The 227,667-nt window shown below is 30.8% G+C and overlaps 14 protein-coding genes and 1 long non-coding RNA gene across 24 annotated transcripts; 7 read left to right on the top strand and 8 right to left on the bottom strand.

Annotated features, from left to right (window-relative positions):
• Positions 1-5,797: 5,797 nt before the first annotated feature.
• LOC124530080 (major royal jelly protein 1-like) lies at positions 5,798-19,792 on the top strand. 2 transcript variants are annotated; one of them, XM_047104075.1, is made up of 7 exons: positions 5,798-5,950; positions 14,915-15,163; positions 15,818-15,987; positions 17,272-17,436; positions 18,144-18,315; positions 18,795-18,976; positions 19,250-19,792. In XM_047104075.1, exons 2-7 carry the CDS (start codon positions 14,947-14,949, stop codon positions 19,682-19,684), a joined length of 1,341 nt encoding a protein of 446 aa, XP_046960031.1. In that variant the 5' UTR covers positions 5,798-5,950; positions 14,915-14,946; the 3' UTR covers positions 19,685-19,792. The 2 variants fall into 2 exon arrangements, with proteins under 2 accessions (XP_046960031.1, XP_046960030.1); XM_047104074.1 differs by lacking the exon at positions 5,798-5,950 and adding an exon at positions 13,267-13,438.
• A 152-nt stretch (positions 19,793-19,944) lies between these two features.
• Positions 19,945-20,792, bottom strand: LOC124530083 (ATP synthase subunit O, mitochondrial-like). The gene is made up of 3 exons (XM_047104078.1): positions 20,656-20,792; positions 20,391-20,582; positions 19,945-20,285 (listed from the first exon to the last, which is right to left on the bottom strand). Exons 1-3 carry the CDS (start codon positions 20,723-20,725, stop codon positions 19,945-19,947), a joined length of 603 nt encoding a protein of 200 aa, XP_046960034.1. The 5' UTR covers positions 20,726-20,792.
• Positions 20,793-21,050: 258 nt separating this feature from the next.
• LOC124530082 lies at positions 21,051-30,249 on the bottom strand. The gene is made up of 6 exons (XM_047104077.1): positions 29,898-30,249; positions 29,365-29,514; positions 24,485-24,637; positions 22,275-22,568; positions 21,305-21,474; positions 21,051-21,210 (listed from the first exon to the last, which is right to left on the bottom strand). The coding sequence occupies exons 1-6, from the start codon at positions 30,145-30,147 to the stop codon at positions 21,064-21,066; spliced, it is 1,164 nt and encodes a 387-aa protein (XP_046960033.1). The 5' UTR covers positions 30,148-30,249; the 3' UTR covers positions 21,051-21,063.
• Positions 30,250-40,599: 10,350 nt separating this feature from the next.
• LOC124529816 lies at positions 40,600-47,840 on the top strand. The gene is made up of 6 exons (XM_047103732.1): positions 40,600-40,798; positions 42,018-42,199; positions 42,554-43,488; positions 45,581-45,735; positions 45,892-46,070; positions 46,895-47,840. Exons 1-6 carry the CDS (start codon positions 40,647-40,649, stop codon positions 47,785-47,787), a joined length of 2,496 nt encoding a protein of 831 aa, XP_046959688.1. The 5' UTR covers positions 40,600-40,646; the 3' UTR covers positions 47,788-47,840.
• Positions 47,834-51,320, bottom strand: LOC124530079. The gene is made up of 5 exons (XM_047104073.1): positions 51,064-51,320; positions 50,416-50,562; positions 49,375-49,571; positions 48,896-49,054; positions 47,834-48,823 (listed from the first exon to the last, which is right to left on the bottom strand). The coding sequence occupies exons 1-5, from the start codon at positions 51,187-51,189 to the stop codon at positions 47,896-47,898; spliced, it is 1,557 nt and encodes a 518-aa protein (XP_046960029.1). The 5' UTR covers positions 51,190-51,320; the 3' UTR covers positions 47,834-47,895.
• Positions 51,321-52,157: 837 nt separating this feature from the next.
• LOC124529941 lies at positions 52,158-69,448 on the top strand. The gene is made up of 5 exons (XM_047103892.1): positions 52,158-52,433; positions 64,668-64,941; positions 65,693-65,769; positions 67,424-67,583; positions 68,763-69,448. Exons 2-5 carry the CDS (start codon positions 64,755-64,757, stop codon positions 68,861-68,863), a joined length of 525 nt encoding a protein of 174 aa, XP_046959848.1. The 5' UTR covers positions 52,158-52,433; positions 64,668-64,754; the 3' UTR covers positions 68,864-69,448.
• A 4,487-nt stretch (positions 69,449-73,935) lies between these two features.
• LOC124529703 (casein kinase I) lies at positions 73,936-95,046 on the bottom strand. 5 transcript variants are annotated; one of them, XM_047103578.1, is made up of 9 exons: positions 94,965-95,046; positions 94,646-94,822; positions 94,016-94,126; positions 93,461-93,653; positions 92,578-92,720; positions 91,253-91,455; positions 89,786-89,945; positions 88,597-88,674; positions 80,724-84,102 (listed from the first exon to the last, which is right to left on the bottom strand). In XM_047103578.1, exons 2-9 carry the CDS (start codon positions 94,734-94,736, stop codon positions 84,002-84,004), a joined length of 1,080 nt encoding a protein of 359 aa, XP_046959534.1. In that variant the 5' UTR covers positions 94,737-94,822; positions 94,965-95,046; the 3' UTR covers positions 80,724-84,001. The 5 variants fall into 5 exon arrangements, with proteins under 5 accessions (XP_046959537.1, XP_046959535.1, XP_046959534.1 ...); XM_047103579.1 differs by lacking the exon at positions 80,724-84,102 and adding an exon at positions 73,996-74,048 and having other exon boundaries at positions 94,646-95,007; XM_047103577.1 differs by having other exon boundaries at positions 94,646-95,007.
• Positions 76,559-78,590, top strand: LOC124529704 (D-erythrulose reductase-like). Its single transcript, XM_047103582.1, has 5 exons — positions 76,559-76,893; positions 77,044-77,296; positions 77,458-77,572; positions 77,899-78,101; positions 78,245-78,590. The coding sequence occupies exons 1-5, from the start codon at positions 76,842-76,844 to the stop codon at positions 78,354-78,356; spliced, it is 735 nt and encodes a 244-aa protein (XP_046959538.1). The 5' UTR covers positions 76,559-76,841; the 3' UTR covers positions 78,357-78,590.
• On the top strand, positions 79,201-80,741 carry LOC124529706 (L-xylulose reductase-like). Its single transcript, XM_047103583.1, has 5 exons — positions 79,201-79,411; positions 79,613-79,865; positions 79,942-80,056; positions 80,312-80,514; positions 80,596-80,741. Exons 1-5 carry the CDS (start codon positions 79,360-79,362, stop codon positions 80,705-80,707), a joined length of 735 nt encoding a protein of 244 aa, XP_046959539.1. The 5' UTR covers positions 79,201-79,359; the 3' UTR covers positions 80,708-80,741.
• Positions 95,047-97,358: 2,312 nt separating the features above from the next.
• Positions 97,359-112,036, bottom strand: LOC124529827 (protein dimmed-like). 2 transcript variants are annotated; one of them, XM_047103747.1, is made up of 5 exons: positions 111,677-112,036; positions 100,907-101,056; positions 99,371-99,594; positions 99,115-99,254; positions 97,359-98,819 (listed from the first exon to the last, which is right to left on the bottom strand). In XM_047103747.1, the coding sequence occupies exons 2-5, from the start codon at positions 101,046-101,048 to the stop codon at positions 98,693-98,695; spliced, it is 633 nt and encodes a 210-aa protein (XP_046959703.1). In that variant the 5' UTR covers positions 101,049-101,056; positions 111,677-112,036; the 3' UTR covers positions 97,359-98,692. The 2 variants fall into 2 exon arrangements, with proteins under 2 accessions (XP_046959703.1, XP_046959704.1); XM_047103748.1 differs by lacking the exon at positions 111,677-112,036 and adding an exon at positions 108,205-108,353.
• Positions 112,037-115,774: 3,738 nt separating this feature from the next.
• On the bottom strand, positions 115,775-116,993 carry LOC124529916. Its single transcript, XR_006966444.1, has 2 exons — positions 116,329-116,993; positions 115,775-115,976 (listed from the first exon to the last, which is right to left on the bottom strand). It is a non-coding gene; the product is annotated as an uncharacterized LOC124529916 (long non-coding RNA).
• A 7,549-nt stretch (positions 116,994-124,542) lies between these two features.
• LOC124529627 (nudix hydrolase 8-like) lies at positions 124,543-126,980 on the bottom strand. 4 transcript variants are annotated; one of them, XM_047103442.1, is made up of 6 exons: positions 126,752-126,976; positions 126,346-126,503; positions 126,113-126,261; positions 125,593-125,684; positions 125,308-125,518; positions 124,543-124,976 (listed from the first exon to the last, which is right to left on the bottom strand). In XM_047103442.1, exons 2-6 carry the CDS (start codon positions 126,387-126,389, stop codon positions 124,597-124,599), a joined length of 876 nt encoding a protein of 291 aa, XP_046959398.1. In that variant the 5' UTR covers positions 126,390-126,503; positions 126,752-126,976; the 3' UTR covers positions 124,543-124,596. The 4 variants fall into 4 exon arrangements, with proteins under 4 accessions (XP_046959398.1, XP_046959399.1, XP_046959396.1 ...); XM_047103443.1 differs by lacking the exon at positions 126,752-126,976 and adding an exon at positions 126,640-126,657; XM_047103440.1 differs by lacking the exon at positions 126,346-126,503 and having other exon boundaries at positions 126,752-126,980.
• Positions 126,981-127,595: 615 nt separating this feature from the next.
• On the top strand, positions 127,596-130,340 carry LOC124529626 (Golgi to ER traffic protein 4 homolog). Its single transcript, XM_047103439.1, has 4 exons — positions 127,596-127,870; positions 127,955-128,237; positions 129,332-129,642; positions 129,732-130,340. Exons 1-4 carry the CDS (start codon positions 127,758-127,760, stop codon positions 129,979-129,981), a joined length of 957 nt encoding a protein of 318 aa, XP_046959395.1. The 5' UTR covers positions 127,596-127,757; the 3' UTR covers positions 129,982-130,340.
• Positions 130,341-130,929: 589 nt separating this feature from the next.
• LOC124529629 (nudix hydrolase 8-like) lies at positions 130,930-132,864 on the bottom strand. The gene is made up of 5 exons (XM_047103444.1): positions 132,736-132,864; positions 132,393-132,517; positions 132,214-132,305; positions 131,834-132,044; positions 130,930-131,600 (listed from the first exon to the last, which is right to left on the bottom strand). The coding sequence occupies exons 2-5, from the start codon at positions 132,496-132,498 to the stop codon at positions 131,221-131,223; spliced, it is 789 nt and encodes a 262-aa protein (XP_046959400.1). The 5' UTR covers positions 132,499-132,517; positions 132,736-132,864; the 3' UTR covers positions 130,930-131,220.
• Positions 132,865-159,683: 26,819 nt separating this feature from the next.
• LOC124530100 lies at positions 159,684-198,361 on the top strand. The gene is made up of 5 exons (XM_047104100.1): positions 159,684-160,002; positions 181,257-181,399; positions 192,479-192,581; positions 194,719-194,834; positions 195,273-198,361. The coding sequence occupies exons 2-5, from the start codon at positions 181,345-181,347 to the stop codon at positions 195,392-195,394; spliced, it is 396 nt and encodes a 131-aa protein (XP_046960056.1). The 5' UTR covers positions 159,684-160,002; positions 181,257-181,344; the 3' UTR covers positions 195,395-198,361.
• Positions 198,362-227,667: the final 29,306 nt, after the last annotated feature.

The following is a 227,667-nucleotide window of genomic DNA, read 5'->3' on the forward strand; positions in this document are numbered from 1 at the left end:
TCCTTTATCCTGTACCTAACATTTTCAGTTTATGGTGGTTGAATCATTTAGCCTGTTTCTAATAAAAGTGATTCGAGGTCATTTTGTATCAAGCGACCTTTATTTCTAGTAAAAATAAAATAAAAAAAGACTAAGTTGCGCAGATTTCTTAAAGGAAAAAAAAAGGCCAAACAATAAAACATTTTAAATTAATTTTTTTTTTTGTTTTTTTTTTTTATCTCAAAAATGAAAGTTTTAAATTATGCTGTAAAATTTATCAAAATATTGTTAATTATTATATAGTTAAATTTAATTAAGATTCGGTATGATTACCTATCGAATATCGAATTTAATGAAAAGCGGTACCTAGGTACACACTTAATACAATAACCGATGGGAAATCAGTTAGAAATGTAGAGTTTATCGCGAGGAACCGCCAAGAAAAAATAGTTATTCTATTCCACTATTGGAATTACAATGTTTTGGAAACTAACAATTAGTAAATCCACCCTTTTTATCACAAATCATTACTATAAATTTTTATTAAGTAGTTCTTAATACAAAATATAATTATATTGTTTCTTGTCACTGTTTCATTAAAATATTATACAAATAATATAAAAATGTAAATTCAGTTTCTTGCCGGTTCTTTTTACAATAATATTCTTTTTCAATCACGTATTTAATTCATCTAGTAGAATTACGATTTTATAGCTATTATCCAATATTACAGGTTGGCGAACTGGCAAATGAATGCACTGTATGAATTTAACCATTCCTTACAACGGCAATGCGCTTCAGCGCTAAGATGTGCTCATTCAACTATTCAATATATTTTATTATCCAGACGAATCCCCATTGCGCGTGTATTTTGTATAACATAGCTCAAATCTATAAATTTATTGTATTTATTTTAGATATGTATCTGTGTTTCACCTGTCCTGCTTATCACGATTGCTATAAATATACACAAAGCAACCCCCTTTACTAAGTGTAAGAAGAATGTATTGATTTTCATTTTAAAATCTGTGAAAAAGTACCTTACGTTCTATTCCATGGCTTGACATCTATGCATTTCCTTTAAATCAATTCCCACAAATAATTGAAGGACAATCATCCAAACAATTATAGTAATTTGATGATTATAATTACTCAGACATGCGACACGCATCCAATGGGAGCAATATCTTCATTATGTATACAGCTTAAATTGATTTGCCTTATTGGTCTAGTGTCTTGATTTAACTCAGCAGATCCTGAGTTACTGGGTTCAACCATCTGCGTTGGATCCATAAAAAGTTCTTAGCTTTTTCGGATTAAAAGTAGCAGCCCTCTAGGTCTGGAATTTGGTCGCGTGTGCATTCCTACGATGCACCGGAACTCTTTTTGATATTTGTTTGTCTTGTTGGTTTCACATCGATATGTGATTTGCTTTATTTCTTGTACAATATACCACTATAACATACTATAACAATTATGATCTGCGCCGTAATGGACCAGAACGACATTACAAAAATATTTACGTATATTTTTTTCATTGCTATGAAATATAATTACATCATTTTAAATTGAACAAACATTGTATACTCGTACTTTACCTACTTTTTACGAATGAATGTAAATTTTTCGGGATATCATAATATTTACTCAATCTTGTTATTCAATTGTTTGTAAAAATGATGATTATTACCTACAATAATTAACTCGTAAAAACGCTAAGAGTTAGAACAATTAATAATAGATTAACTGTCAATTTTAGTTTTGTTTTTATCGTCCATTGTTATTCTATGAACTTGGTCGAACTCGCGATATCAAAAAAAATTTAATACATAAAAAATTACGTCATAATTCTTTAAAAGTATTAAATTTCTTATAACAAATTATAATTTCTGTTGTTTTACTTTTAATTTTAAAATAAAAACAATCCTCCTCGCCCCGGAATCACCGGTTTTCCACTAGGCCATCGAAGCAATCAAACACATGTATTTATTTATACATGTAGGTACGCTTACAATTACTTAAATCCAATATTAATTACCCAATGGATTCGAAAAATAATAAAAATGAGATAGTCGATGGTGATCATCTTACAAATTATCATTAAATTACAATATTACAATTCTTCATAGTGATACTTAGATAATCATTAACCGGATAAAATTGAGAAGAGAATTAAGTTGTTACATTCTGGTTGTTACACTACACATTCTCAGATTGAAAATGTATTTCTGTTTAGGCTGATCATAATTTTTTAATAGTGTTGCTATGGCTTACTTAAATAATTCTTAAAATTAACTTTTAATATAACTTACACTACAATACTACAAATAGCTATTTAATTGTCTATACTAACAATCTTTTAAGTTGAACTGTACCTTAACTGCCTTGTGTGAGTTAAAAGTAGTAAGACAACTTATTTAGTTCTGCATTTTTAGACTTAAACAAATATATTCTTAACGATTCTCTTGCTCAACCAGTTTTAAAACAAGAATTTTGAACAAGAATGAAGTTCTTCGTTTCATGATGAGCCAAAGCATTTGTTGGTTACTGTCGTAAAGATGAACACGGTATAGTGTCACGTTTTTTACATAAATGCTGTTTTCGTAACCACACACATTTAGTTCAAATACTTTATTACATTTTCTCTTTAACGGTGCTATCCGGCTATTGTCAATTGTTATTGTTTATTGGAAAAAAATGTGAACAGTGAGTTGTTTCGGGTTCATCGAAGAACTAGTACCTATATTCGGTTTATGTTTGTATAAAAATTAAAATTAAAATAGTGAAGTGAAAAACTTGGTTGCAATTGTTTGTGTTTTAAAATCGAAACCCAAATCTGTTTAAATTGTACCACAAAATATTTTAAAACATAAATCGTTAACGTTATGCGTAACCTTTTTTATATATACATACATTCGTAATCATTTGTGATAAAAATGCTTCGTTTACATACGTTTATTATAAAAGTATTACTTCTAAGGATATTAAGTAATTACCTATAAATCATAAATCATTACTTTGAAATACACATAACCAAACTTGATTTTATTGGATTTCTTTTAAATGTGACACACACTGTCTGTGACCGTTGTAACCTACTCATATAGTGTGACATTTACATACTCAGAAGTTAATCATAAAAATAAGACTTATAAGTATTAATACATAAATGGCACTGATATATTTAATGCTCATCGAGTAAGCACTTAAGTCAAAGTAGGCATTTAATAAAAAAAATGGTGATTTGACATATCCTAAACTCTTTGCCAGTTGAGCTTAAAGTATTCTTATTTTTTTACTTAACAATAAGTAATAAATTGCTATTTGTTATTTCAAATCTTATATGTACATAGTATATCTGTACATAGTATTAAATTTATAAAAAAATGTTCAAATAGTAATATGTATAAATAAGTAAAATATCATCAAATAAATAATAATCATGTCAGAAAAATTCCGTAAACAACTGCAGCGGACACGACTTTGCTTTTAACGCTGACTTAATTATAAGAAAAATAATTAACACGTAATAAATGACAAAAAAATTAACAAGTAAATGATTTACTAATTACATACTCGTTTATTAGGAAAAAGTCTTTCGAAATTTTAAAGAAATCATTAATTTCGAATTAAACCTAGTAAACGAAATGTTACCTTCCATTAACAATTATTATCGTAATTATTATTCAAATTATGTTAGTTATAATAATATAACTAAAAATAATATATTACTAAATTTATATTTATAATAATACAGTTTATCAAATATTTATATGAAAGTGAGGGCACTATATGTGGATGATTTTTCACTAATTAATCGGAATATTACCTGATTTTACTTTTGTTGTACTGCGTTTCTATAGCTAATATACTTTGTATAATTAGCCAGAATAGTAAAGTAACGATTCGCTAATATCCTCTTAAGGATAAGTTCTGTAGCGTATTCCACCACACTACTGCAGATTTCGAGTGCGGGGATACACATGTTGCAGAATTTTATCCCATGCATGCACATGCTTTTTCCTTAGGATGTTTTATGAACTGCCAATCTACATATGATTTATAATACTAATTATTTATACTGAGTCGTGCTCGTCCGCATTTTACCCTGTAATATTCGGTTGAAAACCACGTAATCAAACCTCCAGACTGCCTGTGATACTGAATGCAGTGAAATAGTCTAATTATTTCTACTACTTGTGTAACTTTTTTTTGTAGATCTTTAGGAAGACTTATATTAGTGTACGATATATCACCATGACACGTATTTCCAAGATTTATATATTAGTTTTACCCTTAGCAAATATCGTATACGTGAGTGATACGAGTATGTTGGTACGTCTTGTGCGTATAACAAGTTCAATGTTAATACCAACGTCATAATAAAACTAATTTTTATTACTTTTGCATTGAGAATAACTCTTTAATATACCATACATGTATAAATAAACAAATAATTACGACAAAATGTTATGTATAAAACATTGTTTAATGATTAGGCCTTGTCGTCCTTGCAACTGGAAAAAAAAAACAAATATATTTTAAGATTAAAACAAACTAAAACTGCTTAAACTATTAAAACTAAAATCGGTTGATAACTCAAATACTTACTATGAAATTTTTTAAAGTCATCGAAAAATATATGGGTGTATGGTGGCTTTACCGAAGTTTACGATTTAAACTTTGTAAAGATAGCAATATACTTTAAAATAGTAAATATCGACTTGGGAAGACACTTGGACCGTTTTCGAGTAGGTACTTAATCAGTGAAACCAACAAAAATACACATATAATTCTTGATTAATTTAAATAAAAATTGATTTTATTTCTATTAATCAAAAATAACAGTAATGGAAATAGACACTAACATTATCAGTAGCATTTCCCACAATTTAAAAATAAATATTTATGTAAGTTTCACCATTTGTACTCATATTATAAAAAAATAAGTAAGTTATTATATGGAACTATTCAGTGACATTGTTTGTTTTTGTTGATTTTTTTTCAAACAACCTTCTCTTGTAAAAGTAGAAGAAGTAATTAAAAACATTACTTTTTTTAACTAATTCACTTTTATCGATTTCCTTGTTACACAAATAAATCGATATATTTAGGTCGTCCAATCAATTTGGAGAAACGTTTTTTGAGTAAAACCTCATTTAATCATTAAAAAAACATTGTCTATTATGTTGTTTAAAAATTTAATTTTGACAGTCTAAGATTGATATACGTTACAGAAAATTTTCGAACGAATAAAATTGGTTTCCAATTTTAAATCGTGAAAATTTGACTCTTTTTCGGTCTACACATATTTATCTAACTATATATAATTTTTTGAATGTGTAGATCTTTTGTAATTAATTTAATTCTTAAAAGGCTTTTTTCGTGTTGGATCGGGTGGATATCGATGTGCTCAGAAAGATAAAAAAACATATTTTTTAACCCAGAATAAGTCGGGATGTTCAGCTAGTTATGAATAGATAAGATACAATGTATTTTATTACCAGCGATGATACTTTAGAACTTATTAATAAATACTCGTTTGTCCATAAATGGCCATCAATAAATGATAAACTATAATTAATAATGTGAAATTATTAAATTGATTTCAATACTCAAATTTAAATACAAAGATGTATTTGATTATAGTAAATAAATATAAATTATTTTTGAAATGACATCAAATTAGATTGAAATTACAATTGTAGGCCTTCTTAGAAGAGTTTTTATAAGGTTGAGCTTTATCTCTTAATCATAATTAATAATTATAAATGGCATTGCGATATTTCTAATGTTCGTATATATATCGGATGATGATTAAAAATACAATTATTTAGACAAGTTTCCTAACAGTTGGCATTCGTTCCTCGTCAGAGACGCTCGCATATATAAAACGCTAATAGGAACATAGTTTTAGTGTTTTTTCAACTTTATTACCGACAACAGGAAGTCACATCTTTGTAATAACGAGGTATGTTAGTTGTCTTAAATTGTTAAAATATGCATTTCAAAATTAAACTTTATATATAGAAATAATTTAATTAATATTGTTGTGTTTATTTATACTTAACGCTGCTTGTTATCATTATTTTGTACTTTATTATATACATAGTGTTACGGTTATATTTTTAAATTTCTTTTTTTTATTAATCATTTCATCTTATAAAGAATTTTTTTACGATAAAAGCTATCAATGGTTAATAAAATTTGAATTTTTTTTTTATATTAAAAAAAATCTTTATTACCATAAAATTAACATTTACATTAATAGAAGAGGTCATAAATCCGTATTAGGACCTCTTTTACTATTTTAAATTAAATACTAAATTTCGTTTTAAAAGGTCAAAATACTTTATTATTTATAACCGGTTCATATTGTATTTGAAATATTTTAATATTAAAACACAGTCGTTTTAGAAAATTTGAGGATATAATGGATGATTTTTTGAAGACATTCATTATGTTCAATCAACCAAAAAAAAAATCGCTTAACACACGTGAGCTAAAGGTACTGAATTCCGATTAATAATTAATATATATATTAGCAACCCATCTACTGGGCTACTTCCCAATGGGATTGCCACCTACTTAACTCTCGGGACTCACTCAAATATGCACAAACAATTTCAACGAGTCCAATAATTTAGCAATTCAGTAACATCTACGCCAAATTTATATATAGATTTAGCCAACGAATTTGTTAACAATCTTGTTACAAGTTGGGACAATAAAGTTTTCGGGGTAATTTTTTTTCTTTTCATTCAATATTTTGATTTGTTCATACAGGTATTGAGACGTTACTTGGAATTACAAAAGATTACTTGTGCTAGTTGTCAGGTTAAACATTTTCCGCTTGACATACTTTTTCAATTTATGAACATGTGAATCGCTGTACAACATTAGGCATATACGATTGAATTATTAAATATCTGTTTATTGATATTAACAAGGTCAAAGAGCATCTGAGTCATCTGATATTACCGGGGGATTTTTAAGAGATCGTAATAAGAAGAGGCTTCGCCGGAATCGCAATCCCGAATCAAAGCCGAAATGAAAAAAACATTTCAATAGAGGCTTTCAGAGTTTTATTTCGATATATATTTTCAGTACCTAACCGAAGTTTATGGAACTTAGCTTATTAAGTATGACATCAATTTCGGTAATTTAAGCTATAATTGATTTAAAAATATATGTATAAATTAATTACTGTTCATATGGCAATAACTAGTAAAAAGGCCAGTGTCACTTTTAACGAATTACATGGTAAAACCTTTTTTTAAATAAAATATTTTTCTTATTATTATTTATAATTATTAGGAGCCAAATTGATTAAATACCGATTTTTACATAACTTGGAATGTCCTCTTGATATCTTCCCGCGTATAATTGTTAAACTAGTACTAGACACTTACAAGTTTAAATGTGTTACCCATTAGCCATTTTACTGCAAAACTGTACAGTTACTATTAAATTACATAAAATGAAAATGATCAAATTGCAACTTTGGAAACATAGGACCCATCGGTATCTTACGTGCGAGTATATCAGTTAAAACGCTGCCAATTATAAGTCCTTAGACATTTTGGAAATATTTTTCAAATGAGTTTACGTTACGTTACGTTTACGGTTCTTTAATATCTACCTGTTAGGTTTTTTAATACAAATTAACTTCTTGGCATTAATAAGTGTACAACTCTTTTTCTAATAAGCTTATTCGTTAAATCAGGAATATATGAAGTAATCACTTCTTTTATTTATATGTCGTTTCATGCACGAATCTTAATATATCTGTATTAGTTTGTTACCTATGACATGAGTTTTAATGTTTGCGTAAATATAACATATTAAAATTCTACAATAAAATTCGACACATAACGAGTTTCACGCATCATCTGTCGCAAAGAGTAATGTACGCGTATATCCGCTTCACGTAGCCACGTGTTACTGGGTTTTGGGCAAATAAATACTTCAGAGCGATCTGGACTTCCCGTCAAAGGGGGGCGTTATCCTATTGAAATAATTAGCACTAAAGTGTTGACATCAAGGTTGATTCATATCTTTGAAGAGAAAAGCCTATGAAATTTACGAATCATACAGTTTAGCACGAAGAAAATAAACATTAAGCATCAATATGTCATGTACTTGATCTACTTTCCATTAAGTACACGGTTTTTATTTTAGTTATTTTATTAATAGCATCTTTACTAAGATAGTAAATGCAAAAGTCGATTTGTTTATATTTTTTGTTATGCTTTCACGTCTTAACTACTAAATCATTATGAAATTATCGATCCAATGTGTATGATAAATTTCTATTGGCTGTCAAAGTTTAACAAATTATTATTAAAAACCTAAAATAAAATATAAAACTATTAACGTCGATATAATCTTTATTAACTATAATCAATAATCAAGTAAAATTGACCATTTAGGACTAGTAGTGAACGTAAAATCAATAGATTGTGTGAAATTAATAATGATTTAATACACTAATTACCCCTCACGTTCCCAAGATACCTAATACGCATATATTTATAAAGATTTTATGTTTGCAACTAGAATATAATTTTTAATTTAATTATGTTTAAATGCGAATTTAATTAAACTTACCACAATATAATTAAAACAAAAACAAAAACAATACCTTGTTTACAACTATTATGATTCAATAAAAAATGACGTTATACACAATTCATAACTATTCAGATTAATATATTGTAATATTACGTAACAATTTACTTAACTGACTCGTTTTATATCACAGACAATACTGTTTTTTTTAGCATGAATGAATTGAGCAAAAAACCATCGCGATCTCGCAAGCAATTGTTGACATAACTTTTTGCGTTTATAGATCAAAAATATGTCAAATGATAGTTTGGATAGTTCATTCCTAAACAATAGTGACTTAAAATGTCCAAGAGAGACAAATCACATTCCATTTTGATGTTTTCTGAAAATTAATTTAATTGACATTAATTGTAAGTCAATTTTGAAATTTAATAGATGAAGTATGGTAGCCTAGGACTCTATCTACATGCGTCATATTATATTTTATTATATTTACAATGCAGTATTTCTGATAACAATTATAAGAAGGAAGTGGATATGATAAAAAAAAAAACATAATTAAAAGCGGGTTGGAAGTGGTCATAATAAGCAATTGTACTCATTTTTTAATCCTTTTTATTTTGCAAATTATTTTTGATCTTAGTAGATATATGTAATATTTTAGATTATAGGTGTCTTATATATTTTTTGTTTGTTTACGAGGTATAGTAATCTCTAATAATTGTGACATAAAGGAATTCTACCGGTTGTTGATGTCTTACCCATTCAAGGTATACAAAAGACCTTGTGTGTCGCGACATCCAATGGTTCGTCTTCCAACAACTACAAAAATCAATATCGCTTGACCGTGCTCAGATTATTAACTTATGGAATGCTTGTTATATTTTGGGTAATGAATCGTTTTAATAAAAATTCATTAATAAATGTTGAAAGCATGATACGAGAATAACGTTTTTAATTATAGAGAAGTTGACAGCTTACGTCAAAGCGTCAATTAATTAAACATTTAGCTTTATTTGGTCATATATTAAAAATATAAATCAATTGAGTTTTTGTGGCATAATTGATTCTGCTCTCAGCCTTACACTGACCCTGTAAATAATTTGAGTAATCTCATGAAAATATTTTATGTCGTTTTATAATTATGACATATGTATGGGTACGCATGAGAATTCCAGCAACAATTACATTGCAATTGTTGTTTATGTATGGATTTACAACATTTTAAATTTATAAAATACATTGAATTAAAAATACTGCCAATTAAGGTTACTACATACTTCATTAAAAATGTATCGTTTAAATAAATGTTTATTTAAATCGGATTAAGGAATCTTGGCTGCATAAGTCTGCTGTTAAAACCCAGGTCGGATGAGACAAGCCGTGTTTGTATTAACGTGTTCAGCATTATAATGCAACGGACATATTGGAAATTTCAATGAAGATAAAGTGAAATCTATTTAACTAAAATATTATTACTGAAATTTACTTACATATTAAAACTTACGAAAAAACCACAATTTATACTTACGTATACACAACTCAATTAAATTCTATCTAATTAAAAACTTTATTTGAATATTTTAAGGTTAACATTATAATCCTTCTTCTGTGTACTAGAATGATATGTCTTACGAAAATACATGAAAATAGTCATTATTAATATTATTATCATAATACTCGTAAATTTGTAAACTGTTCATACTTTTCAACTGGGGATTTTATCAGTACCAGATTTTGTAAAAAATATTTATTGTAAAAGTATATTTCAAGAAAATTATGTTGATTTCAAAATATTATATGTAATGGGAAGCGGTAGAATTTGACCTGTCTAAACATTTTTATCGTGTACCTCTTATTCGTTTCGTTGTAAATATAAGCAGGGTTATTCCTAAAAAATTTAGAAAAATTTCGTTGAAACTCTTGTCAAAATTGCTTCAGTCATTGCGGAGATTATCCAGAACATACAGATTTATAGACAAACAGTCAAAAAGTAAAAAATCAGAGCAAATAAAAAATTATTACATTTATTATTTTGATGTTACAAACGGACACTTTAATTTTATTTATATGTATGGATGTACGGTTACTAGTTCTAATATTCTTTCCATCTTATCACAAGGAATAGATCTTTTGTCATCTTATTGATATGTTTCTAATATTAATGAATGACCTTCTAACAATCATGCCCATTAAACAATTGATCTACGAAATACTATATAGCTATGTTCTCTTGATGAAGACGCACTCGTTATAATTCAGCGTAATAATATCCTATTTTTATTACGATACAAAATCGAAAAATTCGTTGTTCATTCATGAGAATGGTAATTTAAAACATGTAAACAAAGATTGATTTAAATTATTTATAATGTTAAATTTTTGTTCTAGACTTGGCATTCGTAAAATACAAACAAATATTTCACGAATGCCAATTTGTAAAACTCTAAAGATTGCTTAAGATCGTATGAATACTATTTATATTTAAAGATTAGATTCTTAGGGTATTCTATAAGATATATTACGGGTTTAACCTGTTATTATCATAATACTCGTTAATTTGTAAACTGTTCATACTTGGGGTTGTTAGTCTTTTTCTTTCAAAATATATATTTATAACTATACATATATATACATTCCTCTAGCTGGTGGTCGTATTCGTCTTCGTCGTCTTTAATATATATTTAATATCTATAACAAAATACAAACTCGATATTATTAACGATAAAACATTTGGATTTTATTAAAATCAAATAATAATAAAAACTATAAATACCTTATTCGACCACATCCGCATATATAATTGTTAATTAATATCCCACTTGACCGTCTAAAAAGCAATATTAACAATGAGCGTTAATATTATACTATAAATTTAATTTTTTTTAATCTGTCCGTTTGAGATTTAACCCTTCAAAGTCCACAGTAAAATATTATATAAGTGCTATTTTTATTTAATCATATTTCGTATTTACTTGATTAAAATTATAATATTATATTAAAGATCTTTTGTTTCGATCTCAGTCACGTATTTTATTACGACAATCAGATTGTTATGACCACTTGTTGTTACATTATTATCCACGTTAAATTATTCACTCATAATTTTAAATATATTTATTTTAATATTCAAATTTCAAAAATATGTGTAACTTTTAAGTAGTATATATGAAGAAAGATAAGCTATTTATAGTTCCTTTATTAATAATGTAACCGGAGTACCAGCAATATATTTATAATAGTAAACATAAAATTCACGATCGCTGTGATCGTACGCAGGTGGTCAGGCAGTTAATAATACACGCGAGTCAAGTTCAATGTCACGATGAGTCGTTTTGTGGTCACAGTCCATGCCACTGAACACCAACTCCATCCGATTGCTCAGTACTTAATAGAAATATTATTGAAATGCAATCGAAGTAACAATAATAATAACAATTCCATCTTCAGTCACGATACCCCATTTATGTGATTATGATCTGTTTTCTTCCTTTTGTTTCACAAGAACAATTATCTTCTACTTTGACAAACATTTTCCTCGTGTTCCGACCTATATTACAACGTACGATCGTTGAAACTTTTCAGTCTGTCTTTTACATGTTACAGATAGTAACAGCGATCAGTAATTTACATACAAGCGATAGTATTTATCAGGAACAAAGTGCATTCGAGGACTATCAAAAAAATAATTGGGTATACTTGGTTAATACGCATATTTAAATATCGAATAAAAATGGCAAAAGAAGTACTTACATGTAAATAAAATACCAAAACATTTTGTTGCAGATAATGTAAATTTTGTTGATTACTTACTTTAGTTTTTCTTTTTTTTTTAAATTTATATTTATTTATTTTGTATGATTGATATAAACATGTGTGTATCTTGTACGAGTGTTTTCCCGACCTCAAAGTTTATCAAAGAGTAATGTTCTATTAAGATACAATAATGAATATTATTATGTATTAATATTAAATTAATGTATATGAATATTACGATATATCGCAGGTTTGTTGTTTTGTGGAATAAAAAGACTCCGTGACTCCGTAGCTTTTTATGTTGAAGATACTTTTGATAAATTGCATGAAACAAGTTTTGGTTGATTTTATCTATTTGTTTTATTCATGGTATTTCATTTTTTTATAGAAACAACAAACTAAGACCAAATAAAGTGTTTAAAATAAAGAACGCTATAAATTTTTGCATAATAAATTATTGAAATAGAAGTTACGGTTACCAAATCTCTCTGCTAGGTCCAATACCGGCGCTTAGTTTTATTCTAAATTCGGACTTACCTACACGTTTCTCTTAAATTGTTTTTATTCTTTTACATTTAACCGTGAAAAGCGTCGATCAATCTTTTCTGTATTACTGTGTCACATTATAGGAGTTATTAAATACAACTTGCAAATTATACGTTTACGAAGTAAATATAGTCTCAGGCGTGCATATTAATATAATAATTATATAGTGCTTATGGTTCGGTATATTATGTATAAATAACGGTGAAAAACGTTTTTCTGTAAACAGTTCTGTGAGAAATACTAACAATGATTTCATTTAGTGACTAATTTTAAGTTCAATGAACTTAGCAAAGTTCCTTTATAATATGTATCGTGGTCGGTAATTAATAAACGATATACCACATATGTAGTTAAATCCAAATTAAATCTTAACAACTGTTCGCGAATAATAAAATAATGTGTATATTTTCTTATATTAGAAGTTTCAATATAAAAAATAGTGATAAAAACAACACGTGGTAAATTAAATATATAAAATAATGAAGATACAAGTGTTATTAAAATAGTAGATGTAATTTGAATTTGTGAATCAAGATGACTACATCACGTCAAGAATGGGTATGCAGATCGCTTCTTAATCAATATGGTAAATCTATTTCAGATATGTAATTTATTTATATGTAAATTGAAAAAAAGACAAATTAATTAATATTTGAATTGAATGCGAATGTTTAAACAGATGATTTATAATATCTTGTAGTTATTTGTACAAATTGAATCAATGTACATAAAGATACAATTATTTTTTTTCAAATATTGGATTTTTTTGATATAATGTATATGTATGTATGTAGGTATATTTATTCAGCTTATCCTCGGATAACAATCTGCTATTGGTTTTGAAAAAATTGTGTATTAGTTAATATTATTATTATACTCCTACTATTAGTATAGGTACTCCTTGCGCAATGATCAAGGAAACAGTATGTATGTATGTAAACTAATACTAATGTACATTTGACTCTTGAAGTCTAGAAAAAGGGATTTATGCAGTTTCGTCTAGGTCACTCAATCACCATCACCATTGATAATTACAGTAAATGGTAGGTGGTAGCCGAGATGGCCACATACATCATAACTTATGATTGCGGTTTTAAAACCAGGCAATCAAAAAGGAATGAAAACATCGTGAGGAAACTAACCTAATGTATACATGTTGTAGGATACAGAAGGCTCAAGGGTCATAAAATCTTAAAAATATGGTTATTGGCGATAATACGATGTAAATAGTTTTTTAGTATAAGTTCAAACAACTCGTAGTGCCCGTAGCTATGAGCGAACGTGACTGGTATTTTTATACCTTGCCTTCTCAAATTATTTTTAAATGAAATAATCACAACACTCTGAAACAAATGAAATACATTTTTATTAAGTTTCTAAACACATTGTTCTTTTATTATAAGCTGAATAAATATGCGTTTGTTGTTTATTTAAAATAAATCATGTATTGAAATGTTAATTGTTAAAATGGATAGATATAAAAGGCTTCATAAAAGAAAATAATCATCTGTTTCAACAGCTTTTGTTTTATCAAATTAATAAATGGTGAAAATATATCTTTTTCCTAATTGAACGTTGTTTTTCATTGTAAATTTATGAACAGGAAATCTATATACATATGTACATTATTATAAGTTATTATACAATGTTCATATATGCAAAAATAATTGCGTTCTTCAAATATAGGTTATAATATATTTAGGTATTTCAATAGAAAACATTTCCTGATAAGAATTATAGTACTCATTTTATATGTAGAAATGAATGTAGGTTATTTTCTAATTATTATATGTATGTATAATAATTTATATATATTTGTTTTATTGTTACACACGCCGTCACTGCTCAACAATGTACCTATTTATTTATGAAGAAAGTTCTTATGCTACCCACATTGTTATATTTTGCCACTCAATTGTAAAGCAGCGGCTCGTCATTTATACAATTTGTATATTGCCAGTTGTATGTTTTTAAATACATATAGGTACACGTACAAGATAAAGTCCTCGGGGTTTTGCTAGAGTAATATAAAATGTATGTATCTTCTTGTCTTTTGTTTCAGATCCATATATTTTGGACATTTACAAGTCCGAAATGGGATACGGGATAGACAGGTTTTTTTTATTATCATACTGTCTGGCTTGTTGCTGGTCCGGGTTGGGAGCCAAGAGTAATCTCAGGATCGTCAAACAATGGTCGGAGATGAAGTTTGCATTTCCCAGCGAGGAGGCTCGACAGGCCGCATTGGCAAATCGCTACTATGTACCTGGAAACTCTGTTCCTATTGACGTCGATGTTCATCATAGAAAAGGTTATTATTTTCATACAAACTTTAATTTATTAACCGATTTCAATAAGGAGGTTATACATTTTTTTTATTATAGAATGGTATATATGTCACAAGTTACGTAGAAAATGAAAATTGTTTCGAGTTTTTGGAATTGACTCCACTTAATGAGCATACTTAAATGAATTTCAAAGAATGTGTGTTGTGTGTCTTTCGTGTATCATAAATTGGCATGGAAGAAGTCAGAGATAGACTTGCATATTTTATAGCTTACTTTTTTCTTATAAGTATTGTATGCATTAAATAAAATACTGAATTAGCGCTGAAAAAAAATTAAATGGTCTATTTTATGAGGATTACCTTATTCGAATAATTTTACTTAATGTGTAGTTAAATGTTCGGTTTCCATAGGTAGTACAGACGATCAACGGTTGTGTTTTTACAGCAACCATTGTGTTTGCAAAGTATTTACTATATATTTGCTCTTGTAATGGTCATCATTATATGACTAAATAAGTAATGACGTAGATCTTTTCGATATAATTTGAATGAATTGTCTGCACTTTGATCCTATGTCATATATTGTGAAGTTTTCAATCTTATTTATCATTATAAATTCTTAATTTCTATCCAAACAAAAGTAAATTGCTAAACGATGACGTTTTCTTCTCATTCAAGGACCGGCCAAGTCACGGATATTTGTGACGCTACCGAGGTTCGATGAAGGTCGCCCGGTGACGCTGGGGACTGTTGATGAGGAGGGACTGGTCAGCGGCTACCCAGACTATTCTTGGCACGATAACCAAGGAAACAACTGCGATGGAATAACGTCCGTGTTCAGAGTTGCTGTGAGTTTAACCGTCCATTATATTTGCGCTTTTTTCATTGAGGATAGAAGCTAATAAACCAGTTGTTACAACAGAACTGTTAAGACTATTGTTTTTATAATCATGACGTCATTATTATATTGCAGTCATTTGCACAACTCGACCTTTTCTATAGTTTTAATACATTTCCTGTCGTAATACATATTAAGAGTTTATTTTGTATCATCCGGTGTGCTTCATTCTACCTAGGTACTATCGTCATACTCCGTTGATGATGTTCTACTAACGATATCATTACGATACGAATACCGCAAATTGTCTATAGAATCATTTTAATGGTAAACTAACTGTTTATGACTGATAACAAAATCATTAGAATTTGAGGAGTTAATTTGTATTGAATATTTCATATCATATTATGACAGTGCAAATGGTACGCCCCAAACTGCAAATAAATGTGCGTTTACACGCGACATTACAAAACGAATGTCTTCTCCCTAACGACCATGCTGTGAATGTTATTATTGAGTGATTTTAGCTAGAGTCTCCATACAATGTACTCAAGACGCACAGACATATTTTTATGATCTGCAAATATCTATTTCCTCAATAGTCTCATTGTACTCTTATTCTGAGAAGACTAGAAAGAGATATACTAATATAAGCAATAGCCCGACTATTAGAACATTACCATATTATATAAATAAATAAATAAATACATATTGGACAACATCACTTACAATACTCTGATCCCAATGTAAGGAGCTAAAGCACTTGTGTTATTGAAAATCAGAAGTAACGGCAGTACCATAAACACCCAGACTCAAGACAACATAGAAAACGAATGCACTTTATCTACATCGACTCGGCCAGGAATCGAACTTGGGAGTAAACCTCAGAGAGGCATTACCAAGAAAACCGGTGTACATACTACTCGACCGCGGAGGTCGTCGATATTTATTACATTTACATGTATACTATTAATTGTATAGTCATACAAACGATGATTTGTCACGAGGACATTGAACTTACCTTAACATTTTTGTATGAATGCCTCAAATGTTTTAGATGAAACAAAAACTTGCGTCATGTTTACTTTACCCACATTAAGACATCACTGACAACTATGTTTTCTAAGAAATCTAAATATGGAAATTATTTTGAGTCATTATATTTTACTCGTGTAAATTTAATTAAATAGGACATATTATCCGTGTCCCGTCGTTGTGTCCATTTTACAAAAATGTATTTAATTTGTAAAAGTATTAAAAAAAGTACCTAAATAGATCTATACCTTAATTACAGATTGACAAATGCAATCGTCTATGGGTGATGGATACGGGAAAAATTGGAGAAAAAGCTGTTTGTTCGCCACAACTACTAGCCTTCGATCTGAACACAGACCAGTTAATTTACAGACATAGACCAGACCCTTCGAGCTACATCGCAACGTCCTTATTCATCACTCCAGTACGTATTATTGAACTGTCTTAGAAAGATGGATGATTAAAAAAAAATTACTCAATAGATTTATTCGCCGAACAATTTATAATATTACTGTAATTAAACATAACAAATAGACAATAATAGACCAATTAATTGTGAGACATAAAGCTAAAAGAAAATAGATTACTTTTTCTAATTATATTATTAATAGATTAAGGAAAATTTTATCTCCAGCTCATTTATGTCATAATGTACATTTATGTTTTGTTTTGTATCATTGGATAGGTCTTGACCTGAATTAGTTACTTTTCAAGGTTTCACATGGATGTCAGCGATAGTTATTTACTGTCATTAACAAACAACAACAACAGCCTGTAAATTCCCACTGCTGGGCTAAAGGGCTCCTCTCCCTTAGAGGAGAAGGTTTGGAACATATTCCACCACGCTGTTCCAATGCGGGTTGGTGGAATACACATGTGGCAGAATTTTCATGAAATTTGTCACATGCAGGTTTCCTCACGATGTTTACCTTCACCGCCGAGTACGAGATGAATTATAAAGACAAATTAAGTACATGAATCAGCGGTGCTTGCCTGGGTTTGAACCCGCAACCATCGAACCCGTAAACAAATGAATTGATAATTAAAATAACTCAAAAGTACATAAGAATATCATGGCAGTTTCAGGAATTCCTTTATATTTCTGTATAATAAGTATCTGTCATCGGACAGGTTGTGGACGTTCGAGGCAATGGTCCCAATGACTGTTCAGACACCTACGTGTACGTGGCTGACGTGTCTGGTTTTGGATTGTTAGTGGTCGATGTTCTCAACGACCGCTCCTGGAGAGTCACCCATCGATTAATGTACCCTTACCCTTCACATGGAACTTTTACTATTGATGGTAAATATATTTATATTTAAAAAATATTAAATTATCAGCGGCAATGCATGTACCTAATTCAAATAATTTATTATCGTATATTAGTAATATAACATCGCCCTTCTACTGTAATAAGAGAAATTACTAAGCATCTTTACTCTATAAATCATAATCTTTGCTATATGATAATCTTTGCTCACAGAATATACTTTATTAAATATTAGGTTGGAGGGAAAGTGCTGTCGTATTTTAAATAAGCAGGTAATTATTTTTGTAAATGAAAATAAAAAATATGGCTGGTGAGTCATTAGGATTTTTAAGTGAAAGATGGCAACAAGTTGTAACAAATAACAGGGCATATATAATTAATTAATATTAAATACATATTTTTATAAATGAATCCAAATAGTTTCTTGAAAATACAACAGAAGTTTCCCTACAACCTATTATCTACAAGTAAATTATAGAGGTATTAATTGATGTTTGTTTATTTTCTAAAGGAGAGAGTTTCGACCTTATGGATGGAATATTTGGTTTGGCACTGTCTCCATACAAGCCGGGTCTAGACCGTTACCTGTATTTCCATGCACTGGCTTCCACCTCTGAGAACGTAGTACGCACTAGTGTACTCAGAAACGACTCCTATATTTCAGACTCTAACGCGAATCCCTATTCCATAAACGTAAGTATATTTATTAAATTATTCATCTTATTAACAATAAAGTATTTTATAACAATATATTTGAATTTAGTTCTGTATATTTTTATTGAAAATTTATTGACTCTGGCAAATAAACCCCTTGTTGGTAAAGCTGTCACCATAATCCCTAGATATTTGTGTTGTATGAAATATTAACATTACCTACATGCCACCAACCTGAAATATATTTGTCATTTGAAAATAAAAGTGTATTAAATTCCACCTAAAATAATTACTGAAATATGGACATTTCAGGTATTTCCCGAAGAGCGTCCAAACCAATCAGCAGCAGAAGCTATGGACAGCAACGGCATTTTATACTTTGGTCTTATGGAACCTCCCGGTGTTTGGTGCTGGAATTCAGGAACAGAATTCTCTACAAATAACTTCCACCAAATTGCAATCAATCAGGAAACTTTGCAGTTTTCTAGTGGACTTAAAATTGTCAAAAATCTTAAAGGCGAAGAAGAACTATGGTTATTAACATCGAGTTTCCAAAGAGTGATGACAGGATCTCTTAGTTCAGACAGAATCAATTTTAGAATACATGCTGAAAAGATTCCACTGTTGTTAGAAAACTCAGCTTGCAGATCACCTACAAAAGGCGATTATATCGGTAAACATGCCGATCGCATATCGCCTCAAATCAAAAAATATAAGTACAAATATGGTGCTGTATCGTTCCTATAAACATCATAAAATGCCAGATTAATTATATTTATTTATGTGGTATAACTCCATACATAATTGCCATTAATTGTTTGTTGTAATTATAAGGACATAAATTATTTCAATGTATTGATGAATTTTTATTTATAGTGCATAAGTTAGATCGTCAATGTTATAACAGTACATACTACTTCATAAGCATTTGAGATTGATACAGACAATGATAACGAAACATTTGCAACCAAAGACAAGATTAACTAAATTATAATGATAGCAAATCATTAAACTGATTGCTTTATAATATCGGTATACATTTGCATCTTCCTAGCAATACTCAAATCAATGTGTTTATCTTCAACTCCAACAATTACGCCTCCCATAATTTCTGGATCCACCTTTTCCGTTAGTTGAATATTTTTTCCTTTTACAAATTTTTTTAGAGCATCAATTAGCGCTTTGCGTGAACTTTCATCAAGAGGCTTAGCAGTAATTACTTCACATAAAGCCTCGTTTCTATGAGCAACCATAACTGCTAAGAACATTCTGATCATACGTCTCAATGCTTTTAATCGACCGTTTTCAGCAATAACGACCAAGAAATTCACAGCTGCGGAGGGCATTCCTGTAGATGTTTGTTGTATATTAATTATAGTATAACATAATTTATATGTATTCATAATAAATATTACTTCCTGATACATAAATAATCATAAGTACTTATAGTAACCTGTTGTTTCTCCCACTCCTTTCAGCAATTTTGCTTTTTCTGTAGCTGAAATCATACTTGTTTCAAGGAATTCGATTACTTTAGGTTTAACCAGTTCTTTTTGTAAGCTACGAATATGTTTTTCTACTTCATCAATTTGTTTCAATTTGATCGCAGCGCTGTAAAGCGCAGATACATACCGGCCTTCTATACCTTCACGAAAACATAATAATTTGTTACGCCGTTAAGAGATAACAAAAATAAAAGTAATACTATTTCTACCTACCAAAAACTGGTATAGGCGTCTTTGTGGACTTTGCTTGTGAACACATAGACCTAATTGCGATCTTCAACATTATTTTGACAAATACCTTTTTAATGGTTTTATTCTACCTACTTACTATACGTGTATATATTTTTGACAATTACAAATTTCAAACAAGATGTGTGAAATTTGGCTTTAATTAAAATTTGATAAATGTCATTTAAATGTAAAAAGGAAACCATTTAATGGATCATAAAAAAAGGTTGAATTATTATTGAAACTAAATATTCTTAGACTTATAATTGATTACACTTACAATTGAATTTGTAACTTTATATTGAATGCAAAAAAAAATTTAATTGGAATATTTTGGCAATAAAATTAATTTGAATTTTATACTATTTATTAAGGACTAAATTCACAAAAAAGTTAAACAAGAACTTCATACTGAAATGCTTGATCAGTTTCCAACAGTGCTCTCACATACATTACGAGTGAGCCCAAAGCCATTGCTGACGTTAAGGAGTTGCAAGAACCTCCTTCGGATGACGCAGCTTTCTTAACGCGATACTCTTCCTGTGAACATAATTAAACATAAATAAATAATGCTGTTCATACTTATTAAAATAAAGTTTATGCTCTACTGAAAAAATATGTATTGACTACAAACCTCTCTATCTTTTGGTGGCGGTGATGAAACAGGTCCTACAAAACCGGTGAGTTTTAAAAACGGTTGTCTGTCATCTGCGTAACATCCCTTAGGTTCTTGCCATGATATAACTTTATTCATCCATCTTGGCTTTATAAATTCCCCGTAGCCTTGTGATGCACATAGTAAAACTGAAAATATATCAATTTTTTTTATAGAGATAAAAATATTTATTTGTCTATTTAAAGTTATAACTGTGAAAGAACAAGATAAACTTTAATGATAATTCATTTATAAATTACATAATTATGTATTGAGATTTAACTTTTAGAATAAACATTTTGGAAGGAAAATTGTCTTTCCGCATACTTCGCAGTAAAATTCTGCAATACTTATCATCCACTTATTTGGTGTTTGAAGGAACGCGTAAGAAAGCGTAGATGGGCTTTGTACGGTAGGCTTAAGAGAGCTGACTTGATACAGGTGGCGATTATTTAATACTATTATTATATTTATTTAATTAATTATGATGAAATAAAAATTATTTATTAAACACTAATTGTAGTTTTTTGAAATGGCGGTAAGTATATAGACATTATTATATGATTGCTCATATTATTCTTTAAAAAAAAAACAACTGTTCAAACATCAAGTTATATTATATAGTCCACAGATTTAGATTAGGTTAAATACCACAGTCGTCCTATTAAGCGTGGCCGAAGTTTGTGCTATGCACAAATTTGACGCGCAACTACTTTAGTTTGTGTTTGTGCTGTGCTACTAAGGTAGTAAATCGAGGCAATGAAGGTATTACCTACCATTGGTAAGTAATTTTGTTGTTCTAATAGCTTCTAAGAATCATAAAATGATTTTATGATTTTCATGTTCAGTATGGTTTTGTGACGTCATGTTAGTAATAAAATGACATGCGCTGTATTCATTTAATCTAATGAACATGCGGTATCTAGATAAATCTTTGATAAAATCTTACTTTGTTGCATAAACAATGTTCTCGTGCCAGGCGGGTGATCCCAAGCCTCCAAAGACTTCGTCTCTTTATAAACTTGAATACATAACTTATAAATTAATGCTGACAGATCAACACCTTCCATGCAATCAAATATACGAGACAAAATCATTGCACGAACTCGGCTGGTCTGTTGAAAAGCTAGGCCGGAACCCTGCATCACTTGTGTTTGACATTCCGGGGACAGCTCACAGGTCCCATCAGCTTGAGTCGTTTGGGTTTCCATTGCAGATATCAGCAGTTGCATCATACATGCATCTGAAATAAGAAAATAAAAGTTCATTGAAATATTATTAGAATTTTAGTATGTGAAAGGGGTTTATGCTATACCCTAGTGGCGCCAACCCATTACATATTATATTCTACCACCAACCACAATTGTATTTATATGTTTCGGTTTGATGAGTGTGCTATCCAGTGTAGACGCATAGGGGAGGTAACTTAAATTCCTAGGTTGCCGCTGCAATGGCAATATAAGAAATTGTTAATATTTATTTTCTGTCCGATTGCTCGAAATAAATAAAGAATGGAAAATACATGTCACAGCTAAAAGTTGATGTTTGTTTAGATCTGTGTCAAGGTGCTTTCACCTTTTTTTATAAAGCAAACTTTGTACAACGCCACATTGTGGTTTATTGTTGAACTAGAAAACGGCCTTCAGATATCGAACCGTGTCAAGCTTACAATGGAAACATCGAATACCTAATTTTGACATTTCTTAATAGTAACAACAATAGCAGTTATAATAACGATTTGATCCGTTAATAAAAATACAATATTTACTAATAAAATTACGTTGTTCTTATTATTGGCAGCATCACATAATTGGAAGTTATTGCTATTATTTTAAATGAACTTTATCAGCAAACAAAAGGATAAATTATTTGGTCTTCTGGATTCTAAATAATATAATGGAGTTATGACAGAGAATGTTTAATTTCGTAAAGTTAGTGAGCGTTTGCTTCACATAACTTAGTACATCTTAATTAATTTAATTGGCTCTACATATTTTCAGTTGTGTAAATTAACAATTACAAGATTAATACACATGTGTAAATAGTTTAAAAAATAATGATACCGTAAAACTTCAGTAAGTTGAACTTCTGGGAAGTCCCGATAAAAACTATATACTGAACTTAGAAACTTTCTGTAGGTAAAATATTAGCAGTTTTATTTTTATTTTAAGTAACTTATTTTGAATTCCAATTTAGAGTTATGAATTCCACTTGTATAAATAACTACTAAGAAATAAATGCTTAAAGCTGATGCCCTTTATTTCTGATTTTAAGATCTTTATTTTTCCTCGAACTTTATAATGTGTTCAATCTCCTGATTGATTGACTCGCTGTCAGTTTACAGTATAAAAAATACATTAAAATTTTACTTTTTTAAACGAATTGTAATTATTGCGTTATTTCTTTCATAAATTCCTTACGGAGCTAAACTTTAATGAGTATAATTATTTGCCTGAAATATGTAACAAAATCTTGAAAATCCAGTCGAATATTTATTAAAATGACTTTGTAATAATAATTTTAGCAAATGACAACGACAACGACAACGGACGTGCAAATAGCCCCCCTGATGGCAGGTGGTCACCACCGCCCATAGAAACTGACACTTTGTGAAATATATATACATATAGATCACAACTAGATCTAGCATCAATTAAGAAAATTCTTAAAACCGATAACATTCGAATCAAGCACGCTATCTCAAATGATCAATATTTATTTCTTATGTGAATATGATCTTTACACAAACGATAAGAACGAACGATGAAATAACTATACATGACCTATGACATTCGTCAATTTGACGGATTTCTCGGGTTATACTAAGAATCTATAGCAACGAATAACGTCGAATGGCGCGATGTGAGCTCGAGCTTGGTTGTTTGTATAAATCGGCAGAAATCGGTTTTATTGAATGCTACATCTAAGTTGTGTCGTGGCTAATTTTACACTGGCTTACACTTCAAACCAGAACACAACAACTAACTACTACTTTTTTCTGTTTGCTGCTAGAATATCTCATGAGTAGTACCTAGTGAGATAGGCTTGCATAAAGCCCTTCCACCAAGTGATATCTTCCCATCATATATATATTAGATAATTATAAATTATCAGTATCTATCTATATCATACAGTGTGGTGATTCTATTAGTATCTTACCTGCTGCTTTTCTGCTAGGCATTTTCGTTTTAGCTTCTTGAACATATTGTTCAAAATTAAAACGAAACGGTTTCTGAGTTCCCATCGTGCCGATCGTGATTGGCTCCAAGAGCGACGAAAATACGTCGATATTTTCAAAAATAGCTTTAGCAACTGAAAAAGAAATATATTTAAATATATATATATATTATTTTTCATTAAAAGGAAATGACTTGAATAACTCTATTTATGAAATATGTTGTGTATGTATAAAAGACTAAGTGTATAGGCGGCGGGAAGACTTTGTTATATTCTATGAAAACAACGTGTATATTCTATTATAAAACTTACTGTTTCTATTCTCTTAGCTCGATTATAAAAATTTAAATTATTTTTTAAGATATACATGTGATAGTTTTAAGTACTGTGTTTAAGTTATACCATATTTATCTATTTTATCGTCAAGTTCAAAAAGATTCAACGGTTCGACTATTTATTGATTCAGATAGAGCAACCGAAATCCGAATCGACAAGAACATTATTCAAATTAGTTACTAAAACAGTATGTCATAAATGTAAGCAATATTTTTTATTATTATGATCAGTTATGGATTTTATTGTTATTTGATAAAAATCTAATAAAAAAAATTAAAACTTTCTAATGAAAACATATATTATTGCAATAGTTTTCACCGCTTTCAAGTGAAATCATTCTGTACGCGCACGTAAAACAATAGCAACGAAACACACATAAGCAGAATTTTGGCTTATGTTTTTTGTTGTGACTTAAATATAAATTATTGCACAGATTTAGCACAGAAAATAAATTTGTAGGTACAAATAAAAAACAAATAAAGATATAATTATATTATTATATTCTATAAGTTAAATCAGTGGTTAAGTTAAATGTCTTCAATTGTTTTCTACTTAAAAGTGCTTACAGGCAAATCTATTTGCATCTTATAGTATTAAAATTACATTATTTTATTTAAAACATACGTAATTAAACTATTGCAAAATGAGGCATATTCAATCGATTCGTAAAAATTCAACTAAAAAACTTGTCAGCATGGTGATTTATGTGAAAGTTTTACCGCAAGTATCGAACGTAATAAGAGAGAAACTGTAACAAAAAAAAAAAACACTTATGTTTTTATGTTTAGTACGTCGTTGCGGATATTGGAGTCAATAATTATTGCTTATTACCTTTAATAATCGGAAACATGCTATAAACATATAATCAAGCGGTTTACTTTTAAATTATATTCGATTCAATCGATTATATCGAGTCCTCTATTCTGATTATATTAACATCAGTAACTTACGTCACTGGTTACTAGAAATTCTTCCGGCAAGCATTGTATTGTTACAATGCTAGTGTTGTGTTCGACTTGGTTCGAACTTAAATCGATGCTAAGCGCGATAATAACGAACGAACTGGTTTCAAATTCTCTTTGTTCCCACGGTAACAGCGTAATAGAAATTTTAATATATGAGCAGAGTTAGTTTTACTTCCAAGTATAAGGGAATAGGTATTTAGTTCCTTGTTAGTATAGTCATATCAACACCAAGACACGGCTTGAAGTGAACTACTGCTTAATCTTTCTTTTTTATTACACTAAAACGTAGTTAATTACATTTCTCTAAATTCACTCTTCATATTAGGTACTTTGTAAGTAAACAGACTTCAATCAGAATCTTTACATTATTTAACGCTCAGTGTTTTTTTTAAATTATAGGTCTTACATAATCGAAATTAAAAAAGCAACTTTGCCTTATATAGAATTTCAAAAAAGAATGAATGAACATTGCAAAAAGACTGTAATATGAATGACAACGATAAAATTTATACTATGAGAGCTTCCATCTCACTGCGCAGGGATTTTTACTAACCTCCTAACGACTCAATAACTATACGAAATTAAAAAAAAAGTCTGTGTTCTTCACGATGTATCTTACACTATTATTTATACCTTCCCCGTCTTAAAGCAATGGTAAGTTTATTTTGCCTTTGGGTTTGGACAAAAACATACAATGCTATTGACGCGGAAGTCGTCATTTGAATTTTTCTCCAAGTTCGTAAATAGACATAACCTTCACGCGAACAATAGATTGGATTCCAGCTTTAGCAACTAATACGAACTCTTAAATGTGAAAGTGCATTTGTGTGCACCGTATCACATCACGACAGCTGCTGACCATAATACACGAATTTGACATTTCAAACACGTAGAAGGCCACGGATTTATCTAAAGATCTAACCCAGCACGAAAGCGTATATTGATAATAAACAGAAGAAAACCGTTAAATTTCTATCTCCTTAAATATAAAACAGCGTTTCCTCACAAGATTCCATCTATAACAGACCAGACAGGAAGACAACTGGACCAGTGCGTGAGTCGCATGTGATTGCGAAAGCCTGCCGAATAAATGTAGACTTCGCATTTCATGTCTTACCAACTTAAATGTTATTTACGTAACGTCGATTAAAGGATATAGTAAAGAAGCGAGTCACGTTTAGAAAACAAACCTAACGAGTAACATAATTAATCAATCGATTTTTATTTTGTTCTGTTTTAATGAGCCGAGAGCAGTCCCGAGTAATTTACACTGTTACATTACTCCACTAACACTTGATCAAAAAATTAAACATATTTACATTGTAATAAGTATTACATTACATAGAAACATTTTATTTGTAAACAACATATCATTAGTGCCATTTTTCGTATCAAATTTCGTGAAAATATTAATTTTAGTAAAACGTTTACTTAAATTGATTTTATATCATTTATTATATATAAATGTACTTGGGCTATAAATACATTTAAACTATGTAAAAAGGTTTTAATCAGTTAACATTGTTATATTACCAAATACAAAAATAGTTTTTTTAGAATAAAATAATTTATTATGTAATTCTTTAACCCTATTTATATTAATTAAATCTATCTGAGTATAGGCTTCCTTAACGTTGAATTATGTAAAGAGAAAGCTGACAAACATTTATGCCTATGATTAATGATTATGTCTTTATAGAATACACTAGAAGTATAGTTGCTTGAAATAACTTAATAGAAGAGGCATGATACTTATACATTCTTTGTTTTGTCATCAAAGTTAAACAACTCACTTGGTTTGTATGTTGCAAATATACTTGAAAATTTTGTAGAATTTATTTTTTTTACTTTAATTTTTTTATTTAGACGTTTTAAGTAACCGTTCCAATTAAAAAACTACGTACCGGAGAACAATAAAATTCTAATTGACTCTTATCAATTTAGGTCACTTGGTTTCTATTAAAAAAATCATATCTAAATAATAAATCAAATCTACTTGATGATTTACAAACATTCTTAAAATCTTAATAAAACTCTACTGAAGATGAGTTTCATTATGACTTACGTAAATATAACCGGAATGAATAGTTTAATCATTAGGTCTTAAGACTTTTCTCTTTTGAGTTAGTTGGTTATTAGATTACAAGTGAAGTAGTTTCATTTCATTATGGTAATAATCATCAAGAATTTGTATTCAGATATATTTTGAAAGGCATATATAATTTGTTAAATTAAGTCTTATTGCAGAGGCTTCGATCATGTACACGACATATATTGTGTTGCAATGTGAATAATAGATCTTCTAGTCTCTTAAACGACATGCGTCTAGCTTTTGAAAGTCTCATGGAAACAAGACATTGAATATAGCAGATTATAAATGGTTCTAATTATGGAACAGATGTAACTATTGTCAAGTCCGTGTATATGATGTAATACCGGTAAATAGAGACATAAATAAATACCGCAACCAATTAATCCGTTAGGCTTCGACTGACGTTTTTCTTAAACTCAAAAAATAACCGGAACAGTCGCGCCACTCTTACGATAAAGATTTTCTTTTCGTTAGTGTACTCTAACTTGAATGGTCTGGTTACGATATAATAATATTGTATCGTTAAACATTACATATATTTTTTATTAAAAGTGAAAAAAATAAAATAAAAATAATTAAGGTTTTATGAATCAAAACAACATATTTTTTTAATTTAATTATTAACGAGTAATTTAATAAAAATATATTAAATCAATTTGTCCATTTTAAAAGCCGCACTCAATGTTCATTAAATTAATCCTAATGAGTGTCAAAGTAATTAAATCAAATTATAAACATTACATCCCAGAGATATAAGTGATTAATAATTAGTTATGTCAATTTAAAATGTCAATTGGGTGGAGTATCGTAAAATTACTCTCTCTTATCGAGAGCATTTAATTTTGTAAACAACTTATTATTTTCAATATAATTTATTTAATTTAAATGTCAATGAGTTATTTTACTGTTACTTAATACAAAAAAAAAATAAACAGCTATTTTTAATTATTTAATTTAATTAAATACAATATGGTAATGACGATGTCTTCTGTCACTTATTTGTATCAAACGTTAATGTAAAATTCATAAGCTATGAGGCATAGCTTTAATAGTCATTAAAGCACGATTATTATCTATTAACTGACTGAATGGGGACTCATTAAAAACTATACCGAGAAGCGTATCTGTGAACGTCTTCGAGTGACTATGTAAACGTCTCATAAATAATTAAACATAATATAACAGCAACCGAACTTAAAATCATATGTTATATAAGTTAAGACTATATAAAGTAACGCATGGAAAGCACGCTCTATACCAGCTTTAGCGATTCTGAGAAAGAAACTCAGCTTTATTCTAAACACATCGTTCTCGTTTCGTTTCATAATACATACTCAGAACCAGCGCTAATCGAGTAATATAATAATGATACGGTCACGATATTACGTTCGTAAGGCAAATGTAGAGCGGTATGATGGCTATTCTAAAGGTTATCTAGATACTCAAGCACGAAATATACGAGTACGTACCATATTCATAGTCTTTGCTGCGATATACTAATGTTGCGAAATCAGTACTGTTCCAAATGCGATCCATTCTCCTCGAGATATTCTGCAAATTTTCTTTTAACTTCGCCGGTACCGATTTGTCGAGCTCATTTATGGTATACTCGAGTTGACCTACAAAGTATTGTTTATTCTATTAAAAACTAAGACTTAAAAATTTACGAACTACATTTCGTAATTAAGAAGTGCACTTAAAAACTTGCGAAATTATAATTACAAGAGGGAATCTGCATCTCTTCAATCTTCACCTTCATCGAATTGACACGTTCGAAATATAATTTTTATTTTCTGAATAAATATATAAATAAAAGTTTGTACTTCGTCAATTAAAGCGGTCAAAGTCGCGACAGTGTTTGCATGATACATATAAAGCCTTTTGAAAACACACGAGCTTCATCTTTTAAATATACATATTTTACAATCTTACAATTTAGTAATTTACTTTATGTTTTTTTTTATATTATAATTTTAAAAACCTGATTAAAATTTATTCATACCTCTTGCCATTCTGAGCGCAATATACCATTCCGGATCCTTTGACATTTTTGTTTCATAATATTCCAGCAATTTGTCTAACGTTATTGATATTCTATACACTTTAGGGACATTATAAATAAAGTCTTGAGTATCGAAATACGGATAAATTGCAAAAATCGAACCAAACAAAGTCAACAAGACAACACACCTTCCGTACATTTTGTGGATTGAGTTGGTGGTGCTTGGGTTACAATAATCGCTGTAAAACATTTTCAGGCTACATGTTAGCAATTGATTGGTAGTTCGGCCTATAAACTTTCCATCGTACACGCAGCACAATTAGGCGAATCTGAAGTAAAAAAACGAGAAAGTGGCTCGTATAAAGTCGTTACGTATTCGCGGGTCATTGTAAGTTATAAATATTTTTTGTTACGATTCATATGTCGTATCAAAAACTTTAAAAATATGGGATATGTTACAATGATTATTCATAGATAAAAAAATTCACATATTTCTTTATTTTCATATAAATTGAAGTATATTATTTTATAAATGTCGGTTAATATGTCATCAAAATCTATTATTTCGTAAGAATTATGAACGTAATATAACTACTGTATATAAGAGTATATTAAACTAAACGTGCTGAAATTTTAACCGCAAGAATTTGTACATAAACTCTATATCTTTATGTAATAATTTCAAATAGGTAAATATTATACGCAAAATTATTTCTCATTATACGTGACTAATTTTAAATAGATTTTATGGTATAAGTAAACAAACATACCTAAGGCAATTTAATAACTATATTTTATGATAATATTTCAATAAAACTACTAAACAAATTTGAGTACAGGTGCAAATGTCAAGTATTTATATAAAAAGAAATGTAATTCCCTTTTTTTCGAAGAAAGGGTCACTTTCATTTTTCGAAGAGACATCAAAACAATATGATTTACGAGAAATTAGGAGCTAAAAACTTAACAAAGTGCATATAACCTATGCTAGACAACGCAGCATGTTTCGAAGATGACTTTAGTATACAACGTATTTATAAAACAGCGGTGCAACAGTCATAAATCTAAACTATTGTCATGACAAGGCTGATTTTCGTCTTCTTGTATGTTTTATGTAACACCAGAGTACTGTATATTCCTTTGACAATTGTCAATATTTTAATGCAGACCTATAAGCTAGCCACTACACAACTAGACCAACAAGATATATATTTAGTTAAATATATTTTAATCATCGTTAAATGTACGTTAGTCAAGTTGTACATTAACTTGTTACGTTAATGATTCATAATTAACTCACTGTTACCAAAACATTTATCTCAATGCTTAAAATAATATTGTAATAATATATTCTACGTTTTCTAAGATATTTTGTAACAAGTTACATTTGGATATCTATTTTTAGACGAACATTCACTCGTATTTTAACACTGATTATAATTTTTTGCACAACAGTTTTCAAACAACAATTTTATGCGAGTTCTTGTTTTCTGATAAAATGTTCAACCAATTATTTATTAATTTCTCTAAAAAAATAATCATTTACATATAATTAGATAATCGAGGGTTTTTTATAGTATTATTAATAAATAGAAGTCAAATAATGAGTACTAAAAAACATCTGAAAACCTACAAATTATAAATAGTTTGTTCTAGACTCTAGCGTAAATAACTAAAGTTACAAAATCATATTTAATTGTTCTGTTGGACGAAATCTCATATAAAACGAATGAATATGCTTTTACCAGTATAATTACCAGTTAATATTGAGAAATAAAATGTCTTAATATTAAAAACACATTGCATGTTTTAAAGTATGCATAATTATAAGTAATATACAAACTACTTACTATTTTAATATATGAAAAATTGTGAGAACAAACATTATCAAAGTTACCTACCTGAACTTAATCCAGCGTGTCAAAAACACATACTTCTATGATGATGTCAATGACTGTTAATTATACTATAATTACATTTATTTATGAGTACAACAGTACTCGCAAATGATAATCTATATCGATGTTTGTAATATCAAAATAACCGCTTTTTAACCAACTTCAAAAAGGAGGAGGTTATCAATTCGTTTGTATTTTTTTTACCAAATGTTTACTAAATTTATACCAAAATAACATATTTTTATATTTTTAAAAATTTTAGTTGTCTGTCTGTGTGTTCCGGCTAATCTCTGGAACGGCTGAACCGGCTTTGAAGGGACTTTCACTGACAGAAAGCTGATGTAATAAGGAGTAATTTATACTACAATAATTACTTTTTCTTAAATTCAAACTCGCACGAAACGGGCACATGAAGTTATTGTTAAAATCTGTTGTACTATTATTATAATATGGTTTGCTAATACTTGCCGGATTTGCTGAATGGTTTCAATAAAAACAACTATCTATTCTATTCCAATGCGATCTAAGATACCATCTTTGTAATTCTTGTATTAGCACTGAGTCACTGTTCATAGTACGTGGATACATTATTTTATGTTCAAAAATCTTAGATAGCTTGCTTGAAATTTAATTTATAGTGTTAGGAACATATTAGGAAATTTATTTTTTCTTAGTTGAGTTGAAACTATTCCACCGAATTTCTTTTATTTAAAAATAATCGCAAGCCAAAATTTATAAAAACAAATGAAGTTGCATCGTATACCTGACAGTTAAAAAATTTAATTAAATAAACTAACCTTAATAATATATATTTAAAGCTCCTTCACGTGAATGAATTTGACATTTTACATATTTTTAAAAAGTGTCAACCACCTTAAGGTAGTTGACACTTTTTCGAAACAAATTCGAATAAATGTAAACAACTATATATGGTTTAAGAACTCAATTGATAAAGAGTTGCATTCTTTTTTGACTCAGGAAAAAGTAAATATTTCCTCTGATATTTATGATATCCATATACAATTATATATTATCTTATCTATAAATGACAGATATTTATAGAAAAAAGATATTTTTATATTTCGAAATAGAAGAGTTTTGTTACATAAGTTGAGCTTTGTTTTGACATAAACTTTTTATAAATATGAATTGTATTTTTAAGCTTAAAATTAAAAAGTGATTCGTAAAATCAAATATTAGTAATTTTCTCACAAGCTGCCAATTATTGTTTGAATGTGAGTCTGCGACCCAAGAAAAACATCCCATATTTTGCATACGCAAAGCTTACGAGAAAGAATGGCTTATATAGGTCAAGGTGCAAATGATTACAAGATACCAGATTAACTTTCAATGTCGAATAATGTCGCTCATAAAAGTAATGCATAATTTTATCATAAAATATAAAAAAGGGAAAAATGGCCCTGGCTACATCACATACATACAACTATCTACGTAAACTTGATAAACTGGTTCGGAATAATTGACAAGAACAACAAAAAATGTAAATATTCATTTTACTTTCTTTCTGCCTGAATTATCTTAATATATGTAATTTTTATGTACGTTTGTTTCATTGTTCCTCCTCCTAAAGAGTTAAAGGATTTTTTAGTAATTAAACTTCTTATTTCACCCTTATCAGCATCGAGACAGCAGCTAGTAAAATATATTACTGCATTGTATGTGCATTATATTATACATATGGGTTTTATCAAACTATTTGGTTATCAACTTTCACTATTTTTATTGCTTAACAATATGATACGACATCTAATCTATCTATCTATCTATATAATCTATCTAATACAGCTTCCAGAATAACAGTTTACCATTTCTAAAGATATGAAATGTAAACTTTTCGTATCTTTTTCTTTTTTTAAACTAGTGTTTGTTTCACTGATACAATGGTTACTGGTCCTTAAGTGTTATTTATTATATTTATATTATATAATTTTCTTAATAATAAATGCACCCGTGCGAAGCCGGATCGGGTCGCTAGTTATTTAAAAAGAGAGAGATATTTTTGTAAATATTTTGAAGACCTGCAAATCTCTGATGCAAAGATATTTTTGGTATTTCTTATTGTTATGCAATATTAACCGGAACGATATTTTTATTTTGAGTATGTTGACATAACAATCCATATGTTAATAATCCTACAACGTATTTACAAACAAAAACAACTGCTTTTGTGTGATCCGAAACATAAAACTCTCTTTATATATGATAATTATAATGGAATTGTATCTTAATACTTCTTAAGAGAAGTAACTACATTTTAAGGATGAACTCCAGCAGTATACATTAATTGTCCAAATGAGGCGAATCGATGAAAAATTCTAAATAATAATAAATAAATTTGTAAAAATAGTAAAGAAATATATTTCTTTAGAATAGTTCAAAACAGAACACAAAAAGCTAAGTATTGTTCTGTTATAGAATACCCAATGAAGTGCATTCACTGTTCACTTTGATTTTCCAAAGCTGAAACCTTTGTGTATATAAAAATACTCAATACTCAAAATTTAATAAATTGTAAACATTTATTTTATTAATAATTTTAATATTTAATCTCATCAAAGATACGTATATCGATTTACGCGACATGTCTTAACATGCCGAGATAACCCAGTGATTAGAAAATATGAATCTTAAGCAAAACATTTCGGATTCAAACCCAGTACCCTAATTTATGTTTCTGTTTTGTCAACATATATTGTTGGCATGAGTTGGCACCTACCTTCTGTCACAGACCTTCCCCCAAAAAGGAGAAAGGAGCAATGAGACATATATAATATAAGTATTTTTTTCAGTATATTATTTTAATCTTTTTTATTATATAAATATTTCAAAAAATTTTTTATATATAATAAAAAAATAAAAATGTATTGTAATGTTTTTATTGATGTTTTATATATTCATTTGCAATAGTATAATTTTTCTAAAAATATCAAATGAAAAAACGTATTATTTGCATAGATTCACTATGGACTTTTTTTATTATAAATATTTATATGAATTCACTCAAACTATTTTACAACACATATTTTAAAACTTCAATGTTGCAATACGATACGTGTGTATTTAAATATATATACTTATGTTACCAGTAATAAGCAATTAATATAAATTAAAGGCAGAGAGATCCGTCGTTTATGAAAGGGCGACCACCAGTACGGTAACAGACTGAGATTAGACCCAGAGTTGCACTCACGTTCACACGGACGATGCAACATAGCACTCTATTTTAAATAAAACTATCTTATACTGTATGATAAAAATAAGTGAATTGTCAGATTAATGGCAGTGTTAAAAAAATATACAAGTAAAAATGGCTGTGTCGCATCAGTGGTTTGTTCAATGGGCCTCGCCTTCAGTGGTCTTTGAAGGTATTACTAACGATTTTAAAAATGTGAATCCAAGTTGGAACAATTACAAGAATAACTTTGTAAATCCATTCGAGCTATCGTCTTCAAGAACCGTTGGAGGTTATTATATATCGCCTACCCGTGCGTCTAAATATGGAAAAAGTAATTATTTGGATTTTGATAAAAGACAGACTACCGGTGAGTTCGCAATATATTTATATTTATTTGTTTTTTTGGTTGCTTTCGGTGATATTTATACGAATAGTGTTGTTAAGTAATACAGTTGTATTATTAAAGTTAAATTTTTAATCTCTAAATTCAAATTTAACGTAATTTTTTAAATATGCATTTGTAACGGTAGCTTAAGTATCTGTTTAAATGATTGGTTTTATTTATAAAAATCTCGATGTAGAAAAATAATATAAATTTATGGAATTTAAAGTTTAATAAATTATAATTTCACTTATAAACAGTTTATTTTATTTTTATTTATTTAAAAAGTTAGGCCATCAATTTCTCACTACACTAAGCACTTAAAAGTAACAATAAACTAAAATAAACAACATATGTATCATGGCTGCTTTGTAAATGAATTCAGGCACATTAAATAAAATAATCTGCTTAACAATTCTAAGTAATATCATCTAAGAACGGCACGTCTGTTGGCAAATTATAATACACAAAAAAACTCATATCGTGATCACTTAATATAATAGTTCGATTTTATGTCGCGTAAAGGTGAGGGTATACTGTACATTTTATGGGTACTTTAGGCATAAAAAATCTAAGTGCCTTTTATAGAACACAACTAGGAAATTATATAAAATATATAAAAGCAAAAAGTAATAAAAACATGTAAAATAAGTAATAAATATAAATAAATAAATAATAATAAATATATATTATTAATTTTATTTTATTTATGTTATCTAATAAAAATGTATCTAGTTAATTTAAATATAACAAATTTCCACTTTAATCACATTTAAATTATAAAAGTATTTATTTAAAGTCTTTCCTTAACTATGCTTTAATGGATTTTATCAATAATCTCTCGTTTTCACTCAAGTGAAGTGAAGCGTTTTTGAAAGTTGCCAGTTGTACCGTTCATTACTTAAATTTAATGAAGATGAAGCCTAAAATATTAATTAAGGAATAATATGCTGTATACGTACCCTACTAAGTACGCAAACGGTGTAAAGTTTCACGGTCGATTTCGATGGTAGACGAATTTTATTTTTACTAGGCATAATATCAGATATTACATGCATTGAGGTTTAATCTCATTCATCTAAACACATTAAATGTTCTCATAATAACACTGTATTATTTTCGTGGACTAGCAAGCTGATAAAAAATACATTTGTTATTTTTTAAACGATATGGTCTGTTTGTAGATCTGTGCAAATTGGCATACAATGACTAAAACGTAGTGACGAAATTATCGTTCATGTTCATGGCCCATACAGCAGAGTGAGCCGTTTGGTGCAACGAGCAATGGTGAAAGTTAAGGCTATTAAAACTATCGTTTTGCCACACACGGAAATATCGACCGACTACGGTAAAATAACAAACTTACGAGTACTTGGTTGTGTTCCTAAGACGCTTCCAAGAAAAATGAACTCATACAGATAAATGAAATATGTTTTTATATTTAATAACTGCTTTTTTGAGTTATAATTATTGTTTATTATTATTTTTCTTTATTAAATACTTAAATGCTCTAGCGTAGTTAAGATCTATGTAGGTATTAAATAATACCATAATCTATACCAATATTTTTATAATTATAAGTTCGAAAGTAACTCTCTGTGTCTGTCTGTTCACGACTAAACCACAAAACCAAATTCATGAAATGTAGACCAGTACAAACACGTGAAGCCGCGGGCGACGTTTGCTTTTTTATTGTGACAGCTAGTTAACATAACTGTTGTAACATTAACTTTGAGTCAAAAATAGACTGATATGCTGATACAGGACACTATTCTCTCACTCACTTGTGCATTCTAATTAATGCTTAATTTTATTCTGAGTGTTTTTCGAAGACGACCATTGTCATCTGATTCACAAGGAAAACTAGCCAATAGTACGAAATATTATAGTGCACAATTTTTGTGCTCGTGTGCACAAGTGCACTTTCTTTTTCCTCACTATTATAATCCTTTTATCGATTGACATTTCCAATTGTAAAATTATAGCCTGCTATTATTTCGGATGTCAATTTTCTTGACGGAAAAACTTAATTTATTTTAACTTGTGCCACAAAGCCTATCGACAGTTTTACTACTATTGTATTCAAACTAATACTACAGCAAAATCGTAGTAACTTTGTATAGTACCTACAATTTTGTATTGTATTTACTATTCAAAATTTACTCATTAAATATTAGTTCATTAAACTTATGCAATAGTCTCTAGAGCGTAAACTCTTTGGTTTATATTCTTTATGAGGATACCACACTCTCGCAAAACAAGAAATAAAAATACTTTTAAAAATAATAATTTAGTAGTGGCTTACAGTGTATATCTTTTTCTTGTCTTTCCACTTTTATTTACTTTGTGATTAGTTATGGGACTATTTTGTATAATTACCATACCGCTGAGAACTTCGATATAACTTATGTAAATCAAATTATAAGTATGTTTATAATTTGTTGACTATATACACTCTTAAAAATAAATAATCTCTCTAACTAATATTTATATAGGACTTGTCATATTAGTAATTTTTTTTAATAATAATAATAAATATTGGACAACATCACATACATTACTCTAATCCCAATGTAAGTAGCTAAAGCACTTGTGTTATGGAAAATCAGAAGTAACGAAGGTGCCACAAACACCCAGACCCAAGACGACATAGAAAATTAAAAAATTTTAATATAATTGTTTTGTGGTATTATCAAAACACAGCACAATAAGACTAGAAACAACTCTTTTAGCAGTCTCTACCAACTCGCTTATGACTTTTAATAATATTCATTTTTAATTATATTTATATACATATTTGTCTATTGTTGTCCATTTTAACTGTCTATTTGGCTTTTTATTTTACTATGGTAACAAAGATTGTTTTCGTGGAATTGCTTAAATCTGTACCTTAGTTTTTTTTATCTCTTCGAGAGTGTACGCCTCAAATACCGTTGATGACAGGGATTTCGTCTCGCAACATGAACCTTGATTGAGAAAAGTGTATCGCTTTGATCGACAAAAACTGTATTATTTAGTACAATTATTTATTTTTGACATTATGATTTATAGTGCGTACTAAATAATAACAAATCTTACGCTACTATAAAAAGATAAGATTTGTTTCTTTTGTCCGGTTTCACATTAAAAATACTGTTCCGTATAGTACAACTTCTAACTTGACGGCGAAGTAAATACAACCGGTTTCCTCTTTATGGAAACTCTTTTTGTTTGACCGTTTTCATGTATTTTTTTTTAAATTGTATTTTGTTTTTTTTTTAACGGAAGTGTCTAATTATTAGATAGGTTTCATTGTTTTTGCAGCTTTCACTTAATGCAATAAAAGTGTATGTGAAACTCACAAGATTGAAATAAAAGTGCGCGCTTATATGTACCATACATGTAATTTAATGTATGATAACTATTATTTCGAATAGACAGCAGCGCTGTACATTGCGTTGTGTATCTGCTATGAATTACTCTAAGTCTGATTGTTGTTTATTAACGAAATCAGACGCGATGTAATTTTCGTATTTTATACATTTTTTTCTTAAATTTGTAGCAGCTAATAATTATAGCCAATGAACATTAATGGGATACTCATTGCAATATATATAAAATGTAAAATATATGTAATACATAATGACGTATCTTGCCTATTCTACAACAAACAACAACAGGGTGACAATTTCAGAGAGCTGGGCTGAGGCCTCATCTTCCTTTGAAGAGGAGGTTCGGAACATATTCTACCAAGTTGTTCAAATGCGGGTTGGTGGAATATAGATGTGGTAGATTTTCTATGAAATTAGACACATGCAGGTTACCTCACGATGTTTCCCTTCGTCGACGAACACGAGATGAATTATAAACACAAATTAAGCAGATGCATATTCAGTGGTGCTTGTCTGGTTTTGAACTGGCAACGCTTCATAGCGTGAGATCTTTTCGTCGCTGTAGCATGCGTAAGTGATCCCGTGGCGTCTGCCGAAAAACGGAGAGGATACCGCTGGTTTTTTAGTGGGTAAACCCGGTGTGCTTGGGCGCTCTCGGCGACCAGGGCTCCGGGGAGTACCACCACCCCCCCCCCCTCACTTTTCATCACGTGGGGAAGCGTTTTTCCAGCGAGAAAAAAAAGGATTTGAAGCGGCATTCATCGGTCAAGATGCACGCGTTCTAACCGCCTGGCCATCTCGGCTCAAAGTCTTGCCTATTAATAATAATAACATTTATGAATAATGTATGTTGTGACGAATACAACTAAACAAAGATAAAATAGTTAATTTCAGCTGTTGAATATGATATGAGATAAATGTAAATTGTTATACTTTAACTGACTAAGCAGAGGAGTTAATAAATTTATTTCGTACAATTTAGCACGTCAAACATTGGTGACTAATTGTTTATTTATAACAGTAAATTTCAGAAACTAGCTTACCTGGTGTAATGGGTACCTTATAAAACATGCTAATCACAAATAAAAGCCAAGGCGATAAAATAGTAACCAATATTTACTACCCCTGCTCTCAAGTAAATTGAAGTAAAAATGTTAGTCCTACTAAGAATGTTCACTGTGGAAAAAAATACATTTATACGAGATTAATTGTGAAAAAAACCGAATACGAAACTTTAATACGGAACACTCGTTCTTATTATGAAAATAATTCTTGAACAATCGGCATACGGAATCATTTATTATGGTATAATCTTACAAAATTTGTAAACGTTCTCATTTTTTATTATTGATTTCCTTCAAATGTTTCATCTTAAATATTCTCGTTTAAAATTCCGCTTCACATTATCATAATTGAACGTACAAAAAGTGCTACCTTTGCGCGTGGAACACTGATTTAAAAAAAGTGCAATTGTTACTTTCGTGACATTAAAACAATTACTTTTTTTATATTTATAATTCTTTTCGTGAACTTCTAAAGTATGATAGCATTTGATAAAATTTTATGCGTCTTATATTACTGCTTGTGTTAAAATTTACCTATTCAATTTATTTTTAGCACAAAAAAATATTCTTATTTCCTTGTTAAAATGGTCAACGGTAAGACAGCGGTCAGGAACCATAATACATTCAGTCGTAAACTTATTTTACTAGTAGTCGATTCACTGTTGTGCCAGTTAACATTTTTTATATTAAACACAAATTTTACATGTCATGGAAGCAAATCTTATTTTAAACATATTTAATTTTTCCCAAAAATGTAAGTTTAATAAACAATGTTTTGGCAGTTTCGTAAATACCTAATAATTTTTGTCTCTTTCCAGATAGAACGCGTTTAGCTGGTATGGCGTTATGGCTTACGATGTTGGGAGTAACGCGGTCCCAGTCTGTGCCATCAGATACTGAAACTCCACCCTTTAGCACTCTGTACAAATGGAAACAGCTCGACTTTGAGTTCCCTTCAGATAACCACCGACGCTACGCTATTGCTAATGGGTAAATATTATGTTGAAATAATCTTTTAGCATCAAGTTATATAACAAGTGTATAATATGAACTGATAACTACTACATATTAGCACATAAGTTCAAAAACAAGTACAGTGATGTGGAAATTAAAAATAACTCAACACAATACAAAGTTTAACTAATACTTATACTAATAAATTAAATATATATTATTGTCATTTACTTATAATCTTATATTATACGAGTATACTCAAGTGGGCCTTCGTGGTCGAGTAGTGTGTACACCGGTTTTCATGGGTAAGCGGTTCGATTCCCGACCGAGATTATATATTATTGGGTCTGGCTGTTTGTGGTACCGTCGTTATTTCTGATTTTCCATAACACAAGTGTTATAGCTACTTACATTGGGATCAGAGTAATGTATGTGATGTTGTCTAATTGAAACTAAAATCCCTTTGAGACTTAAATACTAATATTAAAATAATTTCATAAAATTTTGTTTTAATTTTGCTTAATGTACAAATAATGATTTTAAAAATTATATTTAGTTGCACAATTTAACTATGTCTTTTTGTGTTTTTACAAAAGATGTTACAATAGGCTATTTGACTGGTTTTTAAAATCCATTTTATATTATTTAGTAGAGGTTAAGGAACCCAGTAAAAGTTGATTTTTTTATTTCTAGTACATATTTGCCGAAAAATATCATATTAAAAATTCCATATTTAAATAACGCGCGAATACGCTACTTGGATAATATGGCGCTGCAATGGGGTCGGTGACGTCACTTCGCTGTATTTTAATCTGTGGTACATATAGTAGAAAAGCAAGGTTTACAAAAATGTGACTTCATCATAAGCCCAGCCAATCAGGAGCGTTTTGTGTCACGTGACAAACGTTTGACAAAATGCATTTTTATTTATTGATTTTTGAATAAATTAAGTATTATTTTTAAATTTCGTTCGTAAATAACCATTTTTAAAGTCATAATGTACACGGATTACAATAATTCACAATTTATTTTTCGCATTGTCAAATAGCCTATTGCAATTTCATTTGAATCCATAACGCGTCCGTATCATTTAGTGCGTATTTTATCATACAAATATATTAGCCCAAAAAAAGTCATTTTACAATAAATTCCTATTCCATGAGCAGCCCTGAAAAAGTCAGAAAAATCAAACATTTCAATTATATTTTAAGATCTAGCAATTTACTAGGCGGTTAATAATTTCATTTGCTTTTAGCGACTACATTCCAGAAAACATTCTACCCCTAGGATTGGAGGTGTGGGGTTCCCGTGTTTGGGTGACAATGCCAAGTTGGCGACGCGGAGTTCCAGCCACATTAGCAACCGTTCCTCGCTCTGGTGGAGTGACGTCACCACGTCTCAAGCCTTACCCTGATTGGAGCTTCCATAGAGCGTTCAGTAAGTATTAATTTTATTAAGTAAAATGAATTTTGCACGTTTTATTTATTATTAATAATCTAAACTAATATTATAAATGTGAAAGTAACTATGCCTGTCTGTCGCTCTTTTACCACCAAACCAGTGGTTCAGTGCTTTAGTGAAATTTGGTATGAAGCAAACTTGAACTCCAAAAAAGGGCATAGGCTACTTTTTTGCCCAGCATATGACCAATCCTTAAAACGAGAGCGAAGCCATGGGCAACAATTAGTGATGTATATAGTGCTTTAAACAGTTTCTTTTAAAATACGAATCAACGTAAAAGCTGACAAAATTTAAACAGAAATAATACCAGCAATGTCTTTTTTTTTTCAGATAAAAGCAGTGGCTGTTCCGGTTTAACATCAGTTTTTCGAATGAATATTGACCATTGCGGTCGACTGTGGGTGCTCGATTCAGGACAAATAGATACTCAAGATAACCCAAAACAAATATGTCCACCAAGCATAATAGTATTCGATTTAAAAACTGATTTGCCTATTGCCAGATATATTATTCCAAAGGAGTACGTTCTTCAAGATTCACTATTTTCCAACATTATTTTGGATACAAGAAGGAAAGACTGTTCTGATCTTCACGCTTACATAGCAGATACGTGGCGATTTGGACTGCTGGTATTTCGCGAAAGCGATAAAAGTTTCTGGAGATTTTCACATCATCTATTTTTCCCTGATCCCTTAGCATCAAATTATACTCTACACGGCTTAAACTTTCAATGGACCGATGGAATCTTTGGACTTGCGCTCTCTCCTGTCGACCAATCTGAAGAGAGGACATTATATTTTCACGCCATGTCAAGTTACAGAGAATTTTTAGTTAAAACGTCAGTACTTCGTGATTCATCGCGTGTTAACGACAGCTCCACTGAATTTTCTATAATTGGAGAAAGTAGAGGATTGTTTGGCCAATCATCTGCATCGGCGATTGATAAACAAGGAGTAATGTTTTATGGCCTGGTGACAAGGGACACTATTGCTTGTTGGGATACGGCGAAATCGTATTCAAAACCGAATCTTGGTGTGGTAGCAATGAATAAGGAGACACTAGTTTTTCCTAACGACATAAGAATTGATCAGGAAGAGCGTCAGAGTGTTTGGGTGATAACTAATCGACTACCAATGTTTCAAGCAAGTGGTTTAGATGCTAATGATTATAATTACCGTATTATGTATGCTGATACAAAAGAAGCTGTGCGGGGAACTGTTTGTAATCCCGTTTTTCAACCTCACAACAAATGGTATAAATACGTATAAAAACAATAATTATATTCTTTTTTGTACGAAAATTAAGACCAACAATATTATTTTTTTATGAAACTAGTCCTACTCTATTCATTATTAGAATCAGTATAAGAAAACCATATTCAGTGTAAGTAAAATATAAATATGGGTATAGCAACTAAATGTGTTTTATTAACTTTCCAAAATTAAAAATATGAGTACTGACATAATATATGTAAAGTTCTACAAATTAAAACCTTTAGGAGGATTCTGAATAATTGAAAATTAGCCTGATATCAAAAAATAGCAATTAAGCACACATCGAATTGCTAAAATATAAATGTAGGCGTCACTGATGTCTACGAATTTTGGTGTAGTACGTAGTTTTGTGTAGTGGTAGTACTTGGCTTAAGCTGAAATGGCCTATTAGTTAAAACGCGTGAGTTTAAACTCAGTTAAGTACCACCAAACTTTCATTTGGTTATATTTGCAAGGAAAACATAGCAAGGAAACGGCCATCTATAATATAAAAATTATGCCATATGTGTAGCTATCAAAGCGAATTGAAGAAATAGCTCATTACCTTTCTCCTCAAAAAGAGAACCTGTACAATAATTAAAATAATAAAGTTGAGTATTTTAATATAATTTTAATTTTATAATTAAACCATAAAATATAATTATTTTATGGTTTAATCCTCGACGAATATCTTATTGTCTATTATATATGTTAATATTTTACTTCAATGATCACGTGACGTTTTAAATACAAATTATATTTATTATATGTAATAAATAAATTATTTTAATTATACTTTTAATACAAAAACAATTAATAATAACGAAAATTGCGCAGCATTGTTTTAAATAAAAATAAAAAAGAAGATGAATTAAATAATGAACCACATTGCTTTTTATTTTATTGAATGCTTATTGAAGTTTAGATTTAAATTCAAATACTCTGACACATAAATAAATTACCTATGACCTGTAAAACTGAATAATGTATTACTTTTTATGATTGTATACAAAATTCTTCAGTCGTGGGTACAATGAACTCCTAAAGAGATGGAATAATTTTATTGTTTTGAGTGTGTTGATTGTTTCTGTCCATGGGTAGTTTCAACATGATCAGTTAGGGCAAGTAAATCTGCCATCGAGTACCTGATGTCTATTATTAACAAAAAAGAAAGACAAATCTTATTTCACAAGACTGCAATTGGGTCGGGAAGATAGTATATATAACAGATCGGTAAATAATATATAGTTAGACATATTACCCGTAAAAAAATTGCGATACAAAAATGTAAATTTATATAAAACCGTTGTCCATTACTTAGTTCGAATATAATATTTAGAACGTAAATGAGAATAAATACATTATTATATTATAAACTTATTGAAATAAACATGCTATGGCCTTAATGATAATTATTTGGTTGAATTTGTATCCCCACATATTTTACAAGCAAAAACCGAGGATAAACTCGTTTGCGTATTGCTCTACATACATCCTTACATAACTATCAAGGCGTTTACGTTTCGATCGAGCCTCACAACATTTATTTGTACACAGCAGGAAAGACGTGATTTGGATAGGCGAAATATAAAAGAATTAGTGGTGCTCGAAAGAAGGTAAGAGAATATATATATTATTAAAGGAATTTCTAGTTACGTACAGTGCAAGTGATAAAACCCTTATTCAGTCATATTTATTAGGAATATTTATTTCACCTAAAACAATCTTGGTTTATATTTTAAAGTGACTGATAAATTAACGCCTACGTTTAATAATTTGAATGGACAAGGCCTACGGACTTTCAATACAACTAAGAATGCATTCCAAAGTATTTTAATAAATCAACATGTAGACTTAAAGAGTTCATAAAAATATAATATCCATGATAATTTACTATTATTCCGACGCTTATTAAAATCTAATATACAATTTTTTTCAAACTGTAGAACTTCAAACAGTATCGAAGTACTGAAGAAGTAATAAACTAAAAAATTAACGAACCATGAAATAATAAGATAGCTCTTAATTATATATTTCATCAATTTGCTAATCAGAATAATAATTTCTAAATCCCACCTAAATATTTAATACGCTTTTTTTTCAGATGAGACTCAAGGAAGCATTTTTATTTGTGGTTCTAGCAATATGTGGTACAAGTTCTTACGCACAAAAAAAGTCTATCGGTACCCTGTATCGCTGGAAGCAAATTGACTTTGATTTTCCAACTCCTCAACATCGTCAACTGGCCATTCAGAATGGGTAATAAAAAGTAACTTATTTTCTACAACTCATTTACATAACATTATATAACATGTGATATCGATATCAAGCATTAATTACACTATACAATGTATATACATATTTACAGTGGTACCAACATATATAATATTAACTTGAATAAAATTTTGATTTCAGTCAATTCAATCAGATTAATGTTATACCCCTGGGTGTGGAAAGATGGAAACATCGTGTATTTGTAAGTACACCGAGATGGAAGAAAGGTGTTCCAGCAACGCTGTCCGCTTTGCCTGTTGCAGGCCAGGAAGAATCTCCATTACTCCAACCGTTCCCAAGTTGGGACTGGCACACTGCAGGTACAGTAATACTACACACACATATATAAAAACACACACAAGTTCAGTATGTTAATTTAGCAATGTTTAGAAATGCCACACTTTATGTTACGTAAATATTTTCGAATGGACAACGTTTTTGACTATGTTAAATCCATACTAATATTATAAATGCGAAAGTAGCTCTGTCTGTATGTCTGTCTCGCTTTCACGTTAATGCTACTGGACCGATTTAAATGAAATTTGGTACATAAGTACTCTTAGAGCCTGAGAAAGGCATTTTTTTTTTTGAGAGACAAAGAGGTAAGACCTTTTACTATACCAATCATCAACGTAATATTTTAAATAAATTTGTAAATATATTCATATTCTATGCGAACAAAGCCACGGGTAACAGGTAGTAATTATATACATTAACCAATATAATATTAGTATAAGTTACATATGCATAATTTATAAACTAGTATAAATATTTTAATATGATCAGTAACCTCGGTTATTTAATAAAAAGGTGTTAAGTAACCACTTAAGAAATATTTAAACTATTCGCTCATTACGGTCGACTAACCTGAAGCATGTGTGGCCTGTAATAAGAATATACTTTAATAATTTACAATTCATTAGTTTAAAAACATGTTTATATTAAGAAATTGATTATTTAAATATTGAGTTATGAAATGTTCAATACTGATACTGTAATAAGCAGCTGTATTAACTCTTACACCTACTTTTAAGGATTTTGCAATAATTTGGTATATACTTAAAGAGATTTATATTTTACATTCATTATAAATACAAAAAAATCACTTACTTTTGTTTAAAGTACTGTTTTTGTATTGTTATAGGTAACTGCACGGGATTCACATCAATTTTCAGAATGAGCATTGACCACTGCGGAGTGATGTGGGCTCTTGACTCCGGTCAAGTCGAGGCCTTCGAAACACCGAGGCAACTATGTCCACCAACGCTATTCGCTATAAGCCTAGAAACAGATACTGTTCTCGGCCGTTTTCCTATTCCGAGCGAATATGTTTTACAAAATTCACTCATTACAAACATTGTCGTCGACTCCAGAGACGCCCAGTGTAGAGACTTGCATGTTTATATTGCCGATGCATGGCGATTTGGACTAATCGTCTTCAGAGATGCTGATTCGTCATTTTGGAGGTTTAACCATTATACTTTTTACCCAGAGCCTTTGCTTTCAAATTACACGCTCCATGGATTAAATTATCAATGGTCAGACGGTTTATTTGGTATGTCCTTGGGACAATACCATCGTGGTGATCGTCCTCTTTACTATCACTCCATGTCTAGTTCACTAGAATTTTCAGTTAAAACATCAGTAATACGAGATCCTACACGAGTTAACGATGCTGTAGATGAATTTAAACTACTTGGCGAGAGTCGTGGTATGCGGGGACAGGTTTCCGCCGCAGCCGTAGACCGCAACGGAGTCATGTTCTTTAACCTTATTTCACTTGACAGTATCGGGTGTTGGGACACACGAAAAGAATACAAAATCAAAAATTTAGATATCGTAGCACAAAATAATGAGACGATTGTGTTTCCTAATGATTTACGAATTGACCATGAAGTCCCGCAAGTTGTTTGGATAATAACGAACAGGTTACCGATGTATCAATTTAATTTAATAAATCCAAATGAGTATAATTATAGAATTATGTACCTGGATCCAAAAACCGCTGTAGAAAATACGGTGTGTCAACCGTTTTAATATATTTCTACCCACCTTTTATAAATATTGTAAATAAAAAGTTCAATATGCAACCATGTTTTATTTCAAAATTTCTTTCCTTTTTTATCAATGTTTGATTTACACAAATTATTCCTTAGCATCTGAATCTTCTTTTTTATGGGTTTTAGATTTTATAGAAGATTTATTATAAGTGTTACTTTTATGATTATTGTTACTGATGTCAGTTGAAGAATTATTTTCGATAATTTCATCGTCAGACACTTCATTAAGTGCTATTCGAACCTTCATTCTATTAATCACACTTTCGAAACTCTCTGTTGAGTCCATTTTTAATTTAGTTGTTTCCGGTTCGGGATCATCAATATTTTCTATGTGTTTCTCATCCTTATCGAAATATTCTAAAATTTCTTCGTGTGAATGTATTAGAGAGTTACTATCATTTTCTGGAATTGTTTTCTCGTATTCTTGATTAAAGCTCACCGCATCCAATGAAATTTCCTTTGTTGATTCGACACATTGTGAACTCTGGCTATTAATATTATCATTTTGCGCGATATTATTTTGAGGTCTATTTTCTGGTGAATTTAAGGACCCAAATAAATCTGAGGGTCTTTTCATAAATATTTGCGGATAGTCTCGCAGGTAAGATGCTACTCTGCCTTTGTTACTTCCCACAAGAGGCGACGTATCTGAATCTTCAGTGGAAATAGCGGGACACTCAATACGCTGCGGCATAAATGCTTGAGAATTTGAAAAAAGCTTAACAGGATCACCATTATCTTTTTTCTTAAAAACACCTATTCGTAGTAACATTAATACAAATTGTTCTAGAATGCGATCAGTATCACGTGGTACAACTACTTCACTGCCAAACCAGTCCTCGTATGTGCCTATATCAGATATTGTTCTGTTAGAAATAACGGACAAGGGGCACGGCCTATCTGTACCAACAGATTGAATGTCTTCATTGCTTGATGTGCTTTGAAATGATTCACTCATTTTTACTATTGATTGGGTTATTACTCTGTCAATCGACGGGGCTCGTTCTCCATAGCTGTAGATAAATGTGTTGATTAAAAAAAATCGAAACAGGTTTCTTTATCGTCAAAAAAAATAAATCACTAACAAGCTGGCAATAAGTCTTTTTCGCAATTGATCTTCACCTTGTAATGATTTGGTTCGACGTCGACGTACAGCCAGTTCTAATCCGTAATCGTAATCTTTAGTGGGCAATACTGCAGGAAATGTTTTAAACGCCGATGTCATTTTTAAATAATGATAGTAACTGAAATTAAAACATACAATGGGACCATAAATTATTTCTGATCACGAAATACTTGTTATTGAATATGAATTATTATGTTAATACATATATCAATTATGGAACTCATATCAATATGAAAAATTTATGCGGTCTTTATTCACTAATACTTTTTTTAATATGAATTATATCTTACAATTGGAGATTTTTTTTTAACTAACTACCTAATAAATGTTGGTTCAAAGTTGCATTAAAATTATTTATTATATAAAATAACTTATTGTTATAATTGCAGTATGTCACGTATTTTATCTAACGGAAGGTTCTAAAATCAAATTACTTACCTAAATATGAGCATCCACATATAAAACGCTGGCATTATAGAGACAAGTTTGCCGATTAGGAATTTTATACAAGGTGGTCTCGCCGGTCCCAGGAGAACACATGTTCCAAGGCCTAAAGCCAAGCTTGTCAGTTCGCAAAGAAAATTTCTTATTGCTGCGAGCAAAAGCCAAGGCAGCACCAGAGTTGGCCGTTCCTCCTGTAGCAATATAATTGCAAATATTGTGACGATATTATGTTCACAAACTATATTTTAGGACGCTACAAAATATTAATGTATAATAAATATAAAGAGTAATCGCTAATTTTTGGATGTGTTACTAGGCCGAGAGTAAATACCAAAACCACGACATCTATCCCAAAAAATATTCACCACTTAAATTCCAGATGATCTTAAACTATTGTTTCCATAGCCATCCACACATATTTGTAGTTCAGGTACTTCTAAACGGATGGACCAATTTCGATTTTTTTTTGTGTATTTTGCGTGTTGTATGAGTGAGTGAATCGTTTAGATAGGACTTCAGCAATTAGGAAATAATAATATTGTTTCACCCGAATATCAGGACAAACTACTTTATGAAAAAGATGAGATCATTCTATAAAATATTTACATCTTATATTAAAAACTCTACAAACGCCTTAAAATAAAAAGGTTATAAAAATATTTATAGATATGTGTGTTTAACACGAAAAATATTATTACGTTTTGTAAATGTATTGGCGCAGAGCCACTGACTAATTCATTGGAATGCGATCATAATAAATCGATTGGTGCTTCATCCATAGCAAATATGGCCCTTTTAATGAATTGATCATAAACAGAACCAGAGAAATATTTAGGATAAATATCAATCATCCATCAGTCAAATAACTAAGGTTAAATTAGTTATTGTTTTGATAACATAATATATATATTGAAATATTTTATACAGAAAAAAATAATCTCTCGTTTTCAGTCAGGAGTCGGATGAGACACTGGAAATGATTTACTTAACGATAAATATATGTATGGAAATCCAATTTCAATTGATTTTTCTTACCAAAAATACTGGATATAGGAGAACAATGTACGAGGCCAGATAGACATATACCGTGAAACACTGAACAAGCATCACACCACATATTGTCGTCCTTAGAACGCGTTGCACGTGTAGTGATAGCTCTTCAGGCATTTTCATGTGCCATACCTAGAGTATAATTAATTATTACGGTTTTTTTTTAATTTTACTATGTAAATTGTAATTATTTCAAGATACAAAGATTATAGCAAAGAAATTATTTTTGATGCATTAAAAAATAACAATTTATACACACAATTTTTTTTATAAATGCATTTCTTATGTCAACGACAAAAATTGAGTATTAAGAGGGAAGTAAATTCAAAAGCGACATACACTATTTAAAAAAAATCAACTGCTTTCATACTTTTCTTAATTTATAGAGAAACGTGTAAAGCGTCCAAAGATTCTAACAAGAATTGAAAATAAACATTTTACATGTAGGAAGTGCAGTTTTCGCTTCATAAAGGGCAAAGCATAAACACGTGTCTGTCCAACAGCGAAATTAAATTTCCACGGGATTTTCAACCTTACCTTTATACCATTAAAGATTAGTTTGAAGAATAGTAAGTGTATTCATTAACAAACAGCATCTATCAGCGGTTCAAAGTTTTACAATAGTTTGGGCACCTGTTTAAGATTAGCGTTCACTTTGAACAGAGTTGCGTCGAAAATTGTTCGCAAAATGCCAAGAACTGTCCACAGGCATACTTCCGACTGAAGGCTCATTCCAATATAAGTGAGTATATTTATCATTGTTTCAATTTGTATTATTCTATTTTATATACTACTATTTTATAAACATTTTATTTTATTTCATCTTCGTTTACTTTATTTATTTAATTTTGAATTTTTATTCCCGATTTGAGATCGCCATTGTCACTCAATTGACATAATATATCCATATACATTTTATATTCTATGGTTCTTAATATTAAATAATAAATGATTTGATTTATGGTTACATTTTATTATTTTATAAAACATATAAAAATAGTATTCCGTATTTTTATTTATATAATTACAAAAAAAATAATAATACGTATAACATATATTATTAAATATATATCTTTAAATCATTTTCTTTATCATAAAAAACCGAATCGAATGCGTTCTTTGCCGGTGTTTAGTAAAAGATAACCTTTATTCCTAACCGGTGATACTTTTAACTAATTTATTCAAAAAAATACAAAATAGCTTGGAACGATGACATGAAACAAAGTTAAATTAAATTATTAGTTTATAATAAGAATATTTAATGTTTGCTTTTATTGCTAGACTAGCAAATATGCCATGTGTTGGTAAGTGGTCGCTATTGCCCATAGAAATTGGTAGAGTAAGCATTTATAACCATTCTTTACTTCACCAATGCACTCCCATACATAAAACATATATCTTGCCCCTGTAGTTCACGGGCTCACTCACATGAAGACACCAATACTACGTATTATTACAGTAACTACTTCTACTTTACGGCAGAATATATTACGAATAATTCGCAGTACCTACCCGACGAGTTATCACAAACCCCTACCGCCCAGTAAATTTTAAATATATATTGATAAAATTCAGTATAGTCCAATCAAACTATAAGTTCCTGTATACCTGTACACAAACGTACAATCGTTCCGCAGACGTTATTCTAACGTCAAACATTGTCAAAAAATATATTTGTTATCAATTAATGTAACTGATTTACATTGCTTTAATGAAAAGTCGCATTTTGTTATCCGTATACCGTTCTATCAACTATTTACTAACCACATAAAGCTGCGGCGGTACAGTCGTCATCATCATGCGTCAGTACCGCGTTTAACTCGTCAGTCGCTTACGGTCAGATGATCTCCGGCTTGCGAGACTGCCGCGCGCTTTCGTTCCCGACTTCCCGACATTCGTGATTTTAATCCAGTGCCTTATTGACGTTTTACATAAAAGGAAAACATTTTTGTGATTCTTAATTGAAATAGTGTTATGTGCAACGTTTTGGTTTAGAAGCTGAGGTAAATATTAATATGCGATCTTAATCACAATATCACGGGAGCATTAATTGTTACGCCGATTAAGAAAATGTGTCCGCTAAGTAGACCTTGATTTTGTTTTAGAATACGTAATGTGGGTTACGTCCTTACCTTGAGACTTGTGAGTCGTGAGTTATTTCGGTTTTCTGTAAATACGCAGCGTTGATAACTTTTATCGTTTTGGAAACATTTTTGTTGCGAATAAAATGTTTATATAGCTTAACATTACTTTTGATAGTGTGTTGCTTTATCTTCGGAAATAGAAACAAACGTTATTTATTGATGTTAAACAAACGTAAACACAGATCTAAACAACCTTACTTTTCTTTCATTGGCTAAAAAAATATTAGTAGTTATTACATTCGAGGGAATTTTGTTTATTACTAATATATGTCATTTATTATATGTACTTATACTTGTTTTCGAGATAATAGAAATATTTTAATGTTTAATGATCAAACTGTTTCTCTAAATATAAACGACGTCATCTGATCTTATGAAATAAGAATTGTATTATTTTATATTCAGAGTTCTCGACAATGAAGCATATATCTAAATATAAATGTAACGTCAACCTTCATTTAAGCATAATAATTGTAATAAATTGCATTGATATACTGTATATTTTATTTTACGTAAATATGTCGCATTTGAGAGTAACAAAGTACCGTTCGCAAAATATTACTTACATTTGCAGACGCATAAAAATTCAGCAACGATCCACAGTAATAGATTTCTAGTAGAGTCGAAAAAATACATTCCAAAAGAAAAATATTAACTTAGAATAATTCATTACTCAAAATTACTCAAATTAACTCTAGTTATAGTACATACATCAACTGGTGTCTTACGATTTTACCATAATACTTTTTGGTCTGTGTAGATGGAATAGAAAAAAACTAAATTGACGTATGCGAAACTAATCGATCCAATAGAAACTTCTTGTAGAACAACAATAGGTAATAATAAAAATAACTATTTGTCCATCCATATGCAATGAAAAAGTACTAAGACTATGATCTTTTATCGAACGGTTATTAAGATGATACGGATGCGTGTCCAACATCCGTGCAATATGTCGAAAATATTTGGTTGTGGGCCGTGGTAGCATCGATGTGGGAGATCGACTGCCCACGCTTAACCGTAAACTGTTAACAAATTACTTACAAGCTACGTATATCAAGTTAAATTATCAATTCGATACTTACCTTATTATCGAATACAAATAAACCGTATATGTCTAATGGAGTACCTCAATACAATACAACTCCTACTACTTGCTACTCGACTATACGAATATAAAAACTTTTAAATTAAACCTCTTTGAATGAGATTAGAGCAAAATTTCAAGGTCACGTTTTCTGTCGTGTATAGAGTTCAACGAACTTTACATTTTTCTTTATATATGAATAAAACTTCTCTTTGCTTTAGCTTAAAAGAATTACCTTACATTATAAACCACTAGACACATATCCACATGCCGACATACGTTTTACGTAGGTTACATTACTGAAACCGCAAAGTTGCTCTATTTTGTGCAATCGTGTCGAGGGTTGGCTTACAACGGTATTATATGCACTTTGGATTCCTCTTAGATACGTGAGAACACGTCTTCCCATGTCTCCTTAAACGGTGTGTCCAGATAAGGCTGTGCAAACATCAGTAACACCTGACTGTTTATCCACGATTTCCCAAGCTTTCTAATTCTCTACCTTTGTAAGCCTATCACGACGCCTTTTGTGTGAAGTAGTTACTTATACACCCTCATAGGTTGTTACTTATCGAAAATCACATTCAAAGAATATTTTCAAACATATTATTATTATTTATCAATTAAATTAGACGTGCTACGTTTTTTAAATTTTCCTTAACTAAAAAATTAAAAATATCGGCACATGTACGAAACGAATATATCTGTATGTGTTAAGTACCATAATCATATGTATAGTCGTCTATTTATAAATAATTATGATATGCTATTGTTGTATTTTAACTCTGGAATGTAAACGGTAACAATTTAAACCAGATACACAGTTCCTCCTATATCAGATACTCCTTTTATCGCAGTTCGTTTCCTAATTGGCGTATTCGTTAGATGAATTAGAGTATCTCAGAAACGAATGAAAGACTCATTGTAGCGATAAGAGAAAAACTATGAAAGTTCTAATTAGCGGTCATTAACCTATCAATAATATCTGTTAATTTTTTTTTAGTATTGAGAAGCAATGATGAAAGAATTTTTATGGGTGCTAATGATTCTAGATTTAATTTTAACGAAAATAAATCAAAGTTATTTGATTACTTTTAATTAAATAATCTTGTTTTAACAGCGCAAAAACTTATGTTAAACACGTATCGGATTTTTTGCCTACAATTCAGAGGTCTTTATACTGAATCGAGAAAATCACAAAGCAACGTAATACAAGTTACAACTAAAAGTTTTTACCAAACCCTAAATATAAAATAAAGTATCAAACTTAAAAACACGAATACATGTTAAATAATAGAATATTTAATTTTATTATTATTATTATTTGTTTTTTATATCTATGTTTAAATAAAATGAACTGTCATTTTTCCTATCAATATTATAACTTCCTTTCCTATACACAAAGGAATTATAAGAAATATTAATCACTCTATGAGGAATGAAATAATACTATAAGTAGGTAATTTAATCATGGTTGTTAAAAAACATATAATTTGCTTTTAATTTTAGTTTATATGTTTAAATCATGAACCGGGTTCGTTGTGCCCTTCAGATTCATTTCGAGTTACTTTAAATTTTCTTCATATTATGACTCAGTTCTTCTGCATATTGGATTACACATCATAACAATATTACTGTTCGGGATGATGTCACTTTACATTACTTAATAGTTCTGCTAAAGTTGCAATAAATGGTTAATCAATACGTTTTTAATAATAATACAAAAGATATTACAAAATGACACAAATATATATGACAGCTTAGTGACATATTTATATAACAGTACCATTTAAAAATATATTGATGTTTTGAAACTTACTGTAGTAGATTTTTTAAAACATACAAGAATTCTCAAGTAAAATAACGTACTATTAAAAAGTTAATTTCGTTGCATTGTTAGGTAGAAACGAAACGGGAAAAGTCTACTAGCACAATTGAAAAATTGATATTAATCGAAAGAGACCTCCTCAATTAATGGCGATTATGACTACCGGTCAGAAAGAGGGCTTTAGGCGTAATCGAACGTAACTAGTCGTCGACCTTGTTCTCTGCTCAATGTTAAGTCTCCGAGGTCCACGACCATACATGGTTTTTGCGAACATAAATAAGACATAACGTAACACGAAACGCAGAACGTTCAATGTCATCACGTTATCTGTGTAAAGGTGACGTGTCAGGAAGCGTGTTCACCAAACGAAATGTAATGATTTATCAATTAAAAATTTATGAGATTTTTTTTTTATTTTTCATTCAATAACAAAATTTTGTACAAGAGAAAGTATAAATAAATTTGTTTAATATTTAATACATTTGCTGGTAATTAAAATTGGCGTTTTAAGTATAAAGGTTCAATTACTGAGCGAACGCCTATCTACTTGAAACTAATGTCAAGACTCTACTCCAAAACGTGTAATGTGGCAAATATTTTTTTCAAACCACGATTTTTTCATCGTCATCTTTTCCCGCTTTTTAGTACGCGACGAAAAATTAACAGAAATAAAATAATTATAGTGTGAAATAATATGACATCACTTAAATAAAATAAACCAAATGCCAAACTATAGGGTGATAATATAAAAAAATCTCTGCCATTTTTCTGAATTTTATGCAAATAATTTACCAATGCAATGAATTTAGAGAACGCAATGTTTACATTGCACATAATAGTCGAGATATTAATGAATGAATGTCACGCCTTTGGCGTTACACACACGAACACACGAGCATTTGGCCGAGCAGAACGATGACGTCACTCGCGGTTGCGCCGCCGGCCTTCTCGCGGTTGTATCACTAAAATAAAATAACCGACATGCGATGACGGCAGCTTATGTCACTTTTACTGGGAACTTATGCAGGGCCATTTTATTTATGATATAACTGGTTTTATCCCTGTGTCAGCATTGAAAATTCAATAAAAAATACAATCATTCAGACTTTAGAAAGACATACCTACAAAGAGACTTCAAACTTTAATATTTTTATTATAAAAGCAGTACCTTGAAAATTATTTCTTAGCTTAACCATTCAGTATCATTTATCATTAACCATTCATATTAAAAAGGTAACAAAATTATACATATAAAATTGTTTGGTATTTTGTTCATTGATTGTTTTAAAAATAAAGCGTACTTAAATACTCGTAAAAAAATGATACTTTTGTTTAAATACAAACGCGGATCTACACTCTACTTAATACATACTACATATATTTCACACACTATTACATTATTTGTAGAGAAACTGTAAATAACGAAACAAGGTCAATGCTAATGAATAATGTTTACTTCTCTTCACGTAACCTTTGCTAACAATTATTATTATGTACAACAGCAAAATGACGTAATTGAAAACGCTTTTTTTCATCTGTTAGGCAAGTATCTCTTGTATCTATTATGTAAATGAAAATTAAAAATTATATTTTATTCAAATACAAGCAATTTTCTGGTCGAAAATTGCTCTTGCATCAAAACTCGTTTTCATGAGATACGTCAAAACAATAAAATTAATATCGATAGATGTCCTTCCTAAAAGTCAACAAGTAACGACATAGTCTACGCTTTTATATTATCTGTAGTGTTGCTATAATAAAAATCTTAGTTATTAATATTTTTCTAAGACTATTTTTGGTCCGCACTTTCACTTGCGTTTTTGGACTATAAATGTGTGATTCATATACGTGACAAGTATATTAATAGCTTGCAGTTTGCCAGATTGATTAAAGCTAAGGCTAAAGGTTGAAATTAGTTGAAATTAGTTGAAGTTAAGTGTAGTCTATTATAAACTTTCTCAATAAATATTTTAAATTCTGTGTCTAAAATTACACCATTGATTTTGATGCAGTTTTTTTTCAATAGATAGATTGATTCAAGAATAATGTGTATATGTATAATACATATACAATATAGTAGAAAACACTGATCGTTTTAAAGGTTTTAGAAGTTATTTCGTAAATAAAAAAAAATCTTGCGCTTACATTGCGATCGCCGGCCGAACCCTACAAGATAGATCAAAATAATGTATACCTTAAAAAGTCCGCGATGGTATATGTCTATCTCTCAGGAATTTGTTTTGGGCTAAACCAACCATATTTATTCTTTATTTTTACAAGAAATTATGGCTTACTTTCGAAAGGATTCTAATTTCTAAGCAATACAGAATTAATACTTTTAATTTTATTAAAATTAATTTAATTATAAGTACCTTATTGTACATTTAATATAAATCAATATGACACTTACAACATGTAATTTAAATGAATATATTCAGAGATAATTACCTACTTAAATTGCAGAGACACAGCAGTTTGTATTGTGTAATGTCAAACAAGCTGTAAAGGTTGTAATACATTCTGTAGTATATTTAGTACCAGCATTGCACTCGTGCAAAGTCGGGGCGGGTCGCTAGTTTATAATAATAGATTGTTCTTAGTTACGGCCAGACAAGAAGAATTTGTATACACATGGGATACTAAAAATCTTTATTTTTCTTTCCCGTTTTGGGAAAGGAAAATAAAGATTTTTAGTATCGTATCGTATTCGTAATAGTGAATGTTTAACAAATATTTGTTTATAGGCATACTCTTTCGTATACATGTTAATACGAGTAGGGCTCACCGTTGAAGTCTTGATATTGTGGATCAATTTCTGACACTTAAACCACATACAAAGTTTATTCTTATGAGTTACTTGATACTTGTGAGACACGTACAATTAAAGCATGCGATTACGGGATTGAATCTCTGGGAACAGCCACTTAAGATCGTAATAAACGTCTTAAGTGTGATTAAACTGGGTTACATAGTTTTGAATTTAAACTAATATCTATATACAAAACAAATATAATCTATGTAGTATAATTGGGATTATAATTGCATTTTTTTTATACGTAAAGTAAAGTAAAGTAACAGCCTGTAAATTTCCCACTGCTGAGATAAGGCCTCCTCTTCCATTAAGGAGAGGGTTTGGAACGTATTCCACCACGCTGTTCCAATGCGGGTTGGTGGAACACACATGTGGCAGAATTTCGATGAAATTAGACACATGCAGGTTTCCTCACGATGTTTTCCTTCACCGCCGAGCACGAGATGAATTATAAACACAATTAAGCATATATATATAGTGGTGCTTGTCTGGGTTTGAACCCGCAATCATCGGTTAAGATGCACGTGTTCTAACCACTGGGCCATCTCATTGGCCATTTTGACACGTAATACATACATAATAATTATTGATTAAAATAAGGCGACATAACATATCCAATGTTCGAATCGTAAATCGTAATCGTATCGTATACTATTGAATAGGTACGATTTGCTTTATTTAATAAGATTTGATTTTATATAAATAGTACATTTATCATTGGTTTTGAAGATTTTTTTCGTGAAAAAGTCAGCCTTGAAATGACAACAAACTTCTATTAGTCATTATCACAATGGAAAATAGCGATTAATGAACTCGGAAATCAAAAGCTTGAAAGTAAACTTTTTATTCTACATTGATAATGGCAATGGCACGAACACACTCTGACCTTCATCAGTGAGCCAAGAATCGGCGATCGTACTCGAGTTTATTCTGCCAAGATCGCTAAAGTTTTTGTTTTGTTGCTCTGTATAAATGTATCTCATTGTAAATGAATAACATATAAACCAAAAACTTGTTGTATAACATATTTTGAATCGATTTCTAATGTATACATTTGCGTCATAATCAGATGGTAATAACATTAGCATACCTGCCCACAATATTTACTATATAATTTATTATTTATCGACATAGACATAAAAATACCAAAAATTAAGAAATTCCAAAGGTTCTAAAAGTTAATTTATAAATTTGCTTAATATCTCTCCATCTCCGGGCTATGTAATTAGGATAAGGTAATTTCTAAGTGACAAATACTATAAGTTATCACTCTAAATTTTTTAAAATTATTGCTTGTTTTATGTTTTCGCTACATATACTATGGAGTATACCATTGGGCTTAGCAAAAGAATTATTCAAAAAAATAATAATATACTAGAATTACTCAATCATTTAAAAATTCAGTGTCTTCGAAAATACGTGTTATGTATTAAGAACAAGTTTATTAGAAAGTTTGACAAGCGTTTATATAAAAGTTGACATTGTAGAATTTAATTTTCCATTTATTTGCGCAAACGCTGATAACGTTTAAGCTGTGATCGGAATACAAATGTCGCTTATTTCTTTAAATATTTTAAATAAATATATTCGTATATATTTATATAATATAAACATATTGTTCTTCTGGTTGATTTTCGGCCACGTTTTCCAAAATCTAACACTAGATAGACAAGTGTATTAAGAGCAAAACAAACGACTTTACTTGCTTCGCTTGATACGGGTAAGTTACAGCTAACTTCTTAAACTTACGTTACAAATGAAAATTCCTTATAATAGTAATCCCTTATAACCCTATATATTATAGGACTCTCGAATCCCGGGGTTCGAGTATGGATCACGTGTACATATATAATAAGGCAGTTTCTTCTTTCTGATACAGTTAAATATTGTTACGACAGCTGAAATTTCGAGATACAGATCCTGAAACTTGACTTGGTGGAGTTTGTATGTAGTTTGATGAAGATTATAATTTCTGTTTTTGGTATTATTAGACTCTACACTGAATAAATTTGGTTGTAATGTAAGTATTAGGTGGTAGACAAAATAGGTTGTTTCAAAATCAACAGTTTTTAATTGCTTATGTTTTGAATAAAACAAGTAGAAAAGTTAAACACAAAACTATGAATATCAAACATTCAAATTATATATATAGATATTGTTTATGTATTACAATGTCAAACCATTTCTATCAATTTAAAGGCTAGTTTATCTCTCGTTAGTTAATAAACAGATTATATACTATGTAGCTACCATATGCGTTCATCGCCACGATTGGCGGAATGATTATGTTTTCGTTGCTGATATTGCATTGGACATTGCTATTTCTAAACTAGTAACGTGAGTTAAATGATATCTGAATAACTAGAGATGTCTTAACGTTTTTCCAAATAAAACCCAATATATATTTTGTTGTTCTGTAATAACGAATTAACTCTTAAATTAAAATGTATATAATATAAATTCTTATAGCATTAAAAGTAACATGCACGTATTCAATCCACCTTATGTAGATGGAGGAAATAATAATAAAATGTTTATGGTGCGTCAACTACAGTTGCATTAATTGGAGTATATAAGAAGCGTAGCAATAACACAGGGACTATTATGGTCATCAAGTGTTGCGCAATAATCCGACAAACAAAGGCTGAATGTATGTTGTATATACGTTATACATACCACGCCCGAAATGGAGCCACGCGCTGATTTATTAGCAGAGCGTTAACATACTTTATGGTTTGAACTGCCTACAGATTTGTTTACAAAATCTGCTTGTATATTTTCATGCTCCGCGTTGACATGTGATCCAGTTTATCTAAATTTTAATACAGTTCGAAACGAATAAGTTAAACAGTTTTAGACTCTGAAGAATCATTACAATATCTATCCAAAACTTTATGATACTCGCATAATCAACTTGTTACAACTAAACTATTTATTTATATAAAAAAAACTGGATTGTTAATTACCTACTTAAAAAAAATTTGGAATTCCTCTATAAATTGCCGCTATGCTACAAATGAGATAAATTAAAATATGCATAGTAATTTAAATGACTTTATTCCTATGTCATTTCTTATAAACATAATTATAATTTTCGTTCAATGGTCCGTATCGAGTTCTTTGTTATTGCGAAATGTATTCCAGACATCCAAAATTAGTTAATGGCTTGTAAAAGGTTAGGCGTGGCGTAAAGCAATACACTGTATATTATATCTGTTAGTGGTTGATATTTACTGTAACATTAAGGCTAGGCTATCTGCAATCTAGGCCAGGCCAGGTCAATGTCAGGAAAGGCGAGGGTTATCGTGCCACTTGGGACGCCCCCATTGGAAAATCAGATATCCTTCCTGTTGCAAAAATCGTTTTATAACAACAACATTTACAAGACTGATATTTATGCATATATTGTTTTCGTATTTATAATAACGATGAATATAATAACTTAATAAAGTTGAGTACGATAAATATAATCGTACAATTTATGAAACCTACAGATCGGACGCACGGAAAGATTATTACCAATACGGTAGGTATTACAAACATTAAGATTTTAATAGGAATTAACATCTTGCGACAATATTCCTTTACCGCCATCAAATTTTTCAACTGTATTTAATAAAGTATCCAAAAATTACAAATCGTTACAAGACAAAATTAATACATATTTATGTTTTCAAATATAAAATTAGTAGTTTTGTAATGTAATCTCAATAAATTATTGATTTAACATTTGAAAATAAAAAACAGTTCTTTTCAAATACGTACATTATGTACAGCATTTTATACAAATAAACGGTGAATAGACGATTATGACATTCAAAAGAAAAGATCAAGATGTTTTATTTTTAGTAAAGTTATTTTAAACGAACACGGCACATAGTAAACTTTATGTATTAATATATTTATTCGAATATTATTATCTATATTAACGATAAAATGATACAATGCAAAACTTATTATTTTAGTAATTCGGATTAAAACAATAACTGAACAAATTGTAAAAAAAATATTACATTACATATAACATAGAATATAAAGCGATATTCTTATAATATGAAAACAATTACTTCGATATGAAAAAGAATAATAAATTGTTCCTATCTTGAATCACAGGAAACAGAAAATTTCGCAATAGTCATCTCAAATAATGCTATTCGTTCCAGAATTAGATGCACACACCATTCGATTATAGAGTTCATTTTTGTTACAACAATATTATACGCTCTCGTTGCCCGACCTCTATTCAATACGGGTGCAGTGTATCGAAGCTATTAATAATGTTTATATTTCAATAACTAAAATTAAACAACGGATTTGATAATTATGCATAACCTATATAGAGGTGTATTATTGTGGATATGAAATCGTTCTTTTAATTCAATTATATCATAAAGCAATTGAGTCGAGATGGCCCAGTGGTTAGAACGCGTGCATCTTAACCGATGATTGCGGGTTCAAACCCAGGCAAGCACCGCTGATTCATGTGCTTAATTTGTCTTTATAATTCATCTCGTGCTTAGCGGTGAAGGAAAACATCGTGAGGAAACCTGCATGTGACAAATTTCATAGAAATTCTGCCACATGTGTATTCCACCAACCGGCATTGGAACAGCGTGGTGGAATATGTTCCAAACCTTCTCCTCAAAGGGAGAGGAGGCCTTTAACCCAGCAGTGGGAATTTACAGGCTGTTGTTGTTGTTGTTGTATAAAGCAATTAATTAATTGGTACTTATAAGTTAAAACATCGAGTTGGTCGTATACAATTTTATCTTTGCCAAATTTAATTTAGGTTAACGATAGATCGCGATATTTAAATCTAAAAATAAAACTTAAAATAAATTACACGGAAGTTAATATATAAAACTATCTACATAAACACCGTGGAAAGTTTAAGATATATTCTCGTTTTAGCAAATTTAATATGTCAACACGTTCATAGGGAGTCGTTGACAGTAGACTTTTTTTAAAAAAACTTTCCACGTGTATACTTTGTCGCGCGCCACCTCTAATGAGACGCGTGTGTTATTCAAAATAGATAGTAACTTAGAAGCAGCTAAATATATAGAAAACACTATCCACTCATCGCGGCTTTAGACTAAGAGTTTACATAAAACATTTATATTAAAGGACTAAACAGTGAAGGACTATTTTTTTTCTTTCAAGATCCTTCTTTCGCTTATAGAATAGATCATCAAATAGCACTAATAGTTTAGAGACATAGATAGCAAACATACAGACTCTACAACTAAGGTAACGAATACAGGACCTAATTTTACTGTAATACACAAACAATACATTATAAACAATGTACAAACGTACTCGTATACGCATGCAACAAAATACATATTTATTTTTTAATTAGTATCTAAGGAGGCAACATATTCAAAATCTGTTTAATAATGTTGCTGGCAGTTAATGGTATAAATCATTAACTTGGTAACAAAAGTGAAATTTTAACACAAATATAATATGTAAATATATTTAAAATAAAATAATATATGAACAAAGAATTGACATATATCTATGGGGTCCATTGGTAACAAGATTTCTCTAAATATGTAAATTGTATTGAAATGTTATGTAATTGTAGTTCGGCTCTCGACTTTTGAGTTCTGATTTTGCAACTGATTTTATCCGTCTGACGGAAGTCAAAGACTAAAATCAGTTGCAATATCCAGACTAGCGGCACCATTCGTCATATACTTTATTTGTATATACCTATAATTATGTATGTAAATTAAATAAAAAAATCATCTCGTGCGCAGCCGTGAAGTATTCAGGAAGTATTGTAAAGATATTTGCATTAACATTCTATTTGTATGAGAGGACGTGATATATTACAGCATAAAATTGTCATCTATACTCCGTTTGTTCCTCTATATGTCTCTTTGTTAGTTCATCACGAGAAATCATAATGAAATTTGACATGGTGGTTGTCAATGATGACGAGAACGAAGGTTTTTTTATTTATTTAGTAGGTAGACAGATTATAATATTAGATCACCTGATGAGGAATATGCTTATCAACTATAGACGTAGGTATTGGTACATATAACCAATGCACTACAACTTTCGGAACTATGACTTTATATCCTTTGTGCCTGAAGTTAAACTGGCTCCCTTACTTTCAAATTGTATTGCTTTTAGTCGGTAAGATTTTGAAGCCCATCATAGTTGTACGTACTACCTACCCGGGTGGGTTAACAATTCCACCAAATAAAAAGGGCCTATGGTAGAGTAAATTAGGCATGAAAAATACTGAAAAAAAAAACTTTTTATATCACTTTCAGATACTTAATTCATAAAACAAGACACTTTGTTCTGGCTTTTCATATTTATCTTAAAATATACTGTTCTCTATTCCAGAAACCATGAAACGGTGAAGCACTTTCACGAAGCCGATGAAATACTGTCAGCTATTTTAAAGTATTGTAATCGAAAACAAAAATCAAAATGAAAAGATTACAGAAGTGCTGTTGTTGTGCCTCGACGCGGACCGGGACGATTTTGACCGGCGTATTAGGAATTATCCTCTCCATCGCTACGATCATCACCGTGTGGGTTGCGAACAAGCACAATGTCTCCTACAGGACATTCATCTTCGCGGAAGAATTTGATAAAAAGTTGTCAGATATGGATAGTAAGTATATAAAAATATTCAGTTTATTCTACAAACATCCTAATCTCAGCAAGCATTCTAATTTTGAAATATAATACTTTTGGAACGAGCCCAGAATTTTCTGATCAATTAAAAGATGAAATTTGCCCATAAATATACATATATAGGAACATTTAATGCTTTTTACTTGTTTAATAAGAAGCTGCAAGTAATTCACTATCGAATAAACCACATCTCAAAATCTTAAGTACAAAATAATGAATAAAAAATTAAATATATTGAATTATTTCATGTATGACTATTGTACGTAGAACATATTACACGAGCAATTGAACGAGTGTGGGCGCAAAATACAGATGTCTTATTATGGTCCGATGGAACTGCATCCAAATTCGTCCGAAACAGATTATCTTGATCATCATCTTCAACATTATCATAAATCCATACGTATATATAGATTAGGCTGTGTAGGCCTTCGCTAAACGGTCCTAGAAGGACCAAAAATTAGACTTAAAATTCATAATTATTTACTTTATTAAAGTCAAAACATTTGTCTTAATTGAATAGGATTCATATCTTTGTGAGGTAGTAATAAAACATCGTAATCATAAATAAAATTGCGTTGCCCTACAAAAAAATATATACTAAGAACCATTAAAGGACTTTGAAATGATTAATGCGGTCCTGACACTGAATAATATATAAATATTTTTTTCTTTATGTTAATAATGTACTATAGATTAAATAATTTTATTTTCATTTTTCTTTTCAGTTCCCAGGATAATATTAACTATCAACTTGTGTTTCACAATTTTAATATGCTCACTACTCATCGTGGCAGTTTTAAAGGTACAATAATCTTATATATTTTTTCTAAAAATTTTAAACCTTAGGCGTAGGGACAACTTGAGCTATTCTTATTAAGAGTTTGCACAATGCACATCCCTGCTTGATCCACATATTTCAATAATTTAATGTAAGTTTTTGTTTCAATGCTTATCAGACGTCATTTACGGTAAGAATCTTTCAAATGATTATTCTTAAAAACATACAATTGTTTCTCTACATAATTTCCTTTTGTTAATTAATTGTAAGCAGGTAATGTCGATACTACTATACTTGTCATGTTGTATTATCCAGTATTTGGGAGTACATTTAATACGTACCTACTTCTGTCTATGTATAATATGCATCGTGTAAGAAGAAACTCGAGACTCACCTCTGAACACGAGAGTCAAATGTCAATATATGATATACGACATTGAATACAATAATTACTTATACTTAAAATGTATAATAGGTTGGGGAAAAAGTTTCTTCGTATTTTATATGAAAATTCAAACAGTTTTTTTTTTTTATAGTTTATTTAATTTAATTTTTATTGAGTGGCTAAAGATGTGTGAGGTCTAGCGTTGTCATGGTGAAAAACCACACCCCTTCTGTTGATCAATTCTGGCCGCTTTCTCTCAATTTCTTGCTTCAATCTCATCAATTGTTCGCAATACAGTTCTGAATCGATAGTCCTGCCGGGCGGTAACAGCTCATAATGAATGATGCCCTTCCAATCCCACCATACAAACAGCATTACCTTGTTGCGAGTTAATCCGGGTTTTGCCACAGTCTGTGAAGCTTGACCGGCCTTTGACCACGATCTTTTTCGCACGTTCTTGTCGTATGTGATCCACTTTTCATCACCAGTTATCAGCTTCTTCAAAAATGGTTCGGTTTCATTACGTCGTAATAAAGAATCACAAATGAGTACACGGTTCATTAGGTTTCTTTCAGTGAGTTCATGAGGCACCCATATATCGAGCTTTTTTGTGTACCCAGCTTTATTCAAATGAGTCAAAACCGTTTTGTGGTCAATTGCCAGTTCTTCAGCTACATCGTAACTACTAATATGCCGATCTTGCTCCACTTTTTCAAAAATGGCATCAATTTTGTCCGTAACAGGGCGACCAGAGCGAGATGCATCTTTGATATCAAAATTTCCGGCTCGAAAACTTAGCTTAAACCAAACTTGCGCTATTCTCACAGATACTGCATTAGGTCCATAAACATCACAAATTTTTTTCGCGGCTTGAGTTGCATTTTTACCTTTTTTATAGTAAAATTTTAAAATGTATCGAATTTCTTCTTTAGATTCACTCATTTTAACAACAACAAAAACAAATGAAAATCACACAAATTCCTAATTTGAATTTGGATGTGCCTTCTTTAAAATTGAAACTTTTTAATGATACCAAAACCAGCCAGATACAAATGGTATAGCCAAAGAGATTTTATTACAAGTTCATACATACTATATGCGAAAAGACTTTTTCCCCAACCTAATATATTAAACGCGTATTAAATTGGCGTATCACAGTAATTCGATTGTCAACATTTCACGAGTGAAATACGAGGTGATTTCTTACAGAATATTACTGCTACACTTATTTGTGATTATGAAAAAAATTAACGATCATACAATATAAAAATATGATTTAATTCAAATTTTCAGAGACGCTCGTGGTTGATGCTGCCGTGGGTGGTGCTTGGAATCGTGCTGGCGATTGGATTACTCATAAGCGTCCTCCATACCTCAATCACCTACTACCTCGATGAACAGGACCACGTCATTTTAGCCACTTGCATCCTAATTGGCGGACTGATATATTTGGGTAAGCTTTTAATTATTTATGTACATAATAATTAAGATAGGACAAAAAAATCATATTTATTTTAAATATTTATAAAACAATTATATAAATCATAGATATTATATTTGTCTATAGCTTCTATAGCACTCATATAATTAAGATCTATTGTTCTGTCTTTTATCAATCATTCAAACTTCTGCATCTCATATTCTTGAGGTCAGCGTATTGTGTTATAAAACTGAATAAATAAGATTATGTAAACTTTTATGGATGACATAAATAACGCGTCTGTAAAACTTTTTCATTTGTCTATACAGTAGCGGGATACCACCCGCCACTGTAAAAACAGTTGACGCGTTGAATAATCGATACTATTCTATATGTTATTAAATTTTTTTTACATTCTTCACCAAAAGTTAAAAGGGTCTTCCCTATTCTTGAGCTCAAGCAATATATATTAATATTCTTTATAAGTAGGTACCTACTCTTTTTTAAATTTGTACATAGTTCAAGAAAATTGACCTAATTGGTGTCATTCTATGGGTTTTTATTTCTTAGAAGACTAAATGCTTAAGAACTTTTATTGATATATAAATGTAAATAGGTAGGACCATTTAAATTTATTTCGTTTATACAGCACACAAAAACTAGTCAAACCGCTAAGCTAAGCCGATATCCGAAAATACCTACAAGGAAATACACTCAGAACTAAATTAATGGAGCGTGGGCTTGAAAGATAATAGGCATAAAATTAGATTTTGTTCATCTCATTATGGTCATATAACGACTACGTCTTTTAATTGCCAATCAGTTAATGAAGAGCGTGATCTATATTAATAAAGTTCTTTGTAGTAAATTAAAGTAAAGTAACAGCCTGTACATTTCCCACTGCTGAGATAATGCCTCCTTTTCCATTAAGGAGAGGGTTTGGAATATTCCATCCCGCTGTTCCAATGCGGGTTGGTGGAATGCACATGTGGCAGAATTTCGATAAAATTAGACACATGCAGGTTTCCTCGCGATGTTTTTCTTCACCGCCGAGCACGAGATGAATTATAAACACAAATTAAGCACATATATATATAGTGGTGCTTGCTTGGGTTTGAACCCGCAATCATCGATTAAGGTGCAAGCGTTCTAACCACTGGGCCATCTCAGCTCTAAGTTCATTGTAATAATAAATAAATTATGATTTTTCAGCCATATACCTCTATCTATGGGCAGTTGTATTCAGCCACTACCTAGATGTTCGCGACGAAGAGGAACGGGGTCGGTACCGAAAAGCTCCCTACAAACGATAAACAACCACTGAAACAAATAATAAATTATAAACTGTTATAAGTGCCTTTATATGTCGTCAGTGATATTCATCAACACGATTTCACATGAAAAAAATAATGTAATGTTAATTTTAAATTAACAAAATTGTTTAAAAATATATACATTCAATGTTTGTAAGGAGTATTTTGCATATAAATCGACGACGATATTACAATATGTAGTACATTAATTGCTTTGTAATAAAAAGTAAGAAAGGCTTTATGTAGTAAAAATTAAGAAACTGAATATTATATTAATATTAATCGATTGTGTGAAGTACAAAAATATATAAATAATGTCAACGAATGTTAACTTTGATAAATTATTTTTAGAGAGTAATTCTTGTAATTTCAAAGCCTGAACCTTATTTTTATTTACTTTGTATGACACAAAATACATTTTATATACAGCTATTCAAATATATCTATAATTTACAATTGTAATTAATTATATATTATAAAAATATCTAAAATAAGAGATAAAAAACTGACTAAGTAATTACTTCACTATAATATTTATAAACAATAGATATGTTTATTTTTGTAATATTAGTTTAAGTTACCATGTTTTGTAAGTTATTAAATATTTAACTTATTTTATTAAAATCAAATAATGTATTTTTTTTAATTAAACGTGTTTTACGTACCTATCTTGTTGATATTTATTTAAAACCGATTTTCAACCTGTCCATGTAAACCTTACCATCAATTCCGGGCAGACAAAAACAACTCTTATATTATTATAATTCGTTAATGCTGTATAATTTTTTGCATGAAAAGTTCGGGAGATAATAACTCTGTGCATATGATTACACTGGTTAACAAAATTTAAACTTCTTCATGCCACACGAAGTTTTTTATATTTTCTTAATAGTAAAAGGTGTTGTAAATAAAAATCAACAAATATTTTTTTTTTATCACCCATTAATTTTATTTATTTAGCTATAGTTGATTATAAGGAAAAAAAAGAAAGTTCTCGAAAATAAAAAGAAAAATATGAATGAAACAAAAGTTAATACGATTTTCTGGCATATTTGGCTTCCGGTTGGTCTCTTTTAATTGTCCAGCAATAGTCAGCCAACATCCTTGGACTCCATTTACCTTGATAACGCTTTTCCATGGCCGAAATGTCCTGATGGAACCTTTCCCCGTGCTCATCACTTACAGCCCCTAAATTCTCAGGGAAAAAATCCAAATGTGAATCTAGAAAATGAATTTTAAGTGACATATTACAATTTAAAGCTTTGTATGCCAATATGAGCTCGTCAATTAACTCTTTGTAGTTTTCAGTTTTATGATTCCCCAAAAAATTTGCAACTACGTTCTTGAAGCATTGCCATGCCGATTTTTCCAAAACGTTCAATTTTTCTTCGAATCTCTGGTCTTTTATTAATTCCCTGATTTGAGGTCCTACAAAAATGCCCTCTTTGATATTAGCATCACTTATTTTGGGGAATTTATCTTTTAAATACAAAAAACCATATCCATTGCGATCCATCGCCTTTACAAAATTTTTCATAAGACCTAATTTGATATGGAGCGGCGGAAGAAAAACATCAGACGGCTTGACAAGTGGTAAATGCTTCACATTTTTCTGTCCAGGAACTAAAGATTCACGCATAGGCCATACTTTTTTTTGTAGTGATTTTGTCTGTCCCTGCTGTCCCATTCGCACAAAAAACAACAAAATTTAGTATAACCCAACTGTAGTCCAAGTAGTAGGGCAATGACTTTTAAATCGCCGCAGATTTTAAAATTATATTTATTATATTGGATTTTTTCAAGTACTAGTTTCATGATCTCATAAGTTTCTTTCATATTAGTACCGTGTGCTAAAGGAACAGAAGGAAATACATTACCGTTATGGAGTAAAACTGCTTTTAGACTTGTTTTGGATGAGTCGATAAACAAACGCCACTGGGAGGAATCAAATTGAATTTCCAAAACCTCCATAACGGAATTTATATCATTACAAAACACCAAGTCCCCATCTTGAGAAAAAAAGACTTTTAAACTGTACATCACGATTTCGAAAATGGCATATTTTAGTTTCACTATGTAACAAGTTCCATCCTTTTAAACGAGATCCTAACAGTTCTGCCGGTTTTTTTGACAAATTCAAATCGCGTACTAGGTCATTTAGGTCTCCTTGAGTTAATAAATGAGGCTTATCTTGAACTTGTTCAAAGTCTGAATCAGTATCATCATCGACAACAACATTAAATTGGCTTGAAGTGGAGGGTTGTGGATCATCGATATTGAACGATGTAGATGATACTGGTATTGGCAAATTGACGTCATGTGGGATAGGTCTTATTGCTGAAGGTAAATTCGGGTATTGAACTGTGTGTTTTGCTTTCGGGTTTATACCTTTGATTTTAGTAACACAGAAATAGCAATCCGACACATCATCTCTAGGCTCAGTCCATATCATAGGAATAGCAAACGGCATATGACGTAATCCTTTCTTCCAATCTAATAAATTTTTTACACATGTTATGCAACAAATATGTGGTGCCCAAGGTTTATCTTGATGAGCAACCGAAAAGGAAAAATACTCGTGATAACACTGCAATATTAGCTCTGTAAAATTTCGCCTTTGTTGTTTGATGGTCAATTCACCACAAACATAACAAAAAGAGTTAGGATTGTTAATACACTTTCTAGACATATTCGCACAAGCACAGTATTTGACTAGAACAACGCAATTTAAATTAATAAAGAAAATGAATGGAATTATCACTGTTTTCTTACGAACGTTCACATGCATTTATCGCTGTAAAGCCAATAATGAACTTGACTTATCACAAGAACACTGAGGGTGATTGAAATAAAATAAGTGCACTTTCGTAATGAGGGTAGGTAGTTAAAATAGGATTACCTACAAGAGTTCGTGTGGCATGACCACTGTTGATCAGTGTTATCATTGAAATACTTCAACAAATCCCTGTGGGCTATATAGCATGCAAATAATTAATTATGTTGCGTGAATGAAAATTGAAATTACCGCAATAACTTTTTATTTTTTTTTATTTTAATAAACACTATCTGACAACCAACAGTAGATACAATACCACATCCAAAATAAAAAATAAATTAAATTTCAAAATTATCTAGGCAATAGTTCTACTATTGTATGTATTAAAAAACATAAATTAAACATAAGAATTATTAGAAATATTAGAAAATTAAACAAAAGAATAATTAAAAATAAGAAGTATAAAACATTTTGTTATTTATTATATATTAACTAATAATTAATAAAACCAATAAGATAAACCATAAAATAAAAACTGAGCACAATGTTTTTGTTTTTATTTTTTGACATTAATCTTAAACAAATTGAAGATATAAACTGGATAAAGAGTCAATAAATATGGTAACATAAATAAATTAAGTTTTACTTAAACCCAAATAATATTATCAGAAACTATCTTAACATTAACAGAAAAAAAAATCATGAAATAAATAAATTATAAAAAAATTTCACATATATATTCTAAGATATCGAAGATTGGTCGGAGTCATTTAAAATTTTTTTTTTTTATTTTAGTATTATATTTAAAATGACGTGACGACAAAACATTTTTTTTTATTTCAACTTTATGACGAAGCCGTGCTTAATTAATTAATAAATTTGGTCTACCTTTAATTTTGTTTGTGTTTTTTTGACAATACCTTAAGACAAAATTGTTTTTTTTTTATTTCAAATGTTTTAATTATTAATCATGTCTTCCTCAACTATATATAAAAACAATTAATTACAACAAATGAGGGATCGTTCTACTTTATTACAGCAACCTTCATAAGATGCAAATTCCATTCGAAGGAAAAAGAGTAGGTACACGTTGCCGATGCTGGACAAGGTTAAATTTTATTGTCAAACAACGAATTACTATTAAATATTTCCTGACTCTTATAAAAAAAATATGATTGAAAAGAATCGAACATTAAAAAATCACATAGGTACATGATTACATCCAGACATACAGAGGCTGCATGCATATATTTATGAAATTTTCTTTTATATATTCGATCAAATTTTTAGTTTGAATTACTACAAAATATACAATAAATATTTTCAGATAAACCTAAAGTGTACTCGCTTAGTCAAATCAATCTATGTTTAAAATAATTATAGTTGCTGGTAAAACTCCTAATTAAGTTACTACTTAATTAGGAGTTTTACCAGCAGTAGTGGGTAATGATAATAGAATCAAATGACCTAATTATCTTAAGAGCATTTTCTTGTTTATTTTTATTGTTTTATAGCAATAGGCCGCCACATAACAACTTATGGGGTGTTAAGGCCAATCAATTGATACTGTGGAAAATATTGGTGACTAGTAAAAAACCTAAGGAAATAATCGGTAATCTAGAAAACTCTGACTTATTAATTAACAATGCTGGTTTGACAATTCTCGTGCCGTTTTTCGAATGTTCACCAGATGTCTTTGACATGTATTTCCTTGAATTCATTAATCAAATTGGGTAGTCATTAAAATTATCTAAATGCCATTATATAAGTATGTCATGCACATATGTACATATAATATTTTATTACTATTAATTATAAATATTTATGCCACATGACTCTTTACTTTTTCCATCTGTTTATTATTTGCAGACCCTTAGGTTTTCTAGCAATAGCCGTTTATCTTTATGCTAAAATACATTATACAGATCTTGATTTTTACGCTCTTTCACATTTACGTTAAATCTGTCATTAAAAACAGTCAGGTTCTGGGTTTAGGGTAAGATGATCCGGATCATCATGCCTCAAGCCCAGTTTTTGATGAAGGAAGGCGTATAGACCATTACAGTAATTTCTATGATCAAGCTCTTTAAATAAAGAAAAAAAAGGAATAGTCAGATTGTTGTTAAGAACCTTACACAGTGGAGCGAAATCAGCATTAGATGCAGTTACTCGTGCAGTGTTCCACACGGAATAAGAGTGCTGAACCCAAAAGTTATTCTGACATTAATTTCATTCATTCATTCAGAAAACACAATAATGTCAAGAAAACGGCTTGGTATGACGACAAAAATAAATCGATATTTATTTATACTGAAATATTAAACAATTGAAATAACATCTTACCACTTAATTTTTTCTCAATTTGCTAGGTTCAGAGAAGTGACGAAACTAGCAGACGTAGTTCAGTACCTGTTAAACGATAAAGCAAGTATGATTAGTGGTGTTGAATTGCCCGACGATGGAGGATTCTTAGTGACATAATTATATAAAAAAAGTTACAATTTTTAAAATTCCGCTTTTATTTAAAAACAAATTCTTTTTTTAAGATTAATAATAAACTAGTTCAGTCGTTGTCGTATAAAAATATTAATGTAATATAATTTTAAATATTAAATTAGCATTTCCTTATGACATATGAGTTATTATTGTATATTTAACAATTTAAATACAGCTAGCAAATAAGACTAGCTTAATTTGCAATATTTAACAGAAGACATGCTCTATTGGGCATATCACGTGGAATAATAGTATATCGTTCGAGTTCCATGACAATAAAATTAATGGGTGAATATTTATTTTTTTAAATAACTAGTACATAGTACAATATATAGCATGAGTGTATCATCCATCAGCCAGACCATAACAGGTTAGTTCCACTAGATCCTCATGTGCCTTTTTTTTCAAATTATTTGAACTAATTTTTCATTTATGCTAAAGCTTAGGTAATTATAATTAGTAGATACTTTTTTTATATTATCAGAAATTCGATTCTTTGACATTTGACATGTCATAGAGCAAACAAATATTACGATATGATTTATGTTTCACGTCACTGATAGCCCGTTAACAATGAAATAGTTATAAATGTTCAGACAAAAATTACGTTTTTTTGTAAGCTCAAATCCTTAAAGGTTTTTAAGATAACATAGGATAGCTTTATACGCATTTAATTAAAGATTTTTAAGCATTAGAGTTTCATTGAGTTCTTTCTTAAAATACATGAGTATATAATGGTTTATAATTAATTTTGTGCAAAACAAAAGCTATGTATAATTAAGCTTTGAAAAATAATGATTAATTCATAAAAAAGCCTTATTGCTTGGTTTACACAGTCGCTTTTATTTGTGCTGACAAATTATTTCGTCAGTCACGTGACATGGAGAAAATACAATTAATATTGAACGGAGCGGTCGAGATAACAGTTTCGCTCAATATATTTACAGAAAACCAGGGTTGTCAATGCCTATTCACCTAATTCCCCAAAATTCTAAGCGAAATTCCCCAAATTCGGGGGAAAAAATGACCCAATTCCCCACAAGTTCCCCCACACAGAAATAAAGAAAAAAATCATGTTATCTTATGCCTTTTTTGGGTTCAGTCATTAAGGAAACTATCACGTCTATGTGCAGTCCTTCACTATACACAAACTAAGGGTGTCAAACTAAGCCTATATTGAAAAAGTATTTGCTAACATGCTAATAATTATCGACTACAATTTAGTAATAAACAACGGCTAAAGAATCTATTCCCATCGTTTTGGTATAATATAAATATATAAGAAAATTCCCCTCGCTTTCCCTTTTGCATTGTGACAATCCCCACACCTGCGATTCCCTGCAATTTGGGAAATTCCCCACACCTTGGCAACGCTACATAAAACATTCTAAAACTGATTAAACATAAACATTTAGGCAAGAAAACAATATGTGATAAGAAACTTTCGTCTAAGGTACATTTATAATAATACATGCATGCCCAAGGTGTACAGGGCATCAAATCAAATATCGAAATGAGTACTATGTCGACTGATTACTTTTGCTTTTTTACTTTTGCAGAAATTGTGACATCCCTTCAAACTATTGGTAGTAGCTAATGCTAACAAGCACAAGCTGGTTTCAAATGATACCCAGATACACACGGTTAATAATTCTCTTGTTGAGAAATATATACGCTTTTAAAATAGAATTCCAGAATACCTTCAAAATAATTTTTCTTCTTCATCATCATCATCAATTCAAATATAAAGTTCCATTTAAAATTATAAGACGTATAAAAGTAAGGACTCTTTATGCACATATCCCTAGGTTTATTTCTTTACGAAGCAATGGTAATCTTTTTTATCGACAGTCAACAAGCATGAGTAATGCTGCTTTACCTACCTACTGAGAAAAGGTTTTTGACTTTAAATAACTAGAGTGCTTTATTTAATATCCTCTATAATTTAATTAATTTTTTAATTACATACTGTTACCTGACAGTGGAAAATATTAATAAAACACATAAAAAAAGATTTTCTAATATTTCGAATGATTTTGCTAGTACATTTAAACATTTTTTCGAAAATATCATAAACTTACTGTACTGTACTTCATTGGAATAAGTTATTTATTTTAATTAACGAAGCCTAATTTTATAATAAAGAACTATTTAAGTGTGATATGATTGATCGTTCATTTTTTGCATATTAACGATGAGTATCTTAGGTTTTTATAAGTAAAACAAAACTAAAAAATATTAAATATTTTTTTCAATATGAAATATTAATCACGAATAACACATTTCTGTTGGTGTCTTTTAAAATATACAAAAACGGATCTACCTACTTTTCATACTATGGATTGGTAAAAACTATCAACTTTTTAAATTATATGTAATATATGACAAAATTCGAGTTGGTAACACTGACTCTTTGACTAGCGCAAGAGATTAGGGAGCAAAGACCCGAGTGTCGACTGTCGGTATACCGCATATTCGTTTCACTTTCAAAGTGTCAAAAGTGTGAAGATTATAATCTGTTTTTAATATATTGCGCCTTAAAAGATTCTATATTTATATAAAAAAATCTGTCCTCTTAATATTTTAAACGTGCAATATCACGTCACATAATGTGGAGTTGAGTTGAGCTCAGTAGTGGTTTAAGTTGGATACATGTATTGATCGAAGATCTTGTAAGAATATTTCTAAATCTAATTAATTATAAAGATGGAAATCTCATTTAAAGGAAAACGTATACTTGTCACCGGTGCCGGTCAAGGTTAGTAAATTTCATATAAATTCGTTTAAAACAATATTTGTAAAATAATATTTATCTTTCAAATATTATTTAAAAATAGTATTAAAAATCAAATACTAAATAAATGCATTAGATAAAACTTTCGTTACAATTGTTACTTCTCACTTTAAGGTATAGGCAGAGGTATTGCTGTCGAATTGTGGAGAGCTGGAGCCAACATAGTTGCCTTATCCAGAACAAGAAGTCACTTAGAAAGCTTACAAAGTGAATATCCATCTATAGACATTGTGGATGTAGACATTGCTGATTGGGATAAAACCAGAGAAGTGATTGAGTCATTAGGACATTTTGATGCATTAGTGAACAATGCTGCTGTTGCCGTTTGTGAACCTTTCTTAACCTGTTCTCCTGCTGACTTTAATAAGTATGTTTTATGCAAAGTCACCCAATTATATTTTCTTATCTGTGAACTTAAACACCTAAACTTACATAACTTATAAAGTAATTAAGTGGAATCAGTAATTATAGTAAAAATAATCTAAAGTAAAACAACATAAATAAGTTATACTTTTCTTTTAATTTCAGGACATTTGATGTCAATGTAAAGGCTGTGTTAAATGTAAGCCAAGTTATTGCTAGAAAGATGGTGGAAAATAAGATTGCTGGGACTATAGTAAACATATCTTCGCAGGCCTCAAAGGTATAATAAATGTTATCAGAGAGCTTACTGCTATCTACATATTTTTTACATTCATATTGCATGTACACCTAGGATTACATATGTTTAGATAAAATCATATTGATATATCTCAATATTGATAAGCATTAATGTAACACTCCAGTTTTTGTATTATCATTACTTATAAAGAAAGTATTTCAGTTATAATTTGACTTAATCAAGCCCAATATTAATTTTTCGGTCTTAATTAATTTTGTCAAACTTATAAATATATGAATACATTATATATATACCAATACAATTTATATGCATGTACTAATGACTAATATATTTATTAACTTTTCTAGGCTGCTTTAAAAGACCATGCCATTTATAGTGCTTCAAAAGCTGCCTTAGATGCCCTTACTCGAGCAATGGCCTTAGAATTGGGTCCTTATGGAATTAGAGTTAATTCTGTTAATCCAACTGTGATTATGACTGCCATGGCCAAAGTGGGTTGGTCTGACCCAGTAAAGAGTTCCGAAATGCTGGCAAAAATACCACTTGGAAGGTAAAACATATATCAATTAGTAGCTCTCTCAAATGACTTAAGTATTTATAATATATGTATATTTACATAATATATATAAATTAATTTGTTCTATCTCTGACATTAGTAGCTATTGTAAAATGATATTTTAATAATCATTTCAGATTTGGAGAAGTATCTGAAGTGGTGAATGCAGTTGTTTTTCTGCTAAGTGAAAAGTCAAGCATGATAAATGGTGTAGAATTGCCTATTGACGGTGGCTTTCTTGCAACATAATTTTTAGTACCTAAGAACCAAAGATATGGGACTCGAAATGTTCCTTTAACATTTTTTATTCATTATTTTTTTCTTGTATATTCATGTGAGATCTGTTAATTACCTTTTATTGTTAATAGTTACATAAGTACCAAAGAGAGTAATATTGGTCTTGAATTTTTCATGTAAAAAAAAATACATTCAAGGAATATTCAATAACATGCATTTATTGCCATTAATACTTAGTGCCTTTAACTAACAATTTTTGTATGCAATGTTTTTCAAGATACTTGATGTTATAATTTAAAAAAACTTTCATTTAATATATAAAATAAATAATTACAATGTCATAATTATTATAAATACTGCAATAAAAAGGGGTAGGTGCACGCTCCCAATTAAAGAAAAAGCTGCAATATAATCAGAGAATTAGAAAAAAACTGTGATGGGTGTGACCTAGAATCTACAGAGCTATAATAATATTGAAGCTTTAGTAGCTCCGATTTGTTTGATCCTTCAATGTAATATAATCTAGAAAATTAAAGGACATAATTTTTGTGTATTTATTTTAAAAACTTTTGGGTATATTTTAATATTTTTTTAATGATAACATTAAAATAAAAAGCCATGATATGTTAAAATATTTTGTTTAAAAAAAATACAATTTGTTTACAAAGGTATTGTTTTATTTTTGATTCAAATATATTAAAGACTAAACAATAAAGCAATGTATCTATAGTTACATTTTGAAGTATTATTTTTGACACAAGTAGGTACATATGTTCATTTATAATTCCTGGAACCATTGATAATACGTTACATACGTCGTCAGCGAGCGTCTTGTTTTGAATAATAATGACGCACAGGACAATGTTATTAAATTATTATGCCGTCGCTTATCGGGCGGTCTTAACGTTTATATACGTTTGAGGTCAGTGATTACAGATAAGTATATTTAACCGAAACAAAGATAAAAGAAATAGGTACGAGCAGTTGACATTATTTCGTAAGAAAAGTTTTAAAGATGAACAAATATTTTGAAGGAAAAAGAATATTAGTTACTGGAGGATGTCAAGGTAAGATTTACAATAATACCTTACTGTTTATCATCATATTGTGTATATAACTTACAATTTTCAATCTACTGATTACTTATTTCTTTACGCTCATATTAAAAAATAAATGCTTTTTGCACAAACCTGTATATAGTTGCATATATGTACATCAATGAAATGACTACCATCATATTCATCGACTTTTATCTAATCATTAAACAGGAATCGGAAAAGGAACAGTTTTAGAGTTATGGCGATTGGGTGCCAAAGTTGTCGCGTTGTCGCATCAGGCAGATAATTTACAATCAATGAAAAACGAATACCCTTCCATTGAAATAGCGTGCGTTGACCTCCGAGACTGGGACAAAACACGACAAATGGTAGATTCTCTTGGCATTTTCCACGGCTTGGTTAACTGTGCAGGTTTTATACACAATGAACCGTTCTTGGAATGCACCCCAAATGCTTTTGATGAGTAAGTAAATATGTTTTATATAGTATTTTATACATATGAAACATCAAGGAATATAATTAAATTGTCTTAATTCCAGAACTATGTCTGTTAATGCCAAAGCTATTCTTAACGTCAGCCAAATTGTAGCAAAAAAGATGATAGAAAATGGTATAAAGGGGTCTATTGTTAATATATCATCTCAAACATCAAAAGTAAGAAACATTTGTGTAATTGAATCTTATAAACAATAACATAGCATTATTATCCTTTATATACCGAAGTCGATCATATTCAATCACCGTGATATTTGTTCGTTAATAATATAATCGCAGTTATAATAATTTAAAATTATTTTGTATATAATTCAACAAATTAACCCGTAACTAAATATGAAGCATGCTCTTAAAACTGAATATGTTTATGCGGTATATATTTTTAATAATAAATAATGTTACAATAATCAACAGGCAGCAATAAAAGATCACTTGGCTTATTCAGCGTCTAAGGGTGCCTTAGATTCAATGACACAAGTTATGGCTTTAGAGCTAGGTTCACACGGCATAAGGGTTAATGCAATTAACCCCACGGTAATCCTGACGGAACTGGGCAGACGGGCATGGGCGGATCCGCAAAAAGCCCAAGCTATGCTTACAAAAATACCTTTGGGAAGGTGAGACAAATATTTACAAAAATTATAATTTATTTACATATCACCATATACTTAACATTGATATGCCTACGATGTTCACAGATTTGGTGAAGTACATGAAGCGGTGAACGCAATCGTGTTTCTTCTCAGCGATAAAGCTAGTATGATCACTGGCGTTCAACTGCCTGTGGATGGAGGTTTTCTTGCAACATAATAGTTTAATAAATAAATACAATTTCAAATGTTTATTTTATTCAGTTTATTGTGCCAAAGGAATCAATACATACTGGACGTAGAAAACAATGCAAGCATAATAAATTTATGTAATAAAAGCATATTAATATGCTAAGCTACATGGGCCAGCATATACAGATTGCGTAAAGAAACACGACCACATAACGTAAATCAAACATCATTGAGATACAAGATCTATTACATTTCACATATTAGTATAATATATTCAAAATGGAGGGAACACTTCCCCTTACCCTTAAATTTAGAATTTATTAAATCCATTAAAAGCTTTCATTGTCTAATTCTCTTATCCTACGTCTACTGATTCGTTCCCTCCTTTTGCAATAGTCTCCAGATCACTGATGTCTAAGACCATCTGAGGAGTTAATCAGTATAAAGCTGTACACGACGCTCAGCTACGGAAACAACGGGAGCAATTAAGGTATTACAGAACGGTTACGTAATTATATTAATATAATATTTATTTATCTAGAATATTGTAAAAAACATTGTACCTGACTTAACTAAGTACCTTACTACTTAGACATCAGTGTTACAATAATTATATACAAAAATTAAGTCGATAAGAGTCTTTTGTCTATCCGAGCGGGCACTCAGTGACAGTCATGACGTCGTCGCGTCGGGAACCGTTCGCCGCGGTGCACTGTACCGCACCTCGCACGCACCGACACGCACCGACACGCACCGACACGCACTCACTCGCGCCGCGCGGCGCCCGACTAACTCAAGAGACTTCACCGCCCACGAGTCCTTGCCGTCGGCACAAATATCAATTCCCCCGATGGGATGTTTAATCTTAACCTGTCTAAATAAACGTGTCTATAAGTATTAGTAAACAATATCATTAAAATATATTTGGGTATTAATAACATCCTAACTTTCCATTATTATTATTAAACAGCGCTCACTCTTAAATATGCCAACACTGCGATTGGCGCCCGGCTGGATGGATACAAACAAAAAATGGTTTCTATTAATTAATTTGAATTAAATTCGAACGCAAGTTAGGAAACTCGGAATATAAAAAAATGCTAAAAATACTGATGACTAAACTTACAATTACCAAAGTTAGAAGTGGCTGACATATTCCGTAGCGTCGACAGTAGGCGATATAGCTCGCTAGAATATGATTCACAACACAATTAATCTTTCGATGTGCTATTTCAAACAAATTACTAAATATGCGAACTTTATTAAACAACTAAAACCTTATGGAATATCTTATAAACAGGACGTATTATCCTGCTCCGTTAATCCAATCATTTAACAAAATACTAATTTTAATATTATATTTACATAAAATTGAACCTAATTCTCAGTCATATTAGAGATGGATGATTTAAAATCTAATGATTCTTTGCACACATCCAGTCTGAGAAGCTGTCGACTTATATTATTACACAATTATATTGCCACAGATTATAAAAGAGTAAAGGCAATTAGTAGTGTGTTTGGAATAAGTTAAAAGTCATAAGATCACAATTTGGGATTAATCCAGTACAACTTTTTCTTAATAAAAATGAAAATTATATTTTCTTTACATTTCTCGCTTTATAATACAAAAACCTAAGCTATATATTATATCGTCATGAAATTAACTAAATAGATTAAGCAAAGATTTTGTAAATCATCAATATACAAACACCGTCTTTTGAACTTATACAACAATGCCGAATATATAAATTATTATTATTATTTTAATTTTAAATGATCCTGACAATAATACCGTATATAATTTATCTAACCATTTATTTGCTATGTACATACATGTTATAAATGATTAAATTTTAGTAATACAATAAATAACAGTCAGAAATTATAAAAATATGACATACTTTGTCACTCGGTATAAGTGTAATTGATCAAACATTTTAATTTCCAATGATGCATTTGGTTTGTATAGAACAGTTGAAGTAAAATAAAGTATTGTAGCAAAAGTAATTTTACGGTTTATTCTTATTACAAATTGTAATGAAACATTGTACTTAAAATCAAAAGATAGGATAAACCTTTAGATCCACCTCGGACAAAATATTATGATATGGTGTTGGGATTACCGACGCATGTATGGAGGGTGAATATCTTACAAACAACTACAAATCTAATGATAACCACTTTGTCATAATAATAATAATTGTCGACAAATGCAACGTAATCATTAACTGAAATGTCATCAACGCATTTGTCATACATTTTGGTTGGCTTGTAATTGTATTTGTCTGATAATCTGCCCTTAATATTATGCATGCAGCTTAAGAAATAAGTTACATAGGTGAAAGATTTTGGTAATTCACATGAGATCAAAGTTATTTAGTTAAGATGTAGAGGTTTGCGTTAGGAATGTGTTCCTGTTTAAGCTAGAATACAGCCAATCAAAGAGTACTAAACAACATTGTCTTCCACAAAATAAAAGCAAACTCCATTATGAATATAAAAGAAAATGACTATTTTTCCAAAAACTTACCTAATTTAAACCTATGGCAGTGGCTGGACGTGTCAAATGATTTACATGCTTTTCAAGTTAACATAAATTTAGACAATTCGAGAACTATATTAGTATTCGTCAATAAGAAAATGGAAGACAAGATTTAAAGAAAATTAACCATATTGCACATCAACTCCCATCTCAAAACAGAAGATAACTAAGGAGTAGCAATTTTAAATCGTACAACCGATTGATTACAAAGAGAATGATTTTAGTAATTAAAATGTATCGTTGCAATATCATACAGCACTTCTTGAATTGGCTTTAAGAACAATCATAGGTTATCGGATGCAAAGTAACGGATAAGACCACTTTGAGAGTCAAGATGTTCTCATTAAATGCTTTCGTCGGTAGTCACATGTCACGCGACGCGTCCGAACTGCTCTCTCGAGCTACACTTTGCGTACACCAGTCGAATCGACGACAAACACGCTGCTCCCGTTCATATATTTCAAGTTCCTTACATCTAAATATAACTGAGCATAAAGTACAATAGACGTACGGATAGGCCTAACAGCTAGCTACGCTTAAACGAGTCACATCGGAACGAGACGTCGCGGAAACGGGTCCGGCCAGTCGATTCGTCCGAGAATAATTTACAATATATGAACGTTAACATGAATGCGTACAAAATTTATCCTTAGTTTAACACTGAACATGCATTCGGGGACTCGATCGCTTCAATTCCTGTGAGAGCGGCGTCTGCGCCGCGGCCTGGGCGCGCCGTCGCGAGAGGCGAGGATGGCGAGTCCGCGGCGAGCGGCGTGCTCACCGCCGCTCCGACACCGCCGCCACCGCCGCGCCCGCGCCCGCCGCGCCCGCCGCGCCCGCGCCCGCGCCCGCCGCGCCCGCCGCGCCCGCCGCCGGCGCTGCGGACCCACCTCCGTTACTCAGCGCCACCACACACTCACACGAGCATATCAATAATCGATTACAATTGAACGACACACATATGTAGACTTTCAAAAATCGACTACATTTAAACGAATATGTGGACACTCTTTTATTTCCTTGAGGCAGTGTATCGCAATTACGTCTAACGGACGAGCAATTTCACGGTCTATGAAGGGGGGAACGGTGTGGTGATCAAAATATATCAAAGAACTAGATACGATATAAAATTCGATGGATTTACTCATGGAAAAAGTTATTTGAAAATATAAATTTATACAAATCGATTTTCGAGTGCTTATTCCAATTATCCCTTCTCCAATTCAGTCATCCTTAAGCTTGTTTCTCGAAACTGCTTATACTTGTATATTAATAACTACTATAGTCAAACCAAATGTTATGAAGCATCATAAAGCTATTTTATTTATTCCGTATATTGAGTTTTAAGAATTTTTTTATAAAAAAAAAAGATTTTACATGTAACACACAGTATCCGTAAATATTAGGGGCGTATAATTTAACAAATTGAAATTTGCCGTAAACACTTTTAGTCCAACATTTCTCACAGTTAAGTCTCATGAAAATGACCATTAATGCGTGAAAAGGTCTTCCAAAGATCTTGAGTGTTGTTAGTTTAACTTATTTTTTTTTAAAAAAAGGATTCTTTACCTAATATTATAGTCTTAGAGTCTGTCCTACGAATAAAAGTCTTTATTTTTATAATCGCGATTATAATGTTTTATATTTTAAAACTTTTCAAGGATTAATCGAACCCGACATGTACGACATGTGATCCAAAAGTAATGATAATAATATTCAACATTTTTATTACATTATACCTAGTTCTTGTGTATGTTGTACGAACCGTTTTAGAGTTTTAATTATCAGATATAAGCGTACAAGTTATATAGCTATGATGACTCGACCTGCAGTATGCGGCAAATCACGCGACTGACACTAATTTTCGAAAACAATGCCGCATCCATTGAAAATTTCCAAACTTTGCGCACACAGTGCTAGTACCAAAAATATTTTACGAAATACGAATGTAGCAAACTTTGTAACTATATTGCATAGGATAGCAACAAGCATATGCTAAGTTTACATTTAATTTTCCACAAACATCTGAACGTGCCTTCAACACGTTGTAGTTAGAAGGCACTGCCTGGATGTGGTAATGTACGTTATTAAAATATATTTATTTTGTAATTTCATTCATACTGATCGTATTGCCCACTTGCATATGGAATTCTTATACACTGAAACTCAAATGATTTGAGGGTAAAAAGTCGAGAGTACCGTGTACCATTTGAAGGAATCCCTTTTCCCTTTTAAACTAAACCTAGCAACCGTAGATTGATTTCCTCAAGGGCTTCCTTCAAACTATTAACTTGTTTGGTAGTGAGGCGCTGTCTAGTGGCGTTTTTCTGGTATTCTAACCTTATAGCTCCCAACTTTTATCAACCCCATTAAATATCTGTTGGTATCTCAATGGTTAGATAACATTACATCTGCGACTCAACTGTTATTATACACGATACTGGTCTTCTGTGGGTATTTTGCATAGTGCGTATAATTTAATTACTCAAGAAACACTGGAAGACTATGTATCCACCATGATCAGTCTTGACTGGTCATATTCGAAGGAATATTAATTCATTTTTTTTAATAGTAAATTCGTTTTTATTATTTTTGTGATGAATATATTATTTTCATTTCTTTTGGATCAAGCGTCGTTTATATAAAATGGATAATCTTTAACACGCGCTACAGACATTAATCATCCTAAGCGCGTTTTTGTTAATTATTGTTTTAAATTCAAACTTATGTGTATGAATGAAGGCAATATTATGTTTATATTTGAATAGTGAATAGATCTATATTTATTATATCGTATTGTATTTGTAATCGTTTTGTTTATAATTCAGGTAGACGAGCGCGTATACAATATGTGATCTGTTTGATAGGCAAGATGTTAACAAAATATTACAGAAGCGATCGATTTTCTTGCTGAAATAATTGGATGACAACTAAATTTATGTACGTATTTACTACTTTTTTATAATCGATTGCATATGTCGGGATTATCTAAAGAAATAATTTTCCATAAACTAAACAATGGAAATATTTTTTGTAAAAAATTAGAACTCACAACCCACTAAAAACTGTACCATTTAAAAAAAATATCGTTTAGAAATTTAAAGTTTATCCTTGTAAAAAATATTCGTTCGTTAAGTCCGTAAGTATGTATATTTTATTTTGGCGATCTTTTCACTTTCTTTTTTTTTTTTATTGTTTGCGAGAAATTATTGTCTATTATAGCAGACACAACGCGACACGAATGGAGCTCATTCTACTATAAGGATTCGTATTATTTCTTGATGAATTCCATCGATTATCGATTTTAGAACATTATATTAATATCAAATCAATTCAAGAACTTATGAATTAACTTGAATGGACTTAGTTCATTGCAATCAATAAATGTATAAATCATTTGTTTATTTATGTTTACTAAGATAAGATTTAATATAACATATATAAGGAGATAAGAATTATTACGATTTAATATACATACAAATTTAAAGGTATTCAAAAGAGCCACTTAACCGCCGCGTGAAAACGATAATATATTTTATAAAATTATATGAACTGATTATATACAATATACATATTATTCATCAATTATAAAACATATGTAATGTTAATAATTAATTAGAATTTAAAACCGCTATTTAAGGCTGCAATAAAAATCTGTACATTAAATCATAATAAGCCAGAAGAGTGCATGTTGGTTTCGCTAGCAAAGGGTTCCGTACCCTTATTTATAAAAAAGACAAATAACACCGTTGTTGTCTGGGAGCCCAATTAAATACATAGTCTGTCTTTTAGTATTTGTTTTTAAAGCGGCAACAGGAATATAGTTTAAAAAAATCGTAAACATTTCAAGTGTCTAATCATGGTTCCGGATCTACAGCATGGAAACAAACGGATAGACGGAAGGACAGCGTAAAGTTATAGGGTCCCGTTTAACCCTTAAGATTCGAAACCCCAATAGTAAATAACTTTAAAAGTCTTAGAAGTTCAAGTACACGGGTAAAGTTAAGTTTTTAACCAATTAATATTGATAGCTAAGCAAATAGTATACAATTCCTATTGGACTCAAGTGTTTCCGACCATACTATGCCAATAAATCTCACCGCACGCGTATTATTACAATAATTATTTCCAGCATTTATTAAATTATCAAGTATAATATTATTTATAAAACTAGTCTTAATTTATTGGTTGGTTTAATGTTAGCATGTTATTAGAATAATTTGACCTACATGTGGCGTTCATTTTATTTACGTATGAATGGTTACTGTATTTATTTATCTATATATAAAAAGTATAAGATTTGCTTTCGCGAGATTAGGAAATCGTACTTTTCTTGTATTTGAATTATTTTGGCGCGTTCTGCAAGTACTCATAATCTACCAAATAATCATAATAAAATAAATACATATCAAAAATTATAACAGGCAGTAATAACCGTACTACATTATATAGTTTATATCCTTCTTTTAACTATACGCCCTATGTTTATTTATTATCATGAAAAATCCATATCGATGGAATCCCACTCATTTAAAGACTGATATTTTCTGAATCAGAATATTAATGGTAATATTTCGCATTATTGTAAATTTTCGAAAAATAAAATTATTAGGTCTGCGCACGTCACAGACGTATTGTATATTTACAGCCCCCAGCGCTGATATTATTTCGGTTTACGTATCAATTATATACTAAAACAATTCATACAAATCTATGACAGGCAACATAGAGGGGGTTCCGTAATACAAATTACACAGAACAGTAACATTTGTATGGTGGCTGCATTTTGATTAAATTAACAATGACGGTATACTCGTCACCCGTCTTTTAAACAAACACATTTGTCCTAATAATGTCGATTAAGATTTGATCCAATTCTTGAATTATTGAAATATTTATAACGTCAAAATTCAAATTTCGAAGAAAGATTTTTTTTTTTTAATCACCTAAGAAACCTCAATTCATAATGTTGTCTTAAATTTTCGCGATTATTACACATTTAAATAAAACTAATTATAACGGATTTGAATCGCGACATTCTTCAAATAGACAAATGTCATCTTAGTCTACCCGTGACCACGAACACTGTAAAGTTTTCGAAACGTCGGGATGTTTAAAAAAGAAAAATTAATATACGCGATTCAAATCCGTTATAATTAGTTTTCTTTAAACCTCAATTCGTCATTGAAACCCTATTAAACAACACCTGGAGACTGTAAAAAATACAATTAACCTACATTTAACGGATACACATGAATATTCTAAAAAGTATAAAGGCGTGACTACACGGGCGGACATTACGAATTTGACTACGGAACCCATCGGACTAAACTAATAAATAACGTTCTGCATCGAATGTGCAGGATACATACTGCTCACTGGTTCCTGTTTTTGATCCTGACGTCTTGTCTGATTGCGGTCGATTGGATGTACATATACACGCGGGAGTCCTGTAAAATTTAATTACAAATAGAAAACAAAAAAATTGCAACGTGCTCCGTATCAATTGTCACAAAATCTAAACTATTAGGACATTCTCGATATTGAAAATAAACACTTTATGGTTCCGTAGTCAAATTAGGACTTTTCGTAAATTCGTATACCTACAGTCACACCCTCATAATTTCTAAAGTATATCAGTCTGCACGAAATTAAGGAAAACATTTCAAATGGAGATGACGTGTAAATGTTTAAAACATAAATTTATATAAAGCTAATGTCAAATTATACGCCAATAAACTCGAGACTTCCTATGCAAGTTTTCTTAGGTTTAGAGATTATACAGTCTTTTTAGCATACATATTTTTTTGTAAGTATTAACAAGTAATTTAGTTGTATTTTTATTTGATTTTAAGGATTTTTTTTATATTTTTAAATAATTTATTAAACATCGGCTAGTGTTTTTTTGATAGGCTTTGATTTTGAAAGCCTCTTTTGGTATAGTAAATATTACTATAGCACAGGTTATATGAGATTACTCGGTCAAACCAAATCCACAACTTCAAACAACTAGCATATGTTAACCATTATTTTATTTATTTATTGACACTCAAATGTTTATTACATATCATTTAATCGACTATCATAACAGTGCCATATATACAACCTGTATGATAACACGCATATATCAGTCACCATATCAATTGATTCGTTTTGTGTAATTTGTATGATCGAACTCTATAACTACATAAATTGACCCAAAACTGCCTGTTTTACTGATTAAAAGACTAATTTGCCCATTAACACGCACAGCTATTCAAAACGCAAGAAATATTTGTACACTAGTTAGCCACAGATAAAAAATTTAGTCGTTTACTTGAATCCATTTAAAAAAAAAAAATTAAAATACTTCTGTATTTACAAGTGATGTGTATTAGGAAACATTTTTCGATGATTCGATCAGTACTATCAGACAATGTTTCAAAGTAAAGGTTTAAATAATTTGTAGAATATAAGTCAAGCAGTACCGTTGTCGCCCCTAGTTTCGTCACTCGATGTTGAAGCGTCAACACAGCCGTATGCGATATCCAGTAGCGTGATGAAATATCAAAGGCTACGTACCAAACTTGAGCATGTTCCAGTCGTAAACGAAATCGTATGTGAATCTCTGTCGGTGGAAAAGTGCGCGGAACAGTTGTCGCAGGTGGCCGTAGTCGGGTCGCTCCTCGAAGCGAAGTCGCCGGCAGTACTTCAGGTACAGCTGGAACTCGGTCGGGTGGTTCTAGAAAACGAAATGTAATTATGCACACGAGGTCGACATATCAACAACAACAAACAACAACAACAGCCTGTAAATTCCCACTGCTGGGCTAGACCCAGAGTCGGATTTAAAGGTCCCGGGCCACAAAGCAGTGGGGACCCTAGACAAACAGAAACGTGAACAACCTAATAATTATATTATCATGAATTAATTACTTTTTCATTTCAATCAGTAAGCTATGATTTATTTACTTGTATTGTTAACTTTTAAAATATTAAATAATAACATTATTATAATTTGACTATATCTCGGTATTTGTTAAGTTGCTGAAAAATGTGGCCCCCACTAATGTGTGCCCCAGGGCAGTTGCCCCGGTTGCCCTCTAAATACGGCCCTGGCTAGGCCTCCTCTCCCTTTGAGGAGAAGGTTTGGAACATATTCTACCACGCTGTTCCAATGCGGGTTGGTGGAATACACATGTGGAAGAATTTCTATGAAATCCGACACATGCAGGTTTCCTCACGATGTTTTCATTCACCGCTGAGCATGAGATGAATTGCAAACACAAATTAAGCACACGAATCAGCAGTGCTTGCCTGGGTTTGAACCCGCAATCATCGGTTAAGATGCACGCGTTCTAGCCACTGGGCCATCTCGACATATCACATTAGCCGTTATAATCAGTTTAATGGTGGATTATATTTAATCACTAGATATTCTTAATCTTGTTTCAAATGCTTTGATGGTTTAGTAATCAGCTTAAATGGTGGTCCTGGGTTCAATTCCGGGATCACGCAAGTTAGAGAGTTTTTACATTGGCCGGTCAGATTCTGTAAGCTGACTGTGTTTACACTCTCGCGCTTCGAAAAGCAAGTAATACCCGTTAGGGGCCTGAATTCCCTTCGATGAAAATAAAGTATGACAAGGCATTTGCGCACAATTGCCTAGTGTCCCTTGAGAAGAGCCACCATTTCGCCCTGGAGGACATTAATATTAAGCTTTAAATGTATGAAGATAATTTTTCGATAATTACAGCCAAATTTAATAACAATTTTGATAAAGTGCTATAAAAAAGCAAATTTTACCTATAGCCATATTATGTAACATTATTTATTACTATAAGTAAATGATAAATGTATTATTTATTAAAAAATCCATATATAAAGCAAATATATTTCACAACACTACTGTATGTAATCCATTGGATGATATAAGCAGCTGTGTTATTGTTTCACCAAGTGCAAGATTAATTCTTAAAGCTAAACAAGCATTTGGGAACTAAGTCACATATGATCCATCTTCCACAGTAAACGTTGTACAGAACTTACTTTGCATAATTCGTCAAATGGTGTCGATAATTTCTTCTCCGATATCCTTTCGTACTTCTGGCGTTTGGTTGCCGCTTTAAGACCCTGCCAGGGCAAACTGCCGCGATTGAAGTACATGAGAACATATCCGAGAGACTCCAAGTCATCGCGTCGAGATTGTTCAATGCCTAAGTGAGTGTTAATTGATGCATATCTTGCTGTGCCTAGAACAACGGGACATGGGTTAGTTTTAGTGGTACCATTAATGATTTTCAAAAACTAATATCAAATAAAGGTACAGTACACCGTAACACAGGTTTTGTAACTTGTTTATCATACTATTAATTAGTGTAACCAACTTCTAAAGAAATGCTTATTTCACCACATAGCTTCTGAATGAGTTGGATGTTATTGTACAAAATTTATGAGATATGTACTTGTCTATATCATTATGTTTAGATTTACCAGATTTAATATATTTTTTTATGGTATAGGTTAGCGGATGAGCATATGACCCACCTGATGGTAAGTGATTACCATCACCCATAGACAATGAAGCTGTAAGAAATATTAACTATTCCTTACATCGTCAATGCGCCACCAACCTTGGGAACTAAAATGCTATGTCCCTTGTGCCTGTAGTTACACTGGCTCACTCACCCTTCAAACGGGAACACAACAATACTGAGTACTGTTATTTGGCGTATTTATAACACAAGCAAGTAAAAGCTCCATGGTTGTTACCCACATTTGAATCCACATTTTATCCATCTCATTGGATATAAAATGCGTCACATGAACATCAAGTAAATAAACAAATGATTATAATATTGTATTCTAATTAGTTTAAGATAAAATATGGAAATTTTATAAATGTTTAACAAACATAGATAAAAAGCTTTTAAAGCTATATAATACAGCCTATGAAACTCGCCATGGCAGTAACTTACATCTATACATAGAATACTTTCACAGTCAGTAAATGATATGTAATTACAAACTGCTAATCCAAGTCAAAGGTCAGAAGCACAGCAGCTTATGCAATTAGTCCTTGTTAAACTAACTATACTTTCAGAAATTTAGGAAAAACAAACCAAATTACATATATTCTTATTAATGTGTTAACAGCACATTGTAATCAGGTTCAGACCTGACATACTCATTCTCAATTTATGAGTAATTAATATGACTAATTCATTAATTATAATTAAATCACATTAAAACTGGTTTAAATGGCAAGGACATGACATGATGAAACAAATGTTAAGGAATTTACACTAAGACAAACATGCCAACAGGTGGAACGTTCAACCAAAACAATCACAGCTTATCCTAGTCTTACTCACCAGTCAAGTTTTTATTTTCTCTATATGGTATGTGTTGGTTAGTGCGTGAGTCTTTGTACTTCTTTGCTAATCCGAAATCTATAATGTATACTATATTCCCTTTCTTCCCAAGACCCATTAAAAAGTTGTCTGGTTTAATATCTCTGAAATACAAATGAAGTACAATATTAAAAAAATTAAACATGTTGATAGCAATCACACAATAAACAAATTGTATCATAGTGTGCCATTATTCATATTTACTATGCATTATGTTTAAATAGATATCTAATCAATTGAGAAAATCTTTCTATGAAGCACAATCAGTAGAACTAAATGCTGCCAACTTGACAGACATAATTGTAGTTGTTATCTTTAACCTGTAGAATGACCTGCATCAAGTATAAACATGAATTGCCATGAGCATTATCATCAACTCATAGATGTTTGAATGTATTAGATGATGCTGCTATTTCATTGCATTTTGCTGAATTAGATATTATTTTATTCAATAATAAACATCATTGAACATTTGTAGAAATTAAATTTACAAATTATATTTATAATTAATTATGTTAAGACAAACAATATAAACTATTTCATAAATATGGTTTAAAATTGCATTATAAACATTGCAACAATATAAATACAATTAAAGTATGTCATTAAATGAGAATAATGGCTTTGAGGCTATTACTAATAAATCAATACTGTCTTCTTTCTACACAAGTTATATCAACAATGACAGAAAGACTCAAATAAGTACTAAGTCACCTGCTAAATAATATAATGTTTATGGCCTTGCTTACAATGTTTACTCAGATTTTACATTTCCAAGCCCTTTTATTCATTAAAAACCATTCATACAATATTTACACAATAGGGAAATATATGTTAATATTACCTATGTATGAAGCTCCTATAATGAATGTCCTCAATGCGACTGATAAGTTGATCAGCGAGAAAGAGTACAGTCTTTAGGGAAAAACGGCGTGCACAAAAGTTGAAGAGATCTTCCAAGGAAGGACCTAATAATTCCATTACCATAACATTGTAGTCTCCTTCTGAGCCACACCATTTTATTGCAGGTATACCAACTATTAGAAAAAAAATTTATTATTTAAAAATACTTATTACATGTTATTCATATACAAAATCTATTATTTTTACTTAATATAAACATCACAACTGCATCAAATAATGATGATATGATTATGTTAACCATGATACATTATGTTTTGATGTAAAACATCTTTATATATACATATTTTCAAAGGTTATTTTAAAATCAGAGAATAAAATAGATTTTAGTATTTGAGTACATATTTTATTCATTATGAATTCAAAAATAAATGACATTGTTTGTGATATGTTTGAAAAATAGTATATTTATTAACTTATAGTATAGAACAGGTTATCTCATGTCAAAGTAATAATGTATAAATAATAATATACTTACTGCCTCCTTGCATAAGTTTATAAAATTTACTCTCTATGTGTAATTGTGGATGTCTTGTCTTTTTGCATTCTAATTTGATGGCTACTTCTTTTTTTGTTACGATATCTGTTCCTATAAACAAAAAAATATATGTCAGATTCTATTCACATAACATTACTTAAGCTAGGGTAATAAAAAAAGACCATTTTGAGCGCGATTTCTCTGTGAAACATTTAGAACTATTTTTTTTAATTAGGTTAAAATTATGTCTCTACTGTCATGGCTACTTTTTATCGGGAATCGAATATTTTTTGAATAATTACTTAAAAGTTTTCACTACTATAATACCGATATTTAGTCGGTTATTTTCTAATACATTACATCCATTAATGCAAATTCGTAATCAATAATAAATGACATATAGTAATAGAGATGAGGTTTAACAAGTCACATGTTATCATTAAATTAAAAACAATAATATAAGCAATATCTGTGAATTATATAAAATTCGAGTTTCGTAGGTAAAACCCTTGTCATCTAATGATCATGTACCATGAAAGGAGTTGCAGCTATTTCGAAACAAAAAAAGTGCAGCTGGCCTACAATAGTAACCATCTTTCTTTGTTTACAACAATTTCATTTTCAACTTACCTAAATAAATGTCTCCAAATGATCCTGATCCGATTTTACGGCCCAGTCGGTATTTATTACCGACACGAAGCTCCATTTTTAAATTTTGCATTATGTGAAATTACTATAATATCACTGACCGATTCATTACAGGACGGCCATATTTGCGATAGACGCAGATCTTTATTAAATTGAACTCTTTAAACAAGGGAAAAATACATTTAACTTTAACTCAACATTAATTAATTGCTTATCGTTTATTAACAGCAAAATATAATTTACGCTAGATTTCTTTCACAAATAATATAAAGCAAACTTATTCACTTTTACATACACGCACCTACGAGGAATTTTTGTATCTCACTTCTCAAGTAGTCGTTCAACTCAATCTCATACTCATTTTCTAGCGTTTTCTCATTCACAGATTATAACAAGTAAATTGACCATTCATTCGTTCTTGACGCATTCAAATTAAATGAAAAATACAGATGTAATAAAATATTTTTGAATCTGTACTTTCATTTTTTGATTTAATTTAACATTTAAACTTTTATTAAAATTTATTTTAGCGTATTAGTTTGCTCGGTAACTATTTTAAAATAAATGATATAATTTAATGTCTTAAAATTCTTATATTCGTAAAATTTCTATTTTTTATTTATAACCACTATTGTATTTATTAGACTCATAAGAGCTTGTAAAAGCCTACCTGAATAAAGTTTATTTTGATTGATTGAATAAAACTTATGACTTTGCATTTGTTGTTCACAAAACCAACTATCGAGGCAGTTAAATAATTTAGATATGGTTCACTTCTGAATAGATATTTGTATTAATAACATGAAATGAAAATATAAAATATATTATAATAATACAGTATCGCGTAAATAGCACACTAGATAATTTGGAAATCGCATATCTTTAAAGGGATTACTTAGCAAGACAAGAAGATTACGACTACTGTCCAATCGAAACTAGATCTTTGGTGATCGCCACAAACTTCGGTCGAAGCTACTACCGAAGCCTGAGAAATTCAGTTCTAGATACTCTATGAGACTTATAATAATACTTAATACGGTAACTAAAACTTGTCAAAGTTCTAAATGTAATTACACAACAAATTTCACTTTTGCTCAAATACTGTGAAACTATACTAGGAAAAAAAATCATTTAAACGGTCGGTCCAGTCGGACACCACGACAGAATGACAACCTGATCGAAAGATACTAAGCCACATTAGTCAATAGGATACTTTTGGTAAAAAAATAAATTATGAAAGTTGATAAAGCTTAAAAAATATATAGGAATATACTTAAAAGTTCTGATTTTGAGTCATATAAGCACATTATTACTTGATTATATTAAATTAATAAAGTCGTAATATTTAATCTACATGTCACGTGACCTAAAACACGAGCCGCCATGGTGTGACGTAAGAGCGGCAAATTCGGTCAGTTCAGTGTTAAGTTATTAAGAGCTAAACTATATCTATAACTTTAGCTTCAAGGGTTTACTTTAACATTAAATTTAAAAAAAATCAAAGTGAATGTTATTTGTACGTATTTATTTATTAAAATGCAAACCGGATTTGTAAAAGCAGAATGCTGGTCGTATTTATGAATATGGACTGTTATTTATTACAGGTGTGACGTCACCAAAATGACTGACAGCGTTTTATGTGGAAATAAAAGGCTTAAATTTTAATTTCATTTTTGGGTTAGAAAAGGTGTTTATTTTGCCTAAATAATTTTTTTTGAAGATATACAACATTTTGAAGTACTATTTTAAAAACCGTAGAATACCCTATTGTGGATGTTCCATAGGGATTTGGGACCTTCTCTATTTCTAGTATATATAAATGATCATCACAAACACCCATAACATAGAAGTAGGCATCTATGTTATGGGTGTTTATGATATAGTAATACATATTTGCTGACGAAACTTCACTGATTGTTAAGGTCGGCTGAAAAACACTGACTGTGACGATGTGAAGAGTGCCTTATCACAGATACCTTTGTGTTGGCTCATGTAGTGTAGTTTTTACCCTACCAAATATTATGACACAAAATTGCAATACATATATTATTAAGCAGTGACTGTCGATGTTAATGTAGCCGATATCATTAAACAGTGACTGTTAATGTTGACGTAGCCGACACAACGGTGTTTTTGGCATTAGCATCAGATTCCAAACTTCATATGGCATATTACTTTAGGATAAAGCTATTGAATCTATTTTTATTTTACAAAAGAAAACTATCCGCTCTGTTTATAATTGGAGCTAGCCAAGAAAGGTCTGTGCTGAAAACGCCCATTTTCTAATTCTAAGGGGATTAATTTTAGGTCCTTTCCTATTTTTGGTGTACGTAATTAATCAACAGACATCCATAGAGTTAAAATAAAACATGCACGGTGAACCCTTTAAATACATAATTATCTCTCTTTTGGGAATGCAGCATAAAGTTTAAAGATGTATAACATAACTTACTTGATCAACGCTTTGGATATAAATTGTATAAAAACCCAAGAAACCCAATAGTATCGCAGATTTTTTTATTAGGAAATAAGTCACCAGGGGATAACAGGTCACCACTTCCTATAGACATGAGATTGGATTGCTGAAAGATACATTAATCATTCATCAATGCGCCATCAACCTTAGGAACTTAAATGTTACGTCTCTTATGTACGTAACAAGAACACATACGAAAACAAAAAAAATAAAAATATATAACATTTTGCATATCAATTTTATTATCATAGTAAATATTTTCAGTATTTTTGCCACGTCGTTCCTTAAATTTGTATAATAATATATTTCAAGATCTTAATACTAATCTAAATCACAAACTGTATATTAATATTAATTACATTATAAATAATATGATTAAACAAAATGCGAATCGCAAATTGCTTGCATTTACTTTAGATATTTGAACTTACTGTACAATCGGTAACTATAAATTGAGATTACTTTAATTGAAATTAAATAAGTACCAAGGTACTCTCACAATAATTCTTGATGTCCATAAATTTAATAATAAATATGTTCTTTATAAATAGAGCCTTTATATTCTCATCATAATTTTTCAATATAACCTGTATCGTCTCGTTTTATAATATAACAAAGTCATTAGTCGAACTTTTTTAAAAATTTATAATAAAATGAATTGACAATACACCTGTAATAACTGTACTGAAATATCAATTTACTAAAATATAGTCTCACTTAAAACATATAATTGGCACCTCGCGAGAGAGAGATCTTTGTAGCTTGGAATAATTTAATTTTACCGCGTTAGAGGTAATCAGTACAGACAATACAATGAAAAGGCTTTGTAGATTGAGAAATGTAGGAAAATGACATATATATGTAATTAGTATAGTACATATAATCTGCATAGTAGTCGGTCTTACTAATAGTAGTAAGGCAGTATAATTATAAGCGGAATAGACTGAAAAAGCGATTGCTAATAATGCAACACGAAAAACATATAAATGAAATTGATTTTAAAATATTAAATAAAGGTTATCGTTTATTTTGTATAGTAAATATTTATTTCGTTTTCATTGACGTTGGTTTCGTAGTTTTATTACACTCTTGTGTTTGTAATTAACGTACAAAAAAACGATAAATTTGCCATTTATTACCATTTTAATATACTATTACCTTTATTTTTTAAATGAATCTACGAAACCTCAAGTCGTTTTTTATCTTTAATTCACTTTTGGTATTGCAGGTACAATAGTAACCAATTACTTTTTTTGTTTTTTTTTTTCCTTTTCTTAAATAGCGTCATTAATTGTAATGTCATAAATAATCGTTTCATGCAAGTTAATCTACGACTAGGTAATATAGCATGTTTGTTCTGTCTCGATGTCCATACATTGCCAGGTAGTCGTAGGATTGACTTTAGGAGCATGAAAGGAAAAATATTTAGAATTAACATTATTTAACGTTATCTCTATATATTTTTCTTTGCTGAACTGCCCTCGTGTATTCGAGTTCTTGTCCATGCATGCTGATATAGTTTGTGGGCCCGCAGTTTAGGAATCGTTGCGTCGTCAAAGGCACCCACTTGGCACCGGCGAGGGGTCTTCCCTGTCATGGTCGTTTGGCAAGTTGTTGTTATGTTCTTGCTCCCGGCTTAGGACGAAAACCGGCTCTACATTCTCATCATCACTGTTAAATCTGTAAAAAGATACAATTAAAATACATTTAAAATTATGTCATATTTACTTACTTCACTTTTTGTAGGTTTATTAGTAGGTAAGTGACATCAACAAACAAGATAATAAAGCGATATAATTCAATTCGATTCATGTTGGCAAGCAATATAAAAATAATTCGAATCGAAATTTAACAAACTAATTTTCATACTTGAATGGATGTCTAGCAGGCAATATTTCGAAATGCATCCTCTGAGTGCAACTCTTTATTTTCCTTAATTAAAATATATCTAACTACAAATATATTTTTTACTTACAAATAACGAGGAACTTCACCCCTCATGGTGCATATGGCATTTGTCAGGGCTTTCACATAATTTTTGGCAAGGGTTAATGTTTCTATCTTCGACAGACTCCGGTTGTCCTTTTTAACATGAGGAATAACACGACGAAGATCCTGAAATAAGAAAAACGTAAGCCACTATAAAATGGTCTATTGTACATACTGTTAGTGTAAAAGGAATAGTTCATTATTTAAGAAAATTTCGCTTATCTTAATAATTATGTAATTACCTCAAACGCACGATTTAGCGAATGCATCCGCATTCGTTCCCGTTCATTGCTTTCTAATCTACGCAAATTACGTTCCCGGGCGGATATACCGCAGCGGCGTCGACGACCCGGTCCGCTGGAACCACTCGTGGTTCCCGAAGAGGAAGAGCTTGCTGGTGTCCGTCGAGGCCTGCATACGCGACGAGGAACTTGCTCATCACTACCGCTGCCACTATCGTAGAAATCTAAAACATTTGTTCAAAATGTTTATTGCGGTTGAAGTGAAAGTTACTTAGCGGCGGAAGGCAATCCACTTACATCAAATGTTCGTTGTAGATAATAAGACCCATTAAGTAATAATGTGGGGTATTCTATTCGAAGTCTTATAAACTAAATGAATAAAAAATGTTTGTTGGATGACGTGGAATAAAATGACTAGATTATACGAGCACATGTAACTGTGGCTCGTGAGTCGTCACCGTGCCGTTATACTGTATACTGTATGGATTGTGAAAAGAAAAACCATCAGTATCAAAGCGTGGGTTTTCATTAAATAGCGCCACTTGTCCTATCGATATTATCTAAATCAATACGTCGCTGTTTATTTTATCTTTTGTAACGTTGTAATAAAAGAAACAATATTTAAAAGTAATTTGTTTTCATTCCTTATCGTCATTATCGTACTTTATGGTTTAACTTCAAAATAATACCGGATTTATCTTATCCAACTTTATTTATTCGAAACAAAAATTGCCTAATTACCTGACTTATTAAAATTAAAAAATAAAAACTTTTAAGAATTCACTCAAATGATATTTCTAACATTCACTAAAAATATTACGATTATAGAACTCGTTTTATTATGTACAACAAATAATTCTAGAACATATACGAGTAGATACTTTAATAAAATATAACAAGTAATTACACTTTTAAAGATATCTCGGGTGAAAAGTATCGTCCAGATATTTATCGATTAGTGGATTGAAATTAAAGAAGTACATTTTGAGAGCACTTTAACGTTGCAAGTGACCTGGTCGAAACTTGAGTGTTACGTGACGCGACTACACGCTTGATAAAGTATTTGCGTAAGAGCAGATTAATCGATTTTAACGCGCCGCTACGGGTGATTTTCGTAATGTTCTTATCAACCTCGTCATTTGCACCGGTTTTACACGCATAGTAAACAATATATGATCGGTTAAAAAGTATGTGGAATGTCGTCGTGGTCATAAAATACTTTTTTTGCGGATATAAAAGTAGATTTGCTTTTGCATATGTACAGAATTTAAAATTATAATATATCATTTTAAATAAAATGCTTGCTCTCTTGTTGATATTATAATAATTATAGAATATAATATGCATTTCGATTAAAATCTCCTTTTTTAATAAGTGTAATGTACATTTCGTTGCCTAGTTAACCTTCAAATATTCGCTTATATAAAAATAAAAAAAATATTAAGCCATTAAACATTTACCCAGGCATGAAGGCCAACTATTAAATTCAATTAATATTGCTATCGTTGCTATTTACATTATATAGAAATAACTAACCACCAGCTTGCTCGATTTTTATATCCGCCTCCTCTTGTTTGCCGTCATAGTACTCGGAGCCGCCGTTGTCATAGCACAGCATCATTTGATCGGGAGATGCCGCTTCTGATCCACCGCCTTCAGCGCTTGCCCACTGAGGCATGTTTTTCTCTGCAATAACAAAGAATACACTATTATACAATAAATATCATACAAATAATTAGTCGGTCAATTGTGTTGTTGGTCCAGTGACCAGTATAAATGGTCACAAATCCCGAGAGAAGGCCGAATTAACCATATTCCTAGGCAAGGCACGTCTCGGGACCCTTTTATACTATCTTACTTCCTGAAAGATATATTTTATAACACAATATGTTCATATTTATAATAACGATGCTTTTTCCTACATTTCGAAAATATGCCGTAACGTAATTCAAATAAGAGATATACGTTGAAAGATTCGTTAAAATTTTATTACCAATGGATTTTAATACACTATAACACCGCCTAAAGGATAATTCGGTCCTGTCCCAAGATTATGAGTTCAAGCTCCAATTCGTACCAACAAATAGTTATTGGGTTTGTATTTGGGTTTTTATGTGGAGAAATTCTTAGAAGCAGGCCGAAGTTTGTAAGTTGACATTCCCATGCCTCGTGCCTCGCACGTGCAATAGAAATGGAAATTTAGAGAATTCGTCACTCGTTGGTACATTGTATAACTCGATATCTTCACCGAATTAATGCGTAAGTTAAACTGTCTGAGCGTACGTGTAAATACTTATATCTATATATAATACTTTACAAAATCCACCACGAAAGTTAAAAAACTATCTTTCTTTTATATCATTTATGAAAAGCTTTAAAAAGGGCGAAACATGACCTATAACATATAACATATATTATATAAAGTATTCGTGTATGTCTTTACATTAAACAAAAAACTTTTATAGTTTTATTACGTTATTATGTTTACTGATTACTAAAAGTCAAATATAAAATTAAAAATCATAAAAACACCTTCCAAAGATTTCCTATGATTTTTTTGCAAACTGGCAAAAATAATGTCCAATTAAGTTTTGGACATTATTATAAATGTTAAAATAATTTTAATTTAATTTAATTCAAATTGAAAAAAAAGTAGGGAAATACGCAAATCCGTCCTGTTTTGTCCGTCCGCAAATTGGTACGACTGGTATTTAAAATAATGACATTCAGAAATATTTGCATATAGCGATGATTGCAGTGACAAGTGCAGTTCTTAGCCACCCCTTGGGGTGAAGGTACATATATATGGTATATAATAATACTAATTTTTTATTAACCACTAATTAATTCAACAAAAGAATATGTTAAAAATGAAGGAAACATTTAAATCTGTGTTCATTATGTAAAATTCACGGTATTATTTATAAAGTTCCTGTATTAATGAAATATTGAATTTCTTTGATGACCGTTCACTACAATCGGCTATTAATGCTGTATGATTAATAATATACACAGTAATTCTTTCTTTATTTTAATAAAATTTCAAAACGGCTACAATTTTTAATAATATGATTAAATATTAGAAAGGTTACGCGTATGTAAAATGAAAGAACGAACTGTATTTATTAAACCTTACTCATAATTATATTTTCAGCCACCGTTGTACAATACGACGAACGGTCGATTGGTTGCTGAAGCCTAAGTCAAAAGTTAACTAATACATAACTAAATATTTCTTTGTTTATGATGACTACTTAAAACGATAACAATAACTAGTTTAAACTCTTTTCAAAATTTTCATTTAAAGAACATTTTCAATTTAACAAATACAAGTAATCATTACCTAGGTTAAATTCATAAAAAAATATGTGACTACTAGGTCCTTAGTCTTCTTAAGAAATTCCTAATTGAGGATACATTGATGATTGATTGATGATTTTGGTTGAAGTCGAAGACTGGGTCAGAGTCTATACTATGATAGTGCACAAATGTGTGCGCAAACACACAGGGGCACTCTTTACTCATATCCAACTTAATTGGAAAGAGTGCAGACTTATGCGTACCAACGACTGCTTTCTGAGGAACGGAAATGCACTTCCTACTTCCCGACGGGCATATAAGCATTTTTCGCACCGAGCATTAAATCAACTATGTAGGTAGTATTTTCGATAAAATTCGAACGTTGATTTCATCTTTTTACAAACTAGAAAAGCTTAACCTCCGATATCTAAAATGTTATCTGATTAATGAATTCTCCTAGTAATTAATGATGTTCTGTTTTTTACGGCATATCCTACGCAAATTGCAAATAACGCTAAATTAATGTTATACAGGCAGATGCGTTTAAATAACATCTCTATAAATAAAAAGGAAAGCCCTCTAACATGACACTAAACAAACTTTTGGAAGAATGTATATAGAGTTACATTGTTCATGCATCTTTTTCCATAACATATTGATTAAAATCAAAATATAAGTCTTTGTAATCCAGGTACAACAAATATTTCATAGTAATGAAACTGTTTTGTAAGAGTATTAAGTAGTTTTAAGCTTTTAGATCATCACGTTCATCCTAAGTTTAAAGCGAGGGCGGGGCTCCCGGTCGCTAAGCAACCGCCGGCGCGGCGCCCCAGTGGCGCCAACGACAAATGACATTAACATCCATTCCTTTACTTGAGTGACGCTGGAGGACATAATTGTTATAAAGTGACTACCAGACATCAAAATAATAATGTTTCTTTTCTGTATATGTGTAATTGTATTATTTATTATTTTCGCTTGAAATTAAATAGCGCCGTGTGAAATAGAATTTATATTACTGATTTCTTAAATTTAATTGTTATAAGTATTCAGTACAGCTATAAAACATATGACCGTGACACGTTTGAAAAATGAAGAATAATAATGTTTCTATTGTGGCATCGTAACTGCATCGTCAATATACAATAAAAACTGCTTGATCAAAAAGGATGAAAGTTTATAGAGGAATTCCAATTCTCTGTGGTTACCCACGTACCTATAAAACCTAGCTATCCGCTATGAAAAGAGTTGAATACATTTCGTTTTTTTTTGAAAAATTGAAATATGAAGTCTGTATTTAGACTTCTACTTATGAGTAGTAAATAGTTACAGTACTTTCAAAATGTCTTCTTTAAATGTGTAAAAACGGGTCTGAAACTTAGTATAATTATTTATAAATTATAATGCTTAAGAAGAATCGGTAGTTATCTGAAAAATGTTTGCGATAGGTTCTAGTAATAAATAAAATTAATCTTTAGGAAAAGTCTTAAATTGCTATTAATAAAATATACTTATTCATATGACTTCCTGATACTCGTATACGTGTATATTTTACAAAGTCTATATCATAATAATAATAAACTATAAATCCTATCAATATTAAACATATTGAAATATATTGATATATTTTAATAATTTTCAAAATGAATGTTCAATTATTTCAAATAGAACAAACGAACGAACGAACGAAATGTACTAAACGAACTAAATGTATGATCATAATGAAAAAGCTACATACATGCCACGTGTCAATAGTTCTACGGGAAATGCGCTACGCTGCTACGAATGTGTCGTCTGTAGGTACTTCCGCACTAAAACCATAATTACACTAGGAATTCACGATGTAGTAATTTTCATACTATACTCTACATTAGTAAAAGATTAATGGATATAAATTTTAAAGTTAATAAAATAGTTAAATTTCATAATATAATACCGTATTATAATGTTTCCAAACAAAGTTTTTAATAATTATGTCTCTTAGGGGACTCTTAATCCAAAGAGTTTTTTTTGTTTAGATCATCATCGTAGAGCTCGTTTGATATCATTTTTAAATTTCAACCTGAATCGGTCCTTATGTCTGTTAATTTAAAAAATAACTATTATAAAATATATAAATTATTTTAAGGAATATTAGTCAACTATGCAGGGCTTATTATACGTTTTAAAAAGTGAGCTTGACGGTCACTTCTTAAGTTTAACAAGTACCATCTCTATTTCCTTACTGCCGTCATATAATGGGATGGCAAATCCGATACGACCAGAATAAAATAAAATTCCAGTACAGGACCAAATGCATTTACATTTTATATATTTCTGTAAACTGCCGATTCAAATGCCTGTTTGAATAAAGAATATTTCGATTGTGCATTATGTACGTGCTTTCCGAGGTAGGTACGAGATTGTTACACTGTCAAATTCTACAGTTCCGGCTGTTTCTAATATTTTTTTTGATGTTGTCTTGTCACTATTCTATAGGTCGTTTTAGTTATACGAAAAACAAATCAAAAACATAAAAAAATATATATCCAATTAATATTTGTCATATTGAAAAAAGCCAACAAGATGCTCTAAACGTATACTTGTATAATTTAAAAAATCTCCTTGCAAATATCCTTCATTTCAGTAGGCAGACAGTTTATGGGTTCCGTAATATCCCATGGGATTCTAACTGCGATATTTATTACAAGCGTTATATTTACAAAATTAGCGCTAAAAATGAAATCTTCAAATAATGTATATTTATTATTTAAATGGAATTTCATCGTATTGTTGATAAACATAGATAAAAATTATATCGATAAGGAAACTATTACTTTATATCGTTATTTTAAATTAAACATTGCAGTTTATCGTGATTGATATAAACCACCAAATGTGACCTACCAATTATCTTTTAAATATAATATGAAAGTCGTGAATTAAAAATGCAAGACGATAAGATGTCTCCTGACTTAACATGAAAGGCCATGTCGTAAAAAATATATTATAAATCCAATAATATAATATATTATTAGATAACAATACATGTTTTATTTATATTTATATATTATGAAATTATATACGAAAGTTAAGACGTATCTTGTAATTGAACAGAGTTCTAATTTCTAAGTTTTTTTTTTTCATTTATATGTTCTAATACTGAAACTATTAAAGTCTTCCCAATTGCAACCAACGCAAAGTCAAAATAAATTAATATTTAACGATGATGGAATAAAGAAAACTCTCTCTTAACAAGTAACAAGTGAATGTAACAACCTCATGAGCTAAATTATTCATAGAGTGAATTTGTATTCAGTGTAGCATAGTCCTTATTTTGAGACAGGTCGACTATGTCGCCAGTTTTTTTTATTGGAGAAATTTTTATTTTAAAATAATTATGCGTATTGCGACAGTTTATTAGGTATTAAGCCAAATAGATTAAAAAAATAATGATCTTACTATATATAATTTGCAAATAAAATAAACGTCATAATGTATTTACTATGGTAACACTAAGTTAAGTATAACGAATATAAATTTAAAACTTATTAAACATAGCAACCGATTCGATTTGTTTTCAGTTATTTATATTGCAGTAATTCTTTCTTTAAAGAATGATTTCTGTTAAGGTCAAATAAAACATAATACTTTATGTAAGAAACATAACGACAATCTGCGTCATGTAGTTAACACTTGTTTCAATAAATTACATTATAAATAGTATTTATATTTCGCTAAAAAGCTAAAGTACTTTACGTGTAAAATATAAATACAGCCTGATTAAAGTAATAACATTTAAAATATAGTTTCTTATCTTTTGTTTCTTTTCTATTTTTCTTTCTGTATAACGATCTAGTAAAGAAAGTACCTAGTAGGTACAACATTCTGACAAAACAGAGCAAATAAAGTGAACGATAGATAATCAAAATCTCGTAACGATCGTGTTATTTTGCGCTTTCATATTTCTTTAATGAGCAAAATCGTATTGAGATAAAGAAGAACAGTATTCATAATTATGCAAAAAGCACTCAAAATTATAACAAAAGTAATTATTTATAGTCTTAAATGTATTTAAGTCAGGGTTATCGGTTATCGATGATTAATTGGATAATGTTGAGGACATATTTACATGAATAAAATATATATAGTTAGTCGTAATATTTGCAAATAAATTGATTAGCTATACTGCCATGTTATACATAGAAGATGAAATAATCGTAATATATTACTGTAATATTTAATTTTAGTTTCATATAAGTGTAATATAAAACTGTATACTTGTATACTATTTTTAAATAAAATAAATTATAGCCTGAACTCGTTTATAATGATTACATAAATTCAAACAAGTAGTATAAGAACGCGTTCAATCGTTGACATTTGCTTGGCATTTAAAACAACGGACTATCAGTAAGGCCAACGTGGTTAGTTATTTTCTGAGATATCGATAATCATTTTTAACTTTATATAAAGATAATCAGTAAAAGTCAGTAACATACATTACTCTATAAGCTTACAAAGCTCGTATACAACTGTTTTTCCAATGAAATGACGTATTGAATATAATGTCTAGTTGATAAATACGTCATTGAAATCAGCGTGGCGAGCGACCTTCACTGGCCGTGCCGTACACTTTCGCCTCGCGACCACCGTTAGCCGCTATATCTATCTCATATTAGAGAATAGAAAAGTAATAAGTAACACATATATAACTTCAATATCATTTTTTCTCATTATATCGGCTATAAATATATCGTAAGCTATAAAATTATGACTTTAATATTTGTAGAGTTCACTGTATATTAAAGTTTATTTCCGATTTGTTGTCTAATTTAATTATTAATAAATATTTCGCTATCTATTAAATATATATAACTTATTACTCGTTAGCAAAGAAAATTATTATTTTTGTTAAGTAGTTAATTTATGCTTTGTAGTTTTGTATAAGATTTCCAGATCATTTTGTTATTTAACTTTTATTTATTTGTTTTAATCTAATTATATTATTGGATTAAAAGAAAAGCTTTTAAATTAAGCTCTATAGAAGATTTTCAGATATATTATGTCCTTTCACATACGATCACATACATAGCAATTTACTACATAACTAAAGTGTAAAACACTAATGCAATACCAGTATTTCCTAATTCAACAAATTAGAACATACATACTTACATATATCATAAAATTGTAGCACACGACTTCTTATGTGACGTAACTCCTATCTTGATTAAAAATAAATTTATTATTTTACCCTTAGCGATTCAAACTTTCATATGGTAGAATTTTATTTTCGATATGAATTTAAAACATCTCGGCAGATTATTACAATTAAAATTTTAAATTGTACATACATAATACGAATAAATGATTTCGCATTATCATTGACGAAAGTCAAATTATTATTATGTAAATAATAATCGATTACATAACACATTATTTAAAATTATATATAGTTTTAAATTCATGACTATGAAACATGTGGTCTAATGAACTATTAATAGAAAGCGTGCAGATAAATAGGATATAAATTAATAATTCAAATTACTTACATCGAGATGTGTTAAGTTATCGTTTCACTCTTATGAAACTACTTATTAAATGATAACATCTTCCCCGAATGTTATTGATACGTGAGTTTATTTAAATAGTACAAGCGTACGTATCAGCCGTGTTCAGAGTACGTGTATCAATGTAATTAATTACACGCAAACTTTTTCAATATCGTTTGCAACGGTATCAGCTGATCAAATAAAGATCAGAACAAATGGAATAAATTAATTTTATTCTCTAATGTAAGAAAATTCAAGAACATATCATTTTAATGATCTTATATAAACTATAAACAAATAATTTTCTTTTAAATAAAACCTTTGTTACTTTCATAACGTTAATTTTACTTAATTAGATATTACGTTGCATATACGCAACAAATGTGTATAATTTTATTTATGCATTCAACTACCATAAAACTAAAAAATAACTTAGTTATTTTATACACAAATAAAATAACTTTATTTTTATGGATTTACAAATATTCAATTTTCTCCTCCAACGATAAAATAAGTGTCTAATTTATATTAAGTAAATCAAGATCGAACCTACCACTGTCTCATCATCAGGTCTTCATTACATTGTTATATTATTGAACGTAATGTGTTTATATTATGTACATTAAACATTAATATACATATGTATGAAAACTTAATTGTTGCTATGTGTCATTTGATTAGAATTCTTGAAACGAACTATTCTCAAATCATTATACGTCAGCAATCCGGATAACAAAACTGTTACATGAGAAATGGTGAAATTAACACATTAACTCGTGAACGTGAAGTCACGTGCCCCCGCTATCGACTATTTTAATAAGAAGTTTAAACTGAAAATCGCAATGATTTGCTTGCTGATTTGATGCTATAAAAATTATTAAACACGAGATTAGAACCGTAATATAATGAAAGTCGATATATCGGCTGTAAGATTGCTTTAAAATAATATTGGCACTATAAATTATCGTGGCGTATACAATAGAAATTACAAAAAAATATTGGAAATAATTAATATTTACGTCTAAAATTGTTTTGTTAACCTGGCTAGCTAGTTAGATATCAAGATGTCCTTGTCTAAAATCCCAGGTCAGTCCAAAAAAATTGGGCGGTACTGTTACATTACCATCGTCTAAGCATATAAAAGCAGTTGGTCCTGCGTCCTATTCCAGATCGTTCCGAATTTCCGGTTCATCTGAGCGAATGATGGAAATTGGAATAGAGACACTATATAACGACACTTGTGCTTTTATGAGGATGAGTACTTTTTGAAATTGGGCACAGTCAAAATAAGGCCAAAAGAACAGAATTATAAAAGTTATGCAAAACTAATACATATATATAAAAACGTTTGAAGCACAAAATTCTGTGAAGTGAGCGGCGAAATAATGGCAATAATGTCAAATTCAAAACGAGATGAGTTTTCTAGGAATTATGTATCTTTTTGGCTTTGGTTAAGTTTTTCTCTAGGTAAACTTAGGCATATTCGTCGACCATAGATTTGATTGAAAATGTACCAGCCATAACACAAGATGGGACACTGAGTTTGGGAATATTTCAGATGACTACGATTATATATTGCTTGTAGCGAGTGACTTAGTTATCGTCCCTTTGGAAACTCGATTTGCGAACTATTCCTTTTTTTAAACACTTAGGAATTGCTTAGTTTTCTCGTATATTAAAGTGTTTTTATACAACAATTTGATATTTTAGATAACGGACATACTGGTACAATGTATTATTAACTGGGTCAACTTATTAAAATACTTACTTCAAGTACCAAGACTTTTTATTAGTGCATACTTTATCCACGTTCAAATTTGGTGATCAATTCTTCCGAACTTGTTGAATCAACAAGTGTTGTAGGAACTACTCATCCTTTTAATAAAAATAATGTACAAATTATTTAAATATCAGCTAATATATATATATAACCTAAATAACATAATAAATTGTGTAAATCAGAATATGTACTCAGATTGTTTTTTAGAATGTTTGATACATACATTTATGTCGATTTGAACTGAAAGTGATAGTATTCCACTTTCGCTAGTAATGGTGTACTACTTTAAGAGTTTTTATATAATGTGTTAGCAGTTACAAGAAATTTATTTATTAATTATTAAGACGTTAAAGACATTCGTTTTATCGTTGATTACTACAACATTTGGTAAATCTTTGCTTTTATGAAAGAGAAAATATTTCTTGGTGTTTTAAATATATAACAAATGAAATGATGATGATGAAATCAGTGCGTTATGGTATATATAATATAGGAATGCTTAATTAAGTTAAATTTTAAACTCTCCAAATAAAAATCATTTTTTGGAATCCTTTAAAAGTTAGGGATGTCTATGTTACTGATACCTAAAGATGTATTTAGGTGAATAAAGTGCTTCCTCAATACATTTTAATCTCTAGTTTTTATATGCTTAGATAAATGAAAGCGGTAATAAATTAACTGCCTGTGTTTATTTCGATAGGGATTATACATTATCTTAAGATTTTGATAAAAAAATGTCGCAGACTTATGTTTAATGTAATTGTAAAATCATGGATAAGTAGATTAGAAATAATATAAATATTGAAAAAATATAATTGTCACGTTTATAACACTATCTCTAATTAAAAACTATTATCCGTTTGCAAAAAATCCGATGTCAATAACATTAAATGTTTCAGATCAAATTTACAAGTTTTTCAATTCACTTTTTTAGTTTAAAACTAATTATATTGATTTATGACAAGCTTTAAAGTGTTACGATAAAATATTACTTATATTATTTATCGTTATCGTGCATTCGTTACGTCTGTTTTGCATTTATAAATGTTTATAATCATTTTGTTATTTTAAAAGTATTTAAAGGTTTAATGTTAAATCATATAATTTAATAGTGTTTCTATGTAACGTACGTAACTAATCGAAAACAGTATAAATGGTTTTAATAAAAATAGGTATTGTTCAAGAGGTCGTGTCTTGGGTTTAAAATTCTTCAAACTAAAAAACGCGAGCAATAAATCATTATCAGTACTATTTTCCTGTACTTCATTTTACATAATGGTTACCAGCATGCATAGATAACACGTTTTGCAGTTTAAACGTAACAAACATTTGAAGCTTTTTAATATAAAGAACTGTTTTTCGAAGATTTTTCGCATTCTTCTCGGATGAATAATTTGTGAAAGTGAACGTACTTCTTTGACGAGGATGTTAGACTTATTCAAATTAAGTTATAAAAGAGGAAGTCAAAAATAAACAGTAAACGTGTATATCAAGTTATTAATCGGTGCATCGATATTATAGAACTCGAGTTATACGATTATATTAAGTAACTAAATTGGAACTCTTACGAGATGCGTTACAAATATTGTTTGTCAATCTATTCGTGTAATTTAACAAAGAATTTGCCTTTCACTTAGCATTCAGAACTGACACGTAGGTTAAATTTTTGTCTGACTCGGGATCAGAACTTACCTTGCAATGCCGCCGTGGTAGAGATGCCAGGGAAATGCACAAGATAAATTTCACTGCATCATCATGGTTCAAACAAGAATGTAACTAGCGAAAGTGATAGTTTCCGCGTATTGGTGCGCGAGATGCGAATTAGTAAACGTGTCGGTAACGGCGCCGTACGGCACAGGCATTCACGGCGACTACTCGGCTCGTATTGGAGTCTTGAAGCAAGTGCGGCTGCGGAGCGATTGGAGCTTGCGAGCCTAACTTGCGCGAGGCTCGACTTACGTCAGCACTCAGCACGAACAACCCTCATCCCCGTTTTTCTATATTACATTTAACACATATCGCATCGAAAAGCTCAATAGACGTCTTCATCGCGCTAACGACTCGATTATACTAATTGATAAATAATGTGCAATTTCACCAAATGCTGCGTCCACAAGTCTAAATTGCAATTTACATCTTTTGTAGCATCATATACCTATCATTATTTAAATGTGTAGTATAAAGGTTTTATGAAGAAAAATAGACTAGTGTTTAATTTTAATTATATTTTTTCAAGGCCGAACCAAATTATGCATAATTTAGATAAAAAATATAGCATCCTGATATCGATTTAGCAATTAGCCTTGGGTGCAAATTAATAAATAGGGAATTTAAATGTTACAATTTATGAGTCATCTAAATAAATTATGTATTTATTAATCTAAATACCAAGTTTAGCAATATATAAAAACTATTTAATAAAAATTGTATTTTTTACATCCTACTTATTTTCAGATTCACAAATATTGCATACCGAATAAAATTCGCAGGCTTTTGTTATACCTTAACTTTCAAACATTTCCTCGCTGTAGTAAATACTCAAAGCTCGTTCTTAGACCTGTTGCACTAGTCTTCCAATACCCGTAGATTAGCAACAAGTGTTTCGCCTTCTACTTTCATACCAGTGGCGCGTTCACTCTTGCTCTTTATAACAGATAAAAAGCTGTTTCGAACAAGATTGTTAACATTACGTTGTCTGCTAAAACCGATAGATATTTATTTCTTCTTTTCAGATTTTTCGCACATATATTGCCATCTGTTGGCATTTTTCGCAAACTAGCTCTACTACGTATTATTGATTTTAGGTTTACGCACAGAGTCTAGTGGGTGTTTCACCGCAAATACATTATCGATATGTTGTAATAACTATTGGGCTGTTAAATATGTTTGGAACTTACGTATGAACGCCGCTATTACACCTTTATATTATAAATAAATATTTTTAGGTCACAATTGTGAATGAAACATTGAAAGTTATCATTTTGATTGAATAGTTATACGTATAACATAATTATCAAATATTTTTAATTTCTTTGGACTACCTACCTAAAGTAAAGAAATTTTATTTATCTGCTCGCCCGCATTTCGCCATGCAATACTTCACTGCCCTCATTTAAAAAAACTGTTATAAAAATCATTGATTCAGTATGTATTAAAATTTTAAACTAAATAACTAAATTTGTGCCTTACCTGTTGCCACAACAGGTAAGGCACAAATATACATTTTATATATCTGATTATTAACGCCATCTACAGGTAAAAAATACAGTAAATTAATGTCGGGTGCATGTGTTTTTCGAAAATTTATGAGAAGTAGATATCCAGCGAAAAATAGTTCTAATTTAATAATAAAAATGAAGGAATTACGACCGCAAATTATTTACTCTAATAGTAAATAACTTGCGGTCGTAATTCCTTCATTTATTAATAACAAAACAATGAATAAATTAAATAGGTAATTTTCCTGAGTTGACATAATTCCTATTAAGTGTTGCCTGTCTAGACAGTAGTACTAGTGCATAGATTCACAACGGGGCGAAACTGCCCACTGGAGGAGCCTTCCAGTGGAACGGTATCGAAACAAGAGGTATTTGTGTTAAGCAATTAATGAATTTTATATATTATATTGCAAACTCACATTTGGTCACTATAATATTCCGTCAGGAGGATCATTAAGTTGATTTCTTTACAAATACGTTGTCAATAAATAGGATTTGGTTAGTAATATAACAATTCGTAAAAAGAAAAAGTTTTAAATCTCATTGACTTTGATTAGTACGTGTATGTTATATTTGATAATACGCTAGAATATCCTATCCCAACATAGCCCATGTTGGGATAGTATCTATTTCAGGGGACTGCCACAATAGTGAGGACTGTAATTAAATAGTGCATCCATCTAGCGGCCATGTACCAGCGTTTCATTTAAATTAATTATTTAAGTTTTTTGCCAACATTTACCTGCCGTTAAGGAAAAAAAATTACTGAAATGTAAATATTGTTTGGTCTCAATGAGTTGCATGCATATTTTTAATGATTTACTTATTACGTTTCTATTTAAGTTTACGTTTCTAGTACAGAAAACTTTTTTATTTATATTTTTTTAATTTGCTACTCTACTCGTTACTTGTTTCACATGGGGAAAATAAGAGACTCGTGTCGAGTCATGTATATATGATATACGCAGACTGAAGCCAGATAACCAGGTACATGAAATTCCTGGGTCTAGGTTCGGAAGGTCGCAAATATTTCGAAGACTTCTTAGAACGCCTGGTCCCCATGCCATCGCCAAGATAGTGCATACAATGCACAGACTTCCGCCAACCTCGAAGAACCGTGGGCGGAAGTTCGCCGTCTCTATACCAGTGTCGTGTGGTCAACGGTACATCAGACTGTCAACCGTCCACCACTAAAGGACTAAGATCCAAAATTCGCAGCGAAGAGTACGGCAACGAGGATATAACATTATATCCCACGAGGAACTTCCTATCGCATTTTCCTTCTTTGACATTCAGACACAAGAGTATATTAGTAATCCCCGCGTCCTCCTCAGAACGGCAAAAGCGAACACCCCGACTGCCAACATACATAATATCATCTCATTATTATATCACTATCTTCTAAATTATTTTTGTTATTCATAAATATGAACCCAATACTTTCCAACCAAAGAATTTTTAAGTACATAGTCTATTATGTTTTTTTTTACTATTATTTCAATACATATGTACAAAAAACGTTCACTCTCTGCACCAGATTTTACTTTTATAATGTTAGACATTTCCTATTACTTCAGTCCAATAAAAATGTATTAAATCATACTTAATGTAACTAGAATTGAATAGGTCTTGTATAGATTGTGATATTATTCGATTTTATATCGAAATTAACAAATGTAATTGAATGTTTCAATTCAATATCAAATAAGCTTAATTAGGGAATTCATAAATTTTATCATATTTACTTGTACCAGTGCAGGTCGCTATGTCCAACCTCGTCAGTATGTAAGTAAATATCCTCTATATACGAGCAGGTCTGTCTTCATTTTATTTTAATAAGTCATTGATAAGTTTACCATGCAGTCATCAGAAACTGATTTGTATTATTGAGTAATTCAGGATTGAGAGAAACAGTAGAGTAACAGGCACATATCAGTTTGGTGCTACTTCTTGTAAATGGTTAATCTGGCCATAATATATAACAGTGTATTTTATCTTTTATTAGAAGATTAATATATATTTCATTAAAAGTCGAGCTAGTTAGTGGATTCTTTGTCTGGTTGGAGGTAAAGAGGATGGAAGATATTTGGTACACTACTGACCTCCACACCTCGAAAAGTTAAGCCCTAGATTACGTCGGATTACTGTATCAGAAGTTTACTATAACAAGGAGATAATAAATAAGTTAAACCTCCATAGTAAAATATATTACATTATTAAACAATTGCAAACTTATTATCTAATTTACTTACTAAATCAAATTGTAAACAAAATATATTATATACTATATATTCATACAATATTTTAAAATTAATGAATCAAGTGGCATCCATGAATACTATATTAATTCTTTATACGTAGATACACACTTAATTCTGCATGATTAAGATAATTATAAACAAAACGATATCATTGATAAAACTGATAAAATAAAAACTTTGTCGAAAACACGCCTTGGTGGCAATTCGAAATTATAAATGATAAATTACGTGATTTTACATTCTACCATTTTCATAAACGGAACATAATAAAAACATAGGACGAAATATAATGATTAATCCATACAAATAAATAAGGCAGTTTCGGTAAACTTTTATTAGTTTAAAAATTCCATAACTCTAATTAAAAACTGCTTTGTTCGTGACATTACTTGCACTGCTCGTTCGAATAAGGGCGTTGTACATCATCACTTGAGGCAGGGTAGGGACAAGGCTAGGTCGAGCACTCATTTGACTTACTGATGATATTTGCTTAATACCAATCCTCATTGGTTCCTGTAAATTCTCATAAAATTAGGACTTAGCATTAAGAATTAGACTTTAAATGTTATGATATATTTATTTCATTACTTTAAGTTAAAATAAAGTGCAACTTATCATATAGTGGCCAATGGTTTCTTGAATCAAAGAAAAATTTATGTTTGCACTAAGTATCATTTATCATCATTTTACAGCGAAATTACATCGTGAATCATCTGTTATCATTTATCATTTTGTAATTAAAACTTATAATTAAAAACATTTAATTTCACGAAATGCTTACGTTGTAAAATAGTTACGATGTGACGCAATCAACGTCAACTAATGAATGATTACCTACAACTTTATAAATATAAAAAATAAATACCTTTTCTTGAATTAGTACAGTAAAAGCAACTGCTCCTATTATAAACACAAAATTAAGGATAAAAATTGAACAAGCGATTACCAAAAAAACTGTATCAAAACCCATTTTTTAATTTTATTGTATGAAAGATATATACATATATAATTATCGATTGGAAGCTAGCACGGCACTGACTGATTTTCTGTACTTTTGAGCTATCTAAATGCTATGTTGTATATTTTATCGTGAATTGGATTTTATAATACTGGTAGATTTACAATGGATGACTTATGAAGACAAATTTGATTTTATATTCATAGTAAATTCAGCATATTATTAATAATCATAATTGTTACTTATGCCATAGAAACGTCAAAAAATCGCATGGATTAATCGAAGTGATTTTTTGCTACAAAATATGGGTTCATGATAAGATTGAAGATCAAGTTATAGACCCTCACGACTATCAGAAATACATATAAAAATATAGACTTCTGAAATTTATAAAAAAATAATTCTAATCAATACGTAACAAAACATTCTTTAAATACATCTGACACTATATTAGATAAACACTATCTAATCGCTAATTAATAATGTATACTTATAATAGTACAATCTATAAACCAGTCTATTACGACTATAATAGACCGGATATAACAATAGTAGACAAAGTTTAAGAACAATTTATTTAATCATCATACTCATACATCATAAACTCAATCTATAGATCACCACCCATAAAAAACATAAACAATGCACAAACCTAGAATTAAAAGATCGAACGATCGTTGCATTACACATAATGAAGTAAGACATTATATAGTTACTAAAATATACTAAACAACTTATAGCAACATAGGTCTTATCAACTAATTCTACTCACTAATCCGTTTTTATAAGTGGCCTATTGCAGTTTACTATAAAAAGTATGAAATATTATATATAAATTTATATTATCAACAGGTCGTGAAAATCAGCCAATCCTACTGGATCTATCAACTTCCAAATGATAAGATTTAATCAGCGTTTTACACTTTTTACATTTGGTGTGGTAAATTTGACTTTTTTCATTATTATATTTAGTACTAAATCGATATTAGAGATAGCTATGTATAAATTACCACGTGTATTATTTTAACTTTAAAAACTAAAAGGATATCCTAATCCACTGCAATAGTATTCTTCTGTATAACGCGACCCCCATCCATGGCTTGCTCCACACAATGCTATCCTCGTAGAACGAAGGTAACCTTGGCCAGCGAGGCACCTCTAGGAAACCCCAAAACAGCCATTTTTACAGGCAGGATCGTTTCTGAGTTATTTCTTTACTTTTAAATGGAAGCATTGCATTGCGGCAAAACATTTATTAATCAAAAATATTAATGGACAGATAGTTAGGTAGTAGAAGCCGGCTTCATGGTATGTGCATTTTATGGAATGAGGACCATGTTTTGAGGAAGATCTGGAGCGTGAGATCGAGAACTTTGATGGATATAGAGGAAGGGGACGACTCATGAAATGATGGATAGGTATGGCTGGAAAATAAAAGAATATTTGGTACTTATAAGATGACGTCAAACAGAAAAGTATGGAAGAAGAAGATTCAAAATTATATTGGGGTAAGGGCAGAAGGATGATGATGATGGGTTTTATTTATATGTAATTCGAATGGTTTTAAAATGATATGTCAAAAAAAGTTGTGATTGGGAGTAGGTATTAACTATAAATTAAACATGTATTCTAAGCGTAGCCGCCATCGTTCACTCTGTTCCGGCTCTTGCTAAGACTACCTTCCTTCGTGCCTTCGGATACACAATGTGGCTAAGGTAGACAAGACTATGCGGAGTCAGACTATGTTAATTCGGTTGGGCCCTATTGCGCTTTACTAAAAAAAACGTTTGTAAAAATATTTTCTTCAAAAATCAGTATCAATATAACAATAATATAATGACAATATATAATATCTATCCTCATTCTAGATATAACATTCGAAATAAAATTCTTAATAAAAATTAGGGTATTTTGACTACCATATCATTTATTGACTCGTCGAAATAATATTGTTTTCCATACCTGCCTATATTCAAAGCTTGCATTCGTATCAACCGAGGAAAGTAATAGAACTGCTCTTTGCTCCGCTCCAAATTCCTTGGATTTTTGAAACACCGTATGACACTTCCTTACACCGTATATTTGAACCGTGGACAGTCGTCCGCCCCGCATGTCAATGTTGATGACTTAAGTGTCCCGATAACAAGATACATGAAATTTGACCCGTACGCTAGAAGCTACTTGGGCAAAGTTTTAGTTATCTAGATTAGATTCGCTATTCGAATATGTAGATAGTTAAACTTCAACGATTAACAGTACGAGTTTATTTTAAACATGCGTCAATGTCAAAGTTATGTGTATTGTTAGGCACAAATTAGATGTAGAATCGGCAAATTCAATAAAACCGATTACTGCCGATTTATACAAACAACAATAGCTCGACACCATTCGCCGCTATAGATTTTCGCGTCAGTTCAACCCGACAAAGCAAGTGCATGTAAATCGACGTGCCAAATTGACAAATATAGTCATATATTATAAGTTATTACGTTAGTGTAAAGATCATATTCACATAAGAAATAAATATTGATAATTTGGGATAGCGTACTTAATTCGGATGTGATCGGTTTTACGAATTTTGCCGATGCTTCATCTAAGTTGTGTCGTACTATATACATATGTTTAACAAATAAGTTAATAGCTAGCTTACCATTATTACCTAAATGTAATTATTTTTTGGTGCAAACAAATCGTAGGTAGTTAATTTAGGCCCTTTATTACTTTTGAATATCTGAAATCATGATTACATTGGGTCGGATTGCAGATTCTATGAGGACAACCGAAATCATCAATTAAGTAGGCTTCGTAGACTAGCTTTTTCTCGAGTCCCTTGTAAAGAACTTGTGTCTTCTCTTTTCAAACGTTTTTCTTTGCTTTACTAGAAATATTTTTGCTTAATGCGCATACATTTTGATATTTTTTCTATCAAAATAATCAATATTATCATTCGTATCATTCATGTAAAGCAATGCAATGTCAATGGCTTATTCCTGTTTTGACAAAAACGTCGCACAGCAGCATCACTTTTCCTGTATTTACTACATCACTCAATAAATCTATATATTATTCCGTTTACCTACAAGTTCTAGAGTGGAGACCGCGTCTTGGCAAACGTAGTGTAGGACGTCCTTGGGCACGTTGGAGTGAAGATTTACGCAAGACGGCTGGCAGGAGCTCGATGAGGGTAGCCGATCACAGTGGCATAAAATTGGAGAGGCCGATGTCCAACAGTGGACGAACGTGGGCTGTTGATGATCTACAATTTATGTAAACTAGAATACGAGTAAGTACCTTCAAAATTTTTAAAGCAAATACAAATTCCAATAAAATTTATGAAAATTTCAATTTCACGTAAACAGTGGAATAAATTATATTTATTAAACTTTTCTATTTTAATATTTAAAAAACTTCAAGAAGTTTTCAAAACGTGTGTTAATTAAACGCGGATAATGATAAACGAAACAACGGACGAAACGAAACCTTGCGAACAATGAGTGAATGTCATTCCGGGGCCACGATGGCAATTCAACCGAACACAAACATACGATGATGTGTGAATATAACAGATAGGATTTAATAATTTATCGGATTTATCATGATACAAATCTCAATACTTTACCTATCTATAAGATTTTATATCAACTCATTAGCTTTAAACGATTAACAGACAATTTTCAGATTCCGTATATAAAATAAAAAAATAATTTATGGATCTTATTGGCCGATTAAAAATAATCCCTATTCCATAAGTGATGAAACGTTATGTGTACCCAAACCTCTCTTTCCCAGTGGGCACCTTGGGCAAATGACCCAGGGCCCCTCGATAGGGGGCCCCGGATCAAATAAAACACTTATATGATTTCAAAATAAAGATTCTGATTTTTCTGATGGTAATATATCAGTAACTAGGTATTACAACAAAGCATTCTTTATTCACTAACTGAAGAATACCTAATGAAAGTTATTTTGTCTATTCTCACAAAATAGTGTTCTGACAAACTCATAGGGGGCCCATTATTCTAATATGCCCAGGGCCTCCAATAGTTTAAAGATGATTCTGTGTGTACATAAGCAGTAAAATTGTATAATTTCTATAAAAAAAATTCTTATACATTATAACATGACGTTTCTATGCATTAGAAGAGCTATATCGGTTTCGATAAAATACCGGCAACAAAGTAATGAAATTCTAATGTTAAAGGCTCCGTACAATAAATACTCCTAATTCAATAATCAGTGTATCGATTAACGAGTTTTGTTATGACGCGGCTAATTAGCTATTAGACATTTATTTAAAGATAATGATTTAACTTTCTTAAATAGATTAAAAACCCATTTGCTTTCAATACTCATGTTACGGAACCCTAGAAACAGTACTGCCAGTTTGATCACTGTAACCAGCAGTCGGCTTTGTTCGCGGTTCGAAGCGGTGCATTAACCTTGTTTTGAAATTTATTTAAAACATTTAACATGACATACGCATTTTTGATAGTTGTTTCCGTAGCTATCACGTTTAAGTTATTGTTTCTAGGTTTTTCATTGGTGGTTACGTATAAACACAGCAAAAGTGATGCTAAGGTAAGCACAAAATTCCTTACATTTCATGGTCCCACTTAAATTAACTACGTCAGCATGCTAAATTTATAAAACGCACTTGTTAAAATACTAAGCGTTTCCGATTATTTAGCTATGACGGTAAACGATAAAAACAAGTCGGTAAAGTTAAATCATTAGGTCATTTTTATAAGATCTGTTTATAAAATAACAACCAAGTCAAGATAATAGAGTTTCACATTGTTTTTGAAATGATAGTATAATGTTTTAGTTACTAGAAATTAAAAAGAGTTCAGTAAGTAATACGAATTGATTTTTTTTTGTTTTAATGTCGATTATTTGACAGTCGAAAATGACAAAACTTTATATTTTTTCGTCATTTGGTCAATAATGATAATGGTCGATTTTTGACGGCTTGATCCATAGACAGATTGTTTATTTATCTCAAAAAAAAAAAAAAAAAATTTATAGATTTTTTTAAGTTATAAATTATCAGTTTTATTACATTCCGACGAACTGTTATTTAAAAACTAAAGCTTATAGGTGTCTATTAGGGTAGGTACTTGTAAAATTCGATTCAAAGTAAAAGTCATTGTAAGATTGCGTTATAAATTCAAGTACACATTACACAATAGCCAATTTATGTGTTTCGTATTTTCTGTTACAGGTCAACATGCAGACAAAGCAGAACAAAAACCAATCACTATCCGCGTGGAAACGCTTCTCTCGTATTTTTATACGAAAATTGTCGTATTGCCCCGATACGACCAATAACAATCTTAGTTTAAAATTATAGAATATATATTTGTATAATAATTAATAATACGTTACAATAGATATAATAATATTTATATTATTTTATTTAGATATTAACTCAACTTAAAGAAATTATATGTATTAAAGATTATATATAATTATATTTAGAAATAAATAATTTAATTAGGTAATTCAAATTTGTAAAAACGATAATTATATTGATTTTTTTAAACAACAACTTACTCTTACAGTCATTTGCTTGTATATCCCCTATTAACCTAAGACAATTATATATTTAGATAGGTTTAGTTACTAAATATGCTGCCCTGGCCAATATATTTTGGTTTGGCAAATGTACCTTTGATATAGCTACGGTATAAATGTACCTATAACGGGAAAGAAAAATAAATTAACTATTCTATACTTTTTAATAGATCTCCTATGTTATGCAAAAGAAACAGTTCATAAATTAAATAGATATACCTTTATTTAAGTTTATGATATAACAATGAACTAATTATTATAATAAAAGTATTTCTTTTCACATATGTATAAGACTATTTCCTATGAGAAAGACTTGCTCCTCAATAATAAAGAAATAGAAAACAGCAATATTTTAAAACTTTAAGTGTTATCATATAAGCAACAAAAGAAAAAAGGTCAAGACAATAAGAGAAAAAAATAATAAGTGGATTTACAAGGTAAATTTATGGTCTTAACACAGTGTTGATTATTTTTTGTACCGGTAAGAATTCACTTGTTACATATAATCGTTCATTTGATTTTCTACACGATTTTAAAAACCTTTCAATAAAAGTCACCGAAGTCTTTCGATCTGTCATAGGTATATCGGCTCTCATTTTACTTTCAATGTTCCGATAACAACTCGGCCGACATTCAAATTATTTTACAAGAATCCACTATGCATATGTTCTTTAGATTACAACCAATGATGTCACGTTAATTGAAGGTCAAAGTTGTTTATTTATCTCAACTCATGCCATTTCGAATTTACACAAGTAGGTACGTGAATAAATTGGCAGATAAAGCTTCTTCTAAAATTATCCTAAAATTATGAATAAATAGTAAACTGCATACGATAATTTAAAATCTCTTTTAGATTTGACATATCTTTAATTAAAAGGCAACTGGTGATCCCCTAATTATCTCTCTTGAAAATCATAAATTTACATATTTCCAGATTTTTTATTTAGTTGAAGAAATATCGGTGGTTACTTCCCAACCGGGGAGAAAAGCTTGTCCTTCCAGCTAAAGCCCCAAGATGTTTCCTGTTACCGTTTTACACTTTATAACGGTAGCTTTTTACAGGAATGGAAACCCAGGCATTAACTACCGACCGCACAGATATGAAAAATCAAAGATCTCTTTTTTTCATTACGTGCCTTCATTGGAAAAGAAACCTAGATTCTCAGAGAAATGGGGTCCCGAGAAGTCATGTTCAAAAGAGTTTCATTTCCATTGATTATATCCGAGGAGTGTGGAGGTCTACGTAAACTCTGTGAATTCCTCTTAAGCCGAGAAATACTCGTTTCAAAACCATCCCCTAAGTTTCGCCTCGCTTTTATGGTTTTCTGACATTTTCGGCATTAAGCTTACAACGGTGAATATTATTCAAGAAGTATCTCCTGATGTTTTAATAACGCTATTATTTTATTCAGCAGACTTTTCTTCCTTCATTAATTTTCGTCACAAATTAATGAAGAAGGTAAAAATGTGTAAAACTATTCTATTGTTCCTACTGACTACCTACTATTCTATTTAAAATAATGAATTGATTTCATGACAGACTCGGATAACCATTCTCTCCCACTGATAGTAACCTAAAAAATCCTTCTAATAAAGATTTATTATTATTAAAAAAAAAAAAAAAAAATCCTTCTCGCTTTATATTCCTATTAACAAATACTTCATTCACATCGTACGTTTATGAAACCCTTTAATGATTAAGATTAGACATTTTTTTTAATATTTTCAAATATCAAGTAGAAGCCTATTTTTTAAATTTATCTTTTACTTATCTCCTAATTTTTTTGGCACGACTCATGATTCAAAGCATAGGGTAATGATTTGCAGTCGAAAAAAAAATATTTGCCTCATTTTGGCCATTTCAGTTTTTAGTCTCTTTAGTTAACGGCAATGATATTCTAATAAACAGATATGTTATATCCATACTAAACAACAGAAAAAAGTGTGCCGCGCCGGGGTCCGCTTATTTTAGTTTATTTTTACATTTCGTTAAAAGTAAAAAGGATAGCTTGATAAAAACAATAAGTAAAAGGGATAACTAGATGTTTTAATTACGCAAAACGTATTACTACGTAATTATGATGTATTATAACGTATTACAACGTAAAACGACTAAAGGGAAACGTCACAATTAGGACGTTTTCTAGTCTTCACTTTTTGCGCGTTAATAACATATCTGTTTACTACAACATCATTGGTTCACGGATTTTATGTGTATATAATTTATAACTATATTCTAACATAAATTTGTATTTGTTATTATAATATGATTATCATTTATCACACATACTTTAATAATTTATGTGGACTCTTGCAAATCTTCTCACTGTAATTTTAAGTCCTCTACCTCAAGCTTGTAATCATATGATGTGCAATAAAGCATATTTTTGTACATCTCTCCTCATATTAATAAGGGTATCAAATGTTGAATACATTAAAAACAACAAAACTACTGTCGAAACAACAAAAATAGCAGGATTACAAACTTCGTAAATACATAAAAATTTAATGTACTTCAATAATATTATTAAAAAAAAAATCGAGTAACAATATAATAAAAATTATTTATTCAAATAATATATAACAAAACAAAATATACTATTTATTGTCATAATTTGTAACAACTAAGTAACTCATCTCTCTCGTAAACTGTGCCCACTTTACAGATTTTTTTTCTATGTCAAGTTTTAAATTGTCATTTTTATACAACAAAGCTTGATTTATTACAAATTTGTTATACTCATGAACATGTGGATGATTTTTGTACTCATCAATATTCATCCATTTGCAATCTTGTACTTCTCTTAAGGACAGAGTTATTTTCTCCGATAAAGCTTTCATCATCAGGAGTATATAAATATCGGAATTGCCAAACATCATATTGTGTGTATGTCTGAACGTAATTAAAGATAAGAACTCTGACTCAACTCCTGTCTCTTCCTTAACTTCTCTTTGAGCAGCTTTTACTATATCTTCACCTATGTAATAAATATTAAACACATGTTTCAATGAAAATTGAATTAAAATATAAGTTTTTGTTGGAGTGTATTATGATACATATATAAGTATAGGCATTTTATTGAGTTTAAAAATATATTGAAGAATTTTTCCAATTTATTATTTATGTTCATAAACAATAAATTTTTATAAAGCTTGATATGTATGTTGTCCTGTAATTTCTTAATCAAATTTTCTTTAAAGTATCTGCAAACTTTTTAGGTGCACCAACATTAATTATCTAGGTTGCTTTTTTAAATGAACAAAGCAACATTTAAAAAAAAAATAAACAATAAAAAAAATTATAATTACCTCTTTCAACATATCCACCAGGGAGTTTCCAATGTGGGTAATCATAGTGCTTTTCGGATATGGCTAATAACTGATTCTTTCCATTCAATACTAATGCTCCTACACCCAGATTTGTATGACAAGCCGGTGGCAAGTTAGGCTCTGAATCAACGGGCAACCATTTGTACATCATCACAAAATCATCTCTGGCATGGTGAAAATTAAAACCTTTCTAAGAATACCAATATAATTTTACAAAAATCTATCTACTAATACAACATCCATAAAAGTATAATGTTAACTTACTTGGGCTAACATAGGAACGTAAGCCGAATCATTTATGTTGATCTTGAACCATATACATCTTCTGCCTTCAATAATCCAACTTTTTAGTGATTCTGAAATGTAATTATGGATACATTTAATAACTTAAAATAAAAGTCTTAACTTTTCCGGTTTTATATGTGGTTTAGTTATACTTGCTTTTTAGAGATGTTTAAATAAATCTTTACCAACATAAATTGTTATTTTGATTATTTTGAAATTCACAATGATTACTACAATTCATTCTTAAAATTGTGCAAATATTAAATTATATTATTTGACCATGATTTAGAAAAAAATATAATAAAAATTAAAATAAATGTTAGTCATTTTATTGCTACTTATTTATTAGAAAGTCAGTTATTTTATGCAAGGATTTATTATTAAGGTTTTGTATACTTTAGTTATTACTTAACTTTATTAGGTTACTGTTAATAAACAACTAGTGGAGCAAAACTTAAAATTATAAATGTGGAAGCCAATTAAAAACAGATACACATACCATCTAAAATTTTCGAAAATGTTTCTTTTTTACATTGTAGCTTTGTAGAATCAACAGTAACGCCATTAAACCTATCTTTTTCTCCTGTAAATTTTCCATTGTGATGTAATGAGTAATTGCACTGTAGACATCTAGTACAAGAAGTATTTCTAAAAAAAATTTAAAAATTTTAATTACATTCCTTTTTAACAATAGTTAGTGGCCGGTTAGCTTTTAAACGTACGTATTTTTACCTTGTGTTTTTTAAATGTACGATTAAATTTTTTATTTTCAACATATTAATAATAAACAGAAATTTCTTAAAAAATATATAAAATATTTCCTTATAAAAATTGTGTAGAACCTCTCTTGCTGTCGTGCTATCTTCACGAATAATCAAAATCTGCTATTCCTACAATGAAACGAAAATACTTATTAAGAAATTAAAACTTATCTCTAATCTATTTTTTATCAAAAAGGCAAAAAGAAAACACTGTCAAAAATTGTCAATGTCAATAATATTGGAGTTTTTTTTTTTTAATAATTACGTCGGCATAAACGTTGGCCTCAAAACTGTTTCTGTTCGACCCCAACGTGTGGTTCAACACTCAAACCAATGTTAGATATTGATATGACGAAAAAATGTTTAAAGGTACGCACCTTTGTCGTCTATCCAGTGACCAGTTCATGCAAGAGTGTACTTCGAATGAAAATGTCATCATCATCTCTAAAAAAAATCGCCGAGTGAAAATATTATCGAGTTTATAGGTCACTTGTAACTCTTACAATTTCGATATCGGATATCTTCACGTTGACTGTGAATGGGAAAGAACTAGTATAATAGGCAACATATGTAACAATTCACGAAAATAGTTGACTAACTCGTACACGAGGGTAGAAGTAGCTGCCTACGTGTAGAGTTATCCTTAATAATTATCCGACAGACAATAAAGAAGTAATCCCGAAACAATAAAAATAGAGATTTATTAATAAAACATTTATCCTAAAACCCTTTTGTTGATCATTTATTTTTGTTGTTTATTTAATGCAAGCTTGTATTAAAAAATTAAAAACCACGAACTATTAAAAGAACTGTTTGTTTCCTATAACACTCTCTCGCTCTAGTACTATACAACTGTCTCGACGGTCTAGTGGCTTGAAACGATAAGAAACAATATATCAGAAATATAATATAAAATAACACACTCATCAATCATAATATTACATTATTAACTAACCTTATGATACAATTATTCATTAGTATCTTTAATTTAATTAAATTATGTTTCTAAAGTAAATAAAAATAAATTACAATTTTAAATGTACATTTCATTTTAGTTTTATTATATTAGAATTAAAATATCGTACCCTACAAAAATACATTATTTCATCTATTCCTGAACGAGTGCTAACCGGCCTAGAAAGGTGTCTTTTCTATCAATATTCTTTCTCTTTTACTCTAGATAAATTTAAATACTTTTGACATTTATGTGATACAGCCTTTTCATAGGACACAGATATTTTGCAATTATTTGGTTATTAACCAATGAAATAAATTTTAGAAAGAATAAGTTTCATGTGGTAAAGTGACTTTTTGTGAAGACGTAAATTAAAATAAGTGATGTGAAAGATTTTCTCTGGAATAATATTATCTCGAAAACAAATTATGGCTGGAAGAGGAGAAAGAGGTGTATCGCGAGTTCTAGATAAACTCGAAGCATCTGTGAATTCGGGTCAATATTATGAAGCACATCAAATGTACAGAACTCTTTATTTCAGGTAAATCTATAAAATAAGAACATATTTATAATATAATTGTATACCTGTCAACAGTCTGACCATTTTAAACTTACATATTTCCAGGTATCTAAGTCAAAAGAAGTATACCGATTTGCTTCAATTATTGTATAAAGGTTCAAGTCTTTTACTACAACGCGATCAACAAGGCAGTGGAGCAGATCTGGCAATTCTGTTGATTGAAGTTTTAACGAAATCAGAAACAAAACCTTGCCACGAATGGATAGATAAAATATCAAAATTATTCGAAAAGATGAATTCAAGTATTCCCGAAAGGGAGACATTTCTAACAAATGCTGTGAAATGGTCCATGGATAATAATAAAAAAGGTCATCCTTTACTTCACAAGGTAAGGCTAAAATAATTTTAAGCCTAAACTCTTATAAGACATAAAATTATAACCTATAAAATGTTATTCTTGGCCTAAAACTTATAGTAAAAGTGTATCAGAGTATCAATCTATTTTGCTCAAATAATGTTACTCTTTGAGTATGACTTGTTAATTTAGCCAAAATTATCATATTTTTGCTAGGTTAACAGTTTCATTATACAGTTACAAAGAGTAATTAAAATTATTTTGAATAAACATTGTTTTTTTATGAAGCTTATTAATTTTATTTGCGAGTCAAATAGTTCAGGTTAAGTTGCAACTGGTTTCTATTAAATACAATATAGTTACAATGATTGTGAACAGATGTTGGGAATGATATGATATTTATAAATTTTTGACCTCATTACAAAATTATACCTTTAAAAACCCTTGCAATGTGAATGTGATGATGAACTTCTAAATGATTTTGACAAATTCTCAAAGAAAATAATCCTGCGTATGACATACTATTCCAATGCACAAATTCATACATTAAATTCAAGCGCACTGTCTGAATCCAATTAGATAGATATTTTTTCAAAACTAAGAATAATCAACTTTACATTGTTTCAAGATTACCTTTCAAACTTTGAACAATTACAATGACTTTTATCCTATGGCCTCTTACTGATGAATCTTGAAAGAAAATAACTTTATTGACCCAACTGCAGGTTTCTACCTCCCTATAGTTGCCAATATACAAACAAGGAAATAAGCTTACTTAATACTTATAAAGCTTTATTTACCTACTTCAAACTATTTCCTGTGACAATAAGTTTTGTTGATGTTTATGCTGTAAACAAGATATTCTTTATTCTTGTTATAAGTAGTATTTATATCAAAATCTCATACTTTTGTTTTTATATACAAAATTTAAGGCATTATTTATTTGATTAGTACAACAATACATTAGTATAATTATATATTCACCATAGTTCAACATTTCTAATTTTGTATGAAAAATGTCAAATTAAATAAAATTTAACGAAATTAGTTACTCACTGTATGTATTATTTGAAATTTGTGATCTATTACTCATTTTTTCTAACTCTCTCATTTTTTTTTATTTATAGAAAATTGCTGAAATATATTGGCAGGAGAAGAAGTTTACATCTGCACATAGACACTTTTTACACTCTAGTGATGGAGCAGCTTATGCTAATATGCTGATTGAGCTTCATACGACAAAGGGACTCAAATCAGAAATAGATTTGTTTATTGCCCAAGCTGTTCTACAGTGTCTTTGTTTGCGTAATATTCAAATGGCCACAGAAGCATTTAACAAATACACAGGATCACACCCTACTATAAAAAATGATAAGGGCCCACCATACTTATTTCCATTATTAAATTTTCTATGGTTTCTGTTACGTGCTATTGAACAGTAAGTAAATCAAGATTTTCTATATGTATTTAAGAATATTTACTCACTAATTAGATGTTTCTATATTTTATTGCTTTTTTTATTTTCAGGAAACATGTCATTCAATTTAAAATTCTAAGAAGCTGTTATGCCATTAGTATAAAGCGTGATCCAAATTATTCAGTGTACTTAGATACTATTGGACGAGTTTGGTTTGGTATTGAGATCCCTCAAGACAAAAATCCTAATTCTATATTTGGTGGCCTTCTTAAATCTATTATAGGAGATGTTGATGTTGATACTTCAGATGAAGAAGGGGATGGTTTGAGAAAAAGTGCACCAATTCCTGACTTAGACTAGACCGTGAAGGGTTAAAGCATAACTTGCTATTTATAAAATTTTAATCAAAAACATCTGCATACCTGCATATGCTGATTCAATGTGTATATTGGGTGAAAGTTGTTTAGTAGGAAATGGTTTAAGTGGTGCAAAACGTATAGAATATTTGCTGTCTAAAAAAAACAGACAAGTAAATTTATTAATTTTTAAACCTATTGCATCTTCTAAAATTTTTTTTTAAGTGAAACCATTTAGTTAGAAAGAGAGCTTATAGTCTTATAAAGCACTTTTTATAATACTGGATTGTTTTAATGAAATCATCTTTTTAAAACTGTATTTGTATTATATAGATTATTAACATTATTATTATACTTGTTCTATTTGAATTTTTATTTATTAAATGGCAATATTAAATATTTTTTCTGTATATGTGCTCCTACCATCAGTCTAAAAACTTAGAAAAATGACAATTTTTAATCATTAATAGGTATATATTTATATATATTTTTGCAAGAATGCATTAATTGCATACATATAAACAATTACTTGTTTTCATAATAGAAATACTTTAATAAATAAAGATAGGGTTTTGCAAGCCTGTCTAGGTAGATACCATTTAATATTGTTGTGTTCCATTTTGGTTGTGTAGAGAGCCAGTGTAACTATGACATGAAGGCGTTTTATTTTAGTTCCCAAGATTGCTGGTTCATTCTTCATGAGAGGATTTTTTATAATGCCCTTGGCTATGGCCTGATCATTTACCATCAGATAGTACAGTTACCATACACGTTTTTCATCAACAAACAGAATTTTTTGATATTTGGTATTGAGTCATTGTCAAATAAGTTAAAGTGCAAATTTTCTAAATAAATATTTAATAATAGGATATCATTACCACTAACATAGTGTGTTTATTCTGATTAATGTGTCCTTGCATTAACTAATGATATTGATGAAACAAAAAACAAAAAAAGCATTTTTATAGTTGTCTAGTATTTTATTAATAAGCAGGAGTTATTATAGATATATACAATTGATCACAGTCCATTGTCAATTCTTTTAGAACCCAACAAAATTACTCATTTTTATTGAATAAGATACCATGGATTTATCACCCTAATATTTTATTATATTTACAACACTTGCACTTAATAAACATAACATATATTACTGTATATCTGTAAATGTTTACATTTCATGTAATATAATCGAGATTGTTTTTATTGAGGTAGCAAATTAGTTAAAATTTTAAATTAACCTTTAAATTTTTGAAATATTTTCCACAGTAAGTGAGATGATAGCTTTTGACCTTTTCCCAACAGTAATATTACTCTTTTGAAGATTGAATTGAATACCTCGTTCCTTTAAATTAAGTGCTTGCCTCACAATAAATTTATTAAATTCATGAGCGTGTGGGTGATTTAAAAATTCATCCACACTCATCCATTTACAATCTTTTATTTCCAACTCTGATTTTGTTATTGTTGTTGAGGTAGCTCTTAATAAAACTACAATATAAATATCTGAATTTCCAAACATTGCATTGTGGGTGTGTCTTAAGGTGATCATTGATTCAAAAATGGCATCAATACCAGTTTCTTCCTTCACCTCTCTTATGGCTGCATCCTTGATGTCCTCACCTGATAATAAATAATAAGCTAAATGAAATAACCTGTCATTCTAGTAGACATTTGTTATTACTATATTGCATTACAAGACCTACATATATATGTAAAATATCTGTTAAAAGTATTTGTTTTTGGAATTTAAAAACAAATAATTAACTCATGAAAATAACCAGAAACAGTATACTTCTTGTATTATTTGTATGCTAAGGATTGCAATTATTTATTTTATAAGAAAATAACATTACCTCTTTCAACATATCCTCCTGGTAGTTTCCAACTGAGATATTCAAAATGTTTTTCTGTCACCACAAGCATTTCATTCTTGTCATTCAAAACTAAACCACCAACTCCTAGATTGGTATGACAGGCTGGCGGTAAGTTAGCTGTACTGTCTTTTGGCAACCACTTGTACATCATAACAAAGTCATTTCTTGAGTGATGGAAGTTGAAGCCCTCCTGTAAATATTTAATTATATCATCATGAAAAATTAAATTAGTATTTGCTTCTGCCTTTTATTAGTTTATTACATTTGTCTAATTCCAAGGAGAGATAATTCTTCAAAATAACATTGGTGTTTAAATAAATGTACTTATATATTGGGTTTGTCATATAACAAATATTTACATTTGCAAGAATTGGTATAAGAGCTGCATCATTGATGTAAATTTTAAACCAAATGCATCTTCTATTCTCTTCCTCCCATTGCTTTAGTGAATCTAAAACAAAAGAATTATATTAATAGAATAAAATAAAATATATTTAAATGTGTTACTTTTATTTTATAAATATGTAATCGTAAATACCTAACAACTGATTCAAAAATTGATTTGGATCACATGGTTCTTCATGAGAGTCCACAGTCACCCCATTATATCTATCCACAACGCCTTGGAATGTTTTGGATGACATTTTGAAAAAATTTTTTACACTGAAATATTTTCAAAGAAGAAAATTGAATTGGATTTTATACTACGCATAAATGGTAAAACATTAAGCAATGTATAAGAATTGTAAATAAATAGTAAAGCTCCTGAAAAGAGTATCTATTGTTCATTCATTAAAATAAATTTGATTATAAAATATATATTCTTGTCTTATTATATAATATTGATTAGATATAACTACACGTTTTTTTAAATATATTACATTTGTAAATTGTTATCACAGTCAATTATCACTTATCATCGGAATGTCAAACGGCAAATGTCCACAATTGAAAAATCAACACATATAATACGTCAATGTCAATATAATAAAGAATATAGATGTAGGGTGACGATTATTAAAGATAATGGTACTCGCATTAAGTTCATGAATACAAAAATGAATGAATGAATGAATAAATAATAAAAACACTTTACCAGAGTAGACAGGACCTTCCTATACAAATAGTCGAATTTTTTTACGGTTATAGCCTTATTGTAAATTATAGCTTTTGGATAATTTTCAATATAATCGATTAAAATTTAAAAAGAGCTGCGTTTTAATTTTATTGTTGATAAGTAAAGATCTGATTTTTAATCAGCGATTTTAAAACTTAAAAAACCCAAAATATAATAAAAAGTAAAAACAAATTTAGCTAGTTATTTATTTATTTATTTATATTGCATATTTATTTATGTTTATATTGCATAAAGTTAGCATGATTTTTTCTCAAATAGCAGTAATAGCGCTATATAATGTGAACATGTAAATCAAAAGAAATATATTTTTTAAAAAGTTGTATCCAGACTTATTTTTTTAGAACCTTTATATTTTGAGTCAAGGACCTCTTTGTTAGTAGGCACCTGTATATAAGGCTATCTATCATTATCGGACGTGTTATACAAATTATAGTTCAATGTTTCAAATAATTAAATTTTAGATATTAAGAATGATGACTTTTATACACATTTCTCTAACATATTCTAATCACCTATGAGAAAAACGCATAAATCGATATTTGTTTTTGTATAATTTTTTCATGAGATGTAGGATAGGTTGCAATATTTTATTTGATATAATATACCTAACACTTGTACCATCTTTTAGTTCCATTAATTATTATTTCTTGAAATGTCTGACTGGACTATAATATATGTATAATAAGTATACGAATGTTACAACATCGGCCTCTAAGAGCACTTAAGAATATGGTCGCTTCAGAAGTGTCGGATTACCATCCTATCGGATTATACGAGCGAGCGAATAGAAAGTGCACTTGTGTTTATACACACATTAGTGCACTATAATATCTATGCGCCCATAGGTAATTATTGACCGAAGCTAATTAACTAATATACTTTTATACCAGGTATTGATTACATTGAGGTTTTATTAAAAATATTCTAAAGGTTATACAATAAAATAACAATGTTTTCACCAGTCTAAATGAAAAAGCAATTTTCCGACTTCTTAGAAGATCGTCATCAGTCGGATTCCATGCGTTTTAAGGATACTCAAAAATTGTGGTAAAGGAATGTGACATTCGTCTTTTTACTATTGTTATAATAAAACAAAATAATAAAGTTGTATTATATAATATATCTTAAGGATCATAATATTTGGGTACTTTATTAATACCTAATATCGGCTTGGAAAAGAAAAAACCATGAGTTGAGAAGAACCGGTAAAAAAAACTTAGGCTCTTCTTGTACATATTTCATTATAAAGGGTTTTCCAATAAGGATTTGACAACTCTTTTTCAAAATAAAAAGAAAACTATTTGAGATATTTAAAAAACTTTATTTTCAGTTGGAAGTACATTCAAAACATTTATGAAAGGAACTCGCAACTTCGCTCACATGGCCACCGTGGGGCCACCGTTTACAGTGGTTGATTCGGTGGACCCGATTTTCAATGCCTTTTTGGCCGAAACAGGAAAAAATAACGAATGTTGCTGTATCTTTTACAAACTTGGAAATTCCGTGGTTTTAATTTTTCATTACTTTACGCGAAGCTTTTTCTGGCTGTGGGTTAAGAAGAAAAAAAAAGAGCGGAGTCTGAGCAAGCTAGTGTACTAAAGTCTAAACAGTTCAATGTTTTATTTCGTTTCAATTAACCAGCAATAAGAAAGTGTAATGCTTCTATATTGAATAAAGTTATTTGAATTTGAGTTAACCACTGTTAAGAAAACCTAAGCAAAACCCAATAATATTATATGCATAGACAATATTTTTTTTATTAAATACGATACGAAAAGATATTTCCTGTTATATTTTTAATAAAAATATTACGAGATAATAATGTCAATAAATAAAATAACTGATATCATAGGTCAAAGAACTAGTGATCTTGGCTTTTGGCAAATAATAAAAAATCCAATTTACTCGTTAACCTCTTTTGGAAAATTTCCAATGCAATGCGGTACTTGGTCGTGACCAGGAATAGAGTCTATTCAAATTAATTGAACGTATATTATTTATGATAATATTCAAATTATTGTACAATATTGAAGTAAGCGTAATAAGTAATGGATGGGTGACTCTATGGTCTAAGTATTAAAGTCTAAGTTTTAAAACCAATATACGTGCGAAATGGCTATTATTTTATATTACTTATAGATAAATATAGTAAGTATATTACAAAAACAACAACAGCCTGTAAATTCCCACTGCTGGGATAAAGGCCTCCTCTCCCTTTGAGGAGAAGGTGTGGAACATATTCCACCACGCTTTTCCAATGCGGGTTGGTGGAATACACATGTGACAGAATTTCTATGAAATTTGTCACATGCAGGTTTCCTCACGATGTTTTCCTTCACCGCTGAGCACGAGATGAATTATAAAGACAAATTAAGCACATGAATCAGCGGTGCTTGCCTGGGTTTGAACCCGCAATCATCGGAATCTCCTAAATATATATATGTATATATATATATATATATATATATATATATATATATATATTTAGGAGATTCTTTTATCTATACTACTGGCTAGAACAAAAAAATAAAAATAAACAAAAGAGCGCGAAACTAAATAAAACGCATTAATTTTTATTTTTGGGTTCGCACTATAAGGTTGATATTGGCGCGACCTCTTTGTTTTTTTATTTTTTAAAAATGTTCGTTGTGTTTTATTTTATACATGTAAGCTTAAATGAGTAAGTAGTTTACTTCAGAATGTATGATTTGATGATTTATTTATGTTAAGATAAATTTGAAGTTGTAACTATGTTTGGTTTTGGTTAACGACCAAAGAAACGATGGATAGATTATGTGAAAGATTATATGGCTTGAAAGAATGTTATACTTGTGAGATGACGTCAGAAAAAGAATTATGGAAGAAGATATGCTCCGCCGACTCCAAGTAAAAATTGAGATAAGGGCAGGAGGATGATGATGGTAGCATTTAATTATCGACAATTCAAAAACGCTTCATTGTGAAGTTCACTTGAATAAAATTGATTTGATTTTTAATTTGATGAACTATGAATTTGAGTGAGCCAGTGTAACTACAAGCACAAGGGACATAACATCTTAGTTCCCAAGGTTGGTGGCACATTGACGATGTAAGGAATAATTAATATTATTTCTTACAGCGTCATTGTTTATGGGCGATGGTGACCACTTACCATCTGGTGGCCCATATGCTCGTCCGCTAACCTATACCATAAAAAAAAATCTATTTGGCTTTTGCACACTTAATATATCTATATATTTTATAACATGCTAAGTATATAGTATACTTATATTTTATATATATTTTATATGTATTCTTAAAAATATTTCGTAGTGACAACGTAGCCTGAGAGAAAATCGTTAATCTTGGCGTTTTCTTGCTGAAACTGACAAAAGAAGAACCTTTTCCAATATTTTGTTATTTGGTAGTAAAAGGCTGCGACAGATCTTTTGTAGGAAAGTAAAATATATTTTTATTATTATCGTGATAATAATAAAAAATGTGAATTTAAAAAGGTACTATTACGAATGAACTTAACTCTGCAATATAATATAATACGACCCACAGGTGAGTCGTTAGCGAATTACGCCATGCCCATCAACAACCTGTTTGATAAGCCTATGAAAGCCCTTCTTCCCTTTATTAATATACGGCATGACTATAGTAATTATAAAATTAATAGGATACATGTATTAAAATGGCGTATCATTGTCAGCCGATAGGCAAAATTTTACGATTGAAATACAATAGAATCATATTTTTTTACTTAAAACATTACGTTGTGAAAATGATTGAGCTGCGGGAATGTGTAGAAATTAATAAAATTGAGTATTTAATTTGATCCTTATTAGAGACATTATCGAAGTGTTTTCCATATGTTGTTTATATTTCTAGTTTTAATATTGAATTATCAAAAATTGAATAACGTAGTTCTATTTTTAATCGCACTTCGTCCTGAGATTTCTTTGAGTATTTTTGCATTTGTCCAGTTTAAATTGAAAAAAAATCACCGTTGTTTAAATTTTCACCAAAAAAATATAGTGCTTAGTTATAATTAAAGAAACGTGCAGGTTTACAGCTTACAGATTCCATAATCAAACCAATCAAGGAAATCGTTCTATTTGAGGGCGATGAGTCAGAAATTGCGTTCGTATCGGAACTTTTCAATTTTCTCCCTATGGCAAACCGCCAGAGAAAATTAATCTCAACTGAACTGCAAATTTTTCCGCTTTTACAAACACAGTTTTTCCCATTAAGAGAAAAATTATGACTATTAATAGTCTATTCCCAAATTAACAGTTTAACACGTGCTATATAATTTTTTTTAGCTTTCACGATAATCACATTAATTTAGTACCGTTGACACTCAAAATAAAAATTGGGTACTTAATATAGTCATATCTATTTTAAAAACTTCAGTTTTCTTCGGATTTGAAGTTCTTAAAATCTATTCTGACTATTTGTAGTTTGAAGTCTGTGTGTGTGTGTATGAATGTTTAATTAGAGATTTGCAAAAAAATATGTTAAGAAAGATCAAATTGGGATCGACGTTCTCGGTATTCCATAGGTTTCATCGAGACATAGAATCTAAACAATTCTATTCGATGAAATCTATTTTGGAGTCAATCGCTCGACTGTATGTGAAGCCATATGAAAGAAGAAATGGTTTAATTCATATAAGTTCAAATATGCGGTCCGATTGATTTGTAATACGAAAATTACGTAAAGAACGCCACTAGAAAAATCAAATAAAAAATGTGTAAAATGCTACACAATTGAAAGCAAAAGCAAATTCCCGGTAGCGTGTGTAATAATTAACAAATCACAATACGTTAATAATGAATAATTTAACTAATCCGTAAATAATTAAAACAAATAGACAGGTACAAAATAATTAAGTGATTTAATTAACCAAAAAGTAGACTTTAGGTAAATGTAAATAGTCCAGTAATTAAAAACAAATTGTTTTACTTTATGCTAAGAGTTGATGCATGAGTTTCTTAGAGTGAGTTAAAGTTTGGAAACACATATCCACTTAACGCTATTCCTACTTTCAGGTGTTCCAAAGTAAGTAATATACTAATTATGTATATAGCGAGCACATAAGCCTCGCATCTAAAAGTTTTTGCTATACATAAAACGTATGAAAATGCGTTTATTCTGACTATTTAGTATTAATTATTTTAATAAAAATAATGTTCGCAAATAGTTCGTGTAAATAATATTTACACCTAAGAATATAAGGCAATGTTACCAAACCTGCTGTTTTAATAGTAGATTTGCTGTTTTCACATTGATGTCCATGTTTTCTGTTTCATTCCTATTTTCTACTGTTTTCAACTAGTGTTCAGTGCCACCTATTTATACTACTATTATACATCTATTATACAAAACGCATGGTAATAAAGGGCAGTATCTTTTTTAGTCGAGATCCGAGCAAATTATGTGTTTGACCATTACATTTGTATGAAAATATTCAGGATGAGGCGATTGAAAATGAAACTGAAAAATAATTTTGCTTAGATTTTTGTTGTTGTGATTATAAATATATCAATGTATGTGAGTTCTGGTAACTAAGAAAATTGTTTATTACTTCATTATATGAGCAAAATTATGAAATCTATCTTTTTTTTCTTTACCTACTGTTTTCTATTGTTTTTTTATAGGCGAGTTGTTGGTTTTTAATCTTTTGGGGTTGGCAACAGTGATAAAAGGCAAAATTATAGTAAAAATATAAGAATTGATATATAGAATGTAAAACCGTAAAAGCATTTAAAATTACCTGTGAGCCTTGTAGAGGAATCCACTGTTTCTATATTTCCAATTATTTCCTAGAAATAAAATATAAAGTCGCACTAATATAACAAAGAATACTACACATTCGACGGTTTTCTAGGAAAAAAAACTATTTGAATGTTGAGACATTTATATTTGCTTGTCAGTTCCCTGCACGGTTCGGTTTCACGTATGGTCGAGCGCGCATGGCTGATAAAAGTTTCAAGAAGTTCTTTCATCAATCTTTAAATTGTTCCTAAAAATCGATATTTATGGAAGAAACGGATCATTTCTCTATTTTTTAAACGAGTACCAGACCAATTATTATTTCCCCAAGACAGTAAACAGTCTTGCTGTAATGTGTGTGAGTCGCAATAATTATATTTAATTGGTCTGATGCTCAGTCAAAGCCGCCATGCATAATCCGTTCTAATGTCTGCTGCCTAATGACCTGCTTTATAAGTCTATGTGATCAGACTACATAAACAAAAAATATAGGACAGCAATGACTAGAAACATGTGTATAGTAGAAAAATTTAATAATGTTTCAGGTAGTAAAATGATTTGCAAAAGGTATTTTATTTGATTCTTCAATATTTTATCTGAAATCCACAACGAAGCTATACTGCTTCTTTAATAAACCCAAACTCGGACCTCTTTGTTTCTCTTACACTTGCTTTTATTTCTTACACTTTTACTATTGACGTCAAGAATGAAATAGTGTTCTATTTTTACGCTGTTTTACTGTCGAAATGCTGTCTACTGAACCAAAAATAAAAACAAAAGCCAGAATCGTCTGCCATTGCGAAAAGTTCACAAAGTATTGGTTTTATAAAATACTTGATGAACCTGCGACGTTGAACCTCATGAAATTTATAAAACTACCGATACCACACAAACCTCCATTTTACCTCCTTGAACGCCTCAAGGATCAAATAAAAGTAACCTATAATATACTTCCTACATAACTAATACTGTGTATACTTTTTAATGCTTAAAGTATAAAAAGTAAATCTGCACTTAAATTTCTGCATTGTGCTATAGCGCGTTTCGGATTTATTGCCGTTATATATTAGGAAATTACGACTGCCGAATGGCCTATCATGCGTTTAAATATGTTTGAATATAATTGATTGAATTGTTTTTTTTGTCACCTAACATCTGCACTTAAATACTTCGGTATTATGCAACTTACCTGTAAATTAAATGTATATTAAAGTACACGAGGCGCGAAAAAAAGTATTAAATATAATTATCAAGTTCTACACATCATTTATCTTTTTAATAGTACCTATCTGTAAATATTAAATGTTCTCTTACTAATACCTATTTCATCCAACATAAAACGTTTACATTGTGAAATATGACCTATTATTGACTGACGGTCAGTAGGAATGCGAGTCAAATGTCGATTTCACTCCATAAGCCTGACGTCAGTGCTAATTCATGTCTACTGAAAACGACTGACGTGTACACTGTGAGCGAATTTATTAATTGCAGTTCCTAATGATTGCTGTATATTTTAACAAAATATTGCACAAAAATATATTGAAAGGGCGTTATCATTAACAAAAAATGAAACATAAAAATCGTCCAAAATAGGTATGTTTAAATCGTTCCTCTTTAGTCTGATTCCATAGATTAATTCATACAATCTTTGGTAATTTCAAATTTTAAAATTTTCATTTTAAAATTGCTTCTGTGTAAAATTTGCGTTTTGCGGATATGGCACCGTCGAGCTATCGTGAATTTTTCGGCGCGGCGAAAATGTTCTAAAATCCGGGCACACACTCTGATTTCTTTTACGACCATTTGATAATTTTCAATCGGTGAATAAAAAAGATTGTATAATAGCGTGGCGAAATGTCAAATATTTTTTTTAAATGTTTAAATTTGGAATATTAAACGTAGGTAGTTGACGCGCTGGAAGAAAATACATTAACGATAAGTTGTACAGTTGAATAGTTATAATAAAATGTGATCCCAGTAATGCCCATTGTACATTTGAGCCTTGTTTGTTAGTATTTCATAGATTTCGTGATGTTATTATGCAAGTGTCTATCCAATGAAACATAAAATTCTAATAAATTAAGAAAAACCAATGCCCTACAGTGCTATTTTAAAGGCCAATGAATGTCCATGGCCAAAAATGCATCGAATATATTTTTTAAATATTTTAGTCCTATCAAACTGCAGTCACTGTGATAAGAAATTCTGGTATATTATACAAATAAAAAACTAGAATACTGCAATGTTACACAAATCGGAGTAGCTACAAGATCTGAACACGCTGAATAATTAATAATTTATTTGAGGATTACAGCTGGAGGTTAATTAAAACATTAAATAATTGATTAATGAAAAGAGATATTCCAAATAATCAAAATTTACTCAGCATAAACATAAATTCATAAGTTTTGTTTATCATTGAGAGTATAAAATATAGAAGTTGAGACAAATATTGACACAAAGTAACAAATAATAATTATTTAATCTTAGTCCAGGGATGTATAAAGGGCATATGGTTGTTTCGGTAAGTACCCTGCACCAGATGACACCTTTGGACACGGCCCGTCACACCCTGGTGATGTGTACCGCTTGGGGGGCTAAGAGATATTCCCTGGTGGCGATAATCAGCTTTCGAGATCTCTAGACCTCTCGTTACCGAGCGTGATAATCGTCATACTAGATGCTGCTATGGTCTCTTTCTACAGAGGTGTAATGTCGTAGAAGGAGATCGCGAAGCGGGCGGATATGTGAGATGACGTTAGTGTTACCATCAGATCACATTTGTCAACCTACTTTATTATAAAAAAAAAGAAAATAGAATTGTATTATAAGTGAAAATAAAAAATTCAATTAGATGTAAAGTAAAAATAATTTCGAACTACTTTTAAATTCATCTATTTATAAATCTCATATAAAAACATTACTCTGTTCTGAAAGTATTTATAACATTTGATTAAAACAAATGGCCATTTGGCGTACCTAAATGTAATAAAATGTATCAGGCTTCTTAATGTATGCCCATATAAATTGTCTCTTTAAAAACATTTCCGTACAGTGCTACATAGTGTAACAGCTGCCAATTTCTGTTTTTATTCCTTTTGCTTTGGTTTATCTATTTTTCGTGGTTTCTATTTGAAATTCGGCGCAACTGCAAAGCTTTCTTGATCTCAGCAAAACAAATCAAAGAAAATTTTTACGATAAAAACAAGCAACTTATTTTATTTTTGTGTCCACTTTTTTCTATTGATATTTGAACTGTTAAGATATTAGCTTAAGCCCATTGCCATCCACTACATTGCAAATGCGCCGCCGACCAGGAGATCTTCGAGTAGAATATCATGTTCAATTTGGGTATAATGAGACTGGTGCGCACACCCCTCAAACCGGGACACGAGAAACAGAGGATTCCTTTTTGTCGGTCGAATATTTGATGAGCGAGTCTTACCTAAAGGCAGGCACAATTATAATGTGATACTTAATAGTAAATATTATACGAATTCTTGCTATCTATTTATTTCTGAAGGGTCTCATTTGTCACTAAATATAGCTTCACTTAATATGGTTTTGTAAAATGCAAATGAAAAGTTGCCTGCATGAAATACTGTATATTTTAGATTTGATTTTTACCTGCATTTATCGGATTTAGGACCGAGTTCCTCCACTACTAATGTAAGAAGATACTATTTTATATTTGCAAATTCCGCGGTCTAGAAGGGTCAAATATTATTACTGCGAGCTCGTTGCCTTATCAAATTAGATTTAGACACAAACACATTGATATGACCCGTTTTATGTAGTTTTATACTTCATAACAAACTAAACGAACCCACATTAATGGAAAAAGGGCGAGCGAATGACGATAATGTAAAAAGAACATGCATCATTAAGAAGAACAATAAAACATGGGTACATTTTTTGCAACCTCAGGGTAACGAAAATATAACTTTAACATATTTTTGAATAAATACACATACAATTTTATACAAAGTAAAAAAGGAAGGTTTTTGCTCGTTTTTTCAAAGTTACCATTTCAATAAAAAAATATATAAATTTTTGTTTATGGATTTAACTGCCATCTTCTGTTACTTAAAGTTTTACTTAAGAACGATGTCGGCTTAGCACTGCACTAGAAATTCAACTAATGGCCTCTCATGTGCGTGAACATCTCATGATACAAAATCGTGTCATAATGCATAATTTCATACGTTAAGGCATTTTGTATTAATTAATTTTGCGTCTCAGTTTTTTTGTAAAGGTTATTAATGAAACTGGTTTAATTTATTTAATAGTATCGTTATCATTAAGGCCTAAACCGTATAAAATAACAATTAAACAAAGTTACCGTACAAATCATGGCACGATGAATGGTGGCAAGAATGTTAGGCAACTCAAAAAACTCAACAAAAAAATGAACCAATCTTCCTGTCACCAGTGAAAACAGTATGACAGTATTGTCATACTTATAACTAGCTATACCCGCCCGCTTCGCTGAGCATTAGTCGCAGAAAAACAATTTTAATTTTTCATTTTGTAATTAATTACTGATCATCAACAATGTACAAATAATAAAGGAACAAATAAAGAGAAAAAAACATGCGAGATCTAGTCAAATTCTTAAAAAAAAATTAATATTCGTCATCTATTTCATCTTCTTCAATGATGTTCTCGATAGGCTGCAGATTGGTCAAAACACCTATAAAATTATACGATGTTATATAGGTACGATGAAATTTTTAATTAAATTTCTATAGTCTGTAAATGTTTGCATCCAACCAACACGTCCTTTTTTATCCGTTCCTATCGAATATCAATGTTATTACATTTACAACCTTGTCAATACTTGCGAACATACGTCAAAGCATCCTGAGTATATTCGTGCATATGTCTTGGACTTCCACTGTACGAAGATCTTTGTTCAATATCAGCAGATACTTTATCATTCGATATTGTATCTCGTAAATAAATGTACTCTTTGGCTCAGAGTTTTGATTGGTTGTATCGAATGTAGTTTAATCGTTCATTCTCGACCATAGCGTACATGTCAACAATGAATTGTTAAAACAGTTGACGACACTTCAGAATATGGTTAGATTGATTATCTCTAATCATTCAACATCAGCAGTTCATTTTAAACATTATAGCGTGACAATATGGGCATACTATATTCATTGAACCAATGATCACGTCGGGATTTATTGAGATTGGTTCTAGTCCTTGACTTAGTCTATTTTAATTGTTGATCATCCAGTCGTTGGGCTCGCTCGTCAGGTTTTTCAGTATCTCTTGATAAAGATTCTTGTTCGAAGATCTGAAAGTTGATCATTACGTTGACTAACTGCTTTGGCAACTCTCAAAGTAGAAATTCGGATTCTATTTGTTTCTAAACGTATTTCTTGTTGATATGTTGTTTCCGTAGCTCTTTTGGATGACGCATATATTGTTGATGTTCCGATCTTTTGTTTCTCCATTGTCATGGTAGTTTCTATTTATATAAATTATTTTATTCAATGATGATCAATGATTTGCATTTTTTTATTTCATATTTTATACTTATCAGTTGATCGACGTATAAATGCATCGTAATAGTCGTAAGGGCCATCTGTTGGTTATTTTTAATGATACGGATGAAATAATCACTTTCTCAATTTTTATGGAATAGTTAATACTGTTATTTTTTTTTAATTTGGGATGATTGAGAGTGTTATAAACGCAGGAGTAGACAAATATAATCAGAAAGCTTCGAACTACTAAGCTATTGGGAGTGACACGTGTTATTGTGAGTCAACCATAAAAGATAGACAAAGGTTGTCATGTGATATTTTTTATATAATTTTAAGGAGAACATTTCCGTTATACACAATTTCTATGTAGCTTTAACCATTAAGGTTGTACACGCGACGGAAGCTTAAAATATGGAGTAATTTCTCCCGTTTTCCCGACATTTCCCTTCACTGCTCTGCTCCTATTGACTGTAGTGTGATGAAAAGTATACTATAACCAGCTCAGGAGTATGAAAAATAATTTTACCAAGTTTCGTTAAAATCCGTCGAGTAGTTTTTGTTTCTATAACGGTTATACGGACAGACAGACAGACAGACAAAAATTTTATTGATTGCATTTTTTCCATCAGTATCGACCCCTGATCACCCCCTGATAGTTATTTTGGAAAAATATTTCATGTACAGAATTGACAACTCTACAGATTTATTATAAGTATAGATGTAGGTAAGGCAAGGCATTTTTACACAAAACACTGCTTGAAGTTATTAAGAGTTTATGCGTAGATATTATTAGATTTCTAAATTTAATTTAAAACAGTGTCTATAAACCTTATAATAATATGCTATTACGTTTAAAATATTATTGATAAGAAATATTTAAATTTAATAATAACTTATTCAAATCGCGGTTATATTAAATTAAATTATAAGATTAACGAATTTTACAGTTTTTTTTTAAACATAATAACTCCTTTTAAATCCTTAGTTAATACTCTTGTCAATAAAATAATAATCATTTAAATTCGGGTAGGCGAAGATATCGAACAATATACAAAGAACAATTGGCATTACTCCTTGTATTCTACCCTCAAAATAAACTTTTTTAGTATTATAATTAAAAGTCCCTTGCTAAGAGCATTTTGAATTTTTATTTTAGTAAATTATATAAATTAATGGTTACGATCAGCTAATTATATGAATTCTAGCAAAAATAATGAAAGAAAAGAAAAAAAAAACATGTTATGAATAGGCCATTGTCGTAACAACTGTAGAACCCGAAAGGGGACCCTATAATCAGCAGTGAATAAATAAGGGGTGTAATTAAATCGCGTAAAAATGTTCACATAAAAATTCACTCTATTTTGATGTCTAATTTAATAGACAATTTATTGGCTTATGCCTAATAAAATAAGTAATTTTCTATTCTCAATGTTCGGTAAAAACCGGAGATTAACCTGTTCAACTGACTTCAAAAAGGATGAGGTTATCAATTCATCTGTTTTTTTTTCTGTGTGAATGTCAGGGTCCAAAATAAGATGGTGCAGCGAAAAATAGATGTTTTTGAAATTAATAATGAAAATACTTTTTAAACAGAATATATACATATTTACAAATTTTAATCAATTTTAAAACATATTTTTGCTCGATTATTTATGTAACGTTGAAACTTGGCACGATAAATGAGCTGGCTTAATTGGTCTCTAGCTTATAAACTATCTACGTAACTTCCATCAAACCGAAACTAAGTCGAAGCTTAACTGGTGTAAGGTGTTCAAATAAAAATTAACGAAGTTTGTTGTTAAAATATAATTTTAATTTATAGCTTTTAAGTTTTTCTACAGGCAAGTAAATTTAATTATATACATAATTAATCTTTACAGTAAATGATAAAAAGTTATAAAATGCAGGATATCGGTTACTTATAAGGCTGTATGTAGATTTCGAGTTCTTTGCTACCTTATATAAAAAAAAAAACCTGGATTGAGCTAACAAAACGTTCAACGGGTTAACGTTAAAAGGGTTCGCCTGAAAAATAATCCTTTGTAACAGTGGTAGACGGGAGTTTGGAAAGTGGCAGTGTTTACACTTCTCTGAAAAGCGCCAAAACCGTTGTGGGTGTCCGAATGCAATTTTTATGCACACTCTAATATGTCCTATCCATTCAGTTAAATTCATCATCATCCTTTAATATTAATTTATTATTGAATAGATTTCAATATAATGTTAACAATTGTAAAATAATCTATTAAATGTCTAGGATATTATGATAATACGTGATAAATAATTTGCAAATAATGTTTTTTTTTTTTTGTAATGGTAATACAAAAGACAAACTTCCGGTTTCCGCCAATTTCTTTCATGGCGGGCAATTTAATTAATGATCATCATGGCGTCAACTTTGGCAGTTCATATTTGATGGTAGGTAATGGTGGTAAACGAGTCAAAATCGCAGTTTTTCTGGGGTAAAACGTGTGCATGAGTCGTGTGTATCTATAAAAAAGGGGTTTCAAATAATATACGAGTAAGTACCTTTTAAAATGTGTTTGCTTGTTAGCTATAAAAGATTCCCGCCACAATCTGAACTAATAAAAGAGGGCCGCTATACTTCAATGTTATTTCAGTATTAAATTATGTTTTAGTCCACGGGGCTAATTGAGGACTAGTTTATCTATATATTAATATTATTTATATATTAATATTATATTTATATATAATTTATTTAGTTCAAACTGTGCCACCCTGAATAGTAGCTTAGCAGTTAGCCCCTCATAATCGAACTCTGTAAGACGAACGCATAACCATGTCTATGTAATTTGATTTCAAGGCGGTATCGATTGAAAGGGGCTTGTGTCGTTAACAATTATATTATATTCTAACAGTTTTAGGTTCGTGTTAATAACTTTTCATGTCGAAAAAGTTTTTATGATTTCGTTTCCAGCGAGCTCCAACACGATCCGTTATCACATTTAGTTTGTCCTCTTATTGTGCTGTAATCATATAAATAATACGCGACTAAATTCCGTCGCAATGTCCGCTGCTTAAACAGAATTAAAACCTTTTTTATTGCGTAGTTAGTCATTATTAATTTTAGTATATTTCTATGGGAAAGTAATATTAAGTTATCACTAATATTATATTTAAGTCGTTACTGTTTACATTCTTAAGCCTTGAAAAGGTCACAAATATTTTTATTTATTGTATAACATGCTTATAGGCTGAAATATTTGGCATTGTTCCAAGACAGTGTCTATGATGGTGGAGAGAAACTTTGTCTGTCTGTTCACCCGAGGCTTCTCTGAGCTTGAACCGTATTGACCTACAGAATAGCTGTAGGTCAATATTACTGAAGCAAAAAGCCCACTATCGCATATTTAAAAAAGCATGCTCATTGAATCTGCCGCAAGTCTGTAATAAGAAGACGATTTTGACACTTAGATTTTTTTGCTATTTATAAACTGATTTATACCTCGGTCAATTAATAACTTTTTTATTCAATTTACTTGTTCATGTTTTGAACAATGTCCTAATTTCAGCAGGGGTTATGTAACATATGTTATTTTTATGTTTTAATATCTCTTATAATTTATGCAATTAAAGATTGTTTAATATTTGTATGTAACATAATTATTTAGTAACATTTTTATCCTTTTTTTATTAGAACATGGTACGTATTTGGAAAAAGACTTTTTCGGTAAGTATACCAATATATACGGTCACAAATATATTTGTGTTAATATTATATACGTATAGGTATTGCTCTGTTGGAACGAGAAAATACTGGAAGGGGCTAGTTTATTCACTTTTAGGGGATTTAGAGAGGGTTATACTTTAATTAAAAGAGACTTAAGGAGTTTCTTAGGAGTATTAAAACAAAATTAATTTCCAAGAAGAATTAATTTACAATTTATATTACATAATGTATGTAACATCTAGCATATAGGTATTTATCCTCAACCTTTTATACTACAACCTGTTTTTTTAATTTAAGAGTTACATTTTCTGTAAATAAGACATTTATATTATTAGGAATATATCCACGCTGAAAAAGAGAATATTATTTTATATAATGTGACGTCATACGACGCACTGTTAGCTGGATGTATAACTTAGAAACGGTGAACTGACTAAATATATAATTTCATTAGGTTGTCTAGGGAAACTGCTTATAAACACTTTGAACATTAATCTTTAATCCACGTACGACAAGAAACTGACATTAACGAGATGAAGACTTCCCCAAACCTAATCCAAATCCATGCGAACGAAGCTGGTATCAAAAGCTAGTTGTAAAGAACCATAAATAATACTTGTAGGTTAGGTTATTATATCGTTGTTTGTCAACGTTATTTTGCCTAAGGCTATGCTAAAGTTGCCAATACTTGCTAACGATATTTTAATATAGCTATAGAACAAAACGCGTTATTCATAAAGTCTTTTAACTCTTTTTACTAAAAGATAGACTTTAGGGCGAAATATGCTTTAATTTTTAAAAACATTTAACAATTTCAACATTATTTTTAAGGAAACATTAATCTTATTTAATAATTTTCTTTTGTGATAGTGAACACATCGATATTTAGCGGTGAATGCAAGTTCAAATTTGGGCAGGTACACTACCTTTTTAAGTATTTCATTTGGCATTTAATTCAACAAAAACAACAACAACATCAATCTCATTAAAAAAGGAAAATAACATGAAAAGCGTTTAAAAAAAACCCTTTGAATAGTTTACATGTGCCTGTGACGTCAACGCATTAAATGATACTCTTAATAAATACCGGAGATTTCAAAATGACACAAGAAAACCATCAAATAGTTACAATCACTATCTTTGAGACAATATTTTTTTCAATTCATAAATTCACAAAATCTACAACATTACCGGAGATATTATTACATAATAATTAATAAATAACTTATGAACAATATAGGTTAAACGGTATTCGGTACGGTCGGTACGGTTAACGGATTCGAAACATTTATTTTTTAAACTGTACTGTCGGCTGTGAAATGTGGACTGAGGGGAGCGGGTGAGAAGACACGTGCAGCGCTCGAGCTGCTGCGCTGTTTTCCCGTTTACAGGTTCTTGATCTTGATATAATTTTGAATTATTTTGTTCTAAAATTTAACTTTTTTTGTTTTTCGTCTATTTGTTTTTTTCGATATTTTTTTATATTTAACGTGATGACATCGATGCCACTACATATGTATGTACATAACAATAGTATTGCTGCAACATAGCATAGAAACAGCAATCGAAAGCGGTTGATTCGGTGGTGTTTATTCTAAAGTTCGGATGTGTGTTTCCGGAACTCATTAGATTACTAGATTTTTTTTTTTTTTTTTTTTTTTTTTTTTTTTTTTATGTTATAGGTTAGCGGACGAGCATATGGGCCACCTGATGGTAAGTGGTCACCATCACCCATAGACAATGACGCTGTGAGAAATATTAACTATTCCTTACATCGTCACTGCGCCACTAACCTTGGGAACTAAGATGTTATGTCCCTTGTGCCTGTAGTTACACTGGCTCACTCACCCTTCAAACCGGAACACAACAATACTGACTACTGTTATTTGGCGGTAGAATAACTGATGAGTGGGTGGTACCTACCCAGACGGGCTCGCACAAAGCCCTACCACCAAGTGATCTCTACAAAATTTATATTAAAACATTTCAGATATTTTATCGGATTAAAAAAAATACAAATCCGCCTATATGATGGAACCATGACCTATATGCATAAAAAATATTTGAATCCGAATTGGAAACCTGCTCGTTTTTTGAAGTCCCAACACTGGCATCGTGTGATAGAATAGACTAAACTTTGTCTATAAAAGGTGAGGAAGCTTTATCCAACAGGTTAATATATACAGGTTATTTTTTTTTTAATTAGTTAAAACTTTTAAAAAAAAATATAGTCCTTAATGTCTTCTGTTTTTAGAATTTTATGGGCTTATACTTTTTTATTGAGAGTGATGATTTATTTCAACGAAACCAATTGCTCTTCTCTCGATAAAACTCTAGGTTTAGTACATAATTACATACATGTGTTATGTTTACTTGTACTAACGAAATCTGGCACATTGAAACCTACTTTTTATTGAAGCTGTAAGCCGGTCTTTGAATTTTAAGTCATAAACCTATGAACATATATCGCTTTTAATTTTGCTACTTGTTGAGAACTTTTTTTAATGTACGGTTGGAAAATTAAAGGGAGAGTTTTGCGTTTTGAAGGCATGTTGATTGCATTTTCAAACTTCACTTTCAATGACACTCCACTCGTCGGACTTTGCCAGAATATATTTCACCTAAAATTCCTTCATTGAAAACAGCCTAATTTTTTTTCTTTTCATTATGAGGTTTAATTAAATTACTGCTTAGTACACGTATACAACGTTAAGATTAATCACGTCTTCTTGGGTTCAGAACCTAATAAATAAAAAAATGAAATTTTGTAAACTATTTTCTGGGTTATTATTTTTAAAGGTGCTCAAGTAATAAAGAAAACTAATTTTCGATAGTTAATATATTCCATCAAATGTTTGATCTCCAATATTTAAATAGCTCCAATTGAATAGAGCAATGTTGCAAGTTAAAATATAAAATCCTTGAAAATGATATATTCAAAATATTTTTTAAGGTGATCATTAGTGAGCAACTCGCTTCACAAAAAATATACGCCGTTTTAAGGAACGAGGTTGTGTTTGATATAAATTATAATTTTTTTGCTTACTTAATCTGTCTTGGTAGCTTGTATATAAAGAATATAACTTTTTTAATATAGGAGTGAGCTTCAAACTATTATATCATGGCCTTAAAGCTACATATAATATAATTAAAAAATGCTTTCATAATGTAGAATTTATATCCTTTTTATATAATTACAATAGCCCTTAGGTCTAGAGGTACTATCCACGACTAATCATATAGTTTACCGCCATTCAGTGTCGATGTCTTAAAATTCATAGGTAGAGTGAGCCGGCTTAACTACAAGCATTTAACATCTTTGTTCCCAAGGTTAGTAGCTTATTGGTGTTGCCAGGAGTCGTTAATATTTCTAAAGCGGAAAGTAGCGGCGACCATTTGTCATCAGGTGTTTTATTTACTCATTCGCCTTTTTCACGATGAAAAATAAGTCATTTTATTGTTTTTTAATTATATATATATGAACATATTATATGTCTACATGCACGACTATTGTTAATTAAATTAATAAGTTTTTTATAGAATTGATATAGAATACTTTGTAACTTCAAATTGCCGTAGCGTATCGCTACGCGCGTCGTAGAAAACATCATTGTATCGCGTTGTCTGTGAATATATATTGACGTAACAATTAAATAAGAAATTCAGTCATGAATTTTCATGATACCCATACATGAAGTGTTATTAATAATAGTTAGTCGGAGACACCGAAGTTGGAAACATATTCCTTACATCATTATCTTAGATTTCCCTTATAATTGTAAGAGCTAGCGCGGACTGGTGATTTTTGTCACGGTGACTTTAAAGTGTTTGTCATTGTCACGTCACTTTTCCAAAGTGGAGTGCGCTCATTAATAGAGACAGTGACAAAACATTTTCGAAATCGAAGTGTCATTAGCCACAATTAGTGTTGCCCAAATGCAAGAACAAGACGAGACTTAGCCAGTCTTGGTCTTGGTCTTGCGCCAATACACCTGGTCTTGGTCTTGGTCTTGCATTCCCAGTCTTGGTCTTGGTCTTGGTCTTGCAGCAAGAGTCTTGCAAGTCTTGCAATTACCTATTAGTCTATTACTATTTATTAAAGTTTATTTTAAATCTTAGAAATACGTATTAGAATTGGAACATCGTGAGCTTGAATTAACATAGCCATAGTAAAGATCAAGTACATTAATAAATTTCTGAAGATTTGATAAGAAATTTTGATAAATCAACTGACCTATATGTCGTTTAAAAACATAAGAAATATAATGACTGAATGTACAATAATAGTACCTAAGTAATTAGTTTAAAACCATATAATCAATATTATAATATATACTTACTAGAATAAATTATTATGACATCCACTACCTATACTTACTATTTTATCGTAATCATAATACTACTTGCGTGATCATTATAATATATTCATTTTCATTCTAAGCACTCTGAAACTTATTTATTCTTTGGAATACCTGTAGGTACTCTTAAAATTCGAAATTATTTTGCATGAGTATACCTACGCCCTGTGGCGGCCATAAAATAGTGTCAAATGTTGTGAATTCGGCGCTGCGGCAACGATAGTTGTATATGATTTCAAAAGAATCCGCCGGCACGTGTATCATAACCATATACTTCCGAAAAATGGCAAATTTCTTTGAGAAGTAAGTACAAAACCTTTGATGCCGCATCATCAAAGTGCCGATGATTGAAACATAACTATGCATGCACTCAGTTTGATTTTAATGGATATTTTTTTATTCGCTATGTAGGTATGTTTATAGTATTAGTCGTAATGCGCATAGGTCCAGTTTTTCATATTCTTTGATACCGTTTTTTGCGTCTCATACAATTCCTAAGCGTACCTATACACCGAACTGTTACACCTAACTGCTCCGTGAAATAGCGCTAAGTCCTAGATGCAAGACGCAAGAGTCTTGCAGGCTAAGTCTTGTTCTTGCTCAAGTCTTGCACGGTCAGTCTTGGTCTTGGTCTTGCTAAAAATATGCGGTCTTGTTCTTGGTCTTGGGCTTGCAAAAACGCAAGAACAAGACCAAGACTGCAAGACCAAGACTGAATTTGGGCAACACTAGCCACAATGGATTTCGAAGAGACGGTGGTTCTCAGTGAACTCGTGAGACTCGGGAGAAAAAGAAAGCGAAGAGATTACTGGGTACTAATTTCTTCCCACGCTTTAATTTTCACGTGAATATCTGAATACTATTTCGATTTTTTATAATAAAGAGCTGGTCTCTTTTCCACTTCTTCTATTAGAACATCATTATCAGTATTGTCTTCACGAATGTTTACGTTTTAAATAAATGGTGACGCCATTTTTCGTGTGCCAAAGCCGCCAGTCAAAGTGCAGATAGCAAAAGATTGACGACGAGAGTGACAAAATTGTCACTAGTACACGCATTGCTATGAAAAAACGTAAAGACGCTGAGAGTTTCGTCACGGGCTTGATGGCCGGTCGGCGGACACAAATGTCACCCAATTGTCATGTCGTAACGTGCGCACTCCCCCATACATATTCGCGGACTTCACAAGAGTGACGAAATAGTCGCCGTGACAAAAATCACCAGTGCGCGCTAGCTCTAATAGAACTAACTGATTGATTTATAAAACACCTATTAAAACTTGACGATAAAATAATTAATTAGTTTATATGAAGCTACGAGCTTGCGTGAAGTTTAAACTATATAATTATTACCAATTAAGTTGATGTTTACTGTATTCAAAAATTGACACATTATTGGTGAATATATTTTTATTGCAGATTTGGTATAATTGAATTATAATATGAATCTTAATTAAAAACTGCCATGAATGAGTGAATTATAAATCATGGCTCTTAATTGAAGATCGCTGACCGAAATCCGGCTAATCGATGTTGGATAGTTAGATGACATATGAGTTTTAGTAGTTTAGGAGCCGAGGTGGTCCAGTAATTACAACGCGAACATCTTAACCGATGATTGCGGGTTCAAACCCAGGCAAACAACACCAAATTTTCATGTACTTTATTTGTGTTGGTGGTAATTTGTTTGGTGGTTAAGGAAACACGGTGAGAAAACCTGCACGTGTTTAATTTCATGTGGCAGGCCAGATTTGAAAGCACTAACCAAACGAACGAATTGGAGCGAGGTGAAAGATGCTTCTAACCTTCTTCTCAAAAAGGGAGAGAAGGCCGTAGCTTAGCTGTAGGAAGTACATATTGTTACTATTATATATTACTATTGTGATAGTCTTCAATTTGTATTTATCATTGATTGGTAATGTAAAATGTTGTTAGTAATTCTTTATTGTATTCCGATACACGATGAGACACAGCCTCAGTTGTATCAACCAACAATGAGAGGGACAATAGCATCAACCGTTTCTCGACTTTATTATTGCGATCTGATAAGCACGCGGTGTAGGTACGGTTAAAGTTAATTAGTAAGTACGTTATTCACAATTCGTAAAACCAGTCGAGTTTGACCACAATTATATTACCAGCCGTTGAACGACTTGGCACGGATCCCGGCCGGGTGTAACTTTATTGTCGGGATTGGAACTTTGACTGTCTGGTCCTCGAGGCAATTTTCAACTAGCTGTGGTTCAAAAGCACAGTCGTTGTACAAAAGTCATATAAGAAAATTGTTACATAATGTATCTTGTTTTTATTTGCGGTTGGATGATATAAGATTTGTTCTATTTTTAATTTCCAAGGACGGGTCATATTATCTCAACAACTAAACAATTATTTTCGACATATCTTTTTTTTATGGTATAGGTTGGCGGACGAGCATATGGGCCACCTGATGGTAAGTGGTCACCATCGCCCATAGACAATGACGCTGTAAAAAATGTAACTATTCCTTACATCGTCAATGTGCCACCAACCTTGGGAACTAAGATGTTATGTCCCTTGTGCCGGCGGTTACACTGGCTCACTCACCCTTCAGACCGGAACACAACAATACTGATTACTGTTATTTAGCGGTAGAATAATTGATGAGTGGGTGGTACCTACCCAGACGGGCTTGCACATTGCCCTACCACCAAGTATATTTAATATTTTATTTCTAATTAAAATAATATTATAATCTTTGTTCTATTTATTTTAAATTAAAACACCTAAAAGATAAATTACATTTTTAATTTAAAATTTTAACTGTGTTTAAGAACAAAAGTATGATTTTTAAGCCATAGTAATAAGAAATGCCGACGGTAACAGAGCGTCTCGTGGAAGATAATTGGCGAACTCTGAACGAGCCGCGCCGCTCCATCATTCTGGCAATCCTCATTAAAGCAGTTTGAACTAAATAGTCTACTAGTACTTTAACTACTAGATTTTAATTAATACGGCTGTTCACGTGTCGCTACAATAATTGATTGTTCTATTTTATTGCCCTCTAAACAAAGACTTATACAGGTCTTGTAAAAAAAATTGTATAAAAGTAAACAATACACTGTTTTATTATAGCGCAGCTGTTTAGAGATATAATTTAATAATAAATATTTTGTTAATCTTTATTTTAAATGATTGCTAATAAAAACATATTACTTGTTATTCGCGAATTTTCAGAATCTATAATTTTATCTTCAGAAATACTTCAATGCCCTTGATTTTCATGAATAAATTATTATTTTTAATACGAGTGAAAGGTACTTGTACAAATATATCCATCCCCATCTTTCATTAATGGAACATAATGAATAAAAAGATCTAACAGCGAATCAGGTCAGATATTGTAAGGGCTTATTGTATTGAAAACCTTCCTTTTGTGTTGTCGTTATTTCTCGTCTGTATCGACTCGTGTCTCCGAGTAATAATAAATAATATTCAAGGTTTTCATTTGATACTCGACGATGTGAAAGTTACGAAGCGTAATGTCGATGTTATCGGAAGTTATAAGATAACGTGAAAATAACAAAACCATATTTCACAATTTGCAATTAAATTTAAATTTAACAATTTGCCTCTTAAAATTTTCATTTTAATACAATACTATTTTGATTTATCCTTATGTAATGTGATATGCATAAATATTATATAGAATTTTCGTCTTCTAGCTGGGATAAAGGGAGTTCTGACGTTTATTATTCGAATCCCGTTTTATGTATATTTACAGATTGGGTATAAAGCTTTCTTGGTAATTAGTCCACATTTACATTTAAGATATTTAACATATGAATAAAACTAAATATTTGAGCAATATGTAATATATAACATATCGATGGCAATAAAAAATCGAATACTATTACAATGATTTAAGTAAGGAACAATAAAGATAAACGTAAATACGACGCAAACAATTTTCTCAGTAGATATTTTACTTTTAACTTGAAACTTAGACGGCGTCTTTAGACAATAGCTTGTTTAAAGACGCCGTAGTCTAAGTTTCAAATAAGAAATCAACTAGGTATTCGGCTTCTCGATGAGTATTAGGGGTCTAATTAACGCTCTGAATATTTGATCGTTACTGGCGAGAAAAGCTCCCCCTTTAGTCGTTAAATAAGGCAGTGCGCTAGATATTACGCTCGCGGGCGCCTGAATGCATGTTACATGAATAGAGAACTTCATATATTATTAAATGATATAAAACGCTGCAATTATAATATCGGTTGCACAACATATGGGGGTAAAATACTACACTTACACATAGCGAACGTATTTCGTAATAATGAATTATTTATATATCATGATATAATTGCCGTTAAGACTATTTCAGTTGCTCACAACTACATTGAATACCGAATAGTATTTAATAATAAGTTAGTCAGTTTTGAAATCAATTTGATAATAAAATATATTCAAAATTTATAATATCATATTTCATTTGCCTGTAAATCTTATTAGAATCTGTCAAGACTTTGGGAATGCTATCGAAAAACCAGCATTATAAACTATAAGACTTTTTATAATATTTTTATAGAGATTAAAAAAGTTTTAAGTTTTTTATGTTTTTTTTTATATAATTTTTATTTCTTTCAGTCAACATTTTAAAATTGGAAAATATCATCATTAAATATAAATTAATTATATCAAACGTTACAGAAATTATTCAGAAAGATTTAATAACTGATAATGCTGTTTGTATTATAACATAATATATTGGTTTTATAATTACATCAAAAAAATTATATAATACAACTACTACAACTATTTATACGTGAGAAATTCTGTAACTAAACTTATTTTATAATTTCCATTGTTTGTTGAGCTTACATAACCGCTCTCATAGTATTATGCATACAGACAAGATAAAATGGAAAAAAACTATCTGAAATCTACATTTATTTGTAAGATACTTTAGCAACTTCTTACTTAATAAAGAAGTTTGTAGATAAGGGGATTCAAACAATCCTGTCGATCTCTCTCTTTCCATTCGTTTCGTGTCGTTCAATAAAACTGTACTACTGAAACCACGAAGTCATAAAAAACAGCCACACTATCAGAAGACGCTGTTTTTAGTTGTGGAAATTTATTTAAAAACGTTTTACTGAAATATTGTTCTTTCATACAAATGTTATTCGGTCATTAGTTTGTTATTTTTTATTTTGTTTTAGCTTTCTTGCAACGGTTTTACTTCTATGTGTATCTTTAAATATTATGTGACTGCTGTTTCGATTGAGTATACCCAGATATAATAGTGGAGAAGTGTGTGGACAAACTCGGGTACATCATCTGATCTATCAAAATCCGACGAGAGGATAATCCGACACGACCGTCTAGAGTTCTGGCTAACAGCTTTATATGCCTTCCGAGGCACAGACACCGTCTTATTAATAATATAAACTTAGAAGTCAGCAATAAAGTCATCTAGAATGATAAGCTACTTACAATGGATATGTCCAAAGAAATCCCTGAAATACATACCACATGTTTTTGTACATCTGTATAATTTTGCCTTTAGTAAATGTTGGCTTAAAAACAGCCGTACCAACGATTTTATCTCCGTCTTTGTCAACAGCAAACATTTAAGTATAAGTCGAGTAAACATAAAAGTTGCCACAACTTTAGTTTTTATGTCTGTCTGGTTAAAAAAAGATATAAAAACTTGTGATCCAATTGCTCGTTGAGTACACTATCTTGATTTTCTAAAATTACAATTAATGATAAAATAATACATTAAAACAATTTGTTTCGTTAACAATGAATAACAATGCTAAATCAAGATTCGCTGACATATAAAAAGGAACTGAAGTGGTATTGATTTTCATACTGTTCTCTTCAGATGTGATAATATATTCTCTGCCCCTGATTTGGAAGTATAAACAACCATTCACGTCTTACAAAATCACTTTTAGGCCTGTGTGGTGATGATTTGACAGTTTATTACATGGATTATATTTCCTCAAGTGAAGATTAATTCAATTCAATTTAAGGAATCAGTTTTCTTTGCAAACGAGGACAACAACTGCCTTCGTGTATAATATACCAATTGTCATGGCAATCAGTGGAGTGGTAATGAAGTTGATGTACTGCAGTGCCGTCTAGCATCAAATTATAAACACACATACAAAGTGAATAGTATAAACATCCTCCATATACATTTGTGCCAACTTTCTTGGTAATCAGTCAAACGGTCGCAGTCTTTTAATCTCAAACATATATATCACCAACCATCTGTAATATACATATATACGAGATAAATATTTCCCATTGATAATAAAAACATTTTACATTACGAACATTTATATTTCCAACATAAAAGTGAGTATAATACAATACATAATTTAATTATTGTCATGTCACCCATCTAAACATGATCTTATTTATATTATGAACCGTTGAATAGCTGAAAGAGTTTGGCACGATTCCAACGACGGCTAAATTATCGTTGTCAAAACAGGAACTCAGACGGTATTTTTCACGAGACCTTTTGTGGCTCTATATGATTCAAACGCATTCACCATGATGAACTATCTAGCGAGCCGCCGCAGCGGTCATGTTTGACGAAGCCCGTACTAACTATTCAACGTTACATTTCAGTACATTAGGCAGTTTGTTAATATATATCAGCTATTTTATTGTTTAAATAGACTTCGAACCTTTATTATGATATTGATTTTGCTATGCAACAAAAGACGTTGTACAGTATTTATTATTATTACTTTAGTCAAAATTTTATATTTATAGGTCTAGTTATAAATTCTTTATAAATTTATGATTTGAAACGACGTTTTAAGAATTAATAGCAACAGCCAAGCTCATATATATTTTTTAACATCATTTGTACACTTATCAAGAGTCAAGGAATCAAGTCTTTCGTTCCATAGTCCGCTTATTAATATAATTGAAAATTGGCCCAATCATGGAACTTGAAATAATATTTGAATATAAGTTTCTTTGTTGAGACATATTTTTAGAGTCGCAATCATTGAAAAACAACATAGTGATCTTTATTTATATTAGAAACTTTGTAAAGGTTGTTAACTCGTTAAACAAAAACCTATATGTTTCACAATATAATTAATTGCAATTTATCATTAGTTAACAGAGCTGAGAGGTACAATACGCGTCATGACGCTTTTATTGGGCGCAATTTTAATTAGAGTATTAACGAAACGTGCAGACAGAGTGCAAGAGGGTACAAACGGGGTGCGTCGGGAGCGGAGGCGGCGGCGCGAGCGAGCGGTGTGGGGGCGCGCGGGTGCAGGTGCACCTGGGCGGCGGCCGGCGCCCGGCAGCCCACGTGCCCGGGCCGGCAGCGCTCCAGCCTCCGCTCAGCCTCAGTCGCTCGCGAGCCGTCGCCTAAGAGCTGCTCCCGGCCGCGTCTCCGCAAGCCGCCAGCTGCCCGCCGCACCGAACGCGACAGGTGGCGCACAGCGGCGCCGACGCCCGTCGCCTGCGCGCTCAGCTCGCTCCGGCCCAGTCTATACGCCCGGCTCTTGCATGAAACTTTAATACTGGGTTTGTTTAGGAATTACCGTGCAGTGACACATTTGTTTCAAGTTGTATTTTACTATAATTAAGAGTTTATGAGTGCATGTTGCTGGTTGGTTAAATTTGAAAATGGTACCGTACATTTGAAGGATTTGAAAATACTACGTCCGCTTTAATTCTGTAAGTATTCAAGTAAAGTTAATTCGATTTCTTTCTAAAAAATATGTGTATTTATTAAACTTAAATAAGAACTTGAAGGGAGTGTCTGATCTGTTCTTCTGTATTTTATTTAAGAGTTATTTAAAGTTTAATGCGAATAAATAAATTTTCAATACTTTAATCATTAATTGATTTTCTCCTTACCATTTAATATTTATTATTTCAAGGCAACATACATCATTTTATTAAATAATCTACTGAAGAAAATTAAAGTACAAGCTGAAATGTAAACGTAGTTGAAAATAATACATAAAAAAGGATTATAGGTATAGAAGTATATACCTATTAGTACAAAAATTACATGCTGACAATTGTACTATTTAGAGTTATAATGATTATATAGTCGTAATGAGTAACGCTTAATTCTCAATTTTGTTTAAACTTTCTTGATGTGGTAGCAAGTTGCAAAAGTAAATATTAAGATCCACCATTCTTCAGTAGAAATTTTGTTATCTAAAGTCAAAATAATTACAAGTCATGAAATTTTCATTTCTCTACCTTCGGTTTTAGGCGATCATTATTCACGGATGCTAAGTAGAGTAGTTATTAAAAATTTATAGGACAAAACTTATCATCTCTAATTTTTTTAATAAATATATTTTGTACATAAAATCAATTTGGAATACAATAAAAAACGACTTGATATATTTGTAAAGAACCAACTTAATATTGATTACAATGGAAACAAAATATAAAATAACGAGAACAAGTGATTGTTATTCTACCCGAACGTATAATAAAAATACAAAATATATGAATCAAACCAAATGATTTGCTCTACACACAAGAGAAGTCATTAGCAATTCATGATCATAGCCAAAGATAAAATATCAGAGCGAACATCGTTCTCATTTTGTTCTTGAAACCCTAACATCATTAGTTCGCGAAATAAATTAACGCAATTAATAATCTAAATGTGCAGCCATTTTTAAAAGGACTTATACATTCCAACAAATTTTCTTTTCATATTTTTCGTTTTTCATTTGATTAAATTGTGCGGCCTCGTTAAGTGACGCACCATCATCATCATCTACATTCCAACGAAATGAACGTTGTGCTCATTTTTTGCACATTATTTTGATTTTCAACGCTTTTTATCATTTCAGTATGATAAAAACATGAAATCGCCTAAGGCATGTGGTTGCTTCATAGTTTTATGCGGAAGAGGGTTTTCATGTGAAATGAGAGATTTTTTTTACAATATAATACTGAAATATTTTTCATAAATAGTTTTTTTTGACATTCAATAAAATTGTACATTTTTAATTTTTAAAATTCCTCATTGTGATTAATAATTTTGAACAAATTACGTATATGACCTATGCCTATTAACAGTTTCCCTTATGTTTATATATCGTCCTGGCATTATAAAAAACTAACGGCCTGTTAATGTATCACTACACCAAGCTGCTCCAATGCATTTTGTGTGAACACACATACATAGGATTTACAAGCAAGCACATAAAAATTCAGTAGTGCCTGCCTGGTTTTGAACCCACGATTATCGCTCCATAGACACGCGTTCTAACCACTGGCTAAATAAACTTGTAAAAACATTTTTTTTTTTAAACCAAATATATCTCAAACAACTGCCAACTATTTCACAGACAACATAATTTTCAGTGTCTGTACGAATATGGCGATGAACATTTTTTAACCTGTTGAGGTGCAATAACCAAACATGCAGGTAGAATTTTTTTGTCATATGGTTGTAAATAAGTTACAAAATATAAAATGTAATTAAAAAACTTAATTTTTAAGTTCAAATTAAACGATGATAAGAATAAATAGAAAGATTTTTAAATAAAATACTTTTACGTAACGGCTGCTTCTGAAAGAAATGCGTTAATATCTGTTTATTAAGTTACTAAATTAATACTTATAAATCAGCATTCTGAGATGTGAGGAGCATAAGACGATCAAGATTTCCTCTCACGACATGGTCTTATCTCTATCACACAGATCTTCAAGTCTATTATGGGTTCGATTATTTTCTCTAGGGCTTTGATATTACGATTTACGTTTCAGTACAACATAACTGCATTATAATATATAAAAACTATTAACAAATCAGTTTTAAAATACTATTTTATTTCAAACAGCATCACACTTTGATTTTTGTTTATAATATAAATATATCCTAGTTATATATATCCTATGTAATACTCGATTTCTGTATTAAAGAAATGTTGCGTTTTATCCACGAATGATACGATTGTTACATTTATGCTGTATTGATTATGAGGCGCTGCTATATTCCTTAAATTTTCGACTGTAAAACTCATTATCTATGGCCGGGACGGGATAAAAATCATTCACAATTAGTCTACTAGTAAATATCAGTACTATGTATTGCTCTGTTTCACTATGAAGGGTGAGTGATTCAGTGTAATTACTGACAGAGCACAGCGCTGTAAAAATATATCAGGAATTGATACTCTTTTTTTGCATGTTATTTGCGCCATTCATTATTCTTACTAAGTAATCGTTAATGCATCTATATCAAAGCGACAATTAAAAAATATAATTACCAATTAGATTGTGTAAAACCAATGTATTAATGAATGCATAAAATCATTTACTATATGGAGTAATATTCATTTTCAAAAATCTCATCTAAATAAAAAGTGACCGGTTCAAACAATATTTAATCACAGCAAACAGATTACAGTTTTGAAGATAAAATGAATGAAAATAAAACACTTTCATTTTCGTATATATTTACTCTGTATCATTTTGAAATGCATTTCAAAGGCAGTTTGGAAATAAATTAAAATTCGAATATATTTTTAGTATGGAATAACATATTTCTATCATTGGCTGTCTGCCCATCGCTGCGACGAACATGACCAAACATTTGTGCCCGGAAACTTACCATGATGATGCGAAACATGGTGTAAAGCTTTTGTTGTGGAAGCTTTTTTGGCAGAGAAAATTAACTAGCTATTTTGTGTTATATAATGCTGTATTACTTAAAATGATTAATATAATTTTAACAAAGCGAATAAGAAAAATAACACGTACAAAACTTGTACATCATTGTATACAATATATAAAATGAATTTATTAGCTGGTACTATAGTTAGGTATTATTATTTAAAAAATAATATACTCCTGGTGTGTCTCGGTTCACGAGAAAGGAATACTTGCAGAGTCGAATAAAATTGCAATTCGACACAACGGTAGTTTAACGTGCTTCCCAAGACACGGAAGAGTAATACAGTAAACTTTCGTTTTTCTTACAGTGGAAAATATTTCTTCACATACCAAGCCAATATATTTTAATTAACCAGCTCTGAAGTAAATCTCAAGATCAACCACCATAGCTAATAGAATAATATCAGGGAATTTAATTTTATATCATAAACTGCCTATACACCTTTATTTAGTTGTATATCTGTGTTTACATGTGTTTTTATAAAAGTTATATTGCTACAAGTTTTTCACGTGATGCTAAACTAGTTTACTAAAGTGAATCATCTAATCTCGCATGCAGCAAAGCATGTTTTAAGTAAATCATAAATGTTTATGAGAAAATGGAGTCGAGCGCAGCATCTTTCCGAGATAATTATAAAAAAAGTATAAAAACTACCGAGTTAGTTTGCACGTTTTGTAATAAGCCACAATTTCCCCATTGTTTTATCATGAAGCCAGTATTAAAGAGTTTCAAAACACTCCGAAGTCCTTGTGTTTTATAATTTTTATCTTGTTCAGTCAAATTAAAAATCAAAAAGGAAAATGTACGGATACTGCAAATTAGTTATTAATTAATTAACATAACTTCACATGTATGGAAAAGGTTTTCTGTCTAAACAATATCAACTTTTTAACTAACAACGGATATAAACATGAGGTAATTTAATTCAATTTGAGATCTAATTTACTACGAAAACGTTGAATAATTAATAACTTCAGTAACAGTTAATGAATACAAACGACTCTTCAGAAGTGGACCAAGGAATATCATCATTATGTTCGTTAAAATAAACAACTAAAACGTGTCTTTATAATTCCATACAGATTAAGTTATAATATATCTTTCATTTTATTTTATGGAATTTACTTATTAAAAACAATCGTCTACTGATAGGTAAAAAAACTTTTTTTGTCTATACTTTAATAAATATGTACATTAAAAGTTGCGTTCAGATAATAAAATAACCCTTTTTGTCTTCGATAATGGCAATCATCTTATTGAGTATAATCATAATTATAATAGGAATCAATCATAATTTGCTTAACATACCCCAAAAATATATTTAACCATTTTGACTCACCATCAATTTATCATATCGATCTTGTCACAGATGCAATAATCTTGCATTTATTTAACCCAACCCCATTCACTGTTATTCGTAAAAACACAAATGCGTAACTTTGTTGCGTACAAAGTGCATAAGCTTTTTAAAGGAAATTTAGTAACAATAAAATATTTATGGTTTTTTGATGTGAATATTTAATATTTGCACAGTAACAAGTATACAACGAGCTTACGTGAATTACAAGCTCGTAGCCTAACCACTAGATCAACGAAGCAATCATCGTACATCGGGTATATCTATAGGGAAAAGGTATGGTTCGAAAAACATTTGTTCATTTATAATATATTATATCAATCAATAAGAGAGATGGTGAAGATGTACTTATGATGCATGAGAGGAACCATTGATATTTTAATTAATGACATGTTCGTACACTCAATACACTTGACTGGTTTTAAACGAAGCGTCTGATTTTTTTTAAAATTACGGTAGCGTCTTCTAAATTAGTTCCGAGCAGCGAGGCAGATGTAAATAGAACAATGTTGAGTAGAGTTGCATTTGTTTCGTCGATTGTGTTGCAACAGGGCGTACTGTTGACAAAACACACCACACAATGGGTCACGATTCTCGCCGTAATAATATATTCCAAGCTCTCGAGTCCGGCTCAAGATCTGCTGTTTCATTCATCATGCACGCCTAAATATTCAGTTTACTCGTATGCCTGAGGAAACTTTTTAAATTCCTACGTCCGTAAGCTTCGCATGAAGTCAGCATCCCTTGAAAGTTTTCGCGAAATGTTTCTTTTTATACAGTGTGCTGTGTACTGATTCACTTCTATGTTAATACATTTATTTTTATTTAATTCACTTGAAGTACTTGAACTTCTATAAAAAGATTTATTTTACTATTGCGATTGCAAAGTTAGCAGTTAAGTCTCCGAACTTTAAAGTCACGAAAACGAACGCTATTTTTCCATGTATTTATTTTGTCGCGTGCTATAAATATTATTCAACATTATTATTTGTATTCCGTTAGTAAAAAAATTATATTCTGTTATCAATAAATGAAACAGATTTTATTTCGCAATTGAAAATAGTTATTGATAATAAAAAATAACTAAATCAACATAATCGGGTTATTTGAAAAACAGTTATACATATATTGAAATTTTTGAAACGTGATATATTTCAAAAACGTCGTTCGATTTCGATGCATTGAATTCACATTTAAGGCTTTTGCACCAAGTTTAGCAGTTTTGTAGGACTATTAGTTAAATAATTAGTGATCGTGCAAGATCTTGTTTCTATGAAAAGGGCTTCTTGAATCATGAAAACATGATCAGCTTTTTACTATCAATAGACATATCGAACATGAAAGGGCCTATTTTATCACGCTGCACAAAATTGTATAATCTACAGTATTACAATAATAGAGTAAGTACGCTAATGTAATTTATTCTGATCGGAGCGCTCTGACTGTGTTAATATCTACTGATCGAATATTGGACTGATTTTGGTGAACAATATGTGGAACTATTACTTACTTTACTTACTAATATAATCTGAAAATAATATAGAAATCAATTATATACCATAACATTAATTTTATGTAAATATGCAATATGTAAAGAAAACTGAAATTATTTTTCAGAATTACTTTCAAAGAAAAATGGCGTAATGGCCAAATAGAATTAGAAGACGTGACATCTTCAATCATAACCGATGATTTTTAGCTCAAACCCGGGCAAGGACCATTGAATCTTCATGTCCTTAACATAGGGTTATTATATTTCATCTCATGTGGCGGATGAAAATCTGCCACGTGTGACCCAAATTGAAGCAAAGTAGAGAAGTTAGCCCCAAAAACATCTCAAAGAGTACAGGAAAAACAATATTTATTATAAATAATTTTGTACCTTTTTCTTTTAAATGTTTTTCTGCATAAATATTTAAAAAAAATAATTATTTTAAACTTGTTATTGATACACAACAATATTTTAATATCTCATTCCGTTTTTGTATTCGCGCTTCATCGGAAAGCCATTTCATGAATTTCAGCAATTTAACATTAAATATAGATGATTAAAATATACAATACTTTCGAAAACCGAGAAATGAAATACAAAACACGAACACAGTTCAGTAATTGTGAGCAAGCTTTTGCAAAAAAAGAGCTATTGCAGCAGAAAAAAATACTTCGTTATATTTTGGATTTATATCTCGTTTTATTGTAATCAACTTGATTATAATTCTATACTCGTCGCATTTATATAATATTTATATAACACGTGAATAATTTCAATTTTAAATCAATTTACATTATATAAAACAAAACAGTAAATAGGTTCCCAAGTGGCAGAGAGCAATTTGTTCTTGTGAAAACCTAATGAAAGGAAATTGAGAGGCGAACAATGGTGGAAAGCGCATACAATATTTAAGGCCTAATAAATATAAAACATCGCCACAACAATAGCAACTTTTGCAGTTTTACGAAAATAAAACGAGCAAGTTAAGCTGCACGTGATTAAATAATATCAAAAGTTTCGATTAAATTAAATAAGTGTGAAAACGAATTGTATAGAACTAAAATCTAATCTATTTATACGGAATTCGTATAACTTTAAAGGCACCGACAGTGAATGTTATTATTGGCCAAGCTCCTAAGTATTAAGAAAAGCAACGGTCTTAACGCATCGTTTCGAAGCTTTATTTCCTTTATACATTAAGCTCATGAAGCACGATAAAGATTTTATGGATCGCTCTCTGTAGGTACAATACGAATATATACTTTTTATTTGTTACTAATCCACCAATCCCTTGTGTAAAAGCGTCATAGGAAAAGCTCTAAAGAGGCTCTTATCCAGCAACGACGCGCTGGACACTGGTGTTATACCTATTCCTCGCTAAGAACATTTAATTAATTATTATCATAATGTATATTTGTAACTTTACTTAACCTTATACACTGTCAATATTTTATGACATAATTTGAAATAATCAAATATCTTAATCTAAGCATGTAATTAATGACGATTTATTTATTTTATTGTGAACTAGCGACCCATTTCCAGGTCTCATTATAATTAATTCAAAGCATCGTAATATACACAAATTGAATGTGATCTAGCTACGCTGTTTTACATTCAGATTTTTTCTTAGTTAAATAAAATAAACGTACGCAACAGTTTACGGTTGAGATATGTTCAAAGCATAATTATAAAATAAAAAAAATAAAGATAGACTGAGAAAATATTGTGATATATTTGTATATTACCTATTTGATTTATTAAAAAAAATGATATCAACTTTGTTATTGTACCAAAATATGTGTGTTTAAAAATAATATTTTTTACAGAGTTTACCAAATTGCCCTGAAACATAACCTTAATATCTCCGTTAATCCTCTACGAAAAATCTAACTACTACTAAGTAAATTTTCTAAATGATTTGCTTATTTTGAAGACCTCATTACTGATGATAGCGATTTAAATATAAGACCTATAGGAAAAGGACGACTTCTTCATAGTTGCGCTACGTTATCAACCCATAGCCAGACTTTGCTCATTTTTGCTTCTATGATTGACGTTTAAAATCCTTCGAAAATAAAGATAATCGAAAAAACAAGACAATTTGATTACTTTTAAAAGAAAATGTATGAATCAATTAAATTATATACATTAACCTACCTACATATAATCGGCATGAAAGTCAAAATCCATCAGTAAGTGATCAATAAGTCTGCTAACATTTATTGGTAGATAGGAAGCCAACTCAACAACAAGATGCAAAAGAGGTCATGAGCTACCAAATTAATTTCGTATTGATTTAAACTTTACTTGGTATCGCTGTGTTTGAGTATATTAAATACCAAAACGTTCGCTTGCTCTATAAACTAGTTTTAATAGATCTAAGCAATCGATTGTTAAACATTCCATGCAGGTTTTACCTATGTTAAAAGTCTACCTTTTTTACCTGTTTTTCCTTTGTACGTTGGGTTTTTTTTCTGGTGTCTCTATTTCACGTAAAGCTATAAGACTATGAATTAATTAACGTGTATCCAATGTCAATGTCACATATTCTGACATCATACACTCGTATTCTGTGTTGAGATTCGAGTTTCTTGTAAAAGAATAGCATTACTTGTTAAATCTACGTATACATTCTAAGATAGGTACGATCGAACCTATCCACAATTATAGATCGACAAAAAATATTTTTTTTGGTCGACAACATACGCATATCCGAAAAATTCGTATAATCGAGATATTTCAATATTCAATTCAATTCAATTCATGGTTTCATGGCTTTTACTTGTGCCGACAGGGCAGAGATTATTTCGCCAATGTCACGTAGGATGGAGAAGACACGAAAGAGATTGATTGTACAGTTGAGGAAACAAACTCAATTAAATTTTGATGACTAGAACAACACAAACATTAAGGGTTAATAATAAGGTACAATAAAAATGATTGTTAGTACTCTAAACTACATAACATACTAAAATATAACATTCAATTGGACTATTCACAACTTGATTTTATTGCATTTAATATATTTACATAGAAAAAAACAAAATTGAATAAACACAAACGTCAAAAAACATTCAACATTTACAGGGCGGGGGATTTTAAGAGGGAGAACGTCATAAAATGGGATGAAGAAGTTTAGGTCAAAGGAACAGGATATGGGTTGCGGAACCGTCGTCTAGGCCACATTCACACAGCAAGTGATCTCGAAAGCTCTTATCTTTGCTAGGTGGATAGGTGTACATGAATGGACGAGGCGTAATCGACAGATAGTGGAAATGACCCAACGATCAGCATTCCTGAGAAACGAAAACCAAGGACGCCTCGGAATTTCAGGTTGTAACGCCGAGTAATACTTACCCTTAACCGATTTTGATGAAATTCAAAATGAGCTCCAGGATTTCACCATTTGAACCTTCGCAAGAGTGAGCAAGTCTCTAGGGGAATTGACAAAATGCTCAGATGAACCAAATTGCATAGCCGTCTTTGCATAGGAGTCAGCCATCTCATTTCCAATAATACCCGAATGACTTGGAATCCAGACGAGCAAAACTTGTAGACCCTGTTGATGACAGGATGTTGTCCTGTCATCTCCAGGGCCTCTCTGATCATAAAAACGATCGAAAGTCTTAATTTACTACATAAATTTAGAAAGAGTGTTCCAAATGATTATTACAAAAAAGGTTAAACCATATTTGTTTAGTTTTATTTATTTTACCTGAGCGAAGCCGGGTTACATGTAGTTTATAATATACTCACAACATTTAGTTTCGAAATGACAGGAACATAAATAGTCTCGACGGTAGAAATGCTGCGAAAATGTCTAATCTATGTAACTGAAGCAGCTGGTAGCACCGGATGGTGTTACCGGAAGTTCGTCTTTGAGTCGTCTAAGTGTGAACACGCTCACTGAACAGTTACTCCGCCGACACCATCAATACTTTTTATCACTATGTTATGGTTTGATGAGAGATATAATGTAATAATCAGAACAAAGGATCTTTAATTCCATAGTTGTGGTTGCTACGACGACCTACACGTACGTAATACAAATTTTAGTTTGTATCACAGTGCCGGGAACGTAACCATTTAACATTAACATTCAAGTTACAAAACGGTAATTTAATATTCTTTAACTTTCAATAAAAAATGTATGAAAAAGTTATAAGACAACGTAAAAATTCTGTGCTCAATATAAAAGCATTTCACTTACTTATCGGAAAAATCGCTTCAGACCTGAGAAGACCCGGTGATTTATTACATATAGACGTTAATAGATAAAAATTGGGTATGAGTGGTTTGAACAAGTGTTTTATTGCTTGTAATTAATGTATATTTCTTTTTTTTTAACTAATTGTATTGTATTGGTAATTGTAATTTTTATTTTCATTTTTCGAATTTATTATTACATAGATGTAAAAAATATATAATAATTTTGATACTATTAACTAATATAGAATAAATATTTCGCACTAAAATATTTTAAATTCCTTTTTTATTAATTCAAATTTTCACACGGTTTAACTTATACCAGAATATAAAAGTATCATTTCAGTCATTTATAAATAGTAAAATGTTTTAACAAAAAAAATCAGTCTCTCAGACATATAGTTGGAATAGTTCGCTTCACTTCGAAATAAAAATTGTTCCAGAAAATCATAAAACAAAAAATCCTATACAAAATCCGTTGAGTACTTTTTCAGGTCAAGAGTAGACTGTCATTAGTATTGAAAAGATACTTTATTGAACTACAACAAAAACTGTATTATGTAAAATCAGAAATGGACAAGTATACATTTACAGTGTATCTGAAATATGAACTTTTTACTCAGATTCATTTTCTTGTTTTATGCTGGAGTAAGAAACTATTTGTTCTATAACTACTGTTTATTTATCTCTTGGGATTGTGAATGTGTCGTCTATAAATTGGAGTCAACGGTTATGAGGTAGCGAGTGCGTGACGTCTATTGTTCATTTTCACTCTCAGGCGTTCATCATACCGGCGCGATTCTATTCCTTATTCTTAAGTTTTATTCGTTTTTTTTGCAAAACAAAAGCGGTTCATCACACAATCGCCTTCAATGTAGACTCCATTATGCTAATGTTGATTAACGACGACGCTCTAATGTTATTTGTCGTTGCTATAACGATGTCTGGTTGAATGGAAATCACGATCGAGGGTCTGATTTATGCTCGGAATCTTTTAACGTGATTCCGTAAAAGGTATAATGTTATTGTAATTTACTTTTTATTTCTCCTCTTCCTGAGCAAATGATCTTTTTAAGAATAGGTTTTTTTAGAACCTATCTAGAATAATGATGTACCTACATTTAAACACACGTTTCTTTCGCTTTTCTGAAAACATTTTTTATTTCAATAATTATGTACATACTCGTTTTATAAATCCAAACTCAGTTCGATTAGATATAAATACATTTATTTAACATAATAGGTTCAATCGGCAATTCCGTTTAAAAATCCCGGATTCTGACCACCAACCGCTCTGTTCTGTTTTTCTTTTTTTATTTCTCCTGTCATCTCACAATCTTGACAGTCATTCAATTGGTCATCTTTCTCTCAAAGTCGGCTTTTTTAACCAGCCAACCACAACAGTGTTACCATCTCTAAATCAGAATAACATAATTAAAATCATCACACTCGTATAGTTATAAAATACTTTATAAAATTAACATTGGTTAAAATTATACTTGGTAATCTAATCTCAATAAACCTCCTAAAAATACACAATTACACATGTATTCGAATACCATTCGAATTGGCTCAAACCTCTGCTGTTAGTTGGTGAGGAGTTATATATCCTGCTGATTCCACATAACGCTGGTTCTTCCAATGTTGGTTTACCATATAACGACACGTTCAACTTACAATACTTTAAATATAAGATAACATAAAATCTTGACTAAAGATAGATTTTTTTCAATATTTCTCTATAGACAAAATTTACTAGTAAACGCATTTGCTTAATTTGAACATGAAACGATACCTACATACATTTTCAAACATTGATTAAGTTTGCCGATTTTCCCTACGTCATAACAGAAGTCCACCAAGTAATAATATATGTAAACATGACCCTCGTCATTGATCCTTTACCCTGTACTTCAACGACTTACATTCCACGGAAGCCATCTCACAAAGATAGTTTAACTGTTCAACGATCATTAAATATGAACCACCTGTTATGCTTTGTTTTCCAAGCATTTTCAGAGTTTAGACGTGTTCTTACAAACGAAATAAACAAAATTTCACGGCTGAATAATTATAAGTTTAAATAAATTTATACAAAGTTGAAGTACATAGGTATTACAATTAAAATTTGCATTTCAATAATTTCGTCATGGTTCTACAAAGTGATTGAGTGACCTGGTTCTACATTCTGATTTAGCTAATATTTCAAAATCACTTGTTAATCATTATTCAATTATGTTAATAAATTTAGCTTTCAAATACGGACCAAAATTTTGCATTGAAATGATGGCACACTGATGAATTAGCCCGCCTGTCACGAATGGTGATATTATTATCATTATAATTAGTAATTCTTGGTCATATAGAACCTCTTTTCTTAGTGTGTGTAAAAAAAAAGACATAAATCAAATACAATATAAAATTTTAAACTGGAAACGTGACTATATTGTTCTCATTTCTAACTGAAGGTTACGCAACTGAGAATTTCTTGAAAGAATAAACTTAATGACTTTTATCAACCTGAGCCGAGTTGATCACAGGACCTCAGGATCTGTAACCTAATAACCTATCACTTAAGTCATTTTATTTATGTAAAAATCTTCTATAAACTTTCGAATTAGTAATCTCTAATATTTATACATTCAAATCTAATCCCTATTCCACTTAGTAATATTCTATACCAATATACAATTGTGGTCGTTAATCAATTAGGGAAAACCACATTCAGTATATATATAATTGAGCTAACCAAACGTATCGTCTAACAAATGTATTATGTATTCTTAAGCTGAATACCAATACAACATGACTGGCAGTAATAAATTACAATAGATATTTTAATTTCAAAAATAGATAACAAAAGAACATCAACAAATTTCAAATATTTGTTTTCACTTAAAAAATACATAATCAGCTACCTTCCTTTTCGGTTTACTCGTTTCTTACATCATACTATCCTTGCTATGGAAAGCACCGATTATATTTAAAAAAAAAACATATATAGCGTAATATACACCAATCAAGGAATAAATGTACAAAACATTTAGGAGTGGCAAAACTATAAGTTTATGATCATAATATATTATGTTGTATATATTATATCTGAACACATCAATTATTTATAAATAATTATGTGATTCATACAAAGCTCGTGGAACTCAACTACTACGGCACAACCTAAAGCTATCTCATTTGTTTAATCCCTGAAACGTATTTCGTCTTAATTTCAATACAATGAGCAATAAATTTCAGATGAAGTTCCCAATCGCATTTACCTAATATGAATTGTACACATAATACGAAAATGAAATTTTAAACATATGGATGGTAACACTGACGACATGGTAAAAAAGATCTTAGCACCACGATACATCAAATGTATGATTTTTAAAACAATTTATAATTAAAGAGAACCAAAAGACAAAATGGAGTAGATAAATATTAAGATATAATCACATAATTAATATTTATCTTTTTCGATTATTTATTATAATGTCTGTCTACAAAGTTTGCCGTTACGGCATACGAGTCAGCCTTACCCTTACTGAATTATGTTAATACGATTATACTGAAATAAAAGAGTAATAATATAAATGCAAAAATTCATTATATTTGTCTGTGTGTTACGTTTTCATGCATAAACCACTAAATATGACTGTAATAGTTTTTAGAAATTCTGCCCATTATAGTAATAGCAGAAATAAGGAATGAAAATAGGGGCCCCATGCGGTGTTTCCGTAGTTTGTTAAATTAGAAATGTGAACGCTAAACAATAATGTTTACGGTACGAATAACTAACAGTGATTTCAAGGATTTTTGATTAAGGCCCAATGGGCGTATGGTAAGGGGATGGAACTAAATAAATTATGTTTGTGTACAATTATTTTCCTAGAAGTCAAAATTTGCTTTTTCTCAAAAGGACAGGAAAAATTAGCTCAGGCGTGGAATATTTACAATATATACGTAAAATCGAAATAAGTAGGCATCATTTTTTCGAGTAGGCTTTTACAAACACTTACTTTACTCATACTTATATTCACGGAACTGTATTAAAAGTAAAGCTACCATTGATTCAGATAGGAAGGAAGACAAGAAATTCAGTAGTTACTCTTTTAAAAAAATCTGTTAAATACAAATATGTATTGCTTATATATCCTGCCTGGAAGTCAATATTAGCTCTGCGTTTTTTTCCATATATATAATAGAGAATAGCAAGTTTTATTTATTAATGTTTTTTTTTTTTACAATAAGAAATTATGCATTGACAATTTTAAAAATATCGGCGGCATTTTAGTATAGAAACAAATACCTCGCCCCGAAAAGGATTTATTAATTTTGCGGAGTCGAAAACTTGGCGTTATAAGCTTATCCTTATTTATGTACGTACAATGATTATTTATCACTGATAGGTTTTATCAAAGGGATACATATAACTGAGGATATACATAGCATTGTTGTAAATATATTGTGACGCAAGTATAAATATTCCTACTTTATTAAAAACATTCCGAAGAGAAACCAGCTCAAAAAATAAGACAAACAGCTGTCCTTTGGAAAAAAGACAGTTTCAATATACGTAGAGTTACTCCATATTAATGTGGTTTAAGACATAGTACTATGAGAATAATCAAAATATACTAGACGAGTATCAATATCAGTTATTTGTCTAACTTTTTCAACCGCGTATGCGGTCTTCCTTTTAGTAAAAACTATCTATATAAATTAAATTTTCAAATAGATCTTAAGGAAAAAAAATAAATTATTTAGTCATTTAATATTTAACGTATACGAACCTTGTAGTAAAAGAGGAAGAAGTTTTGCAATCTACTTTTCAACCGACTTCAAAAAGGAGGAGGTTATCAATACGTCTGTATTTTTTTTATTTTTTTTTTATGTTTGTTACCTCATAACTTTTCACTGGGTGGACCGATTTGGATAATTTTTTTTTGTTTGAAAGGTAGTGCTTTCCGTGGGGTCCCATTTCTTTATTATTTTTTTCTGATGATGGTATCCATATGAAAACGACATAAGTCTTAAATTTGCATTATGTAAATGCGCGACAAATAGGTGAAGAACTGAAAATCACGTTAACCAATTTTGATAATTCTTTTTTTATTATAAAATATATACTTCAAGGGTAATTTGGTAAAAGTTTGGTAAGGTTCTGAGCACAGGATCCATGACAAAGTAACGGAACGGAAGGGAACGGACCAATTCTGAGGAGCACGTTAGCGATACTCAGTCGAATCTTTTATTTATAGGTTATTTGGATATTTGAGTCACCTTCCGTAATGTAGTTATGTTTATGTAATTATCATAGTCGAATATTATTATCGACTAGCTACCCACCCCGGCTTCGCACGGGTGCAATACTGATACTAAATATACTACAGAATTTGTTTATTTACGACATCACATCGCAAAATTCTAAAATTATCAGTGTTTCTTTACTATATTGTTCATGTATTATATACACAAACCTTCCCCTTGAATTACACTATCTTTTAAAAAAACCGCATCAAAATCCGTTGCGTAGATTTAAAGATATAGGGACAGAGAAAGCGACTTTGTTTTATACTATGTAGTGATGGAACTCCTATACGGCTCGCAGTTAGGGTGCGATATGGGGCCGAATTTCTTACTATCTTTAATCAAATTTGATGTATGTGATGTGATGTCATATGATGTACGAAATATAGTTGGTCTTTTTCAAAGTTCTCTGCTGGGTTCGATTACAGCTCTTTCGAGGGATCCTTGTAGTTTACGCCGCGTGACGTATTAAATCCGCATTTTCGAAAGTCTATTTTTGCTTTATTCGCAAGTTTCCTTTGAAATTGTCCTCGAAGTAGTTTCTGACTCATATAAACGGAACGCTTAATCAATCCATATTAAAAAAAATTAGTTAGTCAACATCAGCTTCACTTAAAATCAAAAAATAAATAAAAATTTTAACAAATAGAAAAACCGACTTCAAACAAAACACTATTTTAAAACAAATGAATATGCACGAAAAAGTAATAAAAATAATTGCGTATTCAACATATTTTTTAGAGTCTTCCTAAGTTAAATGAAATGAAAAATATTAGACTACTTAAAAGTCGATTAACGATTATATCATGTAGTTATAATTATTGTTATATTTGGAGTCGGTGTCAGCCAATAAAACCCTACAGTATATCTATCAAAAAACAATACGAGAATACTTTAACAAATATGTTTTTTACAAATTACCTTTTACACAATAATATACTAGATCAATCAAGGGGCTCGTATCGCTTCTTTCTTTTGATTGTTGGGGCAAGGGCACCGTGACTGACACCGGCTCCAAATATACCAATAACTATAACTACATTATATAATAGTAAATCGACTTTTAAGTAGTCTAATATTTTTCATTTCATTTAACTTAGGAAGACTCTAAAAAATATGTTGAATACGCAATTATTTTTATTACTTTTTCGTGCATATTCATTTGTTTTAAAATAGTATTTTGTTTGAAGTCGGTTTTTCTTTTTGTTAAAATTTTTATGTACCACTTAGAAGGGATACTGCATCCTTGCTATGATCAAACACTTTCATAATTTATGCAACCTACGTATATTTCTAATTTTAACTTGTATTATAATACATACAAAAGTAATAGAGGAGGTGAATCGATTTTAAATCATTTTTTTTTTGTAATTTATATTTATTAAATCCAAAAGCATATGATCTATATTTCCATTAAAATATTTTTTTAATTTAAATTCCTAATCCTTCCTTACATGATCAATGTTTTGTGAACTCGGCAAAAGGCATACAAATCGAATCCTTCGCCGAGTCTATAAAATTATATTACTACAAGAGTAGCAAATAAGTTCTTCTCTCCCTTTTCAGAATGAAAAATTACAAAAGAAAGTTCAATGGGCAACTCGATTATAAAAAGTTTACGAGTTACCGCCATAAAAGTTATGGAAAATGAGACTATTTGAAACGTAACGATCTGTTCGTGGCATTCTTCATTAGATAAATAAAAAATAAGAGAACAATGAAATCACATCCGTCGACTGTATAGAATCTAGTATTTATAGAGAAAATGGAAGATAAGTTATATTCATACTTATTGACATTTGTGAACATTTATTTTGGAGTGCTGCCAGTAGAAGACAAAATGTTGGCATATCAATGTGCTGTTAAAATTGATGCAAAATATACCTCCCTCACGGCATGAACATAATATACGACCTGGTTAGTTCCAAAGTTATACGAAGTGGAATTGAAGACTTGCATATGCAGAAGCAATATTTTTGAGCCAACCTTTGTAAGTTAACACGACTAACTTGGAAGAGTTGCTCTATAAATAACAATGATCGATATAGTGGACTTACTATGTAGATGAAAATAGGAAGTATTATAAAAATACTGTGCGTAGATGGAAGTAAGTTCTTTCGTGACGCTAGCTTCCGCTGTTAATGCATAAGGCAGTTTCTTTCCGCTAATGTTTGTTTTTAGCCTGAGTTATTTGCCAGATGTGGTTGTATGTTTGTTAATAGATAGTTTTCTTCTGACATTTGCGGTCTCTGATCATGAAACTAAAGAAAGCCTCATTTTACTATTACTAGCCAACCACAATTAGCTTGTAAATGTTGGAGTAGTTAAAAAAGGTACGGAAAACAACACTGTCTCGCTGTCTTTTCTACCTGATTGGTCTCACAAGATGCCTTAAAAAATACTTACGGTTGCTTACTAATCAAGGTTGCTTACTTCACATAAATTATAAAATTGTCATTTATTTTATTTCATTATTTTTAAAGATTCTATGAAGATACGACAAGTTAATGTTTGTTTGACTTGTGGTAAAACCTATGGAAAACCAATAGAAAAGCTTAAATGATAGATTATTAGACGTATAAAAATATACTTCAAGAAGCGCGTTCACATATACCTACACTTCTTAATGTTAAGGACTAATCAGTCCTTATCTGAATTTCTAGATCAATACGAATGTAATAATGAAAAAGGATAAACATTAAATTGTTTGCTTCTTTGTTTTTCTGCCTTTGAAACTGATGATCAAAATTTTCCTGGAAACAAAATAAAATCCATGGAAAGATATCTAAGGTAAATAATTACATCATCAACGTAGGTTATAACAGTATACTAAACTATAAAATTAGATTTACGAGCTCATTAAATTAAATTACGAGTACTTACCACGAGACTTGATTTGACCTGCAAACTGAGGTGTTTTCGCCAAACAAACCATTGACTTAAATAAATTAATAATTTTCTTTTGACGTCGTCGGTATTTTATTTCAATGGAATATGCAAAGCAATTTTAAATTTATTTTCACATTGATTATTATTTATTTTTGCATAGATACTCAAGTAAATGTATAATGTCACAAATTTTTTTGCAGAATAATAAAATTTTGTATATTTAGCGCAGCTTGAATGTGTTTGATAAAAACCTTCTACATGTGCATCCACGAAACTGTGTTGTAGTAGTGTGTTGGTAGTAGTAAGCTCCAAGCTTATTCTTCAAAAGGCTTTATCTAACAATGGGACATCTACAAACAGTTACTTTTACCTATTAGGTTATTTGATGTATTTGTAAAACATACTAAGATATACGGTTTCATTAAAAAATACGTTTGAGTAATATCGTGAACGGGTCTAATTATGATGTTAATCTTTCTCGCCAAAGCGATAAATTATAAAATTCCTAGCATTCCGTATTCGCTTTAATTAAAACTCTCTACATATCGATGTTTGTGTTTGTATTACCTTCTGTAAATTAAAGCAAATTGTCGGACTATCAGCGTGATGAATGCCCTTTAGTACCAGTAAGAGGGCTTTAGGTTAAAAGCCACTCATTCGATTTAATCCTATACCTATACAAGAAATATGGTACTCTCGTAAATGTAAAATATTTAAAGCTAATATTTAAATGTGAAAATAACCCTGTCACACTGTCTATAGCTCTTTAACGTCCAAACCACTGACCGAATTTTAACAAATTTGGTTTAAACCAAGCTTGAATTCGAAGAAAGGTTATAGGATACTTTTTATCAGCGAGATACCTTATTGTTAAATACTATACTATAAGTTAAATATAATAAAATCTTTTTGATAGTTGCTTACTTCGTGTTTAAGAATAAGTAAAGAAGTCTAATTAATCTGTTATTTTTCATGCTAATAAGTAAAACTATATTAAAAATTGTAATAATAAGAATCATTTAAATAAAAATGAATTTAATTTTCTGATATTTATTATCACAAAACAACTTCACTTTAGTTTTTAAACTACATTGCGTTAAAAAAGAAAATTATGATAGCCATGGAAATAAAAAACCATGGGCTGAAAGTCATGTTTACACGAAATTACTACGTCTAAGCATGAACAATCTTTTAGCTGTAATCTCTCCATCAAATGTATGTTTTGCATCTCGATGCTTTGCCTTCAGTCTCTTTGAATCAAGGTTTCAATCCAATGCGAACTTCAAAATGCAATACCATTACGTTGATGTAAGACACAAATTAATGAAAGGCTTGAATTAATTAATTAATTTATCACTGGCAATAACATTATCACTAGATATTTTAGTTGTAATAAAGTAAAATCGATATAAAAAATTTCTCAATGAATGAATGGTTAACTTCGGTTATATAGGAATAAATCACTATATATAGATGAATACAATTCTAAAACGACTCTATTTTACCTAATAAATGTGGAGTCATTATTTGTAACTGAAAAATCAGCTTGGATAACTAAAACTTATACCAAAAGATGCAGCGCGTTTAGGAAAATGTTTTAGTACGTAATATTATTATATAAACTGCACTTTGCAGTTTCGAATTTTAACGTGACAAGCGTGAAATTCATGTTCTTACATAATATACCTACATATTATATAAGCTAAGATAACTTATACACAAATTTGAATGTCAGTCTCTAGTAATATATTAGGTTTTACGTGTTGCGTTATTTTGATTTGGAATATAATGGTTATAATATTTGGCGTTAAATTTCAACAAGTTTACCATTAAATCTAAAACGATAGTTTATTTATTAAATTTAAATGCATAATGTTCAAAGAGAAAAGGAATACCAATATAGGAATACCGTGCGGGTTGTCCGTCGTCTTTCCGTCTGTTTTTTGAGTATATAAAAATCATCAAGTCCGCCAAGGAACGTCCACTGCTGGACCGGTCTTGTGCAGCCCACAACCAGCGTCTTCCCGCGACCTTCACCAGATCGTCGGACCACCTTGGGGGGGCCTACCCACTGACTATTATATATACATATGTTTAAACAAATATTTTGCAAAGCATCCCATTTCATACTTTTGTTAAATCATAATGTAAAGTTATAATTTTCGATGACGTGTCAGTCTTATTCAAAAACGACAACATTTTCAGGATTTTCGCTCCATAAATATTGCTTATCATTTCATGTTTATGATGTTTCAAGGACTTGATTTTTATTAAAATATGAAAACTTTGAAGCAAGACTAGTATGCGGTATTACATTTATAAATTTAAACATATGTGCTTTCGTCGCTCAAACATGCGTTTAAACCAGTGGGTGTAGAGTAACTCAGCAGAGTATTCGGTTTGGTGTAAATTAACCTGAGTGAAGCTCGGTTACTCGGTATAATTGTGCTCTATACATCATTAGTTACACTAGGAATGCTTAGACATGAGCTCTATACGTATATAGTTTAACAATAATTGGTAAAAGCAATAGTTGGTGGTTTTAGTCGAAGTGCTTTCCTTTGTCTATTTAAAGTAAAGGATTCACAGATGATTATTATTATTCGTTAGTGATATACATTTAACATATAAAGTTAGCATAATTTATAAATAGAATAATCATAATATTACATCATTATAAATGTCAACATTTATTGGTTTAAGTTAACACGCGCCTCTTACACATCCACTGAAACGTAATGAACATAATTATTGAATGTGTGCTAAGGTGCGAACGGGTTAACTGTGTTTCACGATACAACGATTACATCGGAGATATGGCTGCAAGTACTAGAATATGATGTACAATAGGTTTATTATGCATTTCAAAACAATTCGAATTAAATATACAATAACTTTATTATGCATTTGACATTTTTCCATAACAATTCGAATCTGTTTGCTGTTGGTTACGGTGGGTTACTATTATAAATGTGATGATTACTTTAATGTTGTGATATGATAACGTATGACTGTTGTAGGTTGCGGTAGCGAGGATTCATCAGGTGTGGGGTCTGCAGCATGTGGCGGCGATGACGCGGCGTGCAGCGCGCGGCATGCCCTGCTGACATGGCACCCAGCCGCTCCGCCCTCCTTACGCTGGCAGCTCTCACAGCACTCGCCGGTACCGAATTGATTTTTGTATTTAACCTTTACTATACTAGACTATCCTTTTCGAGAAACTTCTCGAAAAGGATATTTTAGTATAGCAGTGTAGGCAGAGTGTGTATAGCAGGCAGAGTGTGTAGTGTGTATAGCAGTGTAGATAGAGTGAAGAGTCGAGATGGCCCAGTGGTTAGAACGCGTGCATCTTAACCGATGATTGCGGGTTCAAACCCAGGCAAGCACCGCTGATTCATGTGCTTAATTTGTTTTTATAATTCATCTCGTAGTCGGCGGTAAAGGAAAATATCGTGAGGAAACCTGCATGTGACAAATTTCATCGAAATTCTGCCACATGTGTATTCCACCAACCCGCATTGCAACAGCGTCGTTGAATATGTTCCAAACCTTCTCCTCTAAGGGAGAGGAGGCCTTTAGCCCAGCAGTGGGAATTTACAGGCTGTTGTTTTGATGTTGTTGTTAGTGTAGGCAGTATGTGGGTTGGCAATAACGTTGCAGCACGCAATGTCATAAAACAAGCCGTTCCACGCTAATTACTCTGGCAGCTTTTCGCCACAATTACCACAATATGTTTTATAGGGTAATGTTTGGATTGGCTTTAACCAATAACAGTTGACTTCTAACTAATAACGTTGCCACGCCATATCGGAAAATAAAATAGAAACTCCTATCTATATTTTTTTATATCTTTTCGTTATTTTAATAGTGTTATAAATTATTTATAAAACATTACTACTATTAATATAATGAGGTCATTAGATACGTCCCATTAAATACTTCAATAATACATTTTAATTTGTCCTATTTTTTTCAACGATATTTAAAAAGGCTGAATATAAAATGTCCCTTTCATCATTTACGGGTAATGATAGACAACTTACCGAGATTATAATATGTATGAGGATTATAATCATTACATTCAATGCTACAAATAATTCCAAACTGATACATTGCAAATTGTTCTTATATATTACGTATATATTCTGATTGAAAAGCATTTGCGTCCAATTTAATTCGACAACTAATAAATTATTGAACAAACCCGGCCACTGTTTAAAGCCTGCTCTTCGATTTTTGCATTTTCAGCATGAAATTCCGACAGCGTGAAAAATTGGCAGTAATTTATCAATCACTTTCCTTCCCTATCCGAAATCTGACAATTCACTTACCTTAGAAAGCACCTTTGGTTGGTTTACAAATTCTGTCCAAGATAAGAAACCTTATTTTACGTAATCATATTATAAATTACAATGAAATGGTACTTTTTCACATAAACTCATCAAGTGCTCATTTCGTAGTAAAAATGTAAACTTATATCAAACATTCGTATCGTAAAAGATATAGAAGTACCAGGAAATCATAATGTTAATACAGACAAGATTAACTGACTGCAACTGCACACATTTTAAAACAAACTAGCTCATAATAATAGTTATATTACACAAATATACTACGAAGCGAGCTAAGATGCGCTTCACTGGATTGGGTCATTCGTGTGCAGATATTATTTTAAAACGACTCTGCGCTCATAAAATTCAGAAAATCTTGCTGAATTCTTATAAGGATAAGTAAATATTAGCTCATCATAGTTTCAAGTGTAATAGCAGGTACGATAAAAGTTCGAACCATAAAAGAAATAAAATAATAATGAAAGAAATTTTGTAGTTTTAAAAATGTATCTATGTCTGTAACAGACAGATTAGAAAAATAAATCTAAATAAACTATTCTCATGTATAAGAATAAACACACATACAATCTCAAAACATCATGTTGGTAGGTGTAATTAATATTATAATTATAATAATATAATCTTTAAACAACAATCTTTAATGAAAAACTAAAACTAAAACTTTAATGTCATGACATAACTGAATTATATTTCTAACATTACTAGCTACCAACGCTGTTTAAAGACAGTTTTTGTGTATAGCAAAACACACCTAAGCACAAACTTTGTGGTATCTACGGTAGTAAGTACAAAAAGCCTCGTAGGAAAGGATCACAGAATACACGACCACGTCATTCCTCAAACGCCGTTGCTTTATTTATCGAAGAGAATACTGAACGTCAATCTGCTACGCTATAAGTCGGCTGATCTGTATCTGTGGGCGACGTTTGCTCGAGCACCAACAGTTTCACACTAACGAAAAAACTTAATGGACAGATAAAACACCACCCAAGGTGATTGATCACCCTTTTCACGTTAAGCCTATAATATTATTGCAAATCAAACTGAGGATTTACGGTCGTGTTACGTCTGATGTATGTGACAAACTACAAGATTTCACACACTTAGTTTAAAAACTACAAAGTATACATTTAGCCAAAAAATTAAGAAACGGTATAAAATGATGGAAACCTGGCCGAAAACCACTTTCCTGATAAAAGCTAAGTTGATACATATTCTTGATATCAATCAATATCAAAATAAAGTCATATTTAATTTAAATGTACTCGTGAATGTAATTTTTTATCATCCGTTATTTTCTTATTATCCTGAATAATGTCTAACGTAATATAATGTATCGGTAGCATATATGTCATTAAACCGTTTTTTTTATATAAACAACGGTTCGAGCTTCTTTCTAACCTTATTTACTGACCCCACCCTATTTATTTTGCGTCTGGAAAAATCCAGACGGTAAAAAAGCATTTTATTACCGCCGGTTCAGAGGTTGTTAATATTTAATATGGAAGGTAGAAATATATTTATACCAAAGGCATTAAATTATGGTATTCTATCTTGCCCTATTGAGGCTATCAAATCATAGTTTTTTGGGTGTGTAATTGTAACTTTGAAGATCATGTCGCATCGTTCACTTGGATGCAGTGAAATATTTTGTATATATAGCTATGCAACTTCTTAATTTAAGGCTCTCCGTTTCGCTACAATGAAGGTTTCATTACCAAGATTTTACCAAGCAATGACAAAGAAACAAGTATCATTAATTCAGTCTGCCAAGCGATCTCTCTGTCCGTATTTGGTGTCCGTGAGCACGCTTAGCGCCTTTTTTCGGCGTTTTCTTAAACATCTTTTTATATTTCCAGGGTGATAATCCAAATTACAAAAAGTAAACCGAAAATTTGTATTTACGAAAAATGTCTAAAACAACTTGATCATTTATTTTAGTAAAAATACTCGTGGAAAAAGAGCTTAAGGAGCTAAAGATACAATTTATTACGACTGTGACGTAACTTTTCTGAAGACGTTTTAGAGATCTACAAATCTTACGTACAGAAATATGTTTTATCTGTTAGAGTTCGCCAGCGTTCGCCAGAGACGCTACGGGGTGAACAATTTTCTTTTCAAATACGGAACATTGACATAATAAATTATATATCTACAGTCTATGCTTGAAACTATACGCTTTTGTAATGTAAAAGTTGACACAAAAACTGACATTCGAAAACCTTTTAAAACATTAATCCGATTAACTTAATATACCAACGTGTTTTAAAGGCCTACTCGAATAAAGCCTGTTTTGTTTTTATTTTTGTCCACTCTATATCATTGAGTCAATGAGGCGAGAAGACCACTCGGGTAATTAAAAGAACAAATTAAAACAAAACATCTAAAAGTAAATTTTACTTTAACAAAATTTTATCATTCATTCATTTAACTTCTTAAAAAGCAGAATTGTATGATATTTTATTAGAATGTTTTAAGCAATAGAAGAAGAAAATTAGCATCATTAAATGGATATTTGTGAATAAAAAAACAATAAACTTTGATAGAAAATTTTATATCCATATTATCTAATGTTAGTTAAAAAATGTCGAATCTAATATAACTTCACTGGATTTTTCTTTTCAAGATATTCCCAGTAGAAACACGAGTTAGGAAATTCGATCATTTGCTGTATCAACATTCTCGTACCTCGAAGACTAGCAGTATTACGCCTAAGGTATCCAGTTATGTTGGAACGCCTCAGAGAGTTATGAAAGTGAGGAATTAGAGCACCTGTGTTTGTACACAAACTAGAGTAATGTAATATCGCCTACGCAGGTAAGAATTGCCGCTGTGACCAAAATCGATCATCATACATACATATTTTTCTTTTATTTGCATGCATTTCATGTTTAATTTTACGTTTGATTGGTAATATATAATTTACAACTACATTTATAAGATGGCCGCGTGTGATTATATGGATGCGTTATGATTAGATTAATGAAAGAAATGAAAATAATTCAGTGATACATCACGCGCATTAGCTACGACTTGGTGAGTTCAATATACGTTTTAATATTTTCAAAGAATGTGGTCGCGGGGATTAAAAGTAAACAATTTAATTAAAGATGTGTCTTTAAAACAAAATAATTTTCAGATAAAATAGTAATAAAAATTGTACCAACTTAGATGATATCACCAAACACGCAGTTACACAATAATTACTTACACTATGAAAATGTCGAATACAGCTTCGTTTTCATTTCACAGCGACGTTTAAAATTGAAGATGCAGTGCACAAAGTATGAACGTAAACATCGTACATACTGACGACTCGAAGTCCAAAATCAATATGATTTTATGGAGGAAAATCTGCTTCATTGCAGAAATATTGAGCGTAGAGCTATTTTATTAAGACTCAAATGTCGCTTGCGAACCAATATCGATGGTGGGTTTTGATTGCATTCCATTTACATAAGCGACAAACGATGTACCTACCGCACGAATAGCCTAGGCCACTTCAGAAACTAACGAAGCATTGGACATTACCGACCGGATTTTGTAAATTGTCACCAAAAACTAACATTCGAAATTAATGGATATTGAATGACGAACCGTTTTGCAATTTCACTCCAACTGATTTCACTTTTATTTGTTCGTAGCGATGTGCGCTGATATTTAATTGGTTTCATTTTAATATTGACCAATATATTTTTCACGCAAAAGATTTCAAGTTAAGTAGGATTTTTATAAATTAAAGTTATTGAGATTAATATATTTACATGCGAATTGGCGCTTAGTCTTTTACGAAGTTCTAATGAGTCGACTTTGTCGAAAGAGTTAGTGAAATTAAAAATGTTTACATACTAAAACATAAGAAGTTCATAAAAAATAAACTTAAAACTAGAATAATTATTACTTACAGACCAAGTTACTACAGAGTAGCTACATATAAATAGATTTCCAGCGGCTTTTCACTCTAATGATTTAACTTGTATATAACTATCAAATTTAGTAACTTGGTGGTAGGGCTTTATACAAACTGGGTAGGTTAGGTAACGTCATCAGATCTACCATCAAACAGCAATTCTTAACACTGTTGTGTTAATGTTTGAAGAGTGAGTTAGTCAGTGTCATTACAGGCAAAAGGGACATAGCATTTTAGCTTGCTTAGTGTGATGTAAGGAATAGTTTTTAATTATTAGAGTGTTGATAGGCGGTGGTTACTAATTACCAACTGGTGACCCATTTGCTCATCATTTACATATTACATAAAAAGAGTTATATACAATGTGCATAGTGGATGTGGATCTAAATATAATATAAAATATAAAATCTCACTTATTTCTTCTAAACTGCAAAACGGATGTTCACTAATAGATAGAGCGACAAACGGGAAAGGTTTGATTAGGTATATTTTTTCTTTAATATTTTGTTCAAAATTACTTTATGACGGTAGTTTACAAAAATAAAACTGTTCGTTCGCTTACAGCGCTAAACCTAAAGCGACGACATCTAAACAATGTACTCGAAAAATGTAGGTCCTTATAAGGCCAACAGTCTGCGCTAACATACCTTTATAATAATACGTTAATTACACTGGACATTTCCTTAAACTGATTAAAATTGTCTTTGCATTAAAAATGTATAGATACGTTTAATGAAATAACCTTTTCCAAATTATCGGCTACGAAAAAATCACCAAGAAACGGGTGGCCGGAAATCTGGTATTAATTAAATTAAAATTACCCAAATTTAAATCTGCAAACCGGTGACCAAATTCCACCCGAGCTAAACTAAGCTAACTCTGTGTCTTGTCGGATCTTTGTGGTAAGATTTACATAAAATTAAATTTTAAATTTCATTTATTTTTAAAATAACAATTCAATAGTGCTTGCAGGAGTATCTTTGAATACAAAATATTTTTGATTATATGATAAAAGTTACAGTAAAAGCTGGTATTATTAAAGGATTACATTGTAGCACAGTTACATTCAGCATATCACAAACGTGATCATATTACGCGGTTTCAGAAGTGAGTGCCCCTCGTTTAATCTGCGACGACACGAATTTGCTTTGGAAATTTGTGCTTTGTTCCGTTCTTGGAACCGGTACTTTTAAAATTTACATATTGGCACTATTAAGGTTTTTTGCGAAGCGTAAACATTTTGTATATTTAAATTAGAACATATATGTATACTACAATTACATAAGTAATAGTTGTTATATAAAAAATATGTAGTCACAAGTCTTGCATATAGCATTTTTAAAATATAATATTACAATTTATCCTAATTAATGTTATACGATTTATTTCGTTGTTTTCCTTTCATAAAATAAATCTATTCATTTGAAAAAGCAAACGAGATTTCTGTAATCCCAAGATAAATAATATTTACTAATCCGAAGAACGTACAAGAACTGAGAAAGAATTGAGGAGACAGGCAAATGTCATAATACCATTGCTTATTCCGTCCGTCTATGGTCAACATCTGTTTTAAAATTAAAATTCTTCAGTGTGAATAAAAGTAAAGTGGTTGTCTAAAGCGTCGAAGTAGTCGAGAGGTGGGAAGCGCAGTGGCCGACCCTCCCATCGTTTTGTTTCAAACCATGCACTAAAATCCGAAAGCTTAAAAGTGCTGAATTTTACAAACGCTTTTAAGAGAAAAGCTGAAATTTTAAAATAAAAAAAGAACGAGTTTATTTTTTATTTCCGTATCTTAAGAAGATTGTTAATTTATTACAATTTGAATCGAATTTTCGAAATTCGAATTGAAATATTATTATATATTAGTAAATAATATACAATATACAAATATTAAAATCACTGCTATTTCAAAGGCTCTTTTATCTTATGAGGAGAAGGTTTTAAACTTATTTTACCAAGCGGTTCCAATCCAAGTTAATCAATAATTTCATTGAAATTAGACACAGGTTTATCTTCAGCGCTGATCACGAGATGAATTACAAACACAAATAAAGCATATGAAACTTTAGCGTTTAAACCCGCAATCATGGGTAAGGTGCACTCGGTCTAACCACCGAGACATCTCGGCTAAAAATGTACATACTTACTATTTTAAAAAGTTACAATAAAATAACGAATTATAATAATGTCATAAAACCATTTTACGTTCTTTTTTTATTAAAATCTTTTGTCTTCCACTTAGTACAGACATCAATTTGAAAGTCAAAACAGATTCAAGTAGTTTTTTTAAAGTTGTATAATTTTAATATTGCTTGTGATACCAAAGTATTATACGAACTCACTATTTAATTATTTTTATTTTAAATATTTATTTTCATACAAATAAATAAAAATGAAAAATAAAAATTGTACAAATCATGACCATAAGGAATGGAGGTAAGAATACTCGTAGCATTTTCCCGTTGAATTGCATTTTCAATTCCCTCGGCGACAAATGATCCGACCCTCCTTTCACCTGTAGATGCGGAAGATATATTTTCTTAAGTAATTTAAAAGTATTAGGTAATTAAGTCGAAATGACGAAGTTGAACAGTTTTTTTTTTGTACTATTACACTAAGGTCTAATTGGTCCGAGGTATTTTAATTACGAAGCTCAATAAATTAATTTGGTGTTAATAATGAATAATTGCAAAGCTTGCTTTAGTACTTTCGACCACTTAATACATTTTTTCTGACATGAGCCGGGTCACGTGACCTCCCACAATAGCGTAAGTCTTCGTTCCCAGGGAACCAGAATCAGGTATTATGTATACGTAACACTATCGCTATGAAGTTTTTTATAATTTGCTTAATAAGAGTAAAAACGTCCATAGTCACAAAAGCCTATCATCAGACCTTTATTCTTCGTCCGTGTGTAAGAAGAGCGGGGAAGAGCCTTATTCTGTACCCACGACAATAAATATGAAAAAAATTGGTGAAAACGTAACAAACAAATAAACAAACTCATTTTCACATTTATTACATTTAGGATCACGAAAGTGACGGAAAATTCAACCGAAACTCCTTGGGGAAGAGAGATAAAAGTCAGAACGAGTCCATCTTACTTTCCATACGGACACCTGTGTTCAAAGGATAGCGGTGTCTCCAGCAAGAGATCTATTGTTATGCGAAAACTTTCGTTATCTATACGTCCCAAGACTTAAAGGGTATCGTATGCAACCTCGGGCAATATGTATTAAATATTCAGGATCTTCAATTGATTTTATTTATTAAAAAATAAAGGCGTATTTTTTTATCTGCATAAAGATCCTTTATAATATTACTGGAACTTTAGCTTACTTTTTCTATAACTTGTTTAACAACAGTGACTTCAGTTAAGTTTGATTTTAAAATTTGTGATCAAAGGTCTGAACTGCTATGCTCAGCAGTGCGTACAAGTGTAAGAACTCTCTCTATTCCTTCACGCTTACAATCCAATGGAACTCAAGACCTCAGGGTTTAATTTGATAAGTTAGCCGCTAGATCAACGATTCAGTTTGTGTGGAGGTACTTACATAGCGGCAGCGCTTGAAAATGACGTGATAGCCGTAACAGCGTTCTTATCTTTACCTATAAAAAATGTTTTGAATTGAAAATACAGCTGCTGGTTTTAGTAAGGATATGTTTTATGCCAGGATTTCGGAGTTTTATCACCAAATTTTGTGAGACTAGAATAAATAATACGATCTATGTTCTGTAGATATATATAAATCTATCTGACGATATATTTATTTAAAAATACAAGTTTTTATACTTTCGGTTATATGTAGCTATTTATGTATCAAAATGAATCGAAATTTTATTTCATATTCCTTAATTGTGTGAATAAATTACGTCAATAAACAAAGAGAATTGACAATGAATAATCACGAAACCACATTTTGTATCTATTAAAATATGAATACCAAACTCAGTTGAATATTCAGCGACACAAAACAACCAAATTATAACAATATCGTTCCAATACATGCTGAACTTTTGGCCACACAATATTTGGTTACAATGATCCCCCCTACTGTCTTAAATATATAATTTTTCTATACTGACTAACTGTACCTTTGTTAGGGACTTTATTAGATTGGACCCGGTAGCTGGTGTCATTGGATTTCAACGTTATTTCTAACAAAAGAAATACAAGAAACAAAAATCCCACGTACGAAATTGGAAAAAGAGACAAAAATATTTAAAATACGAAAGTCTTTTTGTTGATTTCTTGATTTCCCATTCTTTTCGCAGCATCAAAGCAACAGATTGACGTATCTTTCTTTGTATAAATATAATTGGTAGACCTGAGCCTAATCGCTATACCGAAAATTGCAATAGAAATTAGTCTGTCGCATATTCTGCAGTTACATAAATATTGGATATTATTTATAAAATATTAAAGACATATTCGACTTTTAAAATATAACTATTCATCATAATATGTAATTTCCACTTCACACTTAATGGTGAGTTTAAAAAAAAAATGTATTGCGAGAGTGCCAGTTTCAAAATATATGTTTATTTCAAGGCCGTAGAAATAATTTAATAATGAAATTAACTACTAAAGGGGTTTCAAAATATTTTTAAATTGAAACCCCTTCTGGTAGTTAATTTCTGTTAAATGTGAACTCGGCAATTAATAAGTTATAATTTACACTAAGCGAAGCGCGTGGAATGAATAATAATATGTTATAAATCAAAGTGAGTCGAGATGGCCCAGTGGTTAGAACGCGTGCATCTTAACCGATGATTGCGGGTTCAAACCCAGGCAAGCACCGCTGATTCATGTGTTTAATTTGTCTTTATAATTCATCTCGTGCTCAGCGGTGAAGGAAAACATCGTGAGGAAACCTGCATGTGACAAATTTCATAGAAATTCTGCCACATGTGCATTCCACCAACCCGCATTGGAACAGCGTGGTGGAATATGTTCCAAACCTTCTCCTCAAAGGGAGAGGTGGCTGTTGTTGTTGTTGTTGTTGTAAAAATCAAAAAATACTATTTCTTTAAACCTTTTGTATTGACCGTTTCATTTTATTTATTAATAACAAATTGTTGTTACAAGTCATTTCATGAATTTAATAACGCTGAAAATGTACATACAAGTTTATATTAAATATGAAATATATGCTTTTATGCGTTTAAAAGCGTACTTTATTCCGATAGCGAAATGCAGACAGCATTTTTATTTCAAATGTTCCACAAATTAATTAATGGTAAAAATGTTTTCGTAAATAAATATTTATTTTATTCAACAGTTTAGTTCGCATAAAGTTATATGAAAAACGATTGAACATTTGCGCAAAACATTTTCTAGCATACTACATAATCCAATGCAACAAAGCTTTGTCGACACAGAAGATTTCCTTGTCCTATTTCCACAGTAAAGAAATCGCCTCTCTTAAAAATTCGTTTAATTTCGTTCATGTCATAATAGCAACAAATACCGCCAACGTCAAAGCCAGCGTGTAAGGGATGAAATTTCGCTTAATTAACTTTCCCGAGAAATAGTGAGGGATTTTTTATGCTCTGAGTAATAGCTATTGAAGTATAAAAACAATTAAGGCACCTATTCAGAGGCTTAATACTTTAAATGAAATGTAATTTAATATCATGCTATGTATACCCGTCAAAGATTTTCTATATTAATTTTAAGAAAAATTGTGAGCTTTCCTACCATTTTGTACTTTAATCATTCTTTTGTCGCGACATATTGTTGGAAATGTTTCATCTACTTCGTATTATATTTCTGTATTTCTAATATCCTTATTGTTTTTTTTTTTGTCAATATAACTGTTAGTTATCACATTTTATATAAATATACCTATTGAAGTTCATAGAATTTTGGTTCACATGTTAAAGAAAAGTAGTCAAATAAACAAGCCCATAATTAGTTGCAGGAAAAGCATCGACATTATAAATATATTTATGAAGCAGTTTAATTGTGGGATCGCAGGGTGTTGTGTGTGCGCGCCGCAAGGCAGCGTGCAGGGCGGCGCGCAGGTGCCGGCTGTGTCGCACTCCACCGCGCCGCCCGCCGGCGTCGGCGGCGTCCGCAGGTACGCTCACCACCAACACTCACTACCCTCTGTGTGTACACCGCACAAATAGAATCTCTCCACGAACTTGAGGACGTGTTTCCGCTATGTTACAAAGTACATCAGGTATAGAGTACAAACGCTGTCAATCACAATACTCCACTGTTTACGACACAGATTATTATATCCTTTGAACTTGCTATTAAATATTAGAAACCGACAATTCTCCGCATAATATATACATAGATCGGTGATAATGATAATTAAAGATTAACAAAGCTATTTGTCTATTCCTATTACTGAAGATTATTTACAAAGTATATAATTTATTAAATAAAACGTCCAAGTGATGAAATGTTATGTCAGATAAATAACAGACTCGTAATAACATCTACTTAAGATTTTTTTATTCAATATATAATTACATCGTATCACAATGTCCACTATAATCCATATAAATTACTTAGGGGCCTGAGAATTTATGGGGTACGCTAAAGACGGTTTCTATAATATAGCTCTATTTAATGACTAGCTTAGAACCGACACTCGCGGGAGAACAATAAACAAGAACTATGTTCAGTGTAACGGTATAATACAATGTTATTTGAATTTATTTATAGATAAGGCTTAAACTAAGTATGCAATTTTTAACTTAATATATCAAGCAGTACATCATTGAAAAAAAAAACAAAAAGAAAAGATTGAAAGTCGCTACAATACTTACTACTTTAATGATGAAAAAGCTTTGAATTAGTACTCAGTAAATCCTGGTTTTTTAATAATATAATTAAGCTATGTAAATGATGGAAAAAAATTGAGTTTCTATCTGGTTCTCTTCTTCATTCCAAAAAGGGCTCATACGAGTTTACTGGAATGTAAAACGTTTTGTAATAACGGAAACACTTTCTCTGACGTTCAAGTTCTCATATCAATAACGCTAAGTAATGTGTGTTTTCCTGTCTAGTTAACTGTGTGTCGATTCAGAGTGACGTAAGTTAGTGTTACTATGAGTACTAACAAAGTTTAACCCTATTGATTTCAATCCAAATTATTAGATAACATTTTGACGATTTTTATAAGTTCACAGAATAAGCAAAACAAAGTCACAATAAACTTTTTGTTGCACATCACTCAATTGATAACGAGTTGAAACATTAAAAGTTCATTGTGGACGTAAATATGTAAGTTATGTTTTATATTATATGTTATCATCCGCAACGAAACGGCTCCGACGAGATAATGTAAGTAATTTATTACATTGACCAATACATTTACCATAATCTCTGTAATAATGAGTACCAGAATGCAGATAAGAGTTCTAGAAGAATTCTTGTAAATCATCGATTGTTACCGATGGTTGATGTAAGCATAGATCCACTGCATGGTAACAACATACGTAACTGCACGTTTGATTTGTAGATTAACGCAAGTAGGTAAGAGGCAGTCAGTGCATACTACATACGTACAGAATTACTTAAATATATTTACTTGTATATCAAACTTAAGGCGCCCCATGACTTTAATAGTATTTAGTATTACAACTTCAATTCGTAAATTGTAAGAAACACTTTTTAGGAAGTGGAAAATAAAAGTTTAAGTCCTGCGAAATTGAATTGTTTGTTTAACTTTATTTGCAATATAATATCGAAACTATGTTTGTATATACTCGTAAAAATATTTTGTTAAACTAAACTGCATTTTATTCTATTCCTTTAATGAAGCTTGTATATGATTCCAAATGTTTCGCGCATTAATTTAACGTAACAGAAAGTTAGCTTTAGATATTCGCAAAGTTCACGGTAGTTTATAGCATTCGCATGAAACACATGTTTACATACGCTAGGCATCCTGCACGAATTGCAATTGAAATATCCTTAAAAACGGGAATGCTAACAATTCAATTTCGCTTTTTTTTGCTTCTATCAGTAAAAACTCCAATTTGTATGGTCTGATAGCTTCAGTGTTGAAGTATTTGGCATCACTCCAGCCGCCAAGGGCTGGCAGTTTTGTTGTGTAATTACCAGATATTATTGCGAATTTGTCGTGCGTACCATACAGATTAAAGTTTATTACAAATAAATATCACTTGAGGCGATATCTTTATATATTCCGTTACGTTCGAGTACATATGCTTGAATATATATGTATTTGTACGCAGATTCAGTCAGTATTCCAGAGGGCGAGGCTATCGCGACTGGCGCACCCGAGGCGATCCCACGCTCATCAATTCACTCTGGCGCAGCCGGCAACCATTAGGCATTCGGAAGCAGCTCGGTATGGCTTAAGGCAATATTCGTCTTATCCGCTAAAGTATTTCGATACAACTTTCAACTTAATGAAACTTTAAAAAGTACGTTCGCTAAAAATATATGAATATTACTGTTTCTTTCTGAATTACGGCCATGTTAATTCCTTCATTCTATGGCATGAGTTTTATATATTTTTACATATTCTAATAATATTGAACTTATTAACTGTTCACAAAATAGTTGAAATAGGAACTATATAACTTGACCACTAAGCATCAAAAAGCCCATTTGTTCATTTAGACTAACGGCTTTGAGTATTTAAAATCATTAAGATATAATAACATGCTACTTACATAATTGAATACGTAAAATCTTTTGAGTTCAAAAATAATCACATAGCTAAATTTATTAACACGTTTATTTAATAAAGGTTTTGTACATTATTTATCCTCTCATGGCACAGGAAACGCGGAGGTGTACATAGTACTAGCATTGCTGATAGGAGTGGTGACAGTAGTGGTAGGGTGTTGGCTATCCGACAACTGCTGGTCGCCGGAGCCGGAAGACGTGCTGGCGGGCGGCTGACCCGTAGCGGCGGGCGCTTGCACGCACGTGTAGCGCCCGCCTTCCGCGGCGGACCGCGAGAGCCCGTCCGGAGCGGGCTCGCTGTCGCCGGTGCTGCCGCCGCCAGCGCCGCCCGCCGCGCGTGCCCCCGCGTTCTTGCACGCCGCGCGACACCTCTGCCGCGGCGCCTGTCTGCGCCTACCCTGTGACACAAGGCGGCCGCCTCCCTTTTGACCGCAGCCTTCACGAAACTCTTGCCGGCATGAAAAAATTAATGGGAACCATATTCCAACCATAGCAAACGGCGGAGTGTGCTATATTGAGTAGGCGCTGCGGACGTTTAAGTACAATTTGTTACACGAGTGGAGATTTTTCTGGGTACAGAATAATGACAAGGTGCGAATTAACTTTCGATGAACCATATGAGCTTCGTTTAATATTTCGATATATTCATATTGTGTACGTAACTACATAGGTAGCCACGTGTGTTAAAAGTGTATCAGCATGCAAAGATAAGTAAGAATAGCGAGGATTGGTGAATTTAACATATTCCTGTGTCATTGTAGATCTCATGGCAGATCTCTCTCGTCGTAGATCACGCTTCTAGCGGTCGCTCTGATTTTAATCACTAAACGTTTACCACTCTACTATTACTTCTAAATGGATGTGCCTTGAAATGCTTTCCTCGATTCGACTTGTAGTATAGAGCGTTTTTGAACCCTTTAGGTGGAATTTCTTCTCTCTGTTTGTATGGAAGTTCCCGTATGATAAGTGCAATACACATCATTACCGTGCCTTTACCGTTCTATAGACTTTGTAAGGGACGTAATTAACAATAGGTTTAAAAATATGCATTCTCAAAAGGAAGGCCATACCATCCCAATTATTATTTTCATAATTTTTAAATATCCTTGTTTATTAGTTCGTGTAAAAATAAGACGCAATTATAATTTTCTCGTAGTAAGAAGAATGAAGTGAGTTAGGACCAAAGTCTTTCTCAAATGAGCGTCAATTGGTTAAAATTTAATGAATAAATCATCGTAATAGTATAGTATTAAAATTGTGAGACAACGACATGGTTACACTTAATATAGAATTTTGATAAATTTTTGGCTGTTTGTAAATACCTACCTTTACAAAGGAATTGTAAACATGCATTGTAAAATCCGTATTACGAATTAAATGTTACCATCAGTTTGATAACTTATGATGGATTTGAGGTAGTGAAAGCGATTGATAAGATCGAACGTGTTGTTACCTTTACCTTTTTCGGTAACAATAAAAAAACGAAGAGAAGTTTTACAGGTAAATTTATTGCAGTTCTTAATGGATTCCATTTAATTCTCAGCTCTTCTTGCAAATAAACTCTGCAATTGTTTTCGACATGAGTTGTTTTTAATTTATATTTATTGTCAATGAATAAGTTATTGCTTCCAAGTCAGCTAAATAATTAAAACTAAAAGAAGAATATATTATGTGATAACGTAATCTAACAAGAAAACTCATAGAACCCTTTTTAATAAAATGGAACCAATGAAAGTTTTGACACACTCATCATTCACACATTTTCTTGCTGGACACACGCATATTTTAATTTCATTCTTGATTGTAGTTTTATTTAAGCCATCTGGTAAGGACACGAGACCAGCAACAACACATTACAACTGTATTCAGTTATTCATACCAAGCACAAGAGACACAACATCATAATAGTTGACAACTCATTGGCATTGTAAGTAATCATTTACATATTAAAGTGCCAATATTTATTGGCAAATGTCAGCATTTAGCAATAGGATTTTCACTTCTGCCTTTACATTATATATATATACACATATATAAGCCTTCATATTATATATATCACTTAACTACTTAGATATATTTCTTGTTTGTTTTTATAAACTTTAAATAAGTAAATTTGATTTAAGTATTTGGTTTATAAGTATATTGTTATAATTTTCATATATATGTTCCCATTCTATGCTAGACTAAAACTATCAGAAGTTTAACTTAAAAGTTCATGCGAGTAGCACCGATGGAGGTACTTTGCAAGCTGCGAAATGGCATAGGAATGAGACATAAATAATAAAATCGATGGTGTCAGCAGACTAGTGATGTCAAAAACTAGTTCCTAGTTAAACTTAATATACTATAAAATATGATATTCATAATGTATACAGGTATGAGGAAAATGTATCGTATGACGGAATATTATTTGTTATTGAAGTATAAGGTTTATTTAAAAAAAGGTATTTAAAAATTTTTTTTGACGTCAAGTATAAATTACATCACTATAGAAAATCAAAAGTACGTTAAACGCGTATATTTAATAATTTATGATTTTTAAACTTTCTACAAACTTATTATTTTTTAGATTATATTCTGAAAACAAGAACTATTTTTAATGAGAAAAATTGTACGTTCTTATTGTTTGTAATTATACACGATAAAATTATATAAGTATTCTGTACTATTACAACAATTGATAGCTTTTATCCAAATTTAAAGTACAATTTTTCTTTTATCTGTGGTTCTTTAAATTAATTGAATATTATATATACATAAAAGACAACAATTGTTTCTCTAACCATTCTACTATCTAAAATTTTCTCAGTTAAAAAAAACAGAAATCTTTAAGAAATATAATACTGTTCGTCCGTATATCGTTGTCCAGGCTCACTAACTCTACATAAAATGCATGAATTCCCGCTTCAAATATTTAACGAGTCGTTTTTGTCCACCAGTATCCGATCACTATTGATCCATAAAATCGTTCGTATAAGTTGATACGTGCAACATACGAGTTAAAACATTCGGAGTATTTTTTATTGGGACGAAGTAAGTCTTGAAGTATGTAATCGAACTGAAGCGGAGTGACCGATTTGTTTCGAAACTTGACAACTTATAAAAGCGTTCAGTTTATTTTTTTGTATCGTTTTTCATTTTTAAATTTTATTTTTTTTATAGAGGTACTTACTTATTTAAATTTTAAATTACATTTATTGATTTATTGAATTGTCTTATTTTGTGATTGAAATAAAAAAAAACTACTTACTTTACTAACATAATATTCCGTTATTGTGTACATTTACCATAAGGATATTAAAAAAATAATAATTTGTTAAGCCAGTCACCAGATCTGTACATAAAATTTATATTGTATGTATGCGTGAATTCAGTTTGAAATAACCTAACAATGTATTGTTTTACGCTTAATGCAAAATAGGTATTACAATTTAACGTTCAATAAAATGAAAGCAAGCCGTATTTGCCGATTTTATTGAACAATAATTGATGTAAAAAAAACGTTAAGTGTCTCCGGGTACAAACGTCGCTATAATGATTCGTTTACATTCACGTATTTGCAGTGCAAATACGGGAAATGAAAACCGCTTGCTTTATAGTGATGTGAATGTGCACACCTGCTGTTAAACTGTATGTTCCTAGACATTAATCCAATGCTGATGGTAGTTGAGATAGTTTGAAAGCGAAGCATACGAGTTATGAAAACCGTTACAGTTCAATGAGTTCTAAACAACGTTAGTTAAATAAAACTTTCTAGAAAATCGATTTTACGAATGTTTTAAAAAATAATATTTTTTTATAGTTTTATATGATAAAAACAAATTTGCATTGCTTTACAATACTACGTCTGTAACATAAGTTTTGTTATGCTTTTTGATGTAATTCAGATGATCATATTAATATATTTTAGTATATCGTATTGTATAAACACATTTACATGAATACGTTTTTTGAAATAATTTGCTTCATATTTTTTATCTTTATTTTATCCATATATTGTAAACATAATCTCTTCGGTAGATATAATATTATTAAATATATCTCCCTCAGTTATGGGGCGGCCTAATATGCCGTTTGTATACTAAAATTACTGTTAATTTTTCCTGTAATGTTGTAAACCGAATTATATTGTATAACAAAACCATTATTGCTCTTAAATAAAAACGGGACATAATAGAAAATTTAGTTTATCTTTGTATAGTCCTCATGTCAATAATATTAACAGTTGCTTTTGATTTCAATATTAAGAAAAGTATTTAGTTTATTACACACTTACACATACGTTTTTTGAACAATATTGTCATTTGGGCGACCGGCTATGAACGACTCACCTGCACTCCGACACGGGTGGCACTTGGAAGGCAGTTCTCAACGAGGACCAATACTACCAAATAGATCATTAATAATGCAAACTCTTTGTTTGAAGCCTTCACGAGTGTCACTAGAAAACTACCCATGAAATTGAATTAAAGAGAGAGAGAGAGATAGAACTATTAATCACGGTTGTAATATCCATTACATAATAAGTACATTAAATTGATATTGGGTGTCCACGTATGTCAGTATGTTTGACGTTGTATGTCGAATATTCGTGTAGTTTGTAAGAAAACCGACTGAATAGTCAACATTTTTTATGAATTGTATAGATAAGTTAGGCAGTAGATAATTGTATCTTTAGGAAAACAATTTACTCGTCGATTAGTGATTTAAGATAAACATTTTATTATCTGTGCCTGCTCATTACTACACTCTATTTGTTTTATAGATCTAGTACATAGTCAAAATTATATTAACTCACACCTTGTATGTACTAACATAAAGTGTATCAATCGATGGTTTACATTTAAGGTTTAGGAATCTAATTTAAGACTCGATGAATACATTTATTTTATAGAACTGAATGGATGTTGTAATTTTAAGCATTTTTTTACATAAATAATATGCATTTGTTCTCTTTGATTAATTATCAGAAAATTTAAATAATAGAATAATGTTCTGTGTATGTATTTAATAATCGTCTATGTTATAATATGTATGAATATGTGGTGCACTGAAACAAGATACGATCGTGTTGTGTGAATATTGTAAATATTTGATGAACCACTTCCAGCGTGTTTGTTCATGTCTGGCGATTGGCTAGCTTGCCTGAATTAGGAATTGAGAGAATTAAGCTCAAGATAATACTTAGTGTACATGACGTAACGTTATTGATTAATATTATGTCATTTGTCACGAATAATTCGAATAAATGTAATACTTTAAAATGAGTGTATTTACTTTTCATTTGCTAACAAATGGGTTCCTATGAAAAGCTGAATGGGACTTCAGAAAGTAAACTGTTGCTATAGAAAGAAATAGGCCGTGGTGCGCTCCGCTGTGGAAAGGTGACACAGAAAGGCTTTCCATTTGACTCGTGTATACCTACATAATAGATTTTCTATACTCAACTGCATTTAATAAAGGCTCGCCGCAGAGCTGAAAACAATGAAGCTTTATTGTCGTGACATAAATGTAACTTAAATGTTGTGTACAGTTATTATACATCAACAATTAAATACAATAAAGTAATTTCGATGTCCTTGTTAGTTAGCGCACATTAATCTAACCTTAGGTCACTGGTTCAAAGCCGGATACCACTGAGTTTTGATATGCTCAGTTGGTATTTATTTAATTTATCCCGTGCTCGGCAGTGAAGGAAACTTCGTTAGGTTCGACTTGATGAAATTCTGACACATAATCAGAATGCGGCGTGGTAGACTAAGCCCTATCGCCTTAAGAGAAGAGGAGGCCTTGCATTTACTAAGTATTATTTTATCTATTAAGTACTTCTTACTGCTGAGAGCCGAGATGGCCCAGTGAGCTGAGATGGTCTAGTGGTTAGAACGCATGCATCTCAACTGCGATATTTGCGGGTTCAAACCCAGGCAAGCACGACTATATATATGTGCTATATATTTGTGTTTATAATTCATCTCGTGCTCGGCGGTGAAAGAAAACATCGTGAGGGAAACTGCATGTGTCTATTTTCATCGAAATTCTGCCATATGTGTATTCCACCAACCCGCATTGGAACTGCGTGGTGGAATATGTTCCAAACCCTCTCTTCAATGCAAGAGGAGGCCTTATCTCAGCAGTGGGAAATGTACAAGCTGTTACTTTACTTTACTTTACTACTTCGTACTACACTGTTTTATATTTTCCTTAGAAAAAAAAATCTGTACAGTTTTTAAACATTCGTATAGTCGTACATGCTACGGAACCTTTGTTGTTCAATTCGGAGTCACGTTTAGCTTATTTTTTTTTTGCCTAAAACAATGTCAAAAGGTCTTTGTAAACCAGTGAAGAACGTGCCATTTTCAAGTGCTTGTTGTTTCAAAAACTCATTAATTTTGATGTCAAAGCTTTGGTGGCCCTCCGACGAGCGTAGGCCATCAAGGGGCAAACTCCTTGACGCTGAGATGTTGCTCTTTATTTTCCTTTTTGTTGTGGTACAGTGCTCGTAAGTTGCAATTATAGCTCTATAAATAACATTTCTTTGTAGCCGATAAATATGTTACAAATATTTGACATACATCTGAACCATTACATCCAATCATTTAGTCTACACACGATTTTTTTACTAGTTATAAAAATATATATAACTACATCATTGATGATATGTTCATTCAACTTTATTTCGACTATATTAAAAACCAAATGAACTCATTATAATTTTGGACCTTGGAATAAAGTAATTTATGTTGTAAAAAATGTATATTAAATATATATCTATAGAATCTAATATATTATCTCATGTACATTAAGACAATGTAACCACGTGCATCACTCACACACATGCATGGCGATAATAATTTACATAATGCGTTTGGCAACCCGATTTATTTACGGATCCTAAAGCGTAAAAGGAGAGTTAAGCAAACGCCATCTCATTAGCAGGACACTCTTGCCATATAAAAGGACAGCATAGAAACAGCACACCAGAAATAAACGAGCGCTCTCAGAAGCCAAGCTGCGCCCTAATTGGATATAAAAAAATACTTGACAGGCTTGACATTTTTCGAATGAGTTCAATATGGAGTTATTGAAATATTAATTGCTATGTTATGACGACGGAATTCCACAATTAAATGCACTACATAAAAAAGTGATATAACAACACACATAAAACAGATGTTTTCATAAATAGAGTTCTATTCATACAGTTACCTATGTTTATTGTGATTGAGAGCTGTGTTGCTCCGGTAGGACCACATGTATCTTAACCAAAGCTTATGTGTTTAAGCCCGGACCGGGTAGTATTAGTCACCGATGTATTTGAGCACGCTATAATTACAATTTAGTTTCATAGTTTGAAATTCTGACAAAACATAAAGAAACCATGTTATATAAACCGTACACATATTAGTAATCATAAATCATCTTTGGCAAGCACCGCTGACTTTTCATTCTCATTGTCACTAAGTTGTGTTAAAAATCAAAGAGATTTTACCACATTGCATACTATAATTATAAGAGTTTGTTCGTGTAATTTTTTGGCTTGAATCGTTACTTACTGATAAAATTATCGTATTGTAAAGTAAAAAGAGAGATACATTACTGCGCATGATAAAAATATGTATAGCATGCCAATGCTATGTTACGGCCTCAATGCTCAGTTTTGATCTACTTTAATTCGTAGCAAATATGTCAGATAATATTTAGACAGACATTCAAATTAATTCAAAATAAGAAAATGCGTGCGCTACAACAATCCCTTCTGATTTATAAGATAAAACTCAAACTTCAAAATAATTCACTAACCTACAACGAAGAAGGTGGGGCTAAGTGCAAAAAATCGTTTCGTCGTAATGCTTATTCGATTGTTTAGAAGTCCGTTTTCAAAGAGATAGATAAATAAATAAATATATTACATATAATAACTTAATAATAGAATGGCGACTGCTCGCACCTATCTGTAATCATTCATATTACATTTCATGTGTTCAAAACGCAATAATACAGGATACTGACTGATAATAAGTTTTTATACTCTAATTTATTTAAAAAATATTGTATGGATATTGATTTACACATTTTTTCAAAGCACCTTTTGATGCGCGCCCTGACACGATAACAAATATAACGTGCCATTCACACCTACTTACTATGAAAGGTAAAAGGGGTGACTCGGAGATCTAATCTAGACCGTAGCTACTCAATAAAACGACCTGAACCGATGAACTATTAACATGATAGAGCCTTTTATAACTTGAGTTGAATGTCACGTAACATTTGTTCCCACAGCGGGAATCTGATGTTATTGGAATTTTATTATTTAAACATCATAATCTCTAGACGCATCGACGATTTTTTATCGAGATAGGTATATTTATGTATTTATATTAATTTCAAAACATATTCATTAAATTGTAATTAAATCCTATAATAATATTTCCTATGACTACACATGTAGTTAGTTTGTATTGAATATATAAAAATGCGACAACTTTTTTTTTGTCATTATAAATATAAAAATTTAAAACCGTTTCGAAAGTAACAGAAAGTCCACTAAACACTGAAAAATAGCACAATTGGGTTTTAATGAAAAGGTAGGTTAAGGTTATATGTTTAAACTGTTTGAAGTCGGTGCCAAACGCTTGACGAATTTTAAACGTTAGTCCAAATTATGAGGTGCAACCGGTTTTGTTTGTAGAAAACATTTAGAACATATTATTTAATTTGAATAAGATTAATGTTGTGCCACAAAATAACAAGAAACTTAATCTGTCAGATTGTTGGTTAGTAGGCAGGAAGTGAGTTTTATTATAAAAGTTCGTTACTACATAAAGCTTAATAAATAATGACATGAAACTAATAAGCTAAAGTAATAAAATCAACCAACGTATTGTTTGCTTTTCACTTGTTAGGATAAAACAAATACGTTTATTAATTCATGATATAAACAAATATAATTAAATATTGCATGATATGTAATACATATGTATGTATAAATAATTACAATTTCAAAATACACACACAAAATGTTCCATTTTGAATTTTGTTTGTTTCTTCTGGAGCTAGCTTTTTTCCCACTGCAAGAAATTCAAGGCTTTCCTTACCTTTAGTTCGCCACAAACCATAAGATCTAGCTGAAAAGGATTTAATTCTAAGCTTATAACTCACGTTGCAAACCGGAAAGCAAAACTAATTACTCTTATGTAGAACATCTGATTGGGTGCCGCTCACCCAGATCGTCCGTTACAAAGCCCTTACCGATAAAAGCTACTTGTTGTATTTACATCAACAATCTATTGTCGATGGCCACAAAAAATGCTAGATTAATTATTCATACTAATACTATATAAATTGTAGATATAAATTTTAAAAAAATAATGAAACTATAATATTTGATTATAAAAACTGACCCAAAATTTTATATTATAAATATTTAGTAATTTAACCGCTACTAAATGAATTTAAGTGAACATATAAGGATACCTGCCTGTCATAGACTTAACGTATATTGTAGAATTAACATAAATTTTCGCGTAGATTTTCATCACGGTAAAACACGTATCTCCTGAGGGAATAGCCATTGCGTTACTTCTAGCGGTATTTCGTGCAGTCGGCTGTAGATCAATATTCAACATCAAACAAACAATATCTCTTCGTAATAAAAATATTTGTCACATATCATTTAATATTCTGTTAGATATAAAAATTGATACATCTGCACGTGAGACTAAATCCAACAAACACTAATAGATGTATAGATAGCTTATTTGTTATTGATAATAATTAAAAAAAACATGTGATTGTGAAAGTTCTTTAGTAGAATAAAATACCTAACGCCGTCATGTACCTGTAGTTAAGTGTGCACTAAAGAATAAAACGAATGTTAAAACATCACTGAAATCGAAGTTTGCGGTCTGAGTATATTTAAAATTCAGTGGATAAAGTTGTGGAATTCATCGCCTGACTAACGAGATACAACGCAACCTTCTACAATGCACTTCAGCGTTTAAAACCCGGTTGGCTAATTTACTGATTGTATCTATAAATACTTTTCCCCTCACTTTAACCCCTCACTTATTTGCAATTAAACTTATTATTCACAATAATAATTTTGCAAGCCCGCCTCGGTAGGGACCACCCACTCATCAGATATTCTACCGCTAAACAACAGTACGCAGTATTGTTGTGTTCAGGTTTGAGAGGTGAGTGAGCCAGTGTAACTACAGGCACAAGGGACACAGCATCTTAGTTCCCAAAGTTGGTGGCGCATTGACGATGTAAGGAATAGTTAATATTTCTTACAGCGTCATTGTCTATGGGTGATGGTGACCACTTACCATCAGGTGGCCCATATGCTCGTCCCCCGATCTATTTCATTAAAAAAAATTTAAAAAATAAACTGAGGAATACGTATACGACGTATATAATACAAGTAAAACCGTAATCATCTTTTACTTATATTAATCGTGAAGTACATTTTTGTTCAAAGTAGTAAAACTGTTGTCTGAATTTAAATTAAAATACTATACTTATAACGGAACAAACACATTTGGTACATAAATACAGTCTTAATATACGGAGCGCTACACCGAAGAAATATTCTGAAAGTAATCAAGGTAATCAAGCAATATCAATCTTACATTACTACGAGTATCTAAATGCGTAAATGACAGACGTAAGTCTTTCCTTATAAGTCGGTAAATGGAAATGCCCCTCGAGCTTTGAATTAAAGGTATTTTAAAATACAGTAGCACCAGTAACATTAAGATCTTGGTAGATCTTAATGTTACTGGTGCTACTGCATTTTAAAACAAACGACACGAGACACATTTCTTTAACGCAAGACAAACTACTGTTTTACATACAATACAGCGAATAAACTTATGCAATATTTTACTTCAAACAAGAAGGAGAATGCTTAATAGACCTAGATTTTGTTACAATAATAAATTGTATCAATCAGCTAATTCAAGAGAATGTGTAACCTTATTAAGACTAATTATCAATGACCTAATTTAGATCGAACTTGCAACATTGCGAAAATATTGTGATTCTTACGTAGAAAATCTATTCGTTATTTAGTTAAGCATTGAATTGTAAGTTTTCCTGGGTTTGAATTTTGTGCAAATATCAGCAAATGAATATTGATGAAACGTTCATAGAAATTAAACCCAGATTGAGTATAAAACTTTGGCTTCCCTATTTGTCTTTATTTCAAGCTAATGCTGAAATGTAGGAAAATACTTACAACATTGGTCATGTTGAATTGGCTGATAGAATTGGGTGAATAGTAATGATGTATATTATCTTCTGCCTCCCCCTCATACGTAGGAATATACCATTGGACGCGCGAAAAAAACCTTTGGGGTTTTTATGTGATTAAAAATCCTTTGAAATAAATTAAAAGTATTATTTCATTTTATTCTCACTTAAGGATAATTTTTTAAATCATAATGATATAACCTTTCATAGTTATTAGTAATTTGCACAATATTTGTAAGATAAACGCAAATTACCTATATTTTCGATAGAGAAGCATTCTTACCCAATTTAATCTTATGAAAGGTATATAAGAAAGATAAAGTAATTTTAAAAATATACTCAGATACTTGAACCTGGTATTTTATCAGGTATTTGACAAAATGATAAAAGTTTAGCCTTTGATGTACAGTAAGGGTAATTGCCGATACAAAAGTCCTTGAAGCGCTCGCCATCGACGGAATTAAGCAAATTAGAAACATTTCTGACACAGAACAGTTACATACATATAGACGTTTTTATTTTGTTATTAATATAAAATATAACCGCGATGATAATCTGAACAATATTCGTTTATCGCTTATCTTCTTGCTTAGCATTGTTAAAGCTCCTGATACGTCCTTCTCTTGACTTCTCTGAAAACAATAAATATTCATGAGTCCTGTTTTATTCAGTAGCCAGCAACTCATTTGATGTTTAAACTTGAGATACTGTGCATCACGTAAAAATATTGTGAATACTAATATGTAATACACATATATACGTGTTTAAGCCTCAGATGAAGTCACTAAAATGATGCAGAAGCATTCGGCTAAATTCTCTGTACCAGTCTTGAGTCCCAAGTTTGTAGTCTTTACATACCTATATGTCATTGTGATTTAATAATCTTTTAGTATTTTGCCAATGACAAGCAATTGTGATTTACACTACAATGATAACTTTGAAGAGTCGAGATGGCTCAGTGGTTATAACGCGTGCATCTTAACCGATGATTGCGGGTTCAAACCCAGGCAAGCACCGCTGATTCATGTGCTTAATTTGTCTTTATAATTATTCTCGTGCTCAGCGGTGAAGGAAAACATCGTGAGGAAACCTGCATGTGACAAATTTCATAGAAATTCTGCCACATGTGTATTCCACCAACCCGCATTGGAACAGCGTGGTGGAATATGTTCCAAACCTTCTCCTCAAAGGTAGAGGAGGCCTTTAGCCCAGCAGTGGGAATTTACAGACTGTTGTTGATAACTTTGATATAGTCAACTTAAGCTAACTAAAGTTCACATTTGAAAATGTGAATTTGAAATGTTCAAATTTGATCATTATCTTTTTAATCAAAAATTGTTTTTAATATCTCATACTGTCCTAAAGGTGGTTTTAATATACGTAATCAGTATCTACGACAACTAATCACTAGTTACTTTATCACCAAGTAGTAATATCGCATCGCATTGTGTGTCTAATATGAAGGGTGACTGAGTCAGTGTAATTAGAGGCACGAGGGACATAACAACAGATCTCATGGTTAGCAGCGCATTAGTAATTTATGGTATAACTAATGCCTCTCGCAGTCCCAATACATTCATGAATACGAGGTGACCCCTTATCACCCTTTGTCCTTTTATATAACAGTAAAAACATGTAAGTAGGAATATTTTTCAGTATCACAAACTTTGTGCTGTTATTTTTTATTACTAAATCAAATAAAAAAGACATAATCATGTCTATACCATGCTTAAGTATATATTTAAAACTATCACTACCTATTTTTTATTTTTTTATGGTATAGGTTGGCGGAAGAGCATATAGGCCACCTGATGGTAAGTGGTCACCGTCACCCATAGACAATGAAGCTGTAAGAAATATTAACTATTCCTTACGTCATCAATGTGCCACCAACCTTGGGAACTAAGATGTTATGTCCTTTGTGCCTGTAGTTACACTGGCTCACTCACCCTTCAAACCGAAACACAACAATACTGAGTACTGTTATTTGGCGGTAGAATATATATAGCACTACCTTTAAAAGGAATTCTTTAATTCTTTAAAGGCAGTAAAGTTCCTCATGCTTAAATATGTGAAACAACGCTACTAAATTTAAAAGGGTCCATCGTAAATATAACACGTCTTTTTTTAGGTACATCCTTTTTGATTATGTGTATAACTTATTTATAATTTTTGTGCACGTGTATATATAAATAGTTACGTTAATTTATGTCAGAAGATTTTATGATTTAACATATTCAATAAATATAAGCTTACATATTTCTAAGCCTACGTAATATTATATCAAAATTTTCGTACGAGACTTAATATTTTATAGATCTGAAATATAAATATGTCACTATACACTGTGTTTTCTCTCGTGAAAATAACGTAAGCTTTTAGAGAAAAACGATAACGAGGATCACATATCCGTCTCTACTTTAATAAAATTTCACATGACACGAAATGTTTCGCTAAGTGACCCAGTTTTTATTCTCGTCTCATAAAATTCCCATAGATGACGAAGTCGAAGTTGCAATTATGAATATTCATATTTAACTAAATTAGACGCGTACTTTCCCTATTCTATTATCTTTCTCTAATTTATTACCAGGACTCTATGTGTCTGTGAAACCACAGATTATACCTTGACTGCTCTAATTATTATTACACACTAAATCTTTGACTTCTATAACTACACTGCCCGCAACCATTACTCTAGCTGGTTATAGCGCTTTGTACAAGGCAGTTTGCGTGGATACCACCCACTTAACAGATATTCTACCGCCAAACAATATTGTTGTGTTCAGGTTTGAAGGATGACTGGGCCAGTGTAACAGTGGCACCAGGGATATAATTAATACATAAACCTTAGTTCCCAAGATTGATAGCGCATTGGTGACGTAAGTAGTGATGATCTTTAGAGCGCTATTGTCTTTGTTGGTGGAGAAAACTTACCATCAGATGTCCCATTTGCCCGTCCGCCTAACACATTATATTATGTTATTTTGCTATTACGCAAGGATTAGTGAACCTTTTCATATTTTCCAGCAAAAATGTTTCTTTCCATGTTAACAGTATTTATTATACAGTATTATTTGCTCTTTATATAAGAAAAATAAGTAATTATGACGTTATCAGAGATATATTATCGTAGTTAAATTGACTTACAATCATTGACTTCGTTGTAAGCAGCGAAAATCCTAATTACATTGTATTAACAGTATCCACCGTCAATGAAATTTTTTTGACCGTATGATAGACGATAAATCACTCAGAATCCCAACTAACATTATACTCGTAAATGCGAAAAGGGCAAAAACTTGAACTTGAAACTTCTCAAACAATCATTATGAAATCTTTACTTGTTTTCAGGTGTACAAAAAAGATGCCTACCATGCGGACCCAACGGCGGAATTATGGGCGGAAATTAAGAGAATGATAAATGATTATTTTTAGGAAATACTTTCAATGCCACGCTTCTATGTTATTTACATTTCTTCTGCATAAAGTCAGGTCTGTTAAATACGCGGTCACCAATACAATTAACTGATATTGCCTGCCGTGTACTGCTTTGGGGTGACGTTTCAAATATAAAATTTCAATAATTCATATTTGACCCTTCCACGATATTTTTAATTGTTAAGCGTCACAATATATTTACAAAAATTTATATATATACCTACCTAAGTTATTTTTTTAGAAATGGTAATTAATATTTTTATCACCAAGCGCTCAACTTCGCAAATTCATTAATAAATAATAACTCTCTTTTAATTTAATTGCATATTTTTAGATTATAACACATGGACATACGAGCCGAAGATTCAGATTCTATGGTCAGCAAGCTCTAGTGAATAATCATATGCTTAATTCATTTTTTTAATAGAAATTGATGAAAAAGGGAACCTGCATTTGTCGAATGGCAATCTGCTACATATTTACCAACAAAGAAACAATGTGACCAAATAAACTCCGAACCTTCACCTGAAAAGGCAAGTAGTCCTTTGCCCACTTTACGTTGAAAGACATTTGGAAGCTGTTAATCTACTAATTTATTTTCATTAACATAAACATATAAATAAATAAATATGAGACAACATCACATACATTACTCTGATCCCAATGTAAGTAGCTGAAGCACTTGTGTTATGGAAATCAGAAGTAACGATATGATATGTCACCAAACATAGTTAAAAATATACACATCAACGAATACCAATTAATAGTAAGCACCTGTTTTACTCTCCATAATATAATTTTTTAGAATAATATACCACCTTATTTATTTATGATTTTATATATAAGCTTTGAACTAAAAATATGTTTTAGTTTTATAACAGAAAATTATTTGATATATATGCTGTGCAATAGATTAATGAGAGAAGGAGAAACTTAAAAATGTCACCATCTGAAAATATAAATTACACTTTATTCGAAAATGTACTTGCAACGCTATCAGTGAACACAGCAAGTGTTCCAGAGATTAATGTTTCGCACATACATTAAAACACCTTTTGTTCAATCTCTATACATAAATATAATTATATGCTAGTATAAGGCACTTAATAAAACTCCACGGAAATCTTTTAGCTAAAATTCATAAAGCTGTGGATGCCTATTGACAGCTCACGGTGTAAGTAACGTCTGGCTGGAAAGATGCCAAGCCAAGATTTACAAAAGAGACGGAAAAAGTGCAAATTCTTTATTCAGTTTGAGGTCTCGGTAAGTAAGTATTGGTTTTGTAGTGAAATCTATGTCAATCTTTTTTTAAATTGAATTACAATTTCTGCTTTATGCAAAGACTAAGAACAAAAATTAGACCTAGTTTTTTATACAAAGTTTTAAAGTTATTCGAATATAATGCCTGTAAAGTATTCTTTTCCTGTGATTTTATATTTTATATTATAGTCCACAAATAATAATGTAGATATTTTTATATTAATTATTTTGTTTTTATTTATCAGAGCTGAAAATTTTAAATTACATTTATTTACGAGCAACAAACTCCGGAAACCGGATACTCTTTCGTCCACTACTAGACTGGCCAAATTGTCTCCCCGCACGCAATGTTGACATTTTATTTTTCGGTCCCACTGAAAAATATAATGGGACTTTGCGTTTCTCATTACCGAGATATCTTCTCTCATTTCGTTCCAACACACCTGCAGGTTTGTTTTTCCCTCGAGCTCACAGTAAACGATAAATATTTAAGCGGCCTGATTCTTTGCGCGAAACACACACTCGTACGGATGTAAAATCGAGAGTTGTTTAAATTTTAATATATCCATAGTTAAATGAACTTCCTTGTCTGCGTTTAAAACTTCTAAGGTAACGTAGGTGGCAGCTTAGCTTAAGGCTCTTTTTGATAACTCGAGTGTCATTGATCGATCCATTATAATTTCATTATAATTTGAGAGAAATGGGTCCTCAAATTTGCTGACTATATGATGCGTCAACGAGAATTTTGAAGCGACTGACCTTTCCACATCCTTTTTAACATTTGACCTTGAGTTTATTGTCCTTTTTTCTGTTTGTATTCTTGTTTATATAATGTATAAGAAAAGTGCAAATATATGATATTTTAACAACCGAATATTTTTACGAATTGAATGATAAAATCTTCATTTAAAAAAATACATTTACATATTTGCAATTTATAAGACTTCAAACAAGAAATCGGTATCTAATAAGATTGATCTTAAGAAATCTTCAAATTGGATGAGATCCAGCAAGTCACAGGAATAATATAATTTCATGTATTGAAGAATTTTAACTACGCCCTTATTTACATAATGTTTTATTCTACTTGAAAATATTGAATAATTTAACTTATTTTACTCGATAGAGATTTCGTTTATTTATATCGACATTATAAAAATTGCAAGTAACGTGAAAAAAATTTTGCTATTCTGGGAATTTATTATTATCATTTTTACATTAATTACTTTAAAAAAATCGATTTACTTGAACATAGATGTTGATAAATCTTGAACGTTCTAAGCTATTTCAGCTTGTCGATGGATTGAGAAAAGCTAATCATTTACAGTCGATCAGAATGGAACTGTCGTCCCTATCAGCGGGTGACTGATCGTTGACAGTTAAGTTCGAAAGCACAGAGAATTTAAAAAATGTTCAAAATTTTCAAGCAATACTTTGTCAGATTTAATAATAAGTGAATTTGAACTTTACTACGCTTAAAAAATACAATATTAAAAAAAATACTTAAAGTAACCTTTTTTTTTAATGGTTAGTTTAATTTTCTAAAGAAATTATTTTTTTTCTATTATTTTGTACTATAATATATTCGGCCGAGGCTATGTCAGCGATTGGACAGGGATGTTGGTCATTTGTAATATTAGCTGTAGTTTATATTTGATTACCCACATTAGTGCTTAGGAAAATCTATTTCTACAACAATCCCAACAAATGATTAGACTAAAATACGACATCGTTTCGTTTTGGTTCGCCGTGATTTTCATTCGTTGCGCAATTGAAATTAGTGCCTTCTGTTTCCGAAACGGGAAACATTTTGCTTTAAAAGCAGATTGCTTGTAACGAGAAACACTAATCTCTATAGGAAACAGGATCGAATAGCATTGAATTAAGTTTTGTGAAAATTGCCGCTAGCCTTGCTGACCGTATCTTCTCAAAATACGTAAATGTCAATCGAATTATCTTCAAACTTCATGGAGTGTCTTTTACGACCCTTTTCATGTACGTACATCCGTTAAAATATCCCTGTGTTGTCTCAAATTTCCTGTACATATAGAGAAGGTAGATCCAATTGCTACTACTAAATTCATTTTGGTATATCCTTTCAAATTCTGTTAATAAGCTGATGCTCCATTGAAACTTTGAGGTAACTCAAGTGTCAGATAAAGCAAAAAGTCTTCATAAATTAATGAACGAGACCTACTAAGAGTTTTAAATTCACTCGGCTTTATCTAAAAAAATATCTACAATAATCTTTTACCAGCAATGTATATACGAATTTGATGTAAGCGACGAATTGAAGAAGCCACTAATAAATTGATGATTTAATAATAAAATGTTATGTATTTCAGTAATAATATTTATAGCTTAGGCCGTATTTTACGATATTCTGGGCTTTTTATAGTTGCAAACATAGCAATATATCAGGTGGTCAACATCATAAATTAATTTATGAATCTACCTGTATCACAATTTTAGGTGATATTATATTATTTTAGTAATACTGTTATTAAAAGTTTCCTAAGCTCAATAATTTCATTACGAACATAAATGTGTCCAGTTTATAATCAATATGATAACGAAGATGAAGACACGTACATATATTAGAAAAATGTATTTTAAAATCTAAAGGACAATTTTTATCTGTAGGTGTATCTAATATTATATATTTACTCCGGTTGCGTCGTTGTAAAACCCAATGTAGCTTACATCGATCTAAGTTCTACGATATGTTAATACTAGCTACTCTACGCGGTCACACTCGCTCTACGCGCTACTGCTCCGCCCTATCTAGGCTATCTTAGGTCAGCGTTTCTTTTCAAATTTGACTGATAAATCCTGAGATTAGTGGGTTCAAACAAAAAATAAATATGAACTTGGTATAAGATTATTCATATGGTATACTTCACGAGATTTGTTTTTACTAAGTATTCATCGTCTGCATTGTTTACAATCGTTTTTTGGAACTATGTTTTTATGGAAAATGTGTATGTGGCATAAATCTAGTTTATTGAACCAGCAGAAACCGCCACATATGAAAAAACCCCACCACTTGATCTTCCCTCTTTCTCTTTCTATGATGTATTGTTTTATATAACACTAGTTTAACTTCTTTTTGTAATATTTTTTTATGTCTGAAACTATACAAGATTTTAAGAAAAAAGATATTTTGACATTTACTTTTTAATAAACGTTAATTTATTTTATTATTATTGATTACATAATACAGCGAAACCGAGTAGGTTCCTGTGTGTCCTACAATACCCGATTGGTACAAACGAACTTTTTTTAAAATATTTAATATATTATTTTATGACAAACATAAAAACATTCAAATTTATTACACACTAGTAATAATATATATAGGTAAATGTAGTTAGTTGTATTAAAATCCAGGGGTTTTAGCGGAAAAATTCGCGGGAAAACTGTAACTGACCCTAAACCATCACAATTGAACGTTTATAAACGTTGTTATGCAGCATATTGTCAAATAAATATCAATGTTTATTTGAATGAATATACGATCCAAATGTTTGAATAAAAAAATAGTGTGATAGTTCGCACATTTTTTGTACCCTTTTAGCTCCACGCACTTTGACTATAAAATGCTGTTTTCGTAACAGCATTTTACAGTCAAAGTAAAATAAATTAGAAACAATATCAAAAATTACAGCGGAAAATGAATTGTAATAATAATAAGTATATACGAAATTTCATCGAAATAACCCTAATTAACATTTAACATTAAGTAACTTTAAATATGATTTTTGTTAAAAAATTAAATTCTTTACATACCTAATAATAAAAATTATAATGATCTTGAAAATTAATCTTGACGAATGCTATCAAATTTACATCAGGGTTGGGTTCATAATCCAACCTTGGTCTTCTTTTGTTTTAAAGGTTTTCCAGTTTGCCTTTTTTCAAGACATCTTCTCATTAGGAAAATATTTTTTTCATAATGAAGATCAGATTACATATTCCTTTGCTTACAAGTATAATAATAATTTAATCAACATGAAAAAGTTAAATGTGTTAAATTATTTCAGATGAATTTCCTTGCGGTTTTGTTGTCAGTGCATATCACGTTTGCGTATAAAACCATTGTTTGCATGGCTGAATAAAACAATAGAAGTCAGGTGCTTTGAATGATACACAGCGCCCTCAAAGATGCATATAAAGCTGAATTAATTTATTTACGAATGCAGTTTTCTAAGGACGGAAGAGTAGAGAGCATAGAGCCGTAAGTACGCGATTTTTAACACTGTTGCTGTTGCACTGATAAATAAATAATCGAATAAATTTACTTTATTTATAAACGTACGATATACGATGATAAAATAAAATGATGAGGTCTTATGAGGCCACTTATTATAAAATAAGTGATTTTATACTTCGGAGTTGAAATTTATATATTTTGATTTAGCAGCTGAGTAATAAAAATCTCAATAAATTCAAATCAAGAAAGCTAGCTCGAATGTGGTTTTTTTATATATCTATTTAACAATATTGAAAATATGGAGTCGAGATGGCCAGTGGTAAGAACGCGCGCATCTTAACCGATGATTGCGGGTTCAAACCCAGGCAAGCACCGCTGACTCATGTGCTTAATTTGTCTTTATAATTCATCTCGTGCTCAGCGGTGAAGGAAAACATCGTGAGGAAACCTGTATGTGACAAATTTCATAGAAATTCTGCCACATGTGTATTCCACCAACCCGCATTGTAACAGCTCTGTGGAATATGTTCCAAACCTTCTCCTCAAAGGGAGAGGAGGCCTTTAGCCCAGCAGTGGGAATTTACAGGCCGTTGTTGTTGTTGTTGTTGAAAATATGTTATTGATACGGTGAAAAAATAAACTTAAATCTGAACCTAGGGAAACTAAGAAATGCATAGACTCGCTACGGAGATCTTTTTTTTCATTCATCAAGTAAAGGCGGTTCACAAGCTTTGAAATATTTACAAGCTACTACTTACTATTAATTCAGACATGATGAAAGGTAAAGGATCTAAATCGGTATTTTCTAAGCCATATAACGCTATAAAAATGGAATAAATCGATAAGCTATAAATATAGTGACCGAGGGAACCTTTTATAGCAGCAAAAGAATGTCACGTAACACTCGTTCGGAAACTTCCAACACTATTAAAAGTTCATCTAACTATTATAAGCACTATCGTAAAAGTTTAAATGGATGAAGCAAAACTTGTAAAAATACATAAGATTATTAATATGACACTAGTAATAAACGATTTCAATATTTTCTTTCACCAAATTTCCACAGTGAATATGTTTCTATATCATCAGCTAAGTTTCATATTCATTTTAAATATTAATAAAGAAAATAGTAATAAATAAATTCAGAAATAAAATCTTACACGTCGTAGAACAAACAATCTATTAATAATACTTTCCAATGTTCGATATTTCGGATGTAAAGTTTTAAATACAACCTCGCTAAGGCCGTGGTAGTTTTCGGGTTAGCTACATTCATTATTCAACAGAAGTAGCAAGTGAAATTCATCGTTCGGTCGACGGAGCGCTACAGTGCGCTCGCGGTAGAGACATTACAGCCTATCTGATTCATGACTCACCTCACTCGTACATATGAACCGCCACAAACTATTAAATATTTAAATAAAACAACAACTTTTATTTCACACTTCAATGTTTCCAATATTCAAACCAAAAAAGTTATAAATATTGATTAAGCCTGAGTTCTGGCTAAAATCCATATAGAAAATTACCTTATATACTCACATACAAAAAATAATGTTACGCGAATAACTGGAATACCGCCAAGAGTATAAAAAATCTAACAAGCGATCTCATTGACTTTGTTATACCGAAAAAAAATTAGCGATCAATATTTCTAAAATGTTAATTATAATTAACACATTATTATAATTATACAATTTTTAATAAAATATATTGCATGTGAAACTGTTTACACCTATTTTACGCCTATCAATAATATACATTACGTACAACACATAGCACATCAACGACGTACTAAAATCTAACTGGATGGCATAATGCCAAGCCGATGATTAATTAGAAATTTTCCTATCTTAAACACGTTTTAACAGCTCACATTTCTTAGTTATCGTTTTACCTGATTACTTTTATCATCATCTTCATTATTATAAAAAAACGTCTCGTTCGACACCCGGCTGGCAAGAAGCTTGCTTTCGCATTTCGCATATATTATATATTAAAGAAAAGGCACAATCATATAAATTAACTAAGAATATATTATATGTTTGTATGATATTTACTGACATAAGAAAGTACCAAATATAATTGAATCAGTAAATTGTTAATTTAATTCAATTAATCTTATAATAAATGATTCATTACTAGCGGAGCCTATGGCTTTAGCCGTGTGAAATTAAAGAAATTTAACTTTACTCATGCCTATAGCACAAAAATTTTACTCCCACGAGGTATAAATTAAACAAGTAGGCTGTGTTCTTCGTTCTTCTTTACAAGTCTATTTCAGTACCAAAATTCATCTTAATCGCTTCAGGGCTTTAACTGAGCTGAGATAACAAACATTTTTAATAGATTCTCATTCCCTATAATAAGGTTGCCTATAATATTTTGAATTATCATGAAAAAAATTAAGACATTTGTTAACGCTAAATCTCTTATTAAAATACTTGCTTTAGATAAATATAGAGATTTTGCAAGAAATGATTAAGGGAGGTTATACTAGTAGGTAGGTAGGTAGATATTACTTTCCCAAGATGTAGGATACGTGAAACCCTCCAAACTTCCGCTCGAACTGTTAGAGCGTGTAATGTTTCTTATACTTAAATATGTATAAACCTAGCTTCAATATTTGAAAGGGTTAGGTACTCATAAATGAGTAACATTTTCTCGCAATTTTAAGTGATTTATATTGACGTGTACTGTTTAAATTTTCATAACTGCCTCGTTGGTCGGGGTACTTTCATAATGCTTCAGATCCGGGATTGAATTTTACGTCGAGTTTTATAATATGGTATTGTTTTTTCGTCAAAGAATTCTTAGTAGCAGCTAAGAGGTTATACATTACCAATATGATAGTTCTATGCCTTATTTGCTTCCATCTATTTACGATTATCATTGGATTATAAAAATAAAAGCAAAGAGAGTTCATATTTGTTTACAGAAACAATAGCAAAATATTTCAATATGACAACTTTTCAATGTGGTCCCACATTGACATAGGCACAAGACTTGCTTATGAAATGTTTATGAAGACTGCTTATGAAAAAAATATGCTGAAGTTTCACTACGCTGCTTCAATTTGTGTGCGGCCTTTTTATGATTTTTTCCTTAACTCATTACAAAACGACCTCAAGGCTAAAAATTTAACACGTAGATCCTTGCCAAACGTTTCGGGCTCGAATGCGAACTGGACCTCGATTGTCATGTTATTAAATTATGTAATAAATTATGTATAGTTCATCAGTAAACACGTTTATGCTCACGTGACCATAACGTCCGGTCTGGTCGAAAGGACATTATTGAGCTATCGTAAAATGAAATTCCACCTCAGTTTTATTGTATATTTAAGTTATACGAATTTATTGTTTACTTACCGCTAATGTTTCCTTAGTTAAGTTAGATGATCTACGGCAGGAAGCAGCAAAGACAGGACTGAAGATAAATACCCGGAAAACCAAAGAAATGCGATCTGGTGTGAAGAATCACTCACCGTTGCTGATTGGCACTGAGGTGGTGGAACGCGTCCACCAATTTACTTACCTCGGGGGCGTCGTGTCGGAAACGGGGGGATGTGAGGAGGACATCGCCTCACGGATCGCCAAAGCCCGAGCTACTTTCGCGCAGTTGAGACCTATTTGGCAGTCACGAAAGCTGACCCGAAGGATCAAGCTCAAAATCTTCGGGTCCAATGTCAAAGCCGTACTGCTTTACGGGTGCGAGACGTGGAAGGTCACAAAAGACATCTCACGCCAAATCCAGGTCTTCGTCAACCGATGTTTGCGCCGCATTCTCGGAATTTACTGGCCCGAGACCATCTCCAACTCAGAACTGTTGGAGAAATGCCGCGGAAGCCCCATTGATCGACAGATTAAACGCCGCAAATGGGGATGGATTGGCCACACACTCCAAAGGGATCCCGACCACATTCCCAAGCAAGCCTTGGATTGGAATCCTCAGGGGAAGAGGAAGCGCGTCCTCGTCAAACCTGGCGTCGCACTGTGATAGCTGAAGCGGCGAGCATCGGTATGACGGTATGACGCGAGATGAAGCATGAAGCTCAAGACAGATCGAGTTGGAGAACCTCTGTGGACGCCCTCTGCCCCATCTAGGGGTCATAGGACTTTAAGTCAAGTAAGTCAATGTTTCCTTACTTACTATATACACCTATACCTATATACCTACCTTTAATTAATTACGAATTTAATTAATTATTGTCATATTTCGACCCTTATTTGGATTATACGTATACGAATGGTTGTTTTAATAGCTTCCTAGCTTTCATGCCCCTCTATTCTGAGAGTTTTGCTTGCCACAGCGCTGACTACACGTGTCACAGTTGTGGTCTATCGGATCTCAAACTAATTATAGTGTAATCCAATGTTGGTAGTTTTATTATCACATTTAACAGTTTTTTTTAAATATTGATTTATTATAATGAATTATTGTCAGCCACTATTGTAATGAAATTTGGTAAAACTTAATAAATATCAGCCATGCTTAATCGATATGGTATAAGGAAGTGGTGATGAGTCAGCCATGCATAAAGCAGTCGCTTGAACAGTAAAATCACGGTCTTGACAATGAATAGAGTGAAAGTTAATCAAAACATAAAGCATAAATAGAGTATAATTTGAGCAAGAGTTAGAATTTCTACTCATCCCTGGGCCCTAAAAAGACAACTCCGATTATATATTTAACTTCTCCGGTTATATATTTAACTTATATATGGACTTACAAGAACAAAATGATAATCTGCAACAAATAGTCAATGGGTTTGACAACTGCAGACATGAGTATGAGAAAGCCCTCATACTCACTCAACAATTTAAAAACAAATTACACAAGGCCGAACAATATATATTACAGTTTGAAAGACATAATTTGAACCAAAAGGCCACCGAAACCCAGTGTCTATTTGATGAACTGGTGGGTAAAGCACCTACTTTAGTGTCTCAAGTCACCAACAATAATGACATTTCAACAATAGATCTGACTGGTGATGACACGGTGACTTACCAATCAGTTATGAGTAAAAATAAATTAAAGAAATATTTAAGAATAAATAGATATATAAAAAAAACACAAAAGTTATTAAAATTGAAAAACCAGCTCATAAATTATAAAAAAATGTATAATTAAAGAAATGCACTTAGAACAAGGTTAAATGTTTACACAAAAGAAGTAACACAAATAAGGCAGAATTATGAGGCTGACATTAAAACTCTGCAGGATGAGATCTGCTTCTTACATGGGTCTTTAAATACTGTAACAATAAAATATGAAACAGCTCAAAAGGAGATCTCAGGCCATATTGCTGCCATGAACGATCTCCTGGAGATAAGCAGATACAACTCTCTCACTGTCAAAGTACTGTGTTTGTGATTGTCAATTGCCTCCACGGGATTGTTCAGGACTAAATATTGATATTACGTCCCCGGCTGTGCCTGCTGTAACTGATGTCAGCCCCATTCCCCACAAAACACCTTATATTTCTTCCAGGAGCTATACTAAAATATACTGTGATGAAATAGGAAGAAATATGGGTGTTTTACTAAATAATTTATGTAAAGGACAATTAGTTACTAATTATTGCATGCCAGGTGCATCCTTTTCTCGAATTATTGATAGTATTTTAAATAGTACTCATTGTCCTAACGCCACTTTAATAATATTAATTGGGAGAAGGGGAAATGTAAATAAAAAGAATCTAGAGAGATATTTTACTGAATTATTTAATTTAAATGTTACAAAAGTGATACTTTTTACATTTCCTTATATAAATCAATTGCCACAGGAAAATACTATTAGATTAAATAAATAGAAAATAATATTAGACATAAATTAAATATTTCATTGTATACAATGTGTATATAAAATAATTATGTAAATATTGAAAACAATAATTCTAAAATTAATTTAATTGACATAAATAATATATTGAAATTTAAATCATGTATTTTGACTAATGATAGGTATAACCTATCAAATTTCTATAAGAGACAAATAGCAAATCTGCTATATTATTATATTTTTACAAAACCAACCAATTTCTTGGTTGACCAGACCACTGCTTCTATTGAGCAGTGCAATAAAACATTAAAAAGTAATAGTTTGGAATGAGTTCCAAATAATTTAAATTGAATCTTAAGACAATAGAGGTAGTCTCTGGCTCAAGTAGTATTAATTTACCTAATAGAAATTCATCGTTAGATAAATTCCTAAATTTTAATGTTAGAAATAAACAAAATAATAATAATAGTAAACTTGTAAACCTGGTGCACCAAAACATTCAAGGAATGCTAGGAAAAGATTTAGAGATTGAGTTATTCATAAACAGCAATGCCATTGAAATTTTATGTTTAACAGAACACTGGCTTGTAAATTATCAGTTTATGTTTAACTTCAGTGGTCACCAGATGGCTAGTCTGTTCAGTAGAAAAAAAGCTATACGCGGTGGCTCATTAATACTTATTAATAAAAATTTAAAATTTAAAGAACGTAAGGATGTTGTGAGCCTTTCTATTGAGCAGACTATTAAAATAGCCTGTGCAGAGCTTGAGCATGTCATTGTTGTATGCGTATACAGACCTCCTAGTGGGTTATATGAAGCATTTGAGAAAATATTAGAAAGTGCATTGTTGAAATTATCTGGATCGAGTAAATAAATATGTTTTTATTTGTGGTGATTTCAACATAAATTTATTAGAAAACCGTAGCACAAGTATTAGATTCAGATCATTATTATATTCATATAACCTCAATAACTTGTTCCTAGAACCAACTAGAATCACTGAATCCACTGCAACATGTATTGACAACATATTTACCAATTGTGTTCCAAATCATAAATGTATTATAAATATGTTAAATTCAGATCATTGTGGACAGTTGGCTTCATTCAATTTGCAAATAAAAAATAATACTAAGGGTTTAAAACAGACATTTGTTCCTATCAATTTGTACCGAATTGAGAAGTTCAGAAGTAATATCATGGCAAAGCTCTCATATTTACAATTAAATAATAATTCTAATGAGCTTTATAACAATTTTTTTAATTTAATAAAAACAGAATTTAATGCCATATTTACTCCTAAGACAGTCAGTTCTAGGAATTTTCTTAAGTTTAATGACTGGGCGACTGTCGGAATTCACAAGAGTAGGCAAAGGTTGTATGAGCTTTATAGTGAAAGATCATACAATCGGTCATTTTCATTTATTAGTTATGTTAGTGCCTACTCTAAACTATTCAAACGTGTATGTCATACAGCCAAATCATTACATATAAAAAAAAATTATTGACGCTCCTGATAAAATTAAAATGACATGGAAAATTATTAATTGCGAAACTGGAAGAGTCAAAAATAACATCTCCGACATTAGTTTATCTATTGATAACAATTTATTTTCCTCAGATCGGGATGTTGCAAATATTTTTGAAAAATTTTTTGCTGACATTCCTTTTTCGACTACTGGCTCATTAAATCCCTCTCCCGCCGTTGCTGAATCATTATTAAAAAACAATGTAAAAGAATGTAATATAAGTTTTAAATTTAATACAGTAGGTGTAAATGACATCATAAGTTCTTTCAGATCGCTAGATGTTAAAAAAACTGCCGATCTATGGGGGTTCTCTGTTAAAGTAGTCAATTCAATAATTGATGTAATCGCACCCTACCTTGTCAATATATTCAATAATTGTGTTATTAGTGGCGTGTTTCCTGACCTCATGAAACATAGTAAAGTAATACCAATATTTAAGTCAGGTAGTACATCAGACCCCAATAATTATAGACCCATCTCTGTACTACCAACTCTTAGCAAGATCTTTGAAAAATTATTACTAAATCAAATGCTAGTAAATTTTAACAAGAACAAGTTGCTACACAAGAAACAATTTGGATTTACAAGGGGTCGCTCGACAACTGACGCTGGTGTTGAGCTCATAAAAAATATCTACAGGGCCTGGGAGGAGTCACAGGATGCCTTGGGGATTTTTTGTGATTTATCTAAGGCCTTTGATTGTGTGCAACACGAAACTTTGGTCAGGAAGCTACGACATTATGGAGTCAGGGACACTGCACTCAATCTTCTGATTTCGTATCTGAGCAATCGGATTCAGAGGGTTGATGTAAATGGAAAGAGATCTCCCGGGGCTCAGGTTACTGTGGGGGTGCCTCAAGGATCAATTCTTGGTCCATTTCTCTTCCTGGTTTATATAAATGACCTACCACATCTCTTAGGTGATAAACTCGAGATAGTATTGTTTGCTGACGATACTTCATTAATTTTTAAAATAAAAAGACGTCTTTTAATGTATGACGATGTGAACAATGCTCTCTCGGAAATAGTACATTGGTTTAGTGTCAATAATTTAATGTTAAATAGTAAAAAGACAAAATGTATTAAATTCACTACTCCCAATGTAAGATGTGTCAAAGCGAATGTACTTTTAAACGGGGAAGCATTGGATGTATTAGAGTCAACAGAGTTCCTTGGTATGACAATTGACTCTAAGCTCCAATGGGGGCCCCATATAAGTAAATTGGCAAATAGTCTCAGCTCTGCAGCCTATGCGGTAAAAAAGATTAGATTTTTGACAGATGTGGATACAGCTCGCCTTGTGTATTTTAGCTATTTCCACAGTATTATGTCGTATGGCATTCTACTCGGGGGTAATGCAGCTGACATTAATACTATTTTTGTACTGCAGAAGAGGGCTATTCGTGCAATTTATAAACTGGGCCCAAAAGATTCGTTAATATGTAAATTTAAAGAAATTAAAATAATGACTGTCGCTTCTCAATTTGTTTTTGATAATGTTATGTATGTACGCAAAAATATAAATGGTTTTCCCAAAAATTGTGACGTACATTCCATTAATACTAGGACAAAAATAAACTTGTTACGCCTTGTACCCGATTACACAGGGTTAGTAACTCTTTTTTGGGGCAATGTATACGTTTTTACAACAGGATCCCAGAAAACGTTCAACAATATTCAATTATAAAATTCAAAAGAATCGTTAAAGAGCATTTGTGTGCTAAAGGATATTACATCACTAATGACTTTCTAGTTGACTGCACACCTTGGGAATGAGATGATCGCCTCCAGGCTGTTTCAAATAACAGGAATATGTTTAGTATTGTAAATTATAAATTGACATTATAAAAAAAAAAAAATATCCCGCTGAGTTTCTTTCACCGGTTCTTCTCAGGTCTGAGGTATTATATTCCGAACCGGTGGTAGATTATCGACAATCAATAAGAAAGTGTAAACACTTCTATTTTGAATAAAGGTTTTTGACTTTGACTTTGACTTTGAACTTCTCAATTTATGCTTAATTATCGTTTATTAATCATTTAGAAATTACCAATTTGTATTAAAATACTTAATCCAAGACTTTTATTTATAGCTAACATTTAACAAAAAAATCTAACAAACTGAAATCAGGGCGTTTATAAACAAAAAAAATAGTCGAAAACCAAGCGTGATTACAAATCTCTTAAATCCTTCTTCACAACGTTATCCCTACACTTTTCTGAACCAAAATAAAATCTCTTTTATTTTATTTGTACAGAAGGCGAATACTGATTCGATAAACGATCTAGGCTTTATCATAAATTGCTAAAACTTAAAAGTAAAATAGCATTATAGAGTATAGTATAGCATTACACGTATAAAAAATTAATTAAGCAAGAATTATATGCATTATTTACGAATGATTCAATTCAACTATTAATGTTTAAAATCAATGATTGGTACTGGAAAACAGTTTGGATGTTATAGCTATGGAATAAACTGAAAGTAGATGAAGCTTGTCCCGTGAATGTCGACAAACGGAATAATTAATCTGTCATGAGGTGTCGGCGCTCACTGCAGCGGCTCGCACTTATCCAACACTGAGAACCCGTGTCATTATCACTCACCGCACTTAAACCAAAATTCTTAATTAAAACAAAGAAATATTTTTGACAATTATTTGACAGTGACCGACATTATGAAGAAATATACATGTATATGAATATCAAGTATATTACCGCTAGAGATTAAATTACAATATTTACGTAAAGTAATTCGCAAATGTCCTTTGAACTTTGAACCAAAACTTATTTCACCACGCTTCCTATTCAGGTTGATAGATACACATCTGGCCAATTCCTCAAAATGTTTTTATCAACGCCAAGCATGAGATCAATTACAATCAAAAATTAAGCTTTGCTGAATATTAATATCATATATGATCGGTTGCTTTTCCTGATGTAAGTCAAACTTTGTTTGAGATTCACGTGTCCAGTGTAACTACAGGCACAAGGGACATAGCATCTTAGTTCCCAAGGTTGGTGGCGCATTGACGATGTAAGGATTAGTTAATATTTCTTACAGCGTCATTGTCTATGGGTGGTGGTGACCACTTACCATCAGGTGGCCCATATGCTCGTCTGCCAACCTATTCCATTAAAAAAAACGTCTTCTACCAAAAAATGGGCTACCTCGTCACTTCGCAAGCTTTTAAATTTAAATTGCCTGTTTCCTATGGTTTTCCATATTGGTTTACCTTTATTGTCAAGTTATGTATTCCGTAATACTATTCAATAAGGGGGTTTTCTAACACAAAAAAAACGTATTTTAATAATTCGGTTGTTTCAAATTCAATCAAACTTTTCAGCTTTATAATATCAATATACTTAAACATAAAATAAAAATGAATAAGGGCTGTCTGTTATTGGTTTATTAATTAAAGCAAAATCCGAATTCTAATTTAAAAACACTTGTTATATAAAGAGACGACGTAAAATCAAGAATAGAATGGCGCTACGGCTAATTGGCTCAATTAAATGCAAGCCTTTGCACACAACACAAAGCTAGTGAGTAATGTGAAGTATGATTTATACGGCTATGCTTTAACTTAAAGAAATCAATCTCAAACACATACTTTATTCAAATACACTCTTAGGATCCTTTGCCTATAAAATCCGCTTTGACATGATATGTTATATAACATATGATATGTTAACTGGGCAGGGTGGTGAAAATACCTTGCTGTCTGGTTTATTTAATTTTTTATGAAGCAAATAATTTTAATAAGATATTCTACATATTCTCCTACTCAAAGATAATTAATACAAGGTAACCTTCCTTTCTAAGGAGTAATCATATAAATGATCTTTTTTTCGCTATTATGATGATATTATTATAAAAAATTAAAAACAAAATGTTATAGGTATATCTTGTTGGTATAAAACAATAAATAAACTAATATCGCAAACAGTAGTAGCTCCTATGTTACTAAAATGTGGATATGTAAGGCTTGGAGCCGAAAGGGATTTCCCAACAGATCAGAACAGGTAGCGTAAGGGCACCATTGTTGGCCCAAATTTATCAAACAACACAACACTCACTTTGGGAATTTTATCATTTTATAATAGTAAAAACATAATAAAAGATGACTCCTAGGACATTTTTGATAATAAATAAAATACTAATAATTCAATTAATGACTAAAATGCTTCTGTATCGAATAAACACACTTACTGTGTAATATATTTGTCAATATTAAAACAATAATTATAGGTCCAAATTTCAAAATGCGAGACGCCAAACGAATATATTCCAATATTTTTTTGATTTTTTTTCCTCAAAAATGCCTTAAAAACTAAAAAAAACATTGTGAAACTTGGCCTACAGATTATTATATAATTGTACTTTCTTTAATTTGTTTGATGAGTTTAATCTGATCAAAATTCTTAAGTAAATTGTTGAAATAAAATTTGTTATTTAATTGGAAAAATAGTGATACTAATTTTCTTGATACATATCATAAAATATTTAGCTTTGTTTAAAAGCAAGCAAGTCCGTCGCGGATAAAGGAATAGAACAAAAAAGACAAATCTGACTAGTCATAAATTTTCACGTTGTGCAGTTTGCAGAGACGAATTTTCTTATATTTAAAAGGATGTTTATGGTTGTATGAATTTCTGTAAGTCGCTTTGAAATTAAAAGATAATAACGACTTCAAGAAAACAAAATGGATTTGTCGTTGCATAAAAAACGTAAAAAAGGAGATCCTAGTTACATTAGTAAAATTAAAAATGAAACAATAATTTGGTATATATGACTGCAGTAACAATAAGTAATATCATTTATTAATATATTCTGAAAATAAGATAAACGTAGATTGGAAGCTAGAATGATTGGATCTAATTGAATAAATAATTTTGAAAAAACAAATTGAAAAAATATATGATTGATTAGAAAAACGCTGATTATATGCGTTTTTTTTTAAATATGTCATGTCAATATTACTTTGTATTTGTGTTGTGAC

This window comes from Vanessa cardui, chromosome 5 (genome assembly GCF_905220365.1).
Source record: "Vanessa cardui chromosome 5, ilVanCard2.1, whole genome shotgun sequence".
Taxonomy (NCBI): domain Eukaryota; kingdom Metazoa; phylum Arthropoda; class Insecta; order Lepidoptera; family Nymphalidae; genus Vanessa; species Vanessa cardui.

What these genes read in the sequence shown, in the direction of transcription:
- LOC124529816 (XM_047103732.1), top strand. Translation starts at nt 40,647, where the DNA reads ATGGCGTTATGGCTTACGATGTTGGGAGTAACGCGGTCCCAGTCTGTG. An exon ending in CGCTACGCTATTGCTAATGG is followed by an intron (nt 40,799 to 42,017) that starts GTAAATATTATG and finishes ATTTGCTTTTAG; the next exon opens with CGACTACATTCCAGAAAACA. An exon ending in TTGGGACTGGCACACTGCAG is followed by an intron (nt 46,071 to 46,894) that starts GTACAGTAATAC and finishes GTATTGTTATAG; the next exon opens with GTAACTGCACGGGATTCACA.
- LOC124529827 (XM_047103747.1), bottom strand. Translation starts at nt 101,048, where the DNA reads ATGCCTCAGTGGGCAAGCGCTGAAGGCGGTGGATCAGAAGCGGCATCT. An exon ending in AAAAATCGAGCAAGCTGGTG is followed by an intron (nt 99,595 to 100,906) that starts GTTAGTTATTTC and finishes CAAATGTTTTAG; the next exon opens with ATTTCTACGATAGTGGCAGC. An exon ending in GGTGAAGTTCCTCGTTATTT is followed by an intron (nt 98,820 to 99,114) that starts GTAAGTAAAAAA and finishes ATCTTTTTACAG; the next exon opens with ATTTAACAGTGATGATGAGA.
- LOC124530080 (XM_047104074.1), top strand. Translation starts at nt 13,387, where the DNA reads ATGACTACATCACGTCAAGAATGGGTATGCAGATCGCTTCTTAATCAA. An exon ending in CGTCCGTGTTCAGAGTTGCT is followed by an intron (nt 15,988 to 17,271) that starts GTGAGTTTAACC and finishes CCTTAATTACAG; the next exon opens with ATTGACAAATGCAATCGTCT. An exon ending in CGAATCCCTATTCCATAAAC is followed by an intron (nt 18,977 to 19,249) that starts GTAAGTATATTT and finishes TGGACATTTCAG; the next exon opens with GTATTTCCCGAAGAGCGTCC.
- LOC124529627 (XM_047103440.1), bottom strand. Translation starts at nt 126,816, where the DNA reads ATGATGATGACATTTTCATTCGAAGTACACTCTTGCATGAACTGGTCA. An exon ending in ATTTTCGAAAATTTTAGATG is followed by an intron (nt 125,685 to 126,112) that starts GTATGTGTATCT and finishes ATTACATTTCAG; the next exon opens with AATCACTAAAAAGTTGGATT. An exon ending in TGGTGGATATGTTGAAAGAG is followed by an intron (nt 124,977 to 125,307) that starts GTAATTATAATT and finishes TTTATTACATAG; the next exon opens with GTGAAGATATAGTAAAAGCT.
- LOC124530100 (XM_047104100.1), top strand. Translation starts at nt 181,345, where the DNA reads ATGGCACCCAGCCGCTCCGCCCTCCTTACGCTGGCAGCTCTCACAGCA. An exon ending in GGCGTCGGCGGCGTCCGCAG is followed by an intron (nt 192,582 to 194,718) that starts GTACGCTCACCA and finishes ATTTGTACGCAG; the next exon opens with ATTCAGTCAGTATTCCAGAG. An exon ending in AGGCATTCGGAAGCAGCTCG is followed by an intron (nt 194,835 to 195,272) that starts GTATGGCTTAAG and finishes CTCATGGCACAG; the next exon opens with GAAACGCGGAGGTGTACATA.
- LOC124529626 (XM_047103439.1), top strand. Translation starts at nt 127,758, where the DNA reads ATGGCTGGAAGAGGAGAAAGAGGTGTATCGCGAGTTCTAGATAAACTC. An exon ending in GTCATCCTTTACTTCACAAG is followed by an intron (nt 128,238 to 129,331) that starts GTAAGGCTAAAA and finishes TTTTATTTATAG; the next exon opens with AAAATTGCTGAAATATATTG. An exon ending in CTGTTACGTGCTATTGAACA is followed by an intron (nt 129,643 to 129,731) that starts GTAAGTAAATCA and finishes TTTTATTTTCAG; the next exon opens with GAAACATGTCATTCAATTTA.
- LOC124529941 (XM_047103892.1), top strand. Translation starts at nt 64,755, where the DNA reads ATGAAAAGATTACAGAAGTGCTGTTGTTGTGCCTCGACGCGGACCGGG. An exon ending in TCATCGTGGCAGTTTTAAAG is followed by an intron (nt 65,770 to 67,423) that starts GTACAATAATCT and finishes TCAAATTTTCAG; the next exon opens with AGACGCTCGTGGTTGATGCT. An exon ending in TGGCGGACTGATATATTTGG is followed by an intron (nt 67,584 to 68,762) that starts GTAAGCTTTTAA and finishes ATGATTTTTCAG; the next exon opens with CCATATACCTCTATCTATGG.
- LOC124529629 (XM_047103444.1), bottom strand. Translation starts at nt 132,498, where the DNA reads ATGTCATCCAAAACATTCCAAGGCGTTGTGGATAGATATAATGGGGTG. An exon ending in TTATACCAATTCTTGCAAAT is followed by an intron (nt 132,045 to 132,213) that starts GTAAATATTTGT and finishes AAATATTTACAG; the next exon opens with GAGGGCTTCAACTTCCATCA. An exon ending in AGGAGGATATGTTGAAAGAG is followed by an intron (nt 131,601 to 131,833) that starts GTAATGTTATTT and finishes ATTTATTATCAG; the next exon opens with GTGAGGACATCAAGGATGCA.
- LOC124530082 (XM_047104077.1), bottom strand. Translation starts at nt 30,147, where the DNA reads ATGTTTTACAGCGATTATTGTAACCCAAGCACCACCAACTCAATCCAC. An exon ending in TGCGCTCAGAATGGCAAGAG is followed by an intron (nt 29,515 to 29,897) that starts GTATGAATAAAT and finishes AATACTTTGTAG; the next exon opens with GTCAACTCGAGTATACCATA. An exon ending in GCCTAGCAGAAAAGCAGCAG is followed by an intron (nt 22,569 to 24,484) that starts GTAAGATACTAA and finishes TTCTTATTTCAG; the next exon opens with ATGCATGTATGATGCAACTG.
- LOC124529704 (XM_047103582.1), top strand. Translation starts at nt 76,842, where the DNA reads ATGGAAATCTCATTTAAAGGAAAACGTATACTTGTCACCGGTGCCGGT. An exon ending in TGTCACCGGTGCCGGTCAAG is followed by an intron (nt 76,894 to 77,043) that starts GTTAGTAAATTT and finishes TCTCACTTTAAG; the next exon opens with GTATAGGCAGAGGTATTGCT. An exon ending in GCAAAAATACCACTTGGAAG is followed by an intron (nt 78,102 to 78,244) that starts GTAAAACATATA and finishes TAATCATTTCAG; the next exon opens with ATTTGGAGAAGTATCTGAAG.
- LOC124529706 (XM_047103583.1), top strand. Translation starts at nt 79,360, where the DNA reads ATGAACAAATATTTTGAAGGAAAAAGAATATTAGTTACTGGAGGATGT. An exon ending in AGTTACTGGAGGATGTCAAG is followed by an intron (nt 79,412 to 79,612) that starts GTAAGATTTACA and finishes ATCATTAAACAG; the next exon opens with GAATCGGAAAAGGAACAGTT. An exon ending in TATCATCTCAAACATCAAAA is followed by an intron (nt 80,057 to 80,311) that starts GTAAGAAACATT and finishes AATAATCAACAG; the next exon opens with GCAGCAATAAAAGATCACTT.
- LOC124530083 (XM_047104078.1), bottom strand. Translation starts at nt 20,725, where the DNA reads ATGTTGAAGATCGCAATTAGGTCTATGTGTTCACAAGCAAAGTCCACA. An exon ending in GACGCCTATACCAGTTTTTG is followed by an intron (nt 20,583 to 20,655) that starts GTAGGTAGAAAT and finishes GTTTTCGTGAAG; the next exon opens with GTATAGAAGGCCGGTATGTA. An exon ending in AGGAGTGGGAGAAACAACAG is followed by an intron (nt 20,286 to 20,390) that starts GTTACTATAAGT and finishes AAACATCTACAG; the next exon opens with GAATGCCCTCCGCAGCTGTG.
- LOC124530079 (XM_047104073.1), bottom strand. Translation starts at nt 51,189, where the DNA reads ATGATAAATATACTCACTTATATTGGAATGAGCCTTCAGTCGGAAGTA. An exon ending in TCCTATATCCAGTATTTTTG is followed by an intron (nt 49,572 to 50,415) that starts GTAAGAAAAATC and finishes ATATTGCTACAG; the next exon opens with GAGGAACGGCCAACTCTGGT. An exon ending in ATGTGGATGCTCATATTTAG is followed by an intron (nt 49,055 to 49,374) that starts GTAAGTAATTTG and finishes TTTTAATTTCAG; the next exon opens with TTACTATCATTATTTAAAAA.
- LOC124529703 (XM_047103578.1), bottom strand. Translation starts at nt 94,736, where the DNA reads ATGCAAAATTTAAAAATGGAGCTTCGTGTCGGTAATAAATACCGACTG. An exon ending in TAAACTTATGCAAGGAGGCA is followed by an intron (nt 93,654 to 94,015) that starts GTAAGTATATTA and finishes TTTTTCTAATAG; the next exon opens with TTGGTATACCTGCAATAAAA. An exon ending in TATAGGAGCTTCATACATAG is followed by an intron (nt 92,721 to 93,460) that starts GTAATATTAACA and finishes TTTGTATTTCAG; the next exon opens with AGATATTAAACCAGACAACT.